General features: G+C 46.4%; 6 protein-coding genes across 6 annotated transcripts; 3 read left to right on the top strand and 3 right to left on the bottom strand.

Annotated features, from left to right (window-relative positions):
* Window positions 1–36,121: 36,121 nt before the first annotated feature.
* NMU (neuromedin U) lies at window positions 36,122–52,921 on the top strand. The gene is made up of 9 exons (XM_054383251.1): window positions 36,122–36,266; window positions 39,968–40,026; window positions 44,730–44,790; window positions 44,872–44,933; window positions 45,473–45,502; window positions 45,606–45,656; window positions 47,819–47,893; window positions 51,866–51,919; window positions 52,886–52,921. The coding sequence occupies exons 1-9, from the start codon at window positions 36,122–36,124 to the stop codon at window positions 52,919–52,921; spliced, it is 573 nt and encodes a 190-aa protein (XP_054239226.1).
* Window positions 52,922–58,505: 5,584 nt separating this feature from the next.
* Window positions 58,506–67,806, top strand: PDCL2 (phosducin like 2). The gene is made up of 7 exons (XM_054383285.1): window positions 58,506–58,511; window positions 58,645–58,765; window positions 60,458–60,548; window positions 62,284–62,427; window positions 64,439–64,647; window positions 65,849–65,998; window positions 67,505–67,806. Exons 1-7 carry the CDS (start codon window positions 58,506–58,508, stop codon window positions 67,804–67,806), a joined length of 1,023 nt encoding a protein of 340 aa, XP_054239260.1.
* On the bottom strand, window positions 67,803–69,242 carry LOC128968711 (translation initiation factor IF-2-like). Its single transcript, XM_054383287.1, has 2 exons — window positions 68,670–69,242; window positions 67,803–68,606 (listed from the first exon to the last, which is right to left on the bottom strand). The coding sequence occupies exons 1-2, from the start codon at window positions 69,240–69,242 to the stop codon at window positions 67,803–67,805; spliced, it is 1,377 nt and encodes a 458-aa protein (XP_054239262.1).
* A 31,144-nt stretch (window positions 69,243–100,386) lies between these two features.
* On the top strand, window positions 100,387–145,252 carry CLOCK (clock circadian regulator). Its single transcript, XM_054383262.1, has 20 exons — window positions 100,387–100,433; window positions 105,244–105,303; window positions 106,251–106,399; window positions 110,312–110,403; window positions 112,373–112,462; window positions 113,873–113,993; window positions 114,869–114,982; window positions 119,210–119,328; window positions 123,086–123,168; window positions 123,396–123,502; window positions 124,105–124,252; window positions 124,452–124,527; window positions 125,701–125,842; window positions 126,235–126,335; window positions 127,510–127,599; window positions 129,184–129,342; window positions 130,803–131,009; window positions 141,771–141,979; window positions 142,277–142,535; window positions 145,013–145,252. Exons 1-20 carry the CDS (start codon window positions 100,387–100,389, stop codon window positions 145,250–145,252), a joined length of 2,613 nt encoding a protein of 870 aa, XP_054239237.1.
* A 13,167-nt stretch (window positions 145,253–158,419) lies between these two features.
* TMEM165 (transmembrane protein 165) lies at window positions 158,420–165,608 on the bottom strand. The gene is made up of 5 exons (XM_054383288.1): window positions 165,312–165,608; window positions 163,174–163,399; window positions 159,444–159,619; window positions 158,564–158,746; window positions 158,420–158,449 (listed from the first exon to the last, which is right to left on the bottom strand). The coding sequence occupies exons 1-5, from the start codon at window positions 165,606–165,608 to the stop codon at window positions 158,420–158,422; spliced, it is 912 nt and encodes a 303-aa protein (XP_054239263.1).
* A 2,161-nt stretch (window positions 165,609–167,769) lies between these two features.
* SRD5A3 (steroid 5 alpha-reductase 3) lies at window positions 167,770–171,470 on the bottom strand. Its single transcript, XM_054382909.1, has 5 exons — window positions 171,256–171,470; window positions 170,515–170,666; window positions 169,550–169,744; window positions 168,649–168,771; window positions 167,770–168,064 (listed from the first exon to the last, which is right to left on the bottom strand). The coding sequence occupies exons 1-5, from the start codon at window positions 171,468–171,470 to the stop codon at window positions 167,805–167,807; spliced, it is 945 nt and encodes a 314-aa protein (XP_054238884.1). The 3' UTR covers window positions 167,770–167,804.
* Between the last annotated feature and the right edge of the window lie 53,024 nt (window positions 171,471–224,494).

Here is a 224,494-nt window from a genome sequence, read left to right on the forward strand (position 1 = left end):
ATCAGATCATAGAGCTCCAGTTTAGCCCCAGATATGGGATAAACATAGACACCACTGAAGATAATCATTTAATACAATAGAAAGGCTTGATTCTGAAATGGTTTTCATTTATTCTGGAACTAATTAAACTTAGTTTCCATAGAACTTCTGCCTGGGGACTGGTTGATTTGTAGCAGAGTTGCACTGCAACTGCAGGGGTGGTATTCCCTGTTTAGATGGCAGAGGAAGCTGATGACAACTGCTGTGAATGTCCTAACCACAGCAAAAGTAATTAATGGCTCAGTGGTCACCAGACACTCCACATCACTTTCTTCTGGAACGGGAGCATGGATTCAAGCTGAAGTGCTTGCTGGTCTGGGTGTCCTCTTGTCTAGGTTTTCAAATGTCTATTAAGAGCAGTCTTGAGGAGAAGGACTTGAAGGTGCCAGATGATGAAAAACTCAACATGAGCTGGCAGTGTGCCTTAGCTGTGTCACTCTCTCAGTTCCTAGTTCCCTGCAGAGACTTTGGTGAGAGACAGTAGAAATCTCTTTGAAGTCTGTGCATACTCCATCAGCTGGACAGTGTGTCAAGAGGATCATCAGCTCTTTTGGATGGTTTAATAGATGTACATCCATGGCTTACCTCTGCAAAGCACATCCTTTCTTCCTCAATAGATTGTTTCACCTCTTTATCCTGTTAAATGTTACAAGTCCTACCCATGTCTGTGGCATGCAATGTCAAACACAAAGTGTTGTCAGGATGCTGTCTGCTTGAGGAGACTTACTCTTCATTTTACCATTTTAGTCCTCTGTTGTAGTCTGCCTGTGTGTGTTGACCCAATGTATACATCCAGCCTTCTTCGCATCCAGGAGATTTGACCAGATGTAGTGATCTACCTGCAACGCATTCTTTCTACCTTTTCCTATACTCTTGAAGCAGCAATGAGAAAATAAATCAGACCTGAAAGCTCAACACCTTTCAGACCTAGAGTGTGTAGCAAATTAGTTGCTGTTCAAAGCTGAAAGTCAGAAGATTGTAGCTGTTGGCAGGATTTTGATTTCTGTAGTAGAAAGCATTCAAACAAAACTCTTTTCTGTCAAATATTCAACAACCTGTAGGTTATTGTGTTTTATAAAGAATCTGTTGTGTAGACTAAGATGTGCTTCAGTACTTTTTTTCTGAAGAAGAATAAATTCACATCTCAGACATTTCCCTGTGGCTACTATAGAAACTTTTGTGATTACAATGTGAAGTGTCTGTGGTGAAAGGTGGGATACAATCCACATAAGTGCAGAGACCAACATTTGCAGGTTCCCCTCCTTTCAGAACAAAGATTTTGAAAAGCTTCAGCATTTACTGGATCGTTTGCTCCAAGTAAAGAAGTCAGCAAGACTGCAGGCAGGTAATTCATCAGACATCTGCTGATAAATAATTAATCCACTAATACTGGTGCCCCATGTACACAACCACTGCATTTATGCAAATATCATTTAGGAGGAGAAAAGCTTTTGCCTGGAGTGTGCAACATTATTGATGTTTCTGACGTTCTAGACTATCTCACTTGAAGCTGTCATTCCTGCCTTCAGGGCAGGAGGGCTAATCTAGCTGCTATCAGTTTCCCATCTTGAGGGACCTGGGCTTGACAGTCTTTGCTGTGCTGTGAAAGAGGAGCAGCTGACAGCACTGAACACTGGTGTGTGCTCTGGGGGAGCTTGGCCCCTCACTGTATGTCATTGTGCATAAATGCTGGAGGATTAAATTGTGCTTGCTGTAGGAAGGATATCGAGGTGCTGCAGCATCTCCAGAGAGGGCAATGAGGATGGTGAAGGGCCTGGAGCACAGGACCTACAAGGAGCAGCTGAGAGAGCTGGGGGTCTTCAGTCTGGAGAAAGGGAGGCTGAGGGGAGACCTCATTGCTCTCTACAACTCCCAGAAAGGATGGAGTGAAGAGGGGGCAGCCTCTTCCCCTTGGTGTCAAGTGAGATAGTTCCAGGCTGCACCAGGGAAGGTTCAGGCTGGATGCTAGGAAATATTTCTTCACTGGAAGGGTTCTCAAACATTGGAATGATCTGCCCAGGGCAGTGCTGGAGTCACCATGCCAAGGGGTGTTCGAGCACCATATAGACCTGGAGCTTAGGGACAAGGTTGAGTGTTGACCCTTCCGTGAGGGTTGGGGTTCGGACTGGATGATCTTGGAGGTCTCTTCCAACCAGATCAGATATATTCTGTGATGCTGTGCTGGTGCTCTGAGAGAACTGCAACTGTTTCTCATACTAAAGCAGCAGCTTGGCTTGACTCTTCGTGTTCTTTCACTGAGGAAAGCAATCAGCAGGGCGGAACAAAGTAGTTTTCTGATGCAGTTTACCCAGGGTGTTCCTGTTGTAATGAAAGCGTAGCTTTTATATCATGATGTGTCAGGTACCGGAATTAATTGATTATGTTCTCTGCAAGGAACTTTGAAGTAAGAAACTCACTTCTCATCTCTGAGAATGGAGAAATAGGGGAAACTTACTGACCCTCTTAGAAGGATGCAGTGTATCTGTAGAATACTTTGTGGTCTCTGGTGATAGCCCAGAAGTGCTTTTGGTTATTGGTGTGTTTAATGACATAGATAGGAAAGCAAGGAGAGACTTGACAAAATTATTTAATGGAATCAAATAATGGTTCTAGATGGGTATAAAAGATTAGGTATTTTTAATCAGGTTCTTTTGTCAATACTAAGCAAATAGAAGTCAATATTTAATATTTGCAGTGATAAATCAAGCTCCAAATAATGGCCAAGCTACTCTACAATAATGCAATTCCATTTGAAAATGTCAAAGGAAGCATTCTGTGTGTTTTAGCAAAGTGAATTCGTTCCTGATGGTTATGGAGTTGTGGATTTCTTCTTTTTAAAAACATCCAGGTCTAGGTTACTTGTTCTTCTCAAACCTGTGAAAGTAGTAAATGTGACAGAATCACAAAACGTTAGAGGTTGGAAGGGACCTCCAGAGATCATCCAGTTCAACCCCCCTGCCAGAGCAGGAGCACCCAGGGCAGGAGCATCCACAGGAACACATCCAGGTGGGTTTGGAAAGGTTCCAGAGAAGGAGACTCCACAATCTCTCTGGGCAGCCTGCTCCACAGCTATGCCACCCTCACCATACAGAAGTATCTCCTCGTGTTGAGGTGGTACCTCTTGGGTTCCAGCTTGCAACCATTGTTCCTTGTCCTATCACTGGGCACCACCAAAAGGAGCCTGACAATGACTTTTTACATTTGCAGATGTTTAATATGTCCACAGTTAGGCAGCAGCAGTGTAGCCAGTTCAAAAGGATGTTTCTTCTGCTTTTCTTTGCTCCTTGGGTTTTCATTACACATCTTTGGACAGTAGAAGTGCCCTCCCAAATGGAGAGAATGTCTCCCCCTCACATAGTAGATGTTCATCTACATTTTCATGCATTATTAATAGCATAGAGTCAAGCAGGGCTTGTGGTTCCTTGTTTTCTAAAGGAAGAGATTGAAGCTTAAACTCTGTAAGAATTTGTCTGCTTAACAAGAACTAGGTAATGGAACACAGGAACAAAAAAAATTAAAAGCCTTCTTAGCTCTTGGGATTTGGAGGTCCAGTATGGGGGGAGCTCTTGTAAATGCTGCTTTTTTCTTGTTGTTGTACTGTTGTTTTTTTGTCCCCCTCCTATCTCTTGTATGAAAATACATTGGCAACCTCCCTGGGCAACCTGTTCCAGTGTTCCACCACGCTCGTAGTGAGAAACTTCTTCCTAATGTCCAATCTAAATCCACCATTCTCTTTTTCAAACCGCAGTGGCTTGTCTTAATTAACTGTCCCCACTTAAGTTATGTCAGTTCTAACTATGATAAATACTTAGCTGGGTATCTTACAGACATAGCGACCTTATCCTAAGAAATAAGTGCTGGAAATTCATTTAGAAATATGAACAGGTTGGCTCAAAAAAAAAAAAAATCTTCCATCCTTCTGTAACTGGAATAATTCCATGGTGCTAGAGTAGCCACAACACAGTGCTTTGTCATTTTTACTGATAAGATAAACCAATGTGATACAGCAGCTTGCACTCTAATACTGCCTCCAGTCCTGATGAACGACACAGAGCTGCTGGAGTGAGTCCAGAAGAGGACACAAAGATGCTCCAAGGGATGCGACACTTCTGCTGTGAGAACAGGCTGAGAGAGCTGGGGGAGAAGAGAAGACTTCAGGGGGACCTTAGAGCTGCCTGCCAGGACCTGAAGGGATCCTGCAGGAAGGCTGCAGAGGGACTTCTCCTCAGGGGCTCTAGAGACAGGCCAAGGGGCAATGGTTTGAAGCTGAGGCAGAGCAGAGTTAGAGTGGAGCTGAGGAAGAAGTTGTTGAGGAGGAGGGTGGTGAGACTCTGGCACAGGCTGCCCAGGGAGGCTGTGGCTGCCTGGGGGTGTTTCAGGGCAGGCTGGCTGAGACCTTGAGCAGCTGAGTGTAGTTGAGAGGTGTCCCTGGGCATGGTGGGGAGGTTGGAGGAGATGAGCTCTGAGTTCCCTTACAACCTGAGCCATTCTAGGATAAGATCTGTATTGTGTGGTGTGGAAGGTGTCCTTTCTCCATAACCACTTTTGTGTCCGTGCCCATACTTCACACAGTCCCTCACTTGCTGGAAGCACTGCAATAATGTGCTTTCATCAGGGGCTTTGGGTTAGTGCATTACCACATTTGCCTTTGTCAGAGTGAACTCTGATGTGAGATTCTTGCTGCTGTTACCAGAAGAGAATTGTTAAATGATAATAGGAAGCCTTCTGGTTATATTCTCAACTGCCTCTTTTGCAGAGAATTTCCCCTGTGCTGCATTCTGGACCTGACTCTGTAAGGGAGGGGTTTGCTCTGTGTTTTTCAACCATCATTGACTTTACTGGGAACTAAGACCTCAGTGTTTTACAGAGCTGGCAGCCTTTACCCAAACTATCATAGGATTGAACCCTGTAATTTTGCAGAGAAGGATGAAAATGGGATTTTAAAATCCAACCTATTATATCCATACTTTGAGAAAAAATGATTCCTGCATTACGCTGGCTTCATGGATTTACTAGGGGATAACAAAAAACATTTAGCTGATAGGATAATGGCTAATAATGGCCAAGTGTAATATTGGGGTTGTCCATAAAGCCTAGGACAGTAGCAGTGATATATGAGCTGAAAAACTGCATCTTCTTGAACCATGGCAGCAGTATTCAATCATGGTGATGACTTCCAAAAGCGAAACTTTTCACTGTGTGCCCTCTAAGTCAAGACAAATATTTCCTATAATGTCCAGATTTCACTTTTCAGCTTGGATTAAGTAATGTAATGCAGCTGTTACTCCTCAGTTACTTTTTACCCAGATGCTAAGTAAGCTGTTTCGTTCTTTTTCCTTTCAAGATAACTTTTTTTTTTTTTTTTGAGACAGAAGGATTGGTAGCTTGCAATTTCTGGATATTTGGCTGCAGAGCCAGAAACAGCAAAGTTCAAGCTCTCTTTCTTTGTAATGTCTGGCTCTACTTTCATCTGCAAAACCAGCAAGGTCCAAGCTCTCTTTCTTTGCAACATCTGGCTCTACTTTCATCTGCAAAATGCTACTGACTCCTCTTGCTCTGGAAAGAAAATTTCAAGTGCAGAAAGAAGTGGAGGATTATTCCTCATCATCTGTGAATTTATAAACTGCAGGTGAACCCTACCAGAAAGAAAAAAAACAAACCAACCAGCCAAAAAGAAAACCAAACCACACCAAAGCAAAGCAAACCACCCACCCAACCAAAAACCCAACCAACCAACCCAAACCAAACCACCCAACCAATCAAAAACCCAACCAACCAACCCAAACAAAACCACCTAACCAATCAAAAACCCAACCAACCAATCAAAAACCCAAACCACCCAACCAATCAAAAACCCAACCAACCAGTCAAAAACCCAACCAACCAACCCAACCCAACCCAGCCCAAACCACCCAACCAATCAAAAACCCAACCAACCAACCCAAACCAACCCAAACCACCCAACCAATCAAAAACCCAAACAACCAATCAAAAACCCAAACAACCAATCAAAAACCCAAACAACCAACCCAACCCAAACCAAACCAAACCACCCAACCAATCAAAAACCCAACCAACCAACCCAAACCAAACCGAACCACCCAACCAATCAAAAACCCAACCAACCAACCCAACCCAAACCAAACCAAACTAAACCAAACCAAACCAAACCACCAACCCAACCAAAAACCCAAACAAACAAACCAAACCAAACTAAGGAACCAACCAACCAAAACCCTGAGAAATGCCCAAATCTCCTTAAAGTTGTTTTAATTTGTTACTGCTGTTGATTTCATGTGGAAGATAGCTGAGTGCTCCCACCTCTGACCAAAAGAAATGCTGAGGAACTGTCTATCTGCTTTACCTTGGTGAGGTTTGGAGGCACAGAACAGAGGCCCCTTCTGTAGTTCTTAGGCTGTTTGTACTTCATCTTGCCCAGCCTAGCCATGAATTTAGCAGATGGCATACCCAGCTCAAAATACTTACATCTAAGATTATGAACTTTGCTGTGAGATCTAACCTTTCATAATGAGTTTGAAGTGAGGATGCCAGAAAGCATTTTCTCTCTTACAAAGTATTCAATAATACATTTTTAAGGGAGTAATTTGTTTAATCCTGAGAGGCAGCTACAATAATCTCAGGTCATTTGAGTGAAAAGGAGCTGAAGAGAAAAGTCAGCCCAGCACCACCTGGGTCAGGACAAGTATTGAAAACAGCAGCGTGTTAATACTTTAAGAATTTATTCATGTATTTTTTATAACTTCTAGCCTTTGTAGTTGAATGTAATGAATGGATCTCCAAGAGCTTGAGTCATCATGCCCGTAGCTGATGCCAGTTTCCAGGCATTACCATTAATTATTGATGCTCTCCCTAATAGACCCAGTGGCACTAAAGGCATGCCCTGCTGCTGGGCATGCTGCATGGCCCTGGCAGAGGCAAGTTTGGAGCTTCCACTTGCTCTTTAAATTAGGGCTTTGCTTCTCAGTTTTTCTTCTTTAATTACTTGGTGCAGTGCTTTCACCTCTGGGCTAGGTTGTCTGTGAAGTTCATAACTGGAGAAGCAAACCAAGTGTGAAGGGCTTGAGGGCTTTGAAGGTGGTTTGGATGTGGTACTTGGGGCTGTGGTTTAGGGGTGAGCCTTGTAGAGTAGGGTTAATGGTTGGACTTGGTGATCTTAAAGGGCTTTTCCAACCTGAATGGTTCTGTGATTCTGTGAAAACCTGTGAAGATGTCCCTCTATACAGGAGAGATGGGGAGGTGCTGGAGCCAGTGCAGAGGAGGGCAAGGAAGCTGGGGAAAGGCCTGAAGTGTGACTGAAGGAGCTGGGGCTGTTTAGTTTGAAGGAGAGGAGGCTGAGGAGAAACTTCATTGCTCTCTACATTCATTGTGGAGAGGTTGGTGCTGGTCTCTTTTCACAGGTAATTAGTGATAGAACAAGAGGGAACAGCCTCAAGCTGCAACAGGGGAAGGTTAGACAGGACGTTAGGAAACATTTTTGCACAGAAAGAGAGCTACCCAGAGAGGTGGTGGAGTCCCCAAGCCTGGATGTATTTCAAGGTCAATTTGGATGTCGTGCTTGGGGCTATGGTTTAGGGGTGAGCCTTGTAGAGTAGGGTTCATGGTTGGACTTGGTGATACTGAGAGTCTTTTCCAAGTTGAGTGTTTCTGTGATGCTGTGAAGTTGCTTCAGAAGGAAGCATGATGCTCTGTGTACAGTTTCATGAGGTCATTGAACAGCAGCTTCTGACATGTGTGCCCCAAGAGTTTTCCATGGCAGTGTTTTTTGTGCTTCAGAGGACTTTGCATCTTCAGGATATTTTTTTATTAACCTTTTTAAGCAGGTAGCTGGGTGTCCCATCCATTAGAGGAAAATAATGGGCAATGAAAGTTGCAATGACCTGGAGATCAGATTTAGAGGCAAATTTTGAGTTAAAGAATTCCTGGAACAAGCTGAAACCAAGGTTCTGTCTTAATTTGTATTTTACTTTGATCAGTGCAAACTTGTCTGTAAGTCCTCCATTCTATACCAGCAGCAGAGGTGGGGAGGTGAGAAAGAGACAGTGCAGAATTCTTTCTCGGTCTCAATGAGAAATACCTGAGAACAAATGACTTAATAAAGTAGCTCTTTAATAAGACATAATTGAAAGATAGTGAATAAATCCTCTTCAGATTCTGGGTACCCTACAATCATGCAGCATCAGCAACCTGAGCAACTTGCTCTAGTGTGAGGTGTCCCTGCCTATGGCCAGGGGGGTTGGAACTGGATGATCCTTGAGGTTCCTTCCAACCCTAACAATTCTATGATCAGACAGCCCCTGGATGGATTTTCCCATAGCATGCTGTGCAGAACCCCTCCATGCTGAGACATTCCTTCTTTCTGAACATTCAAGCTGTTACATACTTTCTTTACAAGAAAATCACTCTATTCTTAGTGAATATTCACATGAGAACTTTTCCCTGTACTTTAGAATGTATCTCAGGAAGAAGTTGTTGAGGAGGAGGGTGGTGAGACTCTGGCACAGGCTGCCCAGGGAGGCTGTGGCTGCCTCCTGCCTGGGGGTGTTTCAGGGCAGGCTGGCTGAGACCTTGAGCAGCTGAGTGTAGTTGAGAGGTGTCCCTGGGCATGGTGGGGAGGTTGGAGGAGATGAGCTCTGAGCTCTGAGTTCCCTTCCAGCCTGATCCATTCTTTGATTCTATGATTTTTGGATACAGGCAAGGCTGTGTAGTTGGCATAATTGTGGGTACTGAGATGGAGCTGCCCACAGGCTCCAGTGTTGCAGTAAAGTCACTGATGTTGTCCTGTGGCCAAGGGACATGGGTTAGCAGAGCACAGCCTGAAGGCCCTGCTGGAGCAGGTTTCCTGGTCAGGATGATGACACCCTCCTGTCTGGAATAGGTCCTTTTTCAGTTGGAGAGGGAATGGCCACATGCAGGCTTTCACCAGCAAGGTTCAAACTGAGTCCCAGGCTTTGATTACAGCATCCCTATGAGCAAAACTTAAACCTTGTGTGTAAATCATCTCTGTCACTTGGGGGTGTTTTTATGGGAACTGAGGGGAGTGACAGGCACATGGATTGTGTGAGGTCAGCCAGAGCTCAGTGTAATCCTGAGCACATAAGGTAAGAGCACATACAGAACAGTGATGGGGAATGAAATAAGACAGAAAATCAGCAAAACAGACTGAAAAGGGACTGGACAGTCAGGAACTTCTGAAGTTTAATCCTGGCATTATATTGTTTTCTTTACCAAGCCTTTCCATGCTGTACATCTCTTTCTTCTTCTGTAAAGTGGAGTAGTTATGGTTCTTCTTTGTTGATTTCCCACCCCTCCTTGGTAAATTTAGTCTGCAGGTGGTGGCCACCCCATGCTTGATCACCCAGAGAGGCAATGACTCACTGAGAAGTGCTACCACCTTGTCCCCACTGCTGCATCTAGTGAAGTTTGAAGAGAAGGAGCTCATTTTATAGCATGGATGGCTGCAAACCAAGATTCCCAATCTTTCCCAGGCTTCTCATCCAGCAGAGATGTCAGCCTCACACAATTTAAGTCCTTTTGTATGACAATGGTATCTTAACTTGTTTCTATGTCATCAAAAGCATTTGAGGCTTTCTGGAATTTTTGTTTGTTTGTTTTTTTATCCCACTAGAAGTTAAAAGCTGGAAAATTAGCTTCAAGGAGATGGAGAAGGATTTCTCATGCTCTGCTATTTGTATTTGTGGCTTGTTAAGCACTGATTGCTGTATGAGAGAGAAATCCTGACCTGGGGAACTTGCAGTCTGAATTAGCTTACAATGTAAAATGAACAACACATCAGAGAAGCACAGAATGGTCGGAGTTGCAAGGGACCTCTGAAGATCACCTGGTCCAAAACCCCCTGCTGGAGCAGGATCACCTCTAAAGTCACCAAAAAGAGGTAGAACTGGTGTTAAACTGAATGAAGGTTGTCAAGGCAGCACTTCAGTATTTTTTATCAGCTAGAAACTCCCAGCTTTTGTTTCACGTGACAGTATGAAGGGCATGCAAGAAAGCAGTCTGCTCTGCACTGACCTACACTCAGAAGTCCACAGATGGCTAAAGGACTGGTCACAAATGAGGTTTTCCCTGTTTTGAGGGCCTTGAACTGCGAGTCTGATGGCAAGATCTCTAAAACCAGATCAGCAACGAGCTACCAGGCTGGTATAACTGAAGGGAAGGTATTTCCTGAACAACTTCCGTGGCCCAGCTTCTTTCTCTCCAGCCTTCAGCTCTTACAGACAGTTGCTGCTCCTATTTGGTCCCCAAGCACCTCCTTTCACTTAGGGAGCTGCACCAGCCTTTCTATTCCACAGTGTATGCTATCAGTCTAACAAAGGAGCTGTGTAGAGACCGTTCAGAATGTTCCAATTCCTGACACTTTTCATTTTTCTGATTCAGCCTTCTTTTAAAAAAATATTTATTTGTTTTATTTTGTGTGACTGACCTGCTTTCAGCCTTCTACAGGTCTAAAATCTGTTCTGGGGCTTCTTTTGGCAACCTCAGATATGAACTTGGCTGCTGAGGAGCATAAATCAAGTCCTTCCATAATGCTTAGTGTTCCATTACCACATTTGCTGGTTGGTTTTGCTTTTAGATTTAAGCACATTATTAATGTATACTTGTAGTTAGAGCCCAAATATGACATGGCCTTGCTTTATACAGCAACTCAGGCAACCTTGGCTGAGGGAAAAGGATTTGTTCCCAGCATTATTTTTAGAAATGTGGTGTGTTGAAGCCTATCTTTAGAATTTTTCTGTTCCCTAAAATATTTCCCTTTGTCTTTAAAGATTGGAATATGTTAGGCTTTTTGTTTGTTTGTTTTGCAGCAATTTGTGACTGAATTTGTTACTGTATTTATTGTTTGTTAAAGGCAAAAGATTTGATCAAATAATATTTTTGTTTCATGCATGTAATAAAAATGCACAGCTTGTGCTGTGAGAGAGAGAGAAGGCTTTGAGACCTTCTTGTGGCCTTCCAGTATCTGAAGGGTGCTACAGGAAAGCTGGGGAGGGACTTTTTAGGGTGTAGTAAGCTTCTGGCTTACTTGATTTTAAAGCAAAACTTGGGTGAGCAATCAAGCTGCTAGAAATGTGGGTTTGGGGATGAAATCTTCCTTGTTGATTGGTGCAATATCCCCAAAAGGAGAATCCTGATTCTTCTAGTTCCTTCTCACCAATGCAAATCTCTTCTGCTACTTTACCATTTCTAACCACTTTTCCAGTATGTTGCCAAATCTTCCATCCTATTTATTCCCTTCCAGACTAAGTTAGGTTTAATTCTCCTTAATAGCTTGGAGAGGTGGTCCCATGCCAACCTCATGAGGTTCCACAGCACTAAGTGCAAGGTCCTGCAACTTGGTCGGGGCAATCCCAAGCACTGATACAGGCTGGGCAGGGACTGGCTTGAGGGCAGCCCTGAAGAAAAGGCCTTGGGGGTGCTGGGGGAGGAGAAGCTCAGCAGGAGCCAGCAGTGAGCACTTGCAGCCCAGAGAGCCAAGCAGAGCCTGGGCTGCAGCAAGAGAAGTGTGGCCAGCAGGGCCAGAGAGGGGATTCTCCCCCTCTGCTCCACTCTGCTGAGACCACACCTGGAGCTCTGTGAACAGTTCTGGAGCCTCTCTTACAGGAAGGATCTGGAGGTGCTGGAAGGTGTCCAGAGAAGGGCCATGAGGATGAGCAGAGGGCTGGAGCTGTTTTGCTGTGAGGACAGATAGAGAGAGTTGGGGTTGTGCAGTCTGGAGAGGAGAAGGCTCTGAGGAGACCTTGTGGCCTTCCAGTATCTGAAGGGGGCTCCAAGAAAGCTGGGCAGGGACTTTTTAGGGTGTCAGGGAGTGATAGGACTGGGAGGAATGGATCCAAGCTAGAGGAGGGGAGATTTAGATTAGACATCAGGAAGAAGTTCTTCCCCATGAGGGTGGTGAGACACTGGCACAGGTTCCCCAGGGAGGTGGTAGAAGCCTCATCCCTGGAGGTTTTTAAGGCCAGGCTGGATGTGGCTCTGGGCAACCTGCTGTAGTGTGAGGTGGGGATTTGGAACTGGATGATCCTTGAGGTCCCTTCCAACCCTGACAATTCTGTGATAGTATTGTTAAAAAACTTGAAGTGGTTGTAAAGGGATTTGGTGCACACTGAATATATTCCCTGAGGAGAAGCAAACCAACATTTAGTAGAAGTCAGGTTCTTCACTGTGTCTAAACATGTGTGGGGTTGAGTGGTTTCTTTCCATGAATTTTTTAGTTAGGCAGCTGGTGACACCTGGTGCTAAGATTACAGAAAGGATTTCCTGTTGCAGAAGAAAGCTGGTGTCTCTTCACAAGGAGTAGGTGGGAGAAAAAGGCTCTTGACTGGGATTATGCTCATGTTAGGGAATATATTCATACCCTGCCTGGTCATCTCTTATTTACCCCCTACAGGTAACTAGCTTTGAGATGCAGAGTCCTGCAAACAGTTTAAAGGAAACATTCATTCTGTACCGCACCCCCCCCCGCCCGCCCCTCTCCCCCTGTAATTGTAATAAACATTTAAATCACAGACTCACAGAATGTCAGGGGTTGGAAGGGACCTCCAGAAATCATCCAGTCCAAACCCCCTGCCAGAGCAGGAGCACCCAGGGCAGGACACAGAGGAACACATCCAGGTGGGGTTGGAAAGTCTCCAGAGAATGAGACTCCACAACCTCACTGGGCAGCCTGCTCCAGGGCTCTGCCACCCTCACAGGGACAAAGTTTTCCCTTCTGTTCCCCTGGCACCTCCTCTGCTCCAGCTTGCCCCCAGTGCCCCTTGTGCTGTGCTTGGACATCCCTGAGCAGAGCCTGGCTCCAGCCCTGCACATCTTTATCCCCAGCAATGAGGGCAGCCCACAGGCTCCTCTGCTCCAAGCTCCAAGCCCCAGCTCCCTCAGCTGTCCTCAAAAGGAGACGTTCCACTGCCTTAACCTACAAGTTCACTCTTTGTAGAAAGCAGGAAAAGTCCTAATTTGAAGTCACCTTAGTTATTTTTAAGTAACACTGTGTAACAATAAAAAAACACCCAGAGCTTTACTTAATGAAATCTTACTTTTACTTTTGAATCTTTCACTTTTACTTAATGAATCTTACACCTGAAAAGTGAGGCAAAGAAGTTAACTATCCAAGAGATAACTAGGAACTGGTAGCCCAAATTAGCAGCCATGAGGACAACACTTGATCTCACACAGACCTCAGCAAATTCTGCTCTGCCTTCACCTGGTGATCAAATTATTTCAGGAGGAAAAAAAAATAGGCAATCCTGTACCATAGGGAGGAAAAAACGTCCACCAGATGGTGGTGCAGGATAGTGAAAGAACGCAGGCCCCTTTCACAAGGGATGAAAAATAAAACCAGAGAGGTCCTCTTAAAAGCATTACTAATAAGAAAGCTGTCACATAATTCGGGCAGGAGCAGATATAATTGCTGAAATGACAACTTGGAATTGTTATAGTATTGCATAAGCAAACAATTCAACCCTCTGTGCTTTTTCTCTGTTGCCACAAGTCTGCTGAAAAGAGATATAAACAAACCCAGGAACTTTCTTGCACAGCACCCTAAAATACTTACATATTGTATAAGCACCCCAAAATCTATACTCATGAGTACATCTCATGGCTAGGAACTGTAGGTGCATACAGCACAGGAGGTTCCACCTCAACATGAGGAGGAACTTCTTCAGTGTGAGGGTCACAGAGCACTGGAGCAGGCTGCCCAGAGAGGTTGTGGAGTCTCCTTCTCTGAGACTTTCAAGGCCCATCTGGATGTGTTCCTGTGTGACCTGTGCTGGATTCTCTGGTCCTGCTCAGGCAGGGGGGATTGGACTGGATGATCTCCTGAGGTCCCTTCCAACCCCTAACGTCCTGTGTGCCTCTGATCCTGTGATACTCAAACTTCAGCAGGAAACAGTTTCCTTCAGAAAATTGCAGAAATTTCTCACATGGTTTAGCCATTTCAGTAGGATAGTTTGGGCTTTTAAAATGCTAATGGATTGGTATTTAAATACAAATACCACACCCATTAAGACTCCTGTCCAATCTTATTATCTGCTGGTACACCCTAGCCCACCAAGCTTCCTTATGTTGGACAGATTTTGTTGTGGACTTGGAAGGATTTTAGCTAAGATGCTCTTTACTGACCTCTGTGAGACCAAGGGCAAGGGGGAATGGTTTGGGTCTGAGGCAGAGCAGGGTTAGAGTGGAGCTGAGGAAGAAGTTCTTCAGTAGGAGGGTGGTGAGACTCTGGCACAGGCTGCCCAGGGAGTCTGTGGCTGCCTCCTGCCTGGGGGTGCTGAAGGCCAGGCTGGATGAGGCCTTGAGCAGCTGAGTGTAGTTGAGAGGTGTCCCTGGGCGTGGTGGGGAGGTTGGAGGAGATGAGCTCTGAGTTCCCTTCCAGCCTGAGCCATTCTTTGTTGGTCCCCAGAGGGACAGAAGCTGTTGGTAATGGCACAGCCCTGGCTCAGGACCCCATCTCCCCTGCAGGCACAGGCAGTGCTAATGGAGTTAGGTGGCTTCTGCTCTGTGGTTGGCATGCAGCTGGCTGGAAGCGTGGGCAGAGCAAACACAGGGCTGCAGCCATCTGCGTAGATTTGCCTTGTGGTGCTGAGAAGGGAAGCACCAGAACAGCCTTCCAACAGCAGCAGGTGTGACCAAGCCTCCCCAGACATCTGACTGATTCCTATGAAACTTGTTGATCAGCTGATTGGAATGATACCATGTTCCTTCCTGATCTTGATGCTGGAAGCTATCCCCTGGCCTTTATCCTACAGGATTTGTTCCTGTGACTTAGCCAAAATCAGTGAGTTCAAACACAGTGAGAAGAAAGCTTTGGCATGGCATTTTTGATGGCCCCCATGCACATCACAGACTCCCTGCTGCATGACCAAACACAGCTTTCAGAATGCTGTTGTCTTGTTGGAAGTTAGGAACCTGTTTTAGGGTAACCTCACAAGGGCTTGTCAAGGATGTTCAGACCTCCAAAGGGATGCAATGGTGCAATTCTGCACCTAATCAACTCAGACAGGTGTGATTGGGGTGTTGGAGAAGGAACTGTGGGCAAGTGTGTGTGAGAATGTGTGAGGGAAAGAAAAGTAGTTTTGCAGCAAAGGTATCCCTCAGAGACTGTTCTTTCACAGCAGGCACTTTGAATTCACATTTACCTGGTCCACTTCCTACCAAACTGGCCATGAAAGTCAAACCATGAAATCTCTTCAGGTCACAAGCCTTGCAGACATAACAGCCTCCTCCAGGCCTGGCTCTGCTTCCCATTTCCACAGCTTAAGAAGGGGGCCTCAGGTCACCTTCTCTCTACATGCTGTTTGAAAATCCTTCTCCATTCTTTATGCCAAAGCAATAAGCTTCCTTCCTCTCACCTAGGCTTTTGTCTTGCTTTTGGGAGAAAACTGATTGACCTTCTTTACCATGAGCATGGTGATTAGGAATAAGTTATTTACCATGAGGGTGGTGGAACACTGGAACAAGTTGCCCAGGGAGGTGGTTGAGGTCCCATCCCTGGAGATATTCAAGGTGAGGCTGGAGAGGGCTCTGGGCAACCTGATCAAGTTGGGGATGTCCCTGCTGAGTGCAGAGGGGTTGGACTGGATGAGCTTTGGAGGTCCCTTCCAACCCAGGAAGGGATGGGAAGGGATGGGAGCTTTCTTCACCCAGCATTTCTGAGCTTCTGAAGGTGATACCTTACAAAAACTCATAGGCTCACTCTTCCCCTCCAGCTGACACTGTTACCCTCCAGAATCTCCCTTTGTATCCTGTGGATGGGGGAGGCATTGCCCTGGCATCAACCTTTCCTGATCCCTTTTGGTTTAAAGCCCTTACATGCTGCCACAGGAGGAAGCTGGTGCTGAGGAACAAGATTGACTTATCTTTGCTTTGCAATGTATTGCAGCATTGTTGTTTAGTTAAGCAGCAGATGCATCATGAAATTGGACTTCGTAAGGCATTTAGCAGGTCACTTCTAACATTATCCCATATTTGTTTAATCTTTGCAGGGAGATTTTCTTCCTTTCCCTGGGTCCAATTTAATTTGCAACAGCAATAGTCTGGATTTTGCAGGACAGAAGCCCTAAAAAAATTAAATTTTTTATGGCTTCTGGATATAAAAACAAATAAAAATTGAATCAGGCACCTTCTGATTGCATTGGTCCTTCCTCTGCAGATCTCCTTACATTTACCATACAGCAGTATAATTTCCAGATACTGCTGCTTGGTGTGGAGAGAGTAGATCCCATAGAAAAGTGACATCAGTGCAGTTATTAACGTGGATTTTACTGGAATCTTTTGTGGTATGCAGGAAGACTTTCTGCTGGCATCTCTCCTTTCCTCAAACTCAGGTTCCCACTGCCCCCCTTTGCCCTGACAAGGTTTCAGTAGCAGGGGTGGCTGCAGGGAGCCATCAGCACCCTGAGCCCTGTGCAGAGAGGAGCACATCAGTGGTGGCTTCAACTCAGTCTAGGATCTTGTTAGCATGGTTTGTGCACATGCTGCACAGCTTGCTCTTTCTTTCTTGGTTTACAAGACTAATTTGCATGTGAAGGAGCCATGCACGGTGTGTTTTAGGAGCTGGGTGCTTGGTCTCCCATGCCTGCACTCCTCCAGGCTGCAGTTTTATCCTAGAGTGGCAGAGTTCCCTTTGCAGAGGATAACTCCTGCTTGTCACTACCTGGTAGGTACAGAGAGATGCAGGTGAAGCTTCACACACTCCTACAAAGCTAAGCAAAAGCTAAACCAAGGTGGATTGCAGTTACCTCAACATGAGGAGGAACTTCTTCACTGTGAGGGTCACAGAGCCCTGGAGCAGGCTGCCCAGAGAGGTTGTGGAGTCTCCTTCTCTGGAGCCTTTGCAGCCCTGTCTGGATGTGTTCCTGTGTGACCTGTGCTGGATTCTCTGGTCCTGCTCTGGCAGGGGGGATGGACTGGATGATCTCCAGAGGTCCCTTCCAACTCCTAATGTCCTCTGATCCTGTGATCCTGTATTCCTGTGACCTGATCATTAGATAGCTGCCGCTACAGCTAGGCAAGTTAAAATAGAGCTCCAAGCAGGCTGAGATGTATCTAGACAAAGCTGGGGGGTGTCTGGAGGTCTGCTCTCACATCTCTGAGCAGAAGCTGACCCAAGTTGTGCTGAGAGGCATGATGGTTCCTCTGAATTTCCAGCTCAGCTTTCATTCTTACTTGCCTCCTGTATTACAGAATGACCCGAAGATCTCAATTAAAAAGAGTCATTCACTTCTACTTCAGTAAGAATATAATTTCATGTGAATGTTTTGGAGAGGAGCAGAAGCTTTATTAACAAGCATAAAGCACTGTTTTGTTTTTCAGCAGTGTCTTTTCCAGTCAAAAAGAGGCTCTCTTGTTCACTGCTCCCTGTGGAGGTCTTACAGGAACCTGTAACGCAGCAAAATACTAGAAAATAATACTTTGTATTGGTGAAACAGTAGGGAGACTTCCTTAATAACTAGGTGCAAATGTAGCCAGTTCTAATAGCTCAGACAATGATGGCTTTCTAGCACTATTGCTGTATTGATCTGCCTTGCTACACCATCATTGCACTGCCAGTATTCCCCTGGATGTATACTACAGGGTCTGGCTTTCCAAGTGCAGTGAAGCTGCTACTGATGTATGCTGCCCTAAGTGGCTGGAGAACAGGCTTTTAAAAATTCCACCTACTACTAAAACATGTCACACGTGGCTACAAACTGCAAACTGCAAACTGCACAGGTGAGCAGTGCTTTGTTTCTACTCAGGAGGCTTCAAATCCTCCCCCACACACAAACTGAAAAATAAAATACATTAAGGAAGTTGTTTTCAAGTCAGCTTCTTGCAGTTTGCAAAACACAAATTTGTTCCACTTCTGTAGTGATGAAATTACCCTAAGAAATTGTGGAGATTGCTTTGCTTCCCAAAATTTTCTTTTCTTTACGAGAGGAACAAGAATTGTCCCAGAGAGCTCCAGTGGTGCCTGTAATAGCAGTAAGGATCTCAAGCCATTGGAAGGCGTGGCATAGAGAGCTGCTGCGAGGATGCTACTGAGAAGTCTGCAGCCGTTAAACTAAAAGGGCTAATGTGTGGCTGCAGCAAGCAGCAGAGCAGCTGCACATTTCAGATGGTGAGGATCTTTGCCCCTGCTTGGGAAGAGATCGTAAAGTGCTGTGATCTTGTTCTGGAGTTTGAGGTCTCAGCAGGGGCTGCGAGTTGGAGCTTTTCATGATCTGAGTACAATGGGGGAGGATATTCAGGGCATCATATTGTCTTGATGTTCAAGGTTGCTCAATGTTTGGATGCCTTCTAGCCCCGAGGCAGGGTCCTGACCCCCTCCACAAACCATCACTTGAGTGAAGTACCCAAGTATGACTAAAGGGCTCCAGACTGAGAACAGGAAGGGAGAGAAGTGTGGTGAATTTGCTTTCACCTTTCAGAGCTGACCATGAATTACTCACTATTGTAAGGCACCACAGAATCAACGCAACCCGTGCTCACCTCTTCTGTTCCTGGATTGGTTTCTTAAGTCGTAGCTTTTGTTCTACAGCAACCCCAAAGCCCCTGGAGGTATGAGGAACATTTGTGGTCCATGATGCCTTTATCCACGGTGATCAAATGTTCCCCTTCCCTCTCTTTCTCCATCCTCCTCCCCACAATTCACTGTTGTATTGTTGTCCTTGTGAGGAACCACAATCTAGTTGAGCCCTCCAGACATGTAACAAAGACTTCTCTAATAAACTGTGATTTGGATGCTTCTCCAGACAGTAGGAGATACAGGTTTCAACTTTCTTAGGCTGAAAGGATCTTCCCCGTTTCCGTGTTAGTGCTGTCATATAAAGCAGCCTCTACACAGCTTTGTGCAGTCGGGATGCAGGTCTTTGCTCATCTGCCCAAAAGCAAACCCACAGGTACGTAGGAGAAGTGTCAGCACATGGCTACATCTTGCTACTTAGACTTGAAGCACTCACTGAAAAGTGGAAGTAGATTTAAGATCTCAGTAATCCATCATCAGAGCTTTGTTAACTATTAAGAGTCTTTCAGGGCTGGAAAGATGATTGATGTTACCTCAAGAGCCATCTGGGAGGTACTGCAGATTTCTGGAGCCAAGACATATGGCTAAGACTTCAGATTTTGATTAAAGGCTGATTAAAGAGCCCAGAGCAGGTGAAAGGGAAAGCATCTTCTACAAACAGAAATGTTTTGGCTCATCAGAGCAGCCTTAGAATACATTGCTGCTATTGGCATGCTGATGCTGTAACGAATGCCCTGCCTTTCTCTTCTTCTGCTTCATTGAACTTGTTGGAAAACAATAATTCTATATTCCTGTACAGACAGCTGCAGTTAGTAGGTGAATCCCTGCCCCTCACAGAGCAGGCTGTCTCATGCAAGTGTTTTTACACTGGAGGCTCAAACACGAATCAGCAAAGTTTGTGGGTTTAAAATAGCCAGGATAGTGCTGTTCTGCTGCAGAAATACTGACAAACTGCATCATGTTAACAGAGAGGCTCTACTGAGCTCTAGGCTGGCACTAATATGAACAGTTTGATTTGGACAGGAGGTTGGTCCAGCCAGGTGCTGCTGAAATAATGCCCCTTTGTTATGATCATTGCTCTTTAGTTTCTTGTTTCTTTATTCATAGAATCACAGAAAGCACTGGGTTTGAAGGGACCCCTACAGCTCATCTTGTCCAAGCCCCCTGCAGTCAACAGGGACATCCCCAACTAGATCAGGTTCCTCAGAGCTCTGTCAAGTTTGACTTCAATTGCCTCCAGGAGTGGGGCCTCCACAGCCTTTCTGGGCAACTTGTTCCAGTGTTCCATCACCCCTATAGTAAAGAACTTCTTCCTAATGTCCACTCTAATTCTGCCCTTCTCTAGTCCCTTCCCAGCGATCCTGTAGCCAACTTTAGGTATTGGAAGGCTGCTCTAAGGTCTTCCTGGAGCCTTCTCTTCTCCAGGCTGAACAGCCCCAACTCTCCCAGCCTTTGTAGGAGAGTTGCTCCAGCCCTCTGATTATTTTTCTAGCCTTCCTCTCGGCCCCCTCCATCAGGTCCATGTCTTTCTTGTGCTGAAGGCTCCAGAGCTGGACACAGCACTCCAGGTGAGGTCTCACCAGAGCAGAGGGGCAGAATCACCTCTCTCCATCTGCTGGCCACACTTCTTGTGATGCAGCCCAGGATGCCATTGGCCTTCTGGAACTGGAAAGCCCAGAACTGGGCAAAATACTGCAGGTGTGGCCTCACCAGGGCAAAGTAGAAATTGAGGAGGACCTCCTTTGAACTTCTGGCCACACTCTTCTCAGTGCATCTCAGGACACTCTTGGCTTTCTTCACGGTTAGGGCACATTGCAGGCTCAAAGTCATCCTGTTGCCCACCAGCACTCCCAGCTGGAGCCCTGATGTTGTGTATACAGCCAGATAGTGAAAGTGTCTAAGAAATACAATCATAGAATCATCACAGAATTGTCAGGGTTGGAAGGGACCTCAAGGATCATCCAGTTCCAACCCCCCTGCCATGGCCAGGGACACCTCACACTACAGCAGGTTGCTCACAGCCACATCCAGCCTGGCTGCAAAAACCTCCAGGGATGAGGCTTCCACCACCTTCCTGGGCAACCTGTGCCAGTCTCTCACCACCCTCATGGGGGAAAACTTCTTCCTAACATCCAATCCGAATCTACCCATTTCTATTTTTTTCCCATTCCCCCCTAGTCCTACCACTACCTACAATATCTGACCAGCCTGGCCTTAAAAACCTCAAGGGATGAGGCTTTCAGCACCTCCCTGGGCAACCTGTCCCAGTCCATCAGGTGACACTTCAGTGTATTTTAGTTTGGTCCAGAAGAACTGCATGCTAAAGGTGCTAATGAATCTTTAGCCAGAAGTGAACAAACAGCAATTTTTTTTTCCAAAGAAAAACTAGACTCCAGTAGTCACAAATTATTTGGAATTAATCACACTTTTCTGTTTTTTTTTTTTTTTCCCCACTGTCAAGTGTCTTCATCCCATGGTGGTGTTCAAGCTGCAGCATTACACCATGTGAAATAAGGACATCATGCCTAATTGAAAAAACTCATGCCAGGACTTATTTTATTAGAAGGGAATTTTAAAAGTCAGGGAAAATGAATCATTTCCTAAATTAATTAATGTATCACTTACTAACTGTCATTAAAACCTTGTTAATCCGATCCAGTGACAAAGCTAATTAAGGAGATACATGTGCTTCTGAAAACTAATGAATATTTTAAACACTTGATTCTTTTAACATCTTCCTCAATTGGTTTAATAGGCAGCAGCAGCATTGTGTCATCCTCTGCTGGCCACAGGAGCCTTTTGGTGGCCATGCACAGAGCAGTAAGGAGGTGCTGCAGGCAGAGGTGGTAGCAGGCAGCCCTTCTTGAAGTGAGAGCTGGGGGGTGAAGCAGAACCTCTACAGCAGCAGCTCATGGCTGAAGTCAGGAATAAAGCCTCCTAACTGAAATGCAAGGACAAGTGCAGAGTCTGTCATCTGGGGAGGAATAATAAACTGCAGCAGTACAGGTTGGGAGGTGACTTGCTGGAGAGCAGCCCTGTAGAGAAGGACTTGGGAGTGCTGGTGGACAGCAAGTTCTGCATGGGACAGCAAAGAAGGCCAGTGGGATCCTGGGGTGCATTCAGAGGAGTGTGTCCAGCAGATCCAGGGAGGTTCTCCTCCCTCTCTACTCTGCCCTGGTGAAACCTCACCTGGAATATTGCATCCAGTTCTGTGCTCCCCAGTTCAAGAGGGACAGGGATCTGCTGGAGAGAGTCCAACAGAGAGCTACCAGGATGCTGAAGGGACTGGAGCACTGCCTGGGGAGCAGAGGCTGAGAGCCCTGGGGGTGTTTAGTCTGGAGAGAAGACTGAGAGGGGATTTAATAAATTATTATAAATATCTGAGGGCTGGGGGTCAGGAGGGAGGGGACAGGCTCTGCTCAGTTGCACCCTGGGATAGGACAAGGGGCAGTGGATGGAAACTCCAGCACAGGAGATTCCACATCAACATGAGGAGGAACTTCTTCACTGTGAGGGTCCCAGAGCACTGGAACAGGCTGCCCAGAGAGGTTGTGGAGTCTCCTTCTCTGAGACTTTCAAGGCCCATCTGGTTGCATTCCTGTGCAAACTGCACTGGATTCTCTGGTGCTGCTCTGGCAGGGGGATTGGACTGGATGATCTCCTGAGGTCCCTTCCAACCCCTAACATCCTGTGAGCCTGTGGTGAAAGTCTTTCCCCGTTTGCTTACTTAAATGTTCCCATCAGAGGATTTGCTTTGCTGCCAGCAGCTGTGTTTGCAGGAGGGGAGCAGGTGCCTCTCCTGTGCCCAGCCCCAGGCTCTTCTGTTGCCTTATATTTGTTTTACCTGTCAAACTGCATAGTCTCTTTGGAGGTATTTTGTCAGCAGTGCAGGTGGAGATTTTGCTCTCATAGTCTCTCTGTGTCATTATTTTCACAAGAATTGAGATTTATTTTTCATAGCATAAAAAAATGTGTGACCAGCAAGATTTCCTCTGCAGTTTTGTAGTGCTGCCATCTAGAAATAATGCAGCTACTAACCCAGAGCTCCCCTTTCTGTATTTAAAAGCACATTCCACAGGCAGTCTCTTCCCCATGAGGGTGGTGAGACACTGGCACCAGTTGCCCAGGTTGCCCAGGGAGTGGTGGAAGCCTCATCCCTGGAGGTTTTTGCAGCCAGGCTGGATGTGGCTGTGAGCAACCTGCTGTAGTGTGAGGTGTCCCTGCCCATGGCAGGGGGTTGGAACTGGATGATCCTTGAGGTCCCCTCCAACCCTGACAATTCTGTGATTCTATGATTCAGTTCTAAGAAGTTGTGGGATGACTGTCCTGGGGCCTTGCTCAACCTGTAAGTGTCCAAGTGAGTTTGTCTGGTGGCTTGCACAGCCCAGCAATCACAACCTAGGCAGGAGTCCTGACTTCTGGGTTCCTGTTCTACCACTGTGCATAAATTTACCTACCTCTGAGGCTTCTTTTTCCTCCTCTTCACTGTGAGTGAATAACTCCTCAGTCAATTAATGTGGGAAGGGAAATTAAGAGCCATTCTACTTCAAGACAGCAATTGCTTTGTTTTCACTCCACCTAGCATTAGCTCAGCCTACCTTTGTTGGGAGCCATAATAGCTTCCTAACCACACCACTTAAAGTACCTCACAGTGCTGGTTTAACCTCCCAGAGGTTCCATGTGCAGACTGAGATTTCTGTGATGCTCTCTGATGGGTTTCTGAGTTATTTGCTACTTGGCAAGCAAAAATTATTTTGCAGTTCTGTCCTTTTTACTGTTTTATATTGTCAGACCTAAAAGGGAGGTGCACCCAACTTCCAGTTTTCTAATGCCCTCAGAAAGAGTGAGATGAAGTGCTGCCCTGGAGATGGGAATCAAGTGAACCAAGGCTGGTTTATGAGAGGCACAACAGCCCCTGGAAAAGGAAAATCCAATTTTCTTTGCTGCAAATCAGTCTCTAAGGATATTACCCCTTGAGGAAGGTGTTCATGCAGCTATTAACAGCTACTTTATTGTCATATCTTCTGTCTTGAAATTATGACTACAGTGGCTGGAAATGCAGATTCCTTTCCCTCATGATGTTAGGAAAAAGTTCTTTACAATGAGGGTGGTTGAGCACTGGAACAGGTTGCCCAGGGAGGTGGCTGAGGCCCTATCCTTGGAGATATTCAAGTTGAGGTTCAACAGGGCTCTGGGCAACCTGATCTAGTTAAGGATGTCCCTGCTGACTGCAGAGGGGTTGGACTGGATCCTTTCCAACCCAGACCATTCTGTGATTCTATGATTCCACTCAACCTCTGGTATGGGAAGATTTGTAGGATGGAAAATACCATATTTTCCTCTAATAAATGACGTAATGCCCAATTTCCATTCCTGTTTAATCACTTGCCATCTCTGGGGCAAAGGGGAAGAGGTGTGTAGGAGAAGCCTGCCAGCATCATTTGACCTCCGGGTACACCAGAGCCCTTTGTCACCTGAGGATCAAAAGGCTTGTTGCTGTACCCAGCTGAATTTGTAGGGTGACTGCATTTCATTTACTCTCTTACTTGGAAAGAGGAGGGCAAGGTCAAGGGATACATGATTGGTGATGAGCTAGACAAGAGTTGGTCCAAAAAGTCTTCTTTTTCTAGAAGGATTTGAGGGATACTAAGGCATTAGACATTAGTTGTAGTGTGACTGCTTCCTTTATAAACCTAGACTGCCTGAAGTCATTTAGTAGTGAACTCAATCAGTTGCACCAGGGGAGGGAAAATATGAGTACTTCATAATCTTAAAAACCTGGGTGTGAAATGAAACACAGAATCACAGAATGGTCTGGGTTGGAAGGGACCCCCAAAGCTCATCCACTCCAATCCCCTCTGCAGTCAGCAGGGACATCCTCAACTAGATCAGGTTGCCCAGAGCCCTGTGGAGCCTCCCCTTGAATATCTCCAGGGATGGGACCTCAACCACCTCCCTGGGCAACCTGTTCCAGTGTTCCACCACCCTCATGGTGCAGAACTTGTTCCTAAGTAATGATGCTTGTGGCACAACAAATTACATGAAGATGGTTGATAGTAGTCCAGCTGTCTTTGAAGCCAAATTGTACTTAACTAGCTGGGACAAAAACATCACAACAGTCTGAGGGTGGTGAGGCTCTCAAACAGGCTGCCCAGGGAGGCTGTGGCTGCCTCCTGCCTGGGGATGCTGAAGGCCAGGCTGGATGAGACCTTGAGCAGCTGAGTGTAGTTGAGAGGTGTCCCTGCCCATGGCGGTGAGGGTGGAGGAGATGAGCTCTGAGGTCCCTTCCAACCTGAGCCAGTCTAGGATTATATGAAATTTAGGAAATAATAGTCCTTCAGGCAGCCTGATACCTGTTGTCCTCCATTTGAGAAAACTATCTGAAAGAAACTTGGTCTTTAGGGCTGTATGAATCCCAGCTGTGGGAGTAAGGTGTAAAAGAACTTGGTAGCTGCTGCTGTTATTAATGATGCACAACTGCTAACACCCCATACACAGGATACCAAAAAAGCCACCTTAGCCAAGGGAAGCAAATTAAAGTGACCTAATCTATGCTAACCTCATAATGCTAGTTATTATACTGTTAAATATTGAGCAGTTTAGTTAGGTGTCATGAGTGGGGAGAAAATTAGTCTGGGGATCCATAATGATAGTCCTGAGCTGGTCCTTAGTGTCCTGCAGTACCAGCTGCAGCAACTTGCATTGTTAAAAGTGTAAATGGATTCTTGTTAATACATGTTGTTGATATTAAGAAAGAAAAGATTTCAAAGCAGGCTGAAAAATATAATGACTTTTATTTGAAGCCATTATTAGTACTGCTAAACCCTGCAAACACCCATGTGGACAGGCACTACCATACCTGCTTTGCAAATCGTCTCCTGAAGAAGCAGGTTACAGCACATTTCCTTTTCTTGCAAGTTAACTGAAAGCCAGCATGAAGCCATGTAGAAGAGAATTCTTGCTTGCAGCATATCACCTGGTGGCATTTGGTTAGAAAGGAGAGGAAAAGCAAGGTGTGCTAGCTGGAGTTACCTTTGAAGTGTCCCCTGTCAGCACAGTGGAAGTGGCATAGGCTGATGCTCTTCAGTGTCCCACTTTTACCTGCTGGAACATGAATTAATCCCTGCAGTACCAACATACAGTGGGGCAGCCCGGTCTCTACTGCCTGGTCACAGCTGATGCACAGTGGTCTTGCACTGCAAGCATTTCATTTCTTAGCAGAGAGAGGCAGAGGGGCTCACCTTGCAACTTCATCTACCTCTGCTTTCCTTTTCTGAAAGCAGTTCCTGAATGCATGGGTTTGAATTCCAATGCTTTACAACAACTTTACTCCTCTAATCACAGAGCGTGCCAGGTAGTGATAGGAGTGGGGGGAATGGAAGAAAACTAGAAGTGGGGAGATTCAGATTGGATGTTAGGAAGAAGTTCTTCCCCATGAGGGTGGTGAGACACTGGCACAGGTTGCCCAGGGAGGTGGTGGAAGCCTCATCCCTGGAGGTTTTTGCAGCCAGGCTGGATGTGGCTGTGAGCAACCTGCTGTAGTGTGAGGTGTCCCTGCCCATGGCAGGGGGTTGGAACTGGATGATCCTTGAGGTGCCTTCCAACCCTGACAATTCTGTGACTCTATGATTCTATGAAATACACTTCCATTAGCTGAGATCCTCACGGCCCCTTTCTTTCACTCCTGTTGCCTTTTCTTCAGTGACTTTTTTTTTTCTTGTCATGGAAAGGTCATGACATTTCAGGGTGTTCATTTCCTGAAGCAGGACTTCTGCAAGTAATGAGCTTCATCTGATCTGTCAGTAAAAATCTCCCACGAGTGAAAACAAACCCAGCAAAAGCACAGCTCAGAAGCGTCAGATCACGGCCGCGCCCGAAGGGGCTGATGGCTGCCCATGTTCCCTGTGTTGTTACAAGCCTGCCCAGAAAGGACAAAAGAAACATGATTCTGTGTCACTGACTCCTGGTATTATCTGACCATCTGCTTTCGTGCATCCTGGTCATTTGCATAGTGATTCAAGCTCAGGCAGAGTTCACTTTGTTTTAACCTTCGACGATGTTGCATTGAAATGTCTCTAAAACTCTGAATCACGGAATCACAGAATTAACCAGGTTGGAAAAGATCTTAGACATCATCCAGTCCAACCTATCACCCAACACCATCTAATCAACTAAACCATGGCACTAAGTGTCTCATCCAGTCTTTTTAAAATACCCCCAGGGATGGTGACTCCACCACCTCCATGGGCAGCACATTCCAATGGCCAGTCTCTTGTTCTGTGAAGAATTTCTTCCTCACATCCAGCCCAAACCTACCCTGGTGCAGCTTGAGGCTGTGGCTTCTCCTTCTGTCATTAGTTGCCTGGGAGAGGAGGCTGACCCCCACCTGGCTACAACCTCCCTTCAGGTAGTTGTAGAGAGCAATGAGGTCTCCCCTGAGCCTCCTCTTCTTCAGGCTGAACACCCCCAGCTCCCTCAGCCTCTCCTCACAGGGCTGTGCTCCAGACCCCTCACTAGCCTTGTTCCAGCATCTCAACATCTCTCTTGAATTGAGGGGCCCAGAACTGGACACAGCACTCCAGGTGTGACCTAACCAGTGCTGAGCACAGGGCAGAATGACTTCCCTGCTCCTGCTGGCCACACTGTTCCTGATCCAGGCCAGGATGAAAAAGAATAATTTTCTCCAAAGGATTTTGCCTATTCCCATCTGACTTCTTCTTGATTTTGTCTCATGTTGGCAAGGTATCAAGTGAACAATACGTGCTGTTTTTTTCCAGGAGGAACCAGGAAGCACAGGAGGTTTCACCTCAACACAAGGGGGAAGTTCTTTACTGTAAGGGTCACAGACCACTGGAACAGGCTCCCCAGAGGGGTTGTGAATTCTCTGTCTCTGGAGACTTTAAAGACTTGTCTGGATGTGTTCCTCTGTGACCTGACCTAGATTGTATGGTCCTGCTCTGGCAGGGGGGTTGGACTGGATGATCTCCTTGGGTCCCTTCCAACCCCTAACATCCTGTGATCCTGTGAACCCATGTGGCTCACCATGCACCACAAGCAGACCAGTTTTTAAGGAGAGGATTTTCAACGTGTGGTTTGTGTAGCTTCCAGCTGGACGTTTGCTCTGCAGAGTCATTCTTGCTGCTGCAAGTAGTTACGTGTGTATCTGCATGTGTGCTCATGCAGGTGCCAAAATAGCTGCTAATTATCACAGAAAGTGTCACTGCAGTCTTCCCAAGCCTCAGAAGGTCTCTAAGGAGCTCTGCTGGCCCAGTCACAATGAGCAGATGCTACTGAGTAAAGCCAGAAATATGACTACAGCTTCTCAGTGTCATCAGGCATGGGGTAGCTCAAGTTAGCTGGGGCTTTCTTCTCCAGAAGGAAAGAAGAATGAATGGATTTAAAGTTTATTATTGCATCTTCCCCACTGTCTACCACCAGGGAGATGGTGGAGTCACCATCACTGGAGGTCTTTAAGAAAGCTTGGATGTGGCACTTGGTGGCATGGTTTAGCTGATGTGGTGTTAGGTCATAGGCTAACTTGATGATATCAAAGGTCTTTTCCAGCCTCAGTGATTCTGTGATTCTGTGATTCTGTGCCCCTGCTGACTGCAGAGGGGGTTGGACTAGGTGACCTTTGGAGGTCCCTTCCAAACCAAAACATTCTATGATTCTGTGATAATACAGAATCACAGAATATATAACCCAAAGCAATAACTAAGGGTGGGGTTGCTACTGTGCTGCACTTCACACACACATACCTATATTTTCCTAGGATCACAAAATGGTTTGGGTTGCCAGGGACCTTTAAAGGTCATCTAGTCCAACCCCCCTGCAGTGAACAAGGACATCTTTAACTAGATCAAGTTGCTCAGAGTTAGCAATTTTTGACTGCTAACACCCAATTAGAAAGTTTCCTTGCCAAGAGAACAGAGCTTGTCTGAGCTCTTCTATATCCTTTATCAATGTGCATAGAGATTCAAACCAAAGGATGTGGGCACCTGATTTATCTGATTTCCCACCCTGTACAAGGGTGGTGAGACTCTGGCACAGGCTGTCCAGGGAGGCTGTGGCTGCCTCCTGCCTGGGGGTGCTGAAGGCCAGGCTGGATGAGGCCTTGAGCAGCTGAGTGTAGTTGAGAGGTGTCCCTGGGCATGGTGGGGAGGTTGGAGGAGAGGAGCTCTGAGCTCCCTTCCAACCTGAGCCATTGTAGGGTTCTATGACCATAAACTAACCATAGCAAGGAAGTGTGATGTTAAAGCACCATTTCCACTCTTCAATCTAACAGTCTCTTCTCCCATACATTTATATAAAAGAATTATATCTGACCCAAGACTCTTGCCATAAATTAAAGCAGTTTTGAAGTCCAGTACCTCAAATGCCAAGTCCAGGGCACAGTGTTAAGTGAACAAATCAGTTCAGAGGGCTCCCTCAAACTATTCCATGTAGCTTCTTTTTTTTTGTTCAAAGACTACTTCTAAATGTTGAACTCCTTGTGCATGTGTTCCCTGCCAGCACACCATAGCTCTGGGTCAGAGCACTAAGCTGATGAGGCATTCAGCATGAGATTGGGTCCACAAGTCTTGAGTCTCTAAAGACAAGTGTGTGTTCTTGGCAGGTGGACACCAGAAACACAGAGGACTAGAAGGAATTAGAGGCATCAGCATGTTCAGCTGACAAAATAATCATCAACATGCAGAATTCAAGCAGATCTGAAAGTACAAGCTGGTGACAGCCTTAAGGTCAGGATCTGGAAAGGCTGTGCAAAGGATGCTGAGCTGATCATCAGTGATGTATTTGAGCAATCTGCACAGAAAACTACTCTGTTTTCAAGACTAGGGTGAGTACAAAAGGTTTCAGTCATTTCTAAATGCAGGCTATTACTGCAAAGCCATTGAAAAGTTCATGTGGCTGCTGATGCTGTCTGGGATTAGACAGGTAAGACACACTACAAAACACTTCTTATGATCCTCCTTTTTCAAGGCACTGAAATGCAGTCTTGTGATTGCAGTGCTGTGGGTCTAAAGGGAAGTGAACAAAAGAATTTACCTTCCAAAATCCAACCTTGCACAGAAAGCTGTAAGATCTAATTGAGCTCAAAGTTCCAGCTAACAACACCATAGACTTCAAACACCTAAAACTAAGCAAAGAGAACTTTCTTGAGTTTGAAGATTTGGAGGGAGAAGACTCTATTATAATGTGGTGTTGGGGCATTTTTCTGCATTCAGTGGTTGGTGTAATAGAAAAATACTTTAGTCCAGAAATAATCATCTACCAGGTAAGCTGCCTAGCTGATGACACAGAATCACAGAAACACAGAATCACAGAATATTAGGAGTTGGAAGGAACCTTGAAAGCTCATCCAGTCTAACCCCCCTGCCAGAGCAGGACCACCTAGAGCAGATCACACAGAAACACATCCAGGCAGGTTTTAAACATCTCCAGAGAGGGAGACTCCACAACCCCCATGGGCAGCCTGCTCCAGGGCTCTGTCACCCTCACAAGGAAAAAATTTTTCCTCATATTTCCATGGAACTTCCTCTGCCTCAGCTTCCACCACTGCCCCTTGTGCTGGCATTGGGCATCACCCAGCAGAGCCTGGCTCCAGCCTCTGGGCACTCACCCTGCACTGCACATGCTTACCAACATGAATGAGGTCACCTCTCAGGCTCCTCCTCTCCAAGCTACAGAGCCCTCAGCTCCCTCAGGCTCTCCTCATAAGGGAGATGTTCCACTCCCTTCTTCATTTTTGTGGCTCTGTGCTGGACTCTTTCAAGCAGTTCCCTGAGGACCTTCTTGAACTGGGGGGCTCAGAACTGGACACAATATTCCAGATGCAGCCTCACAAGGACAGAGTAGAGGGGGAGGAGAACCACAGTAAGAGCAGCTTTGTGAAAAATGGATTGCTGGAAGTGGTTTTTGTATACCATTATTCTGACATAACAAAATCTATTCTTTTTCTTCTGTTGCCTGTTTTATTCCTAAATATGATTTCTAGATCAAATTGGCATCTACTGAGTGCTCTGGTCTTAGAGAGACAGTGAACAGATGAGCAGACCACTGGGTACCCATTGCTTACCTCCTTAGAGAATTCAGCCCTGATTACATTATTTTCTGAAGCCAATGGGAGTTACAAGCTTTTGGCAGAAATACATTGGAGTTTTATAAGCTCCATTTTCAGGATGCCTTCCTTCCTGCGGGATTTGTGTACTTCACTGGGAAGAAATAAGACTAAACCCTTGTAAGGTCACAACATTAGTTTGCCTCTCTTCAAAAGAGGAATAATCCACCCAGCTCATCTCACAGCTGTGTGGAAGACAGGATGACATTTTCTAAGTGTCACTGCTCATTCTCATTCTCCTTCACTTCTTTTCTTTTTTTGCTTAAGGCCTGAAAAGAGCCCTGAACATTTGCTGCCATCAGTGCCATCGCTGTTCCTTAGTGGAGTCTCTCTTAGCCCAGGGGCTGGGGTTTCTGTGCTCATTTCCAGTACTTCAGACAAATTCCCCTCAATAGTTCATTAGAGGCTACTAAGGTAATTTAAATATTACTTATTCATAAAGAAAGAGCTGAGGCATTATCTTGGACAAATTAGAAAACAAATATTCTGAGACAATGCAGGGCCTGCCATGCTTTATATAGCTTGGGGTTTGTTGTTTACTTCCTGTTTGCAGGGAGATGTCCTGCAAGGTTTCTGCTGAGTGGAATATCTTTTTGTGCTAAATCAGTGCTGTAATAAAAGCCCATTCAGGAATGATGATGATTCTTGAGTTGAGCCTCCAGGGACTTTTCTTGGTGAATCTTTTTTCTGTTCTGGTCCAAGCTTTCTTAGTCAGTAAGACATGGAATAAATAACTTGAAGAAGTACAATATGTGAGCAGCCACTAATTAATTATTGAGACTTGCCTCCACAAAGTTTAATTCTCTACAACATAAGTAAGAAGACAATCCACATACGTCAGTGGGGAAGGGAAGATATGAATGGACCTGTCTGAAGCCCTGGGAGACACCAGCATGCTTGCACACACTGACTCATTTCAAGCACTCTCCAGTAAGCTTGGAATCTATTGATGAGGACAGTGCAGTACGGGTGAAATCTTGGTGTTTACATCCAGGTGTAGGTGGAATAAGTCCTCACATATCTCATTAAAGTAATAGAAAAACCCAGTTTGCATTGACCTCTCCACAGTTTGTGTGTGCAGGTAGGCAGCAAGTGAGGGGATTCAGTGCTGTACCTCCTGACCTTGCCTTAGCTGAGGATGGTGAGGATGATGTTTTCACATACTCAGCTCTTTGATTCCTTTTCTACTACCTATAATTAACATTTCTTCAAGCAACATCAGGAAGAACATAAATATTTCAAAGCAGCTAATTAGAGCATCCAAAACATCCTCCAAGCTATTGGTTTAATGAGGATCTGCTTTGTTCCTGCAAGTGTAACATAAATGTCATCAAACAATTAAACAAAACAAAAACTGATGCAATAGAGAAATAGGATGTGGGGTTTTTTTCCCCTTCTGTTTACAAGAATGCTCTCTTGCACTCACTTTGTTCCTTGCATAGAGATGACCATCAGAAACGATGTAGAATCCTAGAATGGCTCAGGCTGGAAGGGACCTCAGAGCTCATCTCCTCCAACCTCCCCACCATGCCCAGGGACACCTCTCAACTAGATTCAGCTGCTCAAGGCCTCATCCAGCCTGGCCTTCAAAACCTCCAGGCAGGAGGCAGCCACAGCTCCCTGGGCAGCCTGTGCCAGAGTCTCACCACCTTCCTCCTCAACAACTTTTTCCTCAGCTCCACTCTAACCCTGCTCTGCCTCAGCTTCAAACCATTCCCCCTTGGTCTGTCTCTAGACCCCCTGATGAGAAGTCCCTCTGCAGCCTTCCTGCAGGATCCCTTCAGGTCCTGGCAGGCAGCTCTAAGGTCCCCCCAGAGTCTTCTCTTCTCCAGGCTGAACACCTCCAGCTCCCTCAGCCTGGCCTCATGGCAGAGCAGCTCCAGCCCTTGGATCATCTTTGTGGCCTCCTCTGGCCTCACTCCAGCAGCTCTGTGTCCTGCTGGGGACACCAGAACTGGAGACAGGATTGGAGGTGAGGTCTCCACAGAGCAGAGTCCAGGGGCAGAATCCCCTCTCCTGCCCTGCTGCCCACACTCCTCTGGATGCAGCCCAGCACACAGCTGCCTGCTGGGCACTGCTGGCTCCTGGGTAGCTTGCTCATCAATCAACACCCCCAAATCTCTTTCTTCCTAAACCTGCTGAGGTTCAAGCTTGGAGCACTTGCCCTGAAAAACTGCACACATTTCAGTAGAAATATTGTCTTGGTATAAATTTGAATTTGAGCTTAATGCAAACACTCATTTTTGTTACAAGGTTTATTATTTTCCTAGTAAATGCCTGGGAGGGTTACCCATGTGTCAGGAAATGCAGAACTACATCAAAGCTCTTAGTAAAAAGGCAGAATCTGAAATGAGCTGCAGTTGATACTGGACTGGAAGTACTGGAAGACTGTAGCCTTCCAGGATTCAGATGATCCATGGCAGAAACAGGATTGCATGTTCAGTGGCTGCTGCTTTAGCTCACGGACAGGAATCTGCTGGAAACAAAATTCACATTTCAGAAGAAAGATTATGGAGCAATAGAAATGCAAGCAGAGAGAGAAGTATCATTTATTTATTTATTTATTTGTTTTCCATGGTAAATGGAAGCTTGGAATTTTTCTACCTGGAATTTTTTTTCCCACGTCGTTTTCTTTTAATATGTTTTTTGTACAAGCAAACTCAACAAAGCAATTCAGTCTGCAGCAATAAAACACATTGCACAAAATGGCAGTTTCTGGGCTATTCAGAACTCTTTGCACTGAAAAGAAAAGTCTAATTCAAGGCATTTATTTATTTATTTATTTATTTTCTACTACTCATTAAACACTCTGCACCATTCCATGGGCCCAGAATGTTTACAGGTAACTCACTCTCCCATTATGAACTACTGTAATTTATTTTATTTCCCAGTCTATTAAATATTTAATGAGAAGAGAATAATTAAAATGCATAACAAATTAAATCCTTCCTTAGGCCAAGACTCAGGACATTGATTCATGCATTTGAATCAAGATAGATTAGGAAGATACCTTTCAGTGCTGATGACTTCCCACTCATGGTAATGTCTCTTAAATAAATGTATTCTGTTTTTATTAAAGAAACCAGAAGCCGATGCAATTCCTTGATTTGGATTGTTTTAAGATAGCTCTTTTAATTACTTAGATACAATAATGCATGCAAAATACAGGCTTCTTTAATTTATGTACTGCTCTGGTAAGTGGCTTTCCACTGACACAAGGAGTAGCTCAGTCCCCAGTCATATTAAGGAAAGCTTTGCTACTGCATTTGATAGAGAAAACACTTCTGTTACTAAGAGAACTTTACTGCATCTTAGCATGCTGCTTGGGAAAGGATCACAGGCTCACAGGATGTTAGGGGTTGGAAGGGACCTCAGGATATATGTAGTCCAACCCCCCTCCCAGAGCAGGACCAGAGAATCCAGCACAGGTCGCACAGGAACACATCCAGATGGGGCTGGAAAGTCTCCAGAGAAGGAGACTCCACAACCTCTCTGGGAAGCCTGTTCCAGTGCTCTGGGACCCTCCCAGTGAAGAAGTTCCTCCTCATGTTGAGGTAGAACCTCCTGTGCTGGAGTTTCCATCCATTGCCCCTTGTCCTATCCCAGGGTGCAACTGAACAGAGCCTGTCCCCTCCCTCTTGACTCCCAGCCCCCAGATATTAATAAACATTTATTAAATCCCCTCTCAGTCTTCTCCTCTCCAACCTGAACAGCCCCAGGGCTCTCAGTCTTTCTTCATAGGGGAGATGCTCAAGTCCCCTAATCATCCTTGTGGCCCTCCATTGGACTCTCTCCAGAACATCTCTATCCCTCTTGAACTGAGGAGCCCAAAACTGGATGCAATATTCCAGGTGTGGCCTCACCAGGGCAGAGCCTCCCTCAAGACTTGGCCTGTCAAAGTGTTCAGGGTGGCAGAGCACAATTTTTAGCTCTTACCACAGGTAAGGGGGAAGGCAAAGAGCAGACAGCAATGCTGTGGTTACAAATCAAAGTGGTCTGCTGTTTCACAGCCACTGCTTTTGTCAGGCAGTTTTACTTCACCACCACCGTTCTCCCCCCTAGTCCAAACCCCAACTGTAACAGTCAGCAAGTACTGCATCTTGTTTAGGAGAATAACAGTCTCTAATGTTGTAGCATTGTCTCTAATGTTGTAGCTTTGCCTCACCATCATCTAATTCTTCCTCTGAAAGGCAGGGGGGAAAAAAGCAACCAAGCGAAAAACAAGGAGTGAATGGAAAAAAAGGAGGGGAAGCAAATCATACAGGCTGTAAACTGGGAGGTGCTGCCCTGAGACACTCTCCATAGCATCTCAGCATTGGAGCAGCACCTTAGCTGGGCAGCACCTTCCAGAAGCAGAGGCAGTCAGACACATACCTTGGGAGAAAGCCAGACCCTGCTGCTGGGCTCGGTGTGAGGAGCAGGTCAAGGCTAACTTGAGCATCCTGCTGGAGCTGGGCATGATCTGTTGGCACTGGGAGCCTCTGCCAGACTCAAGCAGCAGGTCTGGTAAGCCAGGGATTGCTGTGTTTCCGAGGTGGCTGGACTAAGATGCCTGGGTATCTTCACAGATCTGAAGGTCTGTGTGCCTTTGAGTATCCTAAAATGTAGTTCCTTTAGCTAAGGCATAAGCAACACCTGGGGGCAAGATCTGCAGCTGTATAGTAAGTAAAATATCTTGCTAAGCACAGTATGAGGATTTTCATCACCAAATATCTGCATACTGCTGAGTTCTGTTTCATGGTGTGGTGTTGTGTGTGTGTGTGGACTTGAGGCACAGGGACAGTGGGAATCAGTCACCCCTTGCAGAGGGGTCCCTCAGTGGTCCTGAGGCAGATGTCACACAGCCTCCCAGCTCCACATCCTCTCCCACATGCAAGCTCAATGAACTTCAACTCCCGGGTTCGGGTAGTTGAGGCCAGATCTCTGTGAGATTTCCCCAGTTGAAATCATGCCTTTTCTCTCCCCCACACCGGGCTAGAACCGTGTCTGAATGTTCTTCTGTGCTACTTTCGTTTCATCTCTCAGAAGCAGCACCTCCTGCCTGCCCCAGCTGTCGGGGCTCGGCGGAGCTTCCCGTGCCCTCTCAAACCCATGGGATTTTCTCACACAGAGGGGCTAGAGTCTACCCAGCCTCTCCCCTCGGTGCCAAGCAGGGGCCCCCACCGCCCCAGCGCGGGTTCCAAAGCGGGTTCCAGGGCGGATCTGCCCCCCGGCCGGCGCGGGGCTGAGTCAACGGACGGGAGGCGGTGGCGGTGGCGGCTCCGGCCCCGAGGTGGCCGGGGGGAGGCGGCAGGGCGGCTGACGCTCCCCGCCTGACTCAGCCTGCTGCTCGTCCACGTGTCAGGGAGAGTTAAAAAGTTTGGGCAGGCAGAGGCATGGCCAGAGATAGGCTGGCAGCGAGGCAGCGCCGGGACGCCGCGGCCATGGGAAACCTCTGCCACCATCAGCGCCCCGCAGCCACCCCCCGGCGCAGCCTGGCCAAGGCAGGGGATGGCGCGGCGCTGCCGGGGACCCCGCTGCTCCTCCTCTTCCTCCTGCTCCTCGCGTCCTCGATGTCTGCTTGCAAAGGTGAGGAGCATCCCTCTCACAGCCCTGCCTGCACTGTCAGCACTGCAATATAGGGTGGGTTTTTTTGCGAGGGCAGAGGATCCGGACTGGGCTGGGCTGGGAGCAGATGCGAAGCTGAGAGCAGATGCGGAGCTGGGAGCAGATGTGGAGCTGGGGGTAGATGTGAAGCTGGGAGCAGATGTGAAGCTGGGAGCGGATGTGAAGCTGGAGGCAGATACGGGGCTGGGAGCAGATGTGGAGCTGGGAGCAGATGTGGAGCTGGGAGTAGATGTGAGCTGGGAGCAGATGTGGAGCTGGGAGCAGATGTGGAGTTGGGAGCAGATGTGGAGCTGGGAGTAGATGTGAAGCTGGAGGCAGATACGGGGCTGGGAGCAGATGTGGGGCTGGGAGCAGATGTGGAGCTGGAGCAGATGTGAGCTGGGAGCAGATGTGGAGCTGGGAGCGGATGTGAAGCTGGGAGCAGATGTGGAGTTGGGAGCAGATGTGGAGCTGGGAGTAGATGTGAAGCTGGGAGCAGATTGGAGCTGGGAGCAGATGCAGGGGCTGGGAGCAGATGTGGAGCTGGGAGCAGATTGGAGCTGGGAGCAGATGCAGGGGCTGGGAGCAGATGTGGAGCTGGGAGCAGATTGGAGCTGGGAGCAGATGAGCTGGTCAGGAGGCAGAGATGTGCTGAAGGTTGTATCTGCTGGGCACAGTTTTGGGGGTGTGTTTTGAGGGGGCTTCTTCGTGTATCCCAGCAGGATTATCTTGTCCTGGCAAAATGACACACCAGCAGCTCTGGGAAGTGGCTTATGTTAAAAGCAATTTCATTTAAAATCTACAGCTAAGAAAGAGAAATGAGACATACAACAAAGCAGCAGGAAATTCTAGGACCCTCTGGGAATCACTTAGTGCACCATGAAGCAATATTGATTGCATGAGGAATCCCTAGGGATGGGGGGTAAGTGGGAAAAGATAGAGCTGCTGAGCTGCTTTAGGCACAGAGGTTGATTAGCTTGATTGAAACTTGAAATGTTGTCTTCTATTTGGAAGTTGCTATTTTTATAGCAAGGAGTGGTTGCTAAAAACAGGCTTTTAAACAAAACATACTCATTTAGTTTCTATGATCCCACTCCAGGCAGATTTCTTACCCCTTGTGAAGTAACATTCCAGAGCATGTCACTGTGCAAGGAGTATTTCTGTTCTCTTTGTCTTATCTATGTGTGAGTTGTCTTCATCAGGAGTTTTTTTGTGCTGGTTAATTGTGGGGGCTTTTAATATAACAAATCAAAGAAATCTAAGAGCAGTATTTAATGCTCTGTTAAAAAATAAAGTCTGGAGATGTGGAAGAGTGGAAGGGAAGGAAAAGGAGGGCAAGGAAGGTCAGTGGCACACAGCATTTCATCATTGTCCTTAAAGAAATGACCACCAGGAGCTCGTGCAGGGAGAGAAGTGGAGGGAAGAGAAGATGGAAGAAGTGAATCCCAGGTTGAAAAGTGACTGAAACTGGCATTCTGCTGCTTGGGAAGGAGTTGAAGGTTTAGAAAATGGCAGAATCGAAGGATAAAAGGACAAACATGTCATGGACAGTGACAATTTTGTAGGAGGATCTTCCTCCATTGCTTTCCTCAATAGCACTTAGCCTTTATAAAAAAAAAAAAAGTTTCTTTTCTTTGTGTCCAATGTATGTGCGTCAGGAAAAAAACAACCAACCAACCAAACATCAAATAACCAACCAATAACCAAAAAAGCAAGCTGTAGTATTCAGGCTTTCTTGCTTTTCTGCTCCCCCTGGAAAGCTTTGGGAACCAGGCAACAGCTGAAGCAGTGCTCAGAGACAGGCAGGCAAAGCTTTAATGGGGAGATGTGTTCAGTTCCAGTGTTGCCCTTTCCACTCCTTGCAACCAGGATGCCAGTTTCAGGCAATGCTCCACTCTGAATACATTAATTCAGGAGAATTGTAGCACCTTTAATTTATTCGGTTGTTTTCTAAACCGAACACCCCTTAAAAAAAAGCAGCAAATTTTTCATTGGGAAGCAGTTTTCTTGTTAGGTGAATGTCTCAGAGAATTCCAAAATATCCCACTTCTGCAGAGGGGGAAATTAAGAGCCCCTCTAACTCTATTTTGTGTTTTTTTCTTGGAGGGGGGGAGACAAGCATCCAGAATAATTAACTATCTTAAGTCTGTGCCATTTGTAAAATGTGGGTTTGAAATCCAGCCTTTAATGCCTGTTGTAATTATTGCTAATAGTGGGTACTTGCCAAACAAATGGAGGTCATAGAATTGTTTTGGTTGGAAAAGACCTCTAAGATCATTGAGTCCAACCACTGACCTAACACCACCATGGCCATTAAACCATGTCCCCAGGTGCCATGAACACATGTTTTTTGAACACCTCCATGGATGGTGACTCCACCACCTCCCTGGGCAGCCTGTTCCAACCCCTGACCACTCTTGCAGCCAAGAGATTTTTCCTCACATCCAATCTAAACTTCCCCTGGTGCAACTTGAGGCCATTTCCTCTTGTTCTTTCATTTGATACTAGGGAGAAGGGATGAACTCCCACCTCACTCCAACCTCCTTTCAGGGTGTTCTAGAAAGCAATGTGGTCTCCCCTCAGCCTTCTCTTCTCCAGACTAAATGATCCCAGTTCCCTCAGCTGCTCCTCATGGTGGGCATTCACACCCTGCTCACCTGACCATTCAAGCTAAGTCTACCTTCACCCTTTTTGTGTTTAATTTGGTTCAGTTCTTTGAAGAACATAAGACCAGAGCTAATTCCAGACTATTTGGGAGGTTATAAAACCTCTGTTAATCTGAGGTCTTTAAGAACAGCATAAACTGGTTAGGGAGTGGTTGAAGGGCAGCAGCTTTGGGCAGGGGGCATAAATTAGATGACTTCAGGGGGCTTTGTGTGTGTAGACCTCCTGGCTGTCTACAACTACCTGAAAGGAGGTCGTGGAGAGGCTGGTGTTGGTCTCTTCTTCCAGGTAATTAGTGATTGAACAAGAGGGAATGGCCTCAAGCTGCCACTGGGTAGGTTTAGACTGGACAGTAGGAAACATTTTTTCAGGACAAGAGTGTTCAGGGATTGGAATGTGCTGGGCAGGGAGGTGGTGGAGTCCCCAAGCCTGGATGTGTTTGAAGGTGGTTTGGATGTGGTGCTTGAGGCTATGGTTTAGGGGTGAGCTTTGCAGAGTAGGGTTCATGGTTGGAGTTGGTGATCCTGAGGGGCTTGTCCAACCTGAATGGTTCTGTGTGTTTCTGTATCACTGCATCCTGAAGCAATTAATAATGGATTTAATCTTCTCAGGGACTGAGAAGGGACTTTTCACATATAGCTAACAGAGGAAGCACAGCCAGTTCCTCATGTCTATCACCTTCTCCAGACCACCATGTTCATATCATGGGCACCATTCCTAAGCAAGCAGGCACTAACAAAGCATGTAGTCAATTCTTTATTGTAACACAGAAGAAAGGAAGAAGCAGGATCCAGATTCTCAGCTTGTGATGTGTTGCTAACAGAGAGCAGGCAGAAACTACTGGGCACAACCCCCAGGGCAGCAGACTTCCTTGGAGCACCAAGCTCTCAGAATTTGGAGTTAATAAGTGTGCCAGGTATCACATGGTGGGCAGAGGTTTGATTTAACTCACTGCCATAGGGTGCCTGTACAAACGACCTTTGCTGTAGAGCATTGCTGAGCATGGTTTGTGCTTCCAGGTGCACCAATGCCATCCCAAGCACTCGAGGCAGGTGAGGATTTTCAGCTGTGGAAAGAGGTAAGCAGCATCTGCCATATGGCAAAGTGCCCTTTCTTCTGTGCCCATCCCTGCTACAGTCACACCTCACACTTCAGTAGTTCTCTTGCAAGGATCTCAGGTGCTGCTTCTTGCCATTCCTGGACATCTCCTGTCTTGACCCCAGCAAAGAGGTGAACTATCTCCCTTTGCAGGTATTCTGAACTGTTGTCCCAGGAAGATGTTGTGAGGTCATTCCAGGAAAAGGCCAAGTTTTGTCACATTTGGCATTTCACTCTCCATGCCCAGGCTGCCACTGCCCCAGGAAGCAGCATCTGAGGCATACACAACACACAGGAATTGTCTCAACTCATCCAGTTTTACCTCTTGCTGCTTCTGTTCTGCACACAGGGCTGAGGCAGACACAGTGTTTGGCTGGGGCACTGTGTTTCATCCTGCCTTCCCTGGCCCCTCCATTTAGTAGCTGAAGGATAACGTGCAGTGTCAGATAGCTCCTCCAGCATTCTGCTGCTGATCACAACAGATCTTCCACTCTCATCCTTGACATGAACATTTGCTTTGGCTCTAGGATGTGACACGTGTTAGCACAGGATCTTCTGGAACAGGACATAACACCCAGAGAGGGTTTAGCCCTGGTGTTGCTGTAACCTTCAGGTGTTCTGTTGACATTTAATTCTGTAGCTTCTGGTACCATTAGGAGGTGACTCAGCAGGGACACAGATGCAGAGTGAGTTTCTTCCTGTTGTGAATGTTCCAGGAGACATTTTCCTTACTGTCACCTCCTCTTAGTTAATTGTAGAATCATTGACTCAAACACCAATGTATTGCTAGACCAGCAGGTGAAGAAGTCCTGGTGATATTTATCTCCTGGGGATAGTAGTCTTCTGGGAAGCAAGGTCCTGATAGCTTGAAGGAGTTCATCAAAAGGAGTTATGTACCTGCTGGACTGAAAATGCTGCTTTATAGATGTCTGTATTTATTGCTAAGATTTGCCAGCTGTAAGGCACAGTTTCCATGGATTTCAGTGAACACAGAAGTATGCAATGGGATACTAAATTCCACATAAAATTATGTGACACAAGCAATAGAAAACTTAGTGTAATAACAAGGAGTGGAGAGGGCCTCAGGAAGGAGAATTAGATGCAGAGGTGTAAGACCTAAAGCAGCCTGGTGACAGAATCATAGCAGCATCTACTGCAGCCAGAGGAGTGTGGGCAGCAGGGCAAGAAAGGGGATTCTGCCCTTGGACTCTGCTCTGTGGAGACCTCACCTCCAATCCTGCCTCTAGTCCTGGTGTCCCCAGTAGGAGAAGGACACAGAGCTGCTGGGGGAGTCCAGAGGAGGCCACGAAGATGCTCCCAGAGCTGGAGCAGCTCTGCTGTGAGGACAGGCTGAGGGAGCTGGGGGTGTTCAGCCTGGAGAAGAGAAGACTCCAAGTGGGACCTTAGAGCTGCCTGCCAGGACCTGAAGGGATCCTGCAGGAAGGCTGCAGAGGGACTTCTCATCAGGGGGTCTAGAGACAGGCCAAGGGGAATGGTTTGAAGCTGAGGCAGAGGAGGGTTAGAGTGGAGCTAAGGAAGAAGTTGTTCAGTCTGAGAGTGGTGAGACTCTGGCACAGGCTGCCCAGGGAGGCTGTGGCTGCCTCACAGTATCACAGTTTCACAGCGTATCAGAGGTTGGAAGGGACCTCTAGAGATCATCAGGTCCAACCCCTCTGCCAGAGCAGGAGCACTTAGGATAGTCCACACAGGAATGCATCCAGGTGCGTTTGGAAAGTCCCCAGAGAAGGAGACTCCACAACCACCCTGGACAGCCTGTTCCAGAGCTGTTTAACCCTCACTGTAAAGAATTTTCTCCTCATGTTGAGCTGAAATCTTCTATGTTCTAGTTTGAACCCATTGTTCTTTGGCTTATCACTGTGACCCACCAAAAAGAGAGGCCTCCTGCCTGGGGGGTGCTGAAGGCCAGGCTGGCTGAGACCTTGAGCAGCTGAGTGTAGTTGAGAGGTGTCCCTGGGCATGGTGGGGAGGTTGGAGGAGATGAGCTCTGAGCTCCCTTCCAGCCTGAGACATTCTAGGCTTGTATGAACTCCCAAGCTGCCACCCTGAGGCTACCTTTCTAAGACAGGAGAAAAAAAGTGCTGAGAAGATACACCAAGGAGGATAGAAACCATTTAAATGGGTTTCTTAATTATTATTGTTAAAAGGAATTAGCAGAAACTGGGGCTTTCATCAGCCCTGGCTTTGTCCATGCAGATGTTAGGTGAGAGATACCTTGTCTTGCATGGTGCCCTACAAAAACTATTTGAAAGGGGAATTCTGTGAGGGATTAAACTTCCCACCATCTTGGCTAATGGTTTCTCTTTGATGGGCCCTAGAGAAATGAATCATCTCTCATCTTCTCCTCAGCTAAGCATTATTTGTTTATTACTCCTCTTTTTTTGGTTCATTTCATGGTTTTTATAGCTGAAAAGTGTTGTTCAGGGCTTTTTACCTATAAAAAAATCAGAAGACTCATTGCATTGCCTGCTTTTTATTCATAACCCCCCACTTTCTGGATAATTAGCATAGCTTTTTTGGCATCAATTAATATCCAATACTGAATGGAAGAAGTTGTTCATAGAAGTTGCCATTGATACAAACTTATAGAATGAAACTTCAGCCTCTTTTTTATTTTTAATTTTTATTTCATTATTTTTAAACTGTGCATCTTAAGAACTCCAGAACTTGGAGTACTGGAGGCTTTTTCTTCTCCTTGCAGCACCCTCTGAGCACTCAGCACTGGTAATATTACTTCCATGAATTCAGATCCTTTATTCCATTTCTTCTCCCTCCTTGATTAATAACTCTGCTGAAAAGGATTCAGTCTTATGAGATCCTTTCATCTAGGAGAAGAGGCAACAGGAGGAGGATGTGATTAGCTGCCTGCACAAGGTCATGGGCAGTGTGGGGATGATGGGTGGGAATGACTGATTCAGTATTTCTTCCAAGACAAGACTGAGGCAGCACTGAGTGGAGCTAGCTTTGAACAGACTGATCAAGACAAACCCAAGTGGCATTTCACACAGTGTTTAGGAAACCCTTACTAGAGGACCTGGTGGCTGCTAGAAGTTTACAGTGGTTCAGAGAGAGGTTGGGCAGATTCAGCCCCAGAAGTCCACTGTGGCTGGAGACTTGGCTTGCTTTTATTTTTTTCCCTGTCCTCTTGTGAGGCTTGTCCCTGGGTGCCAAAGTATGGCCATGTCTGGAGCTAAGTTGCAGAACTAACCAGACATTCATTTGGATCCAGATTCAATGGCTGGTGGGGACTGGTTTGTTCTGTGTCTGGCTGTGTAAATTCCAGTCTGTACTGATGTGCTGATGCTCAATGGCAAAGACTTCCTCCACAGTGCTCTTTGAGTTTGGATCCTTTGAAATGCATCAAACATATTTTTTACTAGCACAGGGATTTGGGAAGCACCACCTTTAAACACAACCTTGTCAGGCTCCTCATTTGCCAGAGAAATCAGTGCAAGCTTTGGATGTTGGCTGCTTGGTGATGCGCAGATTGACTGGCACACATAAGATGTCCTTGGTACATCTCATCCTAGCTGTAGGGGTGCTGGAATCCAGTTGGAAGAGCTGTGTTTGAAGGCTGCTCATTGAATCCCTTGCTTTGGTTTTGTTATTTTCTTTTTCTTCCATTTTGTTTATAGAATCCTAGGGCTCGAAGAGACCTCAAGGATCATCCAGGACACCTCACACTAGGTCAGGTTGCCCAGAGACACATCCAGCCTGGCCTTAGAAACCTCCAGGGATGAGGCTTACACCACCTCCCTGGGCAACCTGTGCCAGTGTCTCACCACTTAACATCCAATCTGAATCTCCCCACTTCTAGTTTTGCTCCATTCCCCCCAGTCCTATCACTCCCTGACACCTTAAAATGTCCCTCCCCAGCTTTCTTGTAGCCCCCTTCAGATACTGGAATGCCAGAATGAGGTCTCCTCAGAACCTTCTCCTCTCCAGACTGCACAACCCCAACTCTCTCAGTCTGTCTCCAGAGCAGAGCAGCTCCAGCCCTCTGCTCATCCTCATGGCCCTTCTCTGGACACCTTCCAGCCCCTCCAGATCCTTCCTGGAACAGAGGCTCCAGAACTGGACACAGAGCTCCAGGTGGGCTCTCAGCAGAGTGGAGCAGAGGGGGAGAATCCCCTCTCTGGCCCTGCTGGCCACACTTGCTGCAGCCCAGGCTCTGCTTGGCTCTCTGGGCTGCAAGTGCTCACTGCTGGCTCCTGTTGAGCTTCTCCTCCACCAGCACCCCCAAGGTCTTTTCTTCAGGGCTGCTCTCCAGCCAGTCCCTGCCCAGCCTATAGCAGTGCTTGGGATTGCCCCAACCCAGATGCAGGACCCAGATGTTTAACCCAAAGATAACACAAAAGAGGTTTAACTTTATTGCCCATACTCCAAATCATAATTTAAAATAAGGATTTAGAGAAGGTTACAAATAAGAGGGGCATGAGATGGGGAAGAGAATAAAGGACACAGATATGTAGGTGTTCAGATTAAGCAAGTATAAAATTTTTTATATGATGAATGGCTTCCCCCCCATTAAATGCAAACCACTCCTGGAGTGCACCTATAAGGAAGCACTCCACAGTGCACTGTGGACAAGGTGCACTGAACTGTTTCTGCAAATAGAAATATTTCACTTGTTTTTATTCACCTGAGTTCTTAAAAACTTTACAGATAGATGATGCATGCTCTGCCTACCTATCCAGGGATGCTCAGCCTCAGGTGAGTCAGAGACCACTTGGCTATTATTTTGATACTATCTGTTATATGCTGTAGGATTGGAAGTAAAATCCTGAGCTGATATTTTCTGTGCATTAGGCATCCAGTGCAGTGGAAGAACTTTGCTTTTTGATCATGGGATTTCTCCAGAAGCCACAGGTAACACACACACAAGACTGCTTAGCATTTCTGAGGCCTCATCTCTCAGTGTCTACAATGATCTGAGGACCCAGCATCTGAAGTGTCACCCAGTGCTGGAAATAATGATACCAGTTCTTACTCTTAGATGCTCTGTGTCCTAATCTAACACCTAGAAGCTGACAGGGAGACTCCAAGGTTTGGAGAAGAATTTCCAGGTTGGATACAAAGCTTGAGGTGTTTGTATGGCTCTAGATTAGAAAAGTTCTGAGCTCTCAAGGGAGAAAGACATTTACCTAGGAGAATCTAGGCATATACAGAGGAACATCTGTTAAACCTATCAACTCTTCTGCTGGAGAGTAATCAGTGCTCTCTCTAGAGTTGCAAAAGAGTGGTTACACTCTTACATGTCTTCCAAAGACATGGAAGTGATCTGACAAGGACGGAAGATATCCTAATCCAGTACTGAAAAGTTTGGAAATGTAATCAAAATTGCTCTTGTTTGTTTGTTTGTTTGTTTAACAAGTAAAAGCTTCTCTACCAATTTGTTATCCCTACAGGGTTTAGATGAAAAAGACACCACCAAAAGGGTAAGGTTTCTCTGCATGTTTTTTATGATCAGATTGTGCAGAAAAATCCTATCCCCCATGCCCTGTGTTGTAGTAAAACCTCACTTTTAATCTTTTTGAACAGTTCTTATTTCATTATTCTAAGGCTCATGACTCAGGCAACTCAGATATCATGGTAAGTGGTCTAGCATCACCTTGTGAGTACCTCTGTGCTTGTGCATAAAGCTATGGTAGCGGTCCTGCCAGTAGTGCTCTCTCGCAACTGCACAGCAGGCTCAGGCCTGGGAGCTTTGTGTTTGAGGTCTAGAATGTGTTTTAACAACATGCCAGATGCTCAGCAGTGCTGCCCAAGGGTGCAAAACACTCAGAATCCCACCTGGATCTTAACCTTGTACTTAAGCTATTTAAGGCTACGATGAGATCATAGAATCATAGAATTCTATGATGCTTGCTTCTGCTGCTGGAACATAACATTGGATTTATAGAAACTGAGCACATGGCCATAAGTAAGAAGAGTTTTAATGAATCTTTGATAATTATTCATTGAATTGTATTTCTTTGTACACTTCATGAATATGTGCCAGGCAAAATAGTATTTTAAGTCTCACTCAGGCCTTGGGATTTATATTTTAACTGAAAACTATGATTTTACAAATAGGCCAAATTTGGTTGCTATAAAAAAATATTCTCAGCAGCCCGACTACCTGTGACCCATTCTTGCTTTTGAAGTCTAAACACAATCTGTGCTTCTCTGTGTTCTTTTTTTTCTGTGCAAAATAGGATTGTGAGAAAGCTAAATATACTCATTTTTTTCCTCATTTCTTAACATTCATCCTTACATTTCCATGCCCGTTTTTGCCTTGCTCTTTACCTTTCTTCAGAAATCTGTGGTGTATTTTCTAGTAAGTGATATTGATGATATTGGGGTCGTGATGGAGTGGCTCTGGAGGTAATCAGTGAGCTGAGCTATTTCTGCTGCTGCTCCTAAGAGGTTACTGCATCCCATTGCATCCCCATCCTGAACACCCTTGCCCCTGCCTACTCCCAGAGATCACTGCTTTACCCCTTCTCCCGCTTTAGCTGTTTAGGTGAGGATTTTCTAGCCCAGCCTGGTAAGGCTGTGTCTGGAATATTGTGCCTAGTTCTGGGTCCCTCAGTTCAGGAAGGACCTCAGGGAGCTGCTTGAGAGAGTCCATCCCAGAGCCACAGAGCTGCTGCAGGCAGTGGAACATCTCCCTGTGAGGACAGCTGAGGGAGCTGGGGCTTGGAGCAGAGGAGACTAAGGGCTGCCCTCATTCCTTTGGATAAAGATGTGCAGGGCTGGAGCCAGGCTCTGCTCAGGGATGGCCAAGCACAAGAGGCACTGGGGGCAAGCTGGAGCAGAGGAGGTGCCATGGGAACAGAAGGGAAAACTTTTTCCCTGTGAGGGTGGCAGAGCCCTGGAGCAGGCTGCCCAGAGAGGTTGTGGAGTCTCCTGCTCTGGAGCCTTTCCAACCCCACCTGGGTGTTCCTGTGTGACCTGCCCTGGATGACCCTGCTCTGGCAGGGGGGGTTGGACTGGGTGATCTTTGGAGGTCCTTTCCAACCCCTAACAGTCTGTGATTCTTTGGCTTATTAACTGCTCTGTACTGCCTAGCAAGGTGGATCCAAAGTGGCCAGCTGGGATGCCCCTTACATCCTCTCCAGAAGCCCACATGCCAGGGGACAACTTCTTAACCACGCTGTCTGCAAGCATCAAGTCTTGTGGAAGGGAGGGAGGAAGGAAGAAAGGAAGGAAGGGAGGAAGGGAGGAAGAAAGGAAGGAAGGGAGGAAGGGAGGAAGAAAGGAAGGGAGGGAGGGATGAAGGAAGAAAGGGAGGGAGGGACAAAGGGAGGGAGGAAGGGAGGGATTTAAGTTATTTTGGATAAAATGAGCTTTTCAGTACAAGAGAGACTGAAGTTGCTACCTCCCATAGTAGCTAATCAGAGAAACGTTGGTAGGAGCACTGTATGGAAATATTCTCTGCACCACTCCCAGAGGTGGATCAGAGTCTGAATAATTGCAATTCCCTGACCAAGAAGTCTGTAAACACTTCTGAACCTTCCATGAGGCAAGGTGAGGAGGCAGAGCTTTCCCTTCCATCTCTCTGTGAGTCACATCCATCCATGGTGTCAATATAAACATTGCTGCCTGTTTAAATGTTGAAACCCCCAAGTTTCTCAATTAACATTTTCAGCCCTTGTTTGTTCTTTGGTGCATGTTTGGTCCATAAGCCAGAAGTGTGGGAAGAGACTTTTTTTGCCTCATAAGGTCTGAGTTCCATTGTTGCTCATGGGTCTGTGTTGGTGTCCTCTCAGTCCTCTGTCCTGCATCCTTTGCTGCAACTCGTTCCCCAGCTTAATGAGAGAAGACTGAAGAGATACAAACTGGACGTATGTAAACCTAAACTCTGCATGCTTGTGACTCATTAGCTCTAGACCTTTCTGCTCATAACATTTTTTTTCCCTGATTTAATATGACAGGCTTGTATTTTTATTAAAAATGTGAGGGGTTTTCCATTTTTAATTAATGCAAAATGGTCCTGCAGGTATTTAACTTTTCAAACCAACCCAACCTGTGACACAGAACAGTGGTAGAGCACAGAGCCTGGGTACCAAAATGGATTTGTTAGTTCTTTTATGAGAAGAAAAATTTATTCTTACCAGGAAACTGCTTGAAAGAGTCCAGCACAGAGCCACAGAGCTCCTGCAGGCAGTGGAACATCTCCTGTGAGGCCAGGCTGAGGGAGCTGGGGCTTGGAGCTTGGACCAGAGGAGCCTGAGAGGTGCCCCCATTGCTGGGGATAAAGATGTGCAGGAATGGAGCCAGGCTCTGCTCGGTGATGCCCAATGACAGGACAAGGGGCACTGGGGGCAAGCTGGGGCAGAGGAGGTGCCATGGGAACCGAAGGGAAAACTACAAGAAGGCTGCAGAGGGTCTGTTTGCAAAGGCCTGCAGTGACAGGACAAGGGGCAATGGCTTCAGACTAGAGAAGAGCAGATTTAGATTGGATGTTAGGAACGAGTTCTGCACCATGAGGGTGGTTGAGCACTGGCACAGGTTGTCCAGGGAAGTGGTTAAGATCCTATCCCTGGAGATATTCATAGTGAGGCTGGGCAAGTCTCTGAGCAACCTGATCTAGTGGAGGATGTCCCTGCTGCCTGCAGGGGGGTTGGACTGGATGAGCTTTGGAGGTCCCTTCCAAACCAAACCATCCTGTGATTCTATGATTAATGGATTGAACCACCTTTGATTTTTTCCTGTATGTCTGAAATGATGATTTATGGCATTTAGGTCTGCAAAGTGAAGAGCTCATCAAATCCCAAGGAAAATGTGCACTATTAAACATGCACTTGAAAACATTTTTCTTCTGTAGGGCTGAAGCCAAGAGAAGAAATGCCATGGTCAACACCTACAGAACACAGCTGCTTACAAATACTCATGAATCCAATTGGAAATCTCAGGAAACAATGGAAACAGCTCTAAATTGAATTCTATTTCATAGAGAGCAACTTATTTGATTTGCTCTTGTCAGACATTTCCTTAAAACTGTTATTTACTGGTGCACAATGCATCAACATCAGACATTAGCTAAGTGCTAGCAGCCTGCTGGAATTAATTTCATTTGCAGACTCTTGATTTTGGTAATATTGCATGCCCCTTACCTATTTTGATGTCATAATAAACCTTTTGAATTCATCCATATAATGCTTTATCATATCTGTTTCTATGGCAGATTTGGTGTATTTTAATACAAGAGTTTCAGATCCTCTCTAAATGTTACTGCTGAGGGGCAGAGCAGTTTATAAGAGCAGGAAGAAAATGCTGCAACAGTCTGCCATCAATAATAAAAGAAGTGCAAGCAGTCCCTGCCTGTGAGAAAGCTGTAAATCAATCTTTCCCAGATAGGCTACCAGGTGGGCTGATGAGGAAATGGCATAGGTAAACTTTAAGGCAGTAGAAGATGAAAGCATCTCTGGCGAAGATGTGCAGAGGAACTCTGATGCCCTGTGGAGCAGGAAGCCCAAACATTCTTGTGGGCTGCCCACTGACTGTGGTTCACTGACTTCAAGAAGCCCCAGCTTGATGCTGATTGTTTTCTTCTCATGGTAGGAGGAAAACCAGAACCTGCTATACATAAACACCTCTCTCCCTGGACAGACAAAGACTTCAAACAGTGGCTGGGTGAAGGAGAAAATATGCTTAAATGTATTCTTTCCTCCCAGTTTGGACTGGCATCATGGGTTTGATTCCTCTTGAGCTCATCTTGACTGATAGTTCTGATCTATAGGCACAGGAGGGCTTTGTTGGCAAGCTAATCTAAGAGCTTGAAGCAGGTAACTGAACTCTCCATAAACATCCTTGTGGATGAGCACAGGTTTCTGTGTAGACACAGACATGCAGGTTTGTAAATATGCAGCATGCAGTAGGATATTTTGAATATCTCCCAATTCCTGGAAGTTATGAGGAAGTGGCACAATGAAGATAAATTCTAGCTTGAGCTGGTTTTGAGTATCACCCTCCTGACATGCAATCAAACCAGGAAATCCTGTAGTCTTCTTTAAGAGATGTCTGGGTCTAAGCAGAAAATGACATATTAATATCTTTAAAGTCTATAAACCATAATTCCATGTTAGTAATTGACCTCTTGGATCTTTTCAAGTTTTAAGTCAATTTCCTGGCTGCCTCTTTTGTTTCTGTTGCTGTGACTGTTCACACACTGAATAGAAAGAGTAAAATAATGAAATGTAAATACTGTTGGACATTCCGATGGCAGTGTACAAAACTCTGCCAAGGAGCAAATTTTTAGCCTTTGCACATTAAACCCCTCCTGGAGTACTGCATAGATAGATCTGAGATGGGCATTTCAAACCCAGGCAATGCTAGAGCAAGGCAGACCATAGGAATAAGAATCATCCCTGCTTTACCTACAGCAAAGGAACTGGGTGCCATGGGGTACCTGAGGACATGAAGGCAAAATGAAGAGCAAGACTCAAAATGTGATGCACAGTTTGGGAATGCTTCCTTGGGTTGAAGCTGTGCCTGATGGGAGCCATCCTGACTTACCCAACTGGAGCAGCATTAGCACAGAGCATGGGATGGTTGCTTTCTGTCTCAACTCAGGTTGTCATTACAGCCCAAGAAACAGCAGCACTGCTAAATAAATTCCATCTGAATGTTATGTTCTGCTAAGCACAAGATCTGAGCTGCAGGGCTCACATAGCTGGTGTTCAGGCAAGCAGTGAAAATCCTGCCATGAAGCTGACGTCTGCTCTGACCAGGAAGGTCTCATTAATGCCACTGGATATGGAATGCTTTGTACTTGTTACATTTACACGGAATTTCTATTTGCTTCATCATTAGTGTGCCCTCCCTTGCTGTATGGATTAGCAGACAGTGGTTTCTCAGTGCACGCAGCACAGACAGGATAGAGTATCACAGGCACTGGGAGTTAGTCTGAGAGAGGGGATCATGGTACAGCTCTGGGAACAGCCTGGGATCTCTTTCCTGGGCTGGAGGCCAGGAATTTGTGCTTTCAAAGCTTTGCATTATTGTTCCTCTGCAAGGTGCAAAGATCAGCTCTGCTTTGTCCATGGAGACCCTGCTACCATGAAGACACTCTGGATGTGTCTAGGTCCTGAAATCTGAAAACCCAAAGACTGCTCATTATTACTAATGGTCTTCTAAATCAGTCTGAAATGAGCCAGAACAGGAGGTGGAATTTGACCCTCATGTGTTTTCTGACTTTCATGAGTTTTCTGCTCTTTCTACCTGATAACATGACCTCATGGATAATGACCAGAGAAATGTTAAAGATCTCTATATAAAGCATACCTTAAGGGGCAAGACTACAGCAGTACTAAAGCAATACTTTGAATATGTTCATAAATAACCTCTCCATATGGATTCCCTTACAAGAGGAAATTTGATTACCTCTGAGATGCCCATGGGAGATCTGGAGTCTGGAGAAGAAAAGGCTCTGAGGAGACCTCATTCTGGCATTCCAGGATCTGAAGGGGGCTACAAGAAAGCTGGGGAGGGACTTTTTAGGGTGTCAGGGAGTGATAGGACTGGGGGGAATGGAACAAAACTTGAAGTGGGTCGATTCAGATTGGATGTTAGGAAGAAATTCTTCCCCATGAGGGTGGTGAGACCCTGGCACAGGTTGCCCAGGGAGGTGGTGGAAGCCTCATCCCTGGAGGTTTTTGCAGCCAGGCTGGATGTGGCTGTGAGCAACCTGCTGTAATGTGAGGTGTCCCTGCCCATGGCAGGGGGGTTGGAACTGGATCCTTGAGGTCCCTTCCAACTCTGACAGTTCTATGATTCTATGATTTAAACCACTTCTTTTTGTTTGTTTGTTTCAGGAAGAGCTTCAAGGACCCAGTGGGATTCAAAGCAGAGGCTACTTCTTCTACAGGGTATGGTTGGTTTGACTTTCTTGTCCCTTTCATTTTGTGCTGAGTGTTACAAAACAAAAAGTAGAGAAAAGAGTGAATTACACTAAGAATTACTGTGACTGAGGAAACTTATTTCAGCAAGAGCAGCCCACCAGAGTAACCAAGATCTGCTCCAGACATTTGCTTGCAAGGTTGAGTTAAAGATTATAACTAAAATTTAATAATAATTCTCTTGAATTTGGTTAATCTTTTTTTTCCCTATTTAAATAAGGTGGCTAATGAAAAGAAGGCAGCTTTGTATAGTTTGCAGTTCTTATGACTGGCCAAAGTTATGGGTGACACAGAGCTGGTGGAGAGAGTCCAGACGAGGCCACAAGTGCTGGAGCAGCTCTGCTGTGAGCACAGGCTGAGGGAGCTGGGGGTGTTCAGCCTGGAGAAGAGAAGACTCTGGGGAGACCTTAGGGCTGCCTGCCAGGACCTGAAGGGATCCTGCAGGAAGGCTGCAGAGGGACTTCTCATCAGGGGGTCTAGAGACAGGCCAAGGGGCAATGGTTTGAAGCTGAGGCAGAGCAGGGTTAGACTGGAGCTGAGGCAGAAGCACAGGAGGATGATCACCTCACTGTCCCTGCTGGCCACCCTGCTTGTAATCCAAGCCAGGATGTCATTGGCTTTCTTGGCCACCTGGGCACACTGCTGACTGACAGTTAATCAACTGTCAACCAACACCCCCAGGTCCATCTCCATATTGCAGCTTTCCAGCTGCACCTCCCCAAGTCTGTAGCTTGCCGTACAGTTCAGTACCGTGTAATTCTGCTCCAGAGGTGGATATCCATGAAACAATTACTGGCCTCAGGTTTGTCTTTAATGATGATCACAGTGACAGAACTGAGAAGCTTCCCAGTTCCTGCACACACCAGTTTGAGGGGGGGCTTTGTTACTGGGAGCAGTCAGTTTTACAGAGCTCTTAACTGGGTGTTTGTCTTGCAGCCACGCAATGGGAGGAGGTCAGTGGATTTTCGCTGAGGAGGTATCTCATGGGATGCTTTGAATCATCCTCTGCAGTTAAATTATTTTACTTTTCTACAAATGGAGCACAACATTTCTGTCTAGGAGTAATCTCAGAAACTGTTTTGTCAGCTTTTCTGCAGAGGAGCTTCCCCCAGATGTGCTAAATTCATGTTATCTTCAGGTGAAGTGAACCAAAAGTGCCCAGGAGAGAGAGCACAGAGCTGTTTCAGGCAGCAAGAAATGCAAAATATCCCAGAGCTGTAACCATTCAGGAAAGTAAACAAGTGTGTGTCAGGAAGAGCTGTGAGGGTCACAGAGCACTGGAACAGGCTCCCAAGAGAGGTTGTGGAGTTTCCTTCCCTGCAGACTTTCAAGCCCCATCTGGATGTGTTCCTGTGTGACCTGTGCTAGATTCTATGGTCCTGCTCTGGCAGGGGGATTGGAATGGATGATCTCCTGAGGTCCCCTCCTAACATCCTGTGATCCTGTGATCCTGATTCAACTGTCTGCCAAATACATATTGACATCTCCCTGGCCTTACACAGGAAAAAACCCTCACACTGAAACTAAGTACAGACTTGAGGATTTAATTCCAAATCTCTCTTCCGAGATATATATTAAAAAAACCCTTTCCTTATGCCAATATTCTAATGCTCTGTTTTCTAGCCTACATCTCTTACCCCATCCCTGGAGGGTTTTAAGGCCAGGCTGGATGTGGCTCTGCGTAACCTGCTCTAGTGTGAAGTGTCCCTGCCCATGGCAGGGGGGTTGAAACTGGATGATCCTTGAGGTCCCTTCCAACCCTAACAATTCTGTGATTCTCTATTTGAAGTATTTAGTGTTGTATCATACCAACAGCTGAAGCTTTTTCTTGTTTTGCAGGATTTTAGATTCCTGACCTAGGAATGCTGAGTACATGGACATACTGTTTTCCTTCAGAAAAAGAAGAAGTATTTGTTACTCTGTATAACCGAAAATCATTAGAATGGTAATGTTCCTGAATTTCCATTTCCTTAAGGATTCAAATGGTTCTTTACTTTGTTGGCTGTATTAAAAGGATTTGTTTCCTGGTGTTACAGTGTTTGCTGCTCTGTGTCAAAAAGCCACAGTGTCTGCATGCAACAGGCATTGCCTCTGACAGAGTTGTAATGTACATTTATTTCCACACCCTCCCCCCCCCCCCAGTAAATAAAGGCACTCAGTGGTTTTAATGAGGAAGTTTGCAGTGTAGATTATTGCATTTTTTTCATTATATGTTGTAAGTGATTGGTGCAGTCTTCAAAAATCACATCTAATCTAAGCAGGCTAAGCAAAAGGTGTGGCTTGCTTTTCAAGGTGATGTTCTTTGCCCCTCTGCTTCCTTCACTGTAGCCTGTGGACACCTGGCAGTCTGCAGAGTCAAGATAAGTGCTCTGCAGGTGGTTTGCTGAGCTAGGTTGGTGATAACAAAGTTGGCAGTTTTCAACAAGCCTTAAGGTTAAAAGCATTTCACTAGCTGAAAAAAAAAATAATCAGAATCTCTATTCCCTTAACTAAAGGAAATGAAGTTGCATCTTTTGAAGAAATAACTAAAACACAATGACATCCTTTTGTAGCTATTCAGAACACAGATGCAGTATGCCTCTCCTTCAGAAGAAGACTTAATTGCATTATTTTGCTTTTGGCAGGGGGTTGGACCCTGGATGATCTCTGGAGGTCCCTTCCAACCTCTAATGTTCTGTGAATCTGTGTGTGATTTACACTCTTCCAGAACAAAGATCCATTGGAAAAACTCAAGAGGTTTTGGTGTAGAATTAAAGAAATTCCACTCAAAAGAACAAGTTACCCTCCACAATCTTCCCAGCTTCTCTCGTCTATGAGGGTTTTTTCCACAAAAGGGTTGTGTTAAAACATGATGTTGACTTTGTAATGATGTTGAAAGTCCAGTGGGGCTGGACTGGATGATCTCCAGAGGTCCCTTCTAAGCCCTCTCACTCTGTGATGCTGTACCACTGTACTGGCTGGTCATGGTTTGAACTGACCTCAGTGTTACTCCTGCTTCTGCAAGCCTGGATATGCAGCTAGACTCCAGAAAGCAGGTGGGAAAATCATAGAATTGTTAAGGTTGGAAAGGACCTCAAGAATGATGCAGTTCCAACGCCCCTGCCATGGGCAGGGACACCTCACACTACAGCAGGTTGCTCACAGCCACATCCAGCCTGGCTGCAAAAACCTCCAGGGATGAGGCATCCACCACCTCCCTGGGCAACCTGTGCCAGTCTCTCACCACCCTCGTGAGGAAGAATTTCATCCTAAATGGATGGCTTTTGAGCTGGAAACCAGCTCAATAAATCCTTTTCCTCTCCTTCCCCCCACATCTTCACTCTGCAGCTTGCTGTGTCTCCTCCAGCTGAGCAGGTGCAATTCCACCGGCAGTTGAGGATCTGGTTTTGGTGTGACTCCTGGTCAGAACCAACAGGTAGCCTTCTGCCACAAACCACGTATTGTAGCGTACGGAATCAAGGACTTTGTTGAAGATTTCCTGCCCGCTGCCTTTCACCGCACAACCGACAGCTTCTACTGAAGCCGCGGCGGGATGGGGCAGGGCCTGGAGCAGGGCTGCCTGCGGCCGCAGCCAGCACCCAACCACCACATGGGCTAGCAGTGCTCCCTGCTCAACGGTTTCTTTGTTTGAGGTTTTCGTTTATATTCAGTTTGGTTGGTTGTGGGGGTTTTTTTGTTGTTTTTGTTTTTGTTTTGTTTTTTTTTTTTTTCCCTTCTGAAACGTTTCTATACGGCTCAGCTTTGTCAGCAGCGCTCCGCGGGCGAACGGCCGGCACCCGCAGCAGCCCGAACGGCTGAGGGCGGAGCGGCCCTGCCCCGACCGCGGCCTTCGGCTTACACCAGCGGCCGCCGGGACGAGCGGTAGCGCCCCGGGGACAGCCATGCAGGTGGCACGGAGGGGCACCTCAGCCCCGAGCTGTCCTGGTCAGGCAGCAGCTGAGATTGTCGAGGGCGATGAGGGAATTGGAGCGGGGGAGCCAAGGAAATGGGGGTGGCTGGAGCCGAGAGAGGCGCTGGGGGCCGCCAGAGCAGCGTCCTGCTGCCTGAGGCAAATGGGCAGAGGGGCCAGGAGGGAGGCCAGGAGGGAGGCCAGGAGGCAGGGAGGAGAGGAGGGAGGCCAGGAGGGAGGCCAGGAGGCAGGGAGGAGAGGAGGGAGACCAGGAGGGCAGGGAGGAGAGGAGGGAGGCCAGGAGGCAGGGTGGAGAGGAGGGAGGGCAGGGAGGAGAGGAGGGAGACCAGGAGGGCAGGGAGGAGAGGAGGGAGGCCAGGAGGCAGGGAGGAGAGGAGGGAGGCCAGGAGGCAGGGTGGAGACCCCCTCCAGGAGGGCAGGGAGGAGAGGAGGAGGCCAGGAGGGCAGGGAGGAGAGGAGGGAGGCCAGGAGGCAGGGTGGAGAGGAGGAGGCCAGGGGGGCAGGGAGGAGAGGAGGAGGCCAGGAGGCAGGGAGGAGAGGAGGGAGGCCAGGAGGCAGGGTGGAGAGGAGGAGGCCAGGAGGGCAGGGAGGAGAGGAGGAGGCCAGGAGGGCAGGGAGGAGAGGAGGGAGGCCAGGAGGGCAGGGAGGAGAGGAGGAGGCCAGGAGACAGGGAGGAGAGGAGGAGGCCAGGAGGGCAGGGAGGAGAGGAGGGAGGCCAGGAGGCAGGGAGGAGAGGAGGGAGGCCAGGAGGGCAGGGTGGAGAGGAGGGAGGCCAGGAGGCAGGGTGGAGAGGAGGGAGGCCAGGAGGGCAGGGAGGAGAGGAGGGAGGCCAGGAGGCAGGGTGGAGAGGAGGAAGGCCAGGAGGGCAGGGAGGAGAGGAGGGAGGCCAGGAGGCAGGGTGGAGAGGAGGAAGGCCAGGAAGCAGGGAGGAGAGGAGGGAGGCCAGGAGGGCAGGGTGGAAAGGAGGGAGGCCAGGAGGGCAGGGAGGAGAGGAGGGAGGCCAGGAGGCAGGGTGGAGAGGAGGAGGCCAGGAAGGCAGGGAGGAGAGGAGGGAGGCCAGGAGGCAGGGAGGAGAGGAGGAGGCCAGGAAGGCAGGGAGGAGAGGAGGGAGGAGAGGAGGGAGGCCAGGAGCAAAGCCGGCTGCTGGGTATGGCACCTTCAGCCTGGCCGCACCTCCCGCAGTCACAATAAAAAGGTTCTTGAGAGGTGCTCGTTTCAGTAGGAATGCAATCACCACCAGCCTGCAGGTCCTTTATTTTAACTCATTTTGTTAAAATTCCCACAAGTGTGGCCTTAACACCTACACAAGTCCTGTGTTACAGCCATAGTGTATATATGTAGCCTATGCTGACACAGTAATACTAATCGTTTCCCCAGGGACCAGTGCTGGGCCCCATCCTGTTCAATGTCTTTATTGATGATCTGGATGAGGGGATTGAGTCCACCATCGTAGGTTTGCAGATGACACCAAGTTAGGAGCAGGTGTGGATCTGTTAGAGGGTAGGAGGCTCTGCAGAGGGACCTTGACAGGCTGGATAGATGGCAGAGGCCAAGGGCATGAGGTTTAGCAAGGCCAAGTGCCAGGTATTACACTTTGGCCACAACAACCCCATGCAGCTACAGGCTGGGGACAGAGTGGCTGGAGAGCAGCCAGGCAGAGAGGGACCTGGGGGTACTGGTTGGCAGTAGGCTGAACATGAGCCAGCAGTGTGCCCAGGTGGCCAGGAGAGCCAATGGCATCCTGGCCTGGGTCAGGAGCAGTGTGGCCAGCAGGAGCAGGGAAGTCATCCTGCCCTGTGCTCAGCACTGGTTAGGTCACACCTTGAGTGCTGTGTCCAGTTCTGGGCCCCTCCATTCAAGAGAGATGTTGAGATGCTGGAAGGTGTCCAGAGAAGGGCACCAAGGCTGGGGAGGGGTCTGGAGCACAGCCCTGTGAGGAGAGGCTGAGGGAGCTGGGGGTGTTTATCCTGGAGAAGAGGAGGCTCAGGGGAGACCTCATTGCTCTCTGCAACTACCTGAAGGGAGGTTGTAGCCAGGTGGGGATTGGTCTCTTCTCCCAGGCAAGCAGCAGCAGAACAAGAGGACACAGTCTCAAGCTGTGCAGGGGGGAAGTTTAGGCTTGATCTTAGAAAGAAGTTCTTCCCAGAAAGAGAGATTGGCCATGGGAATAGGCTGCCCAGGGAGCTGGTGGAGTCACCCTCCCTGGAAGTGTTTAAAAAAAGAGACTGGATGACACTTGGTGCCATGGTTTAGTTGATTAGAGGGTGTTGGGTGATAGGTTGGACTTGATGATCTCTAAGGTCTTTTCCCACCTGGTTAATTCTGTGATTCTTCTAAAATAAAGAGGCCTCTTCTGATTCTAGGTATGTTCTTACCTGTTGATTCCCAGTGTCAATACCTTATTCTTCACATTAACATTAAAATACTGATGGTAAAACCTTGTCTGTAGGAAGCTGTGTGTCTCTAAGTAAGCAGTGTAGGTCTGGATTTCTGAAGTAGGTTTCCATGTATCTCTTAGGTTTTTAGCTGCTTTCTTGGAGGCTGGTTATTTTATCTATGCTTACATTTGCAGTTTTCTCATTTTCCTGATGTTTTCTGTTCAGAAGTGAGAAATTACAAAGGAGAAGTCATGCTAGGGAATGATCCATGAAGGTACTGCAGCCTCTGAGCAATGGCTTCCTTTGCTCACGTGCTTAATATACAGCAAGGTGAAACAGGGCTGCCTTTAGTTGAAAAAGGGGCACACAAGACTGATTTGTTGATTTGTTTCCTAATTCTCAACCAGGATCCCAATGAAGACACTGAATGGAATGACCTACTGAGACATTTTGGGATTCTTCCTGCAAAAGAAAAACTGGAAGATGAACCTGAGGAAATGGTTTTGAACTTGCAGAAAGAAGCAGAAGGCAGGTGAAATGCAAAATGCACATCAGCAGAGTAACACAATGGGAAGGGGAGGTGTTTTCAGTAGTGCTTCCTGTGAGTTAAACATTGTGCAGTAATGACATTTTATTTGTTTTCACTTAGGTATTGTGAGGGACTTTTCAGTGGTAGGAGTAGGGGGAATGGAGCAAAACTAGAAGTGGGTCATTTCAGATCATAGAATCATAGAATGTTAGGGGTTGGAAGGGACCTGCAGAGATCAGCCAGTCCAACCCCCCTGCCAGAGCAGGATCACCCATGGCAGGTCACACAGGAACACATCCAGGTTGGCTCTGAAAGCCTCCAGACAAAGAGACTCCACAACCTCTCTGGGCAGCCCCCTCCAGTGCTCCATCACCCTCGCTGTAGAGAAGTTTCTCATCATACTGAGGTGGAACCTGCTGTGTCTCCACATAGATTGGATGTTAGGAAAAGGTTCTTCCCCATGAGGGTGGTGAGACACTGGCACAGGTTGCCCAGGGAGGTGGTGGAAGCCTCATCCCTGGAGGTTTTTGCAGCCAGGCTGGATGTGGCTGTGAGCAACCTGCTGTAGTGTGAGGTGTCCCTGCCCATGGCAGGGAGTTGGAACTGCATGATCCTTGAGGTCCCTTCTAACTCTGACAATTCTGTGAAAAGGATTCAGAATTAAACATACAGTTAGTGACAAACATTATGGCATTGTCCTGGTTTGGGCTAAACCAGAACCAACTCTGTTTAGTGATTGTCCTTTTCAGCTCAGCCTCTTTTCAGTAACTGCGTGGCATTAGCAGCATGCTTGCACTGACAGTGTCTGCTTCAGGAGTGAGAATGCTCCCTGTGTCCAGTTAGTACCAAAGGGTGGTGTGCAGGCCAAGGCCACTGCAAATCTTCTGTGCTACCTTGGGGGTGCAGAGTAAAAGGCTGCAGCTGTGGGGAGGAGCAGACAGGCAAGATGACCCCTAGCTGACCAGCAAGCTCTTCTGTTCCATATATATCATACTCACTATGTAGCTGAGGTATCAGGAGGGTCAAGTTCTCTTCTTCAATGGCCAGTAGGATACTGTCTGTCCCGCCTTTGGTCCCAATCCATGAGTTCCTGAATGCAGTTCCAGAATCCAGCTCCTGGATCTGACTCCTGTCTGCCTCTTGGTGCACTCTGGGACATCCCCAGTGCTTCCCACAGCATCAAGTGCTGCTGATGCTGTAACTGCTGTCAGGGGGGTTAGGTTTGGCAGTGGTTTTGTGTATATCTGTATGGATTTCATTTTATTGTTACTATCTTAATTAAAGCTGGTTTAGTTTTCCAGTCCTTAAGTCTCTCTCCCTTATTCCCTTTCTCTTCCCTTTTGGGAAGGGAGAAGTGTGACTAGAGAGCATCTCTCACTTGTTCTGTGGTCTGCCAAGCCCTACCTCTTGACAGGTCTGTAACAGGTACAGGTAACTAACTTGCATCATTTCACAAAGGAACCAGGCAGCATCAGCAAGATTCACATCTGAACAACTGGCAGTAATCCCCTCCTGCGCTCTGTATTTTCCAATACAGCTAAATAAATGTCTTCTTTTTTTCCTCTCTCTTATGCAGAGTTATGCCCATGTTAGTACATTTGGGAAATTAGTACTTTTACTCTCTCATTTATTCTCTGTCTGTCTCTTCATTGGAGAAAAAAAATGACTCATTTTTTGTTTGCTCTTTCTAGTGAAACCATATGAAAGGAAGAATCTTGAAGAATTAAGGGAAGCTGAAGATGACTTTGATGAGGCTGATAGGAAAGCTATTGAAATGTACAGGTATGGTGAGAAATTTCTATCCAGATCAACAGTGCAGGTGTCACTATGGCTCCTGAAAAAGGAATTCAGACTCCTTTCAGTAACGTTTTTCAAGTAACACTACTGCCTTTGTTTTCTGCTCCTTTGCCACTCCCATTCCTGCCCTGCTCCTTCCTGGTTGCCAGTGCGAAGAGAAGCACTCTACACCCTGTTTTCCTTCAACACTTTGTTAGAACAAAATGATTTAGTCTGAAAGCTGGATGCTTAAAAGAATAGAAGGGGCCACTGTGGAAACCACTGCTGCACATCCTCAACTGAGCTGAAGACAGTGTGGTGCTGTGTGTTTGGAGGCATTCGAGGCATTTCAAGTGTTATGTTCTTGATGTTTATCTAACTTACACAGGCAGGGCTCATTCTCTTTGCCTGATCCAAGGGCTGGAGCATCTCTGCTGTGAGGACAGGCTGAAGGAGCTGGGGGTGTTCAGCCTAGAGAAGAGAAGACTCTGGGGGGACCTTAGAGCTGCCTGCCAGGACCTGAAGGGATCCTGCAGGAAGGCTGCAGAGGGACTTCTCCTCAGGGGGTCTAGAGCCAGGCCAAGGGGCAATGGTTTGAAGCTGAGGCAGAGCAGGGTTAGAGTGGGGCTGAGGAAGAAGTTGTTGAGGAGGAGGGTGGTGAGACTCTGGCACAGGCTGCCCAGGGAGGCTGTGGCTGCCTCCTGCCTGGGGATGTTTCAGGCCAGGCTGGCTGAGACCTTGAGCAGCTGAGTGTAGTTGAGAGGTGTCCCTGGGCATGGTGGGGAGGTTGGAGGAGCTGAGCTCTGAGCTCCCTTCCAGCCTGAGCCAGTCTATGAATTGTAAACGTAAATCATCCTGCATTGTTGCTGGAGTGTAAGAACATTGCACATAGATGATTTAATTTTGGGAGGGGGAGGAAAAGCCACTTCTATGGTGGCTTTCAGTTAGGAAAATGAACAGCTGCTTTTAGCTCAACAAATCTCGGGCATTTTTGTTTCCTACCTTGCAAGTATTTTATAGATGAAGCCTGCCACCTACTGTTTTTACATTCCAGTTTTCATGAATGATTTTTAAATTGTGTAGTAACGTTAAGCATTGGTAGTTTTTCCTCAAAGCACCTTTGTTTTCAGATTCATAAGAACCACAAGTACCTGCTTTAATTTTTTTTTTGCCTGTGCAGCAGGTTTGTTAGTCAAGTTTCCCAAAGATGATACTAATGAACTAAGGAAATGTATTTTAATGTTATCTGTGAATAAAGATCAACACAAAAGCCTTTCTAGCTCTGAAATTACATTAGCTCATGAGCCTTCCAGACCTGAAAGGATCCTCCAGGAAGGCTGCAGAGGGACTTCTCATCAGGGTGCCTAGGGACAGGCCAAGAGGGAATGGTTTGAAGCTGAGGCAGAGCAGGGTTAGACTGGAGCTGAGGAACAAGTTGTTGAGTAGGAGGTGGTGAGACTCTGGCACAGGCTGCCCAGGGAGGCTGTGGCTGCCTCCTGCCTGGGGGTGCTGAAGGCCAGGCTGGCTGAGACCTTGAGCAGCTGAGTGTAGTTGAGAGGTGTCCCTGGGCATGGTGGGGAGGTTGGAGGAGATGAGCTCTGAGCTCCCTTCCAGCCCGAGCCATTCTGTGATGATCCTAAAGCATTACTCAAAGCATTTTCGAAAGGAATTGAGAGAAATGCAGTAGATACTACTGTGAAATGCATTTTAAATGCTCTGAAGATGTCTGCTGTTTGAACAGGCATCAGCGTTTGCAAGAATGGAAATGTCTCCAGAGGAGGCAAAAGTATGGGGAGCTGAGAGACATTTGTGGAGAGCAGTATGTAAAGGAAGTCACAAATGCTCCAGAGGAAGTTTGGGTTATAATTCACCTTTATCGGCCAAGGTAAGGACATTCTCACTCAATAAAGACAATTAACTGCTAATTAAACCCCCAGACTAAACCCCCATGTCTCAGGAAATCTTTGGAGGCAATGGAATCATAGAGCATGGGACCTCCTTGATTTATCAATTCACTTTATGACTTCATCACTTTTATTAATTACAGGAAAGATTTGTTTTGCTTCTTGTGCTTATCACCACATGCTCAACCTCACAGATTCCTGAATTTCCCTGAGGAAGTGGTGTCTACTGTGTTAGGAGTAATTCAGTTGCAGATTCTGTTCTCAGGAGTGCTCCAGCTCTGCTTTTATTTCCCCTTTGACTCAAACACCTCAAAAGCCCAAGAGGAAAAGTCTTGGTTATGGAAGCTGAGGAAAGCTGAGGACTTTGTTAGTTGATTGGTGCTCCAATCAATTTTTAATGGTAGCAGAAATGTCAGAGGACTCCCATGATTAGTTCAGCCTCTGTTAGCAACTTCATTAGGTGCTTTTCAAAAGTACTGAGAATTAGTGTGCAGTGTTTAATGCATTTCTACCATTTAGGCCAGCTTTCTCTTTCCCTTCTTTTTAAGCCTGTTGGGAGGAAGCTTCTCTGATTATTATTGTCAGGAACTGAGTATTATTTCCAAGAGCAATAGGAACAGGTGGATCAAATGAAATTGTTCAAGTTACGAGAATTGAAATCTGAAGAAAGAAAAGAGCAGCTTTTCTCAATTTCCATGCATAGAATCATAAAATAATTTAGGTTGGAAAAACCCTTTAAGATTGTTGAGAGAACCAATTCTATACCAAACTTAGCAGGAGTAAGGCAGTGCTGGTGCCCCTGTACCCAGCCCAGGGGAGGCCACAGCTTGAGCACTGGGTTCAGTGCTGGGCGCCACAGCAAAGGAAAGACATTGAGGTGCTGGAGGGTGTCCAGAGAAGAGCAACAAGGCTGGGGAGGGGTTTGGAGGGCATCCTATGAGGGAGCTGTGGGTGTTCAGTCTGGAGAAGAGAAGGCTGAGGAGAGATCTTATTGCTCTCTGCAGCTACCTGAGAGGAGTTGCAGTGAGGCTGGGGTTGATCTCTTCTCCCAAGTACCCAGAGGCAGGATGAGAGGCAATGGGTTTGAGTTGTGCCAGGACAGGTTTAGGTTGGACGTGAGGAAAAACTTCTTTAGTGAGAGAGTGGTGAGGGGTTGGAACAGGCTGCCCAGGGTGCAGTCACCATCCCTGGAGGTGTTCAAGGAGCTGTGGATGTGGAGCTTCAGGACAGGGTTTAGTGGTCATGGTAGTTGGACTGGATGATCCTAGAGGTCTTTTCCAGCCGTAGTGATTCTATGATTCCATACTTTAGGAGTCTGAGGAATCTCGAAATTCCTTAGGAATGAACAGGAGACCTCCAAAGTCTCTTGTGACTATTAACCAGGCTGCTTCACCTCCCCTTGGCCACTAGAGGGCGCTGCTGGAACTGGTCGGGGGCCCGCAGGCTGCATCCATCTGCTTTAACTTCAGTTACTGGAAGGATCCGAAAAGGTTAACAAGAAATAACTTACTTTTTTAACTGAGGTTTGTATAGTGGTTGTATTGCAAGTAGTAGCTACGACAGTAATGAACAGGACTCTGGTGGTAATATGGTTTCCCCAATATTACTAAAGAATGAACGAATGAAATGTTAAACCAAAAGCCAGTTCAAATAAATTAAAGCAGAACTTCTATTACAGATTACATCTCATTTAAATTCTACAGTAAATGGATAAAATGAGCTTTAAAGTCTTACTGGAGAGCAAAATTGAGGCACAACACTTGAAGCTTTACTGACATATTTTCCAGTGTGCCTATTAAGTGTTTTTTACTTGGACAGCTCTTTGAATCACACTGATCTTAGAAGAAGCTAAACAAAAGGTTTTGGTGCAATTCTTAAAAGTAGTAGCAGAGTATATAAAAAAAGTGCATTTATTCTTCAAAGTCTTTGTTTTTCATAGTTATTTTACAGATCATTTACACCGTGTCATCATACTTCCTTATTCTTCCCTAGTGTCCCAATGTGCTTGCTGGTTAATGAACATCTCAGCCTGCTAGCCAGAAAGTTCCCAGAAGCCAAGTTCCTCAAAGCCAATGTAGACAGCTGCATTCAGAATTACCAGGACAGATGTTTACCTACAATACTTGTATATAAAACTGGTGAAATGAAAGGCAGGTTCGTTGGAGCAGCTGAATGTGGGGGAAGAGAGCTCCAAGTGGAAGGTATGAGAAATGTTTAAATAATTGACCTTAGAGCCAATTTTATGTTTGTAGTCATTAGATAGAAAGATCTTAAAGGAAAAAAAAAAAAAACAAACCAGCTGGGAGCAGTGGCTGACACCACCTCAGGCTCTGCTGCCATTCAGTGAGACCTGGACAGGCTGGAGAGTTGGGCAGGAGAAATTGAATGAAATCCAACAAGGCCAAGGGTAGAGTCTGGCATTTGGGAAAGAACTCCATGGACCAGTACAGGTTGGGGCTGAGCTGTTGGAGAGCAGCTCTGGGAAAAAGGACCTGGGAGTTCTGGTGGACAACAGGATGCCCATGAGCCAGCAATGTGCCCTTGTGCCCAAGAAGGCCACTGGCATCATAGAAGGGATTGGCAGGCCTATGGTGAGTAGGTCAAGAGAAGTTCTCCTACCCCTCTGCTCTGCCCCTGGTGAGGCCACATCTGGAATATGTTGTCCAGATCTGGGCCCTTCAGTTCAGGGAACTGCTTGAGAGAGTCCAGCACAGAGCCACCAATCTGCTGCAGGCAGTGGAACATCTCCCTCTGAGGCAGGCTGAGGGAGCTGGGGCTTAGGGCTTGGGGCTTGGAGCTTGGAGCAGAGGAGCCTGAGGGCTGCCCTCATTGCTGGGGATAAAGATGTGCAGGGCTGGAGCCAGGCTCTGCTCGGTGATGTCCAGTGACAGGACAAGGGGCACTGGGGGCAAGCTGGAGCAGAGGAGGTGCCATGGGAACAGAAGAGAAAACTTTGTCCTGTGAGGGTGGCAGAGCCCTGGAACAGGCTGTCCAGAGAGGTTGTGGAGTCTCCTTCTCTGGAGACTTTCCAAAACCCCCTGGATGTGTTCTATGTGACCTGCCATGCGTGACCTGCTCTGGCAGGGGGTGATCTCTGGAGGTCCCTTCCAACCTTTAACAGTCTGTGATTCTGTCAGGGTAGAAAGGGGTTTTCTTTGGTTTTGTAGGGGAAAAAAAAAGTCGACAAAAAGCAAAGAATTAACGTAAAGATACCGTGTGAGTGTGGACATTTTGCAGTTTCACCATTAACAGCTTTGCTGAGATCAAGTTGGGTTTTCTCAAGGATGGCCCTGGGTTTTGTTGTTAATGAGCTGACTCTTGCTCCTTAACAAAAGTCTTTTTCCATTTAGTTAGGAATCTATTTCCATTGTCAGAAAAAAAAAAAGTAATTTGTTTTCACAGAGCTTGAATGGAAACTGGCAGAAATTGGAGCAATAGAAACTGACTTAGAAGAAAACCCCCAAAAGGACATTCTGAATATGACATCATCAGTGTGGAATATTTCTGCTCATGAAGACATCAGTACAAAAAGCTGTGATGTGATGAAACCACGTGTTGCTTGAGGAACCTTTAATGAAGGCCATCATTTCTGACAAGTTAGCTTCAATACAGTTTTTTGATTCCTTTGGTAATCTTGGAAGGGACTTTAAACATCATCTAAGTCCAACCAGGTTACCTAGAGCAGGTTGACGTGCAGGCAGGTTTTGAGTGTCTCCAGGTGAGACTCTACAGCCTCTCTGGGCAGCCTGCTCCAGGGCTCTGGCACTCTCAGAAGAAGTTTTGCCTTGTGCTCTGCTGCAGACAGCACAGGTTTATGCTAACATAACCCCTGCAGGTTTAGGCATATTCCAGTCATGCAGCAGGCAGAAAGGCTGAATGCATTACAGTTGTACGTTAACACTGTGCAGCATCAGTCATCAACTCTCACACGAGATGGTGTTTGCATTTGTTAGCTGGGCTGTTTCACAGCTTCCTCTGCAGTCAGTAACAGACGCATCTTACAGGTTTTATAAGCCACATGCATACACAAGAATGCTGCTGACTTTTATTATCAGACACTCCTGCAAACTCCTCCTCCAATTGCGTCTTCCTATGCCAAAATAACATTTTCTGAACAAATTAACCTCTCATCACAGCCAGAGAAAATTACTTCAACCCCAGACAGTTTATCAGCTTCACTATTACTCTTTTACCTCGCATACAAAATGCCCTCAAACTGCAAGCATCAGCATATCCTGGGCTGCATCAAGAGAAGTGTGGCCAGCAGATCAAGGGAGGTGATTCTCCCCTTCTGCTTCACTCTAGTGAGACCCCATCAGGAGTACTGCATCCAGTTCTGGAGTCCCTATTACAGTGTCCAGAGAAGGGCCATGAGGATGATCGGAGGGCTGGAGCTGCTCTCCTATAAAAAGAGATTGAGAAAGTTGGGGTGGTTCAGTCTGGAGAAGAGAATGCTCTGAGCCCTCATTGTGGCCTTCCAGTATCTGAAGGGGGCTACAGGAAAGCTGGGGAGGGACTTTTTAGGGTGTCGGGGAGGGACTTTTTAGGGTGTCAGGTAGTGATAGGCCTGGGGGGAATGGAACAAAAGTAGAACTGGGTAGATTCAGATGGATGTTAGGAAGAAGTTCTTCCCCATGAGAGTGGTGAGACCCTCACAGGGGTTGCCCAGGGAGGTGGTGGAAGCCTCATCCCTGGAGGTTTTTGCAGCCAGGCTGGATGTGGCTCTGAGCAACCTGCTCTAGCGTGAGGTGTCCCTGCCCATGGCAGGGGGTTGGAACTAGATGATCCTTGAGGTCCCTTCCAACCCTGACAATTCTGTGATTCTTTTCTGCCGCTAAATTTTACCTCTTTATGCACATCGATAAAAGAAAACAGCGACCAGAACCAGGACGGGATGCTCCCATCCCTAAAATAACTCGGGGAGGCACATCTGTTCCCAGAGAGCATCCCAGATGCTGCTTGTTCCGTGGCGGAAAGGAACGTGCGGCCGGGTACCAGTGTGACGCTTCCAGGCGCTGACCGGCCCATCGGATTGTAACAGGTTGACTGTTTGGGCAGAGACGCGCTCTCCGGTCAGCAGAGCCCTTTCCCGAGGGCTCGGCTCCGTGCTCTGCGCCCGCCCGCAAGGCAAGCTCCGGAGCACCACGCCCGGCAGCCGCTACAGCCGCAGGACACCCTGCGGCATCGCTCGCGGCCTGCCACAGCGCCGCTGTCCGGAGCAGGGCGCGGCCGGGCACCGTCCCCGCTGCCCTGCTTCCCCACCTCGCAGCCCGGCTACCGTCAGCCCGGCTACCGTCAGCCTGGCTGGCCCTGCTGCTCCCAGCCAGAGACGTGACGCTGCCCGGTCTCGCCGAGTCTAGGCTTCCCCAGTTTCGAGGTGGCCGGACACGACCCCGCGGGAGCGCCGCCCCCCGCGGCCGCCGGCCCACGCCCCGCTCGATAGCGCGGCCGCCGCCATTTCCTCCTCCCGGAGCGGAGCGGGGTGAGGTGAGGCGAGGTGAGCCGAGGTCAGGGCGGCGCGGAACCCCCGCTGCGCCAGCGCCCCCGCGCCCAGCCCTGGCGGCCCGGCCGGCTCGCGGGCGGGCGGCGCGCAGGCGCAGAAGGGCGCGCGAGGAGCGGGAGGGGGGGAATCGCCGCTGCCGGCTCGCGGCGCACGCGCGGCGGCGGCCCCACGCGAGGGCCCGAGGGGCGCTGCGGGTTGCAGTGCGCGCCGGCGCACGCGCGGTGGCGCGAGGCGCCGCGGCTGGCGGCGGTGGGCTCGGCGGCGCAGGCGCAGTGGCAGGGGACTCCCCGGCCCGGCTGCTGGTGTTGCCGCTGGAAGGAGGCTCTGTGCTGGCGGCGGGCTCGGGGCTGCGCGCAGGAAGCGGCTTTCGCCGGGGGAGGTCGGGTGGGCAGCGGCCGTGCAGGGCCGGGTAAGGAGCGCGCTGTCAGGGTGGGGCAGGCGTCTTCGCCTGGCCCGGCTGAGGCGGGAGGGTGGCGGGGGCTGGGGGGAAAAGGTGGGAGGACGCCGCTGGAGGGGAGCCGTTAAAGTTTGACAGCGCCGACGGGTGTTCCGCCGCCAGGTCAGCGGCGGCGCAAGGGGAGGGCAGCGGCTGCCCTTGGGCAGGGCGCGGACGGGGGCGGCCGCCGGCGGGGGCGGGGGGCGCTCGCGGGGCACCCGCTAGGCCCGGTGACCCACTTTGCTCCTGTCACAACTCCCGGGCACGTTTGGAACCCTGCCCGCCTGGCCCGCCGCCCGCCCGAGCCGCTCCCGCCCCCGCTGCCCGTGTTGCGCGCAGCCGGGGCGGGCGCGGGGCTCCCCGGCATCCCCCGCAGGCGGGCCGGGCCGGGCCGTGCCGAACCGCGCCGAGCCGTCGCCGGCCCCTCGGCAAGTGGGACGGGCAGAGCCCCGGGCGGCGCCTCCCTCCCTCCCTCCCTCCCTTCCTCCCCCGGGGCCGCGTTCACCGCCTCTTCCCTTGGTGGGGCGGCTCGTCCCGCGGGTGTCAGAGGGGCTCTCCCGGCCCCGCCGCTCCACGCGTGAGGTCCACGGTGGCTCAGCGCAGCGCGGAGGGTGTTTACACGGCAGGCAGGCGGCTGCGCAGGGGCCACTTTGGTGGGTGTCTGGCCGGCGGCTGGGCCGTGGCGGGCACCCGGGCGCTGCCTGCGGCGGGACAGCTTTGCGGGGCCTCGGGCTCCCGGCGGTTAGCGGCTGCCCGGCGCTCCTGCGGCAGGTGGAGTGGAGCCGCGGGATACAGGGTTGAGGACGCTCTTCGTGGGCTAATTTGTTTTCCTTCCCTCTCATAACTTTGCGGTGCATACAACGTGCCCGTGCTCTCGAACATGAGGACTCCTCAGTAGCCCCCAGTTCTCTTCCCGCTTGCATCCTTAAAATCACTGTGTCAAACGCTCCCTGCATGCCCGTGCGACCAGTGAAGAGCCAGACATACGTGCTACTTCGGTTTTATGTTTCAGTCGAGGTAGATTCCGATTTTGGGTTGGCTTCTCTTTCAGATTCCTGCCACCTTAGCCCGGCATATAAATTTGAAATGTGTTTTTTGTTGTTGTATGTTTTTTTTTTTCTTGCTTGTATACTAAGGAAACAGATTTATAGTGAGACTTTTATAAGGCTGTTGTGTATTTTCAAAGCTGACCTACTGAGAGGCGGGAGGAAAATCAGATCTAGTTGTAGCTGGGAGATGAAGTGGTGTGTAGAGGTGTGGTGGCCGATGGTATATCCGGATCCTCTGTGTCCTTCGAGTAAGTTGGGTTTTTGGATGACAGAGTTTGACAAGCAGTGCTTTGGGTGGCAGTGTTGACTTAAACAGGCCTGCTGTTCCTTGCTCTCAGCTCTCACCTCTTTGCTGCCCCCCTCCCTCAGCTCTGCCAGCCCAGCAGTTCGTGGAACCCTGTGCTGTACATAACTGGGTTAGGGAAACGATCCAGGTTAAATTTAACTACTTTTTTTTTTTTTTTTTAATCTTTCTAATGTGGTTATATTTAACATAGATAATTTCTCAGGGTGATAGGTGTGCCAGAAGGCAGGAGGATTGTTTAGGTAAACACTCTAATGAAAGAAGCACTTGAGAGAGATACATCTCAACTGTGGTAGTCCTGGCAAAGTTCAGCGTGAGCTCTTGCAGTTACCTTCCCACTGTTCAACCTTACGGGAAGAAAGTGGATTCTACCTGTGAGTTTTGTGCCTGTTAGATGAAATTAGACAATATTTGATAGTTTTAATGTAGGAATTCAACTTGACAGGAGAAGTAAAACTGCAGTTCCATGAATCCCAAGTTTTCAGTTTTAAGAATAAACCCCCATCTAAGATGCTTTCTCGAAAGTGTTGCAGACACTGCTTTCAGATGGCCAAATTCTATGTTGGAGTTGGAGTTTTCTGATTGGGAGTAGGTGCTAGCTTTTTTTTTTTTCAGCTCTACAAATGTTATTGGTAAGGCAAGAGTTACCTTTTCCTAAGAAACAGTCAAAACAGGAAATAAAAACAGCTCCTGGGTTGATATTTAATAGTTCGAGATGCCATTCAGCCATATCGTGTTTGTTTCTTCCACTTCATGTTCTCACACAGAAAAGTTTAACACACACAGATAAAAGAAAGGAATGTGAGGAAAGCAGAAAGTGTTCTAATGCTCCCAGGACCCCACAAACTCTCTGTTGTAGTTAATTTTACTCCTTTTGTACTTGGCAATTTAAAAACCGAGCGGAAATGACTTCTAATTGGTACTGTTGGTTAATTACCTTGTTAGTGTAGAATTTCTCCCAAGTCATGAATCTTCATGGATGGATTGGTCTTGCCAAGGAGGTTGCTGCTTTCAAGAACTTGGAGCTTTTGCTGTTTTTTTGGCCCTATTGTAAATCTGTGCAGAAAGTTGAAGATAAATTAGTAGTTGTAAAGGCCAGATGCTAAGCAGATCTGGAAATGTTTCCAAGGAAAGATGATATTAGTTGCATAGCAAAGACAGTAGTGGTTGTGCCTGCCATTCTTACCTTCTATTGATTTATTTTTGCCAAGTGTTTTCAACCTTTCTGTGTTAATTGGGCTGGTAGGAAGCTGTACTGGCACCACTGAAGGGGTGGCACAAGAACAGCAGAGAGTTGCCAGGCTGCTGGGAGAGCAGTCGGGAAAAGAAATACCTGTGAGACTACAGACAGGCAGTGGCCAAGCCTCTCAACCCTTTCTCTCACCTTCAGCTAATACTGAACTATTATTACTTATGTTGGGTTTAGTATTTTGAATTTAGTGGCCTTTCAGAATAAAAGGAAGTGTGGTAAGCATACCTTCAGTCACTTAGCAGTCTCAAATGAAGGATTCCAGTGCCTCAATATAACTCTGGCACCAGCAAATCCAGCGATGTCCATTGGGAAGTTCTTCCCTGCTGTGGGTGGTCCACCTGGGGAGTACAGTTTGCTGTTGCAGTTGGTTGTTTTGCTAGCTTAGTTGATGGGTGTCTGTGAGGATTTGAAGCTGCTTGTGGAGCATGGCCTTGTGCATTTCTTGCAGGAGTTGAGGCAGTTCAGCCTCAAGAAGGGAAGGCTCCAAGGAGACTTTATTGTGGCCTTCCAGTATCTGAAGGGGGCCTACAAGAAAGTTGAGGAGAGACTTCTTAGGGTGTCAGGTAATGATAGGACTATGGGGGAAGGAACAAAACCAGAAATGGGTAAATTCAGATTGTTAGGAAGAATTTCTCTCCCATGAGGGTGGTGAGACACTGGAACAGGTTGCACAAGGAGGTGGTGGAAGCCTCATCCCTGGAGGTTTTTGCAGCCAGGCTGGATGTGGCTGTGAGCAACCTGCTGTGGTGTGAGGTGTCCCTGCCCATGGCAGGGGGTTGGAACTGGATGAGTTGGAAGGTCTGGGGGGTTGGAAGTAGATGAGATGGCAGGTCCCTTCCAACCCTAACAATTCTATGATTCTATGAAATACAAAACCGTGGAAGAGGAAGGAAACTCATGGTTAGTGCAGCCGTGTGCTGCCCTGAAGGACTGAGTTCTCAACCCCTACTGCTGCCACAAAATTCCTTTGTAATGCAAAAGCCACTTTAATGTTGGCATGCCTCATGCCTGAGTGTTTAATTTTATAGTCTTAATATTCTCTTACCATACTTTTTATGTGTAGTATAAATGCTTAATTACAGCTGCTTCCAGAATATATAATCATACATGTAAAAAGTTTCAGTACTGTGTGGTTGTCATATATTTAGTATTACATGGAAGCCACGAGGCTTCTCAGGTTCTTTCAGCAGTTTCATGTTGTGCACTTTGGACTCTTTCCAGCTGTTGCATTTTTGTCGCTAAAATCGCTGAATTAGTTCTCTTACTCTGCACTGATGTTCTGAGGAGCATTGCTAAGTATATCACAAAATTAGCATTAGCAGAATTAATACCTTAATAAATGCAGATCCTTAAAAATGAGTTATACCCATGAGAATCAAAACTGATAAAGACTAATACGGAGTGAAGCTTAGGAAGCTTCACTTGGGGGTTGGACTTGCTGATCTTTGGACATCCCTTCCAACCCCTAACATCCTGTGATCCTGTGAAGCTTAGTAGATACTATGGACATTCCTCATCTTCATGGTAAAACTGTAGCCCAGTTAGGTGGCTGCTTAAATTCTTTGTCCTTAAAGCCATGACTTTCATCTCTGGGTACATGAGAAAGCTTCACTTCTGAGGCTGCTATCATTTTACACATCATGACAGCCTGGGCCCATAAGATAATTTGTGTTAGACTATTATGTTTATGTTAAACCAGAAGAAAACAGTTCCTGGAGTGAGACAGATCTGTTTAAAGTGCACTTTTAAAATAAATATGTGTGGCTTTGTTCTTCTGTAGAGGTCCTTTTAGAGGCCCATTAAAAAGGACATTGACAGCTATCTCTGAGAAGAGTTTTGATGTATGGGGTGGGGTTTTTTTGTATATGGCCAGATCCATAACATAATACAGAGGAGCCAAAACTCTGGTTTGGGTGCATTTGGGGTGTCTAGCCCAGAGAGAAAGTGTAGCCATGTGTTGGCTGAATCTTACAGGTCTCCAGCTTTTCACTAGTAAAGTTTTCCAACCCCCTTCAAGTTCTCTTCACACTCAGATATTCCATAATGTTGTCACAGCTGAGCATCTTGGCATATGAATCTGTTTACTATTCATAAATTAGGCAATCTGTAAATTAGGCATTCACTTGTCTGAAGGCATGTTCAAACCACACCTCAGGCACACCTATGGGATTGGACTTGGACCAAAACCCTGTGGTGACTCTCCCTTTTGTTCTGAAACACAAAGGGGTGAGGAGGAAGAGGTTTTGCTCATGTCTCCTTTAAAAAAAACCCCAAACAACAAACCAGCAGAAACCCAAACCTTAATAATCCACTTTTCCTTGTGTAGCAGATGATTAAAGTCTAATTGGGCCAAAGTGAGATTCTAGGCCATTTTTTTTTCTTGGAGAAAAAAAGGTGAGTGCCTGTGTTCCAAAAACTATTTTGACTTTTCTTCCAAGAAACCAGGACTGGTCTCCCTCATTTGGGTGCCCTTCTCCCCAGAGAGGCATGCACACTGCTGGTTCTGCTCTGTCCAGCAAAGCTTTCATTTTTATTTTTCCTTCCATGTTCTGAAGATTGCCACTGAAATGAGAAGTTAGGAGCTGATCCATCTTCACAGTGCAACATGAGCCTGTTGAGATGTTATGATTTGAACCCTTCCTGGGAGAGCTTTCAGATTCTCTGCTGCAGTTTGCTTTTGGACAGTGAGGGCACATCTTCCTCCTGAGGACATGTTGAAAGAATGTATGACTCCTGTTTTGATGGGTAAGGCTTAGCTCTGTACATAAAGCTCAGGGACCAGGACTGTGGATACCAACTCCCTGTGTCCTAGGCCTTCAGGAATAGGTGAAGATGAAGACCTAATATTGTGTTCACTGATTACCTTTAAGGTTTGCATCTCCACTAAGCTTTTTGAAGTCTTGTTGAGTGATGCAACTCTCCCTGGCTTTCATACTTCAGAAGTGTGGGTCCTGTTGTGTGAAATGCCCTTCTTCTCTCATTTAGTGAAGACTCTACTGTGGGGTAGCATTGCCTGTTACAGCCAGAGCAGGAAGCAGAACTCCAGTAAATAACTCATCACTTGGTAGTGGTATTGCTGTGGGACACTTAGAAGGAGTACCTGGCAATGGGCTGATCATCTAGCTTGATGTCTGAATTTTAAGTGCTTTATTTTAGGGTATAGTATTGCTGACAATCACCTACAAGGGGTTTTAGCTTGCAGCTCCACAAGTTTGTGAGTCTATCTCTGTTGCTTGCAGAAGGCTGATCTCAGATCCTGTAAGCATCTCCTTGTCTGCTGAACTGGTAGATAACCAGAAAGTTCCAGCACTCTCTTTTAAATACCACCAGGGCAAATATTTGTGGAGACAAAGGAGGGAAGCTGGCCTGTAACAAGTGGCTCCTGTAGAAAGAAGGAAAATGGAATGTGTCAGTTTCCAAGCATGAACATTAGAAATCTGGAAGAAATAGTTATTTTAAAATATTATATTATGCTCTTAGAGAATGGAATTCCAAGCTGCTTAACAAAAAGGATACTTCAAAATAAATTTTATTACCATACCTAATTTCATCTTTCCAATTCTGAGAATAATGCTGTTGTTGTAAATAAAACAGAAGTTGTCAGTTTTACATTTGACTGAAGTTTTTAGTGACATAGTAAATAGTTTCTGCCATGCAATAGCATTTAATGTGATGGGGGCTGTTTCACTGCATGTTTAATGTGATGTCAGAGACTCCCTTGACCCTTCTGAATTGTGGCTGTTCTTGGTGTACACCCTGGAAGAATAATATTCCATCAGTTTGATGGCTACTGGCATGAATGTAGCTGTGAATTCAGAGAGGATAAACTGCTGCTGGTATGCTAAGGTAGAAGGTTCATAATTTTTCAGATGAATCTTGCTGGAGAAGTGCTAAAGGTTTACATTTCCCTCAATCATCCAAAGTCTTCAAGATAAATAGGGGGAAAATTGTTTTGTTACAGGTAACTAATTCCCAGTCCCTAGTCCCCTGAAGGTATATTTGAAACCTAAGTGTGTAGTTGTAAAAAGTTGAAGAGATGGGAAAATGCTTCACCAAAATCTGCTTTATTTCCCTTGGCTCAGTAAACAACCAAGACATTTTCTCCATGAAAAGTTGGAGGGAGTTGCCCTTTTTAAAGATGATTTCCTCAGAAAACCTGATTTATGCTTTTTCCCCCTTGGTTTCTCTTGTTTTTCTCTTGATGTAGCTTTTGAAACCATTGGCCAATTGCAGCTGTGTTTGTAGGAGGGTCAGAAATCTCAAAAGCTGTGATGTTTCCGCATGTTTGGGGAGAACAGGCAAAGTGGGTAGAGAGAAAAATGTCACTACCCTCTCTTGAGAGAGAGAATGCAATGCCAGTTTGGCACTGACCTGCATTTTCAGCACATGCTTGGGGCGTGCTTGATAGGAGAACAGGAGATGGTTGTGTGTGCCAACGGGGCTGAAGGACACAGGCAGAAAATGGGGCTCTTCTGGAATGAGGTGGGGACAGAGAATATCCTGGTGTGCCCAGGGGAAGCTGGGGGCCAGGAAGGTAGAGCTGCCCAAGCTGTGCTTTGCTGCCTGCTGAAGAACTCACATAATGATAAGCTGGTAAAAGATATTTTGACAACCCAGGGAATTATTGTTGTGAGCAGAGTAAGATGATAGAAAGTATCAGTGCCTGCAGGGTTGCCTGACTCTTAGTTTGGTTCAGTATGTAAAATGAATCCTTCTGAAATCAAAAGAATAGCTTTAAGCTCAGATAAATATTTTCTCATTGTTTTGGGGAAAAAAAATGGTTTGGTGTATTTGTTTGGAAAGAGTACAACTTAAACCTCACTGTCGGTACTAAAGAGGAAAAGAAAGTAACTTCAGCTTAAGGCATAGGACCTTTCCATTTAAAGGCCGTGGCAAGTAAGTGCTTTCAGTAGCAGAGAGATAAAACTGAAAGAGGCCATCTGAAGATTTCTCTCACTGTATATGTCCTTTGATAACCAAAGAACAAAATTTATCTCTCAGCATCAGAACAGATGATAGCATCTTCTAAACAGAGTTCCCTGAGAGCCTATTCCCTTATCTTGTAACACAGAGTTTAGTTGAAAAGTAGAATAATGTTGCTCTGGTTCTTTCCTGCCTTGCCTGTATTTGCTTTGCCTATTGATCATGATAAACAGCAAACTGAAATCCACCTCATTATGTTCAGCTAATCAGGTTTTATCAAGTCTCTGTGGAGAATTACAGTGTGTCCTACTGAGAGGTTTAGAGAAACTTCATGATCTTAGGAATGGTGAAAGGGAAGAACGCTTTGTCAGCTTGCTGCTTTTCTTTCTGGAGCATTCCCTTGCTCAATACTGTCAGATACACTTCTCAAGCCTTCAGTAACCAATGCAATCTTCAGAAATTTTAGAGTATTCACTCACTCTTATTCATTAGCTTCAAATATTGAACTAGTCAAGTTTTAAAATGTCAGGGAATGGATTGCAAAACAGTTAGATGACTTTGACTCGTCCTTATTTTATAGTGCTCTTCGTAGTAACAACAAATACTCTAAAGGAAACTGGATTTTCCTCTGGCTGTGAGCAGAAAAGCAAGTAGCAGCATGAATCACAGCTTCCAAGAGCTCTCCAAATAGGAATGCAGATTCTCTCCCCCCCCTCCTTTTCTCACTGTCAGTTTTGTTGTGCTGTAATGTGATTTAGTAAAGCTTTCCCTGCTGTCCACAGCAGCAACATTCATTATATGTAATCAATCTACTACCAGTAGTGGTGTGGTTCAGTATGAAACTAGTTTGGAACTGGGATGGTAACTGCAGTGATCACTCTCTAGCATCTCAGCAGTTGTGCTCAAAAGATGTTTTCTGAAGATCATTTTGTTGTTAAGATACCATACTTCACTTCTTTCAAATTGTTGGCTTCGCTTTTTTTTCCCCCCTCCAGCTCAGAAGTGTTAGTCAAATGTTGTGTGCTGCACTAAGGCTTTGCATGATGTTCCATAGATAATAAGATACAGTTCCAGCCTTGAAGAGCTTATGATCTGAATTTCACTGACATAGAAAATGAGGAGAATGACCTCAGAAAGGGGGACAAGGATTCAAATGAGTGAGTGAGTCATAGTGAGTGAATTAAACAAGTTGTCGTTTCGAGGAGCAGAATAAGGTTAGATCAGCAAGCAGGGAGAGGAGAATATAGAGGCAAAAGACAGCATAAAGCAAGTCCAAATGATACAAGGATGGAAGGAAAAGAGGGAAAATGTGTTATTTTGCCAGGATAAGCATAATAAAATGGAAAGGTGTGAATCAAGAAGAAGAGCAGCCAGGTGCTGTTGGGAGATGGGGTAGGAAAAAGGTAGGTTAGAAACTTAAAAATTAACTTGATGGGTTTGGCTTTGATGAAGAAAAAAGCTGAGAGCTGAAAAGGATTTAAGTGCTGGTTTGGCAGGAAAGTCAGGACACAAATTCTGATGCTAAGAATTACTGGGGTTTTTTTAGCTGTCAATTTAACTTGCTTTTAAAGTGAGCAGCAGAACAACAGGCACCTGTGCCCGAAAATTCAATTTTGGGCATCCTTGTTGCTCTGCCACCGCCTCCTGTTGCAGCCAGTTTCTGTATAAGCTGGAAGGCTTCTCATGAGTTTCAGCAGAATTGAGGTGGGCCCTGGGAGCCTCTGACAGCAAAGGCAGTTGAGGCAGTGTCACTGTGAGTCAAAAGGATCACAAACTTGACTGAAATTACTTTTCAGAATTATTTTGCAGTGTGCTACCTTGCATGGGCAGTGAAATTTGTGGCTGGTTTCTGCTGAATTGTATTAACCTTTGTTTTGCTGGCTGTTGATTTAGGCCCAGCCAACCAGCAGCAAAGCAGCAGACTGCTGTTGTCTCACTCCTACCTCCCTCTGGTGATATAGGGAGGAGAAAATACAGCCAAGGACAGGGAGGGCATGCTCACCAGTCAAGGTGAGGGCAAAGACCTGACTGGACTTGGGGTAAACATCAATGTAACTTAATTTTTAACACTGCCACCAATTTACCAATCAGTTCGGAGTGAGATAGTGAGAATTATCACCAGAGCTTTGAAACACCTTCCCCTTCTCCCTTCCTTCTTTGTAGGCTTAACTTTACTTCTGATTTCTCTACCTCTTCCTTCCCAGCAGCACAGAGGGCTGCACTCAGTTCATCACATGTTGTTTCTGGTGCTCCTTCCTTCTCAGTGTGAGAAGGTTCACCTCCTTCTCCAATTCCCCTTTTCTCATACAAAACATTTAGTTTTTGCTTGCCATGCTTTCCATCTCAGCTCTGACTTTCCACTGTGTTAAAGATGCCCTGTTTTACTTTGCAACCCTGTGCTCCAGTGTGGTGTCCCTCCTACAGCAGACAGTCCTCCATGATCTTCTCCAACATTTCTTCACACACTGCTCCAGTGTGGGTACCTTCCATGGAGTGCAGTCCTGCCAGTGATGGACTGTGCCAGTGCAGGCTTCCCTCAGCATCACAGCTGCCATCAGGCACAGCAGCCTGCTTTGGCATGGGATCTTCCATGTGCTGCAGGTGGATATCTGCTCCACCATTCACCTCCATGGGCTGCAGGGGTTCAGCCTGCTGTCTCACCATGAACTGCAGGGGAATCTCTGCTCTAGCCACCATTCCTCCTCCTTCCTCACTGGCCTCAGTGTCCCCATACTTGTTTCTCTCACATCCCACTCCTCTCCAAAACAACAGAGGTTGCCCAGCAGGTTTTTCTCCTCTTAAGCTGTCATGAAGGTGCTTCCACTGTCAGTGATTGGCTCAGCCTTGGCTGGAGGCAGGCCCCACTTTCACCCAGGGAAGCTTCTAGAAACTTTTTATAGGAGCCACCTCTGTAAGCCTCCTTCCCCACTACCAAAACCCTGCCACAGACAAACCCAATGCACTGGCATAAGAAATTAAAGCTAATCTCTGGTAAACCTGTATTGCTTGCTTGCTTAAGTGGCACATGGACACTCTTCCTGCCCCATAGGGTTATAGTTTGCCATTTCTTATCTACATACTAGTGTTGATCCAAAACCTTGATTTCTAGCATTAGAATGCCACATTTTACTGTGTGGATAAGTAGATGATAACGTTCTACATTTCTTATCTCATTGAAAGTAGATCACCTTCAAACATCAACATTCTTCTTCCTCATCTTGACAGCTTCTTCTTTGTGTTGTGTGGACTGGGGGACAAAGTGGTAAAGAACAGGGATTTTGAAGCTCCCTTTCTTTTTTTTTTTTTGTTCTGTCATCCTTGCACACAATGGAAGGAAATAGATTTAGGTGTACCTTGGAGGACATACTTTTCCATGTGGGAGTGCTGGGCAGAAAGCATCAATAGTAATAACCATCAGTGGTTTACCCAGCAGGACTGCCAGCAGTGGGATTGTGTTACCAGATCACTGCATGTGTATTTAAAACACTGCTCTGTGTGCAGGCAGACACAGTTTGGGATCTGTAGGGCACAGGGAGCTGGGGCTTTGTGGAATGGGTTGAGTGTGTCCAGAAATGTGTTGTAGAGTTGACTTTGCTCAGTACAGCTTGCTGACATCAGTCTTTTGTTAGTGAGAGGTAGGTGTTTGAGTCATGTTCTCTGAGAGTTTTAACAGTGTCTGGAGCTAGATCACATCCTGTTTGAACCCTAGCACGCACAGTTAAGATTGTGTTGATGTTATTTTCTTCCTAAAAGTTTGCCTGGTGTATTACTGATGTTCTGCAAGGTCCTAATATACCCCAATGGAATAGTTGTAGTAGTGGTGTTTTGTAGGCAGTGTGAGAACTGCAGCTTCAGTGTTGCCTCTAGACTGTAGCATTTGTCTCACAGATGTGTGGATTTCAGGCAGTGACAGAGCTATCTTCAAGGTGCTGTGCAGTTCTGAGGTTCTCTTTTATCTCATTCATTATGTTGAGGAGAGGAATTGAAAGGGAAATTGTGGAAATAAGGTGACTGAAATGGCAGGAGAGAAAATGGAGAGCAGCAATCAAGGACTCACCTCTTGAAGCTGTTTCGAGTGGATTGATCTTTATAGAGCTGTGGGGTGTTCTGTTGTTGTTTTTCAGAGGACTGTGCCAAAGAAGACTTCTGCTCAGATGACATCACCCTTGGACTCCTAATGCTATCCACCCACTCTGCAAGGCACAATGCATTTCTAGGTAACTGAAGTAAGTATGTAGATTTTATTGCTGCTAGAACAGTAATGTCTTAAACAGAAGCATCACTTTTTCAACCTCAGGCAAGGTAGACATCCCAGTTCAGTTTAAGATTGAAATGAATGTTGTGTGGGAGCAAGACTAAACTTCAAATAAGCTTTTAATAAGCTTTCATCCTGTACGCTGGAGCTTGGGATGAAATGATTGAACTAACTGTGCCTGAGTTGCCTTGGAAACTAGAAGGCAGAGCCCCTAGCACCTCATGATGGCACTGTCCCCACTAGTGAAGTGTGCTAGTGTGGCCCTGTGGTTGCTGGAGCCCCAGTTAATAATGTCTCTGCCAGGAATGGATTGCAGTGAATGAGCATAGTGCTGTGCTCACAGCTTCCTTGGGTGGGCTGGGGGTTTCTTTTGCAGATGCTGTAGGTGGAGGTGAGCTTAATACCCTGTTAATGTTAGAACATACAGGAAGCAAACCCATAGAACACCAGGGAGTTGTTCTAGCTAGAAAAGACCCTTAAGGTCATCAAGTTCAACCATTACCCTGGCACTGCCAGCTCACCACTAAATCATGTCCCTCAGCACCACATCTACATGGCTTCTCAATCCCTCTCTGGATAGTGGCTCCGCCACTTCCCTGGGCAGCCTGTTCCAGGGCTTGGCAAATGTTTCAGGGAAGAAATTGTTTCTCATGTCCAATGTAAACCTCCTCTGGTGCCATTTGAGCTCATTTCCTCTTGTCCTATCACTTGTTATTAGGGAGGAGAGACCAATATTCACCTCACTGCCACCTCCTTTCGGGGAGTTGTGGAGAAGGAAAAGGTCTCTCCTTAGCCTCCTTTCCTCCAGACTGAAAATAAGAAAAATAAAATACTATATTTTTCTGTTCGTTTCAGCAAAATCTTCCTTTTTTTAAAGTTTCCTTTTCCCTCTCTCTTTTTACTTCATCAAAGTAAAAATCATAGAATCACAGACTGGCTAAGGTTGGAAGGGACCTTAGAGATCAGAGTGCATCTTAATAGGCTCAAGCAGCAAAATCTCTGTTGACATGTCACTTGTGAAATGGTTGCTTCTCCTCCCTGCTTCTTTGCTTGCTCACTGTGTGCTATCCAGCTGAAGATAAGCCACGAGGTGCAGATGTTCATCTATCTTGCATTAAGGTTACTGATTGCTTTGGGCATTCACAGTCACACAAGCAAACACAGAGCAGGCAGAGCAGTTTGTTCCAGTTCATGTTAGGAGCTCCAGAAGGGTTTAGTTGGATCTGTCATGAGGATCATGGTGCTCTGCAGCCTTTCTGTAGGTGTTTGTATGCTTTTTCTTTCTAGGTAGCTGTTGTTGTGGAAAACAACAGAATATCTGAAAAACTTTTTGACTAGTCAGGAAAAAGCCAAGAGTGATCTGTTTAGGTAGGTCAGATATTGTCCCAGTGTTGGTTGAAACTGGCTGATTTTGCCTTGCTGGCAGAAAGCCTTCCTGTATTCCTAGTGGCTTACCAAACATTGGAGGTGTTTGGTCATGCGTGAAGTTTGGGTGAATGGAGTTGCAGGTGGCAGTGCTTGTACTTAGTGATGCTTGATACTTTCTGTTCTAAGACTCCGGGTTTAGTTGCTTGTAGTTCAGCAAGACTTAAGTCACTGAGCAGTAACTTTGTTAGATATCTGATGCAGCTAAAACTTTGCCAAAAGTCAGCTTGTGTCCAAGAATGGACACACAAAAATGATCAGGGAGTTGGAGCACTGCTGCTATGAAGACAGGCTGAGGGATGGGGGTGTTCAGCCTGGAGAAGAGAAGGCTCCAGGGAGACCTAATAGCAGCCTGCCAGTACCTGAAGGGGGCTGCAAGAAGGATGGAGAGAGACTGTTTGCAAAGGCCTGCAGGATGAGGGGCAATGCCTTCCAACTAGAGAAGAGCAGATTTAGATTGGATATTAGGAACAAGGGTAGTGGAACAATGGAATAGGTTGCCTGGGGAGGTGGTTGGGGCCCCAACCCTGGAGATACTCAGGGTGAGGACTGACAGGGCTCTGGGCAGCCTGATCTAGAGGAGAGTGTCCCTGCTGATTGCAAAGGGGGTTGGACTGGATGAGCTTTGGAGGTATCTTCCAACCCAGACCATTCTATGAGATGAGGAGGAAGAAGGTTTTCTTGATTGGAAATGTAATGAAAGCCTTCCCTGTGGAAGGACAAAGCACCTGCATATGTTGGAGCAAGCCCTAGGGAGAGGTTTTAGGAGAAAGCTTGAACTGTTAGGCTGCAGCATCAGGCTAGTTTTGCTGGGTTTGGTGCCATCCCAAACTCTTGTGTTAGGGGGCATGGTAGATTCTGAATATACAGCTTGTACCAGTTCAATTATTGGCCTCAATCCATTTCATCTGTCCAAATCAGATGAGGTAGATATATTCCAAATCCTTTTAGACTTTACCAGACAGAGCTACTGAGCATGTTCTAGCTGGACTGAGAGGTGGACAGGGCTAATCTCTTCTATTCCATTGTAACGATAGCTCCAAACACTGCCTAAGGAGACTGCCTTCTGCACTCCTTAACTGCAGCTCCAATCTTCTGTTCATGCTGTCCTTCAAATGCAGCTTCACATAACACTTGTACAGGTTTTCTGTATTCTTTGGCTTTTCTTATTGCCACTCTTGTCTTCAGAACAGGTCCTAAGAAAAAATGGATCATTTTGAGCAATGCAAAAAGTGGTTAAAAGTTACAGAAGACTTCTATAGCCTGAAAATAGAATCACAGAATTGTCAAGGCTGGAAGGGACCTCAAAGATCATCCAGTTCCAAACCCACTACCATGTGCAGGATCACCTTAGGCATGCTCTGCATCTCTCATGTTGCTTTTCAAGTAGCCTTTTTAGACCACTAGGACCTGCTGTGGTTTATTATGAATTTATGTTTTCCAGGACATATTTAAGCTTTATTTGCTGTCCCTCCACAGGCTCTTTTCCTTCCCCTTTACATTTTCCTTAGTCCTTTGACTTCTGTTTCTTCCTTGGAGGCTTTTATTTTTTAACTTGTACTGAAAATCTCCAATGTAAAATTACTCTTAAGTTATAGAACTTTTGTATAAAAGATATTTAATACATTTTTTCTTAATGTTTTTCATAGAAGCAGGAAAACCAAATGACTAAATAAAGTATTTTTGTCACTGCTTTAGAGAAATCCAGGAGAAGAGAGATTTGAGAGTTGTAGTTTATCACTGACAGGTGATGTGTGAGTGCTTGCAGTAGTTCTCTGCCTGTCACAGTGAAAAAAAACAGGAACTCATTCAATCAAAACTTGGTTTATAGGGTGTAGAGAGATAATGGTATGAAAGTGATCTCCTGGTTCCTAACTGAGGTTTAAGGGGGGGAAAGAATTAGTCTCTGAGTGAGCTGAGAGATTGTCCTGGGGTTTACATTTGGATCAGAGGAGCTGACTGGAGTTAATGAAATGAAGTAGAGGAGCTGCTGACTGAAGCAAAGTTATACCCTGGGCCAGGCAGAGAAGGGAAAGGTGGAAAGTGGGAGAGACCACCCCCCTGTTTGTCTAGAGATTAAAATTATGACACAAAGATACTCTCCCAAGACAGGCTGGAGTTTTACTTTCTGCAACAAGAATTTCTAGTGTTGAGACTGACCTTCATGTTTCCTCCCCTCCCTTTTGTTTATCAGAGGGCTGCACTCAATTTCCTTCTCAAATAATTTGGGTGGTTTTGTATTTAAGTGACCCAAGGGTGTCTGGTGTTGGTGAGTTACAGGAAGGTGGAATTTGTGTTCAGTGTAGGACTCAGTGGACTGATTTATTGCTGCTTAGATTTGTGTGGATTGAAAATGGAGTATTGAATTTGTATTACAATTTGAGAACTGCTCAACAGGCTTTAAAGAAATTCATGCAGTAAGTTGCATTTAACACTGCTGAAAAGTGCTGCCAGCTGATGTTTTTGTAATGAAATCCAGAATGATTTACAAACCCTAAGTTTTGCTTTGAAGCTTAGGTCCACACAGAAAAAAGCTTCTGGAATTAAAAGGGCTGACAATTTATCTTCATATGAAAGTGTAGAGTGTTGCTTTGTGGTTTTGATTGGTCTCTGCGTTTTTTGTTGGTTTTTTGGTTGGTTGGGTTTTGGTTGGTGTTTTTTTTTTTCTTTGTTAAAATACAATTTGTCTTTAGGAATTGAATTAATCTGACTTTCTTTTCTTCTAAATTTTAGCAAATGCAAAGTGAAGCCCTTTCTTTAATTTGCAAAAATCTTCTAGAAAATTCCTTAGATGCTTTCTATTGAATGTCAGTGCAACTAGGTGAGTTTCTGCATATTCTGCTTATTCTAAGCAACTAATGATAACAATGAAAACAAATAATAAGCAATTAATCCTGCCTGAGAAAATCTTGTTTGTGACTTACAGTGCTAAGAGAAACTCTGGCATTTAACCTAAAATCTAGGAGACTAAATTATTACATAAACAAATGACACAGCTCAGAAAGGGGCGGGGAAGAAAAGGCAAAGATGAAGCAACATATTCCTGGCTTTGGTCCCAAGGTGAAAAGCTGTGTATACACCAAATATATTTCAATTTAGTGTTTCTCTAATGAAGTTCTTCCATAATATAAGTTGCTCCCTGAGTTCCCCTAGTAGCATTTCTAGGTTGCTGTGGCTGTTCTCTGAGTTGATGTTTAGAACAAGGCTAATTACTACAGCAGAGGAGGTTCCTCCTCATATTGAGGAGGACCTTCTTCACTGTGATGGTCCTAGAGCACTGGAGCAGGCTGCCCAGAGGGATTGTGGAGTCTCCTTCTCTGGAGACTTTCCAGCCCCATCTGGATGTGTTCCTGTGTGACCTGTGCTGGATTCTGTGGTCCTGCTCTGGCAGGGGCCTTGGACTGGATGATCTTCGGAGGTGCCTTCCAACCCCTAACCTCCTGTGATGCTGTAATTTCAGTCTTACAGTAGACTAATAATATTCTTGTGTCATTAATCTGATTTTTCTCAGTTCACATAGTTGCTTAGCAGTGGATTTAGAGATCAATGTAAGTGACTGATGGAAACACATGTTCCTCTTTAGCCCTTAAAAATTTGGAGCTGGGGCAGGTTAAATCATGGTGCTGATGCTTACATTCCTCTGTCTCCAGAATTTCCAGATAAAAACCAATGCTGACACCTCTGCCTGAAAGTTCAGATGTGCTAGAATCATGATTTTTTTCTCTTACTGTATTTAATATCACAGGTGATAGGACAAAATAAATGAGAGGAAAATCTGAAAGAAATAAGGGGAAACAAGAACAGAAGGAAGCTATTTAAAGAGGAAAAGAGGATCTAAAAGATGGAGTGAAAAATTAAGAGACATGAAGTCAGAGTAATATGCATATCTAGATTCTGTCTTCTGCTGAATTCTGGAACAAGGTAAATAAATGATTTTTGTGGTAGGCAGTAGATTGTCACATCCCATCATCTCTTTTTTTGGTTGTGGTGAGGAGTTATGAGGAAAAGCTTACAGAGTTTTTCTAGAGTCTTCCAGTGACCTGAAGCATTGTGTTTTGTGAGATGCTCCTGCTGTGCTTAGTCTGGTTTGGAAAGGTAGGACACAATTCTGGCACATGTATGACCATTTGAATTTGGGTGATTAATGCTGGTGTGGAGACAACCTCTCAGTTATCTCCCCTCACCACATACTTGCTCAGGGTGTTCCACATCCTTGCCCAGAAGACTAATTTGTAAGTTCTGATGGAGGTACAGAGTGCTCTTCTATCTCTGCTGAGGGCATACAGACCTGGTCATTAAATCCCTGGAAATCTTTGCATGAGCTGTGTGATATTTGCTTCTGGACACCAGGTGAAATCTAATCCAGAATAAACCCTCTGGCACAGGAGTGTCAGCACCAGCTGCTCTGATCCACTGATCCATTTTTGCTGTTCCAGATTACTTGCTAATGGAGGCATAGCTTTGGTTATAGGTCAGTAGATGAGAGCAGAGAACACCTGTGATGTGTTATCTATCCTACAAATCCAGCTATGAGATTTTGACGACTTTCAAAGTGCCACCAACCTTCCTTGCAACTTCCTTAAGAGAAACTGTCAAGGAGCCACATACTATGAATCCCAGTGAATCGAGTCACTGAATCATAGCTGCCTTCTGAAATGTTGATCAGTTAGTCTGTTTTCTTCCTTGCTTATATTCTTAATTTGTTCAAAATGAGAGGCTTCTGACCTTTTTATTTCCTAATGTTGATCCAGAATTCTAAAATGTATGTACTTCCCACCCCAAGGGTTTTTCCTGAGCTGCTCATCTGCATCACAAAACCTCACAAGTCCAGAGTTTTGTTGCAGTTGTTAAGTAGGAGCAAGAGAAAAAAAGGAAAAAGGTGTTTGTGGGTATTGCAATCTTTCTGTGCAATCAGCTGGCAAGGATTGAGGCATTTTGGGTTGTTTTCCTGTGGACTTCATTCCTTGATTTGATGTTGTAGATGGCAGGTGTTAAGGTTTTGAAAATGTGACTAATGTTGAGTTGCTAATGTTAAGTCTTTGGATTCGCTTGAGAAGTGGCCAGTGCCAGCTGCAGGAGGCTCAACAAGTCACAGAGCAAGGTCCTGCAGCTGGGTTGGGCCAATCCCAGGCACAAATCCAGGCTGGGTGCAGAGTGGGTTGAGAGCAGCTCTGAAGAAAGAGACTTGGGGGTGTTGGGTGCTGAGCAGCTCCCCAGGAGCCAGCAGTGCCCTCATGCAGCACAGCAGGCAGCTGTGTGCTGGGCTGCAGCCAGAGGAGTGTGGGCAGAGGGCAAGAGAGGGGATTCTGCCCCTGGACTCTGCTCTGATGAGACCTCACCTCCAATCCTGCCTCCAGTTCTGGGGTCCCCAGCAGAAGGACACAGAGCTGATGGAGTGAGGCCAGAGGAGGGCCACAAAGATGATCCAAGGGCTGGAGCAGCTCTGCTGTGAGGACAGGCTGAGGGAGCTGGGGGTGTTCAGCCTGGAGAAGAGAAGACTCTGGGGGGACCTTAGAGCTGCCTGCCAGGACCTGAAGGGATCCTGCAGGAAGGCTGCAGAGGGACTTCTCCTCAGGGGGTCTAGAGACAGGCCAAGGGGGAATGGTTTGAAGCTGAGGCAGAGCAGGGTTAGAGTGGAGCTGAGGAAGAAGTTGTTGAGGAGGAGGTGGTGAGACTCTGGCACAGGCTGCCCAGGGAGGCTGTGGCTGCCTCCTGCCTGGGGGTGCTGAAGGCCAGGCTGGCTGAGACCTTGAGCAGCTGAGTGTAGTTGAGAGGTGTCCCTGGGCATGGTGGGGAGGTTGGAGGAAATGAGCTCTGAGCTCCCTTCCAACCTGAGCCATTCTAGGATTCTGTGATTTTATTTTGAAGTACCAGTTGTAAGAGTGCTCTGTGTAATTTTAAATTCAGAGATTCCCAAGATTTTTCCACAGTTCCTGCCAGTGTAGTTCCCTGCATGTCTATGCCAAAGAGCTCTAAACTCAGTTACATCTCTTGTTTGTTAGATCTTTGCAGAATCTAGGGCTTAGCTTTCCAAAAGGTTTCCCATATTCAAGCAAGATTTCAATCGGTAGAGACATTTAAAATAGCAGCCCTTTAGTATAAGCATTACCAAATAAAATCTGAGATTGTAGCAGCAGAAGTATCTGCAGCAGCTTGGAGAACTTTTCTTCTTGAAAGCAAGTTACTTGCAGCATGGTTGAAACTGTTTTTCTCCAGTCTATTCTGTCATGTTGTAACTAGCATCAACATTATTCTCCTAGGCTTAAGCATCTCTCCATTCAATCTGTGTAATCCTTTCTAAAAGCCATGTGTGGAGGTTGCCCTTTAGCCCAGGGAAGGGATTGAGTCACCATCCCTGGAGATGATACTTAAAGACATAGATGTGGAGCTTAGGGATGGGCTTTAGTGGTGCACTTGGCCGTGCTGGCTTAACAGTTGGACTTGATGCTCTTAAAGATCTTGTCCAGTGTGAGTGCTTCTATTCCAATCTGAAAAAGAGGGGGGAAAACAGGATGGAAATCTTGTAATTAATGCCAATTTCAGCATCTTCAATAATGACATGGAAAGAAAGGTTTTAAATATTTGCAAATAAAACAAGTGATACTAATCTGGGAGGTGTTGAGAGCATGAGAATGCTGAGAACTAGGTATTCTGAGAGGTGTTTTGGTAGATAGAAATAGTGTGGTCTGATCATTCTGTGAAAGGAAAGCTTGAAAAGTGGTAAGAAAGGGGAAAAAATCTCAGGAAAAGAGTTTAAAGTTAGCCAAAAGCAGTGATGTAGTGAGTAAGGTCCCATGTAGTTGATAGGATCTTGTGTTGAGTATTGCAGGTGGTAGGACTTAGAGTCCTCACATAAATATCTTTGAGGACTCAGTCACAGAAGAGGCCTCAAAGATCATCAAGTCCAAGCATCACCCCAGCCCCATCATGGCCTTTAAATCATGTCCCCAGTGCTGGCTGATCATTCCTTTTGAGTCTTGCATGTAGCAAGGTGGTGAAAGGATGCTTCATGTCTATCCTCAGAGTGGGTCAAACAGTTTTGCAAAGAGTATCCCAGGACAACAAAAGTAGAGATTTTCTGCCTTGCTTTTGTCCATTCTTTAGCTAAGAAAACAATTACGAGATTTCCTCTCTCTACAAATTGCAAAACTTCTTTGGGTTTTGGGTTGGGGTTTTTTTTGTTTCTATTTCCTGTTAAGGCTCTTCTTGCCTGTGCAACCTGGAGAGTTAGTCCTCTGCACAGATTCTCCAATCACTGCAATTCCAGGTGTGCCTCAATTGCTGTAGTGAAAATTCTGACAAAAGAGTAACTCTGGTGCTTTGTTCAGTGGATTTAAGGAGTAGTGCAATACAGGGGGCTGGAGTTCTGTAATGATATGATTTTGTTTACCGTGTAATCCTGCTCTTTCTGTAACAGGTGGTTGTGTTGGAAAAGCTGAAGGATCCCCTGGCAAACACCAGAGTTTTAGAAAAAGTAAGTCTTTATTTTTGGTGAATGCCTTTGATGTCCTGAGCAGATCATGAAGTGTGTTAATAACAGAGGGGTATTTGGCCACATCACTGAAGCTGAGACACGTATTAGTGCTTCCTTTGTTCTGTTTTTTACAACATCCTTCTTTTTGTTTCCACATTCTGGTCTCCAGGATGATGTGCAAGACTTCTAGGGGAAAGGGATGAGAGGGGGCAGGGAGCAGGAGCTACTTGTTTCGTAGAATCCTAGAATGGCTCAGGCTGGAAGGGAGCTCAGAGCTCATCTCCTTCAAGCTCCCCACCATGCCCAGGGACACCTCTCAACTACAGTCAGCTGCTCAAGGTCTCATCCAGCCTGGCCTTCAGCACCCCCAGGCAGGAGGCAGCCACAGCCTCCCTGGGCAGCCTGTGCCAGAGTCTCACCACCCTCCTCCTCAACAACTTCTTCCTCAGCTCCACTCTAACCCTGCTCTGCCTCAGCTTCAAACCATTCCCCCTTGGCCTGTCTCTAGAAAAGTCCCTCTGCAACCTTCCTGCAGACTCCCTTCAGCTATTGGAAGTCAGCTCTGAGGTACCCCTGGAGTCTTTTCTCCAGGCTTGTTTGATAATTTTTGGCTCAGAGCTTCAGTGTTGGAGCTGGAAATGTTCCTACTCTCTCATTTTATGGACAAGTGAATGTGAAGCCTCACTTCTGCCTTTTTGCAGGCAGTTTCTGGTGAGGTGGAGTGCCTGCTTTGTTCTTCAGGCAGTCAGAGAGTCCACTCGTGGTGGAAGCCTTGCAGAGTCGTGTAGCTGTGCATGAGTCACCCACGCTGGGCAACGTAAGCATCAGAAGCACTTCCACAGCTGCGCAAACTGAGGGTTGTGTAATCAGCTTGGGGGGAAAAAACAAATCCTGCCTATCACTGAGATATTTGAGGTGTTTTATTTACATGTTTACGTTTCTACAGCAGATGGATAATTACATTTCAAATTAAATATTAGCTTTCTGAAACACCTGTCCCTTGTGCTTAGGTGTTGCTGGTAGCAACTCTCCTCATCTTTGGTTTGTTTTTAAATCTGTGTCCATGTGGCACACTTGGGCAATTGTAAGAGTTAAAAGGAGCTGGTGTTGGTCTAAATAATTCTGACATTCAATTTTCTTGGTTTCATGTTCTTCATACCTTGTATAAGTACCTGGAGATCATCTGAAAGCAGTCACAGTTCATGCTAATGAACATATTAGGCAGGCTGGGAACTCCTCAGCAACACATGATGAGGTCTATATCCTCCTCTGCTTTGTATTTTGCTTCAGTTTCCCACTGACTCTTAAGGCTAAGTTGTGGGTCGCTGAGTCTGGATCACCTCATTGTGTCCAGAAATGTCATTTGTCAGAGGTTGCCACACCAGATGCAGCAGTGCATGGGAGAGCACAGATGTTTCATTGCAATATGAAGCAGACTTCTCAAGCAGTAGCAGCAATGCTAATGTTTCCTGATTGTGTTCTCTGGTTGTAATTGAACACATGGTGTAGGGCAGCATGAAATGGTGGTCTTGCCAAAAGATATCTAACCTGGTGATTCACTGCTTCCCCTTCCCCTGTGCCAGCTCAGCTTTAGAGCAGCCATATGGTGAAACAAATATGGTTGATTTAGCTGAATGAAGCAATATTTGGGTCCTGTTTTATCAGAGCTACTTTTAGGCTATGCTGACAGCATGCTGACAGATATCAATGCTGCCAGAACACAGGGAATTCAATATGCGTGGGGTCAAAGTAATCAAAGGCTAACATTATGAAAACTTTCGGCTGTACAGAGGAGTTTAAGAGTTTACAGGCTGTCCAGAGAGGCTGTGGAGTCTCCTTTGGAGACTTTCAAAGCCAACCTGAGTGTGTTCCTGTGTGACCTGCCCTGGATGACCCTGCTCTGTCAGAGGGGTTGGACTGGATGATCTCTGGAGGTCCCTTCCAACCCCTAACATTCTGTGTGATTCTGTGAAATACAAGTAACTGCTAGGGTGTGAAGTGCCTGGTGGTATCTGTAGCCATGGAGTTACCTGCATGGTCTGTGTATGTATTGGTAATTTTTCAGCAGCAGGCTGATCAGAGGAAGTACTTAGTCTGTTCCTCCCACATTCTAGTTGAGTACCCAATCTATGAGTTAGGAACACATAAGTCTTTGTGTGCTCTTCAAAACCAACGAACAAATACTTGAGTTAATTTCACTGCCTGGCATGGCATCCTCCTTTCCCTCTGCCCTCTCCACCCCTTTTTAATGTGCACAGAACTGCGAAGCAGTGAGATGGCTCTGGATAATGGTATCTTAAAGGAGTAAGTTGCTGATACGAAATAGTTGATTGTCCCTTAAAAGGTGAGGTGAATTGTAAAGCAAGCAAAACTGCTTAAAGACCTGTGGCTATAGCCTTAAACTTGGTCATAAGTAGGCTGTAAAGGCACTGGGTGCAGAAATGACTTGCAGAATCTGAATAGCAAATTCGCAGCTTTTATACCACCTGCAGTGTGCTGAGCATTAATTGAGGACCTGTTCTTGGGCTGGCTGGCTGCAGGCTGCTTCTCTCTAGAAATCCATGAAAAGAAATGGAGATTTAGAGAGCTGTGAGTCGTTTGGAATTGTCCCACTAACAGGTTAGCCTCAGGTTGTGAAGCACTGGGGTGTTCTGTCAAGCATCGTTTAAGGAGGCAGTAAGTGTTTTGTTTTGTTGTTTTCAGCTGGGCTTAATCATGAACTAAATTGTGATTTAGATGTGCAAACACAGTGCCTGCTCTGGTTCCCTGTTACGATTCATCAGTGGCAGATGTAGTCAAGAGGTTCCTGTTCCTCTTTGTGTAGGGACACTGTTCCTTACCTGTGCCAGTTCTCAAATGTACTTGAAGCCACACTTCTGAATAGTAACAAGGTGGTAAAGACTCTGTGCTAGGTGAGTTCATTTGAGGAAACTGCTGCAGTGTGTGACCAGAGCTTAAGGAGGGAGCAGCTCTGGTGTGTGCCAAGGAAGGGTGGCAAGATGGAGGGTGGAGCCTTATAAAATGGGTCCAAGTGGAGTTGTGATATGCGGCCCTAGTCTTGCTCTCCTTCTCTCTAGTTGCACAAGATCTACAAGCAGTGTTTCTGCCACATTTATGGATTTGTTTTTGAAGGAAGGGCATCTGCAGTAAGGATCTGTGAATACACAGGGCTGAGAAAATATTTTCAATGAGACTAGAGAGGAGTAGCAACTGTTTCTGATGCCAGGTCATTAAACACTGCCTTTTGAATTTATCTTACAAACTTAGTTAGCTTTGTACTTTTGGGTTGTGTTTTTTTTTTTTTCTTTTGTTATCCTTTATGATTTTCTGAGACAGGGAGTGTCTTCACTGACAAACTCAGAAAATCAAGATTGTAATAACTTTCATAGAATTATTGGAGTTGGAAGGGACCTCAAGGATCATCCAGTTCCAACTCCCCTGCCATGGGCAGGGACACCTCACACTACAGCAGGTTGCTCACAGCCACATCCAGCCTGGCTGCAAAAACCTCCAGGCATGAGGCTTTCTTTTAACATCTTTGGTAATAGCTTGAAAGGGACACATGAACAGCACCTCAAGTGTCCCCAGATGTAGTTAATTTGAATCTTAGAAGGCAAAGATGATACAGGCAGTGAAAGGGATGCAAGGGGAAAAAGCCTGATGTGGGAAGAGCGTCAGCCCCCACAGCCAAGGACCTGGCAACCTGGTGAGTGCTTTCCTGGTCACTCCTAGAGAGCAGGAGGGGAGACAGGCTGTTCCCAGGGGTGGGCAGCCAGACTCAGGCAAGAGCCCAGACTGCCAGGAAGCTCCTGTCAAGGAGGCAGGTTAGAGGAAGAGTTGAGAAGTCAGATCAGTGGGGGACATGGCCAGGCATGGGCTGAGCTCCAATGTAGCACAGGTGAAGAGACAGCCACCACAGCCTGAACTAAGGTTAGTGAGCTGCTCTGCACTGGGGAGGGAGCTGTGGTCCCATCTCTGTAGTGAGGAAAGAGAAGGAGATGCAGATGCCAGGGAAGAGTGGCAGAGAGTAGCTGGTCAAGCAGAGATCAGAGCAAATGATCTGGACCAGTGGAGCAGTGATCAGTGGTGTTTCCCTTAACCATGAGCTAGAGAGAGGTGGAAATTACCAGCTGCATTCAGAACCCAGCTGCAGAGCAAAACTCTCTCTTGATGGCAGGACAGTCTGATACATGAGAAATGCAGAGGAGAACTGGGGTTTTTTTGCTGTTCCTTATTACCCATGTTTCTATGAGGATAGCATTTACAGTGACTTTTAGCCAGGCCTGTCAGAGCAGCTTGCTTAGGTCCGTTGCCTTTGCAGGGAGCAGACAAGGACATGTGTGTGGCAAACCATTTCCAAGAGCTTAACCTCTTTTTTACCTCTGTGTTTGCTCTGTTGTCTCAAGCTGATGGTGATCTGGAGGCACTTCCAACTGCTGCTGTTTGTTTGGACTCTGTAGAAATAGGTCTGTGGGCAAATAGTGTACACTTTTTCAAGGGCCATTCTAACTTGAGTCAGTCTGTGGTAGCTCTGACCACAACAGGCCTCCTACCAGGCAGTTCACCTCTCCTACAGACTGCTTGGCCTTACCCACTTTTCCAAAAGCCCCTCAGGAACAGACCTGAGGCTGGCTGAGTTACTCTAATAATGGCAACCACACACCAACCATCTGTCCTGCTGCCCTTTCTTCACTGCATTGCATGCAGATGTGTCCTTGTCTGCTCCTGGCAAGGGTAGTGGAGCTGAGCAGACTGCTTTGCCAGAGCAGGCTACTTGGGTCCGCTCACAAATTTTCCCATTAAAAGGCTGTTGGGGTCAGGTTGTGTGGATGTCTGTGCTAGAAGCAGCCCTCTCCTCCTCCAGTGTCCTGTGCAGAGGGGAAGCTGTAGCCCTGCTGTTCCAGTGTGGTTACCTACAGAACATGGCATTTCTGTAACTGGCAGCCCTTCTGCACAAGTGCAGACCAGCACCTCCCTGGGCAGCCTGTTCCAGTGCCTGACAACTCTTGCAGGAAAGAAATCCTTCCAATATCCAATCTGAACCTCCCTTGGTGCAACTTGAGGCCATTTCCTTTTGTTCTTTCACTTGGTACTGGGGAGAAGAGACCAGAACCCACCTCATTCCAGCCTCCTTTCAGGGAGTTGTAGAGAGCAGTGAGGTCTCTCCTCAGCCTTCTCTTCTCCAGACTAGCAACCTCAGTTCTTTTAGCTGTTCCTCACCAGACCTGTTCTCCAGACCCTTCACCAGTTTTGCTGCCTTCCTCCAGCACCTCAATGCCCTTCTTGTAGTGAGGGCCCCAAAACAGAAGGCAGTGTTCAAGGTGTGGCCTCGCCAGTGCTGAGTACAGGGCTATGATCACTTCCCTGCTGCTGCTGGCCACAGTGTTCCTGATCCAGGCTAAGATGCTGTTGGTCTTGGACACCTGAACACGCTGCTGGCTTGTGTTCAGCTGGTTGTCCACCACCACCTTTTCTGCTGGGCATGTTTCCAGGGAGTCTGTCCCAAGCCTGTAGCATTGCATGGGTTTGTTGTGACTCGAGCGCAGGACCCAGCACTTGGCCTTGTTAAACTTCCGACAAGACCCAGCCTGTCCAGATCCCACTGCTGAGCCTCCCTCCCTTTGAGTAGATCAACACTCCTGCCCATTTTGGTGTCATCTGCAGATTTACTGAGGGTGTACTTGATGCCCTTATCCAAATCATTGATAAAGATATAAAACAGGACTGGCCCCAGAACTGAACCCTGGGGAACACCATTTGTGACTGGCTGCCAACTGGACTTAACTCCATTCACCACCAGTCTTTGGGCCTGGCCAACCACCTGCTTTTCCAGGGTATCCAGTGAACGACTGTTTTTTTCTGCTAAAGATTGAGGCAAGGAAGGTACTGAGTTCCTCAGCCTTTTCTTCAGCCTTTACCACCGTGTTCCTGGAGGCAAGGAAGGTGTTGAGTACCTCAGCCTTTACCACTGTGTTCCTGCCTGAGTCTGACAAAGGACAGTTTCTCCTTAACCCTCCTTTTGCTGCCAATATATTTGTAGAAGGATTTCCTGTTCTCTTTAACAGATGAAGTCAAATTAATTTCTAGTTGGACTTTGGCCCATCTGATTTTCTTCCTGGTAGTCTCACAACAGCCCTGTAGTCCTCGTGAGTGACCTGCTCCTACTTCCAATGACCACAGACTCTCCTTTTCTCCCTAAGCTGTGCCTTTAAGGCTTCCCTCTTGAGCAGTGTCCAGCCCTTCAGGACTACCTCCCAAGGGACTCTAGCTACCAGCCTCTGAAACAGGCCAAAGTCTGTCCCAGGTGGATGTTGTCCTCACCCCCCTCTTTACTTCTCCAACAATCAGGAGCTCAATCATTTTGTGATTGCTATACTCAAGGCAGCCTCCAATCATTACATCACCCACAAGTCCTTATCCACAAACAGCAGGTCCAGCAAGGTGCCTTCCCTAGTTGGCTCTATCAGGAAGCCATTCCCCCTTGGCCTGTCTCTAGACCCCCTGATGAGAAGTCCCTCTGCAGCCTTCCTGCAGGATCCCTTCAGGTCCTGGCAGGCAGCTCTAAGGTCCCCCTGGAGTTTCAGTTACTGGCTGTATACCAAATGAAGTGCAGGCCATGCACTGACTCTTGTCTCCTTCGTTTTTCAGGCCAGTGCTGGCAGGACATCTGTCCTGAGCAAAGCTGTAGTATGATTTTATGTTGTTCAGTGTTGGAATTGGGCTGAAGTTCCTGAAGTTGTTTCAGTCTAAAGCATGAGATAATGTATCATCAGCTGGTGTCAACTTTTCACTATTACCTTAGGCTGGATTGTGGCTTTTTACCCTGTGACTTACTCAGAACCTTGCAGCTTCAACTTGGCACTCAGTAACTTCTTGCCTCTCCAGGAGTGTGAATCCAGGATGCTGCAGCAGCTGCAGTGTTGCTGGTTTCTGTGCTGATGCTGCAGCAGCTGCAGTGTTGCTGGTTTCTGTGCTGATGCTGCAGCAGCTGCAGTGTTGCTGGTTTCTGTGCTGATGCTGCAGCAGCTGCAGTGTTGCTGGTTTCTGTGCTGATGCTGCAGCAGCTGCAGTGTTGCTGGTTTCTGTGCTGATGCTGCAGCAGCTGCAGTGTTGCTGGTTTCTGTGCTGATGCTGCAGCAGCTGCAGTGTTGCTGGTTTCTGTGCTGATGCTGCAGCAGCTGCAGTGTTGCTGGTTTCTGTGCTGATGCTGCAGCAGCTGCAGTGTTGCTGGTTTCTGTGCTGATGCTGCAGCAGCTGCAGTGTTGCTGGTTTCTGTGCTGATGCTGCAGCAGCTGCAGTGTTGCTGGTTTCTGTGCTGATGCTGCAGCAGCTGCAGTGTTGCTGGTTTCTGTGCTGATGCTGCAGCAGCTGCAGTGTTGCTGGTTTCTGTGCTGATGCTGCAGCAGCTGCAGTGTTGCTGGTTTCTGTGCTGATGCTGCAGCAGCTGCAGTGTTGCTGGTTTCTGTGCTGATGCTGCAGCAGCTGCAGTGTTGCTGGTTTCTGTGCTGATGCTGCAGCAGCTGCAGTGTTGCTGGTTTCTGTGCTGATGCTGCAGCAGCTGCAGTGTTGCTGGTTTCTGTGCTGATGCTGCAGCAGCTGCAGTGTTGCTGGTTTCTGTGCTGATGCTGCAGCAGCTGCAGTGTTGCTGGTTTCTGTGCTGATGCTGCAGTTTGAGCAATGCTGTGTGGGAACAGTTTGCGTATCCTTGGATCGAGGACCTCAGCTTTCTTAGGCACAGAAACTTTCTACCCTTCTTGGTTGCAGAAAAGTCTTCAACCAGGCACTGAATGTGTGCAACAGAGAGAGTATCTAGAGACAATTCATTGTATTCAGTAAAGCCTTATGAATTGCAGGGGCAGCCCCACAACCTTTGGACACTTGCGGCTGACAGTGCTGGTGTGTAGGCGTCTTAACCTTTCTGCTGCCTTTCACATCCATGCCATTTCTGCTGACTTACAGATGGATGTGGGTTTGCTTGTTAAAGCTTTTCCACTGTGATTAGCTTTCCTTTTGGTCTGGTTTGAGCTTTGTCATTTATACATAAACATATTCCTCCCCTCCTCGTTTTACAATCCCTTTTCATCAGGGTGTCTAGCAGTAGGACAAGGGAGAATGGTTTGAAGCTGAGGCAGAGCTGGGTTAGACTGGATCTTAGGAAGAAGCTCTTCAGTAGGAGGGTGGTGAGACTCTGGAATAGGCTGCCCAGGGAGGCTGTGGCTGCCTCTTCCTTGGGGATGCTGAAGGCCAGGCTGGATGAAGCCTTGAGCAGCTGAATCTAGTTGAGAGGTGTCCCTGGACATGGTGGGAAGTTCAGAGGAGATGAGCTCAAAGGTCCTTTCCAACCTGAGCCATTCTGTGATGAAGCATCCTTGCAAACTTCCTTTAAAAAAATCCTGGTTTAGACATTCTGAAATATGGTTCTGTGCTTAAATCCTGTGGTGTTTAAGTGTTTAATTGTGATTTTATTTTTTTGTTTCTTTTACATACTGCAGAGGTGAGTTTTAGGTGATGTAAAATTTTCCTCATTAGAACTCTTGTTAGGAACTGGCTGAGAATTGTCAGAGTTGTTTTGACTCCAAGCAGTCTGAAAACACAGGTTTCATGTTGCAGTCTCTGTAACCTAGACTTCATGGGACTCTTTGTCACTATTAATGTTTGCACTTGTCAAATAGAACAGAACAGGAAAGGAGGCTATAAGCACCTAAAAAAGTAGGTCAATGGGCCAGGAGGTTATTTGGCCAGGCAAGAATGAGTGGCTTCATTGAATCATGCTGGAGCTGTTTTTCTCCTGTTGGCAGATTGTTCTGCTCTACTTTAACTTTGAATGTTAACATTTGCATCTGTATTTTAACCACTGAGAGCCTCTGTTAGGTGCAGAGCAAGGAGAAAATTACCTTTTCTAATGAAATCATAGATAATTGTAGTGTTCTCCATTATTGAGTAGTACAAGCTTAGTTTTTAGATCCCAGATGGCTTTTTAGATTGTGATATGGTTTAAAAAAAATTTTTTTTGGTAGTGGTACAGGTATACTGAATAGTGAATACATTTTATGAACAGTAAGCAAGATAGAAACAGGATAAAGCTGAGAGAAAAAATGATTTTGTGTAACTTAAAAATGTGAAAAGTAGCATGGTTCAAGGGAAGGAACTGTAAAACTGAAGTGTAATGGTGTAAAAAGGCTGGGAGTTGGTGACTGCTTACACTGGTGTTTAGGGTTTTTTGGTGGAGAAAGTGCATCTTGAAGGTCAGTTTGGAATTCAGCTTTCGAAGTGTTTTTGAAGTGAGTTTTAAAAGAAAGGGTTAATGTCTGTCAGAGAGGGTAGCAGTAACACAGCTGAGCAACTTTGCTAGTTGCCAGCAGCAGCATTCTACTCATTCTGGAGAACTGAGAGTGCCAGTTCTGGAGACTTGGAGAGGACAAGGCATAGCTGGGAATGCCAGGAGGAGGCCCAAGTAAGTGTTTCAGTGGTAAAGGTGTTTAAATAATGATATAAAGGTACTTTGAAGTATATATTTAGCAACTGAAAGTGAACATGTGGCTGGTGTGGGTGATTCCAGATTGGAAAGTAAAAATGCTGTCAAGATTAAAAGTGATAACTTCAAGCAGAGATGAAATTGTGTCAGGATATTCTGCTTATCAAGAAGAGCTTTACAGCCAGATGAATTTGGATAGTGAAATACCTGGAGCCTTTTTACTAAGCAGAATATTGCATTTATAAAAAAATTTGTTGGAATGACTTATTAAAAAAAACCCTCAAGTGATCATTTTAAAACTCATTAATTTTAAAACTCCTTTTTATTCTTTTTACAGTTCAGACTCTAATGCTTTTCAGCAGAAGAGGATACATCTAACTCCACGTTGTTCTTCTTCAAAGGAACCAGGTTTCATCCCTAAACCTCACACTTTAATAAGTCCCAAAGTGTCAAAGGTAAAAATCATGTTCTTATCGTCAATGAGGTTGCAGTTACCAGTGCTGGGGAGATGAGCAGCAATGTTCAGTTGTCTCTAAAATGTGACTTGATTTGAATCTTGGACACAGTCCCTGATTTTTGTAGTGCTTTGCTTTAAACTTGACTGGTTGCGTTGGAATCATCTCTGGAATCTTTTCCATTGGGATGTTTAAGCTCTGAGAACATGCAGTGTCTTACAAATTTGGATGCAGAGACAGAAGGGTCAGACCTTGAAAAGAGAGACAGAATGGCACTACAGGTGCATTCGCTGTGGTCTCCAAGTTACCATCTCTCAGCTTCCAGTTCTGGCCTGGGACCTGTGTACTGTAACAAGTGAATTACCTGAAAGAGGCCTGCAAGAAGGCTGCAGAGGGACTGTTTGCAAAGGCCTGCAGTGATAGGATGAGGGGCAATAATTTGAAATGAGAGAAGAACAGATTGAGATTGGATGTGAGGAACAAGTTCTGCACCATGGGGGTGGTGTAACACTGGAACAGGTTGCCCAGGGAGGTGATCGAGGTCCCATCCCTGGAAGATATTCAAGGTGAGGCTGGACAGGGCTCTGGGTGGCCTCATCTGGTTGAGAATGTCCCTGCTGACTGCAGGGGGGTTGGACTGGATGAGCTTTGAAGGTCCCTTCCAACATGGGTGATTCTGTGATGAATGACTTTCTTGAATAGTGGAAATGGAGAGCTTTGCTAAAGTGAAAATACTGACTTCTAAATTGTGACTCTGGGTGATGAAGATGTCAGTTCTGTCAGGGGTGAAAGTTTTCTGTATTTAGCTGTATATATCTGTTGCCTTTTGCAGGTTAAAGGAACGATATCTGTCCTACAGATGTTCATACTGATCCCTATTTCTATTAGACACTGCATTTGTTTAACAATTAACACTCAGCTAAAAGTGCAATTAGTGCATACCTTTATTCATCATAGAATCAGTGAGGCTGGAAAAGACCTTAAAGATCATCCAGTCCAACAGTAACCTAACTAAACCATATCCTGAAGCACCACATCTACAGCTTCTTGAACACTTCCAGGGATGGTGACTCCACCACCTCCCTGGGCAGCCTGTTCCAACCCCTCACCACTCTCTCACTTACAGAAGTTTTTCCTCATGTCCTGATGATTCTCTACTGTAAAAGGAGATCTCAAAGTTCAGGTTATGATGGTAAGGGATATTGCATGAGAGAAGGCAGGATAGCAGAGCAGAAGGTTAGAGAGTTGAAAGAAGACAGGCTGGTAGAGCAGGTGAAAAGTTGGAATCTGTTAGAAGCTGTTTGTTCCTCCAGTCACCTTTTGCTTTGGTTTTCTTTTCTTACAGGCAAACGTACAAATGTCTACCACAAGACTAAAGTGTGCTATGTTATGTTTTTTACCATAAGCACCCATAAAATGAGCTCCATTGCAGACAGGTATGTTAATACATACTGAGAGATTGGGGAGATTTACTGTTCAGGCATTCCTTCAATGGTTGGTGTTTTTTTTTTTTTCTTCTGGTTAATATACAGAGAATGTTAATTTCTGCAGCCAATGAGAGGGGTGAGGTTTGGGCTATTTTTGACAAAGTTCTTTTAGGAGTTTTCAGATGTGTTGAGTTTTTTTGTTATTGGAAAGGGTGATTTCTGTTGTTTGAGGTGAATCTTAGAATTCTTGTTTTCAGCCATGGAACAGCAGCTGTGCAAGTCGAGCTGATTTTTTTTAACGTGTACTTGAATTTCTTAGTAGTTCAGTATTTGATGAAGGAAAACAAATCCATTGAAATGCTTGGTGATGCTGCAGGTGATAGGAGAAAGTGACCTGCTAACCTGTTTCAAGGGAAAAGTAATAACTGAGGCATATTTTAGACTCGATTCCTTGGCCTGGGCTTTCTTAGCAGCTTAGTTGAACACCTGTCCTTCATATTGTGTGTGTTACCATTTTGGAGACTTCAGGAAATGAAACGTGCCTCAAATTGACAGCAAGTTAAATGCAGTTGAAGTAGGTAGCAGTAAAAGCAAAGAGCAGCATTTTAGAAATGCTTCTCTGGCTTTGTGAGTTCTTTCAGTGGCATTTCCCTGAACCTTCTACCTTTTGAATATAGTAATTCCTTTAAAAAGCTTTGTTTTCTGTAGTAGCACACAAAATAATTACTTCCTAACATCACTGCTTGTCATAATTTGCAGCTGCTTGGTGATTTATCAGTTACAGATCAGAGAGATGAGGTAAGCTTTTTAGGAAGACAGTTCCTTGCCTTGAGGGAAGGAAACATTAGGACAGAAAATTCAAGGGTGAGCACACAGGAGTTGGTGTGAACAGCATCAAGCAGAGTGAAAGCAGACAGAATGGTTAAGGCTGGGCTGGCCACTAAACAAATAACAGAAGGGGAAGGGAGATAAGGGAAAGAAACTCACGGGTTAGGGGGAAAAAACCCAAACCTACCCCAACTTTAATGGAACAGTAATAATAGCAAGGAAAGATAGTGATATTAGGAAGAAAATAATGTAATATGGACACAGCCAATAGCAGTATGTACAAACCCTGAGTCCAGACTGGGCTGGTAGGGGCTGTGTTGGCACCTCTGGGGCAGTCAGTTCCAGCTGCATCCCCAGGTGAAAGCAAACTGTGGCCTCCACTCTGAGCAGAATGCATTAACAGTGCCAGCTGTGGCCTGCCCACTGGCCTTTGATTCCAGTTCATGTTGGAGTTCCAGTATGTCCCTCAGGGCAGCATTCACCAGTGGCCCAGCTTCCCTCAGGCCATGAGAGTTCCCTGTTAACCTCTATTCTCCATCTGACTCTCACACCAGCCACGTGGGACTGCGAGGGTGAGTGAGCCTTGCTGACCACTCCTTGGCCTTCAACAGCAGGACCAGCTTATGGATGGGGGGCCACAGAGCCTTGAAGGATGTGATTCTGTTGTCAGTGCACCATTTAGTAGCAGTTGGCACCTGTTGGCCTTTTCAAGCCTCGTCAGCCCCACAGCAGCAGACTCGGGTGAGAATTTAGGCAATATAGTCAGCTGGTTTGTATGCTCAGCCTCCACAGCTGCTACACCAAAGACCCACCACTACCCTTTTGGCACTTAAAATACACTTCCCAAAGGAAGTCTGTGCCAAGGATGCACAGAGCATCTGGACCAGTCACTATAAGGTGCTTTCCCCACTTACTCTCAGTTGAGTCTCCAGTGCAATCAGTTCTTGAGATCCCCCTGACACAAGAGCAGGGATTCTGTCTCTGTGGCTCGATGGTAACAGGGTGCACTGGGCACCAGTGTCTGCCAGGGCTTTATACTTCTGTGCTTCTAATGTGCCAGGCCATTAAATCCACAGAGTCCAATAAACTCCCCTCTACCCCAGAGGCAGGGCCTTTCTAACTGTGAGGGTAGTACTGCTGCTGGCAGCTGGATTTGTGTGGGTTCATAGGTTATATTTTCATTCCCCTGCTGGCCTTTGGATGTGGGGCCTCTCCATGAGGACCAGAGAACTGCTCACAGTAATCTGGAGCAGCCCTTCTCCTGGAAAGACTCTCTCTTGTATTTGTTTCACCTTGTTTGACTGGCATACTTGTGCCTGTAGGGCAGAGGTAGGTTTTCCATTCCATCTACTCAAGTGCTGCCAATACTCAGGCAGGAGAGACCACAGGGCACACTGTTACATGTTCTGTTCCTTTGCAGCTGGTCTCATAGGAGAGCACTTTCTCCTAATGGCTTCATTCAGGGGAAGAGCAGGATCTGTTCTCCCTCTTGGATAGTTTTCCAAATGATTTCTTCGTTTCCTTCTACATCCTTATATATTGATTGTGCACCCTGCACAAACTTCTGCAACATATGTTGCTGGCATGGCATTGCATGAAGGTCTCTAATTACCTGCCAGTCACTCTAAGTCACTTCTCACACCACAGCTGGTTCTCTCAGGTCCCTGATAGCTTTTCCTGTGGTTGTCCATTTCCTTAGGCAGCATTTGATACCATCCTTAAAGGTATCCCTGGCTGGCACGAGTAACCTCCAAAGACTGAGTGTTTGTCTTTCTCACAAGCACCTTGCCAAAGCCTCTGTCTCTGCTCAGGGATCCCAACTACCCTCCAAACCTATGGTATTGGCCCTGTTATCCCAGCATTGAAACAGCCAGGTGGGGAGTGGCTTAAGTCCTGCTTCTGACTGCTCCCTCCCCAATGGTTTCACTTCAGTAGGACCCTCTCCAGGATTTTCTTTCTTTCATCTGACTCTTTCTAGGTGTTTAGTGGGAGAGGCCGAAGCAGAGGTCTGTGTAGCTGGAGTGCTCTTTGCAGGAGCTGGAGTAGCAGCAGTGCTTGGTGTTGGGGTTAGAGTAGCAGCAGTGCTCATTGGAGCTGGAGCAGTGTCAGTTCTTGATGTTGGAGTAGCAGCAGTTCTTGTTGGAGCTGGAGGAGGGCAGTGCTTGTTGGAACTGGAGGAGGGGCAGTGCTCACTGTTGGAGCTGGAGCAGGGGCAGTGCTTGATGCTGCAGTAGGGGCAGTGCCTGTTGCTGGAGCAGCACATGCTGTTAGGGGCTGAGATGGCTGCACCAACACCTGCACCTGATAGTCTGACACCAGCACATTCAGAAGAATCAGTAATCAATTTGCTAAAACCAATTAATTTTGGCAGCCGTGTTTGAAATCCTTAGAATCTCACAGAGTCAGCTTGGCATGAAAGGGAGAAGCAGAATTTTGAGGTGAAGGTGAAAGTGAAAGTGCAGTTAGTAACAAATCCACTTTGTGGTGCCTGAGGTGCCCTGGTGAAGTTGCATGGCAGGGCTCAGTACTCACCACCACAGCAAAGCTTTCACCCAGAGCTCTGAGGGGATGCAGCACAACTCAGCAGTAACCACAGGTAACCAAAAACAGGGCACAGTATTGCACTCAGCAAAGACAGGGTTTGAGTTCCCAGCTCTTCAAGACTCTCAAAGGAAAAAATCTGATGCACTTTCAGCTGAGCAGGATGGAATCTGAACTGGTTGGGCCATCTGTCAGGGCCCCAGTTTGCCCAGCCTTGGGTGCCAGTGAATCTGTCACAGGCTGAGGAATGACAGATGTCCTCCATCCCAAGGGCAAGGGGGAGGGGTTAATAGAAGGCATCTGTGATTCTCCAGAAGAAGGAATAAGGGAGAGTGACATACAGGTTAGAAAAAACCCTTCCTAAACCAACTTTGAGACAGTAACAATAAAATGATTTAAAAAAACTAATTAAAAAATAATGCAATATATACAAACCCAGTATCCAACTCCTCCAGAGTCCAGACTGGGCTCAGCAGCACACTGGAAAATGGATTCTGGACTTCCTGGATTAGGACCTAAGACAGAGTCCTTCTCAGACAAGAAGAGGGTTTAACCCTTGTGATCCCTTAGCTTTATCTTGAATATAATGTATATGGAATGGAATCCCCTGCTGTCAAGTTTGGGTCACCTGTTTGCTGCTTCCCACACGTGTGACTTCTACTCACTTACGACTCTACTTCAGGCACTCCAATGAGCTACAGAAGGTTTAGCAGTGACTTTGGTCTCCATAGGAGCAAATATTAAGCAAGAACCTTTCTGCATAGTGATCCTTGGTAGTAACTATAAACATGAAGTGCTGTCATCACTTCTAGGAGCAGACCCTGTCTGCAAAACCATGCTGTTAACTTCAGAAGATGCAGTCACCTAGAACAGGCTTGGCTGAAGAGTCAGATCACTGACCAGAATTGGTTCTGTTTCAACTCAAACCAGGACACAGAAGAAAATGTGAGAGTCCTTTATATAGCAGCTTTGGAAAACAAGAGGACAGTTTTCAGTTTTCAGTATTTAAGGAAATTGTGTTTTCCTACTCTAATTACTTCCAATAATTGGAACAGAAGCTGCCTATAACTTAAAATAAATTCTACATGTTCTCTCTCATGTTTTCAAAAGGATAAAGTAATGAAAGTAATCAAGAAGGTAGAAGAATTAAATTAAGTAGTGTTTGCAGAGGGTTCTAAGTCCCCCTTAAGAAGCATCAGAAAGCATGTCAGAAACGTGAGGCTTTTGGCTTTCTCTTTAGTAAACACCCCAGCAGAATTTACAGCAGTCTTGGCTTGAGCTTACTGATGATGATCCTTGGGTGAGACATCACAGTTAAACAATGCTTTGGTTTCTTGGTGTTGTGGAGATGATGAATAATGTCCTCTTTTCCCCCACCCCTTCCTTGTGGTGGGACTCCGCAAGAGAGAAGTTTTGCACTCCAACATTGTGTTCTTTTTGTTTCTTTCAGAAATGATGGAAGCATTTTTGATGGGCTGGTGGAAGAAGATGACAAAGATAAAGCAAAAAGGTGACTTTTTTAGTTATTTGAAGTTACAGAATGTCCTCTACTTGTACACTTGAACTTAACAGGGTGATTTCTAAGCAATAAACATCTGATTCTTTACTCATTTTTTTTCCTGATATTCTTCAGGTATGTTGTGTAGTTACAGCCAGGGTTCAGTCATTTGCATTTTTGTTAAAAGTAGTCACAGACTGGCTCAGGTTGGAAGGAACCTCAGAGCTCATTTCCTCCAACCTCCCCACCATGCCCAGGGACACCTCTCAACTACATTCAGCTGCTCAAGGTCTCATCCAGCCTGGCCTGAAACATCCCCCGGCAGGAGGCAGCCGCAGCCACAGCCTCCCTGGGCAGCCTGTGCCAGAGTCTCACCACCCTCCTCCTCAACAACTTCTTCCTCAGCTCCACTCTAACCCTGCTCTGCCTCAGTTTCAAACCACTGCCCCTTGGCCTGTCTCCAGACCCCCTGATGAGAAGTCCCTCTGCAGCCTTCCTGGAGGATCCCTTCAGGTCCTGGAAGGCAGCTTTGAGGTCACCCTGGAATCTTCTCCAGACTGAACACCCCCAGCTCCCTCAGCCTGTCCTCACAGCAGAGCTGCTCCAGTCCTTGCATCATCTTTGTGGCCTCCTCTGGACTCACTCCAGCAGCTCTGTATCCTCCTTCTTCTGGGGATGCCAGAACTGGAGGCAGGATTGCAGGTGGAGGCTCAGTTAAGGGGCAGAATCCCCTCTCTTGATCTGCTTTGTTCCAAAGGCTTAGCTGCTCCGCTGCAGGTGAAGGAGGAAGCCACTCTTCAGAAGTGGTGTTGTGAGATGTGATGAAGCTGGGGGCTTTGTGCAGTTCTTGCAGCGGAAATTCTGGAGGGATTGCCTGTGTGAAGAACCTGGCAGCAGGACACAACTTCCTGTAAGAAAGTTTGCAGTTGTTACAAACCCTTCCCTGTTATGTTCTGCAGAGTGTCCAGAAACAAGTCTGAGAAGAAACGTCGAGATCAGTTTAATGTCCTTATCAAAGAGCTGGGCTCCATGCTTCCCGGGAACGCTCGGAAGATGGACAAATCCACTGTGCTGCAGAAGAGCATCGACTTCCTACGGAAGCACAAAGGTGAGGACTGGAACCACAGGAACACTTGGCAGGGGGCCTTTTTTGGGGCTTTTTTTTAAATTATATTTACTTAGTACATAAAATATTAACAATTTTGCAGCTCCTTTAAGGAAATTATTTAAAAAAAAGTGTAAAGAGCTCCTAAATAAAGAGACCATTAGGTGTCAAGGTAGTGCCATACAAAAAGGATCTGGAGGTGCTGGAAAGTGTCCATAGAAGGGCCACGAGGCTTGAGCAGAAGGCTGCAGCTCCTCTCCTATGGAGACAGATTTAGAGAGTTAGGGTTGTTCAGTCTGGAGAAGGCAAGGCTCCCAGGAGACCTTCTTGTGGCCTTCCACTGTCTGAAGGGGGTTACAAGAAAGCTGGCGAGTTTTTAAGGTGTCAGGGAGTGATAGGAACTGGGGGGAGACGCTGGAACTGGCTTTTAAGGTTTTTAAGGCCAGGCTGGATGTGGCTCTCAGCAACCTGATCTAGTGTGAGGCCCATGGGAGGGGGGTTGGAACTGGATGATCCTTGAGGTCACTTCCAACCCTGAGAATTCTGTGACTTTCTGATTTTATTATGAGTCAAGGTGGTGCATTAAGATTCAAGATATTATTATTTAAATAACAGGGATGTAACCATATTTTTGCTAATATTGTCTAAAAGCCCATACTAATTTTTTTTTGGTGTCCCATAGCTGTCCAGGAATTCTGATTCATGAAGAGAAGCATTTAATAGAACCCTAGAATGGCTCAGGTTGGAAAGAACCTCAGAGCTCATCTCCTCCAACCTCCCTGCTGTGGGCAGGGACACCTCTCAACTCGACTCAGCTGCTCAAGGCCTTATCTTCTGTGTATCATATTAAGGTCTCTAAAGCTGTGGTTGCCAGTGCTTGCTAGCATTGCTCTGCACTGGTTTACATTAAAAAGTCTTGGACAAATTGTTGGCAAAGATCTGAAGCAGAATTTGCCTCCTGTGGTGGTTGGATTTGTTACAATAAAGCAGAGTGACCCCAGCAATAAATAAAGTGTTCAGCACCGATTAGCTGCTTTATTGTCAGAAGTCCTGCTGTGTTCAGCCACTAGGTTTTGATTAACTGAGTTGCTTCTGGTTCTTCCTGGACCATTTCCTCATTGGCCAGGGTTGGTACCCTGGCAGCAGCTCCAGATGAACTATCTGAGCTGGTTGTTGGCCACTGTTGATTCTGTTTCTTATTGGGGAAAAAAATAGCACAGGAAAATGTTGGAAACGATGAAGAATCCCAGAATTGTCAGGGTTGGAAGGGACCTCAAGGATCATCCAGTTCCAACCCCCTGCCATGGGCAGGCTGACTGCTTCTAATTATGACTAGGAGGCCGATATTCAATATAGAGCCCACAGAGAAATGCTGCAGATCTTGGCCCAGCTGCCAATTCTTTTTTTCCTAGCACTGATGCAGAGCTGCTTCAAATCCAGCATTTGCTGGCTGAGGTTGAACGTGCAAGTTTGATGTTGCTCCTCTGTCTGGTCTCCAGCAGAGGAATGTGACCTCAGTGCCATTTCTCTGTGAGTGCAGCGTTCTGCCAGGACTTGGAGGCGTTTCTGTGAAGTTACCAAGTGAAGCAATTTTTTCCCATGTTCCTTTGGCTCTGTTTTCCAATATCATACTTCCTGTTTCAATTATGGGAAATGTAGAGGAACATCTGTGCTTTGGTACATGACTTGTGCTAATGTAATCCAGAGTGCTTTGGTAAAGGCATGAACCTCAGGTTTTATTCAGTAGAAATCCCTTCTGCTGGATCAGACTGACTTTCTTTTTAATTCTGAAGTAGGATGATGGCTTGGAGCAGAATGAGCTAATGAATCAGACTTTTCCAGTTCCAAAGTGGAGATTGTGTGTGTCCTGACTGCATTAGTTCCTTGAATTCTGCTTCTGTTTTGGTGGCAGAGCTTTTCATTTCTGTGTCCTTTGACTTGCCCCTGAACTTTCAGTATGCTTGCTCTGACTGAAAACATAGATTTGGGGTTATACTTAGGCTATTCTTACTCTGCACCCCACCCTTACAGTTTTGTGATAGCATTTCAAAACAGATTGCAAAAGCCTGATCAGTTAATTGTGGGAAATTTTTGTCTGATTTGTAGCCTTTTTACATTTCTTTTTCTCTTTATGGCTCTCCACTTCTTGCCAGTTTCTTGCAGGACATGGCTGTTGCTGCCCTGCATGACTGCTCTTTTAATTAAGTGTAAAGCTCTTCTGTAAAGTTTCCTCTCTTCAAACTGGGAATCAAAATTCTGAACTGTTCCAGCCTTTTGCATATTTAACTCAGCTCCAGGTTTTCTGTGCTCTTTGAGCCATCGCAACTTACAGACCTGCCCACAACCTTTGTGCAAGCTTGGCCCTTCAGAAACCAGAAGCCTTAAACAGAAAGTTTGGTTCTTTTGATTCATCTAAATACTTAATTCATGATCACTTGTCCTTACAGTCAGTGCTTCTGTAATGCCCTTGTTACTCATCAAACCTGCAGTGGGACATGAGCTTGCTTCTTGTTTCTCAGTTACCAGTTGATAAGGAAGCATCAGCATTCATAACCCTGGGGTCTGGTCTTGCTTAGCAGATATTGCTTCTCTCACCTATATGTGGGCAGTTAATTAATATATTTCTACAGGAATCTGCTCAAAATTTGTCTCTCTGCACAAATCAGTAATTCTGAAGTGCACTCTGTCTTGCAGCTCTTAGCTATCTTCACTGAAAATTAATTTCTTTTAATGTAACCTTATTTCTTTACAGAGAAGAGTGAGGAGAAAGAATAGTGAACATTTTTTTTCACAGCAAGAGAGACTGGCCATTGGAATGGGCTGCCCAGGGAGCTGGTGGGATCAGTGTCCCTGGAGATGTTTAAGAAGAGCCTGGATGAGGCACTTAGTGCCATGGTCTGGTTGATGAGATAGGGTTGGGTGATTGGTTGGACTTGGTGATCTTGGAGGTCTCTTCCAACCTGGTTGAGTCTGTGATTCTGTGATTTTTAGTGCAAAGGTTAAAATGACCAGGATTGTCCAAAATACTTTGAGGATTTAGCATTGTAATGACCTAAACTGATCAGGAATTTTGGCTTGTAAATGTTTGAAAACAACAATACTCTCAATAAATCTCTCCCAGTCATCCAGTCTCAGAGGAAGGAGTATTTTCCATTGTCAAAATCCCTTACTTACTGTCATTGACTTCAGCATTACCTTGAAGTCTGGCAGAATTGTAGCACAAATTGGTAAAAGGAAAGAGAAGTCAAACCTCATTATGACTTAATCATAGAATCACAGAAGGGCTCAGGTTGGAAGGGAGCTTAGAGCTCATCTCCTCCAACCTCCCCACCATGCCCAGGGACACCTCTCAACTACACTCAGCTGCTCAAGGCCTCATCCAGTCTGGCCTGAAACATCCCCAGGCAGGAGGCAGCCACAGCTCCCTGGGCAGCCTGTGCCAGAGTCTCACCACCTTCCTCCTCAACAACTTTTTCCTCAGCTCCCCTCTAACCCTGCTCTGCCTCAGCTTCAAACCATTCCCCCTTGCCTGTCTCTAGACTTCCTGATGAGAAGTCCCTCTGCAGCCTTCCTGCAGGATCCCTTCAGGTCCTGGCAGGCAGCTCTAAGGTCCCCCCAGAGTCTTCTCTTCTCCAGGCTGAACACCCCCAGCTCCCTCAGCCCTTGGATCATCTTTGTGGCCTCCTTTGGATTCTACTCCAGCAGCTCTGTGTCCTTCTGCTGGGGACACCAGAACTGGAGGCAGTGTTTGAAGGGACAAGACATTTCTTTTTAAGGAACATTTACATGCACTGAATGAACAGTTGAAGGATGCTGGAGACCCTTCAGCTCTTTCCTGCTGTGCAGATGTAGCTTTGTGGGGAAATGATGGCTTTTGGAAGGGTGAATCCTTACCTTGTCTGTGTTTGGTTACAGAAATTACTGCACAATCAGATGCCAGTGAGATTCGACAGGACTGGAAACCAACATTCCTTAGTAATGAAGAGTTCACACAGTTAATGTTAGAGGTACAATTCTTGTGTTTTTCTGGGACTAGACTATTTCCTCGCATGACCGAATTCTTCACGTGGACATACTCTATTTTAATTGTAGCTATATTTCCATGAATCTAAAGATTCTAAACTGCCATGTAGGCAGTGTAATGCAAACCAGGTTTTCTTTAAAATGCAGTTGGAATTACATAAGTGGAAATATTTGTGTATAAAATATAAATTGAGTATGTAAAAATATATAAATATTTATTTAATTATTTTTTTTTCAATTTTATTTTGATTTTCCCTTTAGTTTGATTTTTTTCCCTTTAGTTTGATTTTTTTCCCTTTAGTTTGATTTTTTTTCCCTTTAGTTTGATTTTTTCCCTTGAGTTTGATGTTTTTTTTCCCTCGAGTTTGATGTGTTTTTTCCCTCGAGTTTGATGTGTTTTTTCCCTCGAGTTTGATGTGTTTTTTCCCTCGAGTTTGGTGTTTTTTCCCTCGAGTTTGGTGTTTTTTCCCTCTTTAGTTGTTTTCTACTTTACTCTTTTTCCCTTTAGTTCAATTTTTTTTCCTTTTAGTTTTTTTCTCTTTTATTTTGATTTTTCCCTTTATTTTTTCCTTTAGTTTGATTTTTTCCATTTAGTTTGATTTTTTTCCCTTTAGTCTGTTTTTTTCCCTTTAGTCTGTTTTTTTCCCTTTATTTTGATCTTTTTTTTCCCTTTAGTTTGATATTTCCCCCTCCCCTTTTAGTTCAATTTTTTTTTCCGTTTAGTTTGATTTTTTTTTTTCCCTTTAGTTTGGTTTTTGGAAATTGAAATAGTGGTCCACAAAGGAACATATTTTCTTTCAAAGTAAAGTGCATATTTCAAATTCCCAACATAAGGAAGCTCCTAGTAGAGCCAGTCTTTAACATAAATTAAAATATTAATTGCAGAAAAGGCTCAACACATCCATGTGCATTAAAGTGTTCAGTTTCTTGCCTTCTGCTCTCCAAACCTGCTCTGTGAGCATTGCTTTGATAAAGAAGATTAGATGAGCAGTTGGGTTACTACTAGAAATATACTCACAGTATAAGCTATCAACTGCTGGGAAATGAGGGCAAGTCATTTGTATCTTGAGTGAAACAATGAGTTAAACAACAAAGTATTTAAGTAAATGAACAATCAGGTTTTATTTTCATTCCATTTCATTCAAATTCTTTTGAGGCACAGATGTAATTTATTTATTTGTTTAATCCTCTGGTGAATTCTCTTTTTTTTTTTTTTTCTTTCACAAGTTAGTGAAATAGTTGCTTCTCTTTTCAAGGTTCTGTAGCTCTTTTTTACGGTTTCTCAAGTCCTCATACAAAATGCATGTCCACAACTAGTGACTGTAAAGCTAGATGGAAAAGATTAGAAGTTAGATATTGGAAATTAATATTAGAAATTAAATATGAGAAACATTTTCAATGATGTGAGCTTTCAGATTTCTTATTTCCAACCACAGCTCTGTTGTGGTTTGGTAAAATTAAACTAATAGACATTTTTGTGTTGTGTTCAGTGGCAATAAGTTGAAGATGAGGCAGTCAGAACTGCATCTCACAGTTTCCAAGTCTCAATAAAACCTTGCTTGAAGTTTCTTTTATTGAGATTGAGAATGTTTAGATCTTAAAGACTGAAATTCATTCATTTTCCCACCTCTTTTACTATCTCTTGTAGTTTTTCTGCCCCCTATTTCTTCTCTACCTCCTTTTTCTGATGTTTAAAAGTGGAAGGCAAAGTGGGAGATGGGCAAACAGCTACCTAGCTGTGTATGGACTTGCTTCTGAAACCACAGATGATTTAAGAACAGAACAGTATGGGAATTGTGATCATAATGTAAAAACAAGACAAAAGTGAAAGGCATTTTCATTTTTCATGATAAACTACTGTAAAATTGATCAGAATTATTTGTTGAAAATAGCTTAACAGTTTTAATCTGCTTTGTTTCTTTTTATTTAACTGCCCATTATGTTTAATTTCAGGCTCTTGATGGTTTTTTTTTAGCAATTATGACAGATGGAAATATAATATATGTGTCTGAAAGCATAACTCCCTTACTTGAACATTTGCCAGTAAGTACCAGTTGCTTTCAGTACCATACCAGTTTGTCTGTGGCTGCTGTTGTGCTATCAGTACTGATTAATCAATAGCCCTTTTGGCAGTACAGAACAGATGAATGCTTTGTCTTAATGCTTCTGGTTTTCCTTCAACACAACTCCTTCCTGATGCTCTGTCTCCTATATTGAATATTTCCTTTGGAGATACAGAATACAATTGGCGCTGTATTGGGCAGGATTATAAAGTGCCAGACTAGTATCAGTTTCTCTTCAGCATAACTGAAATACTGCAGTTGACTGCAGGAGACCCTTTAGAGTTCATGCCTATCACAGCCTCTACAGGAGTCAAAAGAGTATTGCTGAAGAGCTGTAGCCCTGGAAGTTTTTTAAACTACTTATTTACTCTCATTGTTAATCTTGGTGGCATTGCTCAGTGGTAAAATTAACATTCTAGTTTCTAAAGTTACCTTTGAATAATGTCATTCTGAAATGAGGCAAATCACTGCTCAGAAATGCAAACAGTGGGAGCCAAAGAGTGAGTTCTTTTGTAGAGGATGTCAAATTCTCATTAAAGGCTGGTTGTCTTACTGTGATAAAGATGTTTTGTCAAGCTTAGAGTGGCCTAGTCAGAAAATGATTCTGCAAAGCGTAAATTCTCCTAAGTTTTGCCTGATAGCAGCTTGAGAGTTTTGAAAAATGTACAGGTAAATTGTGATTTATTTTGCTAAAAGCCAGAAATGACCAAGTTCTCAGAGGCACATTTTTGTTCTTTGCTTTTAGGTGTGATTTGTATGTTCTAAACATAATGTTCCGTGACCTTTATTTTCTGAATACTAAATCAAATGCGTTTATGCCTATAATCAGTTGTTCAATCATTCAGTTTCATTGCATTCATCTCTGTTGCTCCCAGTTTTGTGTGCTTAGTTGCAGAATTGATTATAAAATGTATTCATAAAGCCAACTGCAGTTGAACACCGTTATTGCTAACATCATAACCTCCATGAAGTAGGGAGGGCCTGTCTTTTGTTCCAGGATATCATTTCAATGTATTGGTTGCCACCAACAGGTTACACTGCCCTAGGACAATAACAACCTTCAATTTCTAATTCAAATGCCCCTTTACTTGGAATTGTTGCATCCCAGAGAGGTTATCACAAGCTCCATTGTACTTTAGGGTGTACACGTATCTGCTGTGCTCATGGTATCTTTCATTAAATGCTTTGCAGCATCAAAATTAAGGCCTCAAAATGATTTTTTTTTCTTCCTTGTACAATACTTGTGTATTTCAGAAGGTGGTTTTGAGTCAGTAATGTTCTTGTGAACTGTGGCATTGTTTTGTGTTAAAACAGTAGGCTTTGTGACCTTGTGCATCTTGCATTAGTTTTTAATGCTTATTCAGTCTTTTTTTTTTTTTTTTCCTTTCAGTCTGATCTTGTGGATCAGAGTGTATTTAATTTTATCCCAGAGGGGGAACATTCAGAAATTTATAAAATATTGTCTTCTCATCTGCTGGAAAGTGATTCATTGACACCAGAATACTTAAAATGTAAGTAGTTACTGTGGATTAACCCTGGCAGGCAGCTCAGCCCCACACAGCTGCTCACTCACTCTCCTCACTGGGGTGGGAAAGGACTCAGAAAGGTGAAAGTGAGAAAACTTTGTGGACTGAGATAGAGGCAATATAATAATTAAAGCAAAAGCTGTGTGCACAAGCAAAGCAAAATAAGGAATTAATTTGCTACTTCCTATCAGCAGGCAGGTGTTTAGCCATTGCCAGGAAAGCAGGGCTCCACCATGTGTAATGATTACCTGGGAAAACAAATTCCATAAGCACAGAAGTCTCCCCCTCCCTTCTTTCCCCAGTTTTTATGGCTGAGCATAATGTCATACAGTGTGGGATATCCTTTAGGCTAATTGGCCTGGCTGTGTTCCCTCTCAGCTTCTTCTGCACCAGCCTACTCACTGGTGGACTGCTGTGAGAAGCAGAAAAGGCTTTGACTCCTTTTCAGCATTGCATTGTGTTTCAGTCTGTGGCTTCTCCATGTGTTAGAAACGTTCATCTTGTTTATACAGCTTCTGCTTAGACAATTGCAGCAGCTGGCAAGAATGAAAACATAGCAGCCTAATGGGTGTTGGAAGTGCATGCTTTAGTGAAGTTAAGTTTGGGGCAGCTGCTTCTTTAAAGTAGCTCTAGTTTTGGTGGGAGGTTCTATGTCATTAGCATTCAGGCCTTTCAAGCACAGATTCTGAAGGAGATCTCCTTCAGATTAGTTCATGTCATGCTGGTTAAAGGCTACAGCCATTTGTAATCACAACACTTGAGAGTATCGTGATAACTATGCAGCTGAATTATTCCTTCTTTCCATTCCATGTTGGCTTCACTGAGCATACAGCCTATTAATTTGTTTATTCTTTCCTCAGCAAAAAACCAACTAGAATTCTGTTGCCATATGCTCCGAGGAACAATAGATCCGAAAGAGCAACCTACATACGAATACGTAAAATTCATAGGAAATTTCAAGTGTTTGAATAATGGTAAGTCATTTCAGTGATTTGTTAGAGCTGGAATGCTTGGGCTGCTTCACAGCTAAACAGACCTTATGCAAAACTTAATGATGAACTAAAACCAGTGTTTCAAAAGAAGAGCTTGAAGCAGTCCTATGGCTTGAGCTTGAAGCAGTCCTATCACTTCTACACTACCTAATTCTCTTAATGAGAAGAAGAAAACCTGCTTTTCATGTCTTCCAGGTCTGTGTGTTTGAGCACAAAATGCAGAAAATATGTTTAATGCTTTCAATTAAAGGAAACTAGTTATCTTGTAGAACATCTTTTTTTAATGGAAGAGAAATTTAAGACAATGCTTTAAAATAATGTCTGAACTTAGTGAAAGCATAATCCATACATAGGTGGTTGAAGAAGTAAGTTAAATACCAGTGGTACTGAGTGCCTACAGTTCTCATTAGGCAGTCAGCTGGGAAGTAAAATGTAGGTTTTTTCCCTGCCATTTCAATTCTGTGATTTCACTGACAGGAGTTACCACTCGTCTGAGTGGATGGACTAGCACTGTTTTACACAGTGACTTCCTTCTTCCTTACATTAAAGTTATTGTTGTTCGTTATGTAGCAATACTGTTCCTCTCTCTAATCTGCTTGTGCTCTTTCATAGAATCACAGAATTGTCAGGGTTGGAAGGGACCCCAAGGATCATCCAGTTCCAACCCCACTGCTATGGGCAGGGACACCTCACACTACAGCAGGTTGCCCAGGGCCACATCCAGGCTGGCTGCAAAAACCTCCGGGGATGAGGCTTCCACCACCTCCCTGGGCAACCTGTGCCAGTGTCTCACCATCCTCATGGGGAAGAACTTCTTAACACCCAATCTGAATCTCCCCACTTCTAGTTTTGTTCCATTCCCCCCAGTCCTATCACTCCCTGACACCCTCAAAAGTCCCTGCCCAGCTTTCTTGTAGCCCCCTTCAGATCCTGGAAGGCCACAAGAAGGTCTCCTCAGAGCCTTCTCCTCTCCAGACTGCACAACCCCAACTCTCTCAGTCTGTCTCCAGAGCAGAGCAGCTCCAGCCCTCTGCTCATCCTCATGGCCCTTCTCTGGACACCTTCCAGCCCCTCCAGATCCTTCCTGGAACAGAGGCTCCAGAACTGTTCACAGAGCTCCAGGTGTGGTCTGAGCAGAGTGGAGCAGAGGGGGAGAATCCCCTCCCTGGCCCTGCTGGCCACACTTCTCCTGCTGCAGCCCAGGCTCTGCTTGGCTCTCTGGGCTGCAAGTGCTCCCTGCTGGCTCCTGTTGAGCTTCTCCTCCACCTGCACCCCCAAGGCCTTTTCTTCAGGGCTGTTCTCCAGCCAGTCCCTGCCCAGCCTGTATCAGTGCTTGGGATTGCCCTGATTTAGAGATAATTCTGACCCAAATGCCTTTCCTTGAGAGGCATCTTTATCTGTTCAGCCAGGCAAATGGTTGTGCAGTGTAGTTGGTAGCAGACCTTCATAAAGATCACCCACAAAAATATCATCAAAGCCAGTACCTGGTAAACAAATCTGTGGGGTTTTTATGTGCTGACAGTATATTTTTCACACACAATAGGGAGAGAGTGAGTCGTAGTGTCCAGTGGAAGTATGTAGGAAAGACAAAAGGCCCGAAGAGGCCAAAGCAGGCCCAAAAGGGCCAAAGTAGGCCCAAAACTCCTGAAAAGGCCAAATATGGCAGTAGTCTGGAAAGAGGAGGAATTGGGAAACTGCAGATTTATTGGTTGTAGTTCAGTTTTGGAAAAAATTCCAGAATAAATAATGAAACTGTGTGTGAGCTTCAGGAAGCTAGTGAGGAATTGAATGGCAACTGTTGTGGATTTCCAGGTAGATGTAGCATCAGATCAGTGCAGCTTCCTCTACCAAGGAGTAAGACACTGTTTGAGTAAGAGGACAAGGTGCAAATAAATGGTGGACTTTTTTAATGTGCTTTTGACAGTTACCACATCCTGTCCTCACACGCAGGTAATGTGCTGCCCAGGGAGGTGGCTGAGTCACCAACCCTGGAGGTGTTTAGATGTGCTGCTTGGGGATATGGTTTAGGGGTGAACTTTGTAGAGTTGGGTTATTGGTTGGACTTGATGATCCCCAGGTCTTTTCCAACCTGAATCATAGAATCAGTCAGGGTTGGAAGGGACCACAAGGATCGTCTAGTTCCAACCCCCCTGCCATGGGCAGGGACACCTCACACCAGATCAGGCTGGCCAGAGCCTCATCCAGCCTGGCCTCAACCACCTCCCTGGACAACCCATTCCAGGCTCTCACCACTCTCATGGGGAAGAACTTCTTCCTCACATCCAGCCTCAATCTCCCCACTTCCAGCTTCATTCCATTCCCCCTAGTCCTGTCACTACCTGATATCCTAAAAAGTCCCTCCCCAGCTTTCTTGTAGCCCTCTTCAGATCCTGGAAAGCCACAATAAGGTCACTTCGGAGCCTTCTCTTCTCCAGACTGAACAGCCCCAACTCTCTCAGTCTGTTAGAATATTTCTGTGATTCTGTAAGGGAAGCATTTGTTGGAGAGTAGCTGCAGAAACTGCTTGGAAGAGTTAGCGGTGGTCACTGTCAAATGAGTTTTAATGGGCTTCTGGGTTTGATCATTTTCATTAATGTTAGGAATAACAAAAGGTGGCTTGCAGTCATTAAATGATGCAAGGGCACTTAAAACAAGACAAAAATTCTCCCCCAAATATAGAAAAGAAATTATTCTGGGCAATGAAACCCAAACCAACTGACTAACAACAAATGCAAGTTACTACATTTAGGGATGATAAGCTGTATGAACAGCAGAAGTTACAGCCAGCTAGATAGCAATCTTTTAGAAAAAGGAACTACTGTGGAGTGTAAACTGAACATGACCAAATCACCATGAGCAATCACCAAATTGTGAAAATAGAGTTTAAACCACATGAAATAATCCCACTGCACTTGTTAGCACGCTTATGTCCTCATCCAGAGTTTTCAACACTATTTGTTGTGAGCAAAGCAAATTGGACAGAGTTCAGATTAGAGCAGTGGAAGTAACCAGAAATTTAAAACTAACTTACAAGGTAAGATAAAGTCTGGAGAACAAAGGGAAGGGATAAGATAAAGAGGAAGGAAATGACATGATTTCTTTCTGATGAAAGCCTAAATTGCATGAAGAAACTTAGTAGTCATTTGAATCCATCTCTGAACTAAAACCAGATAGGCTTGGAGGAGGCTGAAAGCATTTTGGAGTCACCATCATTAGAGCTTAGTAAAGATAAACCAAATCGATACCTGCTGGAAATGAAAGACAAGGTTAATCTGTTTTGAGGTCTAGTCCATCCTTTGCCTCCTTGTGATTCCATCCATCTCTGATTCACGAAGTGGAATTAGTTCTCATCTCACTGTCCTGATTCTTTCATGTATGTAATTGTTGTGCCTTTGATGGCTCAGTTACTCAGTATGTCTCCTCCTTGTGTTGTTTTAATGTGAGGGAAGCCTGGGAAAAAAGTGCTTATCTCAGAATTCAAAAGAAAAAGTTAGCAAAATCTGGTATAGAATCACAGAATGTTAGAGATCATCAAGTCCAACCCACCTGTCAGAGCAGGATCACCCAGGGCAGGCTGCACAGGAGTGCATTCAGGCAGGTCTTGAAAGTCTCCAGAGAGGAACCTCTCTGGGCAACTTGCTCCAGGGCTCCAGCACCCTCACCATACAGAATTGTCTCCTCATTTTGGAGGTGGAACCTCCTGTGTTCCAGCTTGAACCTGTTGTTCCTTGCCCACTGGCACCACTGAAAAGTGCCTGGCACCTTCCTCTTGACACCCACCCCTCAGCTATTGATAGACATTGATCAGATCCCCTCTCAGCCTTCTCCTCTCCAGACTAAACAGCCCTCAGGGCTCTCAGCCTTTCTTCACAGCAGAGATGTTCTAGTTCTGCAGTCATTTTTGTAGCGTTCTGTTGGACTCTCTCCATCAGACCCGTCTCTCTTGGGTTGGGGAGCCCCAAACTGGACACAGTATTGCAGGTGTGGTCTCAGCAGGGCAGAGCAGAGGGAGTGGGAAAGAACAATGTTACAGATCTTCTGGAGGAAGCTGTGTTTCACTCATTGTCAGGGTTAGAACTGTTACTAGTTTCTTGAAGATGCTTTGGCAGAAAATAGCAGAATGACTGTAACTTTGAGCAAGTTACTTGATGGCTGCTTTCCCATGAGTGCTGTACAACCATTTTGTTCCTCTTCTCTGTCTTCCCTCAGTTCCCAACTCAGCGCACAATGGTTTCGAAGGAACTATTCAGCGATCGCACCGGCCTTCGTATGAAGACAAAGTTTGCTTCGTGGCCACAGTTAGATTAGCTACACCTCAATTTATCAAGGTATGTACCAATGAAATCACCTTTCTAGCACTTTAGATGTACTAAGAGAAAAACCTCAGAAAGAGTGCACGTATTTCACATGTTATTGATGAAGATCATAAGGGATTTCAATATGTAAAACTGAAAGGGTCTGTGTTGCTTCACACGCAAAGAGGTTAAATGTTTTGCAAAGCATCAAATGAAGTCTTGTGAATGCCATTTCTAAGTAGTCATTTAAAACAGTAATATGCAAGAAATAAAATTAGAAGTCCATAGGAATACAATTTAGCAAGCTGATCTTAAACAAAATGAAGGTAACATCAAGGTTCCACTTCCCCTGCAGAAATAATTTTACTTGAAACTTGGATGTGAATTTTATGTTGGTGGTGGTCTTGTTGTAGTTTGACACAGAGGCAAACCTGGATTAGTAATTTTATCTGAAACTTCGGTGTGAATTTTACATTGGTGGTGGTCTTGCTGTAATCTGACACAGAGGCAAACCTGGTAGGGCTTAATGGATTACATGTCAGCAATAGAGAGTTGCATTAGAGGTAACAGAACTCTTTTGTTCCAATGCTGTTGTTCAATAACTTGGTTGTTTGAAGGGCAGATTTTTCTTCACCACTAAAGTAGAATGCAGATAGCTTTCCAAGTTTAGAATTGGATGTGTGTGAAAGTTGTGATTTGCTAAGTGTAATCCTGTTCCTCACCAAAGTCAATCCCAACAAATACTTAGGATACAGTACAGGGTAGTCCGTGACTTGGATTCAGGTTACATGTCTTACACAAATCTTTTAATCTAGGTACAGGATAGTCTGCTATGTAACATTTGTTCTTGCAGTGCAGCTGTAGAGAAATGCTATGAGATGTCCATGGTGCATAGTTAAGCTGCTGTCTGTCATGCAGAACTCTTCAAACATGTAAATAGTTTGCCTATAATTTGAAGGCACTGGTGTCTGAAGGTGAAGATTGGTGGTGGTAGCCTCTGAAGACATGGTTTATATACTTTGCACTTTGAAAGCATAATAGGGAGTGGAGAAATCATTCAAGCCTCAGTCCTGTCAGGCTCAATAGGAAGTGGATCTCTCCAGACAGCAAGCCAGAGAGTGTTTGTTTTTTATTTTTCTTGAAGCCGTGGAAATCTTTCATCTGGCAGTTTTCTTGCCCTGTGGGACTAAACAATGGCCTTCCTGGTAGGGCTGTAGTGGGTAGAGAAATTAAATGTATGATTTTTGCTTCATAAAGTACTTGGGGGGGAAAAACACAGCCTAGCAGTATTTAAATATTTTTGTCTTTTAAAGTCTGACAGTTTAGGATGTACTGTAGAAAAACTTCTGGTTTTCCTATTCCTGGAACAGGACATATGGAAGTTGAGGAAAAACCATAAATCTTTCATGTCTCTCAGTCTCCTGAGGGGAAAAGCTTTACAGAGCATACTCTGGACTAAGTTTCATTCCTCCTCCTGAGCCCCTAGTACCTGAGGAAGCTTTCATGTTACAAGCATTTTAATATCCTCTCAAGGGTGCTATTCATCTGGGAAGTATCTTCTTGGGGAGAAGACTAACATTTGAGTGAAGACTTTTAAGCTGACAGTACTTGTTTGCTCTCTTTTGATCCACTCTGTTACTATGGAGGCTAGCAGTGAGTAGACTCAAGTGTTACATCAGGAGCTTTACCATCCTAGTAACTTTACTAACAGAGGTGTGATGGAGCCAGTGGTGAGCTGTGGGTTTTAGTACTGGATTACCTGATTTAGGTACAAACTGCCTGCTCATCTGCCACTTTTTATTTCAGATGGTATACAGGTCTGGATTATTATTTATTCATGAGAATAACCTCTGCAAGTTCATGCTTTTATTTTCTGCACATGACCCCACCACTTTGGTAACAAAGTATACCACAAACTTTTCTCCTCAGTGAAGAGATTTGGCTCTGCACATTCTGGAAAACATTTGGCTTGCATTTTGGCTGGTGGTAAATAATTGAATCCTCTCAAGATTAAGGGATGATTAATCCAGCCAAAAGGCTTCTACCAGAATACTTGTTGTGACAAATGAAAGCCCTTTCTTTTCTAGGTGCCTTGTTGACAGCTTCAACAAGATGCCTTGTTGAACAAGATAGCTGCTGCCCAGGGGTGTTTTACAGTGGAATATCTGCAAATCATGACTAGAAATGCGTTGAGTAATCAGATACTAACCTGCTGCCAAGTCCTCACTAACAATGATGTTTTAACTGTAATTTTACTCCCTGCACTTAAGGTTTTGGTTTTTTTTTTAACTTTTGTTTTGAATTGTACCAAAATAATTAGGTTAAAAGAAATGACAAATCAAAGGTATAGCTCAAGGAAATACACTTGCTCTGTCATTTCTTTTAGTTTGCTATGAGTGGTGCTTTGTTAAATGCTGTAATCTTAGGAAAGTTAGATGAGCTCTGGGTTTCACTTTTAAAGGTTCAGTCTTGCTAATTGGAAGTGATTTTATTCATTACCTCCAGCATGCAACTCCCTCTTTTGTCACTGTCTTTAGCTTTTACACTGAGGAAGGAGAGGAAAAAAGTACTGCCTAGATATGTTCACTTCTTTCTTTAATACAAAGAAAAATCAGAAATATCTATTTAAAGAAGTGCAAAATATCCACTTAAACTCATTAAACTCCATTTAAACCTAGTATGACCTGAAAAGAGTGCAAAGGAAGGTGATCCCTTTGTAGGAACAACAGTCAGTCTTCTACTGTGTTTTCCCACAGGCCTGTTTTAGTTTAGATGTTTGCATAGCAGCACTGTGCCTGTCTGTCCACATCTGTCATGAATATGAAGGCAGCTCACCAGTGGCTTCTATATTGTAGTCCTTAGGAAACTTTCAAGAGATCCTGGCAACAGGGATACCTCTGCAAGCTCCTACAAGTATGACAAATGTGTACAGGTGTCCAAAAAAAGATCTCTAGTTTTATTGTAGTTCTTTGAGGGTTGTGTTTGTATGTGTGCATGCATTTTATCATCCCACCTTTCTCCTTGTAAGGCAGTGCTAGAGGAGTTTGCAAAAGAACAAACTAACTTGAGGTGCTTGGCTGCATTAGGATCTCAGCTCCTTTCAGCGTGAGGCACTGTACTTGGTGGGGCATCTTTACCTCTCTGGAATGGGACAGCAGAAATTGACTGACATGCACTGGTTGCACCTCTGTCTGAACAGAGTATCTTTTAAATGATGGGGAGAATACCGTGAGGCTTTGTTGACACAGTGGCAGTGCAGTCATTCTCTTTGCTATTCCTGATTTCTGAGCCTGAGAGTAATTGTGGTATTGGTACGTGTCTGTGCCCTCAAGCCAAGGTGATTTAGAATACTCTCTACTCACTGAAAGGAAGAGTCCAGATATTGTGACCATCTTGCTAATGTTGGTTTTTAGCCATTATAAGCATCTACTGTAATCAGAGTGTCTGGTGGGAGTGTTTCATCTCTTGCTTGTTACACCTTAAAAGCGTAACTGCAGGAACTGCTGATTTCTGCTGTACTCCTGTGTGTGGGAACTGAGCTTGAGTTCAATCTCACGCCAGGCTTGTCCAGTTTAAATCAACCCAGTGTCAGCCTGACACACCTGAGACTGGATTCAACCTCAGTACCATGCATCTAAACAAGCAAAACCAGTGAAATGGTCTAAAAAAATTAACATGCTGTAACTATTGTGGAGTTCTCTGCTGACCTGAGGTAAGTCTGAATTTCAAACGAGCTGATGCTTTAGAATAGAGCAGTTTTGAGAGAGCTTTTTATTTTTTTACTTTTTAGGAAATGTGCACTGTTGAAGAACCCAATGAAGAGTTCACATCTAGACATAGCTTAGAATGGAAGTTCCTATTCTTGGATCACAGGTGCAATTCCTTCTATGTATAGCAGCAATAGTAGCTGAATCACAGTGGTGGCTATAATATTTAGTTCACTAATCAGCATTGACTACTCATAGCTTGTGTTGGGTTTAATTTTTTAAAATTTTTTTTCAGAGCACATACTGTAAACAAGAAAAGATATATTAATTAAATTATTCTGTTTTGAGCTTTTTGTGTGAAAAGAAACTGACATTGGTTTTTGTATTAATTAGGGCACCTCCGATAATAGGTTATCTTCCATTTGAAGTTTTGGGAACTTCAGGCTATGATTATTATCATGTGGATGATCTAGATAATCTGGCAAAATGTCATGAGCACTGTGAGTACTGCTGAATTGATAACATGAACAAGTTTGCTTTAGAGATGTTTGGTTTAAAACCTGTTAAGTTGTGAACTTCTGTAGTGAAACGTTAGGCTTGAGTGAAGCATCTTTGAATCCCTTTATTTGACCCTCATCTCTGTTCCTTTGATACAGAACTAAAAACAGGGTTTAACTTTGTCTTATAATTAAGTAGACACAATGACTAACAGTTCTCCAGCACTTCCAATAGCATTTTAAAGACTCTTGTGATGTTTAACAAATGTAAAATGGGTTTAAACATGTCCTAGAGTAAGCTTCCTGTTCACCTAGGCTTTTCTTTATAATTATTTTTTTTGCACATCAGTTTTTCACAGTGTTTAAAACAAAACAAAACAAAACCACACAAAAAACCCAAAACAACAATGAAAAGGAAGATTGAAAACCACAGTGTGAATGTTTATTTTTGTAGAAAGCTACAATTTTAAATGTTCTTAGTCACTGACGTAATGCTGAATGTAGACCTGGTTTGGGAGCGTGTCAAGCTGGACAATAATATTTGTTATGTCATTGTAATGTTTCCAGGCTGGAAAGACAGTAAACTTTATTCTTCACTTTTATAGTAATGCAATATGGGAAAGGGAAATCATGTTACTACAGATTCCTCACAAAGGGACAGCAGTGGATTTGGCTGCAAACTCATTACTATATCACCTATCACCAGTGGAATTCCAGGCCAGAGTTTATTGTCTGTACGCACACTGTTGTCAGGTGAGTTGTTTTTTAACATCTCTATTAAAGAAATTCTAATGGTATGAGAGCTGGATTGGCTGCTCTTGTTTGGAGGGAGAGAAATCATAGCAGTTTAAAGTGTCCTGAGATAATTTATAAGCAAGGTAGCTCTGAGGAGTTTGCTTTTTGAGGCATGGTTTAAATCATCCGAGTGGTCATATCTGGTTTGTTGTTTTAGTTATGCAGAAGTTAGAGCGGAAAGACGACGAGAGCTTGGAATTGAGGAGTCTCTTCCAGAGATAACAGCAGATAAAGTGAGTGTCTTTATGTACATTTTACTTCTTCCTTTCATGCTAAAAATATGTAAGCAAATATGGGACTTTTTACAAGGGCTTGTAGTGGTAGGATGAGAGGGAATGGCTTTAAGCTTGAAGGGGGCAGATTTAGACTGGAGATTAGAAAGAAATTCTTTCCAGTGAGGGTGGGGAGACACTGGAACAGGTTGCCTTAGGGAGGTTGTGGATGCCTCCTTCCTGGATGTGTTCAAGGCCAGGCTGGATGAGGCCTTGAGCAGCCTGATTTAGTGGAAGGTGTCCCTGCTCATGGCAGAGGGGCTGGAACTGGATGATCTTCAAGGTCTCTTCCAACCTAAACGATTCTGTGAATCCAGCAGCAAGAAGTGTTTTGTCCTGTTAGAGATAAAGTAATTATTTTGATCTTGTAAATAACATTACTGTTTAAAATGATCAAAGAAGCCTAAGAAGGGTGTTTAACTGTGTTCTGCCCTGAGCACTTAACCCTCCTTTCTCAGGAGTTCATGTGGTTATAACATGACAACACCCATAAGTCCTTACTCAGATCTAATTCCTGCAGAGTTTTGATGCAGAAATAAATGTTCTTCTTTACTGGAAGCACCCAGAGGGGGAAAAGCCAAGGCCAGCACACAAAGATGGCTTAAAAGAATCCACAAGAGGAAAGCAGGAGCTCTTCCATTATGTGACTCCATCCCATTACTTAGAAGTAGGTTTTGAAGTGATGTCCTTGGAAACCTCTGTGAGTCTTAGATAAGCCAGCTTATGCAGATGCTCTGACGTCTGTTCCCTTGGCAGTTCAGAGATGTTTTCCTTTGGGAGTTTCAGTAAGTTTCATCTGACACTGCTCCTTCCAGTGGAAGTAAGTCATCCTTTCTCAAGAGAACAAGCAATTCACTCGGTACACTGGTGTTCAGAGTGACTTGAGTTGTTAGAGAAGAAGGTCAGCTCAGCACTCAGTTTGTGTCTGCCTGGATTTTGGTTTCTAGGCTTATTTAGCTTTGGTTTGGTTGCTTTTCCAAGGATAAAAGCCACAAATAGCAGCTGAGCTTAGATATCTCAAACCAGGCCACTAGTGTTGCACAGTGGAAGGGGTTGGTTACACACAGCATGGTCTTGAATATTTGCTAACAGAAGTGTACAGATAAAGTAATTGTTGTTTGTGTGTCTCTTCAGAGTCAGGACTCGGGGTCTGACAACCACATCAACACAGTGAGTCTCAAAGAAGCACTGGAAAGGTTTGACACCAGCCCCACACCTTCTGCTTCCTCCAGGAGTTCAAGAAAATCTTCACATACTGCAGTTTCAGATCATTCATGTAAGCACCAAGTGTTGAAAATACAACTGTCTGCCTAGGGAACGCTTTCTCTGCTTACTTTGAATTAAATGCATAGATGACAGGTAATCATTATTAGATGAAAAACACGCAAATGAAAATATCCTTTTGGAGGGTTCAGAGGTCTGGTGACCACTCAGATTTTCAGAGGTGGTGTAGTGACTTCTGAAACTACAATAGCTGGTTCGCTCCATCAGATTGCATGGTTTTTGGATAATCAGGGTAAAAGTGTCTAACTCTTGAGGGCTTTTTTGGGGTTTGGTGATTTTTTTTTTTTTTTCCCCTGTAAAACTTGCTGTGGTTTAAGTCTTGTGTTGCAGAATTGAGATTAGTGTTAACATCTCTCTTTCTATTGCAACTCTGAACGTTATCAGCAACACCAACTAAAATGACAGTGGACACTAGCACTCCTCCAAGGCAAAGCTTATCTGGTCATGAAAAGACTGCACAAAGAAGATCATCTCTGAGCAGTCAGGTAACTTTTCAGAGAGCAAATCTGTACTGATCAGTGTAACTCAGCTTTGTTTGGTTCTTCTGAAAACACCTAATATAAAAACTTTTATGTGGAATCAGTTTCATAGAACTGTTGGAGCATGTCCAGAGGAGGGCCACAAAGATGATCCAAGGGCTGGAGCACCTCTGCCATGTCAATAGGCTGAGGGAGCTGTGAGTTGCTCAGTATGGACCAGACTTGGGGGGACCTTACAGCTGCCTTACCATATCTGAAGGGATCCTCTGGGAATGCCACAGAGGGACTTCTCCTAAGGGTGTCTAGCAATAGGTTAAGGGGGAATAGTTTGAAGCTGAAGCAGAGTAGGCATAGACTGGAGCTGAGGAAGAAGTTGTTGAGGAGGAGGGTGGTGAGACTCTGGCACAGGCTGCCCAGGGAGGCTGTGGCCGCCTCCTGCCTGGGGGTGTTTCAGGCCAGGCTGGATGAGACCTTGAGCAGCTGAGTGTAGTTGAGAGGTGTCCCTGGGCATGGTGGGGAGGTTGGAGTGGATGAGCTCTGAGGTCCCTTCCAGCCTGAGCCATTCTAGGAGTCTATAAATATGTGACTGTCAGCAGTGTATCATCAGTATGCTACATTTTAAGGGAATACACTAATTAAACACAGAACTTTTGGAGTGTTTTGGCATTGGGGTTTGCAGGATTCTGTATGAGTCTCCTTTCACTCCCACAGCTTCTTTTTGTGACTGCATTTTTGATATCTAGATGAATATAACCAATGCTACACATATAAAAAATAGGCAGCAAAATGTTGTGTGTGACCCTAGAGAGAATTCCTATAAATGAATATTTATATATATAGCCATATCTTGTAGTGAATACTTCCATACAGCTTGCGATATCTTGAGAACATGAGGGAATGTCATGCTTCATGCTCCAGTTGAACTAATACCTTTACAACTAACATATAGTTTAAAAAGCATCTACAGATATACTCTACATCATCATCATCATCAGCTCTTGTGTTCTTAATTCTCTAATATTTAAGTTTAGATATGCCAGGAAATGTTTACTTTTAGCACATGGTATTTTGGAAATGACACTTTATGTAAAGAACTACTTCATGTCAAGTGTGAAGTTCATTCTCTTAACACTTACGGAACCCTTTCTTGTTTTGTTTTTTTTTTTTTTTTTAATCCTAGTCTTTAAGCTCCCAGTCTCTTGGACAACCAGTAGCTCAGCCAGCAATGTCTCAGCCTGCAACTCTACAGCTCCAGTCTGGCATGTCCCAGGTATGGATTAAGTTGATTTATTGTTTGTTATTTTTTTGAACAGTCTTATTCTGAAGAGAAGGTTAGTTTCTCTTTTGGAAATTGATTTCTTTGGTGCCAGAGTCATCTTTAACGTTGTTCTCTTGAAATGAACACATCCCTCAGTTTGACTCTTAATTTTTAATTCCTGCTGTTTGTGTGGATATAGTTTTCAGCCATGACCATTAGAAGCACAGGCAGAAATACAGTTTAAGGTAAAATATTTTAGGACATGAATTGAAAAATCCATCAGCTCTGCTGGTAGCTTTCTACACATATGCTTGTAACACAGGCTAGCTTAGTCTGTAAATTAGGGTGTCAGGGCCAAACCAGGATATGTGCCCTGTGTAGATAGGATACAAGTATCAAAGACTTGTACTGACTTGTGGCCCCTAGTAGACCACAGAATCACAGAACATTAGGGCTTGGAAGGGACCATCCAGTCTAACCCCCTGCCAGAGCAGGGTCATCCAGGGCAGGTCACACAGGAACACCCAGGTGGGGTTGGAAAGGCTCCAGAGAAGGAGACTCCACAACCTCTCTGGGCAGCCTGCTCCAGGGCTCTGCCACCCTCACAGGGACAAAGTTTTCCCTTCTGTTCCCCTGGCACCTCCTCTGCTCCAGCTTGTCCCCAGTGCCCCTTGTGCTGTGCTTGGCCATCCCTGAGCAGAGCCTGGCTCCAGCCCTGCACATCTTTATCCCCAGCAATGAGGGCAGCCCTCAGGCTCCTCTGCTCCAAGCCCCAGCTCCCTCAGCTGTCCTCACAGGGAGATGTTCCACTGCCTGCAGCAGATTGGTGGCTCTGTGCTGGACTCTCTCAAGCAGTTCCCTGAGGTCCTTCTTGAACTGAGGGGCCCAGAGCTGGATACAGTATTCCAGATGCAGCCTCACCAGGGCAGAGCAGAGGGGGAGGACAACCTCTCTTGACCTACTCATCACATCCTTTCTAGTCCCCGTTAGGATGCCATTGGCCTTCTTGGGCACAAGGGCACATTGCTGGCTTACAGGCATCCTGTTGTCCCCCAGGTCTTTTTCCCTAGAGCTGCTCTTCAACAGCTCAGCCCCTAACCTCTCCTCGTACATGATGTCTAGGGAAGAACAGAAGAGACAAACAGTTCCTCTGTGGGTCCAGCCTCCAACAGTTTGTGACTGGGAGTATTCCCAAGTTGTCTGCAGATGTTTTGGCCCTGAGTGTTTGTTTTTTTTTTTTTTTTTGTTAACTGGTACAATTGTGGCTTTTCACCTCAGGGAGCTTTACCATCTACAGTACCATGTAAATTACCAAGGCTTGTTACAGAGTCTTGGTGATTTGGACAGCACTCAGCTGCTTTTGCTGTGGGTTTAATTTTTTTTTAATTGTTTTCATTTCACCAGCTCTGATGCATCAATTAAATGTTAATTCTGTGACATTTTCACACTAATGAATTTGTCCTCAGCTTATGGTTACAAGCAGTTTAAAAAGCGGCACTTGATTTTTTTCTTGCCTACTGTGGAGGAGGGTTATTTACTGCCTAAGTTAAATGTCGTGATTTTTGCTCAGCTTTTAATTTATTCATTGCACTACAGCCTGTGTTTCAGTTTTCAGCTCAGTTAGGAGCCATGCAGCACCTGAAGGACCAGCTAGAGCAGAGGACTCGCATGATAGAGGCCAATATTCATCGGCAGCAGGAAGAGCTGCGGAAGATTCAAGAGCAGCTGCAAATTGTCCATGGTCAAGGACTCCAGGTGAGTTGGTGTCACTCTTACATTCCCTGCAGATCAAACTTTTATCTAAAATGAGACCTGAGCACTTAATTCTGCAAGGTGATCCTCCCTCTCCATCAGCTGTGTGCCTAAAATCCATAGCACCTGCAGCTTCTGAACATACACTGGGACACTTCCAGGTATCTTTCCCATGTTGAGCAGCCCCAGCCTAGCCTGTGCCTACACCTAAATGTAGAAGGATGCAGTGGTTGTTAACATCTTGCAGAGTTTGCAGCTATTGAAATATTAATCCAAGCTGTGCAAGATAAAGATTTATTTCCTCTTGTAGCTCAAGGGTGTCAAATTCACACCTTTTGTTTCTTAACCTGTCCTAATTGCCAGGCTGTGGTCCTCCAACACACCCTTCTGGTGAAGTGGTTCTACTTTGCATGGTCTACTGAAGCAGTTACTGAGCCAGAAAGACAAGGCTAAAGGATGCATTACTCAGTCTAACAACTGACTCCCTGATTTCTGTATTTTTAACCAGTATGGGTTTTTTCTCATTTGATCCTTTTCAGCATTCTTTGGAATGAAAGAATGACTCTGTTGAAGTTTTCTAGTTTAAAAAAGGCAAATGAAAACCCCAGCCAAAATGAAAATGCAGCTTAAGGAAACAATCCAAATATTTTCAGTGTGGATTGTGAATAAAGAGTAGGGAAAAAAATACTTCCTGGAAGTATTGAGTGTGTTGCTTAAATGCTGTTGAAGAGTAGGAGTTTCTGGCATGTGCCATTTTCAGTGTTGACTAGCACATCTACCATAAGCCTGCCAGCAGGAGACTGCCTTGTAGATGCCTCCAAAGGAGAGATTCACAGCTCTTTCCCCATGCACTGTGGAGGGACCTTATTCGGGTCTCTAGAAGATCGGGGAAATACCTAAGTGTGGCACATCCTGCCTCATTACCCTTGGGCCTAACATTTTGTAAAGCCTGAAGTGGTTTTGTGCTTAATTCAGTTTATTGCAGTGATGTTGGAAAGTTCAGGATGCTCACTGTGATTGCTTGCTGGCCAAGGAAGATGATGTCCTTGGTGCTAAGCCTGAATCTATTGATTCTGAAGTTTTCTTCATTTGAATTAGTCTCACTGCTCGAGAGCCTACAAATAGAAATCTGATCTCAAATACATTTTCTTTAGGTAGTTGTAGACTACATTACAAGTTAGTCTCTAAATAGTCTTTTGCCTTTGTTAAGAACAAATATTAACTCTTAATGATTAGGGCTCTAGAAATCAGGGTTCTGATTCTTAGCTTATTAATTACAGTAGAATCTCTGAAGAATTGACCCTGTGTGGCAGTTGGGTCTCAGTGGCTACAGCACCTCTAGTAACTTCAGATGGAACTTTATCTTGTATTGATTTAAAATAATGAAGTTCAGCTTCTGTCTTGACCAATTAACAAATGTTCCTTAAATGCTAACTTGTGGATTTTTTACATTTTTTTAAAAGATGTTCTTGCAGCAGTCAGCTTCTGGACTCAACTTTGGCTCTGTACAGCTTGCTTCTGGAAATTCTTCAAATGTTCAGCAGCTAACACCAATAAACATGCAAGGTCAAGTTGTTCAGACTAATCAGACTCAAAGTGGGATGGGCACAGGCCATATAAGTACTCCACACATGATACAGCAGCAGCCTTTGCAGAGTACTGCAACACAGGTAAGATTTGTGTTACTGGGTGTGGTAGTTTGAGCTCTGAGTTTAGGAGCTCAAATAGATATAAATTCGTCCCCCTGCCCCTCTCCCTTTTTTCTCGGTGGGGTGGATAGAGAGAAGAAAGGAAAAAAGAAAAAAAGGGGTAGGGAAAAAGGGAAAGAAAAAATTCGTGAAAGAAATATTCTGAAGTCGGTTTGGAAGTAGGAGGAGTAATTTTTTTTCTTTTTTCACAAAAGGGAAAGGAAAAAAATTTTTTTTTCTTTTTTATATATACATATATATATCTATCTATCAGTAACGGGGGGGGGGGGTGGGGTTCCACAGAGATGAGGGATGAGGGTAAGTGGAAAAAAAATATACAAAACCAAGCCTGGATGGCCTTGTGTTCCCCTGGATGTCGGTGGATTCAGTTGAGAGAGAGAAAGGGTCCCAGCCACGTGGTCCGGTGCAGGAGACGGCAACAGCAGCAGGAAGTCCTCTCAAGCAGACGAGGCAGGGAAAAAAGGGCAAGAGCAGCAGGATATCTGCCCCTTTTATAGGCTTGCTGGACAGGAAGGGAAAGTGGAATAGACCACCTCTGAGCCAGGGGACCACCTTCTCCCAGCAGGGGAGGGGCCAAGCCCTCCCCAGATTAAATTTCTTTTGTCCACCTGGGGCTGGGTTCTTCTCAGCCCCATCCAGGATGGGTGTGCCCCAGCACAGTCCACCCCTCTATTTCACTTTCACTTTCCTGTCACAGTTTCTTTATCCAGTCATGAGTTGTGGTATTAGAGTTCATGTTGTGAGTCCCTCTTTATCCCAGCTGTGTCTCTCTCTCTCTCAGGGCAGTCTCTCTCTATCCCAGCTGTGTCTCTCTCTCTCAGGGCGGTCTCTCTTTATCCCGGCTGTCTCTCTCTCTCTCAGGGCAGTCTCTCTTTATCCCGGCTGTCTCTCTCTCTCTCAGGGCAGTCTCTCTTTATCCTGGCTGTGTGTCTCTCTCTCAGGGCAGTCTCTCTCTATCCCGGCTGTGTGTCTCTCTCTCAGGGCAGTCTCTCTCTATCCCGGCTGTGTGTCTCTCTCTCAGGGCAGTCTCTCTCTATCCCGGCTGTGTCTCTCTCTCTCTCAGGGCAGTCTCTCTTTATCCCGGCTGTCTCTCTCTCTCTCAGGGCAGTCTCTCTTTATCCTGGCTGTGTGTCTCTCTCTCAGGGCAGTCTCTCTCTTTATCCCGGCTGTGTGTCTCTCTCTCAGGGCAGTCTCTCTCTATCCCGGCTGTGTGTCTCTCTCTCAGGGCAGTCTCTCTCTATCCCGGCTGTCTCTCTCTCTCTCAGGGCAGTCTCTCTTTATCCCGGCTGTGTGTCTCTCTCTCAGGGCAGTCTCTCTCTATCCCGGCTGTGTGTCTCTCTCTCAGGGCAGTCTCTCTCTATCCCGGCTGTGTCTCTCTCTCTCTCAGGGCAGTCTCTCTCTATCCCGGCTGTGTCTCTCTCTCTCAGGGCAGTCTCTCTCTCTATCCCGGCTGTGTCTCTCTCTCTCAGGGCAGTCTCTCTCTATCCCGGCTGTGTGTCTCTCTCTCAGGGCAGTCTCTCTCTATCCCGGCTGTGTCTCTCTCTCTCAGGGCAGTCTCTCTCTATCCTGGCTGTGTCTCTCTCTCAGGGCAGTCTCTCTCTATCCCGGCTGTCTGTCTCTCTCTCAGGGCAGTCTCTCTTTATCCCGGCTGTGTCTCTCTCTCTCAGGGCAGTCTCTCTCTATCCCGGCTGTGTCTCTCTCTCTCAGGGCAGTCTCTCTCTATCCCTGCTGTGTCTCTCTCTCTCAGGGCAGTCTCTCTCTATCCCGGCTGTGTCTCTCTCTCTCAGGGCAGTCTCTCTCTATCCCGGCTGTCTGTCTCTCTCTCAGGGCAGTCCCTCTTTATCCCGGCTGTCTCTCTCTCTCTCAGGGCAGTCTCTCTCTATCCCGGCTGTGTCTCTCTCTCTCAGGGCAGTCTCTCTCTATCCCGGCTGTGTCTCTCTCTCAGGGCAGTCTCTCTCTATCCCGGCTGTCTCTCTCTCTCTCAGGGCAGTCTCTCTCTATCCCGGCTGTGTCTCTCTCTCTCAGGGCAGTCCCTCTTTATCCCGGCTGTCTCTCTCTCTCTCAGGGCAGTCTCTCTTTATCCCGGCTGTGTGTCTCTCTCTCAGGGCAGTCTCTCTCTCTATCCCAGCTGTGTCTCTCTCTCAGGGCAGTCTCTCTTTATCCCGGCTGTGTCTCTCTCTCTCAGGGCAGTCTCTCTCTATCCCGGCTGTCTGTCTCTCTCTCAGGGCAGTCCCTCTTTATCCCGGCTGTGTCTCTCTCAGGGCAGTCTCTCTCTATCCCGGCTGTCTGTCTCTCTCTCAGGGCAGTCTCTCTTTATCCCGGCTGTGTCTCTCTCTCTCAGGGCAGTCTCTCTCTATCCCGGCTGTGTCTCTCTCTCTCAGGGCAGTCTCTCTTTATCCCGGCTGTCTCTCTCTCTCTCAGGGCAGTCTCTCTCTATCCCGGCTGTCTGTCTCTCTCTCAGGGCAGTCTCTCTTTATCCCGGCTGTCTGTCTCTCTCTCAGGGCAGTCTCTCTTTATCCCGGCTGTGTCTCTCTCTCTCAGGGCAGTCTCTCTTTATCCCGGCTGTGTCTCTCTCTCTCAGGGCAGTCTCTCTTTATCCCGGCTGTGTCTCTCTCTCTCAGGGCAGTCTCTCTTTATCCCGGCTGTGTCTCTCTCTCTCAGGGCAGTCTCTCTTTATCCCGGCTGTGTCTCTCTCTCTCAGGGCAGTCTCTCTCTTTATCCCGGCTGTCTCTCTCTCTCTCAGGGCAGTCTCTCTCTATCCCGGCTGTCTGTCTCTCTCTCAGGGCAGTCTCTCTTTATCCCGGCTGTGTCTCTCTCTCTCAGGGCAGTCTCTCTCTATCCCGGCTGTGTCTCTCTCTCTCAGGGCAGTCCCTCTCTCTGGTGCCAGTTGATGCAGGTGGTGCTTGAGCTGGGCAGGAACGTGGAGAAGAATAAGAGAGAACAGGAAACCATTTTCACCTCTGAAGGGGAGTCAGGAACAGTCTATTGCTGTATGGGAAGCAGGAGCAGGTGTAGGCGAGATGATGCAGAAGTCCTTTTGAGCTGATGCTTGTGTGCGGTGTGTTCATGCTGGATCCTGGACACCAGGTTGTTATCAAACTAGGAGAGAAAACTTACAACGACTTATAACTATTATACAGTGATTACATTATATTAATTGGTGTTACCTTCAGAGGCTATACCTTTTCAGCCAACGTCACATTTCGTTGTGGCACACACTGAATATCCCCAGTCTCTAGCGTGACCCAGTATGTGTGACCAGGCCCCTCAGCAGAGACCACCCCTCGGGTTGGTTTGCCCCCACCAACAGCAGGGAAAACCCATACTGATTTTCCTAGTAGGTTTTTCTCATTGATTACAGGAACTCCATCTCCATCCACTGTTTGCAGCAGGTTGGACTGGGCAGGACCAGCTCGGTTTGCAGACCCTCTGCTATTGACTAACCAAGTGGCCTGAGCTAGGTGCCTTTCCCAGTTCCTAAAGGTTCCACCCCCCATGGCTTTTAGGGTGGTCTTCAACAAGCCATTGTAGCGTTCAACCTTCCCTGCAGTTGGTGCATGGTATGGGATATGGTAAATCCATTCAATCCCATGTTCCTTTGCCCAGTCCCTTGTGAGATGGTTCTTGAAGTGGGTTCCATTGTCCGACTCGATCCTCTCTGGGGTGCCGTGTCTCCACAGGACGTGTCTCTCCAGGCCCAGGATGGTGTTGCGGGCAGTGGCATGAAGTACTGGGTAGGTTTCCAGCCACCCTGTACTTGCCTCCACCATGGTCAGTACGTACTGCTTGCCACTGTGAGATCGAGGAAGGGTGATGTAGTCGATCTGCCAGGCCTCTCCGTACTCATACTTTGACCATCTCCCCCCATACCATAAAGGCTTCATGCGCTTAGCCTGCTTTATGGCAGCACAGATGTCATACTCATGAGTAACCTGGGAGATTGCTTCCATGGATATGTCCACTGACCTGTCCCGAGCCCACCAGTATGTGGCATCTCTCCCTTGGTGACCTAAAGTGTCATGGGCCCAGCGAGCTAGGAATAGCTCACCCTTGTGTTCCCAGTCCAAGTCTATCTGGGAGATTTTAGCAGCCAGATCTGCTTGGTGGTTGTGCTGGTGTTCCTCAGTGGCTCTGCTTTTGGGAATGTGTGCATCAATGTGCCGTACCTTTATTGGCAGCTTGTCCAGACGGGCAGCAATGTCTTGCCACAGGTCTGCGGCCCAGACAGCCTTTCCTTTCCTCTGCCATCCGTTCTTCTTCCATTCCTTCAGCCACCCCCATAAGGCATTTGCCACCATCCAGGAGTCAGTATATAGGTAAAGCACCGGCCAGTTCTCCCGTTTTGCTATATCCAGGGCCAGCTGGACAGCTTTTACCTCTGCATACTGACTGGATTCGCCTTCTCCGTCCCTTGCTTCTGCCACTTGCCTTGTTGGGCTCCAGACAGCTGCCTTCCATCTCCGCTTGCTCCCTACAAGATGGCAAGATCCATCTGTGAATAGAGCATAGCCCTTTTCATTATCAGGGAGGTCATTATATGGGGGAGCTTCCTCAGCACGGGTCACTGTCTTCTCTGGTGGCATCCCAAAGTCAGCACCCTCTGGCCAGTTGGTGATCACTTCTACTATGCCAGGGCGTTCAAAGTTCCCCATTGGAGCTCGCTGAGTTATCAGGGCCATCCATTTACTCCAGGTGGCATCTGTGGCATGATGTGGGGTTGAGCCCCTCCCTTTAAACATCCAAGTCAGGACTGGAAGCCTTGGAGCTAAAAGGAGTGGTGACTCGGTCCCAATTACCTCAGAAGCAGCTCGGACTCCCTCATAGGCAGCTAGGATCTCCTTTTCTGTTGCAGTGTAGTTGGCCTCAGAACCTTTGTACCCCTTACTCCAGAAACCTAGGGGCCTGCCCCTTGTCTCACCAGGAGCTTTCTGCCACAAACTCCATGTAGGACCACTCTCACCAGCCACAGTATACAGCACATTCTTGATCTCTGGCCCAGTTCGAACAGGTCCCAGAGCCATAGCATGGGCCACTTCTCGTTTTATCTGGTCAAATGCTACCTGTTGCTCAGATCCCCACACAAAACTATTTTTCTTCCGTGTTACATGGAAGAGGGGTTTCACTATTTGACCATACCCGGGAATGTGCATTTTCCAGAAGCCCACAAGCCCCAAGAAGGATTGTGTCTCTTTCTTACTAGTGGGTTGCACCATAGTGGCTACCTTATTCACCACATCCTGAGGGATGTGGCGACGGCCATCTTGCCATCGAACTCCCAGAAACTGGATCTCTCTGGCAGGCCCTTTTACCTTGCTTCTCTTTATGGCAAAGCCAGCCTCCAACGGGATATCGATTATCCTCTTACCCTTCTCATACACCTCCCTCTGCTGTCTCACCCCATCCAATGATGTCATCAATGAACTGCAGGTGCTCAGGGGTTCCACCCTTCTCCAGTGCAGTTTGGATCACTTCATGGCAGATGGAAACTGTGTTTCCACCCCTGGGGGAGACGATTCCATTGATATTGGACACCTCTCCAGGTGAAAGCAAACTGTGGCCTACATTCTTCTGCAATGGGAATGGAGAAGAAAGCATTAGCAATGTCTATTGTGGCATACCACTTGGCCCCCTTCGATTCCAGTTCGTACTGGAGCTCCAACATGTCTGGCACAGCAGCACTCATCGGAGGAGTCACTTCATTCAGGCCACGGTAGTCCACAGTCAATCTCCATTCCCCGTTTGCCTTCCCCACTGGCCATATTGGGCTGTTGAAAGGTGAATGAGCTTTGCTGATTACCTTCTGGCTCTCCAGTCGTCGAATCAGTTGATGTATGGGGTGCAGAGAGTCTCGGTTGGTCCTGTATTGCCTGCGATGCACTATGCGAGAAGCAATTGGTAACTTCAAATCCTGCACCTTATGGCTGCCAATTACAGAGGAGTCATCTGACAGCTCAGGCATGGCAGACAGCTGTTCCCTGTCTGCAGTCCCTACAGCTGCTACCCCAAATGCCCACTTGTGCCCCTTAGAGTCCTTAAAACATCCCTCCTGCAGAAAGTCAATGCCAAGAATGCAAGGTGCATCTGGACCAGTCACTATGGTGTGTTTTCCCCACTCATTCCCAGTCAGGCTTATCTCAGCCTGCAGTACAGTCAGATCTTGTGAGCCCCCTGTGACCCCTTGAATGGTTATGGGCTCAGTCCCTCTGTAGCTTGATGGTATTAGGGTGCATTGGGCCCCTGTGTCCACCAGAGCTCGGTACTTCAGGGCTTCTGAAGTGCCAGGCCATTTCACAAACACATCCCAGTACACTCTGTTGTCCCTGACCTCCGCCTGGCTGGAGGCAGGGCACCTCTAATGCTGGCGGCGATGCCCACATTTGTCACAGGGCCCTGTGTTACTGGGAGAAGGGTCTCTTGAACGGGAGGAACCACCCTGGGAAACTGGGGCTGCCCTTCTCCTGGGCGAGTTATTCCCATTGGGGCCACCTTGCAGTTCCCGTACTCTGGCGCAGAGTGCAGAGGTGGGTTGGCCATCCCAGTGGTTCATGTTTTCCCCATGGTCACAGAGAGCTCTCCACAGAGCCACCCTTGACATCCCCTGATTAGCTTGGGGTGATCTCCTAGGGGGAGGAGAATGACGTTTATTCCTGATGGCTGAAACATGGATCCATTCTGATGGAGAAGGTGAAGGGGGAGAAGAGGTGTCATCCCCTTCTTTCAGTTCAGGTTTGGAGGCCTTAATCTCTTTGATGATGTCTTTAGTCATAGCCTCTATGGCTGAGATTACGGGCCTGTGACTGACACTGTCCTCATATTCCCTCAGGTCACTAGCAAACTCACCCACAGTTTTAGGACTTCCATCCTGCCCAGTTAGAAGCATCCCTCCTAGTGTGTGTGCATATCTTTGAGGGGCACCCTGGGTGAGTTTCTTTACTAAGGACTGTTTCATGGACACCTGATCTGGGTCCAAGGGGAGCTGGCCATTTCCATAGATGATCTCCAGCACAGCCATCTGTCTCAGGTACCGAATGCCCTGTTCCATAGCCGTCCATTTAATTGGGGCCCAAGGCAAATCCTCTCTGGTAGGGTACCTGCACTTTATAGCATTAGTAATCTGGGCCCAGAGAGTGTGTGTTCCATCGAGTTTTGCTAATTCTTTATCCAGACCGGCATCACGAGACAGGGAGCCTAGAAGCTTCGCCTCCCTCTTATCTAGATCTACAGTTTCTGCACCCTCATCCCAACATTTTAGGGTCCAGTTTAGTATTGTCTCGCCCTCTCTCCGTGCGTAGTCCAGACGAGTTTGCCTTAATTCTTTTCTGGGCAGAGATGTGATGGTTATGATCTCCTGATCTGAGTCCTCTCCATCTGCTGGTAGGTTCTGAGATGTGCTGGGTCCTGCTGAGGTGCCTTCTTCACCATCTGTATTTGGAGCTGATTTTTGCATCTTTTTCCTGCGTGTGGTAACCAGTGCTAGGGAAACTACAGGTGGAGGAGCATCAGGGGTTATGTGTGAAGCTGTTGGTGGGGGGTCAAACCCGCGGGGCTGGGCCTCAGGTTTGGCCAGCCTCCATCGGGCTGGACAGCATTCACAGCAGCCAGACCCCTCCCTCCTGTTTTCATAAACATTATCACAGTGCCTGCAGTGCTTACAGCTCTCTGCCTTTGGGCCATTAAGGCTTACAAAAGAATTCCCTAAACCGATTGTCAGTCCACAGATAGCTCTTAATGGGTTGGTGCACCCCCTTCCCCACATGGCCAGAGCCAGTATGATTATCAAGATTACATTTAAACCTACAGAGCATATTTTTACATAGTCCCATTCTCCTTCAGCAATATTTTTATCCACACGTTTAGTTTCATAATGGGTTTCAGAGAAACTCCTTATGTCAGAAAAGTTTGAGAAGTGCCCACCGCTAGTAGGATTGATGGAATTCAAAAGGTACATGCAAAACTGCATTGGCAGAGTTTTTATCCAGTCAAGCAGCATCTCTATAATTAACCAAAGCACATGGTAAGTCAGTAGTTTATACACATGCGTCCAAAAGATCCAGCCAACAGCCCATCCAAAAACTTGAACCATAAGAATCTGTAAAATTACCATCTCTACTTCCAAACCCTTCTTTCCCAATCAGGTGTTATTGTCAAGCAAAAGAAAAAATATTATTTCCCAAGCCTCACGTTGGAAGCGCCAAAAGAAATATTGTGGTAGTTTGAGCTTTGAGTTTAGGAGCTCAAATGATAATAGATATAAATTCCTCCCCCTGCCCCTCTCCCTTTTTCCTCGGCAGGGTGGAGAGAGAGAGAGAAGAAGAAAAAAAAAAAAAACTCGTGAAAGAAATATTCTGAAGTCGGTTTGGAAGTAGGAGGAGTAAATTTTTTTCTTTTTTCACAAAAGGGAAAAGAAAAAAAAAATTTATATATATATATATATATATATCGGTAACGGGGGGGGGGCGTTCCACAGAGGTGAGGGATGAGGGTAAGTGGAAAAAAAAATATACAAAACCAAGCCTGGATGGCCTTGTGTTCCCCTGGGTGTCGGTGGATTCAGTTGAGAGAGAGAAAGGGCCCCAGCCATGTGGTCCGGTGCAGGAGACAGCAACAGCAGCAGAAAATCCTCTCGAGCAGACGAGGCAGGAAAAAAGGGCAAGAGCAGCAAGATATCTGCCCCTTTTATAGGCTTGCTGGACAGGAAGGGGAAGTGGAATAGACCACCTCTGAGTCAGGGGACCACCTTCTCCCAGCAGGGGAGGGGCCAAGCCCTCCCCAGGTTAAATTTCTTTTGTCCACCTGGGGCTGGGTTCTTCTCAGCCCCATCCAGGATGGGTGTGCCCCAGCACACTGGGTTTTGCCAGACAGAAGATAATGCTCAAAACTAGAGCTGAAACACAACAGTGGCTTCCCTGACATGTCCCTCCCCAGCTTCTGAAATCCACAGTGCCTCCTAGTGAGTTCTGCAGCTTTGCTTCCTGTCAGATATGTTCACAGGATCTTAGAATCGTTTTGGTTGGGAAAGACATTTGAGATCATGGATTCCAACCATTCTCCAGCTCTACCAAGGCTGGTGCTAAGCCATATCCCTCAGCACCACATCTCTGCGTCTTCTAAACACCTCCAGGGATGGAGATTCAACCACCTCCCTGGGCAGCCTGTGCCAATGTTTGAGAGCCCTTTCACGGAACAAGTTTCTTCTAATCTTCAACCTAAACCTCACCTGGTGCAACCTGAGGCTGTTTCTTCTTGCCCTGGAGGATCTCATGATCTTCCAGGGGTGTAGAAAAACATCACTATGTTTGTTTTTTAAACTTCCCACCCACTTTATATGCTGGGAAACACATTCAGCAGCTATTCACTTCTATCTTCTCAGTCATACATGAGTTCAAAGTCTTCTGTCACATGTATCTCTACAGAGGTCTTTTCAGTTTCTAGTGGGTTAGGCCATTTGGTGTGTGAAGGTTCCCTATACCTTCAGTCTCTGTGGTCACAGAATCACAGAATGCTTGAGGCTGGAAGGGACCTCCAGAGATCATCCTCTGTACCTTATCCAAATTTCATACTTTGTTTTTTGTGATTTGTGAAGAGGCAGACTAGTGGTGGACAGTGTTACTGTCTCAGCAGTAAGCTAGTTCCAAGCTTTCAAGTAATAAATTGGTTGGCATGATGTGCACATTTCAGTCTTAGCCTACTGTAGAGATGCTAAAGGAGTGGAAAGTAACACCTGGAGCAAACAGTGCAAGTAGCTGAAAAGAAAAAATAACCTGAGCAGGAGAAGAGGTTAATAGAGAGATTTTCAGATATCTGAGGGCTAGTCACACAGAGTCACAGGATGTTAGGGGTTGGAAGGGACATCCAGAGATCATCCAGTCCAACCTTTCTGCCAGAGCGGGGTCACCCAGGGTAGTCTGCACAGGAACACATCCAGGTGGGGTTGGAAAGTCACCAGAGAAGGAGACTCCACAACCCCCCTGGGCAGCCTGCTCCAGAGCTCCGACACCCTCACCATACAGAAGTGTCTCCTCATATTGAGGTAGAACCTCCTGTGTTCCAGCTTGCACCCTTTGCTCCTTGTCCTATCACTGGCACCACCAAAAAAAGCCTGGCACCTTCATCCTGACATCCACCCCTCAGCTATTGATAGTCACTGATCAGATCCCCTCTCAGCCTTCTCTCCGGACTGAACAGCCCCAGGGCTCTCAGTCTCTCTTCATAGCAGAGATGTTCTAGTCCCTCAGTCATCCTTGTAGCTCTCTGTTGGACTTTCCAGCAGGTCTCTCTCTCTCTTGGGTTGGGGAGTCCCAAAACTGGCCACAGTATTGCAGGTGTGGTCTCAGGAGGGCAGAGTAGAGGGGCAGGAGAACTTCCCTAGTCCTCCTGGACAGCCTTTTTTTTATGCACCCAGGATGCCATTAACCCTTCTGTGCACAAGGGCACATTGCTGTCCCATGGAGAACTTGCTGTCCACCAGGACTCCAAGGCCTTTTTCCATAGAGCTGCCTTCCAGCAGGACAACCCCTAGCCAGTGCTGGTGCCTGGTGTTACTCCTCCCCAATTCCTCCCACCTCCAAAATCTGTCATTAGAAATCCCTCTGTACTTCAGATTAAAAACTCATTTGTAACAGGAAAATGCTGGCAGCAGAGAGTGGTGCCAGTGAGGAGGAGAGCTGTAGCACCTGGTGACTTTTCAAAATATCATCTCATAAACTCTTTTTCTCTTTCCAGCATAATCAACAAAATGTGCTGAGTGGACACAGTCAGCAGTCTTCTCTTGCCTCTCAGTCACAGAACACAGTCTCAGCACCTCTGTATAACACTATGGTGATCTCCCAGCCAGCAACAGGAAACGTGGTCCAGGTTCCTTCTAGCTTACCACAGAACAATAACCAGAGCACTGCTGCAGTGACCACTTTCACACAGGACAGACAAATCAGGTAAATCTGCCCAGGCCAATGTTCAGATGGCTCACTCTGCTGGCCTGCTTACACAGCAGCATTAAGCACAAAAGGAACTAAAGCAGCACTCCAAAATGGTGTGATTGATTATTTGAACTGGCTGTGGGCACAGCTGTTAAACTAAACTGTGCCCTAAAGAACCTGTCCCACAGGCTTGTCAAAACCCATCCGGTTAAGGCAAAGGATGAGCCTGAAAATCTGCATTTCTCAGGTGCAGCTGATTGAGGATTTTGTTATTCCCCTAAAGTGACTCCAAATGTCTTTTTCTATTGGCAGATTTTCTCAAGGTCAGCAGCTTGTAACCAAACTGGTGACAGCCCCAGTGGCATGTGGAGCAGTGATGGTGCCCAGTACCATGTTCATGGGACAGGTGGTGACAGCTTATCCCACGTTTGCTGCCCAACAGCAGCAGCCACAGACTTTGTCAATAACACAGCAGCAGCAGCAAAGTCAGCAAGACCATCAGCAGCAGCTCACCACAGTTCAGCAACCAGCTCAGCCACAGCTGACCCAGCACCCCCAGCAGTTCCTACAGGTAATGCAGCATTCTCTACACGGTTTTGAAGTCCAGGTGTTTGGGACATTGCTAACTTACCCTGGAGGTGCTTTATCTGAAAACAGAGAGCTTCAAATAGTAACTTAGGAACAAGTCTGAGGCCTGAGATAAGTTTGTTCTGTATCCATTCTCTGAAGTCTTGCTCCTTGAAGGAGAGGTACAGACTTTCCTGCAGTTCCACTTCATGGTTTGTCCCATTTTGTGTGTTCCTCCCTTTGAATTGGACTGAGCATGGGCTGGAGAAGCAGCTGTTTTGCTTTTGAACAGCTGGGGTTTTCTTGGCCTTCAAACAGAACTGGTTGGTCTGGAGAGCACCATACAGCCCAAAGCCAGCCATGTCCCTGTAACATGAGGCTTGAACATCTGTCCAGGCTGCAGGGCAGGATGGGCAGCAAGTGACCTTGTAAGGAGGGAGTAGAGAAGACTCTTGGTTTGGTGGAGAAAGAGGAGAGAGTGGGTCACAAGAGAAGGAAGGTGAAAACAGCAGGGGTTACAGATAGGAAATCTCAGAAAAGAGGCAGAAGGTAGAAAGAATTGATGGAGAAATCCGTTGCCATTTGTTGATTCCAAGTAATTAGTGGCACGTAGCTCACCCAGCAGGTCATGTTGGTGAGGGAGATGGTGGTGGTAGGTAGGGACACCAGAAAGTGCCTTCAAGAAGTCGTGGGTGAAAAAAAAAAATCTTCATTTGGCCTCTGAAATAGCTTACTCCCAAAGACAGATAAAGTCCACCTGGCTGCAGGTAGTTCGTACACATTCTGAACACATTCTTCAGCTACTCTAGGAATGACAATTTATTTTTTTGTTGTTGTTATAACACTTTAAGAGTATCCATAATTAAAAATCCTGGTTTTGCAAGTATTTCTTACTACATGTGGCCTCCTCTTTGCGCACTGGTTTGGGGATGCTGTGTGTAGGAGGAACAGACAGAGATGCAGGAACTACTCAGAGGCTTGACCTACATTTATATGCACAAGGAATGGTTGCGGATCTCTTTAGGGCTGAGAAAAAATTTCTTTCACTGCTCCCTGACAGAAAATATTGACTTTTTGAAAAAAAACATTAAAAACAAAAGGCAATTTCAGTCGTGCAGCAGGTGGCAGAGGCTGTCTGAGCTGCAAAAAGAGAGCTGCAGGTGACTGGAATTTCAGCACTCACTCCTCTACTGGGAGCCTCTGGAACTGAATCACAGCAGAGCACAGATTTGGATGTGTTAGATCAGTAATAGCAGAGATGTTCAGCAGGGTGCTAAGAGCTGTGTCTGTTTCTGAATGTCAAAGTTTGTACAATTTGTACTTCATTCTGGTCAACCAGAAGATTCGTGAAAGCTTGACACCTCCAAAGGTCTGTTCCTGTCCTAGAATTGCTCTCTAGGCAAAAGCTTAGTGCTCTTAAAGTGTTAGAATTTGATGTGAAGCATCAAAGTAGGGGCATGGTTTAGTGCTGACCCCTCAGTGCTAGGTTGAAGGTTGCACTGGATGATCTTGGAAGGTCTCTTCCAGCCAGATATATTCTATGAAAGGCTTGTTAAAAAGAGAGGGAAGTCCTTTTCCTGCCTCTGGTGGCTGAGGTGTCTGATAGTCTGATGCTGTAGGTGCAGCAGTCACTGTGGTTTACTTTCTGCTGCAGGATGCTGAAGGACTGAATTGTCCAGGTGCATTTGCACCCATCCTTGGTGGCTTTCCTTCAGCAACCATCATCATTTGGTTCTAAGATTGATACTAATGCTGAGTAGTAACTCCAGTAGCAGTAAATCTCCTTCAAAGGGGCTGCAGATGTGGCAGTTTGGCTGTGGGGGATGGCTGTGACCTGTGCGAGGTCGTGCACTGCTTTTCACTGGGTGCAGTGACAGCCACCTGCACTTGTTCAAACAGGTTCCTTAAGCCCTGCTGTGCTCTTGTGGCTTGCAATGGAGACACATCGCCATGGGGTCCTACTTATTATCACAGGAAATGATGAGGGCCAGTTACAGCTGCTTTAGTAATTGGTCAGATGCTCTAATTCAGTAGTATGAACTGATCTCTGCATTGTTTGCATAGCTCAAGTGACCCAATCAGTTGTTTGTTGGGATTGAACCCTCATGAAAAGCTCAGAAGCACCTAGGGCTGTGTTTCCCAGTGCAGCAGGAAGATGATGAGGGGCTGTTTAGAGGGGGCTGTAGTGATGGGGTGAGGGGCAAGGGTTTGAAATTGGGGAAGAGTGGATTTGGTTGGATGTTAGGAACAGGTTCTTTGCTATGGGGGTGGTGGAACACTGAAACAGGTTGCCCAGGGAGGTACTTGAGGCCCCATCCCTGGAGATATTCAAGGTGAGGCTCGACAGGGCTCTGAGTGACCTGATCTAGTGCAGGATGTCCCTGCTGGCTGCAGAGGGGTTGGACTGGATGACCTCTGGAGGTCCTTTCCAACCCAGACCATTCTATCATTCTATGACCTTTTTCTGTTCCCATGTTTTAGACCTCCAGGTTACTTCATGGAAATCAGTCAGCTCAGCTCATCCTCTCTGCTGCTTTCCCACTACAACAAAGCACTTTTACTCAGTCCCACCACCAGCAGCACCAGTCTCAGCAGCACCAGTCTCAGCAGCACCAGTCTCAGCAGCACCAGTCTCAGCAGCACCAGTCTCAGCAGCAGCAGCAACTTTCCCGACACAGAACTGACAAGATGAGTGATCCTTCCAAAGTCCAGCCACAATAGCCTGGGGCTCTGCCTCTCTGTGAAGCAAACTACCAGGAGAGGGCTGCTCCACTCACTACCAGTTGCACTGAGGCTACAAGAGAAAGCAGTACCAAGGCTTTCTAACCCCACAGTGTTGAGATCTGCTTCTAACTTCTGGGATGTGTTAAGAAAAGCCACAAGGTGACAATGGGGACAGAGCCAACCTTGAGAGGTGCCCCATTTTCTGTGTTCTAAAGGATTTGCTGCCACCTGTTAGTTTTATTTTTTTTCCTGTCCAGGTTAAAAAAAAAAAACACCCAAAACTCAAAATGTGACTGAAATGAGAAGGGATGCTGAAAATATTTGGGATTTTTATCAATCCTCTACATTTTCAAAGTGTTAAAATTAAATGGACACAGAGCAATTGTTTGAATTAGCAGGGGAAAAGAAATAGCCAGGAATATAGTCCAAAAAAAAAATCTAATTTTTTGGTTGTTTTTTTTTTTCCTTTCAGATGATTCTGGGACAGTAAATATTTTGAAAATGTTGTGTGAAATCCAGTTCTCTGTTGTACAGATGCTGTAAAATATTGTGTATATGTCTGCAGAAAACAACAAAAAGAGAGAGAGGAGAAAGAGCAAAATATTTTATATGATGCATGAAAAAGCTCCCGATGTTAAATCTGTTCTTTGTAGGTTTGCCTCTTGTTTCCCCTAAATTCTCACACCATGCTCAGACTGATGTTCTTTTTCCTCTGTTTCTACCCCTTTTGTTTGTTTGTTTACATCAAGATTGCATCATTATTGTCACCCTCAGCTGGGCACAAGTCCTCTCCTTTGTGCTTTTTCTTTTGTCTGTGCCGTCAGGGTTTGTCCGATGAGGTTTATCGTGGTGTCCAAAGTCAGTTTGAACTTCTCCAGGTTTAAATTATTGCTTGAAGCTGTTTGATCCTGTATCAAGGGTTCAGATTTATCATCATCATCATCATCCATCATTCAGAATGAATTCATTTTAGTTGAAAGAAAAAAAACAAAGTAATAAGAAATTTTGCACTGCTTTCTCTTGGATGGTTCGGAATTTTATTCCCCCAAAGCTATCTTTTGATATAGTTCATAGTCAGAAGTATTTATGTAAATGGTATTAAAAAAAAAAAAACCAAAAAAAAAACAAAAAACCTAACAAAAAAAACATTAATTTTCAAGAATGTTTCAGTTCTAGGAGTAATTTGCACAAAAAAAAAAAAGGAAGAAAAAAGAATCTATTTACATTTAAATAACCTTTTGGGCACTTTTTAAACCACTTTCTCTGTGGTGAGAATTGTAATTGTTTAAAAGGTGTTGGAATCTTTTTATTCTCCTTCAAAAAAAGAATTAGTCAGAACTAATTCAGGGTCATTTTAACAACAACAACACAAAACCAAACCCATAGTGCCTTGATTTTAATTCAGGTGATAATGTTGAACATCTTGAATTATGATGTCTTGAATCTGTAACCATTTCCAATTTTGAAGTCTTAGTCCATTGTCAGCTAAACCTGTGTAGCTCCTTCAGAAATCTTTTCTGTCTTGTGTTGCTTTTAGTGATCTGAGCTGAGGCCATGAGCATTTTGGAGTGGTGCTCCCCCTCAAACACTAGCCAGAAACAGAGGAGTCTCTAAAATGCCAGACCTTGAAGGTAAAAACCTCTTAGATCGAAAAATAAAAAGAAATCTAAAAGCCTAAGAACTGCTCTTGCAGGAGGGAGGAGGACTCTTAAGCTTGGGGGGGTGGGTTATTGGGTTTGGGGTTTTCTTTTGTCTTAAATCGTTTTCATAGCATTTTTAAAGTGTATTTTAGGGGAGATCATGATTGCATGGAACACTACCAGGCTATTGATTTAAGAGAGATCACTGAACTAAGACTTCAGAAGGCAACTTCACTTTATAAAGAAAATAAAAAGTTCCAACAGCTAGGATGTATTGTTAGGAGTAAATGTGGAGTAGGTTTTTATGGTACTAGTTTGTGGTAAACAGAACTAAAGAGGAAAATGAGTAAATGCTGATCAGTCTGATCCTTACAAACAAACCCAGTACAAACCAGTTCAACTCTAGTACTAGGGAGAGAAAGCTGGATTAATCTTGAACAGTGAGGAGATGCTGAATGAATGTATCCCCATGGTGATGGACTCTTGTGCTCTGAAGCAGTTTGATTTTATTGCTGGATGAACCAAACCCAAGGAAGGTGGTGCCTGGTTAGCCAGTTGAGGTTTTGAGGCTGGCCTTTGCCTCCCCATGTGTCCTGCCCTCAGAGCTTTGCTGGGCCCCACTTACAGAGCAGGAGCTTGGCACCAAAAAGCACAGCAGCAGGTGAGGAAGGAAAGTGGTGAGAAACACAGTACCAAAGAGAATCGGGTTGCTTTCTGCTGCAAGAAGCCTCCAGCAACCTGGAGCAAGGAACAGGTGCCAATACCAAACTTAGCAAGGGAGGCTTCTCCTCCAAAGGGGTTTCTGCCACTCTCTGGGCTGCAAGAATTGTCAGAAACCTGCTTCTGTAAAGCTCTGCAGAGGTCCTGCCTTGCTCTGCTGCCCCTGACGTGCCACCCCACCTGCTCCTGAATGAAGCTGCACTGACTAGAGGGCTGTGCTGTCAGGATTTTTGCTTTATGGAAGAGAGCTTAAATCATTATTTTAATTTTTTTTTAACCAAGTACCAGAATATTTTAGCACTAAAAAAAAAAAAAAAAGAAGAAACCTGGGAGAGCTTTAACAGTGCTGTTAGAACTATTGGCTATGGGGAAAGCAGGTTTATTATTAAGCTGTTAGACTGACAGAAAGTAGAGATGCCAGCCAGCCACTTAATGATGCAGCTTTCTTACAAAGCTTCATTTAACCTTCTCTTCCCATCTGCCCCTTGCCAGCTGCTCTGCTGTGCTGCTGCTATAGGGCTGTGGGTTAAAAGGCTCAACTGGGTGAGACCCCAATTAGATGCTACCAATAGCACGTGGCTGCTGAAAGACAGCTGCAGAGAGGAATGCTTTGGCCAAGGAGCATTTGTAACCTCAAGAGAGAGCTCCTGTGATCACAGAAACTCCCAGCAGGTGAGAGCAGGTGCAGGAGCTGGGGAGATTCCAAGAAACTGGAAAAACACAGAAAGAGTCCTGCCCCCGAGAGCAGGCAAATGTGTGACAACAGCCAGCAGGTAGAAGTTGGTGCAGAGTGTCTGCAAGCCTGCAGGTGCCTTGGTTCACAGCTAGTGACTCCAGAGTGTGTATTGGAGGGGGCTGCAGCTTCCTCTGTTGCTGAACCCTCCTTGCTCTTTCGTGGGAGGAGGAGCAGGCTTTTCCTTAACCAGGCTTTTGCTTCTGCCCCATTCAGTTACTGCAGTCCTAGACTTGCTACATGCTAACAGAGAGTGTGGCAAGGAGTGCTGTGATGCTGCAGGCTGTGCGAGAAGAGCTCTGACAGAAGGGAAGGAGCCTGTAGAGGAGAGGTGGAGAAGACACCATAGCTGCATGGAGCCTAGGAGACAGACACTGCCTGCCTGCAGTGGGTGAGGAGCTGAAGAAAGGCTTCTAGGATAACTTCAGAGAAAAAGAATATAGCTATTTTTATATGATATTTAATATATATTATATTTGTATATAAATAGAAAAGGATTCTAGTAGGAGCTCTCCATATGCCTTCCATTTCATCACCTTCTGCACTACGGTTCCAGTGTCACCACCACCTGTGGGCTTCTTGCCCACTGCCAAACACCAAAATGTAGTAACCCAGGATCCTTAGAGGAGCTAGGCTTAAGTTCAGCTTTATGTAAACATGAATCAAACAAAGCTCTATCAGGCAGGTTTTCACAGGAAAAACAAAAAAACAACAACAAAAAAGGCAATTCTCTTTAAGATTCCAGTAGCACTTTCTCTTTTATTGTTATTTTTGTGAGTACCAACAAGCACTTTACTGAAAAGACTCTTTGACAAATGCTCTATTTCTGTAGTCAGTGAAACTGTTCCAAAGGGGGGTGGGGAGGGGGAGGGAAGGGGGCATGGAGGACAAACAGGCAGAAAACTCTCAAGGGAGACATTTCTGGAAAATGTTTTTGGCTGTGGTGATCCTTTGAGGCTGCAGAGTGCCAGATTAAAAAGGCTTCCTCCAGCAGATGGCTTCGTGTTTTGTGTGGCCAGGGGAAGGGATTCATGCCGAAGGCTTCCTTCAAGGAGACCCTTTTAAGCTGCACCCTTGCCTATGAGAGAGAATCAGCCCGAGGCTGCTTTGCCTGCTCAGTGAATTCCAAGTGTCCCTTAGGGTTCTGATCCCTGTGGAGATGTTGTGGAGGTTTGAAGATGTGGCCTTTTGCAAACGCTTAAGTGGATTCAAAAGAGATTTAACCCAGGTATTATTCTATGTATTGGGTGTCCTGGCATCAGAGGATGCCAAATGTTGTCAGGTTTCAGAAGTTGCTCTGTTTGAAAGCAATTCTCGAAGCTAGATGTACAGTCAGAGGTGCTGGAAAATGGTTATTTTGGTTAAAAGGGAAGAGAGACTAGTTTTAATAATTAACCTTTTATTTTTTTACTTATCCCTGGTGGAAAAAAAAAAGAAATAATAAAAAAAGGAAATAAAAAAGGTTGAAGAGAATGAAGTGGATTTGGATGAAATAGAAACCTATTTAAATAAATCCTAGTAGGTGAGAGAACATTTGACTGTGTCTTGCTTGTCCAACAAGACCTTGCTAGTTGCTGGTTTGTTTGTTTCTTTTCACTTGTCATGATTCTGACACTACATTCCTTGTCTCTTGGGGTTTTTTTTAATTTAACAGGTGATTTTTTTTTTTTTAAACCTCTTGCTTCTGCTTCATGTTATTGTCATCTGCATGAGTTCTTGCCAGCATGGTAATGCTCTAAAACTGTACCTAAATACAGGAGGTGTGGGGAGGGAGGGAAACACAAAACACTGTCTGAACAAAAATTGCTGTGTGGCCTAATCTGGAGCTCCCCCCAGCCCCTTTCCCCCAGCTGAGACTGAGAGATGCTGCACTAACAGACAATCAATGGTAATTATTTATCAGGCACTGCTGGGAAGGGGCTTCAAAGCTGTCCCTGCTTGGAAAGCAGCTGGGAAGTTGTCTCTTTGTATTTTTTATTTTTAAACAAGAAAGGTTCAACAAAAAAAGGACTTCTTATTTATTTTGGAGTTTCAGCTGGAGTTTTTGAAGCAGTGTTCATTTCTCAGTGTCTTGGGTTTCACTTTCGTTTTGTATTTCTTTTTGTTTTGGTTTTTTTTTTCTTTCTCTTTTTTTTCTTCTTTTTGTTTTTTTTTTTTTTTAATCTGGAATTTAGATTTGTATCAAAAGGGAGAACCAGAAGGAGCCCTTTAGTACCACTCATGTTGACGTCAGGAGCTGTAGAGCCACCTCCCTGGTGTTCATGTGACCATTACTAACTGTCAATTTTTTAACTGAATAAATGTAACTCATTGACAATTTTGCCTTTTTTTTTTTTTTGGTAGCTTCTAAGGAAGTTGGTTTGGGTTTGGTTTTGTTTCTTTTCTTTTTTTCTTTCCTCCTGCTTCCCTGAGTTGCTTGATGTTTGCTCCAGATTCCATGGTGAAGCCTCTGACCCTTCCCAACACTGTATCAAGGCACTCTTCCCCCCACCCCCCAAGAACCCACTCCTGACAAGTTGCTTGGTGTCAATTTTATCTTCCCTCCCCTGCCAATGACTTGTGAGATTTCAGTAAAAAAAACCAATGCTGTATTTTCCTTTCCTTGTCTTTTCTCTGTATCTCTTTATAAATCGATGTCCCACGCTGAAGGCCTGGAGCCCCTTGATTGCTGTGTGCCCATTACTGCCTTGCAGTGCACTCCTGCAGCCCCTCCTTGGGAGGGCACAGCTTGAAACTGCTTCTGTGCAGCCATACATCTACTGAGGCCAGGTCCAGTGTCCCCAGCATATCAGAAGGACACAGAGCTGCTGGAGGGAGTCCAGAGGAGGCCCCAAAGATGATCCGAGGGCTGGAGCAGCTCTGCTATGCGGACAGGCTGAGGGAGCTGGGGATGTTCAGCCTGGAGGACATTCCAGGGTGACCTCAAAGCTGCCTTCCAGACCTGAAGGGATCCTGCAGGAAGGCTGCAGAGGGACTTCTCATCAGGAGGTCTAGAGCCAGGCCAAGGGGGAATGGTTTGAAGCTGAGGCAGAGCAGGGTTAGACTGGAGCTGAGGAAGAAGTTGTTGAGGAGGAGGTGGTGAGACTCTGGCACAGGCTGCCCAGGGAGGCTGTGGCTGCCTCCTGCCTGGGGGTGCTAAGGCCAGGCTGGATGAGGCCTTGAGCAGCTGACTGTAGTTGAGAGGTGTCCCTGGGCATGGTGGGGAGGTTGGAGGAGATGAGCTCTGAGCTCCCTTCCAGCCTGAGCCATTCTAGGATTCCATATTTCCTGTGTCCAGTCCCTGTTCTCCATGGGGAGCAGCACTGCAGTGTTTGGATGCTGTGTAGCCCTTCCCTCAGCCTTCTCCCATTCTTTCAGCTCCCCTCCCTGGGTCTTTCTGCTGCTGCTGCCTTGTCAAACACTATTTTTAAATGAGCAGAGGTGGTTCCAGTGTCAGCTGGGCCAGAGAGAATGGAAGCAGACTTGCATTTAGTTGAGAGCACAGCTCCTTGGCACATGCAGCCCTTGCTGTGAAGGGCTTGTGTGAGAACTTGTAACTTATCAGGGTGGTCTGAGTGTTTCTCCCTCCTCTTTTTCCCACTGATCAAAGTGTAAACAACAATTTGAAATTAATTGACTGTTCAAGCAGAGGTGGGAGGGGAGGAAATCCTGGAATGAAGCTGACCTCCTGGAGCCAGTGCTGAAGCTGCTCAGCCAGTTTTGCAGTCTGCAGCCCTTTTCTTTCTGTCATGGCACCACAGCTGCCCCTGTGAGGATACTGGGAGCTAACCAACAGTTGTGCAAGCTGTGCTCACCAGCCACAACCCCTCCCTGGCACAGCCATCAAAACACAAGTAGCTCTAGCAGTGCTGCAGCTGTAGCTAAAGCCAGTCACCACCCAGCAGTGATAAGCAGAAGAGCAGGTAGCAAGCAAGATTTATCAGCTTGCTTCAAGATGAACTTTGGCATTACCACTATCTTCTTTTCCACAGCCTTATCAAGAAGAGGAGCTGTAAGTTCAGCTGCTGCCACACCTGGAGCAGTGCTGCTCAGAGGCACTTTGCTGCTGTGCAAGCTTAGAAACAAACCTCCCCGCTGTGCTTACAGGAAAAACCTGACGACCAGCAAGCCAAAGGTTAGCTGCAGCTGAGCCTCAAGCACCAGTGACGGAAATGCAGTGCTGGACTGCAGCTGTCCCAGGCTAACATAGCAACAAAAGCTGCCCCAGCAGCCTTCATAGCACACTGCCTCTTACCACTGCCAGGCCCTTTCGCAATTCTGTTTTCACTTGGGAAGTGGATTTAACTGATCCAGAGGAAATACACAGCTACATGACATGCCACAGAGGTGGAGAAGGGTATTATGGGTTTACAAAGGCCTACAGGGACAGGAGGAGAGCCAATGGCTTCAAACTAGAGCAAACTTTTAGATTGGATGTTAGGAACAAGGTCTGCACTGTGAGGGTGGTGGAACACTGGAACAGGTTGCCCAGGGAGGTGGTTGAGGCCCCATCCCTGGAGATATCCAAGGTGAGGCTGTACAGGGCTCTGGGCAACCTGATCGAGTTGAGGATCTCCCTGCTGGGGGTGGGGGGGGTTGGCCTGGATGACCTCTGGAGGTCCCTTCCAACCTCCCATGTACTGTGGTACTGTGATACTGTTATCACACAGGAATGGATCCAGATGGGGTTGGAAAGTTAGACTCTGGAATAGGCTGTCCAGGGAGGCTGTGGCTGCCTCCTGCCTGGGGGTGCTGAAGGCCAGGCTGGATGAGGCCTTGAGCAGCTGAGAGGTGTCCCTGGGCATGGTGGGGAGGTTGGAGGAGATGAGCTCTGAACTCTTAAGCTCCCTTCCAACCTGAGCTGTTCTAGGCATCTATGATTCAAAGTCTTTGTAGTGCTGACATTTATCAGTATCCAAAGTAAATCTCCTCACCTGAAGAACATCATCACTGTGGTAGGAGTTAGGGGAACCCTCAGAAAGCACTGCTGAAGATAACCCACATGGAGACACTGTTTTATTGATACTCTTCCAGATTACATTTCTATTCCTAAAAAAGAAAACCAGCAACACATCTGAATCTAGGAATTCCATTATTGTTCAATCCTGGCCCTAGAGCATTGTTAAGTTGGACCCTTTTATCACTGAAGGTCAAATGGTACCAGCTCCAGACACTGCCTATCAAGCAGGGTAGGTTGGTAATCACCACACATCCATTTCCTGATAAAAATCCCTGATTAGAAGTTTGCCCCTCCAAATTAAGTTGATAAAACCATGGGTAGCTCAGCCCCTCAAGTGGTACAGGAACTGCTCCCTGGCTTCTTGTTGCTTCCATGATCCAGCCTCAGGCACACCCTGGAACTGAAGTCCTTGGAGGTGGAGGGCAGCAGTTTTCTCTTGAACACCTTCTGCTGAGCAACATGGAACAAGACAGGGACTGCTTCAAGTAGCCTTCAGAATCAGCTTTTGAAGAAAGAGGAAAGGTGGCCATGGGTGACAGAGGAAGAAGACAGCAACCCTCAGTACTTCTGAGTTAGAACAAATCCTCACAACTCAGCTGAGCCAGGTGCTGCAAGCAAGAGAACCACACAAATCCCACCAAGGCAGCAGGCACCAAGGAATAAACCAACCAGGCCAGAAGCAGCTCTCCACTGCATAAGGTGTCCAGAGCTGTGCCAGTCCCATCAGTCATGGCTGGAAACACCTCAGTGTCTCATCTTCAGTGCTCCTCTCACTACAGTTCTGTACATTATATACAAAAATGCACAAGGACAGCTGCTGCTGAAGGCTTCCAATCCTTGGTTCTTTTGCAGTGATGAAAAAACCAGAATGTTAAAACCCGGAGTCTGGACTTATAAATAATGCAGAAAAAGCAAATGCTAGGAAGACAATGCCTCCTATGATTGTCACTGCAAAGAAAGCACAAACCAAAAGCAAATTAGACACTGACAGTTCAAACAGCTTCCATGACACAGGACAGATTATTTGATGGATTTTCTCTTTTAATGTCTGGTTCCTAAATCACCTCTCTGGGAATTTCTGCTGCAAACACTGGAACAGGTTGCCCAGGGAGGTGGTGGAAGCCTCATCCCTGGAGGCTTTTAAGGCCAGGCTGGATGTGGCTGTGAGCAACCTGATCTAGTGTGAGGTGTCCCTGCCCATGGCAGGGGGTTGGAACTGCATGATCCTTGAGGTCCCTTCCAACCCTGACAATTCTGTGATTGTCTGTAGCTCAGTGTCAGGATGCCCATCCTGCTGTCTAACTGCATCTACAAGAATATATTCTGGGTCCTTAGAAGGAAGCTTTCTGTCTCTTAGCACCTCAGACTGACACCTGCTGAGTATTTGGCTGTGTGAGGGAAGAGCACAGAATAGCTCAGGCTGGAAGGGACCTCAGAGCTCATCTCCAACCTCCCCACCATGGGCAGGGACACCTCTCAAACTAGACTCAGCTGCTCAAGGCCTCATCCAGCCTGGGAGGAGGCATTCACAGCCTCCCTGGGCAGCCCATTCCAAAGCCATCAGTTGTGAGTGACAAACTAATTAGCATTTCTGGCAGAGTTTAGGTAACTGTTTTGAAAGAGACAGCATCAAACCCACTCAGCTCCTTGCAATGGCCACAATCTGCTGGAGGCTGGGACAGCACTGCAGGAAAGCAGCACTCTAGGAGCTCTCCTGCTCTTCTCTAAACAAACTGACAAGCTGGATGGATGCTTGGACTAACCTGAGAGGGCTGCTCCTGTGGTCAGAGCCCTGCACTGAGCTCATTAGGAGCACATAAAATCATTGTTCATGAGCATCCTGACACCAGCTTGCCTGGTAAACAGACAACACAATGCACATCTCACTTTCTGTGCTGAAGGTTGGGTTGGTTTTTTTTCCCCCCACAGCTTCTGCAGCCACACAACAAATATTCTGAGTGAATGTTTACAGGCAGTGGCTGCAGAGAATCCTTCTGGGAGCAGGAAATCTCCTTCCATCACAGGGCTGACAGATGATGCAAGCTGCAACCTCACCTAAGGGAAAACAACAAGGAACCTCATTGCTCCTTCCTGTTACTGATAGCAGGGATGATTAAAAATCAAATCCAACCATAAAATGATGCCACTCAGAGCAGCTCTTCAAGCTTCTGGATGGCTGCCATAACTTGCCAGTCTGCAGTCCTCTTGGTCACCTGCAGGCCTGCACTCAGCATTGTGACAGTTTCTCTTCTCCTCTTTTCTTCACTATTCAAACTGCTGCACTGCCTTCCTCTGCTCTCCTACAAGCCAGCTAAAATGTGCTTCATCTGTGTCCAGCTTTCCACCTGGAGCTACAAACACCTATTAAATCAGGCAGCACATTAAGCTGAATTAAGGCCAGACCCCATCCTGGTGGCCCACACTCAGACTCTGCTTGGCAGGAGGGTCACACAGCCCTGGGAGCAGCCTGGCTTCAGCCCCTGACTACAGGTTGGGGTGCAGGGATGGAGGACACAGACCCCAAGCAGACCCCCAAAGTTCTGGGGGTTCTCAGATGTTTTTAGAAAAGCTGTTCCCAAGCACATTTGTACCACAGATGTTTTCACTTACCAGTCCTAACAGAAATTTTTTGTGCTATCATCCTCCCTCCTATAACTGCTAAGCCAGTGCATAGGCAGTGTCCCACTGTGCCTCCTACTGCCACACCATAGGGGTCCTGAGGGGAAAAAAAGAAACAACACAGAAGAGAAACATCAGAAGAGCTGAAAACCCACCAGGTCCTGTGATAACCTCCTGCTGTGAAGGAGGAGCAAGGCCTTGATTCCCTGATTGCACACTGTCAAGCATGGAGGATACTCCCTGGTGTCTCCCCAGCTCTGTTTATCCACTGCCTTCAAGAGCAGTGCCAGTGTACAGCAGCCAGAGCTTAGATCTAAACCTAAGAGCAGAGGTTCCAACCAAGAAGCAGCTTCAAGTATCTCAATACAGATCCAGAAATTGCTCTGCTGTACTCGAACAACTAAGCAACCTCTAGAGGAAAGGTGGCAGCTCTTGAGGAACACAATATGCAGCAGCTGAAAGGACACTAACAGAATTAAGAGAGAAAAATAGATCCATGAACTGCAAATGAAAGCTGGCAGCAGCCAAACCATCCTGACTCTCTTGGCCAGCTTCACAAACTTAGGCTCTGGCTCTACACTCTGCCCCCAACCACCTCAATCATCCAGAGAGAGAAGTGCAAAAGGAAGTACAGAGGATAACAAACTGTGTAGGATTTAAGTGCAGAGGGTAATGACCCACAGCAAGGTAGGAGCATGACTTTCTGCTGTAGAAAGATGAATGAGGGAAAGCGGAGCTGAATCTTCTGCACACCTCAGAGTATTAAGAGAAAAAAGTCTCAGAGATGTGCAGAGGAGGAAAAAAAAAAAGGAGTCAGAGAATGGGGGGAAATGCTGCTGCCATCACATGAGGAATGCATGAAATCTCCAGAGGCAAACAGCAAAACTCTCTAAGAGATGATATGGTATGAAGGAAAGACAAGAGTGCCTGGCCAAAAGAACCAAAGCCACAAGCTAGTGAGGAAAAGTGGCAAGCACCAAGCAGAGGCCAGGCAGGAAACCACCAAGCTTGGAAGCAGGACTGTGCTAGCAGAACAGACTCCTTCCAGGACCCAAAGGTCCTGCAATTCCCCATTTTCCTGTGCTCAGCAGTTGCCTGCACAGCCTCTACTGGCAGAGGAGGGACTCACTTCCACCACATTCCCTGGAGCCATCCTTGGAAGCTAACAAGTTCCAATGGCTTCCCTTAGCATGCTGTTGTCTCCAGCAGCTGGCAGCAGCTGAGGCAAAGCCAATCTAGGACACTACTGAGTCTCCTCTTCCCTTTCCCTCAACAGATGAGCTACTGATGTGTAAATTTAAGTTCTTCAGGACTGCTGTTAGGCCTAGGTTCATGGAGACAGACTGAACTCATTCTGCATGCTGTGAGAGCCTTTTCTCCTCCCAGGGAGCCCTGTTTGTTTGTTGTGGCAGGATGGACACCACTCACCCAGGGTAGAGTCATGCAGGGTTTTGTTTACTTTGCTGTGAAGAATGCATGGCCACAGCTGCCTTACACTGCTCAAACCTCCACATAAGGGCAATTTCTTTCCTCAGAAGCATTTCTGTAATGCTCCTGCCATGTATCTTAGTACTTTATAGAGGAGTTGTGGAACAAAGGAGCATTAAAAATACCTCACAGGTGAAATGAAAAAAGATCCAGACTGTAACCCCTCACTGATTTTGAAAACCAGTTCAAGATATCTCCAACTTATTTTTGGTAGTATTTGGTTGTGTAGCACTTGGACAAACACTTCATGTACTAAAGACAACATCCCACTGGCTTCAGCTGCTCAGTACTTCACAAACCAGACCAGAGTCTGATGGCCACTTCCTAATGGGACAAGGCAAATGCAAACCACCTGTGAGAAGCTGGCCTGAAGTAACTTCCCTAACACCACACAAGAACTTGGGAAGAGCCAGTAATGATTCCTCCTTTTCCAAACCAGCATGCAACTGCCTGAACAATGAGATCATCCTCTCCTCCTGCTGCTGTCTTGTTAGCCCTAAGAACCTTCCCCTGCACTGTCAGACTTCTGTCAGGTTCCTGCAGATTATAGCCTCCATCACACAGAATTGATTCACTCCTAGGGAAGGTCTGAAAGTGCACTGAAAGAAGGGGAAAAAATGTAAATGACCTCAATGCATGACACAGCAGAGACAAGCTACTTATGTTTATAAAAGACTGACTATAAGCCTTAATTGTCCTTTAAATATAGCAGAGTTCTACACACTCCAATCATGCTGATGAGCATTTAATTTACAGAATGTCTTCCTGCAAAGCAGTTGAGGGTTGGGTTTAGTTTTATACACTTAGAGGCACCCTTTTAACAACTTCAAGTCTGCTGGGATGAAGATCTCATTTTAAAGTGTTCAGGCTATGACCACATAGATCAAACAATCACCTGTTCTGCCACAACTCTGAGCACTCCCACCACAAACCAGTGGTGTTCAGCTGGATGATATACAAATCACTACTTCCAGAAATGCCTCTGCAGTCCCAAACATGGAGCAATAGTTTTAGCTTCAGTGTGTTTATGTTTGGGCCTTGGCACAGCTGGAATTCTGAGGTAGAGCAAGGCAGCAGGTGTGAACCTGATACATCCTGCCAGAGTGTTGTGTCCCTCCTGCTTCTTTGTGGCCAAGAGCAGAGCAGGCAGTGTGGAAGACAAGACTCACCTCTCTGGCAGCCAGGACGATGGTTGTCAGCTGGGAGCGGTCACCCCACTCTGCTAAAAACGTTAAAGTAAAAGCTTGCACAAAGATTGGGGATATGAAATGTAGCCACTTCTTCTGAGGTATCGTGGTGCCTGGGCCTGACTCCACATCTCCTGGCCCATTTGACAGTTTAGTTCTCTGAAGCTGTGAAGGAGAAGGGGAAAAAAGCCAATAAATACAAACCCACCAACCCTAAGATTAGAAATGTCAGCTAAACAAACTGAATGAAACAGTCCAAGCTTTTACTATCTGCAAGGTTATCTGCTGCATGAACAATGCTTTCCTGATCTTTTTAAAGCAGAGATCCTTCTCTTCCCTCAAAGTAGCTCTCAAATTAGGATTTGATTACACCAATGAAAGCCAAAAAACTTTAAAAGAAGTAATACTCCACAGACTGTTCCTTGGAAAGGGATCAGCACCTTTAGGAAGTTATTGTAAGAAGGATCTTTGCTGCCAGACTCCAAATCCCAGCATTAATCTGCTTGACCATAAAAAGAAATAAAAGCAGAGGCAAGATTGTTGATGGCAATGAAAAAAACAACACACCCCTCCCTCCACAGAAAAAGGCAAAAACCAACAAATAAAAACCCCCAACAAAATAAACCAACACATGGCAGCACCCTCTGGAAAAAGTCCCTTTCCTCCTGAGAATCCAAGCTTGCCACAGAATTGGAGTTACCTGTTTTGACAGCCCCCAGGGGCCACTTCGGTCCCATTTCCCACACCTGTGTGTGTCACAGACTCAGCTGAACACCCCACACATGACACATGCCACTCTGCAGCTTCCTGCCTGTGACTAAGTGCTTCAGCAGCCAGGCTTTCTGTAAAGTTGATCACTTACTTCCTCATCCTTTTTCTTAATCTCCGCTTGGACTTCCTCCAGCTCTTCCTGGCCCTCATCTGGACTCATTTTCAAGCCCTCCCGAAGCATTCTGATGCCAAAAACGGCAAAGAGAGCTGTTGACACATAGTATGTGTAGACACGAGGGATCACTGTGGTGGCATAGCCAAACAACACTGAAATGAAATGACAGTTAGAGAAATAAGCAGGAGGATCAGGACTGGTTTTCCACCCCCCCACATCTAAGAAATAATTGCTGGCAAAGTCTGCAATTCAGCTGCCCACTGATAAACACAGAAGTATTTTGCCTTTAGTTTTACAGAAGTTTCTAATTCAGTCTTGGAAGGTAACAGCACTCTGGAGAACTCCAGCTGCTGCTGCTCATGCAAGCACAGTGACATGCAGGCAAGGCACACCAGGCAGAGCTGATGTGCTGCTGTTGACAAGAGCCAGTCAAAGCAACATGATCTGTCCTGCCAAGGACTAGGCAAGCCCTGCTTTTCTCCAAGCATGCCATGAAACCATCACCTGTAATCATGCTAGATTAGCCATGCTGTATACCAGCTAATTCTGTTTCTGACTACATGCAGGACAGCATCTCCTTCCCATCTTTTCACTCATCAGATAAACTCAGAACTAGACTTTCTGCAAGTTAAAGCTACTAGACATACCCACAAACCAGCCAGCTGTGTGTGAATCCATGTCACAGAACGGCTCAGGCTGGAAGGGAGCTCAGAGCTCATGTCCTCCAACCTCCCCACCATGTCCAGGGACACCTCTCAACTACACTCAGCTGCTCAAGGTCTCAGCCAGCCTGGCCTTCAGCACCCCCAGGCAGGAGGCAGCCACAGCCTCCCTGGGCAGCCTGTGCCAGAGTGTCACCACCTCCTCCTCAACAACTTCTTCCTCAGCTCCACTCTAACCCTGCTCTGCCTCAGCTTCAAACCATTCCCCCTTGGGCTGTCTCTAGACCCCCTGAGGAGAAGTCCCTCTGCAGCCTTCCTGCAGGATCCCTTCAGGTCCTGGCAGGCAGCTCTAAGGTCCCCCCAGAGTCTTCTCTTCTCCAGGCTGAACACCCCCAGCTCCCTCAGTCCATCCTCACAGCAGAGCTGCTCCAGCCCTTGGATCATCTTTGTGGCCTCCTCCGGACTCACTCCAGCATCTCTGTGTCCTTCTTCTGCTGGGGACAGCAGAACTGGAGGCAGGATTGGAGGTGAGGTCTTAGTAGAGCAGAGCCAAGGGGCAGAATCCCCTCTCTTACCCTGCTGCCCACACTCCTCTGGCTGCAGCCCAGCACAGGATTTGCCTCTTGGGCTGCATGAGGGCACTGCTGGCTCGTGGGGAGCTCCTCAGCAATCAATCATCTTCCACCAAGTACAAATACCTGCACTTCACTCTTGCCCTCTCCCCCACACTGCCCACAAACACATGTGACCAGCTCTGATCCTTTAATTTCGAAGCACTGATGCCACTCAAAGACCAAAAAGCTATCTCTATAGTGCATCTACTTTTATGGGTATCTCAGACAATCAAAACAAGCCAAAAGGAGTTCTCAGATGACAAGAACTAAGTATCAGGAGAAAGCACTTCCTTTGTAAGTAAGACTAGCTGGTGGGTTTGGACCACAAAAGGCCTGTAGAAATGAGAGGAAATTAAAACTCCACACTTAACACTCCAGGCTGCTTGGGCTCCCCCTCACAAGTGGCTGTTGGTTTATTTCACATGCAATCAGCTAAAAGGAAACATATCACCATCTGGGTTGTCTTGCACACACTTCCTTAGCTGAAAAATGCACTCAGCAGTTACTGTCTGGAAATTAATCCACACTGCCAGTACCAAAGGTGAGGTTTAGGCTAAAATTAATCAGGCTGTGAACATGGCACAGACATGACTAACAGCATTAGTTGCACAGTTAAATCAGCCAAAAGGAGTTAAGGTTTATGATGACTGAAAACACTGAAGTAAAGCAATGCAAGAAACTGCACAAAAGAGATGTTTTTATTGTTATTATTATTATTTGCACATCTAAGCACAGATATAATGGAATCATCAGAATGGTAATGTAGCTTATTTTGTCAAGCACCACTTGGAAAAAAGACCCAAGCAGTAATTATGTGGAGCTACTGAATTGAAGTGAGCATGTTTTCCTGGAATCAAGGTGAGCAGAAATCCCAGGAATTTCCAGACACAGCCTGTACAGAGCAAGGACAAGAAAGAGAGGGAAGAAAATAAAAAGCTCCTTTCTGAAAAGGAAGAAAGAATTGGGGAGCTCTAACCCAGGGGGATAAAGCAGAAAAGAAAGCTTTCATTAAAAGACATCAAGAAAGGTTGGAAGAAGGACCTAGCACAGAAAAAGAGAGAGCCACAGGGGACAGGAGATCACAAGACTTACAGATGGTACTAAATAACATCAAATGAAGCAAGCAGTGCAGAAGAAAAGTCAAAGATTGTTATATGAAGTCAGCAACAGAAGAAATGTAGACAGTTACAGAGTGTAGATGGGAACTCCTTTGAGCCTGCAATAACAACTGCAGCAGTGTCTATACAGCAACAGCTCCACACCCCAAACCCATTCACACAAACACTTGCTGAGAAGCCTGAAGCCAGTCCATCAGCTCTCTCTAGCACATAAAACCCAACAAACACCATTTCAATTACTCCTGATATGGACATGGTTGGAAATGAGCACAAATACAACAGAGATTCTGCTGCACCTGATATACCTGAAGGTTGCTCCATTTTTACCATCACAGCTATGTAGGCACCCACAGCTATAAGTTTCCTTGAGTGCCACCTGCCACCTCCTTTCCTCCCAGCTCTTGGCTTTGTCAGTACCACCCATCCCAAAGGGCCATGGCATAACTTCATCTTCCATTTCTGCAGCTCCCAGCACAAATCCAAGCAGCTGCACCCACAGAGATACAGGTCAGATGAGGGAACTTTGTAATCATACTAAGAATCTTTTGCCTTAGAGGGCAAACCAGAAGTCACTCCCACATTCCCTTCAGGCACATGAACTTAAGGAGAGCTAAAAATAAAAAGGAAACCAGTGGCCCAAAAAATCAAGGAAAGTGCTTAAGCTCCCAATTTCATTCCTCTTCCTTAAACTCTTATTGAGGCCTATGGAGCACAAACACCTCATTAGTGGTAAGAGCCTAAATATTCAATCTTACAGAATTGTCAGGGTTGGAAGGGACCTCAAGGCTCAGCCAGTTCCAACCCCCTGCCATGGGCAGGGACACCTCACACTACAGCAGGTTGCTCACAGCCACATCCAGCCTGGCTGCAAAAACCTCCAGGGATGAGGCTTCCACCACCTCCCTGGGCAACCTGTGCCAGTGTCTCACCACCCTCATGGGGAAGAATTTATTCCTATCATCCAATCTGAATCTACCCATTTCTAGTTCTGCTCCATTCCCCTCAGTCCTATCACTCCCTGACACCCTAAAAAGTCCCTCCCCAGCTTTCTTGTAGCCCCCTTCAAATACCGGAAGGCCACAATAAAGTCTCCTGGGAGCCTTCTCCTCTCCAGACTACCCCAACTCTCTCACCCTAACCTCAAAAGGAGAGGAGCTATGATCCCCAGGAAAAACCTTCACACTCTTCTCAAACCAGAAATCTCCATCTACCTACCACCTTCATTTTAACTGCAGCTAAGATTTATTGATGAATAACACACCCAGCACATTTTAAGAGCTGAAAGAGAAGAGAAAAACCCAAGAGTGCTGACCTGACAAACACGTCATGAGTCCCAAGGCAAGCATGGCCCCAGCCAGCACCGTCAAACGGTTGTACCGCATGGCCATGATGGCTGCGATGAAGAAGGTCTTGTCCCCCAGCTCTGAAACAATGATGACTGAGATAGCAGCCACAAAGGCATGAATAAAGCCCAAATTGGTCTTGTCAGCAGGCTCTTCGTTGGCAACAGGAACTGGAGCAACCTGAGAGGACCCCTTCTGTACAAGGTGAGGGGAACAACAAAAAAACAAACCCCCCTGGGTTAGTTAGGCTTGAACATTTAGTTTAAGGGTTGCTTGGAGGTGGTGCTTGGGGATATGGTTTAAGGGTGAACCTTGCAGAGTAGGGTTCTGGGTTGGACTTGGTGATCCTGAGGGGCTTTTCCAACCTGAATGCTTCTGTGATAAGTACCGAGCCTTGTATGCCTCCTGCCATACCATCCTGTGCAAGGTGACACTTGCAGCACACACCTCTCATGTAGAATTCATGATCATTAACTAGTTACTTGCTGCTGCCTACCTTAGGTTGCTAGTTAGGCACTTAGCAAGCAGCTCAGATCACACACTTGTTAGAGCAGGACTTCACCATCTACGCTGTTGCCAGAACACAAGAACCACAGCTACTACAAAATGATAAGGGAAAAGTTGCTTTAGATCAGCTCTAGTATTAATGTCTTCACAATCCCTCTTATTTACTTTTTATCCTTTATTTTGCCCTATTATTTTTTATTTTATTTTTACCTATTATTTACTTTATTACTTTTTACCTATTATTCACTTTATTTACTTTATTCTTACCTATTATTATTTATTTATTTTTACCTATTATTCACTTTATTCTTACCTATTATTACTTTATTTTTACCTATTATTCAATTTATTACTGATTTTTAACCTGTTCTTCACTTTATTATTTACTTCATTTTTACCTGTTACTCACTTTATTATTCATTTTTGCCTGTTACTCACTTTATTACTCACTTCATTTTTACCTGTTATTCACTTTATTACTTATTTTTACCTACTATTTACTTTACAGCCTCGACCAAACCAGCAACTTTCTGATATAAGCATTCAGAATCAAACTTAAAGGACAGCTTAGAAGAAATACAAAGTCCTTTCAAAAACTATCAGGATCACTTTCTACCCTTCCCTTTGCATCAAAATGTTGGGCAAGTTTTTCATCACTTGCCTTTTTTTTCTTCCCCTTCCCTTTGGTACATACATTTTGTTTGTGGAAAACCAGCCTCAAGGCTTTTCCAGTGATCAAACCAGACCAGCACGCTCCAGACCTCACCTCCTCACTGTGCTGTTTACTTCAGCACAGATTAAGATATCTACAATCAAAACCAAGACCCAGAAGGAGGAAGCTGACGTTCACTTGATCAGAAAAAGGCTTGAGCAAGCTTGTTTCAGCACATCTACCAGCAGCAAAGACACTTCGGACGTGTTTTAACACTTCCCAGCATTCCACTTTTAACAGTGCTGCAACTCTCTGGGTTTGATACTCTAGTTTCCAATTTCTGCATGACACCAAGTTCCTCCACCCTAAATTCTTGGCATTTCTACACAAAACCTGGCATGCTCTATATGCTACACCAAGCCATACGTTAGTTTTTTTTTCAGGCCCCGTACCTGGAGGTTTTTAAGGCCAGGCTGGATGTGGCTGTGAGCAACCTGATCTAGTGTGAGGTGTCCCTGCCCATGGCAGGGGGTTGGAACTGGATTATCCTTGAGGTCCCTTCCTACCCTGACAACTCTATGATTCATCCCTCTGTGTGATCACTTGCCACCAGAATCTCCTTACCAACACCGCTATTTGAAAAGTTTTAACATAAAGAAGTTAATTATAAATACTGGGGGAGAGGGGAGGGGGAAATGGTAGGCTGAGTCGCACTAAAGCCTGCTTTTATCTGCTTGTGTGAGGAGAGATGGAGAGGTCATGCAAGACAGGCACAAAAATATTTATCTGGTGAAAAAAAAGAAAAAAAAACAACAAACATCTTCCCATGGCCGACCTAAATTCCTCCCTTTCAGTAGAAAAGAAATGAAAACTGCAGCTCCTGTTAAAGCCTTTTTTCTGCTAAAAAGGGAGGAATTCAGGAGGCCGATGGCCTCCTGCAGGCCGTACCCGCCCCGCCGGATGAGAACTGCCGCGGGGGGCAACCGCGCCGCTCCCGCCCCCGCGGCCCGCCTGAAGGAGGCAGAGAGGGAGGGACGGTTGTGCGGGCAGCCGGTGCGGCCCGTCCCCGCCTCGCCTCACCTCAGCCCGCTGTTCGGCTCCCTGAGCTGCTGCTGGCGGCGGCGGCGGCTCCTTCTTCCTGCCGGCCTCTTCCTCCGGAGCGGCTCGCAGCCCCGCCGGGGCCGCCAGCAGCAGCAGCGCCGCCGCTAGCAGCATCGCGGCGGCCCGCGGGAGCGGCGAGCCCATGGCGGCGAGCGCGGCGGTGAGGGCGGAGGGGAGGGGGGAGCGCGCGGCACGAGGCTCCTCTTAAAGGCGCCGCGTCAGCGCCCCGGCCCAGCGGCCCCGCAACCGTCCCTCGGCCGCTTCCTGCAACGGGCCGGCCGCAGCGCGCCGGGGCTGCGCCGCGCCCATTGGCTGCGCCGCTCGCTGACGACACTGCCCCGCCCCCTGCCGGCCTCGCCCCGCCCCTTGTCAGCCCTGCTTCGTCGGAATGCGCCCGGGATTCCGGCGCGCTGCGGTCTCCTGCGGGGTGGGGGGGAACAGCCCCGCAGGGCTCGGGATGACATCCGGGAGTTGGTGTCGAGCATCTTCTCTGTAATACTGCTGTATTTCATGCCTTGTCTAATATTTAAGGGTGAGGGGCTTCTTGGGTTTTGTTTGGTTTTTTCCCCCCTCTAGTCTCTTTCTTGTAAATCACTTAGGAGGGAGGCAAATTTCTGTGCATCCCTGTTGAGAATTCAAATCAGCCACTGCTTTAGAACTGCAAGCATGAAAACTGGTAGAGAAAGCTGTGGTGGAGGAATGAGTCATGCTCAGCAGTGGAAATAAACAGTCCCATTCTCTGCATTCTCTCTTTTGCACTGAAGTGATTTTCATTCATTGGTGAACACCTCATTGTTTATCCCTAGAAGTGGGAAATCATGGAAGGTTCTGTGTCCAGGGGTACAGCAGAAGAACATTTGCAGAAAATGAATGTTGGTTATGGGTGAGTCATCTGTCACCCAGTAGTGAGGGCAACTGGAACCCCCTGAGTGCTGGAGGGGGCAGGCAGACAGGATGCCTGTAACCAGGGCTACACTGAGTTTTTAACAGCCTGTTGAGGGCCCATGCAATGAACAGCGAGGTAAAGAACACACAGAAACCAGTAGCTGATGAGTGTTGCAAGACAATTCTTTACTGGGGGGGTGGTGTCACTCAGCACTGGGGTTTTTTTAATACTTAACCATGGAATATTTTGGTCCTTCTCTTGACAATGGAATGATTAAGGCTTGCATGATGTAGCATACGGATGCTGGTGGTTTCAGACTGTTTTCTACTTATCTAATTAAAACGATTTATTACACTTTCTTTCATTTTGATGTATTTTTTTTTTCCAAAATTGAGCTATGTATTTGCTAAACAGGAGTTAATTACATCCCACAAAATGTTGTGCTTCTCTGGGATCTTGCAACCCTCTCTCCATCACCACTTCCACAGCTTCAGTTCACCATGGAACATAAACAACCCTGTCCTGGGACCTCATCTTTCCGTATTAGTGGGGTTTTTGTGATAGCCAGGAAGCTCCTTGAGCTTGCCTCCAGGTAGCTCCTGCTCTACTGGCGTCCTGTTTACTGGACTGTTAATTGCTTCCCAGGGAGCAGCACATCCCTAGCCTTGCCCCGGGTGTTTACCCGGTGTGCAACAGGCAATATTAATAGGGGGGAGTGCCCCAGGGTGCACAGCCCTTAAATATTAGACAAGGCATGAAATACAGCAGTTCAAATTATTCCCTGCACTCTCCTTTCACCACACAGTATTTCACGATTGCACTTGGGCTTGCTGCACAACAGCAACTGTCCCATGCATAAGATATGATTAAACAGTAAAGAGCCAATTAGCAGCTCTTCAGTTTGAATTAAGGTCTTCAGTAGACCTTTTTTTAGCTTGTCTGATATGCAGAGATCTTAATGTTTCACAGAATTGTCATGGTTGGAAGGGAGCTCAAGGAGCATCCAGTTCCAACCCCCCTGCCATGGGCAGGGACACCTCACACCACAGCAGGTTGCTCACAGCCCCCATCCAGCCTGGCTGCAAAAACCTCCAGGGATGAGGCTTCCACCACCTCCCTGGGCAACCTGTGCCAGGGTCTCACCACCCTCATGGGGAAGAATTTTCTCCTAACATCCAATCTGAATCTCCCCTCCTTTAGCTTGGATCCATTGCCCCCAGTCCTATCACTCCCTGACACCCTAAAAAGTCCCTCCCCAGCTTTCTTGTAGGCCTCCTTCAGATATTGGAAGGCCACAGTAAGGTTTCCTCAGAGAGAACTTATTTTCCCACATAGGTAACATGGATGGGATGACAATGATGAGCTTTAAAGGTAGAATCAGAGAGCTTTAACAGAGTGTAGATCTCCTATCCCCTTATAGAAAACATTTTCTGGTTTGCAGCTAAAGAACTGTTCTAGAAAACAAATGGTATAAATGCTTTTCGATGCTTTGGGTAGGAGCTGAAGTGCTCCTGGTAGAACTCATGGCACAAAGCAGCAGCCAGTGCCTGGTTAAAAAGAACATAGATCACCACACACCACCAGGTCACGTTGTGAAATCCCAGCACGACAGCCATGGACACGTAGATGAGGAGCTCTGCAAAATAATGAGGGCAAGAAACTCTCTCAAACCAGTCTCCAAAAGGTACACTGTGGTTCAGGCTTACGACACTTCCTGCAAGGAAACAGAAATAATGTAGTGAGAATCCCAGAATTGGCAGGGTTGGAAGGGACCTCAAGGATCATCCAGTTCCAACCCCCCTGCCAAGAGCAGGGACACCTCACACTAGATCAGGCTGCTCACAGCCACATCCAGCATCAAACATTTTCACTCCCAATGACAGAACAGCACACTCCTTACAGTCACCACCATCATTCACCCCCACCTGAGCTGGCAGCCTTGCACTTCTCAATGAAATAAGATGTCACCCGTTGCTGGTGGTGCAAACGGAGTAAGAAAACCTATTTTTAGCCCACAAGGAGACAGAAGTGAGGTCCCCAGGGAGTGGCACAGGTTCTAAGCATTAGCATATGGCTGTCCTTGGGATGCTAGAGGATAGACCTTAATTTTAAGTTTCATAAAGCTACATATAGAGAGACACACAAAGGCCCTGTTCAATCATCTGGTCTCTTTTCAAGCAGCCTCATTTAATCTACTGAAAGTCTTACAGTGCACTACACTACAGGAGCTGAAGCTCATGTTCTAAGCTACAGGAGCCATAGAAAACAGGAAAAAATACTTCAGTAAATTGTTGTTACCTGATTTACTTTTTCTAAGCCCAGCTAGAATCACAAGACATCTGTGCTGGTGAAGAGAGGCCCAGATGTACATCACAACTCCTACAACGTGGTACCAGCAGACATGGACAGAAAGCTTTTTTCCTGAAAAAAATAGGTTTCATTAATATCTACCCAGGAAATAACTTTCCAAGCACCACCCCAAAACCTTCCACACATTTACTGAAATCTTGCTGTCTTACAAAATTCCTGTAGTGAGCCTCCAATTCCAGATGCTTTTATCTTGCACCATTTAAGTACTCTGCTGGTAGTTCCCTTAGCTGCTCTGTGTTAAAAGTCTCCAGTTTTTAATCCAGTAGCTTGAGGTAGAGCATGACATACAACTGATACACAGTTGAGAGTCTAGGACCTCAATATTCCACACTGAAATGCTTATCCTCATTAAAGGTCATGGCTCAGGTCACAGGATCACAGGATGTTAGGGGTTGGAAGGGACCTCCAAAGAGTCCAACCCCCCTGCCAGAGCAGGACCATAGAATCCAGCACAGGTCACACAGGAATGGATCCAGATGAGGTTGGAAAGTGAGACTCTGGAATAGGCTGCCCAGGGAGGCTGTGGCTGCCTTCTGCCTGGGGGTGGCTGAAGGCCAGGCTGGATGAGGCCTTGAGCAGCTGAGTCTAGTTGAGAGGTGTCCCTGGGCATGGTGGGGAGGTTGGAGGAGATGAGCTCTGAGCTCCATTCCAACCTGAGCCATTCTAGGATGCTATGATTCTGTGATACACTGAAATGCAGCTACTTCAAACCATGCCAGTAAGTATTTTCACATCTCCTCAGATAGCACACTGCTCACACAAGCACTGCTCTATGAAACCACAAATAGGAGCAAAACTGCATCTTTGGCTATAAATAGCAGACACTCACCTTTCCTGCTGCTGGTAGGCACTTGGCAGAGCAGAGTTGAGCCAAGGACAACGTAGTAGCCAAGCCCAAAGCAGTACTGCACGATATGAATGACGCCGTTGGAGAACACACTGGTCCAGAGGCACTCTGCCAGCCTCTGACAGCTGTGCAGCCAAAGCAGCAGGAGAGCAAGGAGCACAGAGAAGTGCTCACTACCTGCTTGCAGGTAAAAAACAGCAACTTTGAGACAGGCAGCAGCAATTTAACCCCCTTCAAGAAGGTTATTTCCCCCCCCTCCTCACAATAAAACGTTACCCTCATTTTAAGTTCACTGAGCATATCTGTGTATGTGTGGGGAAAATAGTTCTTTATGTGAAACACTGCTGACCACAGCAAAATTGAGAGACCTCACTGCTCTCTACCTGAAATGACATTGTGGAGAGGTTGCTGCTGGTCTCTTCTCACAGGTAATTAGTGATAGAACAAGAGGGAATGGCCTCAAGCTGTGAGTAGGTTTAGCTGGACAGTAGGAAACATTTTTTCCCAGCAAGAATGGTCAGGCATTGGAATGTGCTGGGCAGGGAGGTGGTGGAGTCCCCAAGCCTGGATGTGTTTGAAGGTGGTTTGGATGTGGTGCTTGGGGCTATGGTTTAGGACTGAATCTTGTAGAGTAGGGTTCAGGGTTGGATTTGGTGATCCTGAGGAGCTTTTCCAACCTGAATGTTTCTCTGATGCTGTGAAGATTACTTCTGGAACGTGCTAATGGCACTTTCTGCTAAGAGGACTGCTGAAAGCCACCATATCCATAAAGCAGAATGATTTATATCTTGAATAATGACAAAAGGACTTAGTATTCCAGCACAGTCACTTGGGGTCTAGTTTAGAAGCAGCTGGTGAAGTTGCATGTGAAGAATACAAATTCAGCACAGGATGGTAGTGCAGCTTTCTAATGTATATGACTGCCTCATAATAACTCAAACACTTACCTGTGTCCTCACTCTGAGAATCCCTGCTGAGAGCATGCTGCATGTGCTGAATCCATGATGGGAGCGATCCTCCGAGACACTCAGCTTGGAAAAGCCTGGCCAGCAGAAAGCCATTCCAGAGCACAGAAACCACATAAAAATGAGTAAACCACCTGTGGGAACAAAAAGAGTCTTCATTAATGTGCTCATTGCTCCTTACTCGGACTTGTAGCTGCAGGACATGCGTGCCTGATGGTGAGCACATTCTCTTTTGCTCCCCGTATCAGTGAGCAGTGAACTGAGGACTACAGTGGTACCACCTTACCTCGCTAACTGCGAGGAGAAAGTGTAAAACACACGTTGCAAAGGTGTTCCTCAATCCTTACCACAGTCATGACTTTATAATTTACACCACTGAAAGCACGTTCAAATCACTTGTCTTGGCATTTCCAGGCTGTTGCACCTAGCAGCACTTCCAGTTTCCTCAGTTCTGGTGGCTTTTAAAAGTTCGTAAATGGCAGCCTCATTCCTGTCCTGCGCAGGGTACCCACAGAATTGCTACTCTGCATACTCTGCACGTTATTTCCCACATCTTCCGTTGCATTAATTGCAATGGCTGTGTAGTTGCAGCTGCTAATTGCAATGTCAGTGTAGTTACAGCTGCATAAGCCCCGGGACACAAGGCAAGCAGCCTCCTGAGCCCGGCACGGCGGCCAGGACCCGCCCGTCACGGCGAGGCGCAGCCTCCTGCCGCCCCCTCACCTCTTGGGCACCTGGAGGCGGTGTAGCCAGGCCGGCTGCCGCCCCCCGCCGCGCTTCGTCTTCCCGTAGCGGATCAGATCCTGGAAGAAGCCGGAGACGCCGCCGCCGTCGCCATCACCGCCACCGGGCCGCCGCGTCGGGGCCTGCCACAGCAGCAGCGCAGCCAGGAAGGCGACGGCCAGCAGGGCCCAGACGGCGGCCAGCAACGCCGGCATGGCCCCGGCATGGGCCCCGCCCCGGCCCCGCCCACTGCCGCGGAGGGCGGCCGGGGCCCGGCGCTGGTGGCAGCCGCGCTTCCTCTTCCCGTTCTCGGGAAAAGCATGTCCTGCCTTGGCGGGGCAGGAAGGAGAGAGCCGGAGGAAGCCGGAGCTGTGGTGGGAGGGAGCCTATGCAGCCGCGCCGGAACAGCGCGGGGTCGGCGTTGGTGTTTGTAAGGTTTACCTTGGCAGCTCCCAGCAGCCACGCCGCCGCCCTCATAGCTTCTCGTTCAGGTCCTGAGGCGCCGAGGAAGCTGCTGCAGCGTTAGCAGCGCTGGAGAGAAACACAAAGCCGCTGCTTCTGCCGTGGTCTCCTCCGGTAACCCAGAAGTACTTCAGCTGCGGCTGCCCGGAGTCGCACCGAGTTCCCTGCTGAGGGCTGGGCTCAGTTCCGTGCTTACCGGCCAACCACCTCCTGCTTCTGTTATATCTATGTGGTGTCCAAAATTCGGAGTTCTGTTCCGATCATACTACAGGTTTTGTCATGACAGGAAGGGAAAACCTTTCCGTACCTTTCCGTTTGCCCTGAGAAATCAAGAAGCCAAACCCACTTGGCACGTAAGGGGGGGTGAAAAATGTCCTGTCCTCATTCCTCGTCAGGTGCCTGCAGGGATACAGATCAAACACTTCATCAGGCAAACCAGAATGTTGCTTGGCAGCTCTTGGTTTATCTGACCGAATGTCATGCAGTCAATTATCTAACTCATTGCTTCCAAGGAGATACTGAAAGATATTCCAAACTTTTCATAGATAAGAAAAATAATGATGCTCAACGTGGGCATGGTTATGCTAGAACTTAGTAATGTGTGATGGTTTGACCCTGGCTGGACACCAGCTGCTCACCAAAGATGCTTTGTCACTCCCCTCCTCAGCTGGACAGTGGTGGAGAAAATAAAACAAAAAGCTGTTGGGTCGAGATAAGGACAGGGAGAGATCGCTCCCCAGGTACTGTCACAGGCAGCACGGACTCTGACTTAGTTTTATTACCAGTCAAAAGCAGAGTATAACAATGAGAAACAAACCAAAATCTTACAAACACCTTACCCCCACCCCTCTTTTCTTCCCAGGCTTCACTCTCCTTCCCATTTCTTTACCTCTCCTCCCACAGCAGCACAGGGGCAGAGGGAATGGTGGTTGCAGTGAGTTTGGCACAGGTTGTCCCTGCTGCTGCACCCTCCTGAGGAGCAGTTGTCCTCACTCTTCCTCTGTCCACTGTGAGGTCTCTCCCATGAGAGGCAATCCTCTATGAACATCTCCAACATGAGTCCTTCTCACAGGCTACAGTTGTAATGAACTGCTCCAGTGTGGGTGTCTTCTGTGGGGTGCAGTCCTTCAGGAAAAGACTGCTCCAGGAGGGTCAGAAGTCCTTCCAACAAACATGTTCCAGCATAGGCTTCCCTCTCCCTGAGGACCTGCCAGGAGCCTGCTCTGGCACAGCCTTTCTACATGATCACAGCTTTCTTCAGGCATTAACCTTCTTTGGCATGGATGAGGTCCTCCGTGGGCTGCAGGTGGATGTCTGCTCCACCATTAACCTCCATGGGCTGCAGCAGGACAGCCTGCCTTACCGTAGTCTTCACCACAGGTTGCAGAAGAAGTATTTCCTAGCATCCAGCCTGAACCTCCTCTGGTGATGCTTGAAACCATTTCCTGTGCTCCTGTCTCTTGCCAGTAAGGAGCAGAGGCAGCCTCCTCCTCACTCCAACCTCCCTTCAGGGAGCTATAGAGAGTAATGAGGTCTCCTCTCAGCCTCCTCTTCTCCAGCCTGAAGACCCTCAGCCCCTCTTCATAGCCCAGGTGCTCTAGGCCCTTCTCCAGCCTTGTTGCCTTCTCTGGACATGCTCTAGAACCTCAATGTCCTTCCTGGAGTGAGGGGCCCAGAGCTGAACACAGCACTCAAGGTGTGGCCTCACCACCTTCTTAAAGACACCTCACTGCCACTCTTAAAGATATCCATGACTTTGTCCCACATGGAACTGAATTGTGTCTTAAGCACTTCAGCTGCCTCCCTACCAATTATCAAACCCACACAGTACCTCCATCAGGCTTGATTGAAAGAAAATATTTTGATTTTGCCAGTTAGGGAGGGTATAGACCCTCCCTAAATTATGTTGAGAGGTGTGGCAGTGTTAACCTCTCCTTTGAGTGAACCCTGCAAAGCAGCACATGCTCAGCTGCAGCACTCAGGACATCAATAACATTGCTTTGGAGAAAAAAAAATCATTTGAGTTCACATCTTCTGCTACAATATCTGTTGGTAGTTCTCCACTTGTAACTGCATAATGGATTCTAATAAATCTTTTAAAGTCAATGTAATGTATATCGAGTTTTGGAGCTCAGTCTAACTCTCCTGTCGGTTCTGTATAACTGAATACTAACTCTGGTTCTGGGATTTCATGGCTAATTGTTTTGGATAATTAGCAGGAGATGAAGGTAACAGGCAGGGGAGTGGACATACGGGGAGAGTGGAAGGGAAGATCAGGTAATCCCACATCTGACCCTGACCCTCACCCTAAACTGACCCCTAACCCTAACCTAAACCCTAACCCTAACTCTGATCCTGACCCTAACCCTAACCTTGAGGTGGGTGTCAGTCTCTTTTCCATAGTAAGAAGTGTTAGAATGAGAGGAAATGGCCCCAAGTTGCACCAGGTAAGGTTTAGATTTGGAGATTTGAAGACTCTTCCCTGAAAGGGCTCTCAAACACTAGCACAGGCTGCCGGGGGAGGTGGTTGAATCTCCATCCCTTGAGGTATTTAGAAGATGCAGAGATGTGGTGCTGAGGGATATGGCTTAGCATCAGCCTTGGTAGAGCTGGAGAATAGTTGGACTTCGTGATCTTAAGGATCCTGGAGCACCTGAGCTATGAGGAGGGGCCGAGGGAGCTGGGGGTGTTCAGGTTGGAGAAGAGAGGCTGAGGGGAGACCTCATTGCTCTACAGCTCCCTGAAGGGAGGTTGAGCAAGGAGGGGGCAGCCTCTGCTCCTTGGTGGCAAGGGATGAGACCAGAGGAAGTGGTTCCAAGCTGCACCAGGGGAGGTTCAGGCTGGATGCTAGAAAATGTTTCTTCCCAGAAAGGGCTCTCAGCCATTGGAATGGTCTGCCCAGGGCAGTGCTGGAGTCACCACCCCTGAGGGTGTTCAAGCAGTGTGTGGTGCTGGCGCTTAGGGACATGGTTTGGCCTTGACCCTGCAGTGCTGGGTCGAGGACTGGACTGGATGAGCTTGGAGTTTTCTTCCAACCGGGTGTTTTCTGTGACTCTGTGTAATTAGCGCAGTCCATCTGTGGCACATCACATCCCGCACCTGGGGCAATCCTTTGCCCACTTCTCAGGCCACCTCTCCCTCTAGGTGGCGCCAGCGCTCTTCGGTTCCCTCCAGCCGCCCGCTCTGCGCTGGGCTCCGGCGCTGTTGCCCGGCAGAACCTGGGGACGGTTCGGAGCATCCTGCGAGCATCCTTCCACCAGCGCACTGTCCCTCCTGGCGTTAGGTGGCCGACAGCCGGTCACATTTGTAGGCTTTGTGATGTGACAGTTGCAAGCGTTTGTGGCTGCGTGTTAGCCTTGCACAACAAATACTTCTTCTCATCTTTGTGCCACTTCTTCCATCACCATGGGTGGAGTTCAGCTATCTAAAAGTTAGGTATCTAGTAGAAACTATTAGTTGGCTTCCTAAAATAGGTGCTTCCAGAGTGCCAGGTTTTTCCTTCTTAGCCACAGATGTGTGAGCTGTTGAGCTGCAATATCCTCCCTGGTGAAGACCTTCCTGATGGAAAGAGAATCTTAGGGGATCTAGAATAAAAGCAAGTATCAATTATTTATGCTTCTGGATCTAGAGGGAAACCCCCCACTTTTTCACAAAGTCTTGGGCCACACAAGAGCTATCTATAAATGTAACTGCTTCATGGTTTCTTCCTGTTAAAGAAGACCTTCCTGAGCAGTTTATAGGCTGCTGTGAGCCATCCCTTACAAGAGAATTTGTTCACCAAGGAGAATGAAGGGAGTGCTTGAAAAGATACAGTGCAAAACTTTGGGGGGGAAGGTTAAAGCTTGGCTGAATCATATAGAAAATGCTGGAAAGAACAGATGAGATCTCCAATTTATGTGTCACAAAGCTGGACTTGTGTGGGCCACTGTGGACCATAATCTCTGACAGCACTTTGTGAAATGACTGTGGGAGAGCAAAGGCCTGCTTTGGAGATTTCCAACTCAGACCATCAGATTATTCAAAGGAATTTGTCTGCTTGAGGGACACAAAAACTAGCATCATTTACTGACCAGTCCCCAGCAGACTAGGCTGCAACTCTGGACTTAAAAGACTGACTCCCACCTGGAGCACTGTGTCCAGTTCTGGAACCCTTATTACAGGAAAGATCTGGACAAGCTGGAATGTGTCCAGAGAAGGGCCACAGGGATGATCAGAGGGCTGGAGCTCCTCTGCTATGAGGACAGACTGAGAGAGTTGTTCAGTCTGGAGAAGAGAAGGCTTTGAGGAGATCTTATTCCTTCCAGTATCTGAAGGGGGCTACAAGAAAGCTGGGGAGGAACTTCTTAGGGTGTTGGATAGTGATAGGACTGGGGAGATAGGACTGATTCTGTGAACACAGGCACTTCTTTAGCCTCCCCTACCAAGGGACAGGTACTCACTGTGGATGATGCCCAACTGAGAAGGTGCTACAGCTGCTCAGTAACACCATTGTCATTGCCCACAATACATGTGGATGATGTTCTTCAAGTGCCCTGGTATGGGATTTCAGGTATATAAAGATTGGGTGTCTAAAATGAAGTGGCAAGCACATGTTAGCAATACTGCAAGTCAACATAGATTCATAGGTTCACAGAGTGGTTTGAGTTGGAAGGGACCTTGAAGATCATCTAGTTCCAAACCCCCTCTGAAGGGCAGGGACACCTTCCACTAGCCCACAAGGCTCCATCCAACTTGACCTTGAACACCCCTAGTGAGGGGACATCCACAGCCTCCCTGGGCAGCCTGTACCAGAGTCTCACCACTCTTCTACTGAAGAACTTCTTCCTCAGCTCCACTCTAACCCTGCACTGCCTCAGCTTCAAACCATTCCCCCTTGGGCTGTCTCTAGACCCCCTGAGGAGAAGTCCCTCTGCAGCCTTCCTGCAGGATTCCTTCAGGTACTGGCAGGCAGCTCTGAGGTGGATCAGGTATTTTTCTTCAGAAAAAAATTAAGCAACTTTTATCCTCCTGGGATAAACTCCTGGATCCCCAGAGAACAGCAGTGATGACCCAAACTCCTTTCTCTTTCCCAGCTCTCTTACAAATCAGCTCTCAGCATTAAAATGCTCTCTGTTCACAGTCTCAGGGGCTGCAGGAAAGGGACCACTAATGCCATCCATTTCCATGGAGTGCACAGAGCAGTGTACACATGGTCTTTGTTTCCTTGAGGAAATGTTGACCCTTCCCAGCTGTGAACTACAAATGTTGCTCTTACCTTTCTCCCTGCCTGCCAAGTTCACTTAGAGCTTTCCCTCTCCAGCTGATAGCCCTGTTAAAGGTAAGTGCTCTCCATGGCTTTTATCAGCGTTGCTCTTTCTCCTCTGGCAGGCAGCCAGTGCCCCTAAACTCTTAGTTCTTGTAGTTGAGTCTGAAAGCTTCAAGAGGAATCTCAGGGAAAAGCCTTTGTTTTTCAACCCATGTCTGAATGCAGCCTGTCTCTTCCAGGAAAAAAAACAACCAATCATTCTTGCAAGCAAATACCTTCTGGCATAGTTCTAAACTAACATAAAACAATCTCTAGAAAGCAGAGGCAGGTGAGTAAGCCCTCTGAGGATTCTGGCATGGAGTCAGGCAATTATTTGCTACTCCTAAGGGTCTGAATTCTGCTTTTGCCAAGCCCTGGGGTTGTATCATGGACTGGTGCCCTTTGACAAAGAAAGCATTAAACAATCCATCCCTGAGAATTTCCAGGCATCTTCCCCGCTCTCATTTTTAACCATAACTTCCCTATAACCTCAAGTAAAGATGCATTTATTTTTCATTAAGCTATCCAGCAAATCAAAATCATTCAAGTGATAATGACAAGCTTTAGGTAGGTTCCTCCCTTACAAACTTCCTTAGATAATGAGAGGGTTGTTTGGGTTTTTTTAATATCCAAATGCAGGTTCACATAGCAAACAGTTTGCCCAGCCCTGCAATCAGTGCCATGTCACACAAGCTGAAATAAAGAAAGCTGCTTTTATTCCCAGGGTGAAACTCCAAACTGTCTCAGATTCCAGGTCAGCTACATTGACAAGATATTTTCTGGCTGTGATCAGTGAAAACTCAGGGAATAGTACAGGTGAACAGTGACTAAATCAAATATCTTAGTACCAAGACCTCCAAGAGATGAGCCACAACACTCACAGTCTCACAATCTCACAGTATATCAGAGGTTGGAAGGGACCTCGAGAGATCATCCAGTCCAACCCCCTGCCAGAGCAGCATCACTTAGGGTAGTCTGCACAGGAATGCATCCAGGTGGGTTTGGAAAGTCACCAGAGAAGGAGACTCCACAACCCCCCTGGGCAGCCTGCTCCAGGGCTCTGGCACCCTCACTGTAAAGAAGTTTCTCCTCATGTTGAGCTGAAATCTTCTGTGTTTTAGTTTGAACCCATTGTTCCTTGTCTTATCACTGTAAACCACCAATGCTTAGGGGACTTGAGCATCTCCCCTGTGAAGAGAGACTGAGAGCCCTGGAGCTGTTTAGTCTGGAGAAGAGAAGGCTGAGAAGGGATCTGATCAATGTCTATCAATAGCTGAGGGGTGGGGGTCAAGAGGAGGGGGCCACGCTCTTCTCGCTGGTACACAAAGAACAACAGGTTCAAACTAGAACATAGAAGATTTCAGCTCAACAGGAGGAGAAACTTCTTTACAGTGAGGGTGGCAGAGCCCTGGAACAGGCTGCCCAGAGAGGTTGTGGAGTCTCCTTCTCTGGAGGCTTTCCAGCCCCACCTGGATGCATTCCTGTGCAGACTCCCCTGGGTGCTCTTCCTCTGGCAGGGGGTTGGACTGGATGATCTCTGGAGGTCCCCTCCAACCCCTACTGTACTGTGGTACTGTGAAGAGATGTAGAAGTCCCATCTTGCAGTGTATGGATTCGTGTTCATGCACGAAGAGCTGTGCACACATAACTGAGTGTTCAGCCCAGGAGCAGAGCCCCAGCCCTCCACAAGAGCTCTCATCTTATCAGAGAGTAACTCCTGCTTTCCATCAGCAAGTTGGAAAGGCTCACATTTGCTAATTGGAAAGCCAAGGGCAGGCAGTGATCCTTGAATGGTGGGGACCTGCACTTCAGCAGGAGTTTCTCACACCCCTAAGCACTCCTTTTTGTCTGCTCTGTGATTTATGCTCTCTGGGCCCCAGTATCTCAGGATTATCTTCCAGTGATTAAAACCAGTGCAGCACAGGTTTGTATTTCAGCCTTCAAAATGCAGCATTCTTTGGGCTTTCTCGGTTTATTTTCCCACCAGTTCTAGAACTGTGTGGTTTTACCCCAACAGGCTAATTACCTGAATCAAGGAATGCTTTAATAACCAAATGTTTCTAGGTCCATTGGTACTGAACAACTTAATTAATAGAAGATTGTCATGTCTCATAACTGAGCATCTAGATTTGAGAGTCCTCACTCCTGTTGGCTTTAAGCATGATCACAAAGGTCTGAAAGGTTGTGGCCTCTGGACTTTCAAGGTGGATCTTCTGCTAAATTCACATCAAAATTCACAAGGAACCAACCTGTAGTTATTTTACTCACAAAGCTTTTATTTTTTTTTTGAAGGCTTCATTACCAAATTAAAATCTGCAAGGGGGGGTGAGGGGGATGGGGGTGTGTGGAATCTGAACAAAATAAGCATGGAAAACTACCTGAGTAGATGAATAATTTCCCTATTCTCCCTTATAAATTAAAAAGATCAACCAAAACCACGACATAAAATCACAGAATTGTCAGGGTTGGAAGGGACCTCAAGGATCAGCCAGTTCCAACCCCCTGCCATGGGCAGGGACACCTCACACTACAGCAGGTTGCTCACAGCCACATCCAGCCTGGCCTCTAAAATCTTCCAGGGGTGAGGCTTCCACCACCTCCCTGGGCAACCTGTGCAGTGTCTCACTGCCCTCATGGGGAAGAACTTCGTCCTAACGTCTAGTCTAAGTCTCCCCTCCTGCAGCTTGGATCTATTCCCCCCAGTCCTATCACTCCCTGACACCCTAAAAAGTCCCTCCCCAGCTTTCTTGTAGCCCCCTTCAGATACCGGAAGGCCACAAGAAGGTCTCCTGGGAGCCTTCTCCAAATGAACCACCCCAACTCTCTCAGCCTGTCCTCATAACAGAGCAGCTCCAGCCCTCTGCTCATCCTCTCGGCCCTTCTCTGGAAGGTGTTCCAGAGATGCTGCCTGCTTCAGAGCAAAAGCCAGGTTTGAGAATGATAGGTCCCAGAATGCAGAAATGTCTTCCTCACCCCCCGCCCCCCCATGTTATCAGTGTTGTGCTGAGTTGTACCCTAGCACCAAGACACAGGCTTCATTCATCTGTCTGCCCATACTCATGGTGATCCTGCCTTGGGAAACATAGAGCAGCCCAAGGAACCCTTATTGTCCCTGACCTCTGGCTAAAAAAGAAATTCAGGTTTTCAACTCCCAAGTACGGCTAACAGCTGTGAAAACAGCTGTAGAAAATAATCTGTATTGCTGAACTTAATCATGTCAGGGGGAAAGGAAAGCTGTTTGGGAATATTCCATTGGTTTTCCATTTATCCTGATTGTATAAATGTTATTCTGGCAAACAAACTCTTCCTGATTAACTCAGAGCAATAGCAGAAAGAGAATGTAACTGCTTTTTTTTTTTTTTATTATTAATAGAAGTGTTCATGCATTGCTATGAGGAGGGGAGGGGGAAGAAAGGTGAAGGTCTGTGCTAAAAGTATATGGTTTGTGCTTCAAAATGCTAAACTGTCACAGCAGGACCTGATCATAAATATGCCCAAACTCAGAGCTGGACTTGATCTGTGCTGTTCCCCAGGGATCAGTCCTGGGCCCAGTTTTCTTCAATATCTTCATCAACGACCTGGCTGAGGGGATTGAGGGTACCCTTAGCAAGTTTGCTGATGATACAAAACTGAGGGGTGATGGAGGAGGGGAGGAGTGGCTGACACCTGTCAGGCTGTGCAGCCATCCAGTGAGATTTGGACAGGCTGAGAGCTGCCTGCAGGCAAACCTCATGAAGTTCAATAAGGACAAGTGCAGGGTCCTGCATCTGGGGAGGAATAACAGCAGGCACCAGGACAGGGTAGAGGCTGCCCTGATCGAGAGCAGCTCCATGGAGAAAGACCTTGGAGTGCTGGTGGGCAGCAAGTTCTGCATGAGACAGCAATGTGCCCTTGGGACCAAGAGAGGCAATGGGAGCCTGGGGTGCAGCAAGAAAAGTGTGGCCAGCAGGGCTGGGGAGGTTCTGCTGCCCCTCTGCTCTGCCCTGCTGAGACCACAGCTGCAATCCTGTGTCCAGTTTGGGGCTCCCCAGTTCAAGAGAGACAGAGACCTGCTGGAGAGAGTCCAAGGGAGAGCCACGAGGATGCTTAGGGGACTTGAGCATCTCCCCTGTGAAAAGAGCCTGAGAGCCCTGGGGCTGTTTAGTCTGGAGAAGAGAAGGCTGAGAGGGGATCTGATCAATGTCTATCAATAGCTGAGGGGTGGGGGTCAAGGGGAGGGGGCCAGGCTCTTCTCACTGGTGTGCAGTAATAAGACAAGGACCAAGAGCTTCAAGCTTGAACATAGAAGATTTCACCTCAGCATGAGGAGAAACTTCTTTCCAGTGAGGGTGGCAGAGCCCTGGAACAGGCTGCCCGGAGAGGTTGTGGAGTCTCCTTCTCTGGAGCCTTCCCAAACCCCACCTGGATGCACCTGGAATACTCTGGGTGCTCCTGCTCTGGCAGGGGGGTTGAACTGGATGATCTCTGGAGGTCCCTTCCAACCTCTACTGTACTGTGATACTATGATAAATACAGCCAAACCTAAGGTTTCAATCTGATGTTGAAAAGTAGTTTTAGTGCTTTTTGTTTGTTTGTATTTCAGTATTTCCAAAGGAAAGTACAAGAGAATGTGCTTAAATTTAATTTAATTAATTTTATCTGCAGCTTTTGGTTACAAATCCCAGCCTGTTTCTGAATGAAACCTGGAGTGGGAAAGGTGTCAGCTCCACTTTAGCTCACACATCTTTTATTCTGGCAAAGGCTTGCTGTGTTCTTCTCCCCTTGCTGGCATAAGCTTAATTTTCTACACTCCTTTTTGCCAGCTGTTTGAATAATTTTGGTCTGGGCTTGCTGTTCTGAATGGTTTTTTGGTAGTAACAGATTGTTAAATGAAAATTCCATCCCCCTTCCTCTCCCTCCCCATGTAATTCCTGACAGAAAAACTCTAGTAAGTATTTATCAGGAAAGTGCTGGAGTAGTCATTTTCTCCAATAAATCTATATTAGAGACTTTACACTTCAACCCCCAGCAGAATTGTGATAAATATTGTGATCAATATTAAGAGAGAAAGAGTTCAGAGCATGTTCAGCTGCAGCTAATCAGTGATGAGGCTCTGGTGGGGTTTAGGTCAGAGAGCTGAGCTTTGCTTACCTACCAGAGCTGCCTTGTACATAGAATCACAGAATTGTCAGGGTTGGAAGGGACCTCAAGGATCATCCAGTTCCAACCCCCCTGCCATGGGCAGGGACACCTCACACTACAGCAGGTTGCTCACAGCCACATCCAGCCTGGCTGCAAAAACCTCCAGGGATGAGGCTTCCACCACCTCCCTGGGCAACTTGTGCCAGTGTCTCACCACCCTCATAGGGAAGAATTTCTTCCTAACATCCAATCTGAATCTCCCCTCCTTTAGCTTGGATCCATTGCCCCCAGTCCTATCACTCCCTGACACCCTAAAAAGTCCCTCCCCAGCTTTCTTGTAGCCCCCTTCAGATCCTGGAAGGCCACAAGAAGGTCTCCTGGAAGCCTTCTCTTCTCCAGACTGCACAACCCCAATTCTCTCATAGCAGAGCAGCTCCAGCCCTCTGCTCATCCTCATGGCCCTTCTCTGGACACCTTCCAGCACCTCCAGATCCTTCCTGGAACAGAGGCTCCAGAACTGTACACAGAGCTCCAGGTGTGGTCTCAGCAGAGTGGAGCAGAGGGGGAGAATCCCCTCCCTGGCCCTGCTGGCCACACTTCTCTTGCTGCAGCCCAGGCTCTGCTTGGCTCTCTGGGCTGCAAGTGCTCCCTGCTGGCTCCTGTTGAGCTTCTCCTCCACCAGCACCCCCAAGGCCTTTTCTTCAGGGCTGCTCTCCAGCCAGTCCCTGCCCAGCCTGTATCAGTGCATGATGGCACAAGATTAACTCCTGAGCTGTGGGGGCACAGAATTTAGAGGCAAATATTTTTTTTTTTTAAATGTCAGGAACCAAACTTGGTTTTAAAGCACTTTTAAAAACACACTGCATCTTCCCCCGGTGGAAAGAGCGGTTTTTTAGGTTTGATAGCCACATGGGAACCCAGAAGGCTTCTTGTGACACAGCTAGGTGAGCAGGCTGGTACCCACTTCACACTGTGTGTGTGCCTGGGCAAAATAAAGACGATTAAAAAAAGTCTGGAAGTGGTAAAACAAACAAACAAACAAAAGAACCCAAAAGGTCATCCACAAGTCAATTACAGTGCCTCACCTACAGGTTTGCACTGCCATAGGCTGCTCTGTTGCTGTCTGAACTAGAGGCTAGAAAAATAAACAGTTATGAGTGGGTAGATATGATTGAGGTGTGTGTGGGGTCCCTGGCAATAAATAATCTCAGCCCTTGTGTTCAGACACTGCAAGCAGCTTTGGCTGACGTCACAACTTGCTCACCAGATTCGTTGTGTGCCAGTCAGCAGCAGAGACAGTAGTTAATAAATGTCCTCATTGTCTGGGATCAAAACAAAGCTGAGGTCACACAGGGCTGGCACTGTACCTAGGAGGAGATGCAGGCTGTGCCCTCCAGATTGCAGATTTCTGGCCTCTTTTAATACAGTCTTACCCTCATGGGCTTCAGAACTCTTGGGGTGAGAGCAACGGGATGGCTGTCAGAGCAATAGGGATGCTCTGCCCTTTGTGCCAGGAGCATAGAGAAGTGTGCTGGCTCTGCTATCCCCACAGCTCTGCTGGGCTTTCAGAGATCCACAGAATGCTTTGAGTTGGAAGGGACCTTGAAGATCATCCAGTTCCATCCCCCTGCATGGGCAGGAACACCTTGCACTAGCCCAGCTTGCTCAAAGCCTCATCTAACCTGGCCTTCAACACTTCCAGGGAGGGGGCATCCGCAACCTGCCTGGGCAACCTCTTCCAGTGCCTCCCCACCTTCACTCTGAAGAATTTCTTCCTCATCTCCAGTCTCAATCTGCTTTACATACAGAATGCTTCTCCTGCAGAAATAACTCACAGTCCTGAAGTAGTTAAAGAAATTAAGAAAGGAGAGATGAAAGTGACAGCAACTTGGACTGGTGTGTCAGCAGCTTAGGTTTTTCTTTCCAACCACAAAGCCCAGAAGTTCAAGAGGAAATACAGCAAAGTAGGATCACTAACCCTTCCAGGCTGGCTTGTCTGAGCCACTGCTCAGTGCAATAAGTGATAAAGACTGCTAGTCACTTCTTTTCAGAAGGTTATAAGTGGCCCTGCCTCCTGCTCTCGTTGCCAGGGGTGCAGGGAGAGAAGCCCTGGGCATTCTGACTGGTGAGCTGGCCTGGGGGGCTGGCTGGGCCAGGTGCATGAATGCTACTGGCCAAGCAGCAGAGCAAGGCACAGCAGAGCTCCTACTGGGCAAGAGTCACCCTCCCTGATCCTTCAGACTTAGTTATCTTGCAGCCAACTTTGCTCTTATTTCAGGAGCTGCTCCCTATTCAGCAAGGGATTAAACCCAAGCTTAAGTGGCTTTGATGAATGGGGATGGAATTAAGCTCAGGACTTTCACAGAATCACAGAACCATTCAGGTTGGACAAGCCCCTCAGGATCACCAACTCCAACCCTGAACCCTACTCTACAAGGCTCACCCCTAAACCAGAGCCCCAAGCACCACATCCAAACCACCTTCAAACACATCCAGGCTTGGGGACTCCACCACCTCCCTGCCCAGCACATTCCAAGCCCTGAACACTCTTGATGGGAAAATTTTTTTTCCTGCTGTCCAGTCTAAACCTACCCAGTGGCAGCTTGAGGCCATTCCCTCTTGTTCTATCACTAATGAGCTGTGAGAAGAGACCAGCAGCAGCCTCTCCAGAATGCCCTTTCAGGTAGTTGTAGACAGCCAGGAGGTCTCCCCTCAGCCTCCTCTTTTCCAAACTAACCATCCCCAGCTCCTTCAGTCTCTCTTCATCAGATTTCTTCTCCAGGCCCTTCACAGCTTCCTTGCCCTCCTCTGCCCTGGCTCCAGCACCTCCACATCTCTCTTGCATTGAGGTGCCCAGAACTGGACACAACACTCCAGGTGTGGCCTGAGCAGAGCTGAGTGCCAGGGGACAATCCCCTGCCTGCTCCTGCTGGACACAGCATTGCTGATCCCAGCCAGGATGCCTTTGGCTTTCTTGGCCACCTGGGCACACTGCTGGCTCCTATTTATAATCACAATAGTCAGAGGCCTCTCTGTGTGTCCCAAGCAGTGTCTGTAAGCACTGTGAATGCCCACTGAGTGCCCAGCCTGCTCAGCATCACTCCTGCATTCTGATGGGGCCAGCTGTGCAGCACTTGTGCCCCAGTCCTTCTGCTTGCCCTCAGCCTTTGCCTGACCCTTGGTGGGGGGACAGTGGCACCACTTGCTTCCTCCTTGCTTCTGCAACAATCATTTTGAACTCTCTTGACTGTGATTTAACTTTGCCTACCAGTTCTTAGTGACCAGACTTCTAGTGGAAACCTTTGGATCCTGCATTTCCTACCAAGGCCACCTCTTTGCTTCAATTCAACTCCTAGAGTGCTCAATATACTCATCCAAAGCCCCCATCCTGGCTAAGGAAATGTGCATTTAATGGCTACTTTTTTGTTTCTTTTAGCCCAATCCAGACAGTTTTAGCTTGCTGTCCTGCCTGCTTTACTCCTGATGGAATCAACAGCTACCAACATGCCTGAGGAGTTTGGGAAAGGCACAGTATGATTCCCAGTGACCCACACTGGAGTGAAGTCTGCACTGGAGAGGCAGCTTTGGTGTTTGTCACTCCTGAAAATGCAGTGGCAGTGGAGGTTTGTCTCTGCTTGGTTCCTTCCTTTCATCTGCAAGCATCATTTGTTTTCACCTACATCTAAAGAGACCTGGAAAGTGAACTGATGAATTAGAAGAGGCTGCTTAGGAGGAAATGAAAATTACTTTGTTGCCTCCTCAAGTCCTTCTGTTGACTACCACTAAGCTGCTGTGATACAGAATATTTGGGATGCCAGGAAGGGAAACCCAAAAGCAGTTTTATGTAGCACAAAGTTTTCAATCCTGAGATTTTGGGACCCAGCAGCACTGAGCTCTTGCATGGAGGGGACTGGCTCCTTACACCTGACCTTGCTGGAGCTTCAGTCTGCTTGTATCATAGAATCACAGAACTGTCAGGGTTGGAAGGGACCTCAAGGATCATCCAGTTCCAACCCCCTGCCATGGGCAGGGACATCTCACACTACAGCAGGTTGCTCACAGCCACATCCAGCCTGGTCTTAAAAACCTTCTAGCACCTTCCCAGGCAACTTGTGCCAGTGTCTCACCACCCTCATGGGGAAGAATTTCTTCCTAACATCCAATCTGAATCTCCCCATTTCTAGTTTTGCTCCATTCCCCTCAGTCCTATCACTCCCTGACACCCTCAAAAGTCCCTCCCCAGCTTTCTTGGAGCCCCCTTCAGATCTCGGAAGGCCACAAGAAGGTCTCCTCAGAGCCTTCTCTTCTCCAGACTGCACAACCCCAACTCTCTCAGTCTGTCTCCAGAGCAGAGCAGCTCCAACCCTCTGCTCATCCTCATGGCCCTTCTCTGGACACCTTCCAGCCCCTCCAGATCCTTCCTGGAACAGAGGCTCCAGAACTGGACACAGAGCTTCAGGTGTGGTCTCAGCAGAGTGGAGCAGAGGGGGAGAATCCCCTCCCTGGCCCTGCTGGCCACACTTCTCTTGCTGCAGCCCAGGCTCTGCTTGGCTCTCTGGGCTGCAAGTGCTCCCTGCTGGCTCCTGTTGAGCTTCTCCTCCACCTGCACCCCCAAGGCCTTTTCTTCAGGGCTGCTCTCCAGCCAGTCCCTGCCCAGCCTATATTAGTGCCCTGACCCAGCTGCAGGACCTTGCACTCCTCACAACCCCTGCATGCTCCCAGAGAAGTCAAAGGGGATTCTTTCTCCTTTCCACATTGGAAATGGGCAGGTGTAAATGTGTGGCACTTCCTACTGACCTCCATTCTTTCTGCTCTGGAAATAAAATGCAGTTGGTGGGCCCTGGCAGTGGAGCTAGTCAGAACATGCTGCTGCTGAGGATTCAATCAATTCTGCTATAAGGCTTTTTAAAGAAAAAATAATTCTATTTTGTGTCTTTCCTGGACAAAAGCCTCCCTCTCCCTGCTCTCTCTCTCTCTTTTTATTTTTTTTTTCTCTTCAAACCATTCAGGAAATGTTTTGGAAGGGAGAGTCAAGAGACTTAAGTCTGGAATTTTTATGTACACCAGCAACTTAAATGTGTGGCTCAAGCTGATAAACTTACCACACCTCTTTCTGTTTTCTTTATAGATTTATTACAAATATCTGGCTTGGAACCTAGATTTATGGTGTGAACAAAAGAAATACTGACCATAGAGACACCAAAAGATAAATCTCAGACATAGAAAAGGCTTTGCTCAACTTTTAAACTGCTTCTGAATGAAACAGAATAACGAAAAAAAAAATGAGAACACTGTAGTGTTGCCTCTTGTTCTATCATGAATTACCTGTGAGAAGAGACCAGCAGCAGCCTCTCCACAATGTCCTTTCAGGTAGTTGTAGACAGCCAGGAGGTCTCCCCTCAGCCTCCTCTGTTTCAAACTAACCATTCCCAGCTCACAGAATCACAGAATCAACCAGGTAGGAAAAAGACCTCAGAGATCATCAAGTTCAACCTATAAACAAAAGCTCCTTCAGTCTCTCTTCATCAGATTTATTCTCCAGGTCCTCCACAGCTTCCTTGCCCTCCTCTGCCCTGGCTCCAGCACCTCCACATCTCTCTTGCATTGAGGTGCCCAGAACTGGACACAACACTCCAGGTGTGGCCTGAGCAGAGCTGAGTGCCAGGGGACAATCCCTGCCTGCTCCTGCTGGACACAGCATTGCTGATCCCAGCCAGGATGCCTTTGGCTTTCTTGGCCAGCTGGGCACACTGCTGGCTCCTCTTCAGCTGCTTGTCCATAGCACCCCCAGGTCCCTTTCCAGCCACACTGCCCCATTATGTAATGCTCAAGTCTGACCTCCAGTCAGTGCAGACCTTCAAGAGCAGCCTCATCTTTATGGGGATTTACTCCAAGCTTGAAAGCAGCTCTGGCTCTGTGGTTTTGTCATGAGCACATAGTAAATGTGTCTAAACACAGCTACTGCAAAGGTCTGGGAGTTACCAGTGAAGGCAGAAGCAGCTAATTGAATACATCACCAGCCGGCACAACAAACCTGCATTGATTTTTAATCTTAATCTGGAAGATTTGATATTCCACTGAGGAGATTGCTATGAACTGCATTGCTTGTTGGGAAAAAGCAAAACATCCCCAGCTGCTGAAGTCTGGGTGTTAATTCAGCTCTGATGAAGTGATGTTAGGTGCTGTTAGGTCACAGGCTGGACTTGATGATCTCAGAGGTCTTTTCTAGCCTCAATAATTCTGTGATGAAAAGCAGAAGGAATAAAACAAAACCAAAGCATTGCCAAATTATTTTCTCACTGTTTTGTGGTTGTTTTGGGTTTTTATTTTTCGGGGGGGGAGGTGAGGAGGAAGCAAACAAGATCACTGTAAGTCCCAACTGGAAAAGCAACCATGATAATGAAAATGTGTGGTGAGCCAAACAAGCATTTTCCACTGGAACAATTATTTTTCACTTAGCACGTCGATGTTGACAGAAAAAGACCAAAGGCACTCTTGTCGCTCTAGCAGCATGTCATAACAAAATGAAGGCTTAACCTGTCTCTGAAGGATTGACTTTCAAGCAGGAAACTGGGCTATTTTGGAACCTTAGCTAATGACACTGTTATTTTTTCTCCTGACTGATAAGGCTGATGGATACAGACCACTTGTATTTTGCTTAATCCTTTTTTCTCCCATGTTCAGGACTATCACTTACAGCCCAGTTGTTGATCAATCAATGCATATTAGTATCTAGCTCTACTGACAAATGCTCTAGCTTCATCTTTTGCAGCTGTAAAGTTATTTTGACAGAATTATCTGACTCACAGAATCTCTTTTTTCTTTTCTTTTCTTTTCTTTTCTTTTCTTTTCTTTTCTTTTCTTTTCTTTTCTTTTCTTTTCTTTTCTTTTCTTTTCTTTTCTTTTCTTTTCTTTTCTTTTCTTTTCTTTTCTTTTCTTTTCTTTTCTTTTCTTTTCTTTTTTCTTTTCTCCTTTCTTTTCTTTTCTCCTTTCTTTTCTTTCTTTTTTTTTTTTCTTTTCCTTCAGAGAAGTGGACTAAAATTTTCAGAGGGAGCTGCTTTTTGCCTTTGGAAAAGGGGATTTTAGGAAGTCAAGATTCATCTAAGGCACAGACTCAAGGTAACTTCTTTTTTTCCCCCTCTGTAATTCAGTGATCTATTTGCAGTTGATGCCCAGACAGATCTTTCCATAGCACACCATGGAGGCAGCCCTCAGTGGATGTGATGTGGTGGAGGTGCTGGGCAGACACAGAGCTCTCAAGGCAGCCTTTGTCCTTGCTCTGTTCTAAGGACTGCTTGGACAGAGCTGGTGATGAAATCCCGTTTAGAGCTCTTGTACAGGCCAAATCCTTATCACAAGGAGCTTTGGCCCTCAAGAGGAGAAGCAAAGTTCCTTCTCTTAGGGAAATCCCAAGAGCACCAAGTGCCCATTTGCCCCAGGAGTGCTGAAACCCCCAGTCAGAGGCTCATTAGGATCTCCCTCCTGGAGTCCCAAGAGCACCAAGTACCCATTTGCCCCAGGAGTCCTGGAACCCCCAGACAGAGGCTGATTAGGGTCTTCCTTCTGGAGTTCCAAGAGCACCAAATGCCCATTTGCCCCAGGAGTGCTGAAACCCCCAGCCAGAGGCTCATTAGGATCTCCCTCCTGAAGTTCCAAGAGCACCAAGTGCCCATTTGCCCCAGGCGTCCTGGAACCCCCAGCCAGAGGCTCATTAGGATCTCCCTCCTGTTCCAGAATGATGCCACAGCACACAGTGAGCTTCCATAAGTGTGGGGATGTAAAGAGCATATATAACATACAACAGACTCAGGAGATTCAGAAAGGGCAATGGCAGGAGTGGCTAATAACCACAGGTGTGCAAACTTCAGCTTCTCTTTTCACTGAGGTGAGCATTTCCAAGCCAGCTCCCCCCCAAATAAATCCCTCCAGTGAGCAGACAGGAACCGGTGTCACTGGATCAGAGAGCTCTGCAGTGTCAGTGCTTGGCTGCTTTATTATAGAATTTCAAATACTGCTGGGCTGCTGGAGAGGAGTTTCCAGCTGCAGAGAGGAGAGCTGCTCAATAAAGCTCATGGTTTTACCATCGCTCGACACTTCTGCAGGGTCAGGAGGGCAGATAAACAACTTCCTGCAGCTGGGGCTGCATCTGGCACACGACTGAGGCAGGAGAGCGTGCTTCAGCAAAGATAAACAGATCAGCTGGGATCTCCACAGGCTCCTACACTCCTGCAGAAAGCCTGGGGAACTGAACTTGGCCCTGCACTGCCAGCAGTAATTCATAGCTGAAAATGCTAAGGAATCAAAGCAGTCTGGCAGTGAGGTTACAGCTGCCCCACTCCAGTTGTGTGTGGTGGTGACCAGGGGTGGGTTGGTGCCACTGCACTGCGCCTGATGCCCCTGGTGGGTTTTTATACTTGGAGACTATGTACAGAAGAGAAATGAACAGAAAGGGTTCTCAGGTATTGGAATGGTCTGCCCAGGGCAGTGCTGGAGTCACCATCCCCGGGGGTGTTCAAGCACTGGGTGGACCTGGAGGAGGGCAAGGAAGCTGTGAAGGGCCTGGAGAATAAATCTGATGAAGAGAGACTGAAGGAGCTGGGGATGGTTAGTTTGGAAATGAGGAGGCTGAGGGGAGACCTCCTGGCTGTCTGCAACTACCTGAAAGGAGGTTGTGGAGAGGCTGCTGCTGGTCTCTTCTCACAGGTAATTAGAGATAGAACAAGATGGAACAGCCTGAAGCTAAGGTTTAGGCTGGACAGTAGGAAACATTTTTTCATAGCAAGAGTGTTCAGGGATTGGAATGTGCTGGGCAGGGAGGTGGTGGAGTCCCCAAGCCTGGATATGTTTGAAGGTGGTTTGGATGTGGTGCTTGGGGCTGTGGTTTAGGGGTGAGTCTTGTAGAGTAGGGTTCAGGGTTGGAGTTGGTGATCCTGAGGGGCTTGTCCAACCTGAGTGTTTCTGTGATTCTGTGACCTGCTGCTTAGGGACATGGTTTAATGGTGACCCTTCACGGATGGGTTAGGGTTGGAATGGATGATCTTGGAGGTGTCTTCCAACCAGATGTGTTCTGTGACTGTGTGATTCTGTGAATGTGCACAAGGTAGGTGGTGAGTGCTGAGAGCCAGGCTGGCAGACCTGCTGCCAAAATGGTCACATCAGCACCTGGGCTGGGGAATGAGGAATGGGCCCCTTGTGGCAGGGGGTTAGGGGCTGCCTCTCTGCTCCTAAGACCCATTTCATTTGCCATTTTAGTAGACAACCCCTCTTTGGATAGCAGACTTGGTTGGTGGCTGTTTGTGACATATTGCCACACAGGTGGTTGGCTTTGTCTTCAGAGGTGTTTGTGGGTGCAGTTTTTCTTTGCTAACTGAACAAACTGCAATCAAGAAACGATTTTCAGGTGATCCCAAGTTGAGTTTGGGTTATTTGACACACAGAGTGAGACAAGCTGAGTTAGTCTGTCTGAATGGCAACAGCAAAAAGGAATTAAGTACATTTTGCATCACTTTTGTGTTTGGACAGTAGAATAGCATTGAATAGCTGGAGAGGCAGTACTCTTGTGGCCCCATTTGGTGAATTTTATGTGGGTGCCTCTGAAGGTTTCTGGAAGAAGATCCAGTCCTGAAAAGGTGCCTTCCTCTCTCCCAGGAACCCAGTTACCCCCAGAGGGCAACCCAGGCTTTCCTCTGAAGCTAGAGAGGAGCAGACACTCTTCTGCTGATGTTGGGCACCTTGCAGAGTAGGGAAGGGCATCAGAGAGGGAAGAGCAGGCAGTGCCCAGCATTTGGGTTATCTTATATATTGTATTACCCATTGGATTCTGGTTCCATGGAAATTGTATTGAGCTGGTCAGAACATTTGCCCACGACAGAGAGCTGCAGCCCACTGAGCTTGAGGCAGCACCTGAAAAGTGCCCCACAAGCTCTGCACAAGAAGTCCTCAGAGAGGCTGCATCCAGCTGATGCCCAGACAAATCTTTCATAACACAACATGGAGGCAGCCCTTGGGGCGTGTGTCATGGTGGAGGTGCTGGGCAGACACAGAGCTCTTAAGGCAGCCTTTGGCCTTGCTCTGTTCCCAGGACTGCTGGGACAGCAGCTGGTGATGGAATCCCATTTAGACCTCTTGTACCAGCCAGATCCTCATCACAAGGAGCTTTGGCCCTGAAGAGGAGAAGCAAAGTTCCTCCTCTGCCCTTAGCTTGGCAGTTTGCACTGAGGAACAGCTGTCTGGCTGTGTTGTTAGGAGCACTGCTGCTCTGCTTCCTTATGTGCTGAACAATTACTGCCCACGTTGTCTGTAGATGCTTACAATGAGAAAACTAAAGGTGCTAGGACCTTGGCCCCAAGTTTATCCTTTCTGGGAGCTTTTGACTGAATTTAATTCAGTTTGGCAAACAAAGAACCACAACTCATGCATTCTAAACCATCTCTTTCCTTCACAGAAGCCCCAGTTGTGCACCAAGCCCTGGCAGGTAAGGATTTGTCCACACTTCAACACATCACAGGGGGAACCGTAGGAGCTGACAACACACAAACCATTTGATGTTGTGTTTCTCCCCTGCTTCCTGGCAGACACCTCTCAGAGATGACAGGGGAGTATCATTTTTACATGGCAGTGTTTCTACCAAACTGCTGATAGAGCCCTTCACAAGATCACAGAAAGGTCCATATCATCTGATTAGCATTTAGAGAAGTTGGTCGGCCAGGAGGGAACCACAGGAGACCAGAGACTGCCACCCTCGAGGGCTGAGAGAGGAAAAACTCAATCAGTGCTTGATAAGGGCTCAGCAATGATAAATCACAAACAAGACTCCAGGCTTAGGAATTCACAGCACAATCTGTCATGAATTTCCTTCCCTTCCCTCCCCTCCCTCCCCAATATCTGATGAGAATTTGCCTTTTATAATGGTCTCTGGCAGTGCAAGAAATGAAGCTGATGAGAATTGCTGAGCTCTGCCTGGCTTTTGTTACTTTTCCTTATTTTATTCTATTTTTTTATGCTCTATTTTCTTTTGTAACTAGATCTTTGCATGGATGTATATCTCTGGGTATATTTATTCAGGTTTGGCTGCTAGTAGGTGACAGCAGAAGGAACTATAAGGTTCAAGGACGTTTTGGTAATGTCAAACCGAATAAAACTCATGTGAAAAAAAACTTGGTACCAGACTATCAACACTTTCAAAGATGGAGATTTGAAGCCTGCCTGGGAGTGCCAGTTCCACACTGATGCAGACTGCAAAAATCATTTAAAAATTCACTTTAGAGTCGACTTCAAATAAAAAAGACCTCTACAGGAGGTACTTCTGCCAGGAAGACTGCTCTCCACTTCAGCTTTCCCACCACTTCTGAGAGGCTGTGACACCTTAGTCTGCTAGCTGCATGAATGCACAATGTGTAGGGATGATCACACAAACACTCAGGTTGGACAAGCCCCTCAGGACCACCAAGTCCAACCATTAACCCTACTCTGCAAGGCTCACCCCTAAACCAGAGCCCCAAGCACCACATCCAAACCACCTTCAAACACATCCAGGCTTGGGGACTCCACCATCTCCCTGCCCAGCACATTCCAATGCCTGAACACTCTTGATGGAGAAAAATGTTTCCTACTGTCCAGTCTAAACCTACCCAGTGGCAGGTTGAGGCCATTCCCTCTTGTTCTATCACTAATCACCTGTGAGAAGAGACCAGCAGCAGCCTCTCCACAATGTTCTTTCAGGCACTTGTAGAGATCAATGAGGTCTCCCCTCAGCCTCCTCTGTTTCACACTAACCATCCCCAGCTCCTTCAGTCTCTCCTCATCAGGTTTATTCTCCAGGCCCTTCACAGCTTCCTTGCCCTCCTCTGCCCTGGCTCCAGCACCTCCACATCTCTCTTTCATTGTGTGCAAGGTGCCCAAAACTGGACACAATACTCCAGGTGTGGCCTGAGCAGAGCTGAGTGCCAGGGGACAATCCCCTGCCTGCTCCTGCTGGATGCTGCAGACCAGGGCATGTGCTGGAGATGCATCTCCCCATGTGGCTATGGAGGAGAAGGAGCCCTGTGGTGCTGGTGTGATGGGACCACACCTTGGCATTCAGCTGTTGGGAATGATGACCTTGCTCTAGGTCTGCCCAGGACACTTCTCCTTCCTTCCCTCTTTCCCTAGTTAATTAGTTAATTGATGCAGAGCTCGTTAGGTCTCCCTTCGCCTCAGAATGGTATAAAGAGGACTCAGCAGAGTATTGCCCCTGATTAGAGCATTTACAGCCACATGTGTTTGTTCTCTCTCTCAATTTTACCACACAGCGAGGAGAGGTAGAAGTAGATCCTGGTTCCATCTGGGCACAGGAGCACCCCTGTGAGCTGTGAATGCCCTCCCCAGCACCTTTTCCATGCTGCTCCTTACCTGAGGGATGGAGGCAGGTGAGTGCTCTTAGCCACCTTTCATACAAACCATAAGGGTACAAGCTGGAACCCAGGAGGTTCTACCTCAACAGGAGGGGATGCTGCTGTATGGTGAGGGTGAGAGAGCCCTGGAGCAGGCTCCCCAGAGAGCTTGTGGAGTCTCACTCTCTGGAGACTTTCCAAACCCCCCTGGATGTGTTCCTGCCCTGTGTGGCCCTGCTCTAGCAGGGGGGTTGGAACTGGTTGATCTCTGGAGGTCCCTTCCAACCCCTAACATTCTTTCAGTTCCTTCTGTCTCTTCAGAGTGATGCTGAATGAGCCAAGCATGCAGGACTAGGTGGCTCCCAGCTGCATGTCCACTGCCCCTCTCTTCTCAGGCACATGCACAGCTGGGCTCAGAAGGGGGTTAAATACTCCACATCTATTTGGTGGAGAAGCTGAAAACCAAAGAAGAAAAATAGTGTTGGGATGGACTTGCTGTGGAGATAAAAAATATGATGGGGGCAGTGGAAAAACAAACCAACCAAACAACAGAGACCACAAGAAAGCAGAAAATAAGGGGAAGAGCATTTGGAGGGGAAGCCACTGTGCTAATGATACAGAAATTGCACACACACTGCTGTCTATGTGAGGGACAGATGGTACTGAGCCTCTGACAGAGCTGTGCTTTAAAACCCCAGTGAAATGTTGCCTGGTGCACTTGTATTGAAACCTGTGAGGGTGAACCCAAATTCTCCTCTGTCTCTCCTCCTCTTCCACACTGAGGAGCTTTTGGGGCATTGTGGCACTGCTTTGCTGTAGCAGTTGATAGACTGAGCTGCAATCAAAAAGCATAAACATTCTTTTCAGGCTAATGTGAAGGAGAAAACTGACAGAGGGGAAGGCTGAGGATCTCTTTGTAATTTTCACCTTGTTAAAAGTGGCTGTGTGATGGCCACAGCCTGTTTTTAACATCTGTAACCACCTCTGGCCCAGAAGAGCAGCAGGATTCCTCCAAGGGATGCCTAGTTGGGCAGAAACGCTGAGGCTAGCCTGACACTGGTGCTAACAGCATGCACTGCTGCTCTTATTAGACAATAACACATGCCCTGGGGTGTCTTCTGCCTTTTGATTAAGCTCCCTGGGATGCCAGCTTTGTAGATTTGCCATTGTAAATGCAGAGGAGAAGGAAGATGCCATTGCTTCTGCTCCAAGGGTGGTACCACCACCGGCAGCAGGAAGCGCTGGGATGCCCTTGCTGACAGTGGGCAAACAGAGAGTGTTTGTGTTTGTTTTCCTCATAAAGTGCTGATGAACAAAGGAGGCAGAGGAATTAAGAAGCCCACGTTGTGAGGAGAGATTGGAGTTTGTCAGCTGCTTCTTGGCAGGGTAAATTTTGCATACAGTGAGCCTATGAAGTGCTGCCTCCCTGAGGGGTGACACTCCACAGAGTGCTATTTCATAACTAAAAGGGGAGCAGTGCTTTCCTTGGAGATTTGATCTTTGCTTCAGTCAAGCTTGGGGAGTAGCACTTTTTTTTCTCTGACCTTTGGTGTAATGTGATCAGGAAACACATCACAACTAGCTAGTCTGTAGTTGAGGGGCAGGAGATGCCCTATGAGGAGAGGCTGAGAGCCCTGGGGCTTCTTAGTCTGGAGAAGAGAAGGCTGAGAGGGGATTTAATCAATGTTTATAAATATCTGAGGGCTGGGGGTCAGGAGAGAGGGGACAGGCTCTGCTCACTTGCACCCTGGGATAGGACAAGGGGCAATGGATGGAAACTCCAGCACAGGAGGTTCCACCTCAACATGAGGAGGAACTTCTTCACTGGGAGGGTCCCAGAGCACTGGAACAGGCTGCTCAGAGAGGTTGTGGAGTCTCCTTCTCTGGAGCCTTTCCAGCCCCATCTGGATGTGTTCCTGTGTGACCTGTGCTGGATTCTCTGGTGCTGCTCTGGCAGGGGGATTGGACTGGATGATCTCCAGAGGTCCCTTCCAACCCCTAACATTCTCTGACCCTGTGAGATGATGAGAGAAAGCATCTATGGATAAAGCACAGCCTGGGAAATACTAAGGAAGATCTAACAGTCTAACCTCTGCTATTCATTTGATGGTCTAAGCCCCATGATAGCAGGTGGTGTTCAAAACTTCAGGCTGGCCTCTGCTCTCACTGAAGTTGTCACAAATGGATCTAAATACTACTTAGAGAGCTCCTTGCCCACTAAAAAGAGGCAATAATGACCCTGAGCAATCACAGAGACCACAGCTCTGTTCTGCCAAGTGGGGAGGGCTGAAGGTCCTGAACCTCACAGCTAGCTCAAAGGTCTTCTTCTGGTACCCTTACCTAGGAGACCTTTAGATATTTCAGCAGAGACCTCATCGTACATGGCAGATCTGGAAACCCCTTTGGAATTTGTTGTGGAGCAAAGTGGGATCTTCCCTCCAGAGCATCTAGAGGCCACTGACAATGTCCATATGATCTCTTGTAAAGGAGGTGATGCCATATGGCAGGAAGCCATTTATCTGGCTTCATTGCTGTAGGGAGTGAAAATTGACAGGACAATGCTATCTACAGGGCTCACAGGGGGCTGGGTCAAATCCTGCTTACCTTACTTATGTAAATAATTTCCCTCTGCTCAATAGCTCTGCGTTGTTACCAACTGTCCTGATTTGCACTTTGCAAACTGAGAGCAGAAATTGCTTCCAAACCTTCCAAATGGAGGATTTTTGTTTTGTTTTGTTTTGTTTTGTTTTTTCCCCCTCAAACAGAATAAAAGCTTTGTCCTGCTCAGCCCAGTGGCCTGCATGACTGCAGAAACACAGGAGTGTTTCACAGGGGGGTTTGCTTTTGAAGTTTGGTTGTGTAAGATGAGAGGAAAAACCTTCCCTCCCTTCCCAAGCATAATCCTGGAGTTTAAAAATCTATTTATTTATTTTGCCATTCAATCCACTCTTTCTAATGCATAGGTATAAGCTCTTGGGGATTTAGTCTTTGTTGCTTGGTGACGGGCACCCTGTATGTGGGACCTGAGCAACTCCCCAGCCTTGGCTCTGCTATCCCTTTAGAACTGTTGGAAAGGGAAGGCTGGGGTGGCAGTGGGGCAGTTAAACAAAATGTTCAAGGATGGATTTACAGACTTGGTCGACTTCCCAACCAGGAACTCAAACCTCTCTAATTACTGCCAAGTCTGCCTCTCAGATCCATCTAAATGATTTAAAGCTGGTGCAGGTCAGGTCTGAGCTTCAGCAAGAGCCATCCTGTGTGGCCCCTAAGGAGATCTCACCATGCTGCACCTGCCTTTCAAGAAGAGATCTGCATGGTGAAGAAGCACTGAAAACAATAAAGGAGGTGCAGTGTTTAGGAAGTCATGCTGGAGGAGAGGCTGCATGTGTGCACTAACCTCCTCTGCTGCAGCCTTCCTGTGCAGCTGTGGCCAAGCCCCTGGGGCAGCAGTCTATAAATGATGGCAGGCCCTATGACTTCTTGGGATCACCAGTCCCAGTGCCCAGGGCTGCAGTGCTCAGTCCCTGCACCTCCACTGGTGCCTGTGGCTGGAAGGCTCCCAGTCCTGGCAGCACTGTGATGCCTGCATCTCACCCATGAGTGACCTGCAATCACTTTCTTACGCTTTCTGAAACTGTTGGAGACCACAGGCTCACAGGATGTTAGGGGCTGGAAGGGACCTCAGGAGACCTTTGAGTCCAACCCCCCTGCCAGAGTAGGACCACAGAATCCAGCACAGGTCACACAGGAACACATCCAGATGGGGCTGGAAAGTCTCCGGAGAAGGAGACTCCACAACCTCTCTGGGCAGCCTGTTCCAGTGCTCTGGGACCCTCACAGTGAAGAAGTTCCTCCTCATGTTGAGGTGGAGCCTCCTGTCTTGGAGTTTCCATCTATTGCGCCTTGTCGTATCCCAGGGTGCAACTGAGCAGAGCCTCTCCCTGTTGCCTCCCAGCCCTCAGATGTTTATAGACATTGATCAGTTCTCTTCTCCAGGCTGAACAGCCCCAGGGCTCTCAGCCTTTCCTCACAAAGTAGTGCTCCAGTCCCTTCAGCATCCTGGTAGCCCTCCCTTGGACTCTCTCAAGTAGATCCCTGTTCCCAGTTCCTTATTTCCTTCTTACAGCCAACAACATTGATTGGGGAGAGAGGGAGAGGCCTGATGCATAGTCTTGGGTTCTGAGATGTGAGCTAGGAATTGATTTTGAAGTGTTTTTTGCTTAGCTGTTTAAATATGCAAGCATTTCTTCTGAAGAAGATGCAAAATATTATCCTAAGATGGAGCAATTCAGATGTGCTCATCTGGAATTAAATGCAGCCTTGATTTGTTAATTTTGGCATGTGTGAAGCTGGAAGAAGAGGGATTCCTGCAGATCTGTGTATTGGCCTGGCAGGAGACTAAAGAAATCAAAATAGCACAAAACCTGGGATAGGATTTGGTCCGCCCAAATCCCACAGGGATCCTGCTTTCTTCGACTGGTTAATCTCTTTGCTGAAGCCAGAGATGTTGAGCATAGTGCTAGCAACCCACACCCACACCCCTGGGTCTGTGCCCCCTTCTACAATAACCAAATTGCAGGAGAACCTCCCAGAAATGGGGTCTGTGTTTGGCTCAGCCTTGAAGGAGTTTCTCTGCCTGCATCTGACCAGGACATGCTGCCATCCATTTGCCTGCTGAGCAGCTGGTGCAGCCCACAGCAGCCCTCAAGGCCAGGTTGTGGTGGGTCATTCCCTCTTGTTCTATCATTAATTACCTGTGAGAAGAGACCAGCACCAGCCTCTCCACATCCAAACCACCTTGAAACACATCCAGGCTTGGGGACTCCACCACCTCCCTGGGCAGCACATTCCAGTCCCTGACCACTCTTGCTGGGAAAAAAATGGCTGGGCCAGGTGCATGAATGCTACTGGCCAAGCAGCAGAGCAAGGCACAGCAGAGCTCCTACTGGGCAAGAGTCACCCTCCCTGATCCTTCAGACTTAGTTATCTTGCAGCCAACTTTGCTCTTATTTCAGGAGCTGCTCCCTATTCAGCAAGGGATTAAACCCAAGCTTAAGTGGCTTTGCTGAATGGGGATGGAATTAAGCTCAGGACTTTCACAGAATCACAGAACCATTCAGGTTGAACAAGCCCCTCAGGATCACCAACTCCAACCCTGAACCCTACTCTACAAGGCTCACCCCTAAACCAGAGCCCCAAGCACCACATCCAAACCACCTTCAAACACATCCAGGCTTGGGGACTCCACCACCTCCCTGCCCAGCACATTCCAAGCCCTGAACACTCTTGATGGGAAAAAATGTTTCCTAGAGTGCAGTCTAAACCTATCCAGTGGCAGGTTGAGGCCATTCCCTCTTGTTCTATCACTAATTACCTGTGAGAAGAGACCAGCACCAACCTCTCCACAACCTCCTTTCAGGTAGTTGCAGACAGCCAGGAGGTCTCCCCTCAGCCTCCTCTTTTCCAAACTAACCATCCCCAGCTCCTTCAGTCTCTCTTCATCAGATTTACTCTCCAAAGAATGAAGAAAAAATGCATTCAGGGGGATGAAATTTCCAAGTGATAATTTATATCATTTTCATGATGCTTTGTAACTGTCTGAAAGGAAAATAAACCCCACAACCCCCCAGAAAAGTCCTATTGTTTGGCGTTATCAGGAATTTCAGTGCGAACTCCCTGGAGAAAGGTGCAGTTGGCTGGCTAAAAAGCTTTTCATTTAAAGCACTGCTGTAGATGGGCCTGTACACGAGATAAGCAGGAGGGGGCAGATAAGAGGAAACAATAAACCATGCCAAAGTGTTCTGAAATGATGGTGCTGACTTGATATTGTTTTTAATTTCTTTTTTTCCCCCCCCCCTTTTTTTTTTCCCCTCCTTGCTTCTCATATGAAGAACAGAGCTGTTATTTTCTAATACTTTCATCAAGTGGACAACACAGCTCCAAAGCTCTGGAAAGAAAAGGAAGCTTTTCTTCCCAGCTTGTCAAAACCTATCATCTGCAGTAAGAGTAAATGTAGGAGTCGAAGTTTTAGTCACCGCATAGATTTACATTTCACTTGCTTGCTGTTTGGAGCCTGTAGTCTGCAGAGCAATAAGAGGTTTATCAGACTGGCAGAGAAAAAAAACAAGAAAATTATTTATTATATTTATATCTGTATCATCTGCATCTCCCTCTCCCTTCCCTCCCTCTCTCTTCCCTCCCTCTCTCTTCCCTCCCTCTCTCTTCCCTCCCTCTCTCTTCCCTCCCTCTCCCTTCCCTCCCTCTCCCTTCCCTCCCTCTCTCTTCCCTCCCTCTCCTCCCTCTCTCTTCCCTCCCTCTCTCTTCCCTCCCTCTCTCTTCCCTCCCTCTCTCTTCATTTGTATGAATTTGTATTTTTAATATAAATAAAAATAATATAGAAATGGGCAGATTCAGATTGGATATTAGGAAGAAATTCTTCTGCATGAGGGTGGTGAGAGACTGGCACAGGTTGCCCAGGGAGGTGGTGGAAGCCTCATCCCTGGAGGTTTTTGCAGCCAGGCTGGATGTGGCTGTGAGCAACCTGCTGTAGTGTGAGGTGTCCCTGCCCATGGCAGGGGGGTTGGAACTGGATGACTCTTGAGGTCCCTTCCAACCCTAACAGTTCTGTGATTCTATGATAACATATATATATCTATTATATTAAACTATATAATATATAAATATAGAAAAATATTATATATAATAGAATAATTATATATAAATAATATATAAAATATATATTTGTATGTATAATAAATATATATGTATATATAAAAGTAAATAGATAAAATAATATAGTGTGGTATATAAAAGAAATACTATATAAGATAAATATTATATTCTATAAAAGAATGTATTACATAAATATGATATTTTGTGTGTTATTTATAATTATTAGAAAAACTAATATAATGGAATCATCAAACTTCTTATGACCCCAACTATTAGTCTGTGGGATGATGGTTTTGTTCAGTTCCTCTTTTCTATCACTTTTTAGTTTTTTGAGGCATTCATTCAGACACAAGCAGCCCAACCCCACTGGTTTGGTTGGGGCAAACCAGAACACAAAATATCTCAGCATGGTTTGAAAATCTCAGAATGGTTTGAAGCTGAGGCACAGCAGGGTTAGACTGGAGCTGAGGAAGAAGTTGTTGAGGAGGAAGGTGGTGAGACTCTGGCACAGGCTGCCCAGGGAGGCTGTGGCTGCCTCCTGCCTGGGGGTGCTGAAGGCCAGGCTGGATGAGACCTTGAGCAGCTAAGTGTAGATGAGAGGTGTCCCTGGGCATGGTGGGGAGGTTGGAGCAGATGAGCTCTGAGCTCCCTTCCAGCTTGAGCCACTCCAGGATTCTACGAAACAGCTCTCGCCTGCATCAAAGACAACTTTCTTGGGTCTTGCTCCTGAGAAAAGTCAGAATATTTCTATTGCAATTTCTTGGAGTTAAAATCAGTGGGAGAGATAGAAAATGCCCAGTGAGAGGGAGAAACCTGGCACTCAGGCAGGGTGCATGCCACAGTCAAACAACAGTCAGCCAGTGGGGGCAGGTAGGAAAACAGGAAGGGAAACAAATTCACTTTCATTAGGAGAGCTGCAGGATTTCACCTGTAATGCTATCTTCCTCCCCTCTGTTTGTGTAACTAACAGGCTCCATGTGAGCAAACAGCCCAGCTGATAGCTCTCTTGTGGGGTGTTTGCAGCAGGGACTTCTCCCTGAGCACGCCTCTGATGTGATAATTGATTCCACCTTCCTGGGCCGGCCGGACTGCACCGTGCAGCGTCGGCAGCGTGCGTCCGGGGGACTCAGGAGTAGCAGGGAGAGGTTTTCAGAGTGCATCTCATGGCTTTAGCTTGGCATTAAGGTGATAATGTGTAAAAATCACTCTGCACAGACCTCTCGTGACACTTGATGGTTTTCCCATTGTACTTCTGTAATGTAGTCATCCTCACATCATCTCCCTGCCTGAATGGCTGAGCTGCAGGAGAGAGTTCTCTGGGGCTGGTTAGTTTGGAAAAGAGGAGGCTGAGGGGAGACCTCCTGGCTGTCTACAACTACCTGAAAGGACGTTGTGGGGAGGCTGCTGCTGGTCTCTTCTCACAGGTCATTAGTGATAGAACAAGAGGGAATGGCCTCAAGCTGCCACTGGGCAGATTCAGACTGGACAGTAGGAAGAATTTTTTTCCCATCAAGAGTGTTCAGGGCGTGGAATGTGCTGGGCAGGGAGGTGGTGGAGTCCCCAAGCCTGGATGTGTTTGAAGGTGGTTTGGATGTGGTGCTTGGGGCTCTGGTTTAGGGGTGAGCCTTGTAGAGTAGGGTTCAGGGTTGGAGTTGGTGATCCTGAGGGGCTTGTCCAACCTGAATGGTTCTGTGATTCTGAAGGGTTCCATGGTGCCAGAGGGTAATGCTCTGCCTGATCATATTTGTCTGCTTGTATTCCAAAACTTTTTTTTAGAGATATTAAATGGTGATAGCTGGAAAAGTGAATCTGAGACAGGAGTAAAGGAATGAGCAAATCTGCTGCTTATGATAAAGAGGCAGCTCAAATGCCTTGATTTCATGGGGAATATGCTTTTACTGAATCAAGATAGAGATCCCTCATGTCCTTCTTCTGCCTGAACTTCAGTGCCAGTCCATCAGCTCTCCTATACTGAAGTTTGCTTTGTGACTTGATTGCAGTAGTGTTCAGGCAGACTGTTTCTGTCTGCATCTGGCAGCCAGTATCTTACTGAATATGGAGCATGGGGTTAGGCTAGGATAGCCCTAGCAGCCTGTGCTGAGAGTGCTGGAGATCCAAGCAACATAAGTTGCTCTGGTCCAAAGGAAGGCTAATCGACCTTGAATTCTGTCCTGTTGCCTCTTTAAAACGAGAAAGAGAAAAGTAGATGGAGAACAAGATCTGGACAGAAGTGGCAGGCTGATAAGAAAATGGAGCAAATGCATTGCTATTTACTTGAAGGTTCATTGTCTGGTTTTATTCCACTCCTGAGGCTTTTCACTCGAGAGATGACGTCACTTACAACACTGATGGAGTTGTGCTGGCCATATTTATAGTCACTTTTCTCTGAGAGATGCTCCAAGCAGCTCCAGTTCAGGCAGAAGGACACAGTATCATAGTACCACAGTACATTAGAGGTTGGAAGGGACCTCCAGACATCATCCAATCCAACCCCACTGCCAAAGCAGGATCACCCAGTGTAGAATGCACAGGAACACATCCAGGTGGGGTTGGAAAGGCTCCAGAGAAGGAGACTCCACAACCTCTCTGGGCAGCCTGCTCCAGGGCTCTGTCACCCTCCCTGTAAAGAAGTTTCTCCTCATGTTGAGATGAAATCTTCTATGTTCAAGCTTGAACCTCTTGTTCCTTGTCTTATTACTGCACACCACTGAAAAGACATTGGACCCCTCCACTTGACCTCCACCCCTCAGCTATTGATAGACATTGATCAGATCCCCTCTCAGCCTTCTCTTCTCCAGACTAAACAGCCCCAGGGCTCTCAGTCTCTCTTCACAGGGGAGATGCTCAAGTCCCCTAAGCATCCTCATGGCTCTCCCTTGGACTCTGTGTCAAGGTAGATGACATTCACTGCTCTTCCCTTGTCTACACATTTGGTAATGGTTTCATAGTAGGCTATCAGATTAGTCAGGCAGGATCTTCCCTTGGTTTTAAATCCATGTTGGCTCCTCCTGATAACCTTCTTGTCTTCCATGTGCCAGTATGGGTGCCTAGGGAGTCAGTGGAGTGAGGGTTGAGCAAAGAGTGAGGAAGGAGTGGGGAAGCTGTAAGCACTGTCACCATGCTCTCAGGGCTGAGTGCTCCTGGGTTTATTCCTTGCCCACAGGCAAATATCTGCTTTAAAAGAAGGCTTTTGGATTTTTCCTTCCTTTCTGCAATAACATCTAAGAGTTTAACAGAAGAAAAACTTACTTGTCCTGTCTTTGTCCCTTGTCTCCAACCTTTTTCTGAATTACTTGCATGCCATGCTGTGTGCCTCTCCATGCTCTTTTTTTTTGTGCAATACCTGTTCTCCCTGGACTATCAGTCAGTCATACCACACCCTAATGTGATTTTGGATCCTTTTTAAAGTGATGTCTGGATTACAAATGATCAACTGTTCTTTTGCATCTTGCTAGCCAGCACTTTTCCCTCTTAGGTGCCAGCTTCCAGATTTCTCACAAAATCCAGCTAACACCAACCCCTGATTCCCTGGTTGTTAACCCAGAAATCGTGGCCAACCTCAGCTGTAAGTGATCCTGTTATTGGCAATGCCCTGCTCGAGGTAGTGAATTCAGGAGAGGGATTTTCTTTCTGTTATTTGTTTGCACAGCACCTAGCTGAAGGAGGATTTAATCCACGCTTGGACCCTTCCTACACTATCAGATGTAGAAGCAGCAGTTCCGTTGCTTACTCGGCCTGGAGTTGTTGTTCTCTGTGCAAACAGACATTGTTCAGTGCCTTATTAACAACACCCATTAAGTCTGTATTTAATTAGCATATCTGCTCTCTAACATAGTTGCAGTTGTGCTAAGACCGATTGCTTCTCCATCCAGCAGTGTGCAAAGCATGGAGCTGGGTGTTGACACCTGGCAGCTGGAGGCAATGTGCAGTTGGCTGCCCTGTGGCTGCCACCATCCCATGCACTGTGCCCATCTGTGTGCCCTTTGCTTCTCAAATCTTGAACTTCACAACCAAACCAAACCAGGCTTTGTCTGTTTGCTGCTACCCATCCATCTGCAGGCTTCAACCTGTGTCTGCTGTGTGAAGATTTTTCTTTGCTCAGCAATAGGAGGATTCAGTTGCTTTTTGTGGCACTTTTCCTTCCTAAAGCATCATTTCTTAAAATCATAGAATCCTAGGATGGCTCAGGTTGAAAGAGAACTTAAAGATGTCTACTCCAACCTCCCTGCCATGGGCAGGAACACCTCTCAACTAAGCCTGCCTGGCTGTGTTCCTGGGTGACCCTGCTCTGGCAGGGGGGTTGGACTGGATGATCTCTGGAGGTCCCTTCCAACCCCTAGCATTCTGTCATTCTGTGATTTCAATCAGGCCTTTTCTGTTTGACTAAGTTGAAGTGATTTTGCAGTTTTTCACTACATGCTTAAGCAGCCCCTTGAACAAGTTGGGTGGGAAGTTCATGTAATGTCTGCTCTCGTGTTAAAAACTGGGCTAGGTGAGGCCTGACCTACATTAGATATGACTTAGGAGCTGAACCTAGGAGCACACAGAATCAAAGAATGTTAGGGGCAGGAAGGGAGCTCAAAAGCTCATCCACTCCAACCCTCCTGGCAGAGCAGGATCACCTAGAGCAGGTCACACAGGAACACAGCCAGGTGGGTCTTGAATATCTCCAGAGAGGGAGACTCCACAACCCCCCTGGGCAGCCTGCTCCAGGGTTCTGTCACCCTCACAGGGAAATAATTCTTCCTCCTGTTTCCATGGAACTTCCTATGGCTCAATTACCACCATTGCCCCTTGTGCTGGCATTGGGCATCACCCAGTAGAGCCTGGCTCCAGCCTCTGGGCACTCCCCCTGCACATCTTTATCAACAGCAATGAGGTCACCTCTCAGACTCCTCCTCTGCCGTAAGCTCCAGAGCCCTCAGCTCCCTCAGGCTCTCCTCATCAGGAAGATGTTCCACTCCCTTCGTCATTTTTGTGGCTCTGTGCTGGACTCTTTCAAGCAGTTCCCTGAGGTCCTTCTTGAACTGAGAGGCTCAGAACTGGACACAATATCCCAGATGTGGCCTCACTAGGGCAGAATAGAGAGGGAGGAGAACCTCTCTCAACCTACTGACCACAGCCCTTCTCATCCACCCCAGATCTCCAGAGGTCTCTTCTAACCTGCATTTTGTAAGGTCTTTGTGCTTCCATGGGCTAGCTTTAATACTCACAGAATCACAGAATGTTAGAGGTTGGAAGGGACCTCCAGAGATCGTTCAGTCCAACCCCCTGCCAGAGCAGCATCACCCAGGGTAGTCTGCACAGGAATGCATCCAGGTGGGATTTGAAAGGCTCCAAAGAAGGAGACTCCACAACCTCTCTGGGCAGCCTACTCCAGGGCTCTGGCACCCTCACTGTAAAGAAGTTTTTTTCTTCTGTTGAGGTGAAACCTTCTAAGTTCAAGTTTGTAACCATGGTTCCTTGGCTCATTACTGTGCATCACCAAAAAGAGCCTGGCCCCCTCCACTTGACACCCACCCCTCAGATATTGTAGACAGGACAGCAACTGTGCTGTCAGAGGAAGGAAGAGACTTCTTCCAAAGCTTGGTGATCAGTGCAGCTAATTATGATTTTCTTGCCTGCCCTTGTGCCTCTGGAGTGACTTTCAAGGTGGGATATGTTTTGTAGCTGTTCCCAGCCTGATGGACGCTGAAGGGCTCTGGAAATATACTCAGCTGCCCAGAAAAGGAAAATATTCTAAATATAGCCTCTCCCATAGTTAAGCTCTTCCTGCTGAACTGAAATTCATCTCATTTTAAGGAGAAGGATCCTGTACACTTCCCATCATCAGATCCAAGCAGAAGTACAGTTACATAAAATGCAAAAGAGCAGAAACCCCACTGGAGGTTGGATCATTTTCTTGAGGAAACTTTGCCAGTTGCTAATGCAAACTGAGCAGGACATAGGGGTCAAACTTACTGTGCAGCAGCCAGCTTGGCAGCAGCCTCTGTGGCTGCCAGCCTGAGCACCTGGGAAGAAAACAAAAAAGTATTTCTGAGGGGGCTTTGACATCAGCCTAGGTGCTGGGGCCAGCAAACATCTCCTCCATGGAACCTCATTAGACAGCAGCCAGCACGTGGGGCAGGCAGATGAGCTGCACATACAAAGCAATACAAGACCTCTCCTTACTTTTAAGCTCTCATCTTTTAAATTTTATTTTATATCTTTAAAAATTTTATTTTATCTTATTTTATTTAATGCTTTTTTAATTTTTTAATTTTATTTAAATTAATTTTTCTAATTTAATTGAATCCAGTTTAATTCAATTAAAATTCAATTTTATTTTCTATTTTATTTCATTTCAGTTAGTATTATTTATTTTATTATCATTTTTAAATGAAATTGAATCTATTTTAATTCAATTAACATTCAATTTTATTTTTTATTTTATTTCATTTCAGTTTAGTTTATTTATTTTATTTCCATTTTAAAATGAAATTGAATCTAATTTAATTCAATTAACATTCAATTTTATTTTCTATATTATTTCATTTCAGTTTAGTTTGTTTTATTTATTTTATTTCCATTTTAAAATGAAATTGAATCCAGTTTACTTCAATTAACATTCAATTTTATTTTCTATATTATTTCATTTCAGTTTAGTTTGTTTTATTTATTTTACTTCCATTTTAAAATGAAATTGAATCCAGTTTAATTCAATTAACATTCAATTTTATTTTCTATATTATTTCATTTCAATTTAGTTTGTTTTATTTATTTTATTTTCCATTTTAAAATGAAATTGAATCTAATTTAATCAATTGACATTCAATTTTATTTTCTATTTTATTTCATTTTGGTTTGCTTTATTTTATTCTAATTTCTATTTTAAAATTTAATTCTATTTTATTACTTCATTTCAATTTAGTTTGTTCTATTTATTTTAACTTAATTTATTTTATTTTAATTTATTTAAAAAATAATTTTATTTAATTCAATTTAATTATCTTTTAATTTATTTCATTTAATTTCATTTTTGCTTATCTTGTTTACTTTATTTTAATTTATTTTTAATAAATAATTTAATGTAATTCAATTTTATTTTATTTTGTGTATTATTTTCATTGAATCACAGAATGGTTTAGGTTGGAAAGTACTTTAGATACCATCTCCTCCAACCTCCTTGCAGGGACATGCATCGACTAAATTTGGCTGCTCAAGGCCTCATCCAACATCTAATACAATACTATGGAGTTTAATTAATTTATTTAATTAATTAAATTTATTTAATAATACTATTTTATTTTAGTTTGGTTTGTTTTATTTTGTTTAGGTTCTACTTAATTTTGTTTTATTTTGTTTTAGTTTGTTTAATTTTGTTTTGTTTAATTTTATTATTTTATTTTGGTTTGGTTTATTTTTTTTTTTTGTTTTATTTTAATTTTTAAAATTTTATTTATTTTATTTTTATTTGCCTTATTTTATTTTGCTTTGTTTTATTTTATCTTGTTTATTTTGCTTTATTTTATTTAAATTTGTTTTGTTTTATTTATTTTATTTTATATCTTATTTTATTTTAATTTAATTTTTAAATTTTTGTTTGGCTTGCCTTATGTTATTTTATTTTGTATTATTTTGTTTTGCTTTTTCTTGTTTTATTTTGCTTTATTATTTTATTTTATTGTATTTAATGTAATTTTGTTTTATTTTATTTTTGTTTTGCTTGCCTTATTTTGTTTTGTTTTGGTGTTTTTATTTTTTTTTATATTTTGTTATTTGTTTTGTTTTATTTTGTTTTACTTTTTTGTTTTGTTTTTCTTTATTTCATGCTTGTCACGTAGAAGTACCTAAAGCTGAATGCTTCTTCTCCCTGTGCTGAACCGAGGAGTCTGCCTCACGCTCACCCTCCACTGCCGCTGGAGGGGTAAGGCTGTGTGTGCCCCATGGGACACCCCCACGTCACCATCCTCTGACACCTAGCGGCCACCACATAGAGGACCTGAGGTTCCCCTGAGCTTCACAGGGTCTGTGGAAGCAGGCAGTGAGGTCAGCAAGTTGCTGCTCTAAGAAGGGCACAAAGCCTTCACTGCATGGGGTGCAGCCCTATGAGCAGCATCTGAGGGAGCTGGGGGTGTTCAGGCTGGGGAAGAGGAGGCTCCGGGGAGACCTCATTGCTCTCTACAGCTCCTGAAGGGAGGTTGGAGTGAGGAGGGGGCAGCCTCTGCTCCTTGGTGGCAAGGGACAGGAGCAGAGGAAATGGTTCCAAACTGAGCCAGGGGAGGTTCAGGCTGGATGCTAGGAGATAATTCTTCCCAGAGAGGGTTCTCAGACATAGGGATGGTCTGCCCAGGGCAGTGCTGGAGTCACCATCCCTGGAGTTGTCTAAGCAGTATGTGGAGCTGGTGCTTAGGGACATGGTTTGGTGTTGACCCTGCAGTGCTGGGATAACAGTTGGACTCGATGATATCAAAGGTCTCTTCCAGCCAAAACAATTCTATGATTCTCTGAGGAAAGTGTCCTGTTAACTTTGTCTTCTCCCACCCAATGTCATGCTTTGACAGAAACCCTCACACCTTGAGGAGCCTCCTGTTAATTCTTTCTTTTCCCACCAATGCCATGCTGGGACAGAAATGCATCTTGAGGAGCCTCCTGTTAATTCTTTCTTTTCCCACCAATGCCATGCTGGGACAGAAATGCATCTTGAGGAGCCTCCTGTCAATTCTTTCTTTTCCCACCAATGCCATGCTGGGACAGAAATGCATCTTGAGGAGCCTCCTGTTAGTTCTGTCTTCTCCCACCAATGCCATGCTGGGACAGAATTACATCCTGAGGCACAGTTAGCACATGGAGAAGCCTGTGCTTGAAAATTGGACATTAGGAAAAATTTCTTCAGACTCTGGGAAAAAGTTTCTTCACTGAAAGGATTGTCAAGCACTGGAACAGGCTGCCCAGGAAAGTGGTGGAGTGGTGGTCCCTGGAGTGTTTTAAAGCTGTGTAGACATGGTGCTTAAGGAGGTAGTTTAGCAGTGGGCATGGTAGTGTTGGGTTAATGGTCAGACTCAGTGATCTCAAAGGCTTTTTCCAGCCTGAATGATTCTATGTAGGTTGAAACAACCCTCTCCAGCTCTGCTGCCATCCCACCTCATTGTAGGAGGAAGCAGGTAAGAAAATTCTCCTTCCCTGTTGTCTTTTTGCATTCCCAGGCACTTTGCAAGTGAAGCTATTTCTTCAGGTATGACTTGATACAGGTCAGTCTCCTCTACTCACTAGGTTGAAAAGGGGACAAAAGTGATGTGGCCTCTCTATTAAAAGGTTCAAGCCAATTCACATCTGGGATCTGCCTCTGTATTATAAGGTTCAAACCCTTTCACATCTGGGATCTGCCTCTGTGTTACAAGGTTCAAACCCATTCACATCTGGGATCTGCCTCTATATTACAAGGTTCAAACCAATTCACATTTGGGATCTGCCTCTGTATTATGAGGTTGAAATCAATTCACATCTGGGATCTGCTTCTGTATTATGAGGTTGAAATCAATTCACATCTGGGATCTGCTTCTGTATTATGAGGTTGAAATCAATTCACATCTGGGATCTGCTTCTGTATTATGAGGTTGAAATCAATTCACATCTGGGATCTGCCTTTGCATTATAAGGTTGAAACCAATTCACATCTGGGATCTGCAAATTATTACAAACAAATTTGTAGTTTTTAGTGCAGCAGAAGCTCTTTCCAGCTGCATTGACTCCAGTCTTGACCAAGTTTTTCCCACCTTGAAGTCCTTTGCTCTACACAGCTCCAGCACTGGCTTTCTCCCAACCTGCCTCCTTTCAAAGCCAGCTGATTCAGGCTCTGCTGATCTAACATCCCTCTGAGTGCACAGCCAGCTGTGGCTCCTGGGAACCTATGCAGGCTATTTTGTGTCTGCATGCATGCTTGTGTGTGTATTATGGGTTATCAGTTAAATATGTATTGACATACAGCACAGGCCATAAAAGCTAAGGCCAGAGCTTAAATCTTGTCCTTGAATTTCACTTTCCCCTCCTGTGTTCTGGTCTCTCTTGGCAGTTTACTGCAGGAAGCTATATGCTAATCAGCCTGTAAAATGCTGCTCTGGGGGAGACACAGATCCCAGTCAAAGGCTGGGGGCAGATAATAGACTTGCCTCACTTGACAAAAAGATAAACCAGGGCATTTTGTTCCTCATTATTTCTCTGGGTCTGGAAGGAGGCTTCTCTCCCTCTCTTGTTTAAACAACATAACACCAAGAGTCATGACAGGAGTGGGAGCCTGTTAAGGCAGCCCTATAATTAGAACACTTCCATGCATGAGGCAAAAGGGGTGTCTTCAGGCCACTTCCTGACCCACTCATCCATAGATCAAAAACCTGAGGAAGGTATAGATAAGAAAATGCCCAGGAAATGAAACATGCTCCCCACTGCTAAGCCAGACAGCCTGATTTTTTTTCCTGTGGCCACGGGAGCTGCCTGGGGTGGCACTTCTGGCTAGGTGCCTCCTATCATCCCTGAATTTGAAAGGGTAGAGAGGCAGAAGGTTGCTGTCCTGTTGGGGCCAAGCATTTTGTCTTCTTCCCTTTGGTCTTCTTTTTTTACCCAGAAAGTAACAACATGGATGCAGTGTGGGAGACAACAGACTTGGATCTGTACTGTCAAGTCCAGAATCTCCCTCTCCTCCTCTCCCTCTCCTCCTCTCCCTCTCCTCCTCTCCCTCTCCTCCTCTCCCTCTCCTCCTCTCCCTCTCCTCCCTCCTCTCCCTCTCCTCCTCTCCCTCTCCTCCTCTCCCTCTCCTCCTCTCCCTCTCCTCCTCTCCCTCTCCTCCTCTCCCTCTCCTCCTCTCCCTCTCCTCCTCTCCCTCTCCTCCTCTCCCTCTCCTCCTCCCAAGTTAACAGCAGTAGAAAACTCTGCCAGCCAAGCCAATGAGATGCTTTCCCCTTTTAATTTTCATGCTCAGCTGCTTTCTGGCTGGCACAATCCCATCAGGTGAGCACCTTGCTTCTTCCAAATGACTCTGCTGTACTCCCCAACTTGTCTCCATGTGGTACAGATGCAGAACATGCAAACTCAGCCAGCACCCAGCAGTATCAATCATGTGGCCACCTTTCAGTACTAAAGGCAAATTAATGCCAGACTGCAGTCCGGCTGCTTGGGGCTGGGTGAGGCAGTGTGGTTCACTGCAGCTGTTTATAGCTATCCAGGGAGGATAGGGCAGGAGGGGTTTACTGAAGCTGGCATTGGCATCTGATCTGATCAGTGACCTTCATTCTTGTGCAAAGTTCTTTGGGCTCTTCAGCACCAACGTGAAGCCAAGACCTTGGCCATGCAGCCTGGCTGAGCATCTGTACAAACTTCACCCAGGCAAGAGAGCTGAGATTGTCTGTCAACAGCTCCAGCCCATAACGTGCTGAGAAAGCTGGCCCAGCTCCAAGGCTAATTTTAAGCATATGAGTAGCTTCATTTATGTCAGTGAGAGCAGGAGGGTGAGCTGCTAGCTCCTGGAGAGGGATGCTTGGGCACTGGTACTGCTGGACCCCGAGGAGGCAGGGGCAGTGCCACCCCCAAGTGTGAGCTCATGGGCTGGCAAGCCAGGCTCAACCATCCCCTTCCCTGCACACAGGGCTCGTTAGCTGGTGCCAGGCTTTCTGGGCTGTTTGTATTGCATAGGATTTCCTGTACTGTGTCCAAATCCCATGAACCATATGGACAAGCATATGGGATGTGTCTTTTCCTGTATTTTTGCAGCCACCAACCACTCTTCCGGATGCTTGGGAGTCCAGGCTGGTTGTTGGCTGCTGGGAAAAACAACCATTGCACACCTACAGATCAGTCACAAGTTGTGCTCTGCTCCTTTTCTGGCTGTACTGTGAATACCCCTTAAGAAGCACCTTGCTCCCTTCTTCCAAACACTGATGCAGGGCTTGAGTATCTTTCAAAGCTGAAGGGTCCTTTGGGCAGTCTCCTGCTTGCTTTTGTTTTGGTGTTTTAATTCTTGGGAGGTGCTCCAGAATCCTGCCCAAAGGGCTTTGTTTCAACTCCTCTGCTTGCTGCTGCTTTGGAGGCTATGAATTAAAGAAAAAAAAAAAGTCAAACCAGTCCATATGGATTGCAGTCAGAAAATGAATCGGGACCAAATGCTTTCTTCAGAGGTGTTTAATTTACAACAAGTAGGAATTCAGGAACTTCTGCTCTGGAGGAGGAAGCCCAGGAACAATGGCTCCTTCCTGTAACTATCAGTAAAGTGATGACTAAACAGGCACTCCATAGCCAGGCAGCAAGCAAGGATACGTCTGGTGAGCATGGGAGTTAAGGAAGGCTGCAGAGAAAGATGTTGAAGCTGGATCCCATTTACTAACATTTTCTGCCTCATTCCAAGAGGAGAAAAGTGGCTGCAAAGCCAACAAGAGGCAGTGACTGCTGGTAAAGGGCAGCAAGGTCATTTAGTAGTAAAAAGTCACCCCAGTGTGGAGCAAGCCTCCCATGCAGCTGTGATACAGCTGCATTTCAAATTATGGTTGGGAAAAACAACTGTCCCCTTCTGCACTGGCCTTGTGGGCTGCTGGAGACACCACCCAGACCTTTGCTTGACCTCATCTTGTTGTCCCTTCAGCCATCCCCTCATCCCAGGCTGCAAGGACACAGTGCCAGCCTCCCTACCAGAGGTGCCCCACACCAGGAGTGTGAAAGCATCAGTTGCTTTCACTTAGCAAAACGAATGCAAGATTACAGGGACTGCATCTGGAGAGTATCAGCTTGTTAAGTGCTTAATGAGACCACACTGGCTCTTGAAGGCCTCCTTCTCTCCAGGCAGGAGCAGATATGGGTTGTTACCATGGTGTGGAGACAACAGCATCCTGTCTTTTGTGAGGGAAGCAAACCTTGACTCCAGGAGAGCTGCTCATTGGGGATCCAGTTGGCTCAAGAGGGAAAACAGGACCTCCAGGCTCAGAAGCAACATGAGGTGAGTCTGGGCAAGCCTGTGTTTGTGTACTGCTGGCAAGGATTAGAATAACTACAGCTGGTTCTGTAAGGGTCACAGAATCAATGCTAGAGGTTGGAAGGGACCTCCAGAGATCACCCAGTCCAACTCCCCTGCCCAAAGCAGGATCACCTAGGGTAGTCCACACAGGAATGCATCCAGATAACTGAAGAAAATACTCTTTTGATGTCACAAAGGATGGGGGTAGTTAAAATAAGAACCCCCACATTTACCTCATCCTTCTGAGTCTTGCCTTCTCACCATCAATTGTCTCAGTTCTTGGTGTTTTAAATGATGAGTAAATCTTTTCTCAGATCCTGAAGATCTCCTTCTGATGCATCCCATCCTTCTGGTTATAGTCTGTGTGCAGATGTCTGCACCTGCTCTGGGCACTGCTCTGAAGTTCCCAACACAACAGCAAGCAGCTTTTATTCAGAAACAAAACTACATGAATTCATTGTGTCCAGTTCTGGTGTCCCCAGCAGAAGAAGGACACAGAGCTGCTGCAGTGAGTCCAGAGGAGGCCACAAAGAGGATCCAAGGGCTGGAGCAGCTCTGCTGTGAGGACAGGCTGAGGGAGCTGGGGGTGTTCAGTCTGGAGAAGAGAAGACTCTGGGGGGACATTAGAGCTGCCTGCCAGGACCTGAAGGGATCCTGCAGGAAGGCTGCAGAGGGACTTCTCCTCAGGGGGTCTAGAGACAGGCCAAGGGGGAATGGTTTGAAGCTGAGGCAGAGCAGGGTTAGAGTGGGGCTGAGGAAGAAGTTGTTGAGTAGGAGGGTGGTGAGACTCTGGCACAGGCTGCCCAGGGAGGCTGTGGCTGCCTCCTGCCTGGGGGTGTTTCAGGCCAGGCTGGATGAGACCTTAGAATGATAGAATCAACCAGGTTGGAAGACACCTCCAAGATTACCCAGTCCAACCAATCACCCAGCCCTAAGCAATCAACCAGACCATGGCACTAAGTGCCTCATCCAGGCTTCTCTGGAACCTTGAGCAGCTGAGTCTAGTTGAGTGGTGTCCCTGGGCATGGTGGGGAGGGTGGAGGAAATGAGCTCTGAGCTCCCTTCCAACCTAAGCCACTCTGTAGTGCCATGACTCATTTGGCAGTCTTGTTGCACTTGACCCTTTATTTCCCAGAGAAACAACTGCTGAAGAGATTTATTTGTCATAGATTTTTTATCTAGGTAATTTCTGCAGATAACTTTTGGCTGCAGCCCAGTTGCAAATAGTTTACATTTAATGCTGGATTTGCTGTATGTTGAATGAGAAATTCCTGCTCTCTTGGCTGGCTGAATAGAACCACTAGAATTAGGTTTCTTGTAGGAACCCTTGTGTGTATAAAATCTGTGTTTACTTTCTGCAGAGTCTTTGTAGTGTATGGTTGATCCTGCCAGGGGCTTAGCACACACCCTCTGCTGCAACCCCCCCCCCACGTATACCTCTGCTTAACTTTGAGGACAGGATTAGTTCCTCAGGAGTGACGCCAAAGTTAATTTGAGCATGAATAAGAGAAAAGGCAGTAAAGTTAGTGTCCCTTTTTTGTCCTGCAAATGATGCCACAGTGCTTGTCTTGTTCCTGACCTGGGACCTCTGCCTCTGCCCACCCACCCCCTGCCTGCCCCACTCTGCTGCTCAGCACCAAACCCACAGTGGCTCTTAGGAGGGTTGTGCTCTCTGAGCCCTGAGGCTTCTTCACCTTCACCATTACTCCTAAAACACTGACCCCCACCTCCAGCCCTGGTCAGCATGAGACAAGCATCCTCCTGGTTGGGACCAAGAAGAGGGATAGAACAGTGATAGAACAAGGGGGAACAGCCTCAAGCTGCATCAGGGCAGGGTTAGACTGGACAGTAGAAAACATTTTTTCATGGGCAGAGTGTTCAGGGATTGGAATGTGCTGGGCAGGGAGGTGGTGGAGTCCCCAAGCCTGGATGTGTTTGAAGGTGGTTTGGATGTGGTGCTTGGGGCTCTGGTTTAGGGGTGAGCCTTGTAGAGTAGGGTTCAGGGTTGGAGTTGGTGATCCTGAGGGGCTTGTCCAACCTGAATGGTTCTGTGATTATGTGCTTGAGACACAACTTCATTGCCGTGCCAAGCTAAATGGAAGGGCACACCATGGGGCTAAAAGCTCTGTACTTGGAATAGCCTTTTCCAGAAGTGTTTCTTCTCTTGGTGCAGGATCACACCACACAGCAGATATTTTTTTCACAGCATGAAATATGACTTTATGTTTTTCTGGAGCTGGTAGCAAAAATTGCCAAAGCAACAACCTGTTCTGAAGTGGACTATGGTTTGTCTTCTGGACAGTGACATTATGAAGGTCTGAGGCACTCAAAGAACCAATCTGATCAATCTGAAGTGCCAAATATCTCCAAGCCAGCAATGCCATCTTCTGCAGCTCTCTAGAATGAGCCAGCCATACCTTTCAGAAAAGCTCCTTGCATTCTGTCTTGCAGCAGAAAGGAGCCTGTGGAGACTTGGCAGAGCTCTCCCAGACATTTGCTTTGCATCTCAAGCACCAGGCTGTGCTTCTCCTCTCTGCATTGATAGCATGGCTGGGGCCACCTCTGGCTCAGAACTCCAGAGCTCTAAGCCCTTGAATCATGTTACAGTCACTTCACACTTCTACCTGTGTGCAAAACTCATTGCACCAGTGAGTCACCCTCCAGCCATTCTGTGTGGGAATGAGAGCCACACATGCTGGTGCCATGAATTCATGGATCTGCTTCCCATTACAGCAGCTTAGAAGCCCCAAAATGCTGCCTTCTTGGTCCTTTTTGTCTAAGTCTGTGAGACCAAATGTCCTGTGCTGGTTTAGAGGTGCAGGAATGTTCCCAGCCCTTCAGCAAAAGGCTTTGCACTCCTGTCTTGTCTCCATCGTTCAGAGGGATCCATTGCTTCCATCGTTCAGAGGGATCCATTGCTTCCATCGTTCAGAGGGATCCATTGCTTCCATCGTTCAGAGGGATCCATTGCTTCCATCGTTCAGAGGGATCCATTGCTTCCATCGTTCAGAGGGATCCATTGCTTCCATCGTTCAGAGGGATCCATTGCTTCCATCGTTCAGAGGGATCCATTGCTTCCATCGTTCAGAGGGATCCATTGCTTCCATCGTTCAGAGGGATCCATTGCTTCCATCGTTCAGAGGGATCCATTGCTTCCATCGTTCAGAGGGATCCATTGCTTCCATCGTTCAGAGGGATCCATTGCTTCCATCGTTCAGAGGGATCCATTGCTTCCATCGTTCAGAGGGATCCATTGCTTCCATCGTTCAGAGGGATCCATTGCTTCCATCGTTCAGAGGGATCCATTGCTTCCATCGTTCAGAGGGATCCATTGCTTCCATCGTTCAGAGGGATCCATTGTTTCCATCATTCAGAGGGACCCGGTGCTTCCATCATTCAGAGGGATCCAGTGCTTCCATCATTCACAGGAATGCAGTGTTGCCATGATTCCCAGGGCTCCAGTGTTTTCCTGGCCTCTCCCTTTTGAGCTGCAGCCCTGGGAGCTCATCACTCCTCAGGCTGCTGCAGGAAGGTGGGGACCAGGGGCTGCCCAGCTCCTGCCTGCTGCAGTGGGGTGGAACAACCCAGCATGGGGTATGGCTTGGTGCAGAAGAGATCCCCATTTCCTGTTTGTCCTCTTTTCAAAAGAAACCTAATCCCACAGCAAATAAAACCCTGCTTGCTAAGTCCTTTAGACTTAGGACTGACTTAACACTGAAGCAGAACTTAATCTTCCCTTTCCAGATGTGGTTGTTTGGATGGTGACTGAAAACGTTGCCCTTGCAATAGAGAAAGGCTGCCCTGGGGGTTGTTGTTGGTGTTTGTTTGTTTGTTTGTTTTTCTCTGTTAGCAACCAGAGGGCTTCAGACTTCAAACTTCAAGAGTCTGCAAAAGCTATTTCTATGAATAAATACATTGGGAAAAAAAATGAAGGGAGAGCTCAAGGTTCTATGGTTCCACCTCAAAAAGCAATAACAGTTGTGGCTAAGTCCCATGTGAAAAGTCAGTCCTCACAGCTGCTCTCTCCTTGTAACTTTACCTATTTTGTTATTTTGGCTGAGTTGTCAAAATGTTCATTTCCTGATGTCTGGGGAAGTGGCTGAGCAGCATCTACAGTGATGGGCTCTGCTGTTTGCTCCTGAGACAGAGGGGAGCTGGATAGGAGAGTGCAGGACTTCAGCAAGCTGTGATGCAAAGCACTCATTCGGTTCCTCAGCAGCAATTTTATCTTATCTGTGCACATTGTTTTTTTTCCAAATCAAGACCAGCCTTGCATTATTATAAACAACTGGAGAGTGGGAAAATCCTCCCTGAGGCAAGAAGCAGCACTTGAAGTAAAGCAGTGCAATGGAAGCTGCAGGATGCAGTGGAATTAAGTGCTCCTAAAGACATATTCCTGCTCTCAGTGCAAGAATCACTTTTGTCCCAAATGATAGGCAGCCTAGTTTCAAGTCCCTGAGTCCAATGAGACCGTGTTAGAAGGACAATAAGTTGAGTCACAGCTTTTAACCACTCTGAGGAGTGTGTCCAGCAGATCCAGGGAGGATCTCCTCCCCTTCTACTCTGCCCTGGTGAGACCTCACTTGGAATACTGCATCCAGTTCTGGGCTCCCCAGTTCAAGAGGAACAGGGATCTGTTGGAGAGAGTCCAATGGAGGGCTACAAGGATGCTGAAGGGACTGGAGCACTGCCTGGTGAGGAGAGGCTGAGACTCCTGGGGCTGTTCAGTCTGGAGAAGAGAAGACAGAGAGGGATCTGATCAATGTCTATCAATATCTGAGGGCTGGGGGTCAGGAGGGAGGGGACAGGGACAGGCTCTGCTCACTTGCACCCTGGGATACGACAAGGGGCAATGGATGGAAACTCCAGCACAGGAGGTTCCACCTCAACATGAGAAGGAACTTCTTCACTGTGAGGGTCCCAGAGCACTGGAACAGGCTGCCCAGAGAGGTTGTGGAGTCTCCTTCTCTGCAGACTTTCCAGCCCCATCTGGATATGTTCCTGTGTGACCTGTGCTGGATTCTTTGGTCCTGCTCTGGCAGGGGGCTTGGACTGGATCATCTCTGAGGTCCCTTCCAACCCCTAACATCCTGTGAGCCTATGTGATCAGGGCACAGCTCTTGTTAGAGGTAATGTCCAAACTTAATCTCCTTCTTTTGGGGGAAAAATATGTTGCTTCTTGAAAACCAAAGAGTTTTGTCAGTGAACCCTTTCAATCTGATGACCTCTTCCCTCCCTTCTGCCTGCACTGCAGTGCTGCTGTTTTTAGGAGTTGCTATGAGCATCTTCACTGTTCTTACCCTCCCTGTGGATCTGCTTGCTGCTCCCTGCTGCAGGCAGAGTGCCTGGGTGTTTTGCAGGGCTGCTCTGGCACCTCACCCAGCATTCTCTGCAGCAAAAGGATGGAGCCTGCCTGCCATGGGAAGATGGTGTTTTTGAGAGTGTGGTCAAAGTGCACTGCACAGCACAGGATGACAGCCTCAGAGTCAGCCCTGCAGCTGTTGTGCTCCTTTGAAAAAGGCCTCAGTCAGCTCTTACAAATGTGCTGATGTTATTTCATCTCTAGCAGTCAGGCCAGGAGCCCCAGAGCTGTCTCTTTCCCCATCTGCTCTTGCCTTCCCTGCACACCTTACTGGAAAAGTTCCCACTGTTGCCTGCTGACACTCTGAACCAGGTCACTGCAATGGGCTGCCTGCAAGCAGGCAAAGCTTGACACGAACATGAAATGGCATTGCATCAGGCCAGGACTTTGCTTTTTAGTGGGCTATGAGCTTATTTTGATCAGCAGCTTGCAAAAGGGAGAAAGAAAAGCAAAATTTTGGTGAAGTCAAGGTTGGTGGAAGCTGTTTGTAGAGCAGCAGTCCGGACTGTGTGCCCTTGGGAAGGGAGAGTGCAACAGAGGAATCATGAGTGTGCTGCAGTCTGCAAAGGAAAGTGACACTGCTGCTTCTGCCAGTCGTGCAGATGATTTTTTTTGGAAAACAGGAAGCTGTGCAGGGAACATGAACCACCAGAGTCAGTTTAAACAGCAGCATTGTGGTGACATTACAGGATTTACCAAACCAGCTCTACCTGCTCACTGCCCAAGAGGAGGTGATCTCTGCTTCCAAGTTTTCATCATCCATTCCCTACCTTCCAGGCAGGGAATGATTGCATGATTATGGCTCCTCTTGGTCCATTGGGCTGATCTGATGGAAAAGTGTTTCTTGGAAATGTGTTTCTTTTCTGCCAGATGAGCTCAACTGGACCAGCTCCCTGGGACTATGTGAGAGCTCCTCTGCTAGGAGGACAGGCTGAGAGAGTTGGGGTTGTTCAGTCTGGAGAAGAGAAGGCTCCAGTGAGACCTTCTTGTGGCCTCCCAATATCTGAAGGGGACCTACAAGAAAGCTGGGAAGGGACTTTTTAGGATGTCAGATAATGATAGGACTAAGGAGAATGGATCCAGGCTAGAGGAGGAGAGATTTAGATTAGATGTTAGGAAGAAGTTTTTCACTATAAGATGGTGAGAGACTGGCACAGGTTGCCCAGGGAGGTGGTGGAAGCCTTATGCCTGGAGGTTTTTGCAGCCAGGCTGGATGTGGCTGTGAGCAACCTGCTCTAGTGTGAGGTGTCCCTGCCCATGGCAGGGGGCTTGGAACTGGATGAGCCTTGAGGTCCCTTCCAACCCTGACAATTCTGTGCTTTAGTTGTCTAGGTCCCTATCTGTTCTGTTTTCCTTCCCTAGAGGTTTTCCCTTAGTGAATCACTGCGGTTTATAATCTTTTCACAAAATAGGCACTCATGCTGAGATATTTGGTTTTGTTGCAACCTGAACCCCAAGGATTCAAAAGCTGTTGAGATGTCTTAGAGCAAAAGCAGCAGCTCCTGTGAGACAGGTGACTGAACTGCCCCTGGGTTTTTGCAGCTCATGACACAGACCTTCATGCAAAGAAAAGCCACCACTCCCCTGCTTCCTTACTCCTTTTAAAACAAGAGATTGTGCTTAAATCTGTGGATATCTGTGGAATTACTTCCCCCAAGAAAAGGTACTGAAAGGAACTCATTTAAAGAGAATTAGATCTTTAGACACATGCAGCTTCCTCTGGTAGCTCTTTTGCCTCAGGTACTTGGGCGGTAGGTCGAATGGAGGAAGCAGTAACCATAAAAGAGAAAACTACCAAAGCTTTGTGCATGATTTCTGCCCTGGCTGAGGATCAGGAATGTATCAGAAGCACTGAAATGAAAGGCAAGGTTTCAGCTCGTTTTGTCACCAAAAGAACTGAGCCCAAGATGGGGATCATGGGTCCCTGAAATGTGGGGGTTACAGTTGTGCAGCATGCAGCTGATGTTTTCTGTAAATCCAGATTCACTTTGGAGCCTTGAGATGCTTTAACTTACCTTAGGCCTTACTAATTCATTGCTCTCTGATGAGTAGGAATGCAATAGAACTGGAAGGCCTTAAGGAAAATCCCAGCAGAGGGAAAACTACCTGAGTCCACTTGGGGTTTTTTCTTTCTTGGCTTTTACTCAGAGTTGATAAGTTCAGAAATTTCACCATAAATGATGTTTTCACTTTCCCCTTTACTTAATCTTCAGCCTTGAAAGGGCAAGTGGATGATAATGGAAAAAGGTCCAGCAGGCTTCCCTGGCCTGGGATGCAGAGCAGCCCCTTCTTCCAAATGCACTATAGGAAGTGGGAAGGGATGGAACTCTGCATGCAAAATAACAGCTCTGCTTCCTGGCTGTGCATTTACCATCATGTCATTTGATCTAGGTCTGGATGTGCTTCCCACTTTCCCTGGAAGTCCATGTTGGGGATCTGTGTTTTAAGAAAGGCTACAGCAAGCAGAAGTCAAATGGCAATAGCCCCCCCAGAATAAAGGAGGCTACCAGAGCCTTCTGCTTGCAAGATTCCTTTTATGTGTGAAATATTTATTAGTCCTTGCCTGCCCATTATTTGAAGGGATATCTGAACTGGTGTATCCTTAGGGGAGCAGAAGGAATGTTTACAGTGAGAATGGTGCTTAATCTCCATGAATGACAGGAAGAGATTAAGCAAGCTGCAGATAAACCATCTTATCATGCAGGACTATACACACCCAGTGTGCCCTAAAATAAATACACAGCTGCCCCAGAAATCCTTTGGCCATCAAAGCACCAGAACCACCACAAGGGCTTACTCACCTCAGGCAGGATTTACAGGAACTCACCAGCCAAGGATCTAAAAGGACTGCCACTGTTCAACCACCTCAGTCCAGCAGCTCAGTTGGTTTGGAAGTCTTCAGGCTAAACAACCTTAGCTCCATCAGCCCTATGAGGAGCAGCTGAAGGAGCTGGAGGTGTTTAACCTGGAGAAGAAGAGGCTCAGGGGGGACCTCATTACTCTCTACAACTACCTGAAAGGAGGTTGTAGCCAGGTCTCTTCTCCCAGGCAACCACAGACAGAAGGAGAGGACTCAGTCTCAAGCTGAGCCAACTAGGGATAGAAGGAGAGGACTCAGTCTCAAGCTGTGCCAGGGGAGGTTTGGGCTGGATGTGACTAAGAAATTCTTCACAGAAAGAGAGATTGGCCATTGGAATGTGTTGCCCAGGGAGGTGGTGGAGTTACCATCCCTGGAGGTGTTTAAGAAGAGATGGGATGAGACACTTGGTGTCATGGTTTAGTTGATTAGATGGTGTGGGGTGATAGGTTGGACTTGATGATCCCAAAGGTGTTTTCTAACCTGGTTAATCCTAGGGCAGGTCACACAGGTGGGTTTGGAAAGTCTCCAAGAAGCAGGGCTCCAACACCCTCACCATACAGAAGTGTCTCCTCCTCGTCTTGAGGTGGAACCTCCTGTGGCCCAGCTTGTACCAGCTGTTCCTTGTCCTATCTCTGGGCACCACCAAGAGGAGCCTGGCACCTTCATCCTGACACCCTGCCCTCAGCTATTGATAGACATTGATCAGATCCCCTCTCAGCCTTCTCTCCTCTAGACTAAGCAGCCCCAGGGCTCTCAGTCTCTCTTCACAGCAGAGATGTTCAAGTCTCCCTATAACCCTCGTGTCTGTCCATTGGACTCTCTGCAGCAGATCCCTGTCTCTCTTGAACTGGGGAGCTCCAAAATGGTCACAAGTTGGTGTCTTTCTCTGAGTCTCCTCCTATGGGTCCTTCCTCCCATCTAACACTGACCCTTGTTTATAGGGAAATGGATTGGACATTAGCTCAAGGGTGAAATCCATTTTCTCAGTTGGTGGAAGTGTCCAGGTGAGGACTCTAGATACTGCAACCAGAAGATGGTGTTTCAGATGAAGAATTAGTTGGCATTTCTTCTTTCATCACACTGAACCAAGTGAATTCTGGACCCCAGATAAATTAAAGGTTGCTGAAGGTGGGTTGCTGTCAGAAGGATCAGACAGCAGAGGAAGTCTATCAGAAAGAGTGGGAAATTTTTTCTGCACCTCCTTGCACTCAGGGGGCAGTTACTTTTCAGTGGTGTTTTAAACACACTAACATTAACCAGTGGAGGATGCTCCTGCAGAGTTTTTGCAGCCTGCCCCAGAGCACACTGGGCTGTCAGAAGCCCAGTTCCTCTGGAAGCACTGTGGTTTCTCTGTGCAAAGCACTGGCCCATCATCTGGCTATGATAAATAAACCCAAGGTGCTTTGGCATTTGGTGCATCTCAGCACAGTGATGCATTAACAGACCCAGCAGAGTTCAGTGGGCTGCAATTTGTGGCTGTAACTCACAGCTCAGTGAGCTGGCAGCTCAGTGTGGGGGGCAGCAGGCTGAGGGGAGCTGCAGGCAGCCAGCCCTGAGGAGCCACCCTGCTGCCCTGGCCAGCATCACCTTTTGTCCCCTGAAAAACTTGTCCTACCACACAGCAGGGTCCTGGGTCCATGTACCCCCAAGGCTGCAGGGTCCATAGCTGTTCTCTGTTCAGCCTGGGTCATAAATAAGTTGTTAAGCCACCAGCACCAAGATGCCTCCAGAGCAAGGAACCTTCAGTGTTCCTACACTGGAGCAAAACAGAGTTATAGTGGGCATGAGAGGTGGATGCCTCTCCAGACCTCTTTCTCCACACTGCAAAGAAAATGAGGGTTTGTTGTTTGGCTTTTTCCCCAGCCTTTCAGTTAGGAGAAGGTGTTTTTTTACTGTGAGGGTGGTGGAATATTGGAACAGGTTGCCCAGGGAGGTGGTGGAGGCCCTGGAGACACTCAGAGCCAGGCTTGGTGGTGCTCTGAGCAACTTGATCTAGTGGAGGATGCCCCTGCTAACTGCAGGGGGGGTGGACTAGATGGCCTTTGAGGGTCCCTTCCAACCCAAACCATTCTATGATTTTAAGTTCCCGTGGACTTGTGTCCCCTCAGCAGCCCCTGCAGCATGACCCCAG

Source organism: Indicator indicator, chromosome 8 (genome assembly GCF_027791375.1).
Source record: "Indicator indicator isolate 239-I01 chromosome 8, UM_Iind_1.1, whole genome shotgun sequence".
Lineage (NCBI taxonomy): Eukaryota > Metazoa > Chordata > Aves > Piciformes > Indicatoridae > Indicator > Indicator indicator.

Coding starts and splice junctions, on each gene's coding strand:
- NMU (XM_054383251.1), top strand. CDS start 36,122: ATGGGAAACCTCTGCCACCATCAGCGCCCCGCAGCCACCCCCCGGCGC. Junction 44,934..45,472: donor GATTTCTCCAGAAGCCACAG/GTAACACACACA, acceptor TTATCCCTACAG/GGTTTAGATGAAAAAGACAC. Junction 45,503..45,605: donor AAAAAGACACCACCAAAAGG/GTAAGGTTTCTC, acceptor CTTTTTGAACAG/TTCTTATTTCATTATTCTAA.
- PDCL2 (XM_054383285.1), top strand. Junction 60,549..62,283: donor AAAGCTATTGAAATGTACAG/GTATGGTGAGAA, acceptor CTGTTTGAACAG/GCATCAGCGTTTGCAAGAAT. Junction 64,648..65,848: donor AAGAGAGCTCCAAGTGGAAG/GTATGAGAAATG, acceptor TTGTTTTCACAG/AGCTTGAATGGAAACTGGCA.
- LOC128968711 (XM_054383287.1), bottom strand. CDS start 69,242: ATGCACCGCAAAGTTATGAGAGGGAAGGAAAACAAATTAGCCCACGAA. Junction 68,607..68,669: donor TCGGGCGGGCGGCGGGCCAG/GCGGGCAGGGTT, acceptor CACCGGGCCTAG/CGGGTGCCCCGCGAGCGCCC.
- CLOCK (XM_054383262.1), top strand. CDS start 100,387: ATGTTTTTTACCATAAGCACCCATAAAATGAGCTCCATTGCAGACAG. Junction 127,600..129,183: donor TCCAGTCTGGCATGTCCCAG/GTATGGATTAAG, acceptor ATTGCACTACAG/CCTGTGTTTCAGTTTTCAGC. Junction 141,980..142,276: donor ACACAGGACAGACAAATCAG/GTAAATCTGCCC, acceptor TTCTATTGGCAG/ATTTTCTCAAGGTCAGCAGC.
- TMEM165 (XM_054383288.1), bottom strand. CDS start 165,608: ATGGGCTCGCCGCTCCCGCGGGCCGCCGCGATGCTGCTAGCGGCGGCG. Junction 163,400..165,311: donor GTTCTCATCCGGCGGGGCGG/GTACGGCCTGCA, acceptor CACCTTGTACAG/AAGGGGTCCTCTCAGGTTGC. Junction 159,620..163,173: donor ACTCATGACGTGTTTGTCAG/GTCAGCACTCTT, acceptor ATTTCATTTCAG/TGTTGTTTGGCTATGCCACC.
- SRD5A3 (XM_054382909.1), bottom strand. CDS start 171,470: ATGCCGGCGTTGCTGGCCGCCGTCTGGGCCCTGCTGGCCGTCGCCTTC. Junction 169,745..170,514: donor TTCTCAGAGTGAGGACACAG/GTAAGTGTTTGA, acceptor ACCTGCAAGCAG/GTAGTGAGCACTTCTCTGTG. Junction 168,772..169,549: donor GCCTACCAGCAGCAGGAAAG/GTGAGTGTCTGC, acceptor TATTTTTTTCAG/GAAAAAAGCTTTCTGTCCAT.